At 40.8% G+C, this 243793-nt stretch overlaps 18 protein-coding genes and 3 long non-coding RNA genes across 40 annotated transcripts in view; 10 read left to right on the top strand and 11 right to left on the bottom strand.

Moving 5' to 3' along the window:
* The first annotated feature begins 934 nt into the window (after positions 1–934).
* Positions 935–5250, top strand: LOC108884246 (cathepsin Z). The gene is made up of 6 exons (XM_018678042.2): positions 935–1100; positions 2059–2222; positions 2496–2675; positions 3599–3749; positions 4630–4795; positions 5045–5250. Exons 1-6 carry the CDS (start codon positions 976–978, stop codon positions 5156–5158), a joined length of 900 nt encoding a protein of 299 aa, XP_018533558.1. The 5' UTR covers positions 935–975; the 3' UTR covers positions 5159–5250.
* Positions 5251–10349: 5099 nt separating this feature from the next.
* Positions 10350–20739, top strand: mppe1 (metallophosphoesterase 1). 2 transcript variants are annotated; one of them, XM_018678041.2, is made up of 9 exons: positions 10350–10972; positions 11119–11227; positions 12629–12732; positions 14885–14965; positions 16060–16168; positions 16564–16644; positions 18222–18344; positions 18598–18808; positions 18840–18993. In XM_018678041.2, the coding sequence occupies exons 1-8, from the start codon at positions 10722–10724 to the stop codon at positions 18793–18795; spliced, it is 1056 nt and encodes a 351-aa protein (XP_018533557.1). In that variant the 5' UTR covers positions 10350–10721; the 3' UTR covers positions 18796–18808; positions 18840–18993. The 2 variants fall into 2 exon arrangements, with proteins under 2 accessions (XP_018533557.1, XP_018533556.1); XM_018678040.2 differs by lacking the exon at positions 18840–18993 and adding an exon at positions 19862–20739 and having other exon boundaries at positions 10353–10972; positions 18598–18738.
* On the bottom strand, positions 14828–21877 carry LOC108884247 (uncharacterized). Of its 3 annotated transcripts, none has more exons than XR_001961010.2 (3): positions 21670–21874; positions 19875–20023; positions 14828–15017 (listed from the first exon to the last, which is right to left on the bottom strand). It is a non-coding gene; the product is annotated as an uncharacterized LOC108884247 (long non-coding RNA). The 3 variants fall into 3 exon arrangements; XR_001961011.2 differs by lacking the exon at positions 14828–15017 and adding an exon at positions 18616–18704; XR_007813010.1 differs by lacking the exon at positions 14828–15017 and adding an exon at positions 18836–18854 and having other exon boundaries at positions 21670–21877.
* An 889-nt stretch (positions 21878–22766) lies between these two features.
* LOC108884251 (guanine nucleotide-binding protein G(olf) subunit alpha) lies at positions 22767–67830 on the bottom strand. Of its 2 annotated transcripts, none has more exons than XM_018678049.2 (12): positions 66908–67830; positions 56403–56475; positions 55487–55541; positions 55167–55286; positions 48102–48199; positions 30246–30300; positions 30070–30143; positions 28327–28385; positions 27146–27266; positions 26808–26938; positions 26659–26726; positions 22767–25406 (listed from the first exon to the last, which is right to left on the bottom strand). In XM_018678049.2, the coding sequence occupies exons 1-12, from the start codon at positions 67443–67445 to the stop codon at positions 25260–25262; spliced, it is 1539 nt and encodes a 512-aa protein (XP_018533565.1). In that variant the 5' UTR covers positions 67446–67830; the 3' UTR covers positions 22767–25259. The 2 variants fall into 2 exon arrangements, with proteins under 2 accessions (XP_018533565.1, XP_018533566.1); XM_018678050.2 differs by lacking the exon at positions 66908–67830 and adding an exon at positions 56855–57730.
* An 806-nt stretch (positions 67831–68636) lies between these two features.
* LOC108884250 (serine/threonine-protein kinase MAK) lies at positions 68637–79131 on the top strand. Of its 3 annotated transcripts, XM_018678047.2 has the most exons (17): positions 68639–69129; positions 71010–71121; positions 71212–71482; positions 72546–72600; positions 73204–73325; positions 73497–73576; positions 74390–74522; positions 75468–75639; positions 75813–75980; positions 76203–76523; positions 76767–76951; positions 77031–77152; positions 77480–77590; positions 78099–78173; positions 78281–78406; positions 78665–78760; positions 78854–79131. In XM_018678047.2, exons 3-17 carry the CDS (start codon positions 71310–71312, stop codon positions 78997–78999), a joined length of 2085 nt encoding a protein of 694 aa, XP_018533563.1. In that variant the 5' UTR covers positions 68639–69129; positions 71010–71121; positions 71212–71309; the 3' UTR covers positions 79000–79131. The 3 variants fall into 3 exon arrangements, with proteins under 3 accessions (XP_050925841.1, XP_018533563.1, XP_018533564.1); XM_051069884.1 differs by lacking the exon at positions 71010–71121 and having other exon boundaries at positions 68637–69129; XM_018678048.2 differs by lacking the exons at positions 68639–69129; positions 71010–71121; positions 71212–71482; ... (1 more) ...; positions 73204–73325; positions 73497–73576 and adding an exon at positions 73583–74097.
* LOC127142354 (uncharacterized) lies at positions 75540–76256 on the bottom strand. The gene is made up of 3 exons (XR_007813009.1): positions 76140–76256; positions 75770–75954; positions 75540–75682 (listed from the first exon to the last, which is right to left on the bottom strand). It is a non-coding gene; the product is annotated as an uncharacterized LOC127142354 (long non-coding RNA).
* Positions 79132–79244: 113 nt separating the features above from the next.
* On the bottom strand, positions 79245–81178 carry LOC108884253 (transmembrane protein 14C). Its single transcript, XM_018678052.2, has 5 exons — positions 81115–81178; positions 80910–80999; positions 79922–80023; positions 79735–79822; positions 79245–79621 (listed from the first exon to the last, which is right to left on the bottom strand). The coding sequence occupies exons 2-5, from the start codon at positions 80983–80985 to the stop codon at positions 79564–79566; spliced, it is 324 nt and encodes a 107-aa protein (XP_018533568.1). The 5' UTR covers positions 80986–80999; positions 81115–81178; the 3' UTR covers positions 79245–79563.
* Positions 81179–81328: 150 nt separating this feature from the next.
* pak1ip1 (PAK1 interacting protein 1) lies at positions 81329–84773 on the bottom strand. The gene is made up of 10 exons (XM_018678051.2): positions 84440–84773; positions 84020–84182; positions 83789–83909; positions 83615–83689; positions 83482–83534; positions 83250–83395; positions 83020–83117; positions 82823–82922; positions 82402–82531; positions 81329–81985 (listed from the first exon to the last, which is right to left on the bottom strand). The coding sequence occupies exons 1-10, from the start codon at positions 84515–84517 to the stop codon at positions 81876–81878; spliced, it is 1074 nt and encodes a 357-aa protein (XP_018533567.1). The 5' UTR covers positions 84518–84773; the 3' UTR covers positions 81329–81875.
* Positions 84774–85163: 390 nt separating this feature from the next.
* On the top strand, positions 85164–90139 carry si:dkey-222f8.3 (Poly(U)-specific endoribonuclease-C-like). The gene is made up of 7 exons (XM_051069883.1): positions 85164–85262; positions 87045–87144; positions 87544–87655; positions 87745–87866; positions 88886–88998; positions 89405–89558; positions 89650–90139. The coding sequence occupies exons 1-7, from the start codon at positions 85252–85254 to the stop codon at positions 89908–89910; spliced, it is 873 nt and encodes a 290-aa protein (XP_050925840.1). The 5' UTR covers positions 85164–85251; the 3' UTR covers positions 89911–90139.
* A 519-nt stretch (positions 90140–90658) lies between these two features.
* On the top strand, positions 90659–107082 carry cc2d1b (coiled-coil and C2 domain containing 1B). Of its 2 annotated transcripts, none has more exons than XM_051069882.1 (26): positions 90659–90753; positions 91028–91175; positions 91779–91923; positions 92049–92152; positions 93749–93868; positions 94420–94563; positions 95370–95709; positions 96398–96519; positions 97208–97286; positions 97828–97911; positions 98836–98981; positions 99631–99703; positions 99870–100009; positions 100091–100220; positions 100470–100642; positions 100809–100934; positions 101288–101346; positions 101677–101793; positions 101905–101978; positions 102420–102478; positions 102598–102649; positions 102769–102868; positions 103555–103645; positions 103753–103875; positions 103986–104035; positions 104239–107082. In XM_051069882.1, the coding sequence occupies exons 2-25, from the start codon at positions 91113–91115 to the stop codon at positions 103995–103997; spliced, it is 2676 nt and encodes an 891-aa protein (XP_050925839.1). In that variant the 5' UTR covers positions 90659–90753; positions 91028–91112; the 3' UTR covers positions 103998–104035; positions 104239–107082. The 2 variants fall into 2 exon arrangements, with proteins under 2 accessions (XP_050925839.1, XP_018533559.1); XM_018678043.2 differs by having other exon boundaries at positions 94417–94563.
* LOC108884255 (uncharacterized) lies at positions 94459–95433 on the bottom strand. Its single transcript, XR_001961015.2, has 3 exons — positions 95349–95433; positions 94682–94747; positions 94459–94582 (listed from the first exon to the last, which is right to left on the bottom strand). It is a non-coding gene; the product is annotated as an uncharacterized LOC108884255 (long non-coding RNA).
* A 370-nt stretch (positions 107083–107452) lies between the features above and the next one.
* zfyve9a (zinc finger, FYVE domain containing 9a) lies at positions 107453–138841 on the bottom strand. 4 transcript variants are annotated; one of them, XM_018678055.2, is made up of 19 exons: positions 138458–138841; positions 129976–130093; positions 128867–128974; positions 126079–127532; positions 124375–124489; positions 123577–123753; positions 123216–123379; positions 121610–121718; positions 121063–121185; positions 120020–120175; positions 118814–119038; positions 116553–116635; positions 116201–116305; positions 115097–115247; positions 114818–114898; positions 113752–113914; positions 112588–112693; positions 112201–112377; positions 107453–111415 (listed from the first exon to the last, which is right to left on the bottom strand). In XM_018678055.2, exons 3-19 carry the CDS (start codon positions 128934–128936, stop codon positions 111254–111256), a joined length of 3621 nt encoding a protein of 1206 aa, XP_018533571.1. In that variant the 5' UTR covers positions 128937–128974; positions 129976–130093; positions 138458–138841; the 3' UTR covers positions 107453–111253. The 4 variants fall into 4 exon arrangements, with proteins under 4 accessions (XP_018533571.1, XP_018533569.1, XP_018533573.1 ...); XM_018678053.2 differs by having other exon boundaries at positions 121589–121718; positions 138458–138838; XM_018678057.2 differs by having other exon boundaries at positions 124390–124489; positions 138458–138837.
* Positions 138842–140717: 1876 nt separating this feature from the next.
* Positions 140718–146425, bottom strand: LOC108884257 (transcription factor BTF3 homolog 4). The gene is made up of 6 exons (XM_018678058.2): positions 146321–146425; positions 145830–145900; positions 144166–144279; positions 143612–143813; positions 141791–141850; positions 140718–141188 (listed from the first exon to the last, which is right to left on the bottom strand). The coding sequence occupies exons 2-6, from the start codon at positions 145881–145883 to the stop codon at positions 141142–141144; spliced, it is 477 nt and encodes a 158-aa protein (XP_018533574.1). The 5' UTR covers positions 145884–145900; positions 146321–146425; the 3' UTR covers positions 140718–141141.
* Positions 146426–147496: 1071 nt separating this feature from the next.
* On the top strand, positions 147497–152772 carry txndc12 (thioredoxin domain containing 12 (endoplasmic reticulum)). Its single transcript, XM_018678060.2, has 7 exons — positions 147497–147696; positions 149272–149332; positions 149530–149582; positions 150339–150412; positions 150792–150861; positions 151613–151696; positions 151823–152772. Exons 1-7 carry the CDS (start codon positions 147597–147599, stop codon positions 151900–151902), a joined length of 522 nt encoding a protein of 173 aa, XP_018533576.1. The 5' UTR covers positions 147497–147596; the 3' UTR covers positions 151903–152772.
* A 52-nt stretch (positions 152773–152824) lies between these two features.
* On the bottom strand, positions 152825–169533 carry gipc2 (GIPC PDZ domain containing family, member 2). The gene is made up of 6 exons (XM_018678059.2): positions 168883–169533; positions 157663–157848; positions 155558–155738; positions 154781–154893; positions 154513–154594; positions 152825–154212 (listed from the first exon to the last, which is right to left on the bottom strand). The coding sequence occupies exons 1-6, from the start codon at positions 169156–169158 to the stop codon at positions 154061–154063; spliced, it is 990 nt and encodes a 329-aa protein (XP_018533575.1). The 5' UTR covers positions 169159–169533; the 3' UTR covers positions 152825–154060.
* A 2413-nt stretch (positions 169534–171946) lies between these two features.
* dnajb4 (DnaJ heat shock protein family (Hsp40) member B4) lies at positions 171947–176987 on the bottom strand. Its single transcript, XM_018678061.2, has 3 exons — positions 176467–176987; positions 174605–175185; positions 171947–173092 (listed from the first exon to the last, which is right to left on the bottom strand). Exons 1-3 carry the CDS (start codon positions 176675–176677, stop codon positions 172862–172864), a joined length of 1023 nt encoding a protein of 340 aa, XP_018533577.1. The 5' UTR covers positions 176678–176987; the 3' UTR covers positions 171947–172861.
* A 1338-nt stretch (positions 176988–178325) lies between these two features.
* On the top strand, positions 178326–184211 carry slc25a24l (solute carrier family 25 member 24, like). Its single transcript, XM_018678062.2, has 10 exons — positions 178326–179170; positions 179300–179426; positions 179890–179977; positions 180948–181059; positions 181155–181313; positions 182349–182486; positions 182571–182681; positions 183166–183333; positions 183415–183553; positions 183643–184211. The coding sequence occupies exons 1-10, from the start codon at positions 179048–179050 to the stop codon at positions 183828–183830; spliced, it is 1353 nt and encodes a 450-aa protein (XP_018533578.1). The 5' UTR covers positions 178326–179047; the 3' UTR covers positions 183831–184211.
* Positions 184212–184874: 663 nt separating this feature from the next.
* fubp1 (far upstream element (FUSE) binding protein 1) lies at positions 184875–193262 on the top strand. 5 transcript variants are annotated; one of them, XM_051069878.1, is made up of 20 exons: positions 184875–185029; positions 185450–185540; positions 186465–186500; positions 186670–186706; positions 186796–186842; positions 186941–187012; positions 187122–187179; positions 187324–187486; positions 187602–187700; positions 187911–188009; positions 188100–188202; positions 188489–188728; positions 188835–188995; positions 189085–189236; positions 189355–189431; positions 189660–189785; positions 190117–190191; positions 190670–190732; positions 192461–192624; positions 192884–193262. In XM_051069878.1, the coding sequence occupies exons 1-20, from the start codon at positions 184895–184897 to the stop codon at positions 192890–192892; spliced, it is 2007 nt and encodes a 668-aa protein (XP_050925835.1). In that variant the 5' UTR covers positions 184875–184894; the 3' UTR covers positions 192893–193262. The 5 variants fall into 5 exon arrangements, with proteins under 5 accessions (XP_050925835.1, XP_018533580.1, XP_050925836.1 ...); XM_018678064.2 differs by having other exon boundaries at positions 185450–185573; XM_051069879.1 differs by lacking the exon at positions 186465–186500.
* Positions 193263–196304: 3042 nt separating this feature from the next.
* miga1 (mitoguardin 1) lies at positions 196305–209554 on the bottom strand. The gene is made up of 16 exons (XM_018678070.2): positions 209435–209554; positions 207782–207938; positions 204967–205138; positions 204051–204172; positions 203760–203892; positions 203535–203671; positions 202213–202336; positions 201926–202026; positions 200676–200785; positions 200468–200540; positions 200229–200315; positions 200051–200149; positions 199832–199966; positions 199631–199684; positions 199412–199528; positions 196305–199273 (listed from the first exon to the last, which is right to left on the bottom strand). Exons 2-16 carry the CDS (start codon positions 207878–207880, stop codon positions 199049–199051), a joined length of 1788 nt encoding a protein of 595 aa, XP_018533586.1. The 5' UTR covers positions 207881–207938; positions 209435–209554; the 3' UTR covers positions 196305–199048.
* A 1162-nt stretch (positions 209555–210716) lies between these two features.
* On the top strand, positions 210717–231475 carry usp33 (ubiquitin specific peptidase 33). Its single transcript, XM_018678077.2, has 24 exons — positions 210717–210884; positions 214802–214900; positions 215093–215146; positions 215259–215321; positions 218593–218742; positions 219074–219182; positions 221043–221112; positions 222432–222545; positions 222772–222850; positions 224115–224559; positions 224681–224821; positions 224959–225074; positions 225407–225579; positions 225696–225766; positions 225848–225881; positions 226011–226056; positions 226174–226354; positions 226521–226647; positions 226815–226984; positions 228282–228363; positions 228517–228625; positions 229178–229280; positions 229957–230025; positions 230247–231475. The coding sequence occupies exons 2-24, from the start codon at positions 214817–214819 to the stop codon at positions 230402–230404; spliced, it is 2748 nt and encodes a 915-aa protein (XP_018533593.1). The 5' UTR covers positions 210717–210884; positions 214802–214816; the 3' UTR covers positions 230405–231475.
* A 193-nt stretch (positions 231476–231668) lies between these two features.
* Positions 231669–243793, top strand: part of zzz3 (zinc finger, ZZ-type containing 3) — a 20195-nt gene continuing 8070 nt past the window's right edge. Inside the window, exons 1-5 of one of the 6 annotated variants that reach the window (XM_018678076.2) lie at positions 231669–231808; positions 237639–239448; positions 242543–242681; positions 243405–243552; positions 243657–243769. In XM_018678076.2, the coding sequence (XP_018533592.1) occupies positions 237704–239448; positions 242543–242681; positions 243405–243552; positions 243657–243769 (2145 nt within the window). In that variant the 5' untranslated portion in view covers positions 231669–231808; positions 237639–237703. The other 5 variants (XM_018678071.2, XM_051069874.1, XM_051069877.1 and 2 more) reach the window with 5 other exon arrangements.

Genomic DNA, 243793 nt, shown 5'->3' with positions numbered 1-243793 from the left:
AACAACTGGTGAGTGATTTATCTAGTGTTCCTGTTGAGGGTTCATTAGGTGCCTAATGCACATCTAATCTGATTCTAGTTTAATCATTAAAAGCACAAACAATAGTGCTTCCCCCTCACAAAAACAGACCTTGATTGAAGTTGAGCCTCATCCTGTAATATAATAACCTTGTTAAGAGCTGCATAGTATCCATGATAATCCGACCAATCATCAGGCACTGCATTAGGTGTAATGTGATTGTAACTGGGAACTGACTGTGTAATTTCAAAGTTTCCTGCTGAGCCTGCAAAATCTGCTCTGCTCTAACACATGTTTTTATTTAGGAGATGTTCATATTGATCACAGTGGAGAAAAGCAAAAAAGGGTCAGTAGGGGCAAAGGATTACAATAAGCATGAACCAAAATATTACTTAATAATAAAAGACAATACAGACAGAAAATTAAATGGTCAAAAAAGTATGTCTTTTGTCTGCTGATATTCCCCTGCTCTATACTGTTTCATAAAGAATAACTATATATCACTTATATAAGTATTTAAAACATTGTTTATAACACACTATAAAGTAGTTGTACACCATTATATAGAGATGTTTATGTGTTTACCCCTATAAAAACATATTTTATGTTTCAACACCTGTGTTTTACTATATTAATTAATTATTAATTAATGAATTAATTAATTATCTGTTTCCACAACTTGTGGATGTGTGCAAATATATTAATTTACACTTAAATACACTTACAACTACATAAAGTCTGTTATAAAGCATTTATTAATGTTCACATACTTATGTTTACTTGTTCATTAATGATTAAAAAAAAAAAAAAAAAAAAAGTGTTTCCATAGCAGTAACATGTTCTTATTGTTCTTATTAAGCCTGCTGTATCTGTGCTGTTCAGTGGAGAGTGTATTGAGCACTCTCCGGCCAACAGGGGGCGCTCTGTGCGTGCGTCAGAGGAGGGAGGGGAGCCAACATGGCGGCAACTGTAACTGTGCCACTGCTGATTTGTTTAGCATCATTTTCACTACCAATTAGCTCTTCCACACTCAATGAGCCTTGTTACAAACCTATCAGAGACGACAGGCCAGACTTTGTCAAGTAAGTGACGATAAAATTTACATTTCTCATCGACACGGACATATTTTAATGATTTTTGGCTCGTTGTTTACCTCAGAGTGAACTAACGTTACTCACGAGTTATGATTGTGATTGAGGAGATGATACGTATTAACGCCGGGACATTAACCGTTATCGATTTAACCGTTATCAATGTTGCTAGGTAACGAGGTTGGTTACGAGTGTGTTCTCACATACAATATTTGTAATGAATCTGTAGTTGTTACTTCATAGTAACGTAACTAGTAACCCAGCCTGATGTTATAAGTTATTTTAACTCATAATGTGAAAGATGAAAAACATATTCGTTAACCTGTGGGTTTATGGGTCAGTTAACGCACTGGTTCGCGTTTTTATCATGGACGCAGTATGAAACAACTACCCCCTGGATACACACAAACCCCCCACCACGTAGCCATCTCCAGACTCAAAACGTCTGTAGTCGCTTTGTGTCTTTTTACGGTCGTTTTGTATCTCCTTGTTGTGATTTTCTTCAACATCATTCATACGTCTGTTCGTGGTCATGTTGCCTCTCTTTTTGACTGTTTCACATCACTTTGTGGTCGTTTTATGTCTTTTAACTAAGCTCTATGACTAGCAAACACGAAATATTAACACCATACTTTATACAGGGGCCTGGGAGTTCAGGGAGGCCCTGGGTCTGGGCCCTTTAGGCCCATTCAATAATCCATCCATGGTTTTTACTATGTGATGTTTTTTATTTTTCTCTCCATTATATTAAGTATGACTCATGCCTCTCTTGAAAATGCCTGATTAAATAAAGCTTATTTGTCTATGCAACATCTGCCATTATGAACCAGAATATGTGTTTTGCACTCTGTCTGACCCACATGGTCACGCAGTCCTGAGAGGAGGTATGTAATTAGTCCAAAAGTGAACCTTTTAAGACAAGATGAGCCTTACCCTTCACTTATTTCAGGACACAAGCCCGGCCGCATGAGTACCTGAAGGTGTCGGACCTCCCTCTGTCGTGGGACTGGAGGAACATCAAGGGGAAGAATTATGTGAGCGTCACGAGGAACCAACACATCCCCCAATACTGTGGCTCCTGCTGGGCCATGGGAGCCACCAGTGCATTAGCTGGTAACCATGACAACAGAGAGAAGGAGGGAGGGAGGGAGGGAGGAAACAAGATAAGAAAAAAAAGATGGATAGAATAAATATGATGCATACAGTTTGTATATAATTATGTAAATTCACAGTATGCTTGTTATACACATTGGCTGTACTGTTTTATATTAATGTGGCAGCACTGGCGTAGTGAGAAACATCCACAGGAGAAATAAAATACTGTAACTCCCTGAGGAGATTTTACCATTTCAGCTTGGTAATATTTAATATGTTCTTTTGTCAAAGACCGTATCAACATCAAACGTGGAGGAGCGTGGCCGTCGGCCTACCTGTCAGTCCAGAACGTGATAGACTGTGGAGGGGCTGGCTCTTGTTACGGAGGAGATCACCTGAGAGTCTACGCCTACGCCCACGAGAGAGGCATCCCTGATGAGACCTGCAACAACTACCAAGCCAAAAACCAAAGTAAAAAAATACACAATTACTTCTGTAATCACTATATCTGCTGTTAAAGTTACAGTATGTGGACAGAGATACTTTTGGTACTTTGGGGAAGACCCGTTTGTGTTTCAACTTGACAGTCCCCTGGAGTACAAAACTAGGTCCATAAAGAAATGGTTTCCCAGTCTGTTCCAACCCAACCCTGACCTCTGTCCCTCTCAACACACCTTTGGGATGAACTGGGATACCGAGTGTGATCCAGGCCTCATCATCCATCATCAGTGGCCTCTTTTAAACAGAGACAGTCTCAGTTAAGAAGACCCCTCATTATGCCGCCTTTGCTTGTCTACACTGAACCATACAAAGGCAGGATAATGCTGCCTTCCTGTGTAATTTTAGCAATGCTTGTATGCTAAAATCAGAGGAGTAGCGTGACACAACAAAGTCGACGTCTGTCCCACTGTACCAGCTTTCCCTTTTACACAGATGTCGATTTGGCTCTGTGACTACTTCCACTACCAGCTTGAAAGTGGAGCACCAATGTCTCCTCTGATCCCATGTTCGTACCTTATACAGAACAGCGAGGCAGAACAAAGGTGCAACATTCCCAAATTGAACAGGCTGTGTAAAAGGGGCTGATGGCTAATCTCACTAATGCTCTTGTGGCTAAAATGGGAACAAATCCCTGCAGCCAGGTTCCAAAATCTGGTGGAGAGCCTGAAACCAGAAAGGTGGAGGCTGTTACAGAAGCATATTAGTACTGTTTGGAGTTAAGTGGAAAAACACAATGAATCAATGTCTGCTGTTTGTTTTGTCATCTTAAGGACAGATATCTCTTTAAATGATAGTTGTTTGTTTTGGATCTGCAACAGCACAGTTAAAATTTCAAGATTGAGATCATTAAAAAGTGACAGGATCTTCTTCTTCTTGTTTGTGATGGTCCACAGAGTGTGAGCTGTTTAACCAGTGCGGCACCTGCTCCTTCTTTGAATCGTGTGCGGTGGTGAAAAACTACACCGTGTGGAAAGTGGGAGACTACGGAGAAGTTTCTGGAAGAGACAAGATGAAAGCTGAGATTTACACCAACGGGCCCATCAGGTAGTGTAATCATCCTCCCCAGTCATTTCTAATTATTCATCCACCTACATCCTCCGTGTGAAGGAGGAGATTCAGCCTAAACTTTACACAGAGCAATTCTTAATCACAGTCGAGTTTTTATTAGTAGAAGTATGTTTAATATATTAAAAACCTTTGAGGACATTTTACAGCACCAGGTGCTTTTTTATTTAGCTTGGATATATCTTAAAATTCAGTAAATTATATGAACCTTAATAAAAATTAATTTATTTAAACAAAAATAGCTGTTCTTTACCTTAATCTGCCCATATATATGATTTAACAACCTAAACTAGCTGTGATTCTTTTAGCGAAGGTTTGGCTTTGACAGCTTTATATTGTCTTCATATTAATTCCATGCAGTATTAACAAGGTCTTAAAAAGTTCTTCATACTACACCTGCAGATATGAAAGATCAAACTGTCCAGAGATGTTCTGTAAAATTATTTTCAGGCATCATGTCACAGCCTGTAGTTCCAATGCTTTATAAACACTGGCTGAGAATTTCAGGATTGTAGACGGTAGTTTTGGAAAAGAGAAAAAAACACCTGAGAATGTCTAAATAAATTATGTGTACAAATTATACAGTATAAACAGTAAGTGATTCAAAGATCCTTCAGGGAGAAGAACTGCTTTTTGTGAACATCTGAGAGCAGCTTCAAGGTGGAAAATTGTGTGTGAAACTTAGCGCTCAAGGTTCCCACACTGCATAAAACACATTTAAGTTTCAGTACAAATTTTGGCTTTCACAGCAAAAAAGCATAGCCGAAAAAAAACAGAGCTCAATTTTGACCCTTATTCCAGCCTGTAGAAATGCTCTTTCTAAGATTTGTAATGACACGAGCGATCTCTTGTCTTTCAGTTGTGCCCTCATGGCCACTGATGGCCTGGAGAAGTACTCTGGAGGGATCTTCTCCGAGTTTCACCCCCTCTCTTTACCGAATCACATCGTGTCTGTGGCCGGCTGGGGTGTGGCGGAGGACGGGACAGAGTACTGGATCGTTAGGAACTCCTGGGGAGAGTTTTGGGTTGGTTTTCCTCTCTCTCTCTCTCTCTCTCTCTCTCTCTCTGCACCACACCCTGCCTGCACAGCCGCCTGCCCTCAGTAGCTGCAGCTAAAATTACTTACGAACTACACTACTTTGCAAGTCATGAATTTCTCTCTCATGGGCGCAGTGTTCAAGTAGAAGGGTTTCAGGGAAGAACAAGTCATTTTCTCTGACAGTGTGCTTCTTGCTTGCAGGGTAAATAATGTTTTGTTGTTGTTGTTGTTTCAGGGGGAACATGGCTGGGCGAGAATAGTCACCAGTGCTTATAAAGGAGGAAAAGGCAACTGGTTCAACTTGGGTATTGAGAAAAACTGTGCATATGGAGACCCTGTTGTTACATAGACACCCAAATAAATTGATTTTGTCATGTTGGGTTTATTGATATAACTACTGATGATCTGAGTAAGTTTGAAAATTAAAGGAGTAGTTCAACATTTTATGACTCCATGTTGGTGGGAGCTGTGGTCAGCTGGTTGTCCGTCTGTCCCGTGCTTGTGAGGGCAGAATATCAGGAACACCATGAGAGACTTTCTCTAAATTTGGCACAACAGTTACTTGGACTCAATGATGAACTGTCAGAGGTCAAAGGTCACTGTGACTTCATAAAACATGTTTTTGGCCACAACTAAAAAAATTTCACACAAATGTCTACTTGGATAAAATGATGACGTGATGGCATTTTCTATCCAAAAGGTCAAAGGTCAATTGCTATGTGACATCATAATGCTCTGCAAAAAATAGCCTGGCCATTCTCAGGCACAAAGGGGGAGATTGTGACCATATTTACTGCAATTTGATTGGTTGGCAGAGGCACACAACCATTAGGTGGTGATCACAGACTGTATATAAAGGCTGTTTTATATACAGTCTATGGTGGTGATTCTAGTTACGAAATATGTTACTTTGTTTTCTTGCTAAGAGTTAAACCAAAGTGTAAAAAGCCAGTTTGATGTTTTACATGGGTTTTTTTCATGAACTACAGTATTTCCAGGCTGGGAGAAGAAACTTTGTGGAGTCTCAGCTGGTTTAGACCGAGAAATAGTTCCACAAAAATAACACAACACGTTGCTTTTACGCTTCCAGGCCAACAGATTCACCCTGTTTCCAGTCATAATGCTAAGCTAAGCTAAGCTAATCACCCTCTACCTTCTTATCTAAAGCACAGACGTGAGAGTTTTGACAAGGTTCAAGATCCATTAAAAGAGGGAAGATAAGCTTCATTTTGATGTCCACTGAAAACTTGTAATTAATGCATTATTTTTTCACAATTTATAGAAAGACAGAAAGCCTCATTATTACAGATTTATATGTTCATTCAGCTCAAGTTAATTTAATTTTAGAGCTCTCCACATGAACTCTCTAAGCTCAACCACATTCAGACACTCAATTTAAATAAATACAAACACAGCATTGGCACACAATTTGGCTGAAATAATAACCTGAAAGGATGACCTGCTCCTGAAATCAATTTTAAGCTTCAATTAACTCATTCTCAGGATAGAAAAAAAGAAGAAGAAGAAAAAACACAGTCTGCTAAAACTGCAGATTCTTCACTTCAGATCCATGATCACACAGTTCTAGGGGAAACTCTGGCTTTGGATGACAGGCGAGCTGAGTCACTCACATTTAAATTCACCTGTGGTGAAACAGCGTTGGCAGGTCTGAGGAAAGAGGAGCTTACAGTTACCTCTTTTTCACTGCATAACATCTGCACAAACGACTTCTAATGAGCATCAGGAGGTCGACCAGTCAGACTAATTTAACACGAATCAAATCTGGTCTGTCACAGTATCACAGAGAAGCAGGGCATGCTACTGTACAAGCAGCTCCTTTTAACACGAGCAGGGTGCTGTTTTCCTCTAACATGCAAATGCAAGTCGCATGGAAATTGTCTTTTGTCGCCTTCATTTGTTAGGTTAATGACAGCAGGGGTGTTTTCTGCAGATCTGAAGAAGCAACAGCCATTAAAGACATGGAGCTCACATCCTCAGTAGTTTTTCTGAAATTATAGGAGAGTTAACGTTCTACAATTTAAAAAGCACCAACTCTGTAGCTGTCATATTTTTAGACTCAATGTATTAAAATTCAACTACTTCTAGGCTGAGAAAAAAATTAGTTAATAATAAACGATTAAACCTTTTATTCCACCACCAGAGTTTTATGCCCAGCTGGGAAATTAAAGTTGTAGGTGTGAAGAGTAACGCCTCTGCACTGACTGCAAACCACTGATTTATTTAAATGGACAACGTTTTGATCCCAGTCAGTTCTGCATTATGTGAAAATGTTTAAATCCACACCCACAAATACACCAAAACGCTCAGTGATAACAGGAGCAGTTAAAGGGGAACGCCGCCAAATAAAGTTCAGAGTTATTCAGCCTGTGAACAGTTTTATGTCGGATGAAAACCATCCAAAGTTTAATGATTTCATCAGTCAGTACTGAGTTGCATTATGGGAAATGCAGGGTCCAGTATTTTTGGGATGTCTCGGCCTCTGCTGTTCTACTTTTTATAAAACATCTAATGTGAGTCCTGCAGCTTTATCACTGTAAAACTAAATCACTGGAGCACTTGTTCTGGTTCCTGGGGAGTATTTTGACAGAGGCGCACTTTGTGAATTCGAATGAGTTTTTTCACAAAGAAACTGAAAGAGTAGTACGACTGTAACATTTATACCATGCTGTTTTGATAACTGCTCCCCATTTAAATCCCTCAAGAGACCAGCTGATTATTTTTCTATCATGTCCACACCCTGTTGTTTGCACACAGCTCTCTCACATACAGTATATTCATACACTATGTTATATAGTTCACTATGTTATATAGTTCACATTCATTATACCATTATACTCCCCTATCATCCAATCTCAGGGTGACAAACATCTCAAAATGAAAGGAGTTTACAGTGAAATCTCAATTACAAGTAGGTAAATCCAGTCAGAGACAATAAAACAAAAATATCAAAAATATAAACAGTTTTAAGCTTCAAATGCACAACATCTCTACATACAGCATAATTATTACTGTCCTGTAGGATATAGGATATTCCATTAATATACACTAACATAAATGTATATTATGATCCACACTCTGGGGAACTATTAGCAGAAAGCGATACCATGAATATAAACACATTAAAGACTTTAATTGCATATTTCAGATGTATTATTGTCTCTGTACTCCTACTGTTTTGGACTGAATCACCTCAGAGTCAGTGTGCAGGCGTTGCCCTTTTCAATAACGTTGCACCTACACGTGATGTCTTCATAATTAGACACATGTTAAACTGAATTTCAGAGACTAGATTTCTTGTGGTGGTTCTGGTGGTTCTGGTTTCTTCTTGGTGGTTATGGGAGACATAGGCTCATGACTTGTGAACCCCTTTTCCTTCCTGGCTGCAGCCCTGGTCTTGTAGATGAGTCCCTGTGTCAAAATCTAGTTTTAAGACTTAGATTGTTTTAGTTCATTTGTTGTTAAGTTTGTTAAATCAGAATCATTAGAGATCTGTAAGGCTGCAGCAATCATTTTTAATTGTTAATATATCTGATAATAATGTTCTTTAATACTTCATTGATGGTTTAATGTATAAAATGACAAATTAACATATTAAAATTGCCAAAGATGTTGAGTTTACAGTCATAGAAAACTGGAAAAACTAATAAATACTCAGATTTTAGAAGCTGGTACCAACAAATTTAAACAATTCGTCAGTTATCAAGATTGTTTCCTGTTAATCACCTAATCAAGCACTCTAGGGCACTGGCTGGTTTCTGGGTACCTGGGGAAATAATAAAACTGCTGTTCCCTGTATATTGGGAGTCAACAGGGGCCCAACAACAAATGTTTACCCCCTGGGGTTTTGCCCCTGGGGAGGTTAATCCGGCCGTGACCCTGGCTGTGAATGAAAGCAGGATTTGTGATGTAAAAGACTGTAAATTGTCTCTCCTGATTGTTTTCACTCAGAGGAGGGCAGCTGCAAATGAGAGAACTCAACTCTCTGGATGTCTTTGTTTATCAGTTTCAAGGTTTGAAGCAGAAAGAGAGTTGAATAAATTTAAAGGGAAATACTCCTCATGTCCAAAAAGTCTGTTTGACAAGAGCAAAGCCAGGCTGCACATCTGGAGGGTGAGCAGAGTTTTGAGTCTCCACCCTTTTGGTATCTAGAGACAGAAACGCTCTCAGTCTTGATCACAAAAAAGTGTGAAAACTGAGATGCCTTCTCCTCTAACTGCGCTGCCATACATCAGTTTCCGTCTCTGCTGTTGTTGCAATGCTCTACTTTTCACTCCTGCTGTTTCTTCATTTAGCATGAGTCAAATTGTGCTTGAGTGTCTGCTGCTGCTGCTTAAACAAAGGGTTTTTTCCACAGTGTCAGGGTGAGGACAGAGAGTGAAGGGCGTGAAAAAATTCTTCTCTCCTTCGTAAACCAACTAGTTTAGCAGGTAACTCAACTCTGAGGCCATAATTAGACCAGCTGTGTTTCCTGTGCAAAACTCCTGTGGAGTGGTGTAGTTTCTGAGCTGACACACAGCCAGTCTCCTGGTGATTAGATTTCTGCTCTTAATCTCTTAATCTCATTTGTCCCATAGTTGTTGGCTCGTTTCCTTCTATAAGTATTTGTGTGGACTGGTGCCAGCCAGGTTTACTGATCACTGATCAGATTGATCAATAGAGTTAAATAAAATAAATTCAGTCTGATAACTTGGCATTTTAATAACTTTTAGTTCAAGTGGTTTTGATCTTTCTCCTACCTACCCCCACCCCCTCCTTCCACCTCCTCTCGCCCAACAGGAAAAAAACAAACAAAAAACATATAGTCAAGTTCGTGGGTGTGAGCAAGAACAACACCGGAAGTTAGTTGTTTTTGCTTTTAAGTTTAATTTCCCATGTCTGAAAGAAAAAAGGAACTGAAAGCAGTGCAATGTCACTAAGTAATTTAGTGACATTAAGTAGGCAACTAACTGTGGCTACTTAAGTACACTCCTAAGATACTTATGGAAAGCTACTTAACATTATTATTATTATTAAGCTACTTCAGTATGTTAAGTAGCTCTGAGACAGTGAGTAAAATTAATCAAGCAGACTTTAAATTAATTAGCATCTATCTCTGATGATCATTTCATGGCTCCAGCTTTCCAAACTTTTGTATCGACTGCTTTTTCTTTTAATCATTTAAACACTGTTGGTTTATTTTTAAATAGTTTTGGATTATCTGTTGGACAGATGCACAGTGAAGGTGTCACTGGGATCTCGTGAGGGACCTTTATGGCAGTTTTTCAGAATTTTTACAACTCAAACAATCAGTCAATCACTTGAGAAAATGATTAGGAGAAAATAATCATTAGTTTCAATCATATACAGCACTAAAATGCTGTGTACATATTATTACATATGAAATAATACTCTGATGAGATGATATATAATAGTGTAACATATTGGGTACTTGATTATATAACACTTAAGTAACGTTTTAATAGAGTATTTTTACAGTAGGCCTCTGGTGTTAGTACTTTTACTTAAGAAAAGAATCAGAATCTTTATCATATGATTGTATTTGGTGTTTTATTTTGAAAACCCAGCAGCGGAAGTGTTGATTCTAACTTGACTCAGAGCTGAACGGTGCTGTGATTGTGAAGCTGACTATTGCTCCCTCGTCTCTCTCCCTCTCTCTCCCCCAAAAACCAGAGGACATTTTTTCTTTAACTTTTCATCTTTTTATATTTTTGAATCCCTCGGTCTTCGCCGCTTTTTTTTTCCTTCACTCTTCAGAGGGGAACTTGCCATGAGCATCACACGACCGGAGACCTGAGCAGTCGGGTCTGGAAGAGGTTGAAGATGCCTCATGGACCGCTCCATCGCCACCAGTGCGCCAGTTCAGGGCATCCCAAACGCCGAATAACAAAGAAATGCCGAGGTTTAGCGTCAGGTGGATCGTCGCGGTGGTGCTGATTCTCGTGGTCGGCGGCGCTTTCTTCTTCTGCGAGTATCTCATCTACTACCCGACCATCCTCAAGTGCGCCTGGCCGAAGATCAGCCATGCACGGGGCGGAGAGGGCATCGACGGCCGGCCGATGGACTCAGCGGTCCGCGCTATGGTGCTGTCGGACACCCACCTCCTGGGAGCCGTCGGGGGACACTGGTTCGACAAGCTGAGGAGGTAAATCTCATTGTTTATTTCTAATTCTCTTAATGCCATCCATCACTATAGCTACCGCTCCGTCCATCAATCCGTCTGAGGCTCTGCAGGAGCGATTTGTAAACAAAAACAACAAATAACGCTGACTTATGTGTCCAAACGCGCAGGGAATGGCAGATGGAGAGGGCTTTCCAGACCGCTCTGTGGCTGCTCAGGCCCGAAATTGTGTTTATTCTCGGGGATATCTTCGACGAAGGCAAGTGGAGCTCGCAGAAGGTAACGTAGAGCTCCCTGTTTTTCCCTTCTTGCTTTTGTCTGCAAACCCACAGTGCTCATGATGATGATGATGATGATGATGGTGATGCTGCTTATGAGACAACAGTAATGTGGATGCAGAGCAGAGGCCAGTGCTCTCCGGTCATCATCATCATCATCATCATAATGATCTTGTACCATCCAGGCCCGTGAGGCTGCAGGATTTGTGGGAAAACGCCAAATAACAACATGCAGCTACAGCCCGCATCCTCCTCTCAGCCCCCTGCGTGCCACATCCATCCATCCTGCTTCAGGCAAAAAAATCCCCCGGGAATTCTCGCACATCTATTACTGGATTGTCGAAAGGGATCCATCAAGTCAGATTGGAGCAAAAGGAAGTGGAGAGCGAGCGCAACACAGAGAGAAAGCCTCATTAAAAAAGGGAAGCAGAGCTTAGAGACTGTAAAATCCCCACTAATCTACTATGTTCTCCCTTCAGCTTCCTCATTCATTTTTTACTCTTAGTTTGCATCTTGGAGAATTTGCACAGGGAGGACTCAGATATCTGAGTTACCACTGAGAGAGATGCTGAAAGTAAGGCTGCAGCTAGTGACTGTTTTCATCATGGATCAATCTGTGGATTATTCTCTCAACTAATCGAGTTATTGTTTGGTTTATGTGTCAGAAAATAGTGAAAAAACAACTCTCACAAGTCACCAGAAGACAAGAAAAAGGTCTGAAACAACAGATATTTCCAGTTCTGATCAATCTGTCAGTTACTTTCTTGATAAATAAAGTAATCAGGTGAAAAATGAGAGAAACGAAAACCAAAATTTCCTAAAATCCCAAAGATGCATCTTCAAATTGCCTGTTTTGTCCAAAACCCAAATCATACTGTTTAAAGTGATTAAAAAAGAAGCACATCCGCACATTTTTAGAGCCAAAAACCAACAATATTTGTTTTTGTTTTTTTTGCCTGATAAATGACTTCAAAGATTGATCAGTTATCAAAATCAATGCCTATTATTGATCATTGGTCCCAGAACCCAAAGATTATTCAAGTTACAATGATACAAAAAAAGCAGCAAACTTTCACATTTAAGAGGCTGAAAGGAGGAAATGTTTGGCGTTTGTTCGATAAACGTCTTCAACAATGAGTCGATTGTTTAAGCTATCAGTTAATGATCGACTAATCGTTTCGGTGCTAATTAAAAGCAGGGAGTCATTCAGGTCTCCGACCTCTACAGGTGCAACACTGAATCTTGAATGAAAGCAGCCCGGCTCAGTCACCCACGGGCGGCTGCAGGGTGACCCTCAGAGATCCCATTAACTCTCATCAGCTTCCCAGGGGAGTTTTTGTTCTCCCCTCCTTATTATCAGAGGCCCTGCTTCAGCTGTGTTTGTGTCGTTGTGTCTCTGCAGCACTGGGAGGACGACGTGCGACGCTTCCACAGGATGTTCAGGCACTCAACTGACACAGAACTGGTTGTACTGGTTGGAAATCACGACATCGGTTTCCATTATGAGTAAGAACACGTTTCGCAGCCTCATTGTTTTATTGTATAACCCTTGCTCTAGAACACCGACCTGGTTCAGCCGCAGATTTGACAGAAACTAGAAAGTACTTTGATTTGACTGTTTGTCACTTGTTACCTCAGAATACCTCAGCATGATGATCTTTCTGTTTTTTTTTTAGTGTTATTCACTGCCCTAGTTACAGAAATATCTGATAACAGACGTCTATTTGTGTTTCTCTTTGACTCAAAAAGTTCTTGTAACTAGAGAAAAGAGTTATCGGCTGCCAGGGGAACCTCAATAAAAGCCTCATACTGTTACACTGCAGAGCCGGCAGTGAGAGCAAAAAGGACTTTGTCCACATTGCCCAATGTTTGAGGACATATTTTATTTTCAGTATTATTTATAACAGGTGAGCACCTGCTGCAAGCTGAGGAGTAGATCACCTGAATGAACACCGATCAGCCACAACATTAAAACCACTGACACTGACTGTCTCCTTATGGTTGCATCTGTCAAAGGGTGAGATGTGTTAGGCAGCAGGTGAGCAGTCAGTCCTGGAAGTTGATGTGATGGAGGCAGGAAAAACAGATGAGTATAAGGATCTGAGAGACTTGAAGAAGAACCAGTCTGAGGCGACCCGATGGCCGAATGGTTAGGACTCATACTATGCCTTCGCTGCACGTCATTCCTCTGCTCTCCTTCCCTAAATTTCCTGTCTATCCTCACTGTCACTATCAATAAAGACATAAAAGCCAAAAAAAAAGAAGGACCAGTCTGTGGTTCAGGGAAGGACAACCGGCGACAGGGACAGGGTCAGTCGTGGGCGTCTGAGGCTCTCTGTGGCGTGTGGGGGATGAAGGTCGGCACATGAGGTCCAGTCCCACAGACGAGCTACTGAAGCACAAACTGCTGAAAACCGAGCGTCAGAGCTGGAAGAAGGCGACCCAGTCTGATGAATCATGTTCTTTCAGATCATGTGGACGGCCAGGTGTGTGTGCGTCGTTTACCTGGGGAAGAGATGCACCATGGGAACAGGGCAAAGCAAGGTGTGACGCTCTGGGCCGTGTTCTGCTACCCAAACAACGGATTCCCTAATTGCTGCGGCCTCTTGGTTCAGGGATAGTTTGAGGAACAAGACAAAGAATTCAAGGTGTTGACGATGTGCTGGAAAAACAAATCTGGCTCCATCTTGCAACTTACAAGCCCTAAAACATCTAATACTAAGGTCTTGGTGCCTGATACCACAGGACACCTGCAGAGGTCTTGTGGAGGCCACATTTTAACAGGTCAGAGCAGGAAACCTACACAATATCAGGCAGGTGGTTTTAATGTTGTGGCTGATCAGTGTGTGTGTCAGTGGAAGGGATACAACTCAAGGAAATCTGACCTTTTTTTTTTTTTTTTTTTTTACAAAGGAATTAAGTTGGTTAATGCCACAAATTTGCTTAAATCTGACTAAGAAATTGTGCAAAACCTTAAATATCTCTTCTTCATTTCACATGACATCACTTGTCTTTGTTTCTGAAGCCTCAAACTCTCTGATTATCTCCAGGTTTATGTGGAAAATATTAGAGATTTTCAATGTGGTCTCAGAGTTTTGGACCCCTGGAAAATAACTACTGTTACATCCAGTATTTATTTTGCTTATTTTATGGAACATTATCTGAAACATCACATTAATTCATCTGTAAGAAAAAGGTTACGGACCTAAAAGACGCACCTGAGAGCTCATGTGTTTCGCTTTAATAGGATCACAATGTTCTTCATTTAACTTAATGGTAATTTTGGAGCCTTTATGTTTGTGGTGTTGTTCTGTTAGATTGCGTTATATTGCAGAGATGTTGCGTTTATTGTGTCCACCCCCCCTCTTTATGTAAAAAGTGTTTTTGTATGAAACTGTTATTCCTAATTTCTCAGGGGAAGGAGCATAAAAGAGATTCAAAAAACCATCCCACAGTTCAGCATTTGATGCGTGTGATTCAGAAATGTGGGATTATGTAGACATGCAGCGGCTCATATGTGCTTTGATTCGCCGCGTGCAGCAGGCAGCGAGGCTCTTATGTAACAGCGTATGACAGACAGACTTGACAGACTGAGCAGCAGTGTTTTTATTTATTTATTTCTTCTTTTTTTTTTGTGCTGTGTTGTGTCTCCCTGCAGGATGGACTGGTTCAAGCTGCAGCGCTTCGAGAAGGTCTTCAACGCGTCCTCCACCAGGATCGTCACCAAGAAGGGAGTGAAGTGAGTGACGGGAGGATGTAACACAGGGGTTCATGATAACCTGCGGCACGAGCTGAAGGACAAACAGCGGGATGAGAGGTCGCAGGTTTAATCCCCTGAGTCAGTTGGCACCAGAAAAAAAGCGCTTTAAAATGAGACGACAGACATTTCTGGAGATATTTGGCTCCTAAGTCCTAAAATCTTGGTGTAAAAACCTGCCAACGCAGCAACAATATCTGATTTTATTTCAAGTATTTAAAGGATAATTCTGGGAGTTTTGAACCTGGGCCTTTATTTCATTGAATGATTGCTAGAGACAAAAATCTTCCGGTATCGGTGCAGTATTGAGCACAAAAGCTGCTGCAATGTCAAAATACGTTCACTAAAAGTTCTTGTTTTTGCCACTGACAGGCTCAGATTGTTATGATAAGTGATACAGATACAGGCCTTTTATTAAAGCGTCAGATCCTTTTTGTTTAACCAGAAACATCACCACCAGACTCCATTGACAAAAACAGCAATTTCAGCGAGCAGCGATACAGGAGCTGCTGGAAAATCACTGCCTTGATCTGTTAGTTTGTTTGTGTTATTGTGTAACTTTCAGTGGTAGAAGAAGTATTCAGATCATTTATAAAAGTAAAAGTACCACACAATGACACAAACAAACAGATTGAGGAAGCAGTAGATTAACGTAAACTTTCTGCTTTTGTCAGTGGAGTTTGGTAGCTTTGAACAGGACTATAAAATGGCTGTTTCTGGTTAAACAAAAAGGATTTTACTCTTTAATAAAAAAGTCTGTCTTTGTAAGATTCCGATCTATAATGTTGTCAGACACTTACAATAACAATCTGAGTCTGTCAGCAGCAAAAACAAACATTTCACCCTGATCGTCAAAGTTTTTTGTTCATTTACCAAAAACATGGGAACATAAGGCCAAGGTTCAAAAATCCCGGGGTTGTTTTTTAACAGAGACGGACAGAAGCTCAACATTTGACCTTTAAACCTTTAAAATATAAGATCTAGCTTTAGGTAAGAGAAGAACTTTCAAAGTAAAAACATAACATGATTAATCTCTGCAGCCTCTCTGAAGCTCTCGTGTTTTTCTCTCTCTCCAGTTTTCTGCTGGTGAACAGCGTGGCCCTGCACGGTGACGGATGTCCCATCTGCCAGTCGGTGGAGAAGGAGCTGATCAAACTCTCCAGGGACCTCAACTGTTCTCTCCAGGTGGGAGGAAATTTTCTGGAAGTCAGTGGCACGCTTTCACACTGTCAGCACCTCCAGCACGCTCCACCGCCGCCGCCACCGCTGGTGCTCATGAAGTGTGAACGACTCAAGTCATGTGAAGGAAAAAAAAAAAAAAGCACCTCAGTTACTTTTCTATCCAAAAGCTCAGTCGTTGTTGTAGTGGAGGTGTTTTGTTCTATTTACAAATGCAGTGTTTGTACAGTAAAAAGCTCATTAAAAGCAGCAGCTGATCACTCCTCTCTCTTCCTGCAAACTTCCTCAGAACAGGAGGAGTGGAGAGAAATGAAATAAAAATGTTGACTGATGTTTGGAGGAGGCACCGTGAGCTTGCGGACAAGACAGGCGATGAATTCTTTATGTTTTTTTTTCTGCAGAACTTGCAGTCCGGCAGCGGAGTGATGGACAGTTGTGAGGGCTCGCAGCTCTATCCTCCCACACCGCCCATCATGTTACAGGTAAACTGCCAGTGTTCTCTCTGGATGTGCTCCCTCTCTTCTCCTGTCTGAACGCCTAAAGCACGGCTCACTGCTCACCCAGGGCGTCTGCAGCTCTCGAGGAGCCTGAAAAACCTCTGAATTCAGTTCCCTCGACAAAAGAGCCTCAGAGAGTTTTTTATATAAACGTCTAGAAATATGTTTTACAAAGATCCTGAACAGGTGTTCACACCTGTCCTAACATCAATTAATGTTCAGCTAAGAATTGGCTTTAGCACTTTTAGCAAAAAGGTTTATTTACAATTTTAATTGTTTAATCTATCCATTGATTTTCTCCTTGTAATGGTTTTGTGCCTCTTTTTTAATAGTTTTGTGTCTTTTGTTGTTGTTTTCATTTTGTGTCTCTTCTGTCATTTTCTGTCGTTTTTTCTCTTTTTTTTGTTCCTTTGTGGTTGATTTGTGTCTCTTTGAGAGAGTTAGCAAAGACAAATAGGGAGGAAAGGACCCAGTGCTAAAACGATTAGTCAAATTAAAACAGTGTTTCCTAATCAGGAGGTTGTGACCAGCCCAACAGGTCCCTAAGATAAATCTGAGGTGTGAGAAGATAAACAAGGTTCAAAGTCAGACTTTTTTTTTCTAATCTTTGCTTTTTGTTTTTGATTTACTGACTAATTTGACCTGGCTGCCTCCTGCTGACATGTTAGTAACTCAATTCAGGAGTTTCACAAACCAATACAGCTGGAAGCCAAAGTATTAAATAATAAATCATTTATTTATTTAATAGGCTCTGACAACAGTTTAAACAATCGAATCACTGTTTTGAGTTTTTAGTTTTCTGGTCTGGCTTAAATCTCAAATGTGAATATTTGCAGCTTTTCTCCGATTCTGTGTAAATTTGGAAATTTTCAACTGTTCTTCAGACAGAAGAGACTAAAGTGTGAACTCCTGCTCACGGTCGGCACTGAAGTTTATTTAAAATACATCATGTCAATCATAAACCTTCAGCAGATTCGTCACAATGCATGACTTCATTTTTCCTACGCCGGCCGTGCATTACACAGAACTTAAATATACAAATAAGCAATATGAAGACATTACAGATCTAGATTAAATCATCAGAATGTGTGGAAACATCTTTTTTTTTTATTAAACTTTTTGGAAAATATGTTTTTTTATTTGCAGATCTGATCATTTGATGATGAAAATTTAGTGTTTGTTGGCTCTACTGATTCTTTCATTTCATTTATTTTCCATTTTGGTCTTTAATGTGTCAGAAAATTGTGAAAGACGCTTATTAAGAGAAATTCAAAGTAAAGTCGTCAAGTTACTAATTTTGCTCAAAAATGATCCAAAATTAAAAGATATTCAATTTAATTTATATTTACAAACAAACAGCTAAATTTTACATTTAAAAGTTATTAAATAAATTTAAAAATTATTCTTGACAAATGGATTAAACAATCACTTGATTATTAAAGTTGTTTATGATTAAATATTGTAATATTTAATATTTCTAAACTATCCCAGGATCTTTTCTAACATAATTGAATGATGATATAATCACGTTTCTCTGACTGACTCATTGTTGTGCTCTCCAGCATTATCCTCTGTACAGAGTGAGCGACGCTGGCTGCACAGGACAGGACGCCGCGCCGCCTGAAGAGCGACACCTGCTGTTCAGAGAGAAGTACGACGTGTTGTCTAAGGAGGCCTCTCAGAGGGTGAGTGCTCTGCAGTCTCATCACACTGCCTCTGCTGCTCAGGTTTTTTTAAATGCAAAGCTCTTCTGAGGCAGATTCATCCAATTAAAATACAGTACAGCCGCCCGCCGTCAGGAATAAGTCGTGTATAGAAACAGCAGATGGCAACGATGATGAAGTTGCTGCTGATGATGATGATGATGATGTAAGCCGGCAGCAACGTCGGGTCTCTGAGGATGTGGATGTATGTAAGTTTATTTTTTCCTCTCTTCAGCTGCTGAATTGGTTTAAACCCCGGCTCATCCTGAGCGGACACACCCACAGCGGATGTGAGGTTCTCCATGACAACAAGTACCCAGAAATCAGCGTGCCGTCCTTCAGCTGGAGGAACAGAAACAACCCCAGCTTCATCCTGGTGAGTGACACCACCCTCCGTCTGTGTCAGACTCCTCCATCGATGCAGGACATATGAAATGATGTCGGTGGTACAGCTCTGTCTGTGGACTTGTTTTGGAGTTTTGCTCCTGTACGCTTAAATAAAAGAAATGCAGCAGTACGACACTCTGTTCAGCTCTTTACAAACCTTAAAGCCCTAAAGTAAAAGCCTGTATCACTGCATGAACTGCTTTATGTTTTATTCACCCGTCACCCTCCAGCACCTGTTTGTTACGGCTGTGCTGTTTCACAGAAACAGTAAAAACACAAACACTGGACTAAATCTGAGGTCTGCTCCAAAACAGGTTATTAAGAGATGATGTAAAACAAATGATTATCAGTCTACTAATAATTATCTTTGTCAAAAAAGACTTTGATTGGACAATATGATTTTTCTTGCTTCTTTTTGCGCTGTGAATGAATCAACTATGAATTAAGTCAATTTCATGCGTGTGCACAGAGAGAGGATTGAAAATTGGTGAAGTGGTCCTTTAGTTGAATATTTATTCCCTTGTTTCATGGTATTAAATTTCAGGACTGAGGATGTCTCAACTATAAACTCAGAAGTTTAAAATACACATAAAAACACAGGTTTAAGATGTTTTTCTCTGACTTTCCCAAACCTTAACAGTTGTTGCCACAGCACCTTGAAATGCCTGAATTTGATGCAACCAACTCGAAATGTCATTTGTCAGGAAAAAAAATCATCATTGCATCCCTAATTTTCCCACAGTGACCCCAAACTCTGAAAATTCACTTAAAAAAAGACGAAAAACTGAATTTTCTTAATCTAAAAATCTCTAAATTCAGTCTTAACCTAGACCAGAAATAACAAAGACCCGGTCCATTTAGTAGCTGGAGCTTTCATCCACATCACATGGTCTGTTAAATATGTCCCTCATATCATGGTATTAGGGGTTGTATAAAAACACAAAGAGTGTATGTTAATGTTAAAATAGTCAAAGTAAGATACAAAAAAGAGGAGGGAGTTCATATATGTGATTTCTGTGCGCCCCCTGGTGGCTGAAAGGGCCCTCTGCAGCCACCTCTGCTGATATTAACACCTATTATCACCTCTAACATCCTCCCTCCCTCCCTCCCAGGCGTCAGTGTCACCTGCCAGTTACGCTCTGTCCAAGTGTTTCCTGCCGGAGGAGAGCACGGTGATCGGCGTGTACTGCTCGGCCGGCGCCTGCCTGCTGCTGCTGTTCCTGGCTCACTGCCTGTGGATGAAAGGCCTGCTGCAGTGCCTCAGCCTCTGCCTGCTGGGGAAGCACAAGTCTCTGTGAACTACTACGTTACCCAGAGTACACCAGGACCAGGAGCCATGAAAGCATCAGAGCTGGGTAAAAAAAAATAAAAATACTTGATGTGAGGATTGTTTTTTCTCTCCTCTGAGCTGGGGAGGGGGAAAAATCTGTTCATACAACCTCAATTTGTTTTGTCCAGATGTTTTTGCGACACTGTGAAAGACTGGAATATATATTTTAAATGTCTTTAGAAAGGACTCAAAGTTTATCACTACTGATATAAATGATGATGGTGTGGTTTTAACCTGTGATGACAAAGCAGATTTGGGCCAAATTGTTGCTATAAATCACAAGTGGCGTTTGTTTTATCTTCCCTGGAGGAGCCAGGCGGGTGGGAATTATCAGAAAGTGCACACACGAGCCAAATCAAACAAGTAAATATGTAAATACTAACAGTCCCTGGTCTGATTTAAGGTGGTAAAGTCAGATGTATGTCGGTAGTTTATGTCTCCTCACTCTGATGTTGAACTGTGATCTGATGTAAACACTTGTTTGTTTCTGTTGTTGTCGTCCGATCATCCATCCAGGTTTCTCTCGTTTGTTGTTTTTAAATGCTGAATATATATATTTATTGCTGATTTTTCTGTGCCAAATGTTTGTGAGGGTTTTTGCCAAATTGTTGAAACGTTTCTGATGAACTGTACATAATAAATCAGAATCTTAAAAAGGTGTGTCGTGGGGGTTTTGTGGTGTCATGCACGACGACTGTGTGTGTTCAACCATCCAGAAACAATAAATATTATGGCAGGCAGAGATGGACACAGTATCATGGTAATTAAAAGAAATTAAAAGTGATATAAACGCAGATATTTTATGTTTGAGAACCCGTGTTCAGTCAAATCAGTGTTAAAACTTCTCAGAGCCCAAGGTGACGTCCTGAAATGTTTTTGTCTGATCGACAGTCCAAAAGCAAAAGATACTGGATTTAAATTTTGATATAGAAACAGAATCCTCGCTTTTAAAAACATTTTTGCTTAATAATTCACCAAATAACTTCCTGTCAATTAACTAACTCATTATCCAAAGAAAAATAGCTCATCTGGTTCTCAGTTAATTCTAAGAAGAAATACTTTATGCTGAATGCTCACTCCTGATCGTCGGTGTTACAGGAATAGATATTAACTGTATTAGAAATAAGGTTATATAATGTTAGATTTAACTATTATTCAAATATCCCTCCTCTCTTTTTAAATCAGGTGTCATTTTGTATAAAAACAGCGTCAGTGTTTGCAGTTTAAACGCCCTGTACACCAGTGATAAACCTGCACAGGTGATTCATTTTGACTTAGATGTTTTCTCAGGATTTTGTTTTTGACTGAAGTTACACCTTCAGCATGAGCTGTGTCCCAGTTCCAGACTACATACCAATTAAATACAGTTCTTACAAATAGTGTAGAAGAAATCAACATATTTTATATCTGAACACCTGCCAGTTAAACTTTGTTCCTGCAGCTGTTTATAGTTTCGTTCCAGCAGCTCCTCAGTTAGTTGATTTATGTTTAATTTTCAGCACGAACACTTTAATTACTCAGAGTTTATATGCAGAATGAAACTGGACACAGTAACTGAGTTAAATCATACATGAAGTCCTGTAAACTCACGTTGTTCCCAGTGCAGCTCCAAACCTGAGCAGAGGTCTGATCAGCCTGAAACTGGAAACACCTGTGAAGGTGAGCTCATGACTCTGAACGCCGACACGGTCACTGTGGTTCATCATGAGACCTCTGCTCAGGCTGAAGTTCATCAGATCCTGGTGTTGTTCACGCTCGCTCACTTAGTGGTATCACTAACACCTGTGTTTTTCCTGCTATGACCTATGTTTAAATAATTCATACAAAAATCAAAAAATGATATAAAACTATATAAACCAGGGCTTTATGTTTGTTGTATTAAAACGATCTCTCAAATATAATACCTAATTATTTTTGATCTCATTTTGTGCAGAATATTTTGTTAATATTCACTGATTAATGACCCTGTGTGTTTTCATTCAGGCCTTTTTCACAGCAGGTATTTGACCTCATAGTAGGAAAAGCAGGACCAGGACCCTGAAACTGGAGCAGGTAAACTTTAATTTATTATTTATTCACTCCTGTGCTTTTCCTACTGTGAGATGTCAAGATGTCGTGAGTGAAGAAGGTCTGACTTCAGCCTGAGCGGAGAAATAATAAAATAAATGACTGTGATGGTGCGCAGAGATGTTAAATCTGAATAAACTGACTGTGTATCATGGTACACTCTCCATCTAAAGCAACAGGTCTGCGATAAACTCTACTTTCATGAAGGTGTTGATTGAACTGTGTGATCATTTTGGAGGCTGTAGTTCGTGATGCTGCTGTTATGTCCATACAATTATAGAAAAATACAATAAAACAGAACCACAAACTACATCCTCTCTGACAAGAACTGAACATTATAACCTTCATGAAGGGAGGATTTACCGCAGGGCAGTTTAGTCTTAGCTACGTGTTCCTAATAAACTGGTAACTGAGTGTATATCTATGTGCAAACCCTTCACATAAATGCCACTGCAGCACCACAAAAACTAAATTAAACAGAAACAAAAAAACCCAAAAAACAGCCAAACAAAAAAGACCAAAAAAAAAAAAAAAAAAAAGGGCAAAAAAGAAACCAAAAAACACCTCGTCAGGTAACAAATCTGGACACAACTGGACACCAAGATGGAAATAAAGCAAAGTCCTCTAATGTGCCTCTTTATTTAAAGAAAATAAAAATGTCATTTAAATCATCCTCCCAGGCCAAACAAGGTTTTTGCACCTCCAGTCAGTTCACTCTCTTTTGGGGATAGACGTGTACTGTAGCAGAAGAAAAAGGCTGATGCTGTTTGTACAAGGAGAAGAGCTTGTCTTGTTGGGTGCTGCTCACACATTCATAGTGCCTGTGCCATCGGGTATGGCTCCAAAGGACCAAAGAATTACTAATATTGCACGCTCTCATTTATTCATCTCCATTCTAAACATGCTTTCCTATGTGTGTATGTATACATATTTACCGTATACATACATAGGTATGTACACCTAGGCACACACATAATTAAACATGTATAATTGTACATATATATTTATATAGACCTATAAATTTACATGTACATACATTTATAAAATTTTACACACAACGCACACTCACTCGCTCGCCCTCACTCACTCACTCACTCACTCTCACACACACACACACACACACACAATGCGTCTGTGAGTCTATGTTTGTTTTATGTACACATGCGCACAGGCACGCACATCAGTACAGATCTCAGACACACTTCATATCGAAAAAACGTTGGTTCCTATTAAAACAACACCAGGTTGCAATTTGGACACTTTCAATGGATTTCCAATGTTTGTTTAAAGCTGTGAAATTCAAAAAAAAAAAAAAAAGAAAAGGAAAAAAAAGAAAGAAAAGAAAAGAATAAGGAAAAAAAAGATAAAGATAAAGTAAAAAGGAGGAAAAAGTAAAACCAATAAAAGAAAACAAACCAAAAAAAAAGGCATGGCGCTGCAACATCTGGTCTTCACTGCAGGTAAGTGGTTAATTTGCATAATGTATACAGGTTTTTAGGATTTTTTCCCTATTTTTTATTTTTTACTAAACAGCATTTCCTTTTTTTTTATAAACCAGAAAAAACTAAACTCTACAGAGAAAGTCCCCTACCCGCAGTCTTCCGCTGCCGATAGAGTTTGACATCAAGCTGTACAGCGCAGTCGAAAACATACTTACATCTGAGCTCATTTACAGGTACAGCCATAATCAAGGCACAAAGATCTACAAGTAGATTTGTTTTTCTTTCAATTAAGTTGTACAAAATAATATTACATTTTACAGTCTGTACAGGATAATTCAACCTTGCACAGTGTACAAGTTAACAAAAAAAACTAAACCAAAGAAAAAAAAAAGAAAAAGAAAGGAGAAAAAAAAAGAGCAATACATTTTTCTCTCTCCCCGTCCCCTCCCCGCCCCACCCTCCCCTCCCATCAGTATCTCTAAGCTAAAAGGATGGTTTGTGTGGAAAAAAGGAGGCAGGTCCGAGTCTGTGGAGGCAGCAGGGCTAAGGTGCAGAGAGCTCAGTCCCCCCCTTTTCCTTCCTTCGTTTTTAAATCCTTCTGCGTCGTCGTCTTTTGTCGTTATATCCATCGTGTAATAAATCTTTTTTCCCACTCCACGTCTCTCTCGGCGGCTGCTCGGTCCACCCTGCAGCTCGGCAAGCTAACATCGTGACAGGGTAATAAATATTGTGATGCTACATTGTGTGTATGCTTCCTCTGGAGAAAAAACAACAACAACGACCAAAAAAAAACAAAAAAAACAAAACAAAAAAAACCAAAACAAAACCAAAAAAGTTATTAAGGAACCTGATGCAAAGTGCATTTTTATCTCTTCATCCACTCGGTTTCCTCCCCTCCGTCCTCTCCGGGTTTCTTCCGGCGTCCAGTCGTCTTTTCCACGCGGAGAGAAGAAGAAGAAGCAGGTCGGAGGCGGTGACGGGGGAAAAAAAAAATATGAAAGAAAAAAAAAACAGGGCAAAGGTCATGGTGGTGATGCCAGCTTTAACTGGCAGGTGACACACAAACATAAACACACACACTCACTCGCTCACATGGCATTCCTCCTTCTTTTCATCACACACACAAACACACACACACACACACACACACACACTGCCTCTACACTGAGGTCCTGCAGGTGTGTTTTATGTATCCACACCTGCCAAGTCCAGGTCCAATGACAAAAGCCAAAAAACAGAAGGACACAAAGGGGCAAAAAAAATAAGGAGGTAGCCCAAGGCTTAGTGGAATGACAAAAATCAAGGCATTCAAAAGGAAGGAGTAAAAGAAAAAGAGAAAAAAAATAGAAGCGGCACGCAACTTTGTTCCCCAACCTTCCTTTTACATCGGTGAAATGGGGATGAATCGGTCTCAGAGAAAAAAAAAGAAGTAGTACAAAAAGCTAAGAAGTTAAGAAGAGGAAGAGGATTTGACACACTTCAGTAGTACTTCATAGTCCTCGACAGGAGGGGTGGTCGGGGGTTGTTGAGGGTTTCTTTGGGGAGGTGGGGAAGGAGAAGGGTGAAGGTTCAGGGTGAGGAGGAGGAGGAGGAGGAGGAAGAAGGAGGGTTCGTTAAGGATGCAGAATGGTGGAGAAAAACACAGAAGGCTGACGGAGGCGGTCTCTCCCATCACAAGAGTTCGTACTGCCGCAGGTGCATTCTCTGGATGATGTCCCGGCAGTCGTTGAACACCCGCCGGATGTTCTCTGTGTCCACGGCACAGGTGAAGTGGGGGTAGCAGTAGTGTCTGCCGTCGCCGCTCGCAGTGCTGATCCGCTGAGGTGGGGGAGGGAGAGACCGGGACACAGGTCAGGAAGGGGGGGTCATTTAAATCTTTGAGCAGAGACCATGAAGCTTTACACTGTGAACATGCCATGTACACTATTTTTGTGTAACAGAGTGGTGCAGGAATAAGTCCTCAAACCAGGAAGTAAGTTAGCATTCTAGCACTTCCTGTTAGCCTCGTCCCAAAGTCAATGGGTTTTTGTTTAGATGGCTGAAATAAGGTCTGTGGCTTTAACACAAGCTCAAGACATTTTCATGTTTTATTCAATGATAGAAATTACAACAGACAGGAAGAAACTGGACAGGCCGACCAAGAAAGCCAGCTCTGTCCTGGGGTGGGGCACCACAGGACAGAGCTGGCTTGACCCCGTGGAGGTGGTGGGAGAGACAACGAGCCCCACCCCCTGCAGGACAGTCTGACAGCACCGAGCAGCTCCTTCAGCGAGAGGCTGCTTCACCCAAAGTGTGTGAAGGAGAGGTATCGTCCTTCCTGCTGCTGTCAGACTCTACAACCAGCACTGCTCCTAGTTCACCACACAGTCACATGGAGCATTTTTCACTAGGTTCTGCACTTTAATTAATCCATCCTAATCCAAAACAGCTGCTATCAGTCATTCACTGTGTGCAATTCCATTTCAAAATGTGCAGTATCTGTATTTAGTTCATTTTCTGTCTCTGTGTATAAAGGCCTGTGTACATTGCTCTTCTGTTAATATTTTTTATTACATTGTCATGTTTATACTGTTATACTACTTTTTTATGGCATCTTGTTTTTATCTTGTCTTTTACTCGTATTTATCTCTTTTTCTATCTTTTCAAACTCTGATGCTGCTGTAACAATGTAAATTTCCCCACTGTGGGACTAATATTGTAATACAGTCCTTTACCATCTTCTGATTTCATAGCTCACAGCTGATCTGAGCAGACTTCCATCTGATTCCTTTGAATCTTTATTTTATTCGGACCTTGAGTCAAGATTAAGTTTTCATCGATCACACGCAGGTCGTACGGTAACACAGCAGGTTGTTAAAACCCAGTGTTGCTCATGAGAAGGTCAGCAGAAGTGGTTTATCAAGTTCCACATAAAACACACAGGTGGTGGTGTTTGTATCTGGCCTGAATCCAGCAGCTCCAAGTACAAAATACTGAGTTATGAATTAACAGGACGAGGCTGTTCACGACTGGACATTCATTAACTCCGGCTTAGTTCAAATAGCTCGGACACGCGGCGACATATACTCACAAGAAACTCGTCTCGGATGAAGAACTTAGCTCTCGTCACTCTCGGGTCTTCACCGGGTTCAGGAGTTGCTGAAAGAGCGACACGTTCACCGTTAAGACAGACCCATGTAAAATCTGTGCGAGGATATGTGTATTTACTGGAGCACAAACCTTCATTTGGTATGGTGTAGCGAGCATATTCAGGGAAGTAGTCTTCAATTTTGGATTTTCCAGCTAATACTTTCTCAGCCAGCATGTCCTGCTTGTTCAGGAATAATATGACCGATATAGTGCGTAACCATCTGAAAACACAGAGGAGAAACATCAGGCAACATGGCTACAAATGTGGATTAACAACACACTAATTATGCTGCACAGAATGTTCAGACTTTTCTTAGAATACTTTTCACAACTTCAAATTTGGTTTCGGATTCACTGAAATGAAAATAAAATATTTCTCTTTTCTCCACGTCTGCAGTTTTTACTTTTTACTCGTGTTTCCTTCTCACCTGTTGTTCCAAATACTGCGGAAGAGGTCCAGGGCTTCCCGTAGCCTGTTGGTGTTATTGTCTTCCCTTATTACCATGTTGTAGCTGCTGCTGGCCACCACGAAGATGATAGCAGTGACGTCTACGAGGAGAGGAGGCGAGAGCAGTTGTAGTCGATTATTTGCACTTGGAACATTTGATAGGATGTTAGACCACTTTTTCTTTTTTGGCATTTCTCAGAGGTGCAAACAATCAAGCACATATAATTTACAATATAAATATATATAATTTACAGTCATTGTATCAGCATCCTCATTGTCTGCAGTCATCACTGTGGCTCTGAATTCTCTGACGTATGTCGTCTACCAACAGCTGAATATTTTTTGTTTGTTTGTTTTGTTTCCATTTTTCTTTTTTATTTCATCCCTATTTATAAATTGAATAAAAAAATATAAATATATTAGATTGCTGTTCATTTCCCCATGTACATTTACTCCAAGATATTTAAAGATCTCACACAAATAAAATGAACTTTTCAAAGAATTATAATTATGTACTGGGGCTGTCAAAATATCAGATTTTCACTACACGATTATCACGGCCAAAAGAATTCATGATAATGATACGGTCACAATATCTATAGGAATTTTGAGAAAAATAAATAAAATGCAACAAATCAGTCTTTATCTTTGTGTATTGTGTGTTTTGTCTCTTTCTTGTTACCGTACAAAAAGAACAATTACACAATATAGAAATATATGATGTCAATATTCAATTTTTTAAATGTCACGCTTGACGCTAATATTGCGACATTCCCATTATGTACTGTACTCGCAGAATAACATACCACTGAAAAAGCTGGAAAGATTTTTTTAAAGACTGTACAGTATGACTGGTGTAGAGTTAATCTATATCTCTGATTGGTTATTCCTCGTGATCAGTCTCACTTGATAGTTGCACGTGGCTGTGAAGAGTCAGTCACTTGATAAATGTGTCTTATTTATCACAGGCAGCTGTTTGACATCTGACATGTGTAGGAATGACCCAAAAAGTGAGCGGTGAGGTGGAGCTGAAGTTTCGACAGAAAATCCTTTAAGACGGACGAGGCGTGAAGGGCGGAGAAGGAGTTGTCGGTGGAAGACGTATGGCGAAGAAAGACAAGGAACAGAGGAAAAAAACAAAAAAAGGGCTGAAAGTCTCACCGTTAAAGCACTGGATCCATTTTCTCCTTTCATCTCTCTGGCCCCCAACATCAAACATGCTGTGGAGGAGACAAAATACTGGGTCAGACTCAACAAGACACTCGCTGCTGCCCTCTTGTGGTCCCAGAGTCCTCATCTCTGCCGGGACGGGACTGAGGACGTCAGGTACATGTTGTACTATAGTTGTACTTCAACGACTCTTCATATAAAGACACGTTTATTTACATCATCGCAAAAGATCCCGTCGTCCGTCTTGAGCTAAATCTGCTCCTGATCTCAGGTCTGTTTTTTTGCGATAAGAGATTGTAGATCTTAATGGCACCAGTCTGGATACATGAATAATCCATTAATGAATAAATAATATGAAGAGGAGCATTATTTGCACAGACTCGGTACCCTGTGTGACCCTGGCTGGATGTTTGGAAGTCATCACCGCTGAATAATGTACAACGCCACACCCAAAGGGAAGTCATGTCCCAGAGCTTTTTTATCAATCATTTGGGATGATATAATTTGATACAAAGGCCCGTTTCAGATGTTAGTAGAATAAGTCTGTTGTGTCTGCGACTGCGGAAATGGGTCATCTCATCTGACATCATCAAAGCAGTTACGGAACATTTACTCCATCTTTTATCGGCTGCTCTTATAACAGCAACCGATGGTCAATAACATTTCAACTAGGGGCTCAGAAATCCCAACCAGTCGACCGCAGAGGATTCATTTTATATTTTTAGACGCCCGGATGACGTTTTTTTCCACCTCAAGCCCCGGAGCCGCCGAGCAGGTTGAGGCTCAGTGTTTAGCTCAGAGGACAAAATCGCTGTTAACGGGGAAAACGAACTTATGACATTTCAGGCTCTTAACACGAGGCCAAGGTAAATATAGCAATAACACATAACACCCAAGAGGGGATTCTTAAAACTGGTATTATTGGTGCAGTAGTGATGCAAAAAGGAGGTACAGAAAAAAAAACACAAAACAAGTGATTCGGAGAAACGCCTGAAGAGACTCCTTTTCAGGACTTGGTGACAGAGTTAGGAAAAGTTACTGCATAAGAATGAAGGTCCTGCCGGATGTGGACGGGACAGAATGACTTTTGTGGGGCGTGTGTATATTTATTTTCTTTCTTTGAAGACCTGAGTGAAGCACACTGATAATTTAAGACTTGATTTAACATGACTTTTTAAGATGTAATTAAATCTGAGAAATATGAAAAACAGTAAAGACAACGAGGCCTCAAATATATAAACAATTAATTCACATTCTGTCAGTGTTTTCCAGCTGTAAACAACAATCATTTCTAATATTGCCATTAATTAATCATTAAACATGACACAGACTCCATAAGCAGCAGGAAATGGATGGAAAGATTCATTCAAGGCCCATATATGAGTTGGTTTTTATTATTATCTGGAAAAAACCTGCTTAGTAAGTTTTTCTGAGGAAACAAATCATTTTTCAAGAACTGCAGATATTCTGATAGATGCCTCTTGAAATTCAGTGTTTACAAACAGGCTTTATTTTTCCCAAGTTACAGAACTGATGTTGGATTTCAAAATAAAAAATTATAAGTCTTATGAAAGTGTTTCTTCCAGAGATTTTTTGGCAGGTAATTTACATGATTAAGAATTTATTTGGCAGTCTTCTTTTGTAATGGATGGAGCATTTCTTCTAAAAAATGTTAAATGACAAAGGATAAACTAGATGTAAACGTGTCTTCATCATGTGTGAGCAGAGACTTACTGAAAGTTCACTTTGTCTACTTGGAACCTCGTCTCGAAAATCCCTGAAGTTAACACTCGGCAGCGTAACAGGTCCTGTAAAACATGGAAACAGAGGAGATTAAAAAATTACAAAAAGCAAAGGTTTTGTTGGTGATTCACTGTCCTTATACTGAGCAGATGAACAGGAGGACTGACCTGGTCCGTTGGTGTGTAGTCGCTCTGTCTTACAGAGTCAATTCTGTCCAGGAAACTGCAAAGAGAAACAACAGATTCAGATTTTTGCACTAGGGTTTGTTAATTTCTACAGGCATGAAACAATTCACCACCGTCACTACACAAGAAAACTAAGAGATAATTGACATCTGTTCTCTTAAAACCGGATGCACAATAGTCAAAACCAAACCATAAGCACTGAACAACAGTTCATCTCACAGAAAAACCCAAAGCCACTTCCAGGCAAAGCCAAACATCTCCATTAACTGTAAGCGTGTCACAAATCTGACCACACCACAAACGTCACGTCATTTATCACATCCATCTCTTCGACAGTGCCTGTTTGAAATGTTCATGTTCATGTACAGTGAACGCTGCAGCCGCCATGTCTGACTCCCCGTAGAGGCTCGACAGGCCGGTGTCGAGGCAGATGGTTACCACAAGAGGGCAGGGCTGCTCAGTCTGAGCTATTTTGGTCTGTCTCTAGCCAGAGTGATTACATAAGGCGGTTATTGTGGAGGTTAGACAGCTTGCTGTTGCCGTCTCTTCACTACTGAGAGAGCATGTGCAGCGGTGGTAGCGGTAGCAGCAGCAGCAGCAGCAGCAGCAGCTGGGCCTCTCTGCAGCACAGCAGGCAGGCTCAGGACACCGAGGCTGGGGGACACACGGTCACCCAGGCCCCTGGATGGTCTGGATCACACCGTGAAAAGACTCCAATAGGGCCTGTTTGAGGGCCAGAGTGCATATAGGCTAAACCAAAGACTGTATCAATACACTGTTGTGGAAAAAAGCACCTCAAAATGTATTTGATGCGACTGTATACATCAATAAAAGCGCCCTTTAATACTCAATAGGTCTCTTCAGGACAGTTTAGGGCATTTAGCTTTCTGTTACCTTAACTGACTTATTGAGGGGGCAACTGTGGACCACACCAGGGTTAGAAATTAACTGGGGCCTAAAGCAAAAGTACCCTTGGAAATACTGTTGATACAAACATGTTTACCAGCACCAAATGTTAATGTGCAACTCATAAAAAAGACCTAAATTCCTTTAAGTCACAGAAAGGGCTACCAACGGGTGAATTTTTCTATTCAATTAGTTCCATTATTTTATTTTATTTTTCTCAGGAAGAAGGACAATTTTGATGGTTCTAGCTTCCAAAATGTACATTTTTCCCTTTAATTCTAAATGTAAATTGATTATATTTGGATTTTAGACTGTTGCTTTGACAAATAAAGGTATTTAAATATGTCAATTTGAGCTTTGGGTGATTGCGATAAGCATTTTCAGCACCAATTTGTTAGTTTCAGCTCTGTCTGATACCCTGGATTATTCCTAAATTAAATGAAAAATAGGAAATAAGGAGCAGTTCACAGGTCACAGCCATGTTAGTAATCTCACAACAACAGCATTAAAGAAAAACAAGTATATTTTTCTATGCAAGTAAATAAAGTAAAGTTGTATGTAGGAGACAGATGCAGACCAAACAGCCTCACAATATCTGTACCATCCCTCGTTTTTCCACCCAAAACTGTCTGTGGCTTCAGGACGTCACAAGACAGACAACACGGCTGCAGCATACGAGAAACCTGATGCACGTAAGATTAGCAGTCAGGGGTTTGGGTTTCTGTACGGTTGTCAGTTCGTGTTCAAGCAGCACACCTAACAGTAACACACCCATCCTGAATTAAACGACTGAGAATGAATGCTCCATTATGAACCATTAGATAACAAGAGACACCGCTCATGTGCTCTGACAATGTTTTCATTGCTCCGACTTTTTATTTCAAGTCCACACAAAAGGAGAAGTTAAGGCTATTTCTGAAAGAGTGCTTGACTTTCTCACACAGAGGTCATGTTCATGTGCAGCAGATGTATCTCCTGTATCACCAGATACATCATGTACAGTGTAAAGAAAGGAAAAGCAGCATTTAAATATCAAAAACTACATGTGATTTCTGTCTGCACGCAAATATTATCACGTCTTTAAATGATTTTCATTGACTTGGTTAATTGATCAGTCTTTAAAAATGTTACCACAGCCTTAAGTGACATCTAAAAATTGCTTATTTATTATTTTAGTACACACTACACTATGTACTTATTAACCAGGCGAGATAAGTGTGCCAGATCAGAGGTCTAATCTATTATGTAAAAATTCCCACAATTCTTTTCTGGCTCTGGAGGAGGAGTCCGAGCCTTTGACTTAACGCCCCGACCTTCGAACAGTTGTTACTTTTTGGCCAAGCTGCAAAAACTGAACGAATGGACCTGAACTTTGACCTCTCTACAGACACCACACACCTAAACCTGAAGCTCAAAGACGCCCTGACTCTGTAAAACAATGTTTTCATGAACAGGAGCTTTGGATCCTGAGCTCTTGTTTAATTGAAATTTGATCTCCCCTGCTTTTGAATAATTTTAAGAGACGTGAAGAAGTGAAAGTATAACAATATTTCACAAGAAAGAACCAAAGATTAGACAAATTATTTATAAGAGAATCAAGGTTTTTCCCATTTCTGACCCAGGATATCGTCAGATTAAGAGCAGCAATAAAATAATAGTTTTTAACAATGCCAAATATTCAGATTTCAGCTTCTCAAATGACAAAACTTGCTGTTTCTCTTCTCATATATCACTTTTTTTTTTTTTACTTCTGACAGAGACAAAACAAAACATTTGAAGATGTCAGCTTTGCAAAGTTGTGATGGACATTTTTTGACATTTCATAGATTAGATGATTTAATATAATCATTTGTTGTAGCCTTTACCTGAGTAACTTACTTGTGGGCTTCTCAATATCCAGGTTGGGGGAACCTCTGCTCTATTAGCAGTGTGTGAAGACAGATAACTAGTTCTACTGACTATGAGCAAAATAAGAAGCTGAAACACTGAGGGATCAAACCTGTGAAATGTTTGATACTTTAGCTTGAAAAAATGAAATGAAACGTTAAAATAATTACTAAAATGGTTGCTGTTTTCTTTTCTGTTATTCAACTTTTGTTTCTTTGCTTTATAAAAGACTTAAGAGTGTGTTTTAGTATGAAATGAATGCAAAAAAAAAAAAGTGAAAAAGACAAAAATACAAATCTGAAATCAACTCAGCAACATGCAGAGATGTGGTGACTTGTGTCTTGGCTCTGCAGTCATACAACGAGTCGGTTCAAGAAACGCATTTAGCAAATCACACAATTAAATACATCTATTTGTCAATTAGTGCTTCTCTGGAACAAGCACAACCAGCAGCACCCATCAGACTGCATTTTAAAAAGAGTATCACAGCCACTCATCTCTGCCTGAGCAGAAACGAGACACGTACTCACACACAAAAACATAAGCAAAAACCTCCAAAAACCTCCAGCTTCTGCCCCATCACTGCAACAATGTGGGAGTATTTTTAGTAAGCCTTCCTTGCAGAAACCTAGCTAGGTTATAATTACTGAGCGCTTTGTGACTGCCATGTGACAGAAGTACTATTGGTAGAGCACTGGAGAGCCAAATATAGTCCTCGTACCCAGCGAGAAGAAAAAAAAAAGAAAAAGAAAAAAAGAACAAGGGTCCTGGATCCAGGAAAAACGCCGTAAAAGATAACATTGATTACAGAGCGGCCGTCCAGATAATGCCTTATCAAAAAAGGTTTAGGTGCAGTTTTCAGTGACTGTGGTTGTTCTGGTCGAGTGTTACACGACGTAAAACAAGCTGTGTTTTCAGGGTCCAGGGGAAATTTGTGGTTTGTGTTGGTTTTCGTCAGTTTCCTCCCAGAACCGTTTCCAGATCCATTATGTGATGTGGTCATTCTGGCCAAAACGAGCGGATGTGAGGAATAAGAGGCCGCCGGTTTTTCACTTTGTTCTACGTCTACAGTACCTGTATGGAAAATTATGATTTATTACTTGTTGTGAATTTGTCTTTGTGTTTTTTACTCCCACTTTTAAGTCTGTTTGTGACCATCAGACGGCATCAATCCAGCTGTAATTTTTCATTTCTCTTTTCATCCTCACACACTTTTACCACTCCATGACAGTTTGTTCTGATTTGGCAGCTTAAACTGAAAAAGTCCACTACTATCTTGTCTATTACAGTCGCTCTCTTTCTGTCTGCGGGGCTGGGTTGTCTCTGTATTTAGCCAAAACACATTGTACTCGTCCTGCGGGCCAGTCTGTGTTGCTATGTATAGGCTTTGTTGTGGACAGTATCACTTGACTTGGCCTGGTCTTTCTGTGTCGTTGGCCTCATCTTTCCATAAAACACACACACACACACAGAGACCAATATGTTGAGGGACAGTTGATGCTGTGGGGGCCCTCAGGCCTCAGCCGACCACGTGGTCCAGGTCACATGTTGCTGCCCATTGAGCAGAAAAGTGGGTAGAGGGAAGATGGTGGTGGTTGGTGGTGATGGTTGTAGAAAGGCGGAGGTATTGAAACGCTTCATACAACCGAGGCTCGGGGACATGGGTCACCCAGCTCCACGGGGGCTTCTTCCTGAACCACAGAGCTTGACTAAAGCTCTTGTACCATTAGGTTGCTTTCGGAGAGCCAGAACAAACAAACAAACAAATACAAATAAAGCTACAGACAAGATAAAGCAGCAAACCGGCAAAGAAGTGAAACCAACGGCAACGATTCAGTTTAAACATTCAAATAAGCTGTATCAAGACAGCATTTGTCAAAAATCAAAGAGCCTCAAAAGTAAAAAAAAAACACACACAGTGAAAAGTTGCAGCAATGCAGGAGTAAAAGGCTGGAAAAAGTCCCCTCTGACAGACAGTCAACCTTCACACCAACCAACAGCGCCCGGCCTCATGTGCTCATTTGATAATTGGGTTGACTTTTTACAAATAGTGGACCATCTTTAATTAGCAGAGCAGAGGATCCAATCAATAGTTTCCATATTTTGAGCCGCTCAGGCCAGCATAATGGACTTTCACTTTAGTCTCCAACCGGCTGGTGTGACAGCGCTTTAAAACTCACTGCTGGACACGGCAGCAGCAGTCATGTCCAGCTAAAGCTTTCCTTAAATGTTTTAGTTTACAGGCCTGTGCATATGTTTCTGTATCACTGTATATTCACTGTGTATTCACTTGTAGTTCATATTTAATTTGCCATGATCAAAGAGAACTGTTTGAAGTTAACAAATCAGGATATTTATCTGAGATAAACAGGAGAACAAAAGCAATATTCACCCTCCCAGTAAAAAAGAAATGAGCTCCGCCTAAAGTTAACTCAAAGTTCATTTACGGGAAATTGATGGCAAACGGCATCACTGTTCTAACCACACTGTTTGACAAACAAATGATGTCTGGGAAATGTAGAAGATGATAATTGACAGTCACATCACTGAACAGGACACAAAACCAACTAAATACAGTAACACTGTACATCTTGGGTCTACGAGGACTACTTTCATTATCAGTCGAGTATTAATCGATGCATCATTTTGTCTATGAAATTTCTGAAAATGATAAAGAAAGTCCATCATAATTTCCTAAAATCCAAGGTGATGTATTCTTGTTTTGTTTGACCAACAGTCTTAACCCAAAGATATTTAATTTACCATGATATAAAGCTAATAATCCTCATGTTACAGCAGCTGGAAACAGAGAATGTTTGATATTTATCCTTATAAAACACAAAAACTTTGCAGATTCATCAATTACTAATCATTTCAGCTCAACTTAGATCATTCCCAAAATTACATGTGTGGCAAACTTTAATCTAATATCTCAGCTTGTAAACTTTTAATTCATGCTTCACTTGTCTTCTCTTACAACACCCAGTATCTGAACTAAAACCAGCCGTGCTCATCACGTAATGCAGACTGTCAAGAGGTATTGAGCTGGTACAGCACACGCAGCCACGTGCCGGTGGGACAGAAGCGAAGGTGGAGCTGTGCAGGATCCCGGTCACCTGGTGGAAAGATCTGAGCCCCGGGTTCAACTCATCCATCCAAACAGGAACACTGTGCAGTTTGGGAGATGGATCTGAAACTAGACAAATCCATCAACGGCTCAGTGGGTACTTCCTAAATATAGGCGCAAGAACGGAGACACTCCTGAAAGTCAAACCAAATCTTGTGTAAACAAAAGTGCCTGCTTTATCTCAAGGCCGCATCAAGTCATGGTTTTGAAAGGTGTTGTATAAAAATGTAAAATACATTGTAATGCCCTTTTGTGTCTGTTCAGTGTCTACGTGGACCATTACATTACCTCTGCTTAAAATAGACTCAGCCCCCTAAATTCAGTGTTTGAGCCACGGTGGGGACTCTGACAGACCTGCACTGTGTCCCCTGCTCCCCCCAACACACAACTACAGTTCTCACAGGGAAATTGACTTATGGGTTTTTCTCTAAATAATACTGAGGCCCAACATCGATACGCTATCTGTCAGCTACTGAATTAGTCTGCGCCAAAAATAGAAAACCCAAGTAAAAATAGTCTAATCAACAATATTGAGCAGGTTTCTATTCTCTCGCCCGCAAACAACCGGCAGCCTCCATGTCGAATTAGTTGTTCCGCTTGGAAGTCAACTGGTGACCCAATGAAAATGAGCTTTTCCTCTTTTCCCCTAATCAAAACTCAATAACTAATATCAGACAGGGGAGTCTACAGTATCAGTGCAGATTGCATAAGCCTGAACCGAGCCGTGCAGACTCACGATTAGAAACCAATGGCTGCACAGGAGGAGAGAAATAAAATAAAAACAATGATAATAAGTTAATTCCTTTTTTTCCCCCCAATCTTATTTGTTAAGATTTGAAACGTGTATTTTCTCAGGATGACACTGAGTCAGAGCTGGAGCTGTGTGCAGGCCTGTGTGCTGTTTGTGTAGTTCACCAACAGGCCTCCGGGTGGCATCCCTTCGCTCCTGCTGCACACAGCCTCCTCTTCCACACTGACCCTGCCTGCTTTTAGCAGCTGGGTTCCCATGGCAACCCCAGTCAGTCCATACCACTCCTCTCTCTCTCCCTCTCTCTCTCTATCCCCCTGTCTCTTCCTAAGCCAGGCTGCACTTGTATCCTTCCATTCCCAGACTCTCCCATACATCAACACAAAGCAGAACCATGCTCTGTGCTGGCTTTCTACTCTGTATGTGTGTCACTCTGTGTGTGTGTGTGTGCGTTTGGTGGGAGGGCACAGCAAATTTAGGCTTATGAAGACAGATTATTTTAGAGAGTGTCACCGTTTTTCGAGCAAGCACAACCAAAAATAAGTCTCGTCTTCAGTTAAGGGAGGACTGTAACGTGTAGCGTGTAAAAAGAGACACACACACACACACACACACACACACACACAGTTACTGAAATCTGTCACAGACCTGGCAGACGCAGTGTCAGCGGTGATAAATTAGACGCACAGGGTTATACGAGTTGAGAGCTGAACCATGGGGATAATTGATAAGGATGTTACAAGTCACGGAGCGAGTCAATAGGAGTCCCGTGAGACAGGCCTGGCTAGGGTAATGTGCGCTGGAAAATGACACTTCATGGCCAAGTGGTAACTGCAAAACTGTGGTGGTGGCGTTGTGACGGCGTTGTTACATCCTCAAATCAGAAACTCGCAGCAGCTTTGAACGGGCAGCTAGTCTGTACGACATGGATTTGAAGTGATTTGATGTGTTGGTGATTAGTGGGATATCTGTACGGAGTAATGAGCGTACGGTGTCATTACGAACAGGTGAGAACAGGGTCAGAGGAGCCACACCGGCGCCGCAGATTATTCCAGCGGTTTGTTGTAAAAAATAATACTAATCACTTTGCTGTTCAGTAAAATTAGATCATGGGCTGATACACCTCTCTCCTCATTTCACTCCACACAGCTCTAAAATATAATGTCAAATACACCAAAATCTTTTAATTCTGTTGCAGGTGAGGTTTCTTTTCTTTCATCTAGACTTTCTGAATATACTGGACGAGTCAACGAGGCAAATATTCTGATAATCGAGTCACTGTTTCAGGCCTTTTCCAGCTTCTTAAAAATGAAAATGTGCTTCCTTTCTCTGTCTTATGTGATACTAAACTGAATATCTTTATATTTTGTTCTTTTATTCTAACAGTAATTATTATTTAAAGCTGTCACCTTTTGGTTTCCAGGATATAACGAGCACTTTTCATAATTTTCAGATATTTTATAGGATATTAACTGATTAATAAAGAAAGACTAATTGATGATAAAAACAATCATTAGTTGCAGCCCTGCACTGGACTGGAAATGTCTATAGATACAGGTGGTTGAGTTTATTTAATAGCAAAATGCCATGACAGCACAATTAGCATGAACATCCTCTGTTATACAAACTGTTTTGTGTCTGATGTGTGTGTCTAAAAACACAAAGTGCCACAGCTGTATATATGCTGTAGTTTACAGACTTGGTCTACAATTAATGTGTTTTAATTAAGTCAAAAAAAAAAAAAACACAACTAAATCACCCTTCATTAGGTCTATAAAATAAAGAAAATATTTTTAAAATGTTCATCTGAATTTTCCTGACACTCAAAAACTAGAATCACATACAGTTCAGTAAAACACCAGATCCTCACAGTTCAGAAACATTTTCATTTCAGAAATTACTTGAATGATTAATTAATTACCAAAACAGTTACAACTTCATTTTCTGTTATTTCAACGAGTGAATTAATCGACTCGTTGTAGCCGAAGTCCCCAGAGTTTATGCTTCAGCAGACACAGAAAGAAACATTACTAAATAAATACCAATATGCACAAAGGAACATGTAAGTACATTACGCCTTTGTTTAACCTGTCGCAGCTGTAAAAACATATCAGGTGTGGACTGGAATTAAATTTCTAAATAAATATTGCTTTAGAGTACAGTACAGTGGCACTCTAAAGAACCACAAAGGCACACAAAGAGGAACCGGATACTCCCTTATTATCTTGTCAGGACACTTTAAGATAGATACAGACCAGTATCTGTTTGGTGTTCGTCAGTACTGAGATGCTCCAGAATGCCAGGTTAAGAACGGCTACGACAATAAATCACCCAACCAAAAACCGCTGAACCATGGCTTGTGTGCTGGAGCCGGATGTTTACTTAAGTTAGCCTCCAAGCTACCTCCTTCAGCCTAGCCTGATGAAACAGCCAACAGCTCAATCTGTCTAGGGAAACAAACCGCTGTGACAGAAAAATATAAAAGGTTTCTATAAATAGCCTCGTGCCCCCCTCCTTCTCCTCCTCCTCCTCTGACCACATTCCACAGGAGGTGAAAGTTGAGGCTTGTTTGACTAGTGGCTGAGGTGGAGGGAGACCTTTTGCCTGGGTGTGGCTGGACACTGCTAACTGCTAGCCTTGCTGCTAGCCCAGGCCTACAGGGCTCTACAACAACCTGAGCTACAGTAGCAGCACACAACCAGGCCTAACTCTGAAGCAGGCAGGGGCGCTGAGATGTGATACAAAACACGCTAATGTCAATGCTAAACACACACTTGGTCATGTGCTTTTTTTTTTGGGGTGGATTTTTGCACAGCTCCAAGTCTGCTGTTGCTCACTCTGATAGGCAACAGGGAGAGAGAGTGAGGAGCTGGGAGCCCCTGTCATGATTAGACAGCAAAATGTCTCCTAGCGTGTCAAACCACGCTTTGATCAATTCAGCTCCCCCCTCTCTGTCTCCAACAGTGGAAGAAATGGTTGAGCTGTGTGTGTGTGTGTGTGTGTGTGTGGAGTAGGGGGAGACAGAGTGAGCAGGAAAAGCATATGAGTGCATTCATACACTCGCGATGATTTGTTTATATCAGGGCATTAAGAGAAGAGAAGGTATGGCCAGTGCAGTGCGTAGTTGCTCACACACACACACTCACACACACACACACACACACACACACACAAAACCAACACAGAGGCGTTTTGTGTCTCACCTTCTGCTACTGACCTTCCCTTTGTTTACAGCGCATTGCCGGGATACTCCCTTTGATTCGGCTGCGCACACGTGACCCTCCGCCAGTTTCTGCTCTGCAGTACTGCTGCTAAAAATAGCCTCAGCTTGCCCTGGCTCCACAGCTAGTTTACATAAGCTCTAAGGGGGGTGGGGGGTTGTGGTGGAGGGGGGGGGAGAAAAGGGAGCGACAGAGTGGGGGGGGCTCAGTGAAGAGAGAGAGAGAGAGAGGGAGAAAGAGAGAGAGAGAGGAGGAGGAGCAGGGGGGTCTATGGACGACCATTCCACAATCTCTGAGCAGGGAACCTGCTTCGCCACTGCTGTCCTCCAGCAGTCTGTGCCTTTACACTCCTGGTCAACAGCAGGGTGTGTATATGTGTGTGTGTGACTGTGTGTGTGTGTGAGAGAGAGAGAGAGAAAGGTATGTGTGTGTGTGTGTGTGTGCAGTCAGCACACACAGTAACAGACTCGCAGATATCCGCCATTCACCAGCCTCGCTCTGTGTCTCTGTCTGTCCTTTAAAATGGACGCACATTTTAACCCAAAAATAAAAATCTATTTATAGCCACAATTCTCCTTCTTTAAGTGGAACATAAATTCCCATTTTTTCGCTGCAACACTGCTCATGTTTTGTAGATCAGCCAGATGATACTAACAATTAAACACACATACAAACAAACAAAATGTGACACGATTTTGCTAATTTGTTATGTAGCACAAGAGGACATTTTACATTTTAAATATACTGCTTAAAACATATATCTCTTTCCATGGAGCTGTGCCGTCTTTCTAATGTGATCCAACTCATTGACTAAACTAAATACAGTCTGTCAGAGCCTCTGGTCTCTAGAAACAAAATAAAAACACACTGGCAGTGTAGCTAATCTTGTGACATGTAGCATGCTATGCTGAGCAGCTTTAGGCTCTCTTAACTGTTTCCAAATGCCCGGGCAGGCTGAGAGCTTTCAACACCCCACATCTACAACTTCTACAACATCCAGAGCACTTTAAAACACTTAACTAATGGACAGAAAAAGCCATTAACAGTTACAGTAACACTAAATCTCAGGGCCCTACTGTTAGAACTTGAAGATGTTGAATGTTTAAATGACTAAAAAAGGGTTTAAACACATGCACGCACACACACTTTGGAAAAGACTTCATATAGGGGGAGACATGTGTTCTCATGTGTTCTGCAACATCCTCTCTGCTGTCGCTTTCTGGCCTCAAGAGAGGACTGAATAGATGGACTGAGAGAGAGAGAGAGAGAGAGAGAGAGAGAGAGAGTGAGAGAGAGAGGGAGAGAGAGAAAGAGGGACAGTGGAAGAAAGAGAGAGAGAGTCAGTCCCACAGGGGGCTCTAACAACCTTAAGGACAGTGGTTTGTGTAGATGTAGAGTCCCACTGAGCTTCCAGTAGATCAGATTCTGCAGTTCAGCTCAAAACCACTCCTTCCTCTTCCTCAGAAATCATGCACACAACTGCACACACACACAACTACACACACACACACACACACACACACACACACACACTTCCATAGTGCCCCCTTTGATTATTTCTCAGTCAGCTGACACCAGGGTCATCTGATTTTAGCAAGTGACACAAAGGTTTTTGTTAATCTGGATTAAGGCCTTTTATGATTCTTTTTTATGAATAAAGTATTTTTTTTAAACAATTAGTATAGTTATAAAATCATGATTAGAATTGAGCTATAGTAAACATCACTTATTCTCTTCTTGAAAAGGTTAAAAATAAATGAAGGGATTCAATAAAGGGAACTGAAACCATTTGGGCTATTTTTAAGAGTTTAGCACTGGAAGTGGTTAAAGCACTCAACAACTACAAGATATGAGCATACCAAAATAAAACAGATAAGAACATTAATAGTTAGAGATGCATCCAAAAACACTTGACGGAATATAACTGGTGCTGTTTCATAATCTTTTTAGGGGTAAAATAAGGATGCACTTTTATTTTGATAGTTTCAGTATGTGTTTTAATTATAATCTGTGCAGCATTTAAACTTGGTTGTGTTGCTGCATCATCTTTTTTAAAAAAAATTCTCTGTACCTGTCCATCACTGTCTTTCATTACAGTTAACATCTACAGACTGTGATTGTCTAACAAACTCTCAGCTTCATACTTTTTAAGATGCATACACTTAACTTGTGACTTTAGATTTCATTTTCAAACTAAGCAAAGCCCCTAAAGTGGACAAAACAATACAGTCCATGAAGGTTTAACACAATTTCAAATGCTGCTGTGGCTGCAGTGAGACAAACATCCCAGTGGAAAATCAATTCCTCATGCATTAAAAATAACTTGATAACCAATCTGGAGGGGAAAAAAGTTATTACATTGAAATATATTAACACACATGTTGTGTTTCTACATCAAAATCAGCTAAAACATGAAGAAATCAAGCAACTTATTGGTGACAGAAAAAAGCAGCGGTGACATGCAGCCGGTGTATAAATATCGCTCTCTCGGGCTCTTCCTTGAACAGAAGAGGCTCCTTATTGAGGAGAGCCACTGTTTGCGAAGCGTAGCCCCTCTGTTTCTGTAGGCCCTTCAGGGGCCGGGGCTGGCTGACAATGCCGGCCATTCTTAGCACTTTACTGCCCCAGATGACTGTGTCAGTGGCCCCCAGGCTGGTGGCAGAGTCCCGTGACCAGCACTACACCCCAGCCCCAACACCCAGCCCCAGCCTAGGCCAGGAACCAGACCCAGCCCTTAGATATGTCTATCCACAACCCGGCCCCATCTCCAGGACTGCTGGAGACTAGTCCTGACCCAGCTGTACCTCTCTGTCCTGGGCCACCTACACATCACAACGCCCTCATCACCAATGCTCTGTGCAAATCCAAACATTTGTGATGCTATGAGTTTCCTTCATGACATCAATCTTTAAATGTTTGAAGCCCAGAGAACAGGGGATGAAGAATGTTTTGGAGACATTAGTTCAATTTATTTTATATAGAAACACAGTCTAACTATCATCAGATAAGGAAATATATACATTCCCCTGACAGGAAGGATGAGACAGGGTGCTCGCATCCAGTATTTTACAGCTGTAACAATTTGTTAAAATTATGAATTAATCAGCAGCTTTTGAGAATTAAAAATAGCACTATTTTTCTGACATGTTAAAGACTAAACAATTAATCTTTTAACTGAGAAAATAATTGGTAGATTGATTATAATGAGAAGAATCATTAGTTGCAGCTCTACTGTATTTACCTAGACATTTTTAACATGAATGAACCAATCAATAAGATGGTTTAAACAACATTATAACACATTTTGGACTGAATGTACTTTACTTCAGATATCCAAAGAAGCTCAATGGTGCAAGGTTTTGTGTGTCAACAAAGTCGTACTAATTTAATTCTAGCAGGAGTCAGGACATGTTGCTGTGATTAACATCTTTTTAATATGCCAATTTTCCAAACCATCCTGCCCCTTCTATTTGATCATTTGGATCAATAGATGGCTCGAGCAAAAATAGTCTCATCTTTGCATTCATGTGTGTGTGAGGTGTTGAGACGTGACCAAGGTTCAGTCTAGATGGGATTTTGGAGATCAATAGCAGTAGAGGCCTTTAGTTTAGTGAAATACAATAGGAGGATCATTTGATTTGAAAAAGACAAGGACGTCCAAAAGTACAGGTAACATTTAGGTAAGGCAAGTAGGGCTGCAACTAAAATGTTATTTTGAATTATCACTTAATCTGCCACTTTATTTTTGTGATAAATCATTTGGTCTATAAAATGCCAGAAATTAGTGACAAGTGTCAGCTTCCTACAGTTAAAGGTGATGTCTTCAGTTTTCTCTGTTTTCTCTTTCTCTGTTTGTCTGACCAGTGGTCCAAAATTCAAAGATATTCAGTTCACTAACACAAAGGAAAGTATGAAATCCTCACAAGTGAGAAACTGGAACCAGAGAAAGTTTGTCATTTTCAGAAAAATTGCTTTAAAAAATGTTACAATCATCAAAAAATAGTTGCAGATTACTTTGTTGTCAATAAACTGAGCTATAAAGAATGATAATCATCATATCGAAGTGAGTCCAGGTTTAATTCACTAAACAACTGGTTCATTAAATGCCTCTCATTTCATAGTGCCATATTGGCAAACTACAATAACCACAATGCATTGTGGCTTACACATAAAGTATGGTGATTCCAAAATAGCCAGCTGCTCTTTGATTCATACTGATCAAAGGGAGGCTTTGGCCACTCAGTATGTTCTGGAGGTAAAAAAAAAACATTTTAAATAACAGAACATATTAAATAAAAACCAAGTTTACAGCATCTAAACCAAACTCCAGCCCTTTCACGCTCCTGTACCTAACCCACCATCAGCTCTCTCTGTCCCAGGCCTCATTCTCACTTGCAGAAATAAAACCCAGCTGTATCGCTCAGCTGTTTCATAGCCTCATTTCTTCAGCTACATTCCCAGACTCCAGCTCCAGCACCATGTCCATCCAGGGCAGCGCTCCTCTGGCCCAGTCTCTGCTGCTGCTACAGTGCACACAACACCACCACCACAGACAGAACTTCATCCCAGAACCAGAAACAGCATCTAACACTGGATAACAACCAACCATACACTGTAAGTATATGAATTGTGCCATATTTGCTGCGGGACTGCAACAAACACTCCCCACAGGAAAAAGCGAGAGGCCTGGGAGTTCAGATTTTGCGTGTGAAAAAGTGTTTGATTTTGCCGTTGACACATCCAAGGCACTGCAATGGAACCGGCCCACTGCAGCTGAAAATAGCTCATAATCAATCAACTGGCAGACACATATCTGTGCTCTTAAAACGTATAAATGTGCGATGCAGAGGGCGGATCGATCGGTGACAGGATTCCAAAAGCATCGATACGGACATGCTCTTTGGCATAACAAGCACTCGCCATCAGCCCATACTTATTTCCTGTGCCTTTGTCCAATGGGCCGTCCGGCGTTGGGGCCTGCTGGAAAAAAAAAATCTGCCAGTGGAGCAAGGTCTGTGAAGGACAACACAGATGAAATAGCAGAGGTATGTAATCTGCCATCAGAAAATATAAATACGAGCTATATCAAAGTCAAATTTCTTCCCCGTTTGATCTGATGGTGACTTCATGACAATATATCTGTTGTCTTAGACTGTTAGCATGTTCGGTTGCTGCCTGCCAATCTGTTCCTCCCACAAACGGTCGACTTCCTCTTTAATTTACTCTCAGTGTGACTGAAAGCGCTCTTATCACATTTGTGATCCAAGACGTAGCCTGCTACACAAACACAAGTCTGTGGAAGTTCAATACATAAAATAAGAGAGAGCAGGTGTGGACAAACAAAAATAAAAGATGACTTCCTGTGCCGATTAGAAGAAGATGGAACAAGATGAGATTCTAAAAGGGACTAGACCAAAACATAATATTAACACTAAAAATACCCAGAAACGTGCCTGGATCCAAACATATGAACTTTGCCCCCTTCCTTTCTACACAGTTGGCTGCTGAGGCTGTCTGCCAGTGTTTCACTACTTCCAGGACAGTGACCGAGAACAGTTAGCGTAGTTAAGTGGTCATAACAACAATAGGTGTGTGTGTGTGTCTGTGTCTATGGGGTCATTTACACACAGACAGGTCTGCTGCCATGTAGGACAGAGTATCTATGAATGCCCTGCCATCTACAGAGTTCATGCAGAGGTTAAAACCGAGAGAGGAAGTAAGCGAGAGGCCGTGTAGTCTGACAAATACCAGACATCAATCAAACACATGACGCTGACAATAGAGGCATATTGTCATGTTTCTATGGAGCAGTGAGATTTCAAAATAAACTGCGAATGTGAAACCTGATCTTTCCTGATCTAAAAATGCTATTCATCATTATATATTTCAACATTTAGCACTAAGTTATATATTCACTTTAATATTGACAGCTATTGTACAACTGAGCTGCCATGATTCGAGTAGGAAAAACAAAACGTCTGGGCTGATATCGCTGATGTACATTTGCACACTAAACCACAACACAGCTGTGACTTATTTTCATTATTTATCTTCTTTACACTCCACTAAACTAAAATGATGATTTATTGTCCAAACATACAACGGCTCACCGGCTGTTAACCAATCAGGAGCAGCGACGTAACCAGCCAGACGGGCGGTGATAGGAGGATAGTATGACGGGCAGGAGAAAAATGAATAATATAAAAAGAGGAGGAAGAAAATGGAGAAGACGACTGGAGCTTAAAAGAAATATTGAGCGTTAGTCATTTGGCTGTAGTTTTGATTGCCTGGTTCAGCATAGAAGCAGAGGGAAAGGTACAAGTTCAAAACCAATAACAGCAGGAAAGTCCCACATAAACCAACACCACTCAATTTAAATACTGTAGGCTTTTCACCATCTTCATTTCACTCTGTTAATGTTTACTCGTGTCACAGGACAGCTGTATCCTCAGTGCTCAGTGGTTCCACTTATAACAAAGTAGAATATAGTTTCTGATTTCATAAAAATAAGATTTTAAATGTTTATGATATCTCAAGTATCATTATGATACTGGAATATTGACTGAAATAAACACAAGATTTTTTTTACATATTGTGCAGTTGTACTGCATACACACACACACACACACACACACACACACACAGACAGAGCAGCAAAGACAAACACAGGCCCTGGACTGTAACAGCTCCACCTTACAGATTCATGTGACTCTCCAACCATCACCTGACTATCTCTCTCCTTTCTATGGAGGCTGCTCTCAGGCAGGGCAACCAGTGAAGACTTGACCTCAAGTCAAATTTATGTTCAAGGAACGGAAGATATTCAGGAAAAAAGTACAGAGACTGTTTGTCTACGTGCTATACCATCTTAAAAAAGCGCTGTCAACTCTACACCCATGTAACGTGGGCTCACAGTTCGCTGACAACAAGACAATATGCCCAGTCACTGATAAAGTGTGCCTTTGACCGAACCCTGAGAGATAAAGGGAGCCAACCTTTGGGATGGGAGGGGACAATTTCAAGCGGGCTGTACTCTTGAGTCTGTACCATGTGTGCATGTCCTCATATTTACATGTGAATCCAGAGGTGAGTCAGAGAGGAAGCAGAAGGAGAGCACTGTAATCAGTGAATCACTTTGCATATCCAAACTTCCTTTTACAGGCAACAGAGGGGCCCCTCCACTCTGTACAACCAGCACCCTATGGTGGCCCGAGGTACTGTGGGAGCCTTCCACACAGTCTGGGGCACCGTGCTAAGAGGCATCAGTTTCTGCACCTTGTCAAACAGCAGTTATCAGAATTTCATAACCACAGTATCTAAAGTACTGTTGTATTAAGAAAAAACCTTATACAGGTGGTAGCTGAAATCAAACCATGACCCACATAGCTTTTGTCCAGCCAGACACACTGAAATTTAGTCTATTAGCTCCACAGGTAGATTATTTCTACACCCAACACTGAAATGATTAATATGAACTTTTAACTACAGCATCATTACACCTTTAGAGGCAAAAACTACATCAATACAACTCCAGTGAATTCAGTGGTCGGGCATTTTAATACAAGTCAGAGCAGACTTTGCATATTGCCATGGTGAAATGTCAGGCACACACAGACGTGAGAGGATATATGTATAATTTTCCAAAGGACGGATACAACTGTTGCTTGCCTTGCCACACCCAGAGTAAACATATCTCAGCCATATTCATGTATGACATGACACCAGCACACACCGCAGAGCTTTCACCTCAAACACGACACAAAGAGGACGTGACGGAGCAGCGGTGTGACAGCAGTTTATTGGCTGTAAAAATAAACCAGCTCGCTTATCCTCGTCCTCTGTATCTTATAGCTGAGTACATACAGTAAAGCGTGTACTTAAGAGCAATATTTTGTAAACCAAAATCAAAATCATCACCACAAAATGTGTTTTAAAAGTTTGAAACTCACTATTGTGCGCAGTCGATGAGCTGGTACTCATTGGACCTCTCGAAGCATGCCTTCACTCCTTCATCATCCCACAGCTTCTTTGCATGGTCAAAGAACTCCTGAGGAAAAAAAAGAAGAAAAACATCACTAAGAAACAAACAAAAGACAATAATATATCCTGAAAAACAAAAAGAGAATGGAGGACAGTGTCCTGTGGAAAGGTCCGGTAGCCATGAAATCATATTTCACACTGTTAAAGCAGACACTGCAAAATGAACTGAGACAAACACACAGCACATACTGAGGGAAAACCCACCTAAATTTTCCTAGTGAGTAGATGTCAGTCTGTCTTTTAAAGATATATTTTATATATAAATAGTATTTAAAAAGTAACCCAAAAACTATGAACTTTGCTCATTCTAAAATGCAAGCAAATCCCTAAATCATGCCCACTTCATTGCCAGTATCAGTGAAAATACAGGTAGAAATAGGTGAGTCTGTAATGCGTGATAACTTAGCACTAAATAGTCTTTTACTATCACTAAAGTCTCCAAAATGTGTCTTTTGAAAACATGACATGTTGAAACTTGTGCTGCTACAATATGTGGATGCCTAAACAAACCAAAAAACCGAATGGAAACTTATCAGAGCCCATTTTGTGTAAAACATTTATCAAGAGAAAGTGATCATGCACACTGTTTCTCACTATACCACGGTTACAGTTACATGCAGTTACATACACACTTCCACAGCCACAACTATCGTCTACTGTTGAATACAGGGTCCCAAGATTTGTTTTGCCAAAGCTCCACCACCAGCAGGAGCAGAAAAACTAGTATTATTTCCAGACAAACAGGTACAGGGGGCACAAGGACTGAGTGCAGCTTCCTGGAGTTTGTCAGGTGTGGTAGGACGTGGACCTACTGTACACCGACACCCAGTGCTGACAGACCCCATCTGACAACACTGTTGGCCAGAAAAACCAGAAACTGTTGTTTTTACATTTCTGTTTGTGTATGTGTGTGTGTTGAACAAACAAGATATAACGTGCTGACTCGTGAGCTTTAAAAGTTGTCAGTAGGCATTTTTTTTTTCCCACTGTGGACACAGATAGGCTCCCTGTTACCAGGCCTTATGCTAAGCTAAGTGAAGCTAACAATGTCCCATCTCCAGTTTCATACTTAATACGCTGATATCCCTGTTGAATTATTCCTTTAAACACTACAGAAGTCATATTACTTAGTTACTTAGTTCCATATGGTCGCCTTGAATTTTGATGTTCTTCATACTGGCAGCCATTTTTTAAATTAGAACACCTTCTCATAGATAAGCACTGAAGAGATGACAGGGTCATAGTAAACGAATACGTCATGTTCCTCTCGTTTGTTGTTGTACCTAATGATTATTTTCATTATCAATTAATCTGCATCAAAAATCTGCCAAACTGAAGCAGAAATAGTGATTTTATGCTTCCAAAAAAGTACAAGAAAAAGCTATTTAATGCTGTGTACAGTAATGTGAGTGCTTGTTACTTTACACTAGAGTAACTATGATTAGTTGATTAATCAATTTGCTGTTCAAAAGCAAATATTATAACTGATCGTTTCAGTCATTTTTCATGCAAATCTGCCATAAATTTGATTGTTCCACATTCTCAAATGTGAAACTTTTGAGCTTTTGTTGGTTTTACATTACAGTAAATTTAATATTTTTGAGTTTCGAACTGTTGGTCAGACAAAACAAGACATTTAATGACATCGCCTTGCGGTTGAGAGACATTGTGATAGATGTTTTTCACTGTTTTGTGATGTTTTATACACCAAACGATTCCTCTATTAATCGAGAAAAGAATAAGCAGATTAATTGATGATGAAAATTATCGTTAATAGCTGCAGCCCTGCTTCACACATTCACTTCCTTGATACAGGTTTATCCAACAGTTCCTGAATTCAAACTCATGACTTTCTGGTCACAAGCTCTCTTCTCTAAACTCTAAGCTAAAGCAACAAAGGTGGCACACGCGGACGCTGTACCTTAAATTCAAATAACACTACAGAATAAAAACAGAACAAAAGTTAATTACATCTCCTAAAATATACAAATATAGCCAGCACTCCTGCTGTGCAAAATACATCCCTAGGCATGATGCTGTAAATGACTATACATAGTCTCAGTGCTTCAGCTGACTTCCTACTCCTGGACAATGGGGAGCATTATGAGGGAAACTCATCTTATCAATGACTTTGAGACATTTCCCAGGATTCTCTGTATGCCCTAAACAGAGATGATTGGGCTAATATCCCTCGTCGCCTCCTGTGCACATGTCTTTTTCAGATGGGCTCCTCCTCTAGCCTGGAACCACTACATGACTCTCTGCACTCAGCACTGGCTCTGCGCTCCGACTGGGGAGAGGGTGAAAGTAGCCCCGAACCAGAGAGAGAGGGAGAGGGAAAGAGAGAGGGAGAGAGAGGGAGGGAGACAGAGAGAGGGAGAAGGAGCCTGATAAATGATCACATGCTCTGGGAGAGCTCCTCTCGGCAGATCCGGTGATTAAGTTCAACATGGAGGAAATCCACTGATCCAGCCCACAGAGAAGAGAGTCTCACACAGAGAGAGAGAGAGAGAGAGGGACATTAATATTTGTTTACTTTTTTGTCACAGATGAATATAGACTCACTCTTCAGGGATTAGTCAGGAAAAACCTAAACACTATGATGCTTTATCTCTTAAGTGTGGTCGTTCATTATTTTTAATTTAACAACCATGGTTCGGCTTCCTGTAGTGTTGCATTTTACCTGCTGCACCAAACTCTTGACTAACAAAAGAAAATGGGGCCATATTTGCTCTCTTGCCTGCTATTTGCTTCCATTTTTGTTACACCAACCTCAACTAATATCAATAAGATTCAACAGTGCTGATTACATTCTTCTGCTTTTAGTTTTTACACCAGCAGACACAGAGGAGCTTGAAAAAACCCAAAAGAAGGGCCCAGACGAAAGCTCAGCAAGCATTAGGAGTTGATGGAGGGAGAGGACGAGGGGTAGAGGGTGGAAGGGGCAGAAAAGAGAGGAAAAAAAAAAGCAGAGTATGGTCCTCAGGGCTCTTTTCCACAGAGGCGTGTGACACTGGGCCTTTGAATAAATGCAGTGTGTGCTGCAGTGCCCTACAGAGGAACTGATAACACAGAAAGAGACCAGGAGGGAATTTGCTTTAACACAAGCTTTTTTAACTCTTTCCTCTGCTCTTCCCAGTTCACTCCGCTCCCATCGACAGCCATGAAGATGCTGATGATTCTCCGGCAGCTCTGCTAGGGACCAGCCTCAGTTTCTACGTTAATCAAGTTGGGTGTGCGTGATGTAGAATTTCACTTGAATCATATAGGTCAGGCAGACACGAAGAACAAAATGGCCTAAATCTGATTTGACTTAGCAAAACAAACAACAAAAAAAAAGTTGTGGAGCAAATGGTGTGCATCTTCATTCACACAGGGATACTGGAAGTCTTCAAGGGAAAGTTTTGAAGGGACCTTTGGCCTTGGAGCAAAATATACAGCAACAGCCAATAACCTCAAATCCCTCTATACATACATAGCTGGCCAGACGACCAGCTAGCTCCTCTGTAAACCATCATCATCTCATTTATTGGATTTGAATAGAATATCTGTGTTAGATAACAGTCACCCAGCACAGAGAGACCTGACTTTCATGGGTTACCTCAGTTAAAGAGTACAGACAAATTTAGCTTAAAAAAAAGAGAGAAAGAGAGAGAGAGAGAGAGAGAGAGAGAGAGAGAGAGCAAAAGCAAAAGGAGAGAGGGAGCAACTGTTCGAGACTGTTCATCTTTCATAACATGGTTCCAAAAACGGAGCAGCCCTCCGTGCCACCCTTTGCCCCACATCACAGATCCTCAACTAATCAATTGCAGGAACAAACAAACTTCTAGGACTCAAGCTCTTCATCATGAGGAAATCACTAAGAGGCTAACAACACGGGTAGCGCTACAGAGGTGTTACCCTTCACGGCTGTGGTGGAGAACAGAAGAAGCACAAACCAGGTCATGTTCTCTAACAGAAAGTCATAATTAAGGGGGTCGGCCTGTAAACTGATAACGTTAGACAACATTAAATAAAGTTATACACCCGCTGGTAAATCGCTGATGTGCACAGATTTAGCCACAGGTTTAAGATTTAAACAATTCATCAGTACAGTAATTCTGCACCAAAACACAAAAGTAGATCAGCTCAACAAAAGGGTGGGGCTCACCTTCTGCAGCAGTGAAACAATACATCTTGAAGCACAGAACAAACTTTTGTGGACCTAATCCATGTCTTTTTGTTGGGAGTGTATACAGATCTCAGATGCTACTCATTATTTACAGTGAGCTGCTTGTTTTAGCATTAAATGGAGAACATTATATGCTTTGACTTGTCTGATAGAGGGAAAAGCTACACAGAGCAAAAAAACAGGGGCCGGGGCTCATTTGAATTTGCTCCACTTCACTTGACAGACACTGTCGGGTGGCTAGCTTAGCCACCGCAGTGGCATTTGTTTCCATTTGCATAGACGACCGTTTGTATCTGTGCTTTTTTTCCATGGGCCCTCTGTTATCCCAGGCTACTGTAGGAAAAAGTTTTTGAAAGAAGGACGCCTTGATGATAAAGACTAAAGGCCATCAAAGCTAAGCATGCCGATTTACATATGGGACAAGGGGAAACTGTTGTCTTACAGAAGGTTACCGCTTGTGAAAATGCATGCAAATCTCATTTTTAAAATTTGAAAGAAAAATCCACCCTAAATTTGACCTGTAAAAGATCACATCCTGTTCTTTTTGACTTGACTTACCAAAAACTGATCACATGACTTGCCAAAAAGATATTTTATACCATTTAGACAGCAGAATGTCAAGAGTAAATGTTGTAATTTTACATCAACGTATAAAGAACCATATTAAAACCATACAGAGAGAAATCCGTCGCCAAAGAGAAGCTACACCAACTTGTCCACCAATAACGTGCAGCCATGTCTCTGCTACATCACACACACAACATGAATCACATCACACAGAACGTGAATCACAGCAGTTTTGATAAATTGATAAATCGACCAACACACACTTCTGAAATGTGAATATTTGCTGTTTTTTTAATGTTTAATATCAGTATAAGTTGTCAATTTTTGGACCGGTGGTTGGCCAAAACAAGACATCTCAAGATGTACAGGAAGCTGTATGGACATTTTTCATCATTTACTTACATTTTTATTGTCTAAAAGATTTACCAAGTCAATAACTGGCAGATTGGTTAATAATAAAAATAACTGCAATGGTTGCAGCCCTGGAGAAAAATTCATACTGGTACATGCTGAGCTATTAGCATCACTCTCTCCACCTACACATATACAGCAAATCATTCAGGGAAATGTGCAAAGTCAAAGATTACTGTCTACCTCTTCTCGCCCATTGCAATACCTTATCACAAAACAACTGCTAAATTTCATTGCAACATCGTGTTTCCCAAGAGCTGACTTTCCCCTTAAGATTAGAAATTAATGAACTTTGATTCACTGTGATATCATCTGTCCAAAAGTTTCCAGGTAAAATGTGCCTCTACTTCAAAACGGCGCCAACAGGTGAAAGCCACAGGTTGCTGATTGGCCGTGTTCCTGCGCTGCTGTATTGGGTATCATGCCTGGTGGCGCTAAGTGACAATGTAGTGGTGACACTGATGGCACAAGTGAAGCCTGAGACCGATGACAAGCACAGACACTCCAAACAGAGCCATGTTGTTCCCGTTGGCCTGGCCGGGCCTGGGAACTCAACGCCGGCTCTCCCCATGGCCCCGGCCCTCACACGACGCAGCATCACAGCAGCACAGACCACTACTGCTGCTGCCCTGTTAACACTCTCACTGTGGGCCCTGTAAGGAAATTAACACCCAAATCCTTTTAATGGATGTTCCTAAGATGTGCCACTAAATAATAAGTTGGTGAGAGGGATCCTGAGAAACATCAAGATTTAAAGTAACGATGCAAAAACAATCCTACTGTAAGGAATAGTAATATTTGGATGGCGTGTAGTAGACCTGAGGACAGCAAGGAGCTAAAAACCCAGTCAACAGCATTAGCCAAGCTTTTAGGCCTTGTTGGAAAAGTCAAACACCATATGACAGCAAAAGCTCAAAACCACATATTGTATTGATGCCAAACAAGCAGCAACTTGTTATAGATTAATAATTTCATCTATAAAACATCACAAAATAGTGAAAAATGCCCATCACTAAGGTCCTGGGTAACTATAAAACAAAGAAAAGTAGCACAAAGCTGAAACTAGCAAATCTTTGCCATTTTTGATTGATTAATTACTTAGAATTAATCAAATAATCAAAAACCGACTGATCATTTCAGCTCCAAAAACAAGCAACAACATGATGAGAATAGGGATCAACCCCAGCACAAGCAACAGCAAAAGTGGTGATCAATGCATCAAAAAGAAGATTAATTTGATAGCAAATTAAAACTTTGATTTGCTTCTCATAAAAGTTCACTTTAAATGAGCTCTGTATTAATTCTGTCGTTACTGTGTGGTGGTCCTACACAACTGGTGTCAAACAAGGAACACTTTCAAAATTATGTAAAACATTATCTACATTTCCAACACATGACCTCGCGCTATTGAATGGCTGATCACACACTGACAAGATTCCCATGTGCTCCGACTCGCAATCAAATCCACATACAGTGTACATCTACTTAGGCTCTGAGGGGAGGGGAGGGGGGATCAAACCATTAACAAGCACTTGACACTGTTGATTTCGTACGGGTTATTAGTCATGTTCATTCTTAACTTCCAAGAGGGAAAAAAAACCTTTGGCTTTGGTTTGTTAAAAAGGGGTAAAATTTAAGAATAAAGACAACATTAGGGCAAAATTACATCTTAGACCCCTGAGCTAAATCACTACGACCAACACTGGTCACCATAAAAACAGCAAATGCTCTCATCGCATACCATCCAACACCCACACAAACACACATTAAAAAAGACCAAAAAAATAAACAAAACACATCCATAGAAACTTAATGAGCATCTTACCTGTGAATAGTCAAAGTCAGAAAGAGGTGCTATGCTTTTGATGTATTCGATTCTGAATTGGTCCTCTGGGTTGGCTAGCGGGACAGGGGGTATTAAAGTGCTCATCGCAGACACTATAGTCTACAAAGCAGAAGTTGTGGGAGAAAACAAACACACAGAAAAAAACAACAAGCATTAAGCAGGATGAATACCAGGACAAAAAAGGAAAAAAATCTGATCGTAAGCCTGTATAATCATCAGTGAAATGGGATTGCAGTGGGATTCGGTGTAACAACAGAGACACTGAGCACATTTGGGGAGGTAATACAGATAAAACTCACCACTATGGCATCCTTCACGTTTTTCCGAATATCTTGTATTTTCTGTTTCTTTTCTCTGCAGGCAGATAGTGTGAGGCAGCAGTTACGACAAACATGAACCACAACAGGCGACAAAAGGTTTATCATCAAGGTGGTTATGAGTAAGGCAGGGGTTACTGCCAGGTTAGGCTGTATTTTCAATACATTCATGCATACAGTACAGGTGTTGAGAGGCTGGGAGTGTGTGCCAGTGGAGGATGGGTGACAAGGAAATGCAAAAATGCTAAAATAAGGAAATATGATGTGCTGTACTTAAGATATTTCTCATTTTCTAATCTTAAAAATGCAAGATCATGCCTCCTGTTCTCTACAAATACAACATCCTCTTCAAAAAAATACTCTGCATTTGTACATAAAGAGTATTTTTATACAGTTACAGGACTCCTGACATGTACTAGGCCTGTTTAAAACAGACCACTGGTTAAGATCAATGCCATGCAAGGCCTTGCAGCAAAACAAATCATCAATAGGCCTGTGTCGATCACAACCTTTCACCCTCTCACATGAAACAGGAAACAGTGAATTATTTGGCATCTGTGTGACACCAAGATCCTCACATATGTATGATAACTGTACATGTACACGAAAAAGGAGGAGAGGAGGAGAAAAAAGAGAGAGGTGGGGGGGAGATATTAGCTGCTTTGCATGGGATACTGGGCCCAACAGGCGCTGCAGTGCCTGGGGAAAATCCAATTCACAGGCTATATATTCTGGCCTCGACAGTGTTATTCATTAGGACGAGGTGGAGGGTGGTGGTGGTGGAAGGTGAAGGGGTGGAGGATGGGGGGGAAGCCATGACAAAATAAAGCATTATTATAACATTTCTGAGCCCGTTAACGTTGCTGTTTTTAATAAGTGTAACTGAATAGCCACTCACTCAGCGTTGAAGCCGTTGACGTGTAGGATCCTCATCTGCTTCACAATGGTGCTTTTTCCGGACTCTCCCGCACCTTCGAAAATAGACCAAAAAAATAAATAAAAATACATAAAAATATCACCAAATGACCACAAATGGGGACATCCTGATTAGCGTAAAGCCCCCCCACCCCCTTTACCACCACCACCACCACCCCCACCCCCTCCTTCTTCACCCACCTACCACCACCACCACCCCCCCACCTCACCCAAAAAATAAAAAATATAAAAAATAAATGTTTTGGAAATGAAGCCAGTTAATTGTAGGCTCCGGTGGAGCTTCGCTTCCATCAACATCCACCCCCATGACATATTATTGCAAGCGCTGTCAAATGGGGCTACGTGTTCGGTAAACGAAAGGGATTACGGTTAGCTTACATTTCACATAGCCGATCACACATAAACCAGCCTTACCCAGTAATAAGAGCCTGTGTGTGGCTTTATAAGCTTGTCTTTCCTTTTGCAACTGTTTTTCTATCTTTTTATTAGCCTCTCGTTGTGCCTTTTCGTCGATGCGTTGATCTTCAGTCTTGCTGTTGCCCAAACAACCCATCTTCCGTCGCCCTAACCCTTCCTTGTGGAATCGTTTTGTTTAAAAAAAAAATAGACACAAATAAAATAACACCAGGGCTGATAGTGTAGGGTCTTTTCTCTCGAGATGACACAGGAACGAGTCTACTGTAAAATAAAAAAAATAAAAAAATAAAAATAAAAAAAGAGGAGAAAAATCTCTGCGAGGCTTCTCCGTCGGAGGGAGGAATACGTTCCCCGTTACAATTCCGCTTCAGCCGCAGCCAACCGTCATCCAAACCGCCTGTTAGTTTACAAACCGACGAAGAATGACGACTCGGTTAAACAGAGAAATACTCCCCCCCTCGAAAAAAAAATACATATAAATAAGAAGAGAGAGGGAGAGAGAGGGTTTTCAATTTCTGGGAATCCAGTCAACTGTTCCTATCGCGTCTCTCCAACCCCTCTCTTCTCTCTCCGTATTTTTTTCTATCTGAATTTCTATCAGTATTTCTGTCTCTTTAACTCAGCACTGCCTCTCTCTGTGGCACCAGGAAGTAGCCGTGGACCGTGGTGGTGGTGGTGGTGGTGGTGGAGGAGGAGGAGGAGGAGGTGGTGTTGGAAAACAAACCTCCGTTAAACTGTAACATTAACAACCCGGACTGATATAGCATTTTATAACTTGTGTGGCAAAACAGAGAGAAGCTAATCAAGCTAATGGGTAAAAAAAAATGGTGGAAACCCGGTAGCTGCTCTTCTGGTTTACAAAGGGGGTGGGTCTCTTCTTCTTCTCCTTCTTCTTCTTCTTGGCCTCCAGTCAGAGAGGTGGCCCTGACCCAAACTGGCAACCCATTTGCAGTGTATATATGTGCACCTATATCTGTAGTTTTTTTTACACTTAAATAAAATACGTCTTTTTCTAGAGTAAAAATAACAATACCACAGTGTAAAAAAAATACTGCATTACACATAACAGTACTACATTAAAATCTGTGGTCTATAGGATCGTTTCACTATCAAAGAAGCTTAAAAAAAGACACACAACACGTGAAAGTCCCAATTTTTCCTGCAGTGGTGGGGGAAATACTCACTTAAGTAAAAGTAGCAATATCACAGTGTAAAAATACTCAGTTACAAGCACTGTATTCAAATTTTTACTGCAGTAAAAGTAAGGTTGATCAGCAAAATATATTTAAGTATCAAAGGTGAAAGTATGCACCAGTGTGACACCTGTCACTTACATTATATTATGTGTATTATTAGATTATTGGTGCATAAATGTGTTGTTGTAACTGGCAGAGGTGGAGATTATCATAACTACTTTATATACTATTGTGTTGTTTAATATCACAGTGCTTTATGTTTTATAAACTGATCATACTGTGTGTTTTGAAAATACAATATATAGCAGTGAAATAAATATAGAGGAGAACAAGTACAATATTTCCCTCCTGAAAATGGAGTAAAGAAGACGAATAAAGTAGCATAAGTACATATACCTCAAAATTACACGAACATGCAGTGCTTGAGTAAATGTATTTAGTTACTTTCCACCAGTGATGTACGTAAACAAATGGCAATTGTGACATGTTAATTTTGCATACATGTTTATACTGCACAAAGAGGGACATCATTATGGAGATTAGTGGCTCCAGTCGGTCACAACATTATACTGACATTAAACTAGTCCCAGTGGTGGAAAGTATCTAAGTACATTTACTCAAGTATTGTACCTTAGTACAGTTTTAAGGTGCTTATGCTTCACATCAGTAAGCCTACTTTTAATTTTACACTGTTTTATACTTCTGCTTCACTACCTGTCAGAGGATAACTGCACTACTCTGTACTCAAAGACATTTACCTTCTAGCTCTAGTTACTGATTACTTTGCAGATTTTACAAACAAAACATATGATCAGTTTATAAAAACATGAGACAGTACTATAGAATTATAGATAAACAACCAGCAGTATACAGAGTAGTTGCTTAATATGCTAATATATAAATAATAAAAGTAGAAATGCTACAGTATAAAAATACTCCATTACAAGTCTACTTTCATGATAATCAGTGGTGAAAAGTAACTAAGTACATTTACTCAAGTACAATTTTGAGCTACTTGTATTTATTTTATTTACAGTTTCTGCTACTTCTACTCCGCTACACTTCTTAGGCAAGTATTGTACTTTTTACTCCACTATGTGTATTTGAATACTTTAGTTACTACTTACTTTTCACATTGGGGTTAATAATACAAAATATAATCAAAAAATTAATTATACTACATTATCATAGGTTAAGATCAATCTTAATTTATCCCAATGGGGGAATTTATAAGCTACCACACAGTATATAAAGTTAATAAAATGACTCCCACCTTTTCCAGCTATGACATCAAAGTAATGCAGTGCATAATTCTGCATAACAAGAACTATTAGTTTTGGCAATTGATGCTAATACTTTGTACTCCACAGTAGTGAAATGTACAGTACAGTAACTAACTACTGTACAGTAACTACATACATTTACTCAAACACTGTACTGTAAATATTTACTGCATTCCATTTTATACTTCTACTGCACTACATCTTTAACTACAGTTATCAGATAAATGTATTTGAGTAAAAAGTACATTATTATAGGGCCGTGGTGGTTGTGGTAGTGGTGGAGGAAAAACCCAGAGTCCCAAACATCATTCCCTTTGCTGGATTAACAAAACATATCAAATCATACAAAATATCACAGCAAAATAATGAACTACACACAGTTTAACACCTTATTATAAAACTGCAGTGGTACCACAGGAAATGAAAGTAACATTCAGGTTGATTCGGTCACCATCACTAATACATATGATAATAATACCTTTGGCACGAAAAAAGAAATACTGTTCAGTATGATATTGAACACATTGTCGATCTTATAGTGATGTGTTCATGGGGAAACAGTTTATATAACTGCAAATAAAAGTGATATTAAAGATAAATTATTTCACCTCATTAAACCACAGATCACTGTTGTACCACACATTATGAAAAACCTTATATAACACTTGCTAAACTGTCACAGACAAATTCATCCTCTTTGTATGTTATATATGTTATATACCATGAAGTTGTGTCTCCAAAATGGCTGAACAGAACACAGAACACACATTAACTTCAGTCTGCCAGTGCAAGTTTTGGTTATGACATTGAGGAGGAAACAGAAAAGGCTGTCAGTGTTGTGAGTATTGTCTGACATTTCTGTTTAGGTTGCTGTGGCTTCCTTTCACCCTGACCAAAATGGGGTGTGGATTTGTTAAGGTCTGACTTTTTCACTCTCCAGCCCTGCACTCTGCATTCAGACTACCATTGTGTTATTTGTAGGTAACAGCAGCACTAACACTACTGCTGCTCCGTCTGTACGTGTGCATGTGTCAGACTGAGACAGAGAGTCTTTTTGATTCTAGAGCAAGCAGTGAAACTTAGGTAGGTCGGCCTTAGCGTTGAGCTAACGCTAGGCTAACTTGCAACCCCACACTGTTGCATTCAGGTGAGACAAAAACAATGACTGCATATATACTCTGCGCTCATAATACAAACACTCACAGATCATTCAGCAGCACAAGACACCCATGAATGATTATTTGTGTAACATACAACAAGGAGTGTGCTGTTATTATGTCCATTATGCAAACACAATGCAAATACTAGTTTCATGTAGTGAAATGAGTGCAACAAAGTTGTGCAGCATGCAAATCGAGACTTTAACCCTCGCTTCACCTATACTGGTGTGAGGGTAGTGCCACCACAACCCCACCCCTTACCAAAAGAGAGAGAGGGAGAGGGAGAGGGAGAGAAAAAAAAATCCTGTCTCCCCACCTCAGAAAGCAAGGTCAAAACAAGTGACTGGCCCACATCACTCTCTAGTGGTGAGAGGCGGTACTGCACACATGCTGCGACTGCTGTCATCTCCCTTTGAATGATACAGAACCAGGTTTTGTTGCATAAATTATCGTCCTTTTTAGGAAGTAGTGTCTGATATGTATATTTAGCTTGCTGTGGCTTCCTCTTAACTAGACGAAAACGGATGTGTGTGTGTGTGTGAGCTTGTAAACGCTTGACCTTTCATCAGCCCAATATTATTTAGAGTCTGCCTCGATTCAAAAATCTGTTTTCCTTAATGTTACTTCACCTGGATGTTTGAGCTTCACTGTGCAGAGTTTAATTCATCTGCTGAAGAGGGAAAGTATCTCTCCTGTACTCGCTTTGAATCAGAGTTTAAGACAAGCATATATGAGCAGGATTTTGTGACATAAACAACTATTTTAGAAATGAATCATGGTCCAAAACAGCAGCTTAAACAACTGTGATGTGGTGATGTGAGGCCTCCAGTGCAGTAAACTGAAAAACAACAATGTCTGGAGAGGAACTTTAAACTACCATAACAATATTTGTGGGTAATAATAGCAGAAATATTTCATAATTAATTCCTCTGTCAGTATATGTGCATGTACAGGAGTTGGAAGACATTTTAAGATCCCTTCTCTTAAGTAAACGCTGCAATAAAACAATCTAAAAATACCCTACTACCAGTAAATTCGGTTTTCAAAGTCTGACGAAGATATTTTTAGTGTTTTCAGGCCAGAAGCAAACCTGCTCTGCAAAATGGCAACCGCACTGCTAGTGTTTGGGGTTTGATTTCCTCCACTATGGTAAGTGTAAGGCCTTTAAAAATAGTTGCTAATCAACTCTTAGCAATGTAAAGATGCATTTTGGAGATACAAAAGAGGCTCTGAGTATTTCCCTTTAATAAATACATGAAATGTAGTCAAATACACAGGCTTTCTGGCTGGGTAAAGATTATAACTGCCAGTGAACTGTTACAAGAGTTCTTCTCTACATATAAATCTTCAACACTTATTTACTAGGCCCCGACTGTAATTGAAGCATGTACTGTAAAAACGAGGCACACATCCAAATGATATCCAGCTAAAATTAGCCTCCTTGAAATTTTTTCTTTTTTTTTTCTGGGACTGGAAAGAACTTTATAGCACTCTCTTTAGGGACAGAGGCTCTTGATAAAGCCGGAAATTATACAGTAAGCAAAAACCTGGAGGCTGAGCACAGTCCAACGTCCTACTAAATGTGGTGTGGTTCGCTCTGATTTAGCTGATTGAAGTTATCAAGACAGTTCACATTGCAGCCGCCGCTATCAGTATCATAAATATGACAATAATTCATACTCCAGCACCTTCTGTCTGTGGTTACGTTAGCTGGGATACTCTGTGTGGTTAGTAGCAAAGTTCAATGAAGTCAAGTCAATGATAAAACCCATTTGGACAGAAGCAAAGTTCACCCGGCTCCACTTGTATTTAAAGGGGAGGGCAGACAGGGCTATACCTTCCCACTGTGCAGCTCTGTGGATGAGTAAGCTTTTCCAAAATATGGTTTCTCACTCAGGATAGTGGCTCAACAACAAAGAGGAGGGGGAAACAAAATTAAAAAAATCAGTGACTTCCAACAAGCTAACCTGATTTCAGTGATCATTTCTGTGGAGTGTGCTGTGACGCTAGCAGCCTGTTGTTCAGGCTTATGAAGGGTGATAAGGCCAAGATATGAAACAGCCAGTTAAGGGCATCTAGGAAAGCTGTAACAGATATTATCACAGGCCTGTCGAGAATCTGATCCAAGAGACCTAACAATAAAGTAACTTCCTTTCCAAGAAAGAATAGGAACTCGCCTTCCAGTTCCCATTCCTGCATTCATGTACTAAAATATAAAGTCTATAGGAACTCTATTAAAAGAATTCACATGTTCTGAATTGTCCTCTAGTCAAACATGTTTACTTACTTTATGGTGACTTTGTTATTGTAAGTTACAGGCAGTTTTGGACTAATAGCACCTTGAAAAATATTATGTGCTCACTGGAGGAGTGATATAATAACCCACTGTTCCAGTGACTCAGTGATTCAGGACTTAATTAGTGGAAATGTTCTGATATCTTTCATGACTTCCGAACTATTTTAAACATATCATGTACTTGACTTCCCATGACTAAAACACTAGTTGCATTTGAAGGCAGGTTAAATCCAGTCACATCACAACTGGGTCTTATTCTGATCAATATAAATCAACATAAATCTTCTAAATCTGTTAAATATGGAGGGAGCATCTTCTTAAAGGTTTCGATACAGGTCTGGACAGCCACTAGGACATGGTCAGAAACCACTGGGGGGCGTACAATAAGATTTATTTCTGCTTATACCATCGGGTATGTGTAAATTAGGGCTTCAACCAACAAATATTTTCATTATCCATTAACCAATTGACTGTTTGGGCTATAAAATGTCAGAATGCTCATCACAGTTAACAGTATCTTAAGGTGATATCTTTAAAATTGCTAATTTTATCCAACTAACAGTCAAAAATTCAGTTTACTACCATGTAAGACAAAGAAATCCAGCAAATATTTGCATACTAAAAACTGGAACCATTAAGATTTTGGCATTTTTTCTTAAGGTAGTACACTTCAGAAAGTCTTAATCACATTAAACAATTAACTGATTACCAAAAATACTTTCTGAAGATGGACTCATGGATGCTTATTTCAGCTCTGATATAAACTGAATATTTTCCATATAACCCTGTTAGATCCATGTGCTTTTTTAAAAGCATTTTCAAACCATGTCTTGCAAAGAAAAATTAAATAAAAACCTTGATTTTAAAGATAAATACCTGAAAGTCCTTTAAACCGAGCTACTTTCCTCTGAAGCATGTGATTTATAAAGTGTGAATTCAGCAGGTTTACTGCACCTGATTTGAATTTAGATCAGTTGCTATTTGTACTGTCCTGTAACAGTCCTCTCTGACAGAAATTAGAATTACTTTACATATCAACTGGATAAACATCGTTTTAACTGGTTAGGATTTATTTACAAAGCATCAAGAATCATTATTTCTGCATATATCAACTCTGATTCTTAAAACAAAAACCTTAAAACTGAGCGATTTGAAGCCTTGTAAATAATTTTAATCATATTAGTGCAGGCATTTTACAAAACCTGCCCTGACTTCTGCAGAATTTTTCCACAGAGTTGTAACCATGTCTAAAATTATCAGCTGTCAGCTTGTGTCCTACCGCAAACCTGATCAAACACAAAAGTTTAAGTGGCTATAAATATGACTAAAACTGATGTATTCCAGCTCCGGCTCTGAGCGAAAGCAGGCAGCTCGTTCAGGATAAATGTTAAAATAAAATAAAAAAGTTCCTTGTGGCTATCATTATTCAACTAAATACCTGCAGCAAATACAAACAGATAAAGTGACCCAGATTAGCTCACATACGTTGCCTTGAAATGTAACACTATTTGAAAGGTGTCCACTTTCAGAGGAACACAAACCACCTCAGTCCTCTGGCATGCAACAAGAGTCCTACTGGAGACCTGGAGGGTATAAAGTCCCGAAGGCCTCTTAAGAGAAACCAAAAGTGGCCCTGTGACTCGTGCTGAAGCTCCCCGGTGCACCAGGACAGATAGCTCCCAAAATAATTGTGATTGTGTAGCGGGCAAAGGGAGCCGGCCAAACCATAATAACATGCTGAAATCACACAGTGACACAGGTCACACACATGCTGTATTGCTTTCAACAGTGGCTCATGGAAGAATGTATGACAGTTCCCTCTGTGACTTCATTAGGATCAGCCATTTCTTCCTGTGTGTAATTAGTGAGGGCTGTTTACTCAGGAAATTAAACTGGTGGCCATGTATTATATAGAGAAACAAAGCATTGCACTGTTTAAAGTAAAACAAATACATGCAAAAAAAGGGGGTACTAAGTGTGACATAAGAGTGTTGTATTGTAAATTAAACATTGTTTTCCTCATCAGGGCGACTCTTACGCTCCTGTTTCTGATCAAGATTTTCTCTTTTGAAAGTGAAGCATTGACCTTTGTGAAAAGTTGAAGACTGTGTTAGCCTACAGGTACAATCTAGACATGGTTATTGCATGTATGGTATAATAAAAAAACCCAACAAGCAGCTGTAGGGGTAAATTAGTGAAGACTGGATGTTAAATTTTTAGATTGACTCGTTGAGAGGTCCAGCCTGATAAAACACCTCCATCTAGAAACACACTGAATGTTTCAGGACAAACTCGGGACGCTGCTGACTGATATTTGAAAATTCTCCTGATGAATAATATAAACTATGAACCACAGGACTCCACTGACTGGCCCCATGTTATTCTTAACATTTCTGTACATCAGGTAATAAAACTAATAACCTCAAACAGATCGCTAGGTGATTTACGTGGATGCAAATAAACCTGTCAGAGCAAACCACTTATACACTTTAATTGTGGATGAATTTATTAAACTGTGATCATTTCTCACCGTACTGGAGGTATAAGTGAGTCTTTCAAATTAATCAATATGGGGCTGAAAGAAACTGACTTGTTTGGTATCTTCATCATATTGAAGCTGAAACTGAGCCTAGACTATAAACTTTTTTCTGTACTTTACTCTATGACCTCCTAAATCATACTTTTGTCATACTATACACCACATTTATTTAACGAAAACCTCAATGTAAATGTTCAACACTTACTTTAGCCTATAAGCTACTTTTCTTTTGTTGTTCCTGGATAAATGTCAAACTACACCACAAGGCACTGTACCTCACTACATTTTACTATTCTACACCACTTATTTATTCACTGTAACACCTTACTGTAAATGTCAAACTCAAAAGGTCACATGCTACTATAAAGTATGATAAGATAAAACTTTATTGATCCCCAGGAAGTGAAATTTTGTGTTTAGTATACTATAATATACTCGTCTATACTGTGCAGAGCAAACGTGGAACTTTTCATTTCTAAATTATTCTACTCTTTACATACTCAACAAACTTTACTGTACATCGCAGCCATAGGTCAACTACACAACTAACTACACAATATTATACTACTATACTGTTTTTCAGAGGAAATACAGTCCAGTAGACAAAAACCTACGTGATTTCTCTGCATCTGAATGCATCTGAATACTAAAGTCTACTAATCTATACTCTGTATTAGAGTATACAATGCTACTATACTACTACTATACTACAGGCCACTATACAGCCACTATACTCTACTCTACTGTGCTCTATCATTTATTGAAAAATGTCTCAGTCAACAAAAAGGCTATTTCTATTGTCCGAGGACAGATGTCCAACAGGTCAGGTCAATATACTAAACTATACTACACTATATTCAGAGCAAACATAACCCAGGTTATCTCTACAAGTCTTTGTATACTAAAGCCTACGTAACTGTACTGCAGACACCTACACACTACTCCACTACTCTGCTAGGATATACATTGATTTATTTAAAAGACTTCATGTAGATGTGTCACATTTAGTGAAACAGTCAGTGGAGAGAAACATACTATGCAAATTTTCAGCCCAGTAACAAAAAGCAAAGTGACCTCTTTGTGTTATTTGTGTGCTTAAGCCAAATATATTATCTCTAGCCTACAATATGAATGTGTTTGTTAATGGAAAAATAACTACTATATGCTACAGAGCTATTATTTTTACTACAGCCCACTACACCATGCTGTACTATAGGAGTACTACTACTCATTACTGTACTAGTTCTCAGGGCAAACATGGCCCAGTAGCCAAAAGCTAAGTGGTCTCTCTAAACCTGTGCAGCCTGAACCTGCGTTATGTTTAACAGGCAATTGAAAATCCCTGATAACCCCTAAATGTAGCAGTAACAGGACAGCAGGCCCAGTGGGTCTACACGTCCATCTTCATCATTTGTCATTGACAGCCGCAGGGGGTAGTCTTCACAGCCAAGCCAACAGATGTGGCAATAGGCCTCGCCAGAGCAGTGACATAATTTCTGGAAAGGCCAGTACGTTTTGGTTTCTAATAATAAAACGCCTTCCTAGTCCAACAACAACAGAGAGGGACACAACCTACCGAGCAGCAGCAGCCGATGCGTCTGTTTATACTCCCGTTTGAGCTCCTTCAGCGCCCTGTCAATATTCTTACTGACTTTCTTCGCCTCCTTCTCGGCCTCCTTCTCCTCCACCAGCAATTTGTCCCAGTTTTTCTGCTTTTGGGTGCTAGTCTTTTGAAGCAGCTGTATGCGTCGGCCGCGGTCCTTCCCTGTCCCCTTACCGCTGCCTCCTCCACCGCCACCGCCGCCTCCTCCTCCTCCACCACCACCACCACCTCCGTTTTGTATGAGCACACCGTCGGTACCGGTGTCTCCACGGCGGTGCTCCCCGGTCGGGAGCCTGGCAGGGTCCCCGGGGCGCACCGGGCCGCCGCCGCCGCCACCACCGCCGCGTAGCGACGAAGTCTCCCCGCATCCCCCGGTGTCCTCTTGGCGAGCTCCCCCGGCGCGGGTCGGCACGGCGGCGTCCGGAGGCTGGTCCGAGTCCGAGGTAGCGTTGGAGATAGACCCGCTCAGGTCCCCGAAGAGCCGGGGACGCAAACTGTAGCACAGCCCCATGTTGAAACCAATATTTGTCTGTGAATGTGATTTTTCATAAATTAAAATATCAAAAAAATCGCAGTTGCGCCACCAGCCCTAACGAGCCATCGTCACATTGGAGCTCCAGCGGTGCGATTTAAGTCCGAATATGAGCCGAAAATGTGAATGAATTATGCTCCGACATTTGCTATATGTCATTTTGCATTTTCCCCAGTCAGCCTTCGCTTCGTAGTTAGTGGATCACCTGATCCTTTAGTGGACACTGCGGGTCCACCTTACCGTAAGTAACCAAAAGCACAACCTTGGAGAAAAAACGCGTCTATCCGCTGCGCAGACAGTCGACAATCTGACTGCACAGTTGTTAGGTGCAATGCACGGCGCGTCATGTTACTACAGTATGGCCATTTCGAGAATGCTGGTCATGATTTTCATTCCTCACATTTCATGCCTGCATGTCTAAAGACACCTCCTGCGTTGGAGATAGTGAGCCTGCTCTTTATTGTCACACTAACACAGCGTAACATGTCTTTATCTGAGGCCATTACATGTTTCTTTAAAACACATGCTCCCCGCAAACCTATCGGAAATATAAGAAAAATAAGGTTTAGACTTCAAACACAGTTCTTCAGTTAATTTACACACGCAGCAGTAAAATAATTTAGGCATTATTTTGTGTTTTAACCTTTAATTCTAGCGTCCTGATTTAATCACATGGGCCTATTATAATTTGTTTATACCAGCCTTTTTATATTTAACTTAATCAAGGTAAAGTTTTCTATATTCCCATTATCTGAGTGTCATTTATCAGTCCTCATAGTGTAGTGGATCAGTTTTTAGAGTCAGTCCTTGAGTTTTCAACATGTGCAAATGCAGGTTCTGGGATCTTTTAGGGATCCTTGTGGTGGTCTCAGGGGAACAAGAAGTTCTTTAATTCAAGTCTCAGTCAAACATACCACCATACAGTCTAATATATAAGAATATTTCCACTCTTTCCACTCTAACCTTCTCATCTCTGCTCCTACAGTGAATTAAAATTAAATACACAATGTTGTTTTTCCAAATGTTTGTCATTTGAATAAAATATTCAATAATCAGATCCCATGTGATATGTAATATAATTAATAAATTAATCAAAGGTCAGAAAAAGTCGGGATTACCGGGGTTAAAGTGGCCGAAATCACAGTCAGATGCAGGGACGAGAATGAACCACTAGATGGAGCAGCTGTAAAACACATGTAGAGAGATGTGAAAGTCAGAGGCCTACAAAACAGAGCCACGGCTGAGTTTATACTCACCAACAGTCATATTTTTCAACAACATACATTGATTAAAAATCAGGTATTTAGTAGCTACAATTCCCATTACAGTTAAGATCAAATATAGAGCAAGTTATAATCGTTTTTAAATGAATTTGCACAGTTTTAAAAGTATAACCTTGAGGCAGGATCCCCAGACCTATCCCAAAACATCTTCTAGTAATTTAGATCATTGTAAATTTGAGCTACTAAGGTACAAGCTACGTTATTATGTATTTATTTATTCATTCATGTACATATTTACAGTAGTCGATTTTATTTTTATTTTATCTCGTTTTATTTTGGAAGTCTTCGCGTCGCCTAGGAGACAGGAAGCCGCCCTTGGAAACGGACGGAGCTGGCAGCATCACCGTGTTATCTTCACCAGCACGGAAATGTCTCCTGGGGTAGGCATATTTCACTCATATCTTACTTATATTATGTTAGAGAGAGTAAACATTTATTCATAAACATAAAAGTGCCAGTTTGATCGTGTTTGGTTGAACATTAGGACCGGACAGGCGGGTATATTTAGATTACTTTGCCCTCTAGCTTCTGTATTTATCCTCTGCCTAGCAGCAGGCTCGGCTGTTGTCTGCTAACTCTCTAAATTAAATGATAAAGTTGATTAAACAACGCGATTAAATGGTCAGTCAGAGTAAAAGCGGGTCAAAGCTGGGTTTAGAAACAGTTTGACATCTGTGATGTCTTGTGGTCAGCATTTAAAAATTGAAAAAGGTGAAATGTCAACTTCTGTACTCAGGTTTTTACAGAACAACCAGGTTATTTTTAAGCAGCTAAAAATAAAATCATTAGTTTTAATCTTGAAACAGAAACTTTTGGGTTGCCAGGTTGTGAAAAATCTGACACCTGCTTTGTCTTTTTAGCCCTTAAAGGTGCTGTATGTAAGTTTCTGCTACCGCTACATAGCTACTGTTAGCATTAACAGCTGTTTACTTACAGTCTAGAAGAAATATTGCAAGTGCAGCATCAAACTTTATTCCTTTACCTGACAAGAGCTGTCTCCAGTGGTGGAAAGTGAGGAAAATGTCATCAGGGACTGTTTGACCTCTGACCTCCTTCAAAGCACCTGCACCACAGTCCATTTATTAACGACTTATTAACACATATCTCTCTTATATCTAGAGAGACCTTTCTAGAACTGAAACAATTAGTCAGTTAATCCATCATCTGAAATTTCATCTTTTTACGTGTCCGTATTTGCTGGTTATTCTTAGTCTTCTATGATAATAAATTAAATATGGCTCAAAACAAGCTGTTAGAAGATGTCATTTTGGGGTCTTTGAACTTACAATGGACGTTTTTCACTGATCTCTGAATCATATGATTATCAATTAATCAAGAAATGTCGTGCCCTACACTTGTCACAACCCTGTAACCCAAAACCTGTTCTTTGATGGTTCATAATTGATCTATGAAGCATTACCAGATGCTTTAATAACTATTAATAAAGCCATTGGTTATGTCTTCATTAAAAGCAGTGCCATCCTTACTAACTGTCCACACTTGTACTTATTTGACTCCTCTGACCTAGTCTTACCTTAGTTATAAATACACTGGCCCTAATTTGTTCAAGTCTGGCCAAGGTGTACTTTCCGGTTCTGCCCTCTATAAAGTGTGGGTTAACTGGATATAAAGGAAAAAGCAGGAGAAATAACTTACTTACTTAACTTAAAGTAATGTTTCTGTGTCTGAAAGTGTCCTCCACACTATGTAGTATAATATACACAAATACATTTACATAAAAGAGTACTTAAACATACTTTGGACAGATGAAATGTATGTAAATGAATTAATGGAAAGAAATCAGTGAAAACGTTTTTTAGCATGTTGGTGGGTTCCTCTGCTTCCATGTTAGTAGAATCAGTCTATGTGCTAACCGTGAAAAAGACAAAATTATATTATAGTTGTTCAACTCCTCTACTTTGACATGAGAAGTGTGGCTCTTGGAAGATTTTAGTCTAATAATTGACCTTGTTTGGGTAGCTCCAAAACATGTGTGTGCTCGGATAAGTTGTTCAAAGTGTTTTCAAGACCACTGACCTACTTTTACGTGACCAGTGTTTGACAAAGGCAGGTAAAGCCCTCTGTTTCTGGATCACAGTCATGAGTAAAGTCTTACAAAACACCATTGTACCCGCCTGGTCCTATTTTCTTACTCGATGGACTTACTAAGGTAAACTCATGTCTCCAGCTCCTCCTGTCAGTCTGTCTCCTGGCACACATTCTTAATCTCATGTCAACTTTAATCCACTTCCCCTCGCAGTGGATCGCCCTTCCTCTGTCCGCCCTGTGAAGGCTTAGCTTAGGATAGGTGAGCCACAACGGTGCAACAGGCAGGATCAACTCAGCGTCACTTTTCTGCTCTCCCTCGCCAGGTAAACATCCATCCTTCATCTCCAGTCTGCAGAGAGAGAGAGAGAGAGGTAAAGGCTGGATGCTCATGTTTTTAATGTCTGTGTTTCTAGAGTAAAAGCCACTGAGTACCCTCGCAGTAGCAGGAGGATAGAGCAGAGGAGCAGGCCGTTAAATCGTTGATCTGTGGCGGGATGTTGCTGTGCTTACAATGACCGACTGTTGGACTGTGTGGGACTGTCAAGGCTCCCTGGTGAAGGAGAGGCACGGCTCTCTGTGGATGATGAACCGCTACACCACTCTGAAGCAGCTGGGGGACGGCACGTACGGCAGCGTGCTCCTGGGCAAGAGCAACGAGACCGGGGAGCTGGTGGCCATAAAGAGGTGAGTGTGGCTTCAGTAAACATGCTGGGGACCTGCTGTGATGTTTTGTCTCCAAGTATTAAGCAGATTAAAGCCCGAGTGGCTGCTGCAAGGTGCTTGGAGGCTCCATTCTCAAACATGTTGCATCCTCACATGGCAAAAGAAAAGAGTCAAAGGTTTTTCATCATGTGTAGCCACTTTTACAGGAAATAAACTCTTGAAATAACAAGGTTTAGGATCATTTTTGAAGATCAACAGATGCAGGTTTCTTGTCGAATCACAGGCTCTTTTAGTATTATGCTGTTCTGTCAAAGTTCCTTATTCACCTATAGGCAAGATATCTAATGTTAAGCTGTGTAAGAATCTGTCTTTGGCTGGAAATTAATAATGGATGTTTTACGAGGCTCCACTGGGCACTGTTTGTAAATGTAAGGTTATAGTGCAAGCTGATACTAGTGATGACAGTGAAAAGAGTGAAAGTACACCGCAGAGTGCTGTCCAGAGGAAAGGTATTATCAAAGTCGCTAGTTAGTGATTAAAAAATAAGGTTACAACAGGTAGAAAATATATCAATAAAGTTCATTTAGGATGCTTTTTTTTAAAAACCTAAATTAATGCTGTAGTTTCAGTATTCACTGTATTTTGTGGCTTTTATTTTCCAATTCAAATGAATATAAACACATTTGAATTAAAACAGGAAAATATCAGGTCCTTGTTCCTCCTCATGAGGTGCCACAACCTTTGGTAAAGCAGGTCAGCACACTGTATAACTGCAAGTCCTAGTTTTATTCTGACCTGGAGTCTTTATTCTGTCTCATAATCTCTCCCTGTATTTTGATCACATCTATGTGTCTGTCTATCTATAATGTTGAGTGTCCAATAAAGGAGAAAAAAAAACCTCCTAGTCACTAAAGATACAACTGAGAGGACTTTACATTATATAAACTCTGGGTATCAGTGGTCTTCAAACCTTTAAAAAAGTTTTATTTTGATTTTCAGATCAAACAGTAAAGACATTATATAAAGTTTTACTGTATAAAAGTATTAAGAACAACATAATCATGAAAATCTTGTTTTTCAACAGGATGAAGAGGAAGTTTTATTCTTGGGATGAATGCCTGAATCTGAGAGAAGTGAAGGTGAGAATCATTATAGTCATTATTCATCATACTGTATGATCAGAAATGGCAACGAGTCAACTACTTTTTATCGTGTTGTTTTATTGTTTTAAACCTCCGACCTGCAAAATCCAGCTTTTGGATTTAGCCGTAACTTACTGTATACTTTATTGTTTATTTTCCGATAATGAATTATTCCCACTACATAAATAAAGAATATACTCATATATATAGAGATGAAGACTTTTAGTAATAAATAAAAAATGATCATTAGTCCTCATCTTGACCTCAACAATAAATGAAGAAGATCTCAACTTCAAAATGTTCTCTTATCATTTTCATCTCTGTTGAACTGGTGAGTGAGCAAGTTTTAAATTAACACATCAGCCTGCACATAAAAAATCCTGACAATGGGTTGCGTGACAGATTATTTTGGCAGCTTTAACTATTGTTGGCGTTTGAAGCTGTTGTACACAAGCCTTTGGCAGCTGAGTGAAACAGCTAATTTGAGACGCTACAGTAAGTTCGGGGTATTTGAGCTAATTTACTGAGACGATGAGGTAATTTTTAATGACTGTTTAAAGACCTTATTGTATGTGTTTCTTAAATACTTTGTGTTGTTAGTCTCTGAAGAAGCTGAACCATGCCAACGTGGTGAAACTGAAGGAGGTCATCAGGGAAAACGACTACCTCTACTTCGTCTTCGAGTACATGAAGGAGAACCTCTATCAGCTCATGAAAGAAAGGTGAGGACACATCAGACGCTAAAGTTACTTGTGCATTTATACATTATTTCAGCTGTGAGCACAGAGTTATTTTTGTGATATAATCGCTGTAGTGTGTTTTTATTACCATTGGCAATGTGAGAATTATTTGGGTCAGCTTGAGTCATAATGTGTCAGTCTTGGTTTTTGCAGAAACAAGTTGTTCCCTGAGTCAGTCGTCAGAAACATGACATTTCAGATATTACAGGGACTGTCCTTTATTCATCAACATGGTAGGTGACTGCAGTGAGACCTCTCAGTGCAGATAGAAGACAAACTGACTCTGCTGCCTTTTCTCTCTATCTATAAAATGCTGTGTTATCAAGCTGTCAGCACCATTAACAGAAATCAACATATCTGAACCTGAAAAGTATATAAACGCTGAACGGTTGATAAGACATCAGGCCTCGCAGGGTTTTTCTCCAACCAAAAAATGACTCATTTCTCTTGTGTTGCTCCAGTGAGGAGAGGAGGTGTGAGTGGTACTGAAGCCTAACTGAAAGTTTTACTTCTTAAAAAAATCAACACTGTTTTTAGTGCATGTGGGTGTAGGTGTTATTCCCACTTCAATAAGAAATGATTGTTTGCATAGTGGGTTTTTTTTTCTTTATCCCCTCTTTCTTTCTTTCTTTCTTTCTTTCTTTTGTCTTTTACCACTTTGCTGCTGCCAGGGAAGATAAGATGTTTTCTGAAAATGAGATAAGGAACATACTGTTCCAAGTATTGTCTGGCTTAGCATTTGTGCATAAGCACGGTAAGAGACTCCTCCTGTTTATCTCTTTTCCTTTTTCATTTCCTTAAACGCTCAGCTTGACTGTGTCAGGTTAAAGCATCTCTTTTTGTCAGAGATGTTTTAACTTTGTGTTTCAGTAAAAAAATTATCTAAAAACACATAGAGAGTCTTGTCTTGGTTGTTGTATAAATGGTAGTGGTTGTAATAGTAGTAGAAACTAGAAGTATTAAATATTTTCTTTTATAAAATGATGCAGTTTTAGACAAATGTGAGCAAACAGGTCAGTTTTATTTGACTAACTCGTGTCTTTCAGGGTATTTCCATCGCGATATGAAACCGGAGAACTTGCTCTGCATGGGCCCAGAGCTGGTTAAGATTGCGGATTTTGGACTAGCGAGAGAAATCCGCTCCCAGCCGCCTTATACCGATTATGTGTCCACGAGATGGTGAGACTGAGATTCCTTTACATCCATATAACTCCTGTAGATAAAACGCCTTCATAAATGAGCTTGTGATAGATGTTATTGATCTGTAGTCTGACCTGAATCACACTTTTGACTCATAGTAACTCCTGCTGTAATACTGCATCAGCATGTACCTTAAAAAGACTGTAAGATTTAATTGATACTGACAGAGGAGAGGTAAATCCATGCAGGAGACAGAGTGGAAGACAAACTGACTAGACAGTGGATAATCAATGTGATTATTGGGGCTCAGTCAGCTGATATCCTCTATTTATACAAGATTATAACATTAATCTACTACTTCTATCGATTAATCCATCTATTGATAATACAGCATATTACAGTAGATGTCATACTGACCCAAGCAGTCGAGGCAGAGGGCTGCCCACCCTCAGTCTGCAATAATATATCTGCAATACTGGTAGTTTTGGTTTTAGTTGCTCAGATTTTTACCATCGATTGTAGCATCGTCTGTTACACTCACAGCATTTACAAACTTTTTTAAAAATTCAGCAGCGACATCTCATCCCAGAAACACTGGCCCCATTAATCTCAACCTACAAGATGTCCACTGTTTGCAGGATAATTTCTTTATAGAAAGTAGTTCTGTGTAAAAAGTCGTAATAGGATTATCCAGACTAACAGGGACAGTGATTCTGGAAAGATGTGAAGCTGCTGAATTTTTAAATTTTATATTCATTTGGGCAAATATGAATAAAACTATCTACAGAGATAGATGTGACCAGGGATAAGTGTGTTATTTTGTAATTTAGGTGGACTGTCCCTTTAATAATCAATAGTATCTCTCATTAAGTGCTAATAAGAGACACAAATAACAAATGACTGACAGATAAACATAAACAAGAGTTAGAGTTAAATCTCTATGTGCAAATATTCCATAAATATCCTCCCTTGTTGTTACACCAGGTACCGAGCCCCGGAGGTTCTGCTCAAGTCCAGCTCCTACAGCTCACCCATCGACATCTGGGCTGTGGGCTGCATCATGGCTGAGCTCTACACCCTCAGACCCCTGTTCCCCGGCAACAGCGAGGTGGACGAGATCTTCAAGATCTGCCAGGTGCTGGGAACGCTGAAGAAGGTGAGGCTTCACCTGTGCAGCAACCAAACTCGATTCATCCCCTCTACAAACAGTATATTTCTTGGATTATAGTGACGTTCACTCTCTGTTCATTCTATTTAGAGACATGAATGCATGTAGACAAACTCACAGATAATCTATTTGTTGTGTCCTCATCTTCCTCATCACGTCAGTCGGACTGGCCCGAGGGCTACAACCTGGCCGTCTCGATGAACTTCCGTTTCCCAAAGTGCGTCCCCACCAGCCTCAGATCCCTGATCCCCAACGCCAGCGACGAGGCGATCGCGCTGATGAAAGACATGCTGCAGTGGGATCCTGAGAAAAGACCAAGCGCTGCTCAGGTTCATTTAAAACCTGTAAATGTTCAACAAACTGACTGATGTTGAGGTGACTCTGTCTAACACAAGTCCTTTGATGAGGTTTTATCCTAAGCACCTGTGAGAACGTTGAGTGCACTTATTTTTAGCATGGGAGGCCCAAGTGGGAATCAATCAGCTTACCTTGTAATCAACTTGGCATCTGGACACATCCACTGACTTGGTTTCTTCACATTTGTGCTCCAGGCTCTGCGGTATCCGTACTTCCATGTCGGCCAGGCGCTCGGCGCTCCTTTGAAGTACATGGAGCAGAACAAGGCTCAGGCAAAGGTGTCTGAGGTGGCTACAGACCCGAAGCCTCTCTCTCTCTGTAAGACAGAACTGGAGTCCAGAGAGCCGAGTGAGACCCAGGCAGAGCCTCAGGCCTCCAGCCAATCTCTATACCAGCCTCTACAGGAGATCCGCCTTCCTCAGGACAACGTGGAGCCAAGCACAGAACTGGCAGCAGAGGGGCAACAGGAACCTCTCAGCCTGGTGAAAAACAAGCAGCCGATGAGCTGGCACACTGTAGGTATCAGTCAGGTACAGCTTCTGAATGTCAAAATAGAAACTTTTCAGGAGCTTTAAAGGAGGTTTTTCAGACAATTGTCACATATTTTGTCTTTAAACCTTTGGTGTGGATTTAATTTTGGAGGGAAAGTCTGTTATTCTAGAAAAACAAGAGCAGATTAATGTTCATAAGTTTATACTGATTCATTTTAACATACACAAGAATAATAAAAATCACCTCTCCACTGTTGCCTTCATCAGCGAGGAGCAGCCATCGGAGCAGAGAACAGTGCATCTGGAGTCAGGACGGGGCGGAGACGATGGGGCCAGACGTCTTTCAAGTCAGTCGACAGCTGGGACGACGGTGACGACGCAGGAGCTTCCATCTCCAAGAAACCCACCATCAGCTCTCTGAAAGACCAGACACTGGATGGACACAGCTGTCGGTTAGAGATCTTCATTTTACACATAAAAGTGTCTTCATCACAGTTTAGAGAAAAAAACACAATAATAATTTTTGTCTAGATTTCCAGAGTCAAAGAACAACACAGGAGTAAAGTTACTAAGTAACACCGGGCTAAACAGAACTGACCCCACCACCCTGTCTGCCAAGCAGCACTACCTCCGCCAGTCCAGATACCTGCCAGGTGAGAAACAATAATTACTGCACCTCCAAACACACTTTCCCCCTCAGTGTAGTTGTAGAATTAAGAACAAAAGCTTGTGTACAACTGACAAGCTCTCCACAAGGAGAGCTTAGTTTACAAGGAGGTAAAAATTAAAAAAGTTTTTTTTTTAAGTTAAAAAACTTAAAACCAGGCATTACTAACACTGAAAACAAGGACGGAACAAAACAAATGATACTTTTGTGAGATTAAAAAGTGGCAGACTCTTGATTGTTGCTGATAATGATTGCTAATACAAACACATAATGAGGTCCAGTGAGTTAATTCTGAGCTGTTTGTCCTTTTCAGGTGTAAATCCAAAAAGCAGCTCGTCAGTCAGAAGCCAGGTGTCCGGCAGAAACCTGTGGGACAGTTCCTGTTTGAACAGAGGACAGGGGCTGGAGTTCCCTCTGAGTAAAGGTCAGAAAGATTCAAGGATAAACGTTAAAACCTGTCACAGAAAACAGACTTCTAGTCATTTTCCTGTTGGAAATTGAAAACTTTCCATGAGAATTAACCTGAGTAAACTGCAAAATTGCAGGTTAACCTTAAACAGGGAACTTAAAGGTAGTTGGAGAAAAAACATCTTGGTTAAAACAGATTTAATGCAAACACAGTTGAATTTCTACCCTGCACTGTGCATTCCTCCGTCACATGTACAGATAATTTCTAGAATCCTGCTCAGCAGGACTGTTAAAGATATCACTGGGGAAAATATATTTGGTGCTAAAAAATAAATCAAAATGTGTTTATACAGTAGCTAGCTGGTAAATCAGAGATGCTAAATGTTAGCTAACACCATTTCATTGACAGTTTAGGAGGCTAGCTGTCACGGAACTAGCTAGCTCAACTGTGTGGGAATTGTCCAACTATTTTCCTCCTCCACTCACTCCTCCTCTTCTCTCTCTCTGTTGTGATGTGGTTTTAGACTCTAGTCTTCCTAAACTAACAGATAAGCAGCCTCTAAAGGAAAAGACCCTGGAGGATCTCAATCTCTCCAAAGGTATCACTCAAATCCACCTGTAGATCAGATCAGATATGCCCAGAAAAAACAAAGTATCTATAAGTAATCACATCCTGTTCAGTGATGAATTTCTTTGTCCTCTTCAGATTCCTTCATGAGCAACAACAACAACAACCTAACAACCAAGACATATATGTCACCTTTTCAGAAGACCGAAACAGGAGCAGCCCGACAGAGGATCACACTGGCACCGATCGGAGCCTCCTCTGCCGGTGAGTCACGACACACAGCTTTTTATTTCCTCTGTAACAGACAACAAGAATAATGGTGGAGTCACGCAGACGTTGTTTGGTTCAGTGTGGAGCCAAAGAGCCACTGTACTTGAACAAAGCGCCCCCTGGAGTTGGAAAGGAATCAGTAATCTCCTTTAAGACAAAAAAATGCCTGAGAGCTCTCACATTAATTCCTTCTATCAGAATCTAATCTGATGATTGACTCATTAACTCTCTCTCCTTTTGTGACTCTTTCAGTTGATCTGTCCCCAGCTGCTGATCTAAGAACTGGCTCTAAAATCAAAACCTGTAAGAACAAGATCTCTTTAAATAAACCAGCGTCCTCAAATGAAGGTAAAAAAAATATATTTGAGGAGAGAAAAATGCAGCTTCATGTCGCTCTCTTGAGCTAAACACACTTTTCCTCCACTATCATATTGATTTCAGAGCATGACGGATGGAGGAGCAGATCTCTGAATCCTCACATCCTTGGATCCAGCAGCAGCTCTACAGGGAAGAAAACCCTCTCACGGAGCATCCAGCCGGTGCACGGACGAGTGGACTGGACCGCCAAATATGGAGGACAGCGGTAGCCCAGCATCACGCTCTGGACCACCGGTGACTCCCACTGCATGTTAACCAGGAGACATGGACTCTGTGCAGTGACACTTCCTGCTGCTCTGTTGTCACATTTGCCATACTATTAAATATAGTTCAGTGTTGTACCAGTGGGTCATGACTTCTACTATCAGTATTTTTTTAATAATAGACTAAAAAAAGGAATAAAGTAGTTATTTTTGTATTTAAGTGGGTGAATGTATTATTTCGCAGCAGCAGAAAAAAGTAAATATACTTTATTTTTTATTAAAGAGCACAAATGGAGCAAAGATAATCCTTTTCTTTGGATACATTTAGCGAACTGAGCCCCAAATATTTTACAATCAAAAAATTATTTAACAATAACGATTGCTATTTTCAAAGACAGGACTTAATTAAAAAATTTAACTAGAAATTTAACTAGTTTTCATATAAAAATCAGGTTTTAAGTTTCAGTGTTTTTACAGAAGACTGTAATACAAAGGCACACAGAGAGGAATGGTGGATTTTTCATGTTTGAAATATTTACAGACACATAGGAAAGATACATTTACGTATTCTCAAGATGTGTGTGGCTTCTTCAGCATCCCAGTTACAATCTTTGCCAGCATCAGTCCACTGAAAAGAGATGATTTTATATCAGAAAAGGGTTGAAAAGTAGAAGTTTCTGATCTTCTAAGTGCAGGATATTATAAATGATTAAATTTTAATGTGTAATAATGGTGTTTTACCTGGCTAAAGTCATTAAACCAGCTGGCATGAACTTCCAGGAGGTGAGAAACCTAAGTCCCATCACCACAGCCAGAGTCCCTGAGGTGCCTGCGTTTCCCCAGCGGAGAGAGACAGTTGTTGCTGTATGTGTTTGTGAAAGCTGCACTCAGACTGACAGACAGTTTTTAACAAACCAAACCTGCTCACCTAGAGAAAGCCAGACGTTCCTGGGATTCTGAGATGCCAGATAAGCACCGACTGCAGCCAACAGGCCAAACAGGAGCCCTGCAGCCAGAGAGGTGACGCTGCCTGTGGAGCAAATGCACCAGGAATGCTTTTATTTTGAAATGAAGCCTTGAATTAAGTTTTATCAACCCTCTACTTTTACCTTAGAATGTGACTTTGTGCACCTGGTTTGGGGTTGGGGTTAGGTAAATGTCCTACATTCAAAATCCAGCTGGTGTTATTAGTGATGTGTGTGTTAACTGTTGTAGCAGCTGGAGGTGGAGCTGGTTTTAACTACTTTACATAGTTAAATAGTTGAGTCCAGTGGTTCCCAACCCAGGGGTCAGGCTCCCTCTAAAGGGTCACAAGATAAATCTGAGGGGTCGTGAGAGGACGATTAATAGGGGAGGAAAAAAGACGAGAAAAAGAACACAAGTCCTGATGATGCATCTGTTTACAGTACTGGGACTTTTTCTCATCTTTGCTTTTTTGGTTTAACTTTCTGATCATTGTACTTATTTGTACGGTGGCCCTGAGGATGCAAACACAACATTTCAAAAACAGAGCGACGTTTGAAAAAACACAACCACATTTCTGATCATGGGAAAAGTTGGGACATCACCTCTTGTTTGTGATTTAACATTTGTGTTTTCTCAAGTGTTGTCAGGGCCTCCGTATATGTTTTTTGTTTTGTTTTGTTTTAAATCTTAATCTTGAAAGTGACCACAGTAGTTACATGATGAATGTATGTTAATGTATGAAGTAAAAAGGACAACATTTACCTCTGAGATTTAGTGGAGTACAAGTTTAAAATAACATAAAATGGAAATAAGTAACTTAAAATAAATTAGGAAATGTAGTTTCTTTCCTCCACTGCTTCTCCCAGTATGAGAGTGTGATTCTGAATGACTAAAACCAAACCTGTTTTAAGTTATATATCTATATCTAAGTGTGAGTGTGTCTCACCTACCTGCTTTGACATAACCAATGATTCCTCCTACTGACACCAGAACAGAGTAACTGTACCCGATCCAGTCCACAGCCATGATCCACAGACAACCTGAACAGAACACGGTCAGTTTAACACTTTACTGGTCTGTCAGGGTTAAAACTTCTTTAACTGGTTCACTATCAAAGAGTTAAAGAACAAAATATCATCCAAACATCAACCAGACCTAAATTTACAAACAAGTTTTAGCTCCTAGCAACTTCCGAACGTTTACACTTCCGGAGTCATGTGAGAGACTTTCAAAATAAAAGTACGCTTAGCAGAATATACACTCCGCAGTGTAGTTTTAACAAAATGCAACGATTTTATGGTAATTTACAAAAGAGATGCCACGCGATAGACACATTCATTTCTTAATACAAAGTTAGTGAACACTTGAATACACTGAGTTGTCAGTTTATTGGATACACCTGGTTAAAAAAATTCAGTCTAATACAACGATAATATGATGTAATACAGCTCAACAGCAACACAAACTACATCCTGCAGAGTTATTGTACAGTTGAATCTACACCTCTCCTAAACAATCTGAACACAAACTGAACTTTATAACCTTCATTAATGCAGGACTGTTGTATTAAAAACAGAGCCAGCCTACACTTTATTACCTCCTTGTGGTAACTATGAGCAAAAGCATGTTGGAGTATTTAAAAAAGATATAATATATATAGTCAGTCAGTCAGTTAAAAGTTACTTTAAGTCTACACCAACCACTTAGAAATGCATGGATTATAAAATATTTTTATTGTTGCCCATCTCATATTCCAACATCTTTTTTCTTCTTTTCAGCGACAGAAAGAATATCTTATCACAAAAATAAAGTCAGAACATGAAACTTGTCAAAGTAAAGCCACATTTGACCAGAAAAAGTCCAGATTTTTAAAAAGTCCATAGAGAGATTTTAAAAGACTTTTATTGCTGCTTATTTTATTTTCCACCGCCTTTTTTCTTCTTTTTGGGTTTGCTCTCATCTTCTAGAACAACTTCCTCTGCCGCAATTCGGACTCTCTTCGTCTTTGAAAGTTCTCGGGTAAGTTCTGTGGACGGACGAGAAACAGATGGTGGGCGTTTTAACAAGACACAGACAGAGGCTGTGAAATCATGAAGCTTTGTTATTATTTAGTGGAGGATAGTTAAACACAAACATTTTTTTAGAAACATCCTCTTTTGGAGCTTGAAGTTTTCCAGTGAAGCCAGTTTTCCACTGCTCACTGTAAACATGTTGGGGTTATTGCCACTTTAACTTCCTGCTGCTGAGTGGGCGAATGTTCAGCTGAGTATAAAGGTTAAGATCTTTTCTGCAGCTGATTCATTCTCATTCTTCTCGTCTTTACAGTGCATCTCTATCAAAAGAAACTCAACAAAAAAAGACCAAAATCTACCATCTATTATCTGTTACTGATGTCTCTTTCATAACATGATGATAAAGTGAAATGGACGCCAGTGTTTTCACCTTCAGACGTTGTCGCCTTAGCTGCTGGTTCCTCGGTCGTCTGCTGCACAGATGAAGGTTTCCACACGGCGAGGCACGTCAGTCTGGCTGTTGTGTTCACTTCCCCAAGGAGTGTGGGAGTCTCCAGCTCCTGTTGGACATCAGTGTTAACACCATTAGATAATCAGCAAAAACAACAGACTTATTTATGGAACTTTATTCTTGTAACAGAAGGTTTTACTGAGTCTGATATTTTACTACTTATATAATTAACTCTGAATACATCAATCTGGTTTATTTATTACTGTTGTTAAAGAATGTTATTACTCTGTTTTCCCTGTGGGAAATTCCTAAAACATACACTGTTGCTGCAAATGTAAATGTTTAAGAAACAAGTAAACAGTTTCTATTCATCTGTTCAAAAACAACATTATAGACGCGCCTCTTTAAGATGGAGTTTCCACATTTTGATGAATCCGTCATTTGAAGCCGTCACCAACACGCAGTAGTCCTCCATATCAAAACTGTCGACTGCTTTCACCCTGAAACCACAAAAACCTTAAATTGGTATATGTTTTGATTTTTCATGATATTTATTTAATTTAAAACTGAATTATTGATGTGATGTGATGTAATTACCTGGTTTCATGAGCCTTAAACTCACACACCCACTTCTCTTTCCCCATGTCACACATCCTCACAAATTCATCGTCTCCTGCGACGGCCAGGATGGAGTTCTGAAAAACAAGCAGCATTACAACATCTATCTAAACTCACAGGTGGTAATGTGTATGATAAATTAACCACTGTCATCTCTTGTTTGTGCAAAATTCTGACAAAAAATCTGAGTACTTGTCAGGAGAACTTACATTTAAGAATTTCACAGACGAGATCCTTTTAGGGTTTGTGACTGTTCCTGTCACAGAGGCCGTCTCCAGGTCGTAGATGTTCACCGTGTCATTTACTACCACCACATATTTATCCCCGTCTGGAGACCATTTAACAATGTGTGCATCTGTGTGGAGAAGAAAAAAATCACTTCAGGTCATTTCAAACATAAAAACATCTCTGAAAGTTCATTAATTTCATAATAAAACTTACTCTGTTTGATGTTTTTGATGAAGGCCGATCTTCCACTTATAAGATTCCATGTTCTACAAGAATAAAAATATGCAAGTCACTTCTGATTGGCTTTTAATTTTAACACCTGAGTCAGTCGAGCTGTGGATTTTACCTGAGAGTCTTATCTGTCCCGACTGAAAGTGCAAGTTTCCCCGATGGATGGACAGACAGAGATGTGACATGGCCTCTGATGAAAAGAGGATGAAGCTGGTTACTTTGACTCGTCACATCCAACAAAACAGTTTTTCTGCAGCAGCTCTCTCTCTCTCTCTCTCTCTGTGCTTACTTATGAGCGTTGATGGACTTCAGGCACTCCCACTTCTTTGTGCTCCACACACACAGGAGTCCGTCCTCTCCTCCGCTCATTAAATGAGACGCACCGTAAAACTCAAGGCAGGTGATGGAGCCTATGAAGTTACAGGTTAGGGGGACGTTCAGATCACTAGATACTGCCTTAAATTTATTTTACGTGTTGTACATTTTAATGCCAAACACAAGATTAACCAGAGTCACTCACCGTCATGATGCAGCAGAGCACCGTGCTCTATTTTCTTCTTCATGTCATACAGCTGTATGGTCTCATCTTTGCTTCCTGTGACAACAAACCTCTCACTGGCTGCTACAGCTGATATGGATGCTGTGTGGGCGTGATGTGTAAAGTCTGGCTTGGCTGTCCACTCCTGCGTGACAAATAAAAAATGGAGAGGAAAATAATCACCAAGTGCATGAAAAAAGTGAGGTTACACTCTTCTATCATCTCCCCCAAAAAGCATTAAACCCTATTATAGTGTTAGACACAGGTTATTGTTGTGTAGGACTACCCATCATCTACCCATCAACCCCAGTGACAGCTCAGTATTAACAAGTGGCACAGAACAGGAATTAAAACGCAATGACCGTTAAACACACAGCTACATAACAACAGACTCTGACTTACTTTTTCATCAGTTTTCACTCGGTAACCAAACGCGATCTGCTCGTAGCTCCCAGCAATCAGCTCCAGTACAGCTGCCATGCTGCTACAGCGAGCTAAGCTAGCCACTTAGCTTTCCTCTTCTACTTCAGCTCTTTTTGTTTAAAATATGTCGCTTGGTTACAGCGACAGCTATGACAGATGCAAAACGTGACCTACTCGAGAAACACAGTGAAAACAAACAACTTAAAAGGCGTAGTAAAGCCCGCTAATGTAACTGTTTCTGTTAAACACACTTCCAAATCCAAAATAACGTGCGCAGCTGTTGCGCATGCGCACGTGTCTACTTTGGTGTCATCCGGTAGTGTGGCGATTTTCAAAATAAAAGTCGGTGTTGTGGAAACAAGTGCGCTTGAGCGTCTGCATTGATTTCCAGACTTTTAAGGATATATAACTTTTCAAACATATGCGACGTCGAATTATCAAAATAAAGCACTTCCAAACTGACCGATTCCTAGCCTAGTTTCTCATATCATTTCCTTCTACAGCAATTTGAGGAGTTGATATGTAAGTTCATTAATGAGAGTGAAGTTTTTAATCGTTAAAATGTAATTAATCAATAAATCTAAAAATAAATTATATTGGATTAGAGTTACATAACAGCAAAATACAATAATAAAAATAATAACAATGGGTGGGAGGGGGGCGTTTTCCTGTCTTGTAATTGGTTGATTCCGCTGGAAACGTCATGATTGACGCCTCAGATAACTGTGCCCATAAAACGCTAGTTTCCTCAGAGGATGTGAAAGTCAGAGTTTTTCCACGCACCAGAAAACATGGCAAGGGGGTAAGTTGTGAAAGCCAAAATAAAGGAGATACTCGAGAATAACTTCGCCTGGAAAAAGTTTTCTTGAGTTCTTTTTAATGCATGTTTTTAATCGTCTGAGGGCGAAACTTTCAGCTCCTGTTCGACCTTTTTAAGACATTGAATCCACTCCAGACAGAACTATTTAATGTAAACAATGGATACAGTGTAACACGACACTCCTGATGGATTGTGTTGCTGTTCGTAAGGTGAAGGCGCTTTGGTTTGTAGGTTTTGTTTTTCTTGCTCTCTTGTAAATGTCCCTCAGACCAACAGCTGTTCCCAGTGCAGATTACAGGTCTGTACAGTGGATAATATCTGGATGTTGTGTGTTGGAGTAAAAGGCTGTTGTTTGGATGTGAGTGCTGCAGGGTCTGGTAGTAATTAGTGGACTAAAGTTATACAACAGAACCATCAGGACATAGTTTCCTCTGCAGTAAAAGACCGAAGCTGCTCGGTCTTGTGATAAATTCACAACTGTGCCCGAGCTAAATTAAGAACAGAGGAGTTTCTGTCTCAGTATGTGCTCCTTCCTGTCATTTGGTTCTTAGTCAATTTCTTTTCCCCAAAACTGTCAGTCATCTGTCTTGTTTGCAGGAAGGGTGTGGCAGCAGTTCTTGTTAATTTTGAGATACTTTTTGAGATTATTTTTTAACATATCCTGAAGGGACACTGGAATAACTTGACTGGGATGTTAAGTTTTTAATCACACATTACAGCCTGTGCATAGAGCCATGTAGGTGTAACTTAATGATGGATGTGTGGTTATTATGTTGAGCCAAGGTTTTCCCCACTGGTCTGTCAGTTGTGTCTGCAGGCATTGTGTTGTCCAACAAAAGAAAACACCGGCAGCAAGGCCAGGGTCCCTGGGGATAAAATTAAACAACAGACGGCCTCCAGAGGCTTTACAGGCTTCAGGATCGAAAAGCAATGTGATTTTAACGTGGAGGTGTACATTCTGAGTTCCTATGTGTACCACAGTCATACCCGTGTTAAGACACAACTAAGGTTAAGGGGTATTTTTATGAGATTTGGGTGAACTGACCCTTAACTTTCAGGTAATGTTATACCATTGGTCAACCCCCGTGTACTTCACACATTACCAGCCCAAAACTACAAACAAGAAACATGTTTGACACTGGTTTACAAACTGTTACTTGTTGGGTGAGTTTGTTGTACAGGGACAGTTTTAGTTGTGTGACTTCCTGTTAAATACAGATATCTGAATAGATAAATCAAGCAACACAATCTAATAAAAGGCTATCAAGATGAGAAGGACGGGGTTTCCTAGACGACATTATCACATTTGATTGTTTTAACTCTTGATTTAATCAGTGGCAAAAATAGAGAACTCTTCCAAACTCATACTGGCTGTGACAAATAATAATATAGTAATAATAATATATAATGCAGAAGTGGACGCTGTGAAGGAGCAGCACCTACTGTTCTTCTGAATGAAAACATCTTACTTTTTTTTTCATCTCAGTAAAACTGCTGGCTCACTGTCACGGCTTACTGGGACACTTGAAAAGAGCATTACCATTGTTAATGTTATTACTAATGTATTTTTCCTATTTGTTTTTCATACAATGTTGGCTGTGAAAAATGCTTGTCTCTGTCATGAAGAGCAAAAAACAAAACTGACCTAACTGGAAATCATTTATTAGATTGAACAGGACTTAAAAAATGTGAGTTTCAGTCTCTGTTCATGTCACTGCTTCTACTTCTACTTAATTCAGTTTGTTTGTTTTTGCCTTTTCTCAGTCAACAGGCCGGTCAGGAGCTCACTGAGGTGCTGAACGAACTCTGGCGGCTGGACAGCAACCGCCTCAGGCCGGGGACTGATTACACCATTTCCCTTCAGGTCAGTACCAGACGTCTGCCATCACTGCTTCTCTGCAATGCAAAGCAGTCAGCCAGAGATAAAGGCATTATTTGCAAACGCCATCTGGACCACTGACATTTTTACATTTAAAATGCAATTAAACTATTGGATGGATTACCATGAAATATGACACAGATATTCATCTCCTGCTCAAGATGAATTATTATGACTTTGGTGACCCATTAACTTTTCATCAACAGCATCATCAGCATGTTAGCATTTAGCTGAAAGGAGCTGTGTCTATGTACAGCTGTATGGCTATAGACTTGTTAGGGCTCCAGCATGTTTAGATTGTGAAAGGAATGACCACTTTAACTGATTCTGGGTCGGTTTTCCTGCCTTCTGTAGTTACAACATGCTCTCTGATGTTTTATCCAGGGGAGGGCAGGTTATGTGGCTCAGGGCAGTAACTATGCCAGAGACAGGGCCAGCGCTCCACTCTTCGCATATGTCAATGAGGACAAGCTCAAGAGTATCGAGACATACGCGCGTAAGTCACAGTTTCTGATATTTTTTACCCATTGCCCTTCTCTTTCACCAGAACCACTCATTTAACGAGCATGTGTCCTTGATGTGCAGATTTCATCAACCTGCTGGACAACTATGAGATGTCCACAGGTGTGTCAGAGACGGTCACCTCAGAGGAGCTCCAGGAGAACAGGCTGTTCATCGACGCCATAGTGGAGACGGACGTCATGAAGGTGCAGTAGTGTTAGGAGAGGAAGTCAGCTCTGAACCACATCTGTCATCATAAATTGTAAAACTAAAACAGAGTTACAACACAATGATCCTGCGCAGCAGCTGTTTATACTCCAGGTTACCTCCTGAAATGTTGAGTTTCAAGCTGTTGTTTATGTGGATGTGACTCCCTAGAAAAGCATCTTCCATTTTAACTAAAGAACTATAGATTATCACAGAAGAGTTTTAGCATGAGATTGAAAATTAAAAAAAAAAAAAAAATCAGCTACAGACTGCACAAAAAACTCTAGAGTAGAATTTGTGCAACTTTATACCATGTCACGCCATGCTGTCACAATATGAAAATACAATAACTTCCCTTTTTAAGTAGAGTCAAGGGACAAAATTATTACTGTATTATTAATTTTTCTTTCAATTACACATAAGATTTTTCTGCTGTATGTCCTTTGTTAATGCAGTTTATGAAATTGGTCAATAATTAGTAAGTATATAATAAGTATTTAAAGCCAAAGGTATTACTTTTTAACAAAGTACACTCAAAAAAATAATCACCATAAACAGACTTAAGTAGGCTATTTTAATTGCATTATATATTTTTTAAATATAATTTTACCACATACTTTCAATGTGAAAGGTCATATTTATGCTATGTTTTTTGATCATGTTAATTCTTATACATAGAGGAATAATTCTTAAATTCTTACATAAGCTTTATGTAGAAGTTTACATTAATTTAATTTAATCAAAGCTGACATTATGTAATTTATTCTGACTTAACATGATAGAAAAATATAAATATGACCTTTTACATTGAAAGTATGCGGAAAATTATAATGTAATTAAAATACATAACTCTATGTTTTAGGTTTAATTATGTTTTTTGAGTGTACATTTAGTCGCTTGGAAATAGTAGAAATGTTCGGAGCTGTTAATAATGTTTTAGCCTAACAAATATACTTTATTTGCTGAATATTATATTTGTCTGATGTGTTTTTTAAAAGCTCTTATATGCTCTTCACAGTGTGCTCACAAGTATCTGGTCAGGAAGAGACAGTCACCATCAGATATTACACAGTTCAAGAAACAGCTGTATGACATCTGGTTCCGCCTCTACCACAGGGAGAGAGGTGGAGGGTGAGTGTCACTGAAACAGCAGGGGGCGCTGCTGCAGTATGTAAAGAGACTGTCCTTCAGGTTAGAAGACAGAGCAGTGGTTTAATCATCTACAGACAGACTCACAGAGGTCGGCCTTTAACAGCTTCAGGACCGGTTCTGACATGGAAACAGATGAATTTCCTCCCCATCAATTTAAAAACATACATAAAAATAAACAGAAAATTCAATTTTATTGTGTTCAGTTTTCATATTTTCAATGTTTGCCTGTTTCTAAAAGAGAGGAGCAGGTTGTTTCACCTTCAGTGGTACTATCTTTGTTTAAGCAGCCAAGAAAAACAGTAGATAAGAGAGGAAAAAAAAACTCTAATAAGACGAATGAGGACAGGCATGGAGACTGAATATACTCACACTGCTTTCATTATAGTGAAGATTCCTGTGGATTTGAACATGTGTTTGTTGGAGAGACCAAATTCGGCCAGGAGATCATGGGTCTGCACAACTGGGTCCAGTTCTACCTGCAGGAGAAACACGGCCATGTTGACTACAAAGGTTACAAAGCAAGAGACAACAAAGACACAGTGAGAAAATACTCACCTTCTGCATAATGAACTGAACAGTAAATAAATGCATGAGCTCCTGAATTAACTCTTTTTTGTCATTGTTTTATAGCCTGATGAAGATGACCATGTCCTGAACCTGCAGTTCAGCTGGAAGGGTTTGGTGAAACCGGTCGGCGGCTCCTTCATTGGTGTCAGCCCAGAGTTCGAGGTTGCTCTCTTCACCATCATCTTCCTCATGTCGACTGAGAAGATGACGTCCGTGGTGGTGAAGGTGGATGAGTACATGCTGGAGCTGGTCGTGTATCGGCACGGGCGATCCATCGGCACGTCCTTCCCTAAACTGCTCAGCAGCAACAACAGAGATTTGTAATACTTCACTACACAGGCTGGATGCTTTTGTTAAACTTAATTTCTACGCAGTATAATCTCAAAACAAACCTGGATCGGGTTCTCTTTGCACTAAACGTCAGGGTTTAACTATCTATAAAGCTTAAACATCCTGATCTGGATAATGAAAGGAATATAAATTGTTATTAAACACATTTCTGTCATATTCTGTTTACTATTGTGGAGTAAATAAAACTGTCTTTGCTTTCAAACCAGTGTGTAAATGTTTATTCTTTTTAAAATTAGGCAAGATAGGTCACAAGATTTTCAAAGGTTCAACTAAAGCAGCACAGTTGTACATAGTTATTTTTAATATCTACATAATGTAAATAAAAGTTTGTTTCTTCGTGCCCTGGGTTTGGTCTGTCAGGTAGATTTCCTCACAGGCAGTGTAAAGTTCAGTTAGGATTAAACTGAGGGTAATAGCGTACACCACACCAGTATGATATCTATTCAAAAATAGGGCATAAAAAATAACATTTTCGCGGTACTGCTTTGGTTATCCTTTAATACTTTGCTGATAGTAATTTTGAACTTTAGCTTACAAAGGACATTCACTTGTAGGACGGTATTTTCATAGATGCGTAGAAGGTGTTGGTAATTAAGTAAAGGATCCGCATATTTCGTGTAATACTCCTTCATGTGTACTTCACTTGCTGTCAGTGGTAGCTAGCGCTGCCTGGCAGACAACACTCAGGGCAAGGCGTGTCACAGAACCTTGGTCGCTCCCTCGCTTTGCGCATGCGTATTGAAAACCATTACTGTCAAACCCACAGAAATGAAACTGTTCTTGTGAAAACTACCTGATGAAGTGGTGATCGCGCAGGTAAAGACACACGCGCTTTTCAGGGCAGATACAACTGTTTAAAACTACTCACCAACACTGACCGTAACGGTCGACTTCTCGCTCACAAGTAAACTTTCTGAGTTGGAGAGGAGAAGCATGGCTAGCTAGCGGCTAACCGCTCGGCTAACCGTCAGTTGGCTGCTCGCTGTCTGTTTGGGAGCCACCTGACAACCGCTCACATGATTCTAACTACCGCTGACCAGCTCCCGGTCTCGGCAGGGAAACGATTTACTCTAATGTCTTTGTGTTTTAGGTGTCGTTTGGATCACTAAGAGTGTCGCTCGGGGGCTTGTCAAACTACAAGCCACAACAACAACAACAACAACAACAACAACAACATGTTTGGTAAAAAGAAGAGAGCACCGCAGCCCAGAGGCCAGGGCGCTGCTGCAGCTAAGCAGGTAAACACACCTCTGATCTATACTGACGAGGAAGTCCTCACATCCTGTACTGAAGGAAAAGTGACACTACACCACTGTAATAATACTTAATTACAAGTAAAAGTCATGTTTAAGTAATATTACATACATAATACACGATATATTTATTGCACCAGATATAGGTAAAAGCTCATTTTAACCTGTAGTCCCTGGGCCAGCAGTGATGTGCAGGTAGCAGAGATAAAAAAAAATACCAGACAACATATAACACAATGAGAAAATGTGAAAACATAAGTAAAACAACAACAACAAACAATAGAAAGCTATACTAGTCTACAGCTAGGGAGTATGCCATCAGTAATCTTAACATGATTAAAATTTAATCAGCACAAGACATTTCCAACCAGACTCTCAGTGCTAATGCTGGCCACATTATCTGTGTCTCTGAGCTCCGTGGCTGCAGATCTCAGTCCCCCTCAGCCATGTTCTCAGACTAGATTGAAATTAGAGTACTGCACTCTCTGATCCTCCACGCCCTGGCTGCTATAATAGTGTGTCTCTGTTTACTTACTTTCTGGCCAAAGGGGGGGCGGATGAAGTTAATCTTTTGCTTCCTGGTTTCAGATGGGTCTGTTTGTAGACCTGGACCCCGAGGAGATGATGATGGGCATGGATGAGAATCTGGATGACCCGGACTTGGAGGCTGAACTTGCTGCTATCACTGGAAATAAAGCTGCTGCCAGAGGGAGAGCCAAGCAGAGGGGGAAGAGTGAGTGCAGTGGTTATGATTTATTGTCCTTAACAGTCAGTCATTATTTGACATGATGATCTAATACGTACTGCTGATGTCACAATAAACCCAGCCGGATATATAACTGTGTGTTTGTGCTGCAGGCCCTCTGCCCATGGAAGACATTGCAAAAATGGCTGACGAGTGTATGAGAGACGTGGATGAGGATGAGGATGACAATGACGTGGAAGACGATGAAGATCTGTTGGTTAGTGATTGTGTTTATTAATCTCTGCTGTCGTAACATTTAGCAAACATTTTAACATTTTCAGAACATTTACCAGACACGTGTTTTAAATACACTAGACTAAATTAAGGTAGCTCAAGAGATGAATTTATTAATGGCTCAGCCCACACAGATGAAACTGCATTGTGTGTGGGCCTTATGGTTTTCAGCTGCACCATTTATTAGTTTCATTATAAACTGATAAAGTCAAGGTCAACATATATTAAATGGTGGATACTCTAATGCAGTACCAAAAATGTAGCTGTATTTGCAGGGATCTTGTGAATCATGTGATACAGAACAACTTCATTCTGCAACAGCAGAAGAAAAGTTTCTCTTAGTTTTGTATTTGACACAAATTTAGACTCAAGAATTCTCCTTTTAGCCAGGTTTTTATATTGAGGTTGTTTCTTTTTTGTGTGCTTTCCTCTAAAGTGTCTTCAGGTCACATGAAAGTCAGTTCAGATCAAATCACTAAAAGTTTAGACTGTTGCATGTGTGTAACGCCCACATGTTTCACACACAGTAGAGTGAGAACGTCAGGTCTGATTTGGATATTTGATTCACTACTTCATTTCACTCATGAATGCTCTGCCAGTGATTACAATAATCTCCAAGATGATCAGACTGTCAGCAGTGGCAGTGATTCTGACTGTGTGTCAGAGGAGATGAAATGTGGAAAATATTTGGGTAAATGCAAATATTTGTCTTAGGGACTCTAAATGAAGGAGGGACCAGTAAAAGCAAGGCAAGTTGTGTGCAGCACCTTTAAACAAGGCAGTTCAAAGGAAACATGATAAATAACATATAAAAGAAACACAACGCAATATAAAACACACAGGATTTTAAAAGGTAAAATCATATAGGAGACAGAAAATAAACGAAAAGTGAATAAAGATTAAACAGTAGAATAAAAGTTATAATACAGTGCAAAACCTGAGTGAATAGACCCAAATATAATCCAATAAATGACAGTGGAAAACAGTAAAGGAATTGATTTGAAAGAATTTAGTGTTGTGTTGAAGCACACCTTATCTGTTCCAGATGATCCGATTCAAATCATAGTAAATCAAATATACAACGCACATGAAGGCAGCACAAACATCAGAGAGCTGGAGAGATGTTTCCACTCAGTGAGAACTCTCACAGACACCATTGCTTTAGAATAGAATAGAACAGAAAAACCTTATTGTCTGTCACAAGGCAACCAGCCAAGTCTGCTAAAGATATGAGCAAGGAAAAAATTTCTCCAGGTCCTGCTGAGACATATCCTCAATTTCTTTATACAAAGATGATGTTCCTACAAAAATGTGGGCTGATTTATCAAGACAGTGATCCTCCACTTTACCAAGTTGAACTGAAGCAGAACCAACATTTATTCAGAGTAGAGCTGGAGAGATGCAGGTGCAGGACTTTAAATCGCTGCTGATTTATTGATTTGTTGGTCTTAATTTCATCTGCACGTTTGGGTTTACAGAACTTGTTGTTGTTGTTGTTACCAGCTAACGGAAAACACACCTTTCTTGTTTGAACAATTGAAGCTGGCTGTTGATCAGTTGCTGTATTTTTCCTCATCAGGCAGAGCTGCAGGAAGTGGTGGGCGAGGGGGAAACTGAGGATAGTGCAACAGTTTCCTCCACATCTTCTGCCGCAGCTGAATCTCTGCAAGCCAAGACAACAGAGCCCCCACCGCCGCAGGTACAACACGCGCTGCTCTCTGCCAGCCTCGACACCGACACCACCGGTTTACCAAAATACGGGGTCAGCTGGGATCATTTGTTTGTCTGCCGGCAACAGGAAAGGGCAGACGTCTTTGTCCTCTGTCCCTGCTACAGAATTTGCTTCCTTTTTATATCTGAAACTCCACCAGTTTTTTTTATTTTTTTTATTTTACCAACAATAGTTGTTTACCTGATTATGTGATTTGAAGAACAGTGCAGTTGAGGTTGGGAAACATTTTCTGCTATTGCTGGTAAATCTGTGCATTCCTGTAAACACATTTCCTGGTGGTTATCCCCCCTGTGTTTCAGTCTCCTTAACAAGCTTTGAATACTTCATGTGACTAGTATTTTAGATGAGATATAGATGTTGCAGCTGGCAACAAACGTCCTATTTATCTATGACAAATACTTTCCGTTCTCAACCCACAGTTTTGCGTGCTGAGTAATTTCTCAACCTAACATAGGTGCACCAGATGTTTTCAGATAATGTTGACAGCACCTACCTGCTTCTTGTTTTGGTGCTAGCAGCAGGAAGTGAAGGTGTCCTCGGCGGCCCCCGGCAGCCTCCAGCACACCCTGGAGGAGAGGGCGGCCATGTACAGGACGGCCTTACAGAACGCCAAGAGCGCGGGGGAGAGCTCCAAAGCCAGGAGATTCGATCGCGGTTTGAAGGTGGGTGAGACCTGAAAGTCTGTGAATTTGAGAGAAAGTCAAGGCCTGAAAGTTTCGGAAGAGAGATATGGGTCATTGAAAGAACTAGAAAGTGTAAATCCCAGGACTCGAGACTCACCAAAGACATTTACAAAGACTGGCTTGTTAAAGATCTGCAGGACATCCATATGGCCTGATGCAGAGCCTGCAGCAAATCAAACAATGTTCATATCATCAGTTTAACACAGCACAACTGAGAAGCGTTCACACATCTGAGCCTCTCTCTCTCTTTTAAACTTTAAATTGTGTGAGCATCTGAAATTCCCATAAAAATTTGTAGTGGAGCAACAATAAATAACCTTAATCTGTGTCTCAAACTAAACCATGTTGGGTCCTTGAATTTGATGGAATTGGGCCTGGAAAGTAATTGAATTTAATGTCTAAGAAGGTGTAGGAACCCTGTGTATTTCCTGTCTGGATCTACAAAGAAAGTTGTCAAATAAAGGCAAAGTAATTCTAGGCAAAGTACAAAAATAGTTTTCAAGCTGAGAACAACTGACTGAAAGATTAAAGACTGCATGTAAATCATCGAGCAGCACTAAACATGCCCAAAAGCTACAGATTTGTAGAAACACAAGAGACAGTCTGTCCCTTGATATCAGATATAGCTAAAATCACAGTTTATCTCCCTTGAAGACGTCATGCTGTTTGTTGTCTTTAAAATCAATTCTCAAATTCTCATTATCATTATATAAGACGCTTCATATAATTTGTGCCTTCTTAACTCTGTTTTCAACCATACTGACTGTTGCGGTTGCTCTCTACAGACGTTGGAGACGATGTTAGTTGCTGTGAAGAAGGGGAGGACTGTGAACGAGGCAGAAATTCCTCCACCTGTTGCGACCGGAGCCCCGAGCGCCGCCCCTCGGCCCACTGTTCCAACACGACCCCCTCCGCCTGTACCCTCGCGTCCCGAATCCGCTCCCTCAGATCAGCAGGAGGAGTCGGAGGCCACATCTCCGCCCGCTGTACCAGAGATCATCACGCCCACTGGAGAAGAGGAGCCGTCGTCCTCGTCCACCACGGCGCTCAGTCTGAGCAGCGTCCCGTCTCCAGAGGAGCAGACGGAGGAACCTGCTGACCTGCCGCAGACCAGTCAGACAGAAGGTCAGTTTGTGTTTTATGACGCAGCTGTGTCAGTGATAATACTGGTTATTAGAGAGAGTCAGCTTTGGATTGAAAAAAATAAAAACAGGAAACATGTTTTTCATGCAAATGACCACTTCCTCTTCTTCTCAGTGCACCAGTCAACTTTTAACACCTCAGCTACCAGGTTAAGAACTAGAAAGACACTTTGAAGACAAAAAAGATCCCTGACAACATAATATTTAGGGATGAAACGATCAATCACTTGTAGATGTCAGCTAGCCGTAGATGACACCTTATTGTCAGGCTGGTGTTAAGGATTTTTTGTTCCTAGATTAGAGACCAGTTGTTGCAATAAACAAAACCACATTTAATTTTACTACCTCCTTATCTTTAATCTGACTTCACACTTTTTTTCCCAGCACACTTTGCATACCATACACAGACACATTGTAATAAGACGTCACAGCCAATGGGACTTCCTGGCTGCCTCATATTTATCACGTAGACGTTTATAACACAGTGACACATGTCAAGGAATTCATTCTCACAAATATGTAGCTCTGCCTTTCACTTTATTTTTAGGTTTAATGCTTTTGTTTAGAGTCGGGGATGGAGAGGTTGTCTTCTCTAAAAGAAGCTGCTGAGCGTATGATGAATGTGGCCTTTCACTGTGGTAACTGTTGTGCGTTTCTGTCCCGTGAATCAGCTGCGGATGAGGCGACCAAGACGATGCTTTTGGAGCGGCAGAGAGAATACAAGATGGCAGCTCTGAGGGCCAAGAAGCAGGGAGATGTGGAGCAAGCTAAACTTCACTTCAGGACCAGCAAGGTGAGAGACACAGCGACAGACCTCAGTGATTTGTTTAAAACGAAGCAGTTTGTATTAGTTGTATTTGTGTTTTGCGTACAGGGAATCTGCTAGTCTAGAAAAACTAGACTTAAGGTTTTAAAAACACTAGAAAAGAACCATCAGATATAGCAAACTGCAAACTGTCAGAATAATTTTTCATCAGCTAATCCATCCCTCCTTCCTCTGCTGCTTATCTCCATGCTTATTTGAATTATATCAATAAGAATTATTGTTATTTACTGCTTGAGATTTCTGACAGTAAAATGTGGCATAATGATAAATAGTTAAAAGAATTGCATTAACTCTGTCTGTTGCTTTTCGTCATGAAGTAAAGCCAGTTTCTGCTGGAGGTGAGATAGACTGTGTGGTTTTTAACCTGCAGAATTAATTTTCATGTCTGGTTCCTGTTCAGAATGATGGTCTTGCTCTTTAACTAAAAACTAAATGAAAATAAAACTAAACCGAAGAGACGTCATAGATCTGCAGAAATGTTTAAAACTAAAAGTTTAAATATTAGCATCATATCCACATCATTATTATTTGTGCTGTTGTCTGTTGTCCGAGCCCGTCGCTGCACTCTCAACTATGTGAAGCATGTCAACAATTCGGATGCTGACAAAGACCGTCATTATGTTTCACACTGTTGGGATTTTTTTTTTTGACGCAGAGGTTCGACGCAGTGATCGAGGCGATGGAGAAAGGACAAGCTGTCGACCTGAGCGGCCTTCCTCCATCTCTAGGACAGGGTGAGGAACGCTGGGAGAACATGTTTTTACTCTAGCTGCAGGCTGGCGAACCAACTTTACTTATACCGCTCATTTAAAAACTGAATTTACATGGTGATTTAAAGAATTAAACGGAAAAGAGAGCTGTAAGTGACAGAAATATAACAGAGAACAAGCTAAAGGAAAAAGTTTTAAGATGCTTTTTAAATTATATGCACTGATTTGGCTTCTCTTAGACTATGAGTAGTATTAATATAAAAAAACATGTCTGATTATGTTGTAGAGTTATAAAACTTAACTTAAAGTGATTTAAAACTGTAAATATTTTTTTAAAAACACTGAAAAGCAGGTGTAAATTGAACTGGTAGAAGAAAAAAGTACAGACATTAGAAGAAATTAGAAAATTCTTTCAGGAGGGAAATGTAAATAAGGAAATCAGTTTCTTACTAGAATCTCAGAAAATAAATGACTGATTTTACTGGACTAATAAGGAACAGTATTGTAAACAGAAGCCTTCAGTATGTGTGTGTGATACAGTTCATCTCATGATATTGTGTCATAGGTTCAGGAGGAAGCTCTGCTCCAGTGAAGGAAACCTCCTCTGGGCAAAACACACAGGTCACCCAACCGGCAGCAGCAGCTCCAGGTAGGAATAAATCCAACATGTAGTAGCCACGTGTTCCAGTTTAAGATGATGTTTCTCTTTTGACCAGTCATGCAGTTTCCGTTTCAAGTTTCCCCCTCACGTCTCTCAGCGGGGTTTATTTATATCAGTCAGCTAATGTCACCTTGAGGTTTCACATTAGAGGAGACTTCAAAGAGAAGGAAACACGGCGCTTTGTGTTGTGCACAGCATGGTTATGTACGAGCAAGAGACTGTTTGGAATAAAAAAGACAGCAAACAGTTTATTCACTAATATTTTACATGGCTGATAACGCTGCTTGTCACTGCAGCCATGTGAAAGTGAAAGAGAAGACCAGCTGACGAAACAAGTTTTCCTAAAAGAATAGGAAATCTGCAAATAATAGAAAATATAGAATTTTGGTATCTGTCATTCGTCAGGCACAAGTATTGAAACATTTAAAATAATATCCAAGCTGACAGTGAAGTCAGTTTATCCTGAGTTTCTCTGACTGGAGTTCTTTTAGTGGCTACACTAGCCGCGTCACTCGAAGCACCACTTCAATCTAGACTGAAATATTTCAACAACTGCTGGATGGACTGCCAGGAAAACTACCACAGATACTCAAGTTCTCTAGAGGATAAACTCTACTGACTTTGATGATCCCTTGACTTTTCCTCTAGCGCCACCATCAGGTCAGATCTGTCCAGTACTTTGGTTTACGACTAAATATCTGCAAAACTCACGACAGCCCCAGCTGTCCCATGCTAAATGTGATACCTTCTAAACATCAGCATGTTAGCATTGTCATTGTGTGTAGCACTTAGCTTAAAGCCCTGCTCTTCCAAAGTGCAGCTGAATCATTAGTTTTAAGGTAAAATCTAAAATAAAAGACGTAGTCAGAAACTGTTTGACATTGTTAACATTCCTGTCTCACGCTCCCTCAGCCCCTGCAGCCTCATCAGCCCCTGCTGCTCCCAAAGACGTGCTGGAGGCTCTCGAACAGAGAAAAGCCAAGTATGTGGAGGCGTCCGCTCAGGCTAAAGCCAGCGGAGACGACCGCAAGGCCCGAATGCACGACCGCATCGCCAAGGTACGAGACCAGACTCTCCTGGTGACGTCCTTCACAGAGCTTAATTAAAATGTCGTGGACAGGTTTGGTCTTTCTGTTTATCTCTTAGTTGGTACAGGTGTCATAAAGAGAATAAAGTGGGCATCTTATCTGCTGATCATTTTCTCGATTCACTGATTAATTGTTAAGTCCATAAAAAGTTTGTGAGAAAATGGCATTAAATAATTCCTTAGAGCCCACAGTGATGTCTTCAGTTTGCTTGTTATGTCCAAAAGTCCAAAGTCTAATGCACTTTAATTTACTGCCATGTACAACAAAGAAAAGAAGCAAATATCCATATTTGAGAAGCTGAAACCAGAGATGATTTGACATTTTTCCCTGAAAAATACCTTAAAATCAGGGACAAAAATTAACAGTGAAAATTCTGTCATGAGTTATAGGATCAATCTTTTAGCTACAACAATTACCATTCAAATATATTACTGCATCATAATGATGTCAAAGACCTGCTCATGGAGAACTACAGCCACTTAATGTAAAGAAAAGACAAAACATGTTTTCTTCCTTCACTCCTCCCATAAATGGTGCATTGTAATGTAAGGTTAATTATTGAACATGTTGTAGCTTTAACTCTGTTGTTTTAAATCACTGAGTGTCTCTCCTCCTGCAGCAATACCAGAGCGCCATCCGAGCTCACAAAGCAGGAAAAGCGGTCAACTTTGACGAGCTGCCGGTTCCTCCTGGTGAGATTTTTTTGTGATAGTTCTGTGAAATTAGATTTGCAGTAGGTTTATGGTTCTGTCTCTGTGCAGAACATGTTTTAACGCTTAACCAAAAAAGTAAATGTAAAGTTCAGTGTTTGAGAGCTCTGGTGCTGCTCTGAATGAGGATTTTGTTTTTGTTTTACAGGCTTTCCTCCGATCCCGGGGCAGAAGGCGACAGGAGCTGAGCAGGGGTTCATCGCTGCTCTGGAGGCAGCCGATAAGCTCGCCTCCACTGACGCTGCTGAGGCACCAGATGAAGAAGACGATGAGGAGAAAGAAGAGGAGGTGGCTGTCAGCATCACACGATCATGTCTGCTAGATTTTATGTGAATAAATTGTTGATACAGTGTCTTGTGTTTGTTGTAGTCGAAGCCTTGTGCACCAGAGGAGCCAAAGAAACCGACGTTAGACTCCTCCGCCGCAGGTCAAGGACGGAAAAGGACTCCTTCAGCTTCACCTGACAGATCAGCTGTGAGGGAAGAACTCTCACCATCAGGTCAGTTTCAAAAGAAGAGCTGCGATGATCAGTTGATTAATTGATCAGCTGATGAACAGAAGATGAATCCGGATCTATTTTGATAACTGATGTTTCAGTCATTTTTCAAACAAAAATGTTAAATATTCTCTGGTTTCAGCTTCTTTAATGTGAAGATTTACCTGATAAACCCGATGCCCACTCAAAACTGCATCTAATTGTTGAGATTGATGTTTTACCTTTAACTTCCTGTCTTTCTTTGTCCTCCAGCGGTTCAGCAGCTGGAGTTTCTGGAGGGGCGGAAGAAGCAGTACATGAAGGCGGCGCTGCAGGCGAAGCAGAAGAACGACATGGACCAGGCCAAGGTTTTCCTCCGAACCGCCAAAGGCTTTGACCCCATGATCGAGGCCGCACGCAGCGGAAAGACCGTGGACATCAGCACGGTGAGAAACAGAGTATTGTATTAAAGAAATGCCTTTTACATGTAGGTCATTTAGAACAGGTCAAGTTTAACTTTATAAAAATAGTATTTGTCGATGCAGCTTTACTGTTAGTGCTCCTGTTTCTCTTCATGTGAACAATGGCTGATGGGAATCTCTGTACCTGTAGGTGCCGTCGCCCCCTGGTGACGAAGATGACGACTTCATCCTGGTTCATCACAGCGACGTTCAGATCTCAGAGAAAGCCGAGCAGGTTTACACACAACTGGCCAAGATCCTCAAAGAGCAGTACGAGGTGAAACTGAAGGAAGACTGAAACATTTCTCTGATTACGGATTAGAATGTTGATGTTTATCAAAGTTTTTATCTTAAAGAAAAATGATGTCTTCTTTTAAGACAAGTTCTATCAACATTTCTGCCAGCACTATGGCAGCTTCCACTGTATGAATCCCTGTTGCCCAAACTTTAATCTCTCCAGAACCCAACATGTTCTGTTCTCTGATATATTTAGAAGTTTAAAAATTAATTCAGATCCAAAAACAAAAAAAGTGTTGTTTTCTGTTCCCGGTCTGTTTTCTCTGCACTATTTGTGAAGACAAACATTTTCCATGAAATGTCTGAGCTTTCTTCTGGCTCTCCTCCTTTTAGAAATGTATGACTCACTCCAAGCAATTCACACACCTGGGGAACGTCTCGGAAACTACAAAGTAAGACTCCGGTGTCGCTCAGCAACAGTTTAGGTTTATGTACAAACTCCAAACTCTGTTTAAACTCTGGGTCAGGGCTGGAACTAACAACAACAATCAGTTATGTTCCAACACTGAGGTGTTTCTAAAATTTTAATATGTTTGTAACTGGGGTGATACAAACATTAGAAACACATCATCAAATCCAGTACAACACCTCTAACTGTAACATCAGTAATAAACTTAATTTATACGTTTCTATTTAAACTCAGTAAAGGTAGATTTCATGGCTGAGCTGTTGTATCAGATTGCACACATGTACCTGAATAAAGGCTCATCTGTATCCTCCAGGTTTGAGAAGATGGCGGAGAGTTGTAAGAAGAGTCTAGAGGTCCTGAAGCTGGCTCAGTCCAGGGGTCTGCCTCCTCCTAAACATCACTTTGAGGAGAAATCGTTTCACACTGTCAGGTGGGCACATTGAGGAAATTTTAGCTTTGCTGTTGCAGTTTTGTTACTGTCTTATACTCTGGCTGGATGCCAGGTCAATCACTCACTCAGTCTTTTTCTTCTTCCTGTCAGGATATTTCCAGAGCTCAGCAGTACTGACATGGTCATCATTATCGTAAAAGGGATGAATCTTCCTGCACCAAGCGGTAAAACAGTCTTTATATATCAGTCCTGCACAGTACAGAATGTCCAAATGGGGGGAGGGGCTGCAAGTCCTGGAAAAAACTTCCAGGTGTTAACAGGGTTTTGAACAACTGAAAATTGAAAGTGAAAAATTTTGAGCTTAAAATTCAGTTTAGAAGCCTTAAAACTCGATTATTTTCCTCCATTGTTGAACCTTAAACTTTAACTAAAGAAAGTTGTTTTCAATTTGAATTTGGGCTCATTTTCAGCTTCAAGTGCCACTAAAAATGTCTTCAGAAGTCAAAGATGTGCACTGATGCGACCTTTATATTTATGTCATAATGGTTCTGTCAAGTCTCCCAGATTATTTTTAACCAAAAACTTTACATTCAGTTAAAAAACATTGTTGGAAAAGCACACCAACAGTTTGATATTTAATGCCAAACTTTTCCTTCTCCCTTCAGGAATTCAAACAAACGATCTGGATGCCTACGTCAAGTTCGACTTCCCCTACCCCAGCACCGTAAGAAAACTTCATGCGTCAAACTACGACTTTGTTTTTTTTTTCTTTCCACAGCGACCTCGAGCTGCAGAGACGATATGCATTTACACCAGTGACGTGTTTCTTTGTTTTGTCACCAGGAGCAGCCTCAGAAACACAAAACAGCCGTCATCAAGAACACTAACTCCCCAGGTGAGACATGAAACTGGGAGTTTCAGGTGGATTTATGGCATTTTCTGTCCACAATACATTTGGTTTGCTGAATAAACATTATCTGCATCTATGTCATCTGTCATCTCTTTTAAATGAAGAATACAACCAGAGCTTCACGCTGTCAATCAACCGTAACCACCGCGGCTTCAGGAGGGTGGTGACGTCTAAAGGCCTCAAACTGGAGCTGCTGCACAAAGGGTGAGTCATACACAGAGCCGCTCGCTGCAGGGAAACATCCTCCCTCAGGTTCACACAGACGATGTGAATATCAGTGTGAGTTTGTGGTTAAAGTCTGAAACGTTGGACCTTTCAGAACCATCACTGTTCAGTACGTCATTAGTCTGTGAGAGCAACTTTCACATTACGTCTTCATACCTCATGGAAGTCCTTAATGTGTGTTTGCCTGCAGGTCATTAAGAAGTTTTAAAATAAATAATATGTAATATATAAATTCAATTTTATAAATATTTAGCTGTAAAGGTCATTAAATAGTCTTGAATTTATGGGAGCTTAAAAGCCACAAACATTCAATCTAATTTATTTAATCAATCTGTTAATTTCCTTTTGTCAAAATCAAAGCTATTTTTAAGTGAAAGTCAAAATTTCTGATGTTACACATCTTAAATCTACCACTGAACCTTATACTGTCTCTTTACTTTACTTGCACTTACCTGTCGCCAAAATATAGATTAACCCTAACTCACTCTAATAACCATATACCTATATAAAACCTTTCTCTGCACAGAACCACATGTATACTTACCTTTGCTTGTATAAGAAAGTCCTAAATTTGGGTCGCACAACTAAATATTAACTCTGAGGGATTATCAGTAAAGTTTCAAGATGTTCAAGTTACACTGTTGCTGTTGTGCGTCGTCTCACAGAGGTTTCCTGCGGAGCGACAAGCCGATTGGGACGGCCCTCGTGAAGCTGGACAAACTGGAGTCACAGAGTGAAATCAGGGAAATCGTAGAGGTGAGTGCCCTTAAGTTTGAAAACAAAATAGACGAGGAGAGAGACGCTGGAGAACGTACCTGGAGTAGAGAGATAAGTTCAGGGGTTAAGTCTCTTTCTCCCGTCAGGTGATGGACGGTCGTAAGCCGACAGGAGGTCGTGTTGAGGTGAAGATCCGACTGCGGGAACCTCTGAGCGGTCAGGACATGCAGACGAGCACAGAGCGCTGGCTGGTGATCGACCCGTCACAGGTAACACTAAATATACTCCACTGATGTTTCTGCAGCATTATTCTTTATCTCAAAAGACAAACCTGAGATTAAGTAAAAAAAAATTCTAATTAATTTTTTTTTCCTCCAAGGTTCTTCTTTAGATCCCCCTGCAACATTAAAGACAAGTCACAAGATACAGGTGATTATTTATACAAGTTCAAAGTCTGTCATTTTATTTATTGTTAATCGAATATTATTTTAAGTTAAATTAATAAATTGACATGTAAACTTCTTAAGATTGTTACAACATAGGATCAGCCTGCCTCCAGGCTTTATGCTAAGCTAAGCTAAGTGGCTGCTAGCTTAAATTTCTTCCTGACAGTCGACGTCTTTGTCTTCCAGATTAACAGCACTCAATCAAAAACACTCAGAGGAGAAGGAGGTGGAGAGAGAAAGGCGGACTCAGATTGGACTCAGACCTACACAGGTCTTTGACTATTTAAAAAGTTTTTGCACATTTGCAAGACACCAGAGCCCCCCTTCACACAGCGGTCCACCAGGAGGAGACATGGAGCTGGTTTATGGTAGGTCGGCCGGCCTCTGGCTCCGTGACAGGAACCTGGTCTGCAGTCTGAGGAGCTGCTGTGGAGCCGTGATGCTTCAGGTAGACTTTAGGGCAACAAGGTGAACGCTCTTTAAGAGATTTAAATCACACTCACAGTCGCCCCCAAAAAAGTTTTCCTCTTGCATCACTGCAGCTCCTGAAGGACGACGGCGTGTCCCTGTGCTCGTATTGAAGGGGCTCAGTGTCGAGCTAACCTGATCCTGCTGCCCGACATGACTTTAGTTACTATATCAAAGAATGTGTACGTATTCCTCATATTATACAGCTCTGGTATCTAGAACTGCACCTATGCACTAATACCAAAGTAATCACCGTTGCTGTAAAATCCTGCATATTTGAAATCGCCTTTAGCTGCCAAACCTGCTACAGTGGACGACACGAGAGGATGGGACACAGATTGTCACTTTTTTTTCCCCCACACAATTAATCTGCTTCTTGGTGTGAAAAAATCAGGCAGGCGCAGCACACATCTCACAGATGTTTCACAGGAGTTAAGCCAAGAAATGATGATAGTTATACAAGGTATGATTATACTATAATTATTTTTAAGACCACACTCTTTTTTTGGCACCTTTCACTTTGATTAAGAAGTCCTTAAACTGTGGTCACTAAACTGTACACTTATTTATCCTTGGCTTTAGGATTGTTAGATTTAAATTTGTCTTGTTTACACTGAATGGTACAAATCTGAGCAAAGTCAGAAAGAAACTAAAGAGTTTCAGAGTTTGTAGGAAGCCAAGTTTTTTATCTTAAATATTCATTATTTCACAGATCATGTTAAAAAGTAATTTCTAAGTAAACACCATCAGCTGACTCAACTCTGAAGGCGCTATATGTAAGTTTTTGCTATCGCTACATAGCTAACGTTAGCGTTAACAGCCATTTACTTACCAGTTAAGAAGAAACGTTACAAGTTCAGCATCAGACTTCTTTACTCACTAAGAGCTGTCTGCAGCAATGTTTAGCTTCTAGTTGTATCACTTCTTTTCTTCTACTGAAGTTAGCATGCTAACCACCTAGCCCTGGCCCGTCTCGACACTTTCCGATAGTGTCTCACTGTAGCTTCCAGACTGACCTGAAGAAGTAGTACTGCTCAGAGGGCGTATCGTAAATGCAATGATGGCTAAAACTCCCAGCGAGAACCCACATTCTGCGGCAGAGAAAAGTTACAAATAGCCCCTTTGATAACATCCTGTAGTTTTTTTTTTTTATTATTTAAAGAAATAGTTTGACCTTTTAGGAAATGCGCTCAGGTGAGAGCATCGACATGGCTGTTTGTGTGTTAAATATGAAGCTGGAGTCAGAAAACAGTTTAGCTTAGCTTATTAAAACCCGCAGCTCTCTCCAAAGTTCAATAATACACCTACCAACAACTCTGAAGCTAACGGACACATCGTATCTCATTTGTTTACTCCACACACGAGTGGAATTGTTTTTTTTTTGTTGGAAGGTGTATTATTTTAAAATTTGGAGTTAGCCAGGCTAGCTGTTTCCCCTTATTTCCAGTCTTTATGCTAAGCTAAGCTAACTGCCTTCTGCCTCCAGCTCTGTGCACAGACATGAGCGTCTCTCAGCAAGAAAGCAAATAAGAGAATTTCCCATAATGTCAAACTTACTTCTGTAAGTGTGTGGAAATATTTTTTACAACTATGCATCAGTTCTCTCATGCAGTGGAAACTGAATCATGGGATTAATCCCTCAGTGTTTTTAAAGGGCCAGTTCACCCAAGTTACCAAAGGAAATTGAACAACTGGATTATAACACACTATAGTTAGAAGCAGGTATTTGTTCATGAAGTTCACGTTTTCAGTTTAATAAATCTCTTATGTTTTACAAGTACAGTGCACCTAACGTTACCTGTAGACAAACCTTTTACCTGTTATCATCAACACCGGTGGTGGGCTGAAGCTGAGCACTCGTCCCTCTCACGTTTTCAACACTGCTTCTCACTTTAACATGTTGGACTGTCCACTGTAAACTACCTGCTCAGCACAAAACAGACAGAAACAGAGAAGAGCTGGTGAACACAGTGGAGATCATAAACTAAGAGAGAGCGAGTAAGGTAATTAAAATCATCAGGTTAATAAGATGTGATGCTTACAGCTTTTCTGCCGCCCCCAAACTGACCAAAAAAATATCTGTTAACAGCTTTAAGTGGGAAAACAGAAAATTTGAAAATATTTGAGTGAACTGACCTTTTAAAGTTTGAACTACAGCATTGTAACACATGCTGACAAGAGAAGCCATAACAGACATACTGAGCCAACGCCCATTTCCAACAGCTTTACCTCAACACTCGTCTGCAACGTTATTCAGCTGCCAAACGTTACTGTGGTCACAACATTTCTGTTTCTCTTCTTTGTCGACAGTTTTTATTCTGTACATCATGAATCAGTGTAACAACGTAGAAACATTAAAACACATTGTTACCACTCATTTTATTTTCTGTTGTAATATTCTGATCGCCTTCGTGTTTACAAAGATCGATGATGTCACGATCTAATTTCCAAAAATGCTACGAAATAATAATAAAAACAGAAGTAAGAACTTTTGTTTTTAATTGTGGACTGAATTTGTCTATCCTGCTTAAAAATGTACCATTAAAAAATACCTTGTTTTAATTTTGCACCATGAAATATTTTCTAATGTCAGTTTATTTCTTTGAGGAAAAAAATTTAATTTAGGAAAGACAATAGTTTTATGTCACTGCCAGGTCACAGTGACCTTTGACCTTTAAACACAAAAGTGTTTCAGTTCATCCTTGAGCCCAAGTGATCGTTTGTGCCTGAAATATTACATTCACGAGAACGGGACAAATGGACAAACCCAAAACACAAAATTCGCACTAATTTCAATTTTCTATAAGTTTTTATTTTACATATACTACAGTTCTTTTTTTTCCACTTTTCTTGACATTTGTAGTGTAAAGAAAAAAAAAATGTACAGGGTTTTTGGCTTTTCAAACATTTTTTTGACCGACGTTTATTTAAAAAAAAATAACTAAACCAAGTTGATGACAACTGAAAGAGTGGATTGTTTTCTTAAGTTTCATCCACAAATTAGAGGATATAACTGTTAAAATGCAAAGTTGATTTTGCTCTCCTCGAGTTTTTCAAGCTCGTTTCTGTTTGCATGCAGTGTTATAGTTTTGGATGGTAACAGCTTACAACTGAATACAAAAAAAACAAAAAACAAAATGCTACTTTTTCAGTTGAACAAATTGCACCTTTTTTTTCTTTTTTTTCTTTTTTTGGATTTAGGACATATTGCACACTTTGTCAGTTAATGCCAAAAAATAAAAAAAAGTAACAGAAAACTGGGGGAGTCCGAAAAATAAATCCTCACATCTCCTCTTTTGTTTATGCTAATTTATAAAAACAGAACTGCTGAACGTCACACAGTGAAAGACACAGTGATTCAGCGACACCAGCTCTGGTTATGAATCACAGTAAATTAACCCAGAGCTGGTGACCTTTGACCTCTGAACATTGTTTACTAACATTACTCTTGCTACAGTAGCTTCTAAAATACTTCAAATCGAGTAATAAATTAATACAGAAATACCTACAGGTCTAATTTAAACTCGAAGCGTCGGCTCTTCTGCAGATTTTCATGTGATTGTCTGATTTCTCACGTGTGATGACGAGATTGTTTTTCTCCCGATAAAATGCTCGTACTGCGTGGACAGTACTTTTTTTTTTTTTTTTTGCGTTAGCCCCTTCTGGTTTTTACATTAGCATGATTAAAGATGGAGAGGTTGCTGTGATGCGGAATGATTACTGGACAGGGAGTCTGAGTTTTTGGTGATTAGTCTAACCAGAGACAAAAAAAAACAAACCCATTTTGCAGATTTTAAACAGAAACAAGGAGGAATACATTCTTTCTTTTTTATAATCCCAGGTCCATGTTGCTGAGGGAGAGTCCAGAGCAGAAAGAGGGGGCTGCAGGTTAAAAACCTCCCAACAGCCTGATCTTGTTTACAGACACTCGAAACAGTTGAGGCCTTTTGAAGAGGACGTGTCAGCGGATCTACAGGGTTCGTACGCAGGTCTGCAAAAGTCTGGAGCAGGATGGCGATGAGTTCAGGGCTTTGGGGAGGATGATAAATCGCAGGAAATGTGAGATGAAATACATTCAGCTTCAAGTCGTCTATCTCGCAGGAACCCTGGATCTTTTACAAACACTGAACTTTTCTCTTCTGTTGGAAAAACTTTGTCTTCCAGAGCACAGTGGCAGCAACCCTGACGCTCGCTTCAACTCTCCTGTAAATGGCTTAGAATCCAGTGCACTGCTTCTGCAATTTTAATACAGTTTCTATATATTTATTTATATATATATATACTGTTTATGTATATATATATATATATATATCTTTACATCTTCAACAGTTATTCTCTTTGTATGATTAAAAAGACACCAAAACAACTCGAGAGGTTTTTCCAACCCCTGCTGGACGAACACCAAGCGCTGATGATTCTGTCGATTGATGAGATTAAAAAGTTTTTCCCTCTTCTGCTTTTTCAGCTTTATGTACAGATTGTTTGAGTTCATCGATAAAGCATTGGAACCTTTTTTTCTCAGCTGTCTACTGTAGGACAAAGGATTGAGGGGAGGTGGGGGTTTCTTGCAGACTTCCGAGTAACGTAATCTTATTTCACGACAGAGGAGTCTGTGACGGTCACTTCAATAATACTGTCTTTCAGCGGGATCTCTGGAGGCTACAGATATTACAGTTAGAATGGAGGAGAAATTGTTCTGCCTACAAAAATATGTACAAGTCAATGCGTTTGTCCATGAAGTAAAGCATCTGGTGATTGATGAATAAAGCTTAAGGGGTGAAGCCGTGATTTTTTTTCCTCTCCCTTGATGAATTGTTGCTGCAGGCACTGAGCACCACGGTGCAAAAAAAAAAAAAAAAAAAAAAAACCTTAACCGCCACACCACGCAAAAGCACCTTCTCCCTCCTCGGTCGATGATTTGTGGTTTTCCTTTTCGACGTAACTTCACAGAAATAGTCTGAACTTTTTCAGCGGTGGATATGAGTCTCCCTTGTGAAGAGCATCCGTGCTACACAGAGGCCTTTGAATGTCAGTGCTTCAGGGCCCCTGGCTGCCACAGTGACCTTGGGACTGACGGGTGATCGGGAGGCTGAGGAGTCGAGACAGCAGGTCCGTCCAAATACCCACGACTAAACTCACACTTCTACTAATACTGCTGTTTATCAAGCATCTCAGGGTAAGAAATCAGCTCTGACTGCCTAGAAATTCTCACTTTTTACATTTATAATCAGGAGTAAAATCATTTGATCAACTGTCTAACTTAGGAAATCCTCCTCCTACCTTGGCTAAAGATGAGATGAGAGCTCTAGAGGTGTCCTAACCTGTTCAGAGTGGCCAGGGGAAGGTGTATTCAGGTAGAGATACAGTCACTCTCTGCCAAAGTTTTAGGCATTTTAGATGTTTAGATTCTCATCCATCACACAAAACCATGAGGGAGGTGTCTGATCGGTCCCAAACTCACTCTGCAGCAGGACAGCAACTCCAAACATGCAGCCACAGTCATAAAGAACTATCTTCAGAGACAAGAAGAACAAAGACAAACATCAGGGAGTCCGTCTGGGATTATATGAAAGGACAGGAGACACTGAGACGGATTACATCCCAAGAACAACTGTGGCAACTTCTCTAAATTGCTTAAAACAAACCTACCTGCCAGGTAACCCATTCAGCATCGAGTTATGAGTTGCATTCATACAAATTGGGGTTTTATTTTTGAGCCAAGTCAATGATGAGTTTAAATCAGTTTTCAAGTCAAAAGGTCAAAAATAGGACAGTTCCTTGTTCTCACATGTGACAGTTTGCTTATTTTACTTTATAGTTAACTGAATATCTGTGGGTTCCTGTTTGTTTCTCAGACTAAATAAAACATTTAGACATGATGAAAATGTCATCTTGCACTCAGGGAAACTTTGATGGACATTCTTCATTGTTTTCTGATGTTTTTTTTCAGTGCCTACCCTGAGCCCTAACTTTGTTCATTTAATTTGTTTTGATGGCAGGATTGTATTTCAGACTAATTTTCAAAAACGTTTGATTAATGCAGCCAGAGCTGAATGTATCTCATAATTCACCAGAGTCAACTGCGCCACACCTGTCCAGTGGTCGTCGATATTGTCTGTCAATAAGCTGCTTTTAGACCAATGATTAACACGTGAAGACGTTTGTGACACGAGTCTATTATTACTCGACTCATGTCCAAACATCCACAGATGATTATCGCTTCGCATTAACAACATACACTATATTTTTGTCAAAATATCTAATCATTCTTTCATCAGTAAATTAGAAAAATACACTCCTATCAGACTGAAACCTTTCAAAATAAAAGGATTTTTCTGCCTCTGCTTAATCTGAACAGAAACTGGGACACGTCACTTCATTCGCGGTGCAGTGTGGGTATCAGGACAGACCCAGTGTGATGGGAACACCTGAGAGGTGAGGTGAAAGATGTCACATGACAGATGCTCCCACTCTGAGCTTCCTCGGGCCCCGGGCGACCTCGCCGGAGCAGAAAAAGACGGGTGGTTGGATGCATAGGTTTGACTTGAGGAATGCTACCCCGCCTGGCACGGCACAGTTTCCGGGCTCTTTTGAAGTGCAAACGGTCGAAAGGGAGATGACAGAGGGAAGAACGACCAGGCTGTGAAATGATGTAAGAAGGTAAGGAAAAAAAAAGAAGAGGTTTAGGAGGTGAAGCTCCAGGTGCTCCAGGTTGGTGGGATGTGTCCGGCTCCTAGGAGATGATCTCCAGGATGTAGAAGACCAGCTCCATGACCACGGGGCCCTCACTCAACTGACACGCCCCGCTGTGGATGACGGGGATCAGAGCGCTGTCCAGGTCGCTCAGGTACTGAGGCAGGAGAGGCTGACCATTACTTCCTGCCAGGTAACCCACCTGTGACAACAAAGATAGACATTAGACAAGATCCTAGAGGTACAGAAATTAAACTTTCCCTGATAAACAGAAAAAATCTCAGTGATGGAAATCTGATCCAACTTTTAGGTACAGAAGTGAAAGCATTTTATCAACTTTCTCAGTTTAGAAAATATCTCTTTCCTTGCATCCAGGTGTCCTAACACGTTAGGAGCTGAAAGGAACTCATACGCAACAACATGAACCACAACATCACAGATTTTAGTCCAGCTAGGAACCTCTGTTGCACGTTATTCCCTGTCCCTCTCTCACTTTCCTACTGCACAGAAAAAAAACACCTGTTTGCTCACAGTACTGGTTTGTCATTTAGACTGCTAAGAGCCGTTTAAAAAAAAAAAAAACAAAGTTTCATCTCATTAATATGCACATTTATGCAGCAGGGCACAATGAACTCTAATCAGATCACCTGCTCTGTGAGGGGTCTCTGTGGTGTAAGAAAGAAGTTTCTACTATGTGTTGTTCCGGAGTTTTTGTGTTCACAAGAAAATTCTGTTTCCTCCTAATTAAGACAGTTATCTCACTGATTAGCAAAGATCTTTGTGTGCTACATACCTGTTTGTTTGAACTTGGTAAAGAAAGGAGAAATCAGTGGACATTCATGAGGAAAGTTGCTTCAAAGTTAAATCAGATCTTCTTCTCCGTATGGAGTACCTGTGGTGTGAATATTAAGTTTTCTCCTCTCCTTTGTCTGAATAAATAAAACTCCACCCGCTGTCCCACTAACATCCGAACGTCCATCACTGTACCTGGTCCGAGTCCAGCGTGACCCTCAGTCCCAGTTTGGCCATGCCGTCTTCCTTCAGCAGCTTCAGGTGCGGACACAGAGCCATGCAGAAAGCCCTCGCCACGTTCTCTGTCAGCCGGCTGTGGTCGGCGGGGTCGCTCAGGCCGTTGGGTTGGTCTTCGCTCTGGAGGAAGAAGACCTGAGGAAATCAAAAAAAAAACGCTGCCTTGAGTAAGATTTCTGTGGGTGGAGTTTTAAAAAAAAGTATATAAGACGAAAAATTAATCACAGCAGGTTCAGATTGATGAATCAAACCTTAATACAGAACTGACTCAGTTATATTGTTATTTATTTTGCACTTGAATCCCCTTTAAAGGTCTGAAAACATCCTGTCCAGTGAGAGTTGTACCTCTGTCCAGCGGATGACTTTGCCGTTGGCTTTGAACTCAGAGCCGTGGAAGATCTTGACGCTGGTGATGGACTCCATGGACTTTCCATCAATCGGGCTGATCACTCTGGAATATCAACATAAACAGACTGAACAACATTCACAGAGTATTTAGCAAAAGAGCACAAAATTTAGGGCAGAGGAAAAACAGGGAGGAGGTGGGGAGATATATACTGTGAATATGCCCTTGAGCAAGGCACTGACCTGCCAGCCGCTCAGTTGGAGCTGCTCAGGGTCTAACATCAAAGACCGAGGCTGTACTGAGCCAACTTGTTTTATTTTTTCATCTTTTAATTTCATTCTTTCTTTCACAGTGAGACGACACACTGATCAACACCACTGTTAATGTGCCAGTGTAAGACAAAAGGAACTTTTTTTTTCTTTTTGTTTAAACGTCTGTCTCTGGTCCAGATGTTCAATTAGTCGGAAAAAAAGAGAACATTTAAACTGAAAAACTACCAAACAGGCAACACATAAAAGGAAGCAGTGGATTAGGGAGCTTCCTGCAGCCAAAAATCTTTAGTTCCAAGAGTAATCATTGTTTCAAAAAAAAAAACAAACAAAAAAAAAAAAACACAAGAGAGAAAAAACAGTATTTTTTTATCTTTTACTACTGTGTTGTGTTTTACACTTCAATGGAGTTGTGTTACCATATTTCTTTCTGCCGTATGTTCTTGTGAGATTAAGACAATTTAAATTCTAGTTTTATTCTCTTTTAAGAGCAAAAATAAAGTGCCAGAGGCCTGAGGATGACAGTCAAGCAAATAAAGGACGTACAGTCTAATGTAGAGATGAGTAATGCAGGATATTAATGATATGACAGCAGCACACTAAAAGCTCAATTATATTTAATGGTGAAAAGTCACATTTAAACGTAGAGATTTTATCGTGCTGCTGTAAAATTGATTGCGTTGGTCTGTATCTCAGTCAGAGCCACGTCAAACCACATCATTCCACCCTGCTGCTGCTGCCGCTGAGATTTCCCTCCAGAGGGCTTCCACCAGCATGCATAATGACTTTTTATAGCAAAGTTGTAAATGTAGTGGTTGGGAGGCTATCAGTTCAATTGTCCGTGACATGAATGCATCTCCCCCTCCCTCCTCGTCTGTTCCCTTCCCTCCTCACCCCTTGTTGAAGTTTTGGTCGTCCTCCGTCCACTGGATGTGGACGAGCTCCTGGTTCTCCTCCTGGTCGGCTTTACCACACGTGATGGTGAAGTCCTTCATGTCTCTCAGGGCTTGCCGTAGAGAATCCATGGTCTCAGCCGTGATCTGGATCATCACACCATCTAAGGGCAGGAGAAAAAGGTAAATCATGAGCAGCGTTAAAACAAACGGTCTCCTAACCGATGAGTCAATCAACAAATAATAATTTAAAAGTAAACTGATGATTTTATTCATGATGCTCAGTTTGTCATGTGGAGCAGAAAGCTTTTTAAAAAACCTGCTAAAAAATAACATTGCATTGTGGGAAATGTAGGATCTATAATAAGGACATAAAGTCAGGGAGTCTCAGCCTCTTTAACCCATCTTAAAAAAAAAAAAACTCTTTAGAGAAATACAAAACTAAACCCCTCTAACATTTATCAGGAAGAACATTTGCTAGTTACAGCTTTCAAGATGTGAAAATGTTCTGATTTTTTTGTTTTAAGTAATTCTAAGTTGAATATCTGTGTGGTTTTGTGCTGCTGGTTGAACAAAAACAGCAATTTCAAGACTTAACCTTGGGCTCCAGGAAACAGTGTTCAGCAATTTTCATTATTTTGAGACATTTCAATCAAAAAAGACAGCAGATTGATTTACCATTAAATAATGATCATTTATTAAACAAATATTTATACTGTGGTATATACGTGAACCCTCTAAAAAAATCTTTTGAGGAACTGTTTTTATATTATATACTTTGGGGGTAATCTGGTGTAATAAATCTCTGGCAGATCGAGGCACTTCAGCATCTTGAAACAAAGATCACATTGAGAATCAAACACTGCCCTGAAGAAGTTTCTCTCTCATCACTCAAATATTTCCCACAGTGGCCTAAGACACCCAGAGACGTTAAACAAACAGCTACTGTGCTGCAGAAAATCTTATCTCCATCTCCAATCTGTAGTTGTAGTCTCAGACAAACATATTCAGCTAATATTTAAGAAATTTTACAGCCAACATTTGAAGTTTGTTGTCGCATCTCTCACCTTCCACAATGCTGGTCTTGGCTAAGAAGCCAGATGAAGCTTTCAAAGCACCACTGAACACAAAGAAGCAGGCTCCAGTAACTGGGGGGGGGAAACACAACTTCAGTTCAACCTCATCAGTATTTTCAAGAGAACAGACAAGAGAAATAACAATGCTCAAGTCAGTCAGGAGGAGAATCTGCCTTCCAGACAACACGCTGGGCTTAAAAACTCAGCGTTTTTATAGGTGGAGAGGTGAAGGAAGTATTAAACATGATGAGTCTGTTGCTGTGTCAGCACCTTTGCGCGGCTGGTGATGGATGCTGATCGCCTGCGTCTGATAGTTCCCATCGTCGTTCTGGACGCACACCAGGTGGGAGTCGGCCCGGTCGTTGAAACACGCCCCCATGGCCAGCACATGTTCGTTGGATTTGTTCATGGCCTTCATCAGCTGCAAGGACAAATAACATCCGTGTCTAATTAAGCTGCCCTTTGGGTGTGTGCTGAGGAAAATGGGCTTAAGAGAGGCTGCCGGGTAAGCCTAATTGCAGTGGGCTTGTGGGTAAAGTCCCCTAGTTAAACGGGAATGGCGCTGAGATGACAGATTGCGGAGAAAGGCATTGACATGGGTGGATATCAATAGTTGAAAGATTCCACATATTAATGTCACTAAATCCCCCGCCTCTGTGTCTCTTTGAAGCCGTCCTTTGCAAATCAGAAATAAAACTGAAAATCTGGAGGGCTTTAACCACTTGCTGCGCTAAAGGCTCGCCTGCAAGCTGTTGAGAAACGGTCCCCACTTCACATTACTGGGTTCCCATCTGTCACTGCATCAGCAGCCAAACACTACAACCACCACTCACTCTCTCCGCCCATGCCTCATTTTTTTCCCCTCTCTCTTTCAGCCAAATGATTGCTTCATGTGTATCACTTCTTCTGGTTGGACGTTCATTCACACCCTCGAGGCAGCAGCGTTATAACAAGTCGGCAGCCTACGCCTAATGTTCAGCTGCAGGGACCCGGGAGAGTTTGTCACATATCACCTACACAGAGTGAACATGTGTGTGTTGATGTTCGAGGAGCTTAAAAAACCTCCTCCGCTGATGTCATTAGTCTGGTAGAGGGTTTTATTGTGCAAGTGTCTTGAGAAATTATGTTTAGTCTTGGTTAAAAAAAAAAAAAGAAGCTCAAATGTGCAACATATGAGAAACATGTCTGCTTTTTCTCAATGTCTGGAATCCGTTTTACACCTCAGAGTTTGAATTGGAAGTATGCTACAGTATGTTAATACAGCCAAATTCATGACAGAACTGTTCTCATGTTTCTCCTGTCAGACAACAGAACAAGCATGAAACAGTGACTGAAACCGTTTTTTAATAGATATCCCAGATGAAGGATGCTCACCTCGTTGTAGCGATTACTGGGGATCTTGATGCTCGTCTTCCTCACTTCCATGTCCACAACAAGCCCTTTCACCACCGGTAGCGTGTACTGGTAGTTACGGAAGTCCTACAAGAGTGAAACACAAATAAAATGACACTTTGTTTTTACATGAAATGAATCAATTCTTACAAAATAACTAATAATACAAGATAAAAAGAGAAAGTCAAAGCACTGACATGACGTCCTAACTTCACAAAATCCTCTTGCTTTAGACAGGCTATACTTAAATGTTAGAATCTGCATTGCAGGCGATGTTATTCTTCAATCCTGACAATAAATAACAACAGAGCACAGGAGAAAACAAAGCACTTACTGCGAGCAGATTCATGATAGTGTGACCGGTCTCTCCGAAGAGTGGTTTTCTGAAGCGAACACTGAACAGCGGACACGGGTAAACTGTAAAACAAAAAGTTTAGTTATTGATAAATGCACAATGGAAATGAGCGGTCACTAACATGTATTTATTGTTGCCTGCGATTATATTTTTAATGTCAGGGCCACTACTTATTGTTCATTAACTGTCTAATGCAGTTGTCATGGAAATGTATCAAGTGCTTCAGCAGATTAAAGCCAATTTGGAAACACGTTTTGTATTTTGGGTTCAGTATTTACCATTATGAGTAGCAGAATTGTGTTGTACGTGTTTGTAAGTGAGATGTTTCCAGGATTTTTGACATTTTTCCACATCTACGTCATGCATAAATGCAAATGAACTGAACAAGAGACCCCACACACCGACATCAAATACAGCTGAAGTGTGCCTGCAGTTAGGAGGAACGCTCCTAATCCACAAGTGAAAAATAAGGCTGCTTTTTTTCTCCAGCAACCAAAGCTCCTTAGATGACTATTTTTAGCCTTATCTCAGCAAACAGCTGGATATAAGATCTTGCCACAAACTCTCATTAGCAATAAAAACCAATCTCTGTCTGAAGCTGCTGTCCAGCGGGGGAGTCGTGTGCTCACAAACCTCCCAGCTCTTCTGCTGGTCACTGCTGAATGTACGAGGTGAGAGAGGAGAGAGCTGCACCGTTTGTGTGGTGGATTAATTTCATGCTAATGCTAACATGTTGTATTTAAGAGCCTCAGCTGTATGTGGCTTTGTTAATGTATTCTATCCATGCTCGCTGGAAGCAGGCAAGAGGCTTAGCGGAGCCAGGCGGTGCTCAGTGCTGGCAGGTCTGGCTGTGAGAGACGGGGATTTGGTGAAGAGGAACCTCTCAGATAAAGAACCTCGCACAAGACTTCCTGGTTCATGTGGGAAGCTGTAGGAAATGTGTAAGAGGCAGCTAGTATGAGGTCCACAGGCTTCTTCTGATGACTGACACAGTAAGCTCTCTAGATCAACCCGGATCTTAATATTTTTCCACAAGAAACCATCAAACCATTAGAGGATACTCATGCTCTTTGCTCTGCTTTTCACCAAATTTAACTCTATGATGTTTTGGTTCCAATGTTGGACAGAAATTTGCTATCTTTGTTAAATTAAATACAAAGGAAATACAAGTAATTCATGCAACTAGCACTAGCCTCTTTTGCTGTTGTTCCCAGACACCAAACTGCTCCCGATGATGGTCGTAAAGTGAAAGGTCTCCTTATTTTTATATGTATTAAAGTCAACCTCCAGGTAAACATAGGTTTTAATACACTTGAAAATATTTGAAAATAATCTCCCACTCACTTAAGTTGAAGCCCACAAATCAAGTATGGATTTCCTGCTCCGACAAACATGTAGTTTAAAGGCAGATGTGCTCAGTAAGCCAATAGAAACTGGTATTAGCATGTTTTATAATCATATTTAGTGCAACATTACACTGCAGTACAGACTGCAGCATTGCTCTCACAGATTGATTACAGTTTGGGATCAATATCTATGCATTATCCACATCAGAAAGACTACACCACATCCTTTTTTTGGTGCTGTGTGAGAGGAAAATTTTGTTGAACAGAAGACTAATGTGATTGTACCTTAACAGAAAAGCAGAGCTAAGTATTAAACCTCTTACTTTCTTAGTGCTGATCAAAATGTGTCCATACTTCCAGGCATCAATAACGTTTACATGCTGAAAGCTGGCTTCAAATGCTCATATTTAATGTCTTGGCAATGAGAAGTTTGATCATAAACTGCTGCTAAGAAGATGGTTTGTACTCATTGGAAGCCTCCTCACTCTCACTTTTGTTTGTATTTGTTAAAGTAAGGTATCTAAAAAAGGTTTGGCATCGATCGTGAACCTCTCATGGCAGGACTAGTATCAAAAGATTTCACACCTTACCCAGCCCTACATGGAGATGAGGTGGGAACTTGGAGGCAGAGATAGAACTAACCAAAAAAACTACCTACAATCCTGCTGGTCAATGTACAGAACTACCTGCTAATGAAAACCATGTGATTTGATTGAAAGCTCCAGAAGAGCTTCCAAAATGGACCTTGAGGTTTGATGTGTGTATCAAATTAATTTCCTGGGGGAAATAAAACTGTACATCAACACTTCAGAGAAACATAAAAATACATAATCAAATTATCCCCTGTTACTGTTACTACAGTATACAGTGTTAAACTCAGTCGTCCAAACTCACATCGGTACTCTGCGCCCAGCCGCAGCATGAGGCGGATGGGGAAGACCTTGGCCCAGGGCGTCTCCCACTTCTGGATCAGGATGCCAAAAAGGTAAGGCGGGTTTGGCAGCAGGAGGTCCTGCAGCGACTGGAAGGAGGGGCTGATGTAGAGGAAGCCGCCATGCTCCTTACTGCCCAGGAAGCTCTGCGTGAAGAAGGAGTGACTCAGGTGGCTCAGCACGTTGCCTTGATGAGGAAGAAGAGGAGAGAGGTTAGTCATTCAGAGCATATGAAGAGGAAGAAGAGGGGGCGTTTGGTGAAATGGGAGAGGGGAGGCACAGTTGGGTAGTGGGAGAGAGGATGGGGAGAAGGCTGAAAAGGCTGAAAAAAAAAAAAAAACACAAATAAGAAGCAATGGAGGAAAAAATAGAGAGAAAGAGAGGTTTCATCCTCTGAAACGAGAGCTAGATATGAAAGGCAGAGGCTCTGCATGTATTCATGGGATTACTGTGGAGCCTTGCTTCATCTGTATTAAGTTCTACAACAGTGAATAAAAACTTGCCTGCTTGCCCTAAAACCTCATATTACCCAGAAAGGGTTCATGTTACTAATTATCCATCGGAGGGATCACTGCCTATAGATGGCACGTAACACAATAACTGTAATGACAAGACAAAGCTCAGCGGCTGGGACTTGCTAAAGCCAGCACTTCTTCTCCAGTCCTGACTGACGGCGACTTAATCAGGAACGACACACACAATATGGCTCCTTTCCACCGGCCTGAAACTGCTCCAGTGTGAATATGAAAAAGGAAACAGCCTGAGGGAAGCAAGTCGTCAAAGTCACCCGATATTAGCCATATTTTGCTCCGCAGCATACGGAGTTAAAAACGCAAGGCAAGCGGTGGTGAGGTGTCACGCCTGGAGGGAGGCAACCTGACAGCAGGACGCTAATGTTTGAACCATTTTTCATGAAAAAGGCCGAGACACAATTCAGCAGCGGTGGACAGTAACCTGGTTTCTAAATAGAGGACAACTGGGTGCACCTGCTGTCTCTATGGTACAAGAAGTAGAGCTGGAACATTTTCCCCTTGCATTATACTGCATTATGTCCGGGTTAGCTCATTTTAAACTGGACAGTGCCTGACGGAGACAATGAGCTGCCCACGGTGGAGGTGGGCTAGTTTCACAGTGAGCCTCCTGGTGGAGCTGCTGGTTGTGTTCTTACCACTGAGGGCCTCCTGGTAGAGCTGCACAAAGTGGGTGAAGATGTCTTTAGGGATGGTCTTCTCGTCGGGGAGACACTGGAGCAGAATGACCACCTCGGCCTGGCCGACAGCATGCATGCCTTTAGTCGTCACATACCAGCACTTCCTGTTTACATCTGTAGGTTGAGAGAAGAGCAGAGATTTGGAGTGATTATACATGATGTATTTGTATGGATTTGATGATAGTATGATGTTGCTTAAGCTCCTGGACTCCTGCATCAATGCTGTCTTTACATCAACGACTATGACGGAAAGAAGTCTTGGTTTAAACGGTGCAGATAGTGTGACCTGTCAAACAAACTTAACTCAAACAAAAACTAAAATTGAAAAAAAAGTGTGAATGTCAATTCTGATGTTATTCATAAAAAGTGACAGAAGCACAAGATTAAATACAGAGAGGGAGATGGTTAAATGCATTAAATGACTCTAATTTATAATGCAAATATCATCTCCTTTGCTCAAAGAGCAAAAATTATTTTAATAAAATACAAAACACTAAATTAGCCAGTCTGTCTTCTCATGTCAGATCAGTCTTTGAAAGTTATTTTCTTCCCCTCATACACCTACAGCAATAATTAAACCAGCTGTCTCCATTTTCAATTTTCAAGTAATATCTAAAGTGTGAGGAATTAATATGAGTCCCAATTTAGCATCTTGTCACTCTGTGCTTGTGCAATGTTGACGATCATACAATAGGCAGCAGAACTCTGTAATAAATGAAAAATTAAAACAGTAAAAGAACATCTTTCCCACCCAGACTGGTTATTAATTAAGTACCTTAAGGCTTCAACAAATATATCACCGATACAACCTGTGAGGAAACAGGAAACACTCTTCTTTCATGTGATTAAACATTTCAATTCACCACAGTCTTGATGTCAAACAGCCATCACTTCAACAGCCTGATGACACCAGCGACGTTGAGTAAAACTATTTGAATGTGTTCTCAAAGCCCCAAGATTAGTGTCTTAAATGGCAGAAAGGCAGCAGCTGAGTAACTCACAGTTGACAAGCTTGACCATGGCAAGCAGGTTCGCATTGAGCACGAAGACCAGGGGGTCTGGACCTCCCTCCTCCAGCTGCTGCATGAGAACGATCTCAGACGGCCTCTCCTCCACTGCGTAGTCTGCAGGTGTGTTAGGGTGAGGGTAGAAGACGGAGAGAAGGGTTGAGGAAGGGTGGTTAAGTTAGATAAGCAGACAGGAGGAACGGAGGATGAGAATGGGTGGAGACGTCAGAGTGAGAACAGAGGGGGGTGAAGATGGAGAAGCAGTTAGAAGTGAGGTAGAAGAGGGGAATGATGATCAGACCAAGTTAACAACAGCTAGAGAGAGAGATCCCCAAAATGATTCAAGACATCATCACAGCATTCCCACAAACAAACCCTCCCCCTTTCTCTTGTTGGCAATGAGTGATCATAACATGAGCCGTGATATAAAGCACATGAGAGACACATTTCACGAGCACAGACACAGCAGCTGACGGAGCAATGACGGAGGCAGCACAATGGTGAGGATGAGGGCAAGCACCTGTGATGTGGCCTCCCGTACCTCCTTTGACTCCGGTGGAGATGAGGATGGGAGGGAGCCCGTCCTCTGGAATCAGACTGAGGGAGCTGCCCACGGGGCTGCCCACCGGGGCAACAGGGGTATGGGCTGCCTGAGGGTGGAGAGGAGGGGTTGGGGGAGGTGGTGCAGGGTTAGATGTACTGTCGGTTATAACACACAGTGAGATGTAATCGTACAGCGGCAGAGTTCAAGAGCATGTTTTTGTGGCTGTGATTACAGGTGCCACAGGCATAATAAGTACAAGGTGAAGCCAAATCTGCCATCAGCACCGATAACCACAGTCAAATGGCTACTTCTGGGCACTTTATGGAACAGATACCATCCACACATCCACTGTCTCAATTGATTTCTTCCAAATAATGTTCATATTTAAAGGATAAAAAAAGAGAAAACAGAAGCTGCCATTGTCCAGCTTCTTAATTACCCCCATTACCACACTCTGTGAGTTAAAGAGCAAGTCTGTTGCATTAGCTCTGCCCACCCTCTCTGACGGAAAGGTAACTTACTTATGATCCAACTCTGGAGCATCTTTTCGCATGTGGTTCACTCTCACTGCTCTCATCAACCTCTTTTCCAACAGAATCAGGCAACTGTTTTCACAAAAAGAGCTCTAATAAACCTACTACCTGTCCAGCACCAAACTGGTGAACAGAGTGGAGCATTTAGCAGTTTAGGAGCCAAGTGCAGTATTTCCCTCAGGAGTTAGTGGAGAAAGTGAAAGAAAGCAGTGGGCACACGGTGATGACTTCTTCAGTTAAACCTTTAGTGTTTTGTAAGTTTCATACAACCACAAGGTTGTGATTCAAGCTTTCTGTTATAAATTTGTCATCCCCAAGACCAAAATAAGATTATTGAAGTGATTTGATTTAAGTAACTTCCTCAGATTTGATAAAGCTCCTCCACAGCCACAGAAAACATCATACAGCTGTTTTCACAAGCTAAGTAGACCTCGCTGTGACTGGTAGACTGCCTTTGACATGCACAATTAATTAATTAAAACTGTCCTGAACTGAATGTTCTGTACCCTTTGCCTTTAAATCACTTTATTCAATACATTAAAAAGGTGCTAAATCATGAAAAACCTCACATAATGTTACGTGAGGGTCTGATTTTATCCTCAAGTTGTGTCTGCACAGCATCAGTGGGGCCATCTGAGACGAAACCATTTAGAAGCTTCAACAATCACTCTGTTCAAAGGGCCATGAATCATCCTGACAGTTGGCATTCAAGTCCAGTGAGTGTGGGGCACAACCACAGAAACAACCAAACACAACATGCTGTTCTCTTAAATGCTGTGAGGCCAAACTTTAACTTATTGATCACTTCTGTTGGCTTACAGTGAGCCTCATACAGTACATTCCAGCTTTGAGCATTTCAGTCTGCTGGGATTTATAATTCTGATTATGCAGAGGAAGAATGTTACTTTTGAACTCTGTTTACAGCCTGTTTATTAGAGTCCATGGCCCAGCCAGTAAACCACCAAGAATCCAGCAGAAAGAGCTCTTTGTGGCCTCCTTCTGCTAATATGACCCTACACGCTAACCTAATAGCATTAGCCGTGGGTGAATGTTTTTCGTTCCAAGCCTACCTCTGAGGATTCAGAAGTGGAGGATTTGTTTGAGCACGTGGAGATGGCCAATGACTGGGAGGGAGCTGGACTGGAGGTCGGAGGTTTGGGGGACTCTGTTGTGTCTCCGTTAGGTAGGACCCCGTCAGCGAACCACACCCTTCTCTGCTCACGTGAGAGGGACCCTAAACACAGGAGACACAAATAAACATTTTACCTGAATTTCTCATCCACACTCACACAGGCACAGTGTAAAAACACAGGTTTACAAATGAAAACTGTAAACCTCTGGTACTACTTTACAGAAGCGAGGACAGGATGTCTCTGCAAAAGGTGAAATATAATGTGCTAAGAGTATTTTTATGCTTGGTAAAGGTCGTACCCTCATTGCCAGGCTGTTTCAGGACTCCCACAGGCACCATGACGGTGGGAGGAGGGGAGCTGAGTACCCCAGACGCCTGAGCCTGCTGCAGAGGGGGGATGGTGGAGCAGTACTCTGCTGGGTTGTTGGGGTTCGGGCTCTGGTTGCTTCCAGGGGCTGGCGTCTCCCATGATTGAGCTGGCAGACAGAAAATATCATTTCTATAAGTTAGGAAAAATATGTCTAAAACTATACATTAAAAACTATCTTGTAAATAATGCATCAAATTCTATGTGTAAACAGGTGCTGGATGTCTATGATATAGGGAAATAAAAACTTAAAATGCCAGTTCTACACAGAAATATATTGGTAGATAAAGTATTACTCAACCAAAACAGACACAGACATTATTAATAGTATTACTATATACTGTTTTTAAGATTGAGGGACTTTAGTTATAGCAGACATTTTGGCTTGTCATAGTTGAACAATCTCAGGTGGAACTGATTTCACTAACGAGGGCTCTGTTCAAGTTAGCAGCCCAGTAAGCAGTTGTGTAAGTCAAATGCATTAGTAATTAATGTTATTACATACACCTGTGCTTTTCCTGGTATGACATGTCAAACTGTCTGCTATGTAACAGGTCTGTTTCAGTATTATTTTTAAGTAAAAGGAGCAAAAAACAAAGTATTACCTTATTATCCTAAACTTTTTTGGATTAATTAACCTTTGCTTTCTCCTCCTTAAATTTTCCTCAGTTGTATTTATACATACAAAGGGCAAATATAAAATGTGACGTATGAGCTGGAAAGAACTAACTTGCTACTTTCTCACCACTCGTCAGAGCAGAATGACAGGTGACACAGACACGGGCCTCCTTCCTGTCCATGTAGGTGAGCCGGCACTTCAGGCTGCAACATGTCGCACAGAACACCTTAAAAATAACAAGCAGACACACAGAAACATATGATTTAAACATATAAAAATGAGCACACTGGGCAAAGCTACGTGACATTTTCTCCAAATTATTTCACATTCACTGTAAAGATTTTAAAAGAAGAAGAACGGAGAAGAAGTCCTGATTGAGTGTGCAGCAAATGTACCATTTTATGGATATTGATTTCCTGTTCTTAGCCGGTGCTTCAACAAGGTGCATCTGTGTACAGGGTACTTCACTTTCAATGGATTAGCACCTCATTACACATCATTATCCACCAACATGTATTTAGTAAATGATTAGACTGAGGGTGGAGGATCCTTTTAATTTCAGGGCCTCACAGCACCATCCTAGGCTGGTTTGTGGCTCTACCAGTCTGGTGGTGGACACACTGAGGATCCCGCTGCGTTTATTTATTTATTTTTTTTTGCGGCCCCAGTGCTGGTGTCAGTATTACTGCAGTGCCAGCTCTTCCCTGCTCAAGTGGCAATGTGTGTGTGTGTGTGTGTGTGTGTGTGTGTGTGTGTGTGTTTGTTTACCACCATGGGAAATTAAGTAGCAGTCCGGCGATTTTCCAGTGCAGTGTCAGCGACCACATCTTCACTTTAAAGCACTATGCGAACGCCCTGCTGCATGTGTGTGTGGGTGGGTGGCCATGATGCTAGAAAACTACCTGCACACACCCGCTGAGTGTATCTGCAAAGAAAGGCCTAAAAAGGAACTCATCTATCAAAGCGCTGCATTTAATTTACCTTCTTACTCAAGAGAGTCCAACAAAGCTCCTGTAAGTCAATGATGGAATATTACTCTGTGAAATTTGAATGTCTATTTCCTATATTGTTTTTCTCCTTGTTCTCATAAATTGGTTCTCATAAATAAAAACTAACTCACTCTGAAGAAACCCAGCATGAAGACATCAGCTGAATCTTTAAATTATAAATATATTGTGCAGAAATGTAAAGGGAATACAACTGTATTATCCAACATACTCATAAACTGCAATAGGTTACCCACTGTGTGATACTAGGAGCATCTTCTCTGCTGAAATGTTGCAATGAAAGTTCTTTGTTTATCCACTTTTCCCTCAACTTGTCCTGACATCAGTTGGCATCACTGGCCCCACAAGAGGGGTAAGCAGGTGTAGACAGTAATAGTAATAACAGCAAGCAAATACATGCATCTTCTGGTCTATTTGTTTGAACAGGCTACTGCAGGGGCAGAAATTGCAAACCTGGCTTTTTCTCAAGCGTTTTTCCCTCATAGGCACAAAATGGAGTTTCTTTTATTCTGAAGGGCTGTAAACTAACCTTGCTAATGTTTTAGATTGTAGATTTTAAAAACTTTTTTTATCGTGTTTTTAAATGTCTTTGCCTCCCATAAGGTACAAAAGTGCTGCACAAATAGATTTGCTGCTGGAAATTTCAGTGACACCATATTGTCTGTTTTTGGTTACTAATTATGAGATTAATAAACAACAAATGTAGCCCAGAAATGTCAGGTACTTTGCTGTGACCTCTGTTTTTTAGTGTGTTACAGTGTTTTTGGTTTGGATTTTCCCTTTAAAGCAGCTCTAGCACTCCTCTAACCTTGCCACAGGCCCTGCAGTGGTGCCTCCTCTTGGTGAAGGTGAACTTGACATCACATTTCATGCAGACGGGAGCCTGGGAGTCGGGCACCCACACAGGGGCGACCTCTCCCAGGGCACTGGCAGGCTTCTTGCACAGAGCGCCCTGTTGGCCTGCCTGGAGGTCATTGTCTGGGCTCTCCGAAGGCATCAGGGAAGGAGAGGGGACAACGCCATCTCCGTTCACCCCGACTGTGGTCTGATCAGTCCCACTGAGCGTGGTTTCAGAAGGCGTGCCTCTCCGACACTGGTTCTCAAGGTTCTTGTTCTTGCTGACGGAGGATGGGCCAAGCTGATTTTGGACCTGGCCCGACAGCGGCTGTGGAATCTGGAGTTTGAGGCTGACCGGCTGCTTCGGTCGCGCCCCTCCGTAGGGGACGCTGACCGGCTGCAGTCGATTGTTGTTGAGTTTTGGTTGGATGCTACCTGATCCCACTGCTCCTCCATCGCTGCTCTCCTGCTTGCTCTCCTCCATTTCTTTCTCCTCAGTCACAGAGTCCTCTTTGGAGGGGACAGGAGAGGGAGAAAAACCCTCCACCTCCTCCTCTTTCTCTTCTGTCTCTTTCAGCTTGGAATGACTACTCCTCTCCTGCTCTAAACCATTGGGAAGGCTCGTTATTCTGAGGAGCTGGTCCATCTGTCTCTCTGGACCACATCTCCTCTCCCGCTCCACTCCGACCCTGTCAGGAGGAGATATACCATTCACCTCTGCCTCACAACCACCCTGAACATCTCTCCCCCCGTTCAGGACACTTTCTCCCTGCTCCTGGTTTGAGTTCTCAGTCTGTCTCTCTTGACTATAGTCCTGTAAAACAGCTGTATTTGCCTCGTCTTTGACACTTTCCCCAGTCTGTGTTGTTGGTTCAACATTTGGATGAATCTTCTCAGATGGAGCTTCCTCCTGTCCTGATCCAAGCTCAAAGGTAAAATGAGTGTGGCTGACAGTAGAGCTTCCTCCTCCTCCTGAGGCAGCTCTCTCCTCCTGATGAGGTTTAACCGCCTGGTCAGAAGCACCAGGCTGGTTGTCTGATGGAGAACTTATCTCCTTGCCAAGCCCATCGTGCTGTGGGCTTGCGGGGCAGCCATTCTCCACGGCACTACATGCCGTCACGGGGGGCGGCGAGAGGTCGTCGGTCCCCACCAGTTTGCCGATGTTGGGCTGGGGGAGCGGTGGGCTGTGGACGTCTGCTGGCCTCTCCTCTGCCCAGGACTGAAGTTCAGGACCGGGATGTCTTTTGGGGTCGGCCCCCGGGGAGGTGCTGGAGGAAGAGTCTGGGAGGGTCTTGAAGGGCAGCGGACTCTCCCGGGGGCTGAGGTCTGCGTGGGCCAGGGCGGGGTTCAGAGAGAGCAGGTGGGCGGGTGGGGCCAGGATCTGGGTCCACTTGGCATCTGAGAGAATAGGAGTGTCTGTCTCATCTGGCAGAAACAGGCGAGGAAAACAAAGAATTAGATGGACCCCACTTTCCCTAACTGTCGTAAAATCAATTTACCCAGTTATAGTGGCAATTAAAAGATTGCAGATATATTTTTTTGATTAATTGTTTATTAAAATACAGCAGTATTTTTTTCTTTCAGTCGAGTAAATCAATCAATCCACTAACTGTTTCAAAATGGTTTTGCTGCACTTTTCATGTGATCTAGATCTTGAGTGCAAAATTTTTTTATACTAATTTTCTGGATAGCTTGCAGATTTCTGATCACGATTAAGAAATGAAAACAGAAAACAGGAAGTGGCTAAAAAGATCATGATCCTGCAACAGCAAGACAGGAAGCCTCAAATGAACTGCCACTGAGAAGTGATACAAAGATACATGCTCCCAGGTGATCAAAGAGAGCTAAAAATGGCAGGAACAAACCAGGAGACAAATTGAGAAATGAGGTTGGCATGGAGTGGGAAATTAGCGCATGGATGGATTGGGAAATTCTGAGAAAGTGGGCCAAACAGCTCGTTCGCCCCTGGGAGCCATCAGTCAGAGCTGACACGTGACTGCTGCGTAATACAAGTGGAAATTCTTCTTATATTTATTCTTAACGACTTTCTCACACAGCTACTGTATATGTACTCTCCTCCCTCCACTGGAATTCATGCTAAGCTGTTTTAGTATGTGTGGTTCAAACACACACAGAGTTAATCTGCCAAGCTGGATCTCTGGCAAAGGATACACAGATAATCACTCAGCCAAAATACAAACTGAGCTCACAGTACTATCAAAATACATTCAGAGTGTGAGTGTGTGTGTGTGTTTCAGCAGAAGCAGCATTTTTCTGGGGTCATCTACGATAAATGCAGAAGAAAAAAAAAAAAAGATCTTTCTTCTATAATAATGTAATCGTTTCTACTGGAGAGCTGGGAGTCTGCCGATACACAGCTCACTAATGCAGTGTTTGCTTTACAATTACCATAAATAAACTCTGTGGAACCACAGTTTCAAAAAGGCCCTAATACAATTTCTTTACCTTATTGTGAGCATTAAGTGTGGAACAAAAAGACAATGCTTTTGCCTTGCACCAATTACACAGATTCACACAAACCCAAGGGGATATGGAAAATACAATTAGTTCTATTCCCTCTCTGCACTCCCTCAGTCTCATTGGGCGGTGGTTGATTGTCTGACACCTTGATGGTTCAGTTACGTAACAACATCCTAACCACAACTCCTCCCGTCAATCCGTCTTCTCTCAAGCACAATGACTCACCGTTCCTCCCTGTCTCATCCCCACTTTTTACTGAAGCTAACGCAGTGGCTCACCTTCGTTCTGCTCGAACTCGTCCAGCACCTTGTCCAGGTTGAAGGCCTCGGCCTGGAAGTAATTCTCCATGGGTCAGGAAGCTCCACCCTGCCGACGGCCGTGTGAACCTAGAGGCGAGGAAGAGCGTGTCTTCAATACCAAACATGCTGGCATTTCCATACTGTATGCAGATGTCCCAAACGGCCTGAATCGTATCTCCTTTTTCATATCTTTGTCCTGTACTCACTTTAATATAATTTGTTTAAGTAGAAATAACCCCTCTAACTCTCTTTCACTCTTACTTCTCATTTCCCTCCTGAGCAGTCCTCTCTTTTTGTGATCACTCTGGGGTCACAGGGATAATAAAAAGGGAAGTGCAGGTATGGTCAGAAAGTCTTTTATGATTAGAAAGGGTCCTGACTGAATTAACTGATCTGAAAACTGAAGACAAAAACATCAAATCTTCACAGTGGAAACCAGAAAATGTTTGCCTTTTTTTTTAAACTAACTAACTGATTATCAGAGTAGATTAATATTCTATCAATTAATCATTTCAGCTCTAGATGACACATCCTCTGCTGATGGTGCACAGGTAAATAGCTGAAGTTTAGCCATCTTTTCATAGCACTGTAGTTACTTTCTTCCCAAATTTCTCATGCCATGTTCTCATTTCATTTGATTAAAAATAAAGTTATTAAAGGACTACACTGTTTACCTCAGTAGATCCAGCAACTAAAACCTGTCCTGCCACAACTCTTTAGTTAGTTTGAATGATATAATTATGGTAAACAATAAAATGCAAATATTTGCTCCTACACTGACAGCCGTTGACATATCTTAAAGTGAAGCTACTGAAGATAGTTGAAAAAGTAAAATGATATGCAAAATCATGTCAAGTAAATATATAACTCATTGTTACACTCTATACTTGTGTGTAAAGCCAAGTTTCCCAGGCCTGCCTGCTCTGTGCTGTAGTTTATCAACATATTATGGTCTTTATCATGATGCATTGTTTTATAACTCCACTGGAAACGGTCTACATTCTTTCCTATACATTCCTGACGCAGGAGGAGAAAATCCTGAACAAACATTTAATCATGAAATGATGTTCCTTTCTGTGAGTCCTCACCTGCACAGAGGTCCTCCTCAGGCGTCCCAGGTGGTGTTTTTTTTTCCTCTCTCTCTCTCAGCAGGTTTCCCTCTCAGCTACAACTTCACCCAGTCTGGCAAGCGCCCAGCACCCACACCTTTAGGCGGAGAGGGGAAACACCATTCAGTAAAGAGCTGCTTCTCATCCTGTGCTACTGCGAGGTGGTACAATGAGTACAGACACAGTAAAAACAACAGTAAATTCCCTACACACCTACAGTATATGAACTTTAAATTACAGAAAAGTAAAGCCAGCTAACAGCTTGTTCTGAACATGATATTTCACTTCTTGTGAGTGAAAAGTATCAGCAAACAGATGATTTCGGTTACGAAGGATGTTCCTTTACTGTAAATCCCACTTTGGTTTAGGTTGAGACTGGTCATTTTTGAATAAAAATACTGCCTATAAATAACAAAGCCTCACAATTCATCTATGAGAGACGTGAAATATCTTGAACACCAGACACACTCACCAAATGAAGGAAAACACCCCAAATTTAAAGAAAATCTTGGTATTTTCAGGTAGAGCTCAACAGTATTAGTGAAAAAGTCAAATAACTAGTCTATAAACAGAAAAACTAATTGGTACCAATTTTGATTGAAAAAAAATTAATCTCCTGCGCAATGTTTGAAGTAAACTGAGTATCTTTGACTTTTGAACTGTTGGTCTGAAAAAACAAAACATCTTCAGGACATCACCTTGCATTTTTCACATTTATCTGACTTTTACAGACCAAACAATTGATAGATCAATCATTTAATCAACAACATAATTTGGACATTAATCGATAAAGAAAACAGTCTCCACTTGCAGCCCTACCATGAACTGTTTCAGACATTTTTTCAAGTAGAAATGCCAAACATTTACTGGTTGCCACTTCAAAAATGTGAGAATTTGGTGCTTATTCTTTGTTATATAACAGTAAACTGAACATTTTAGTTTTCATCTGCAATTTGAAGATTTCACCTTGAGCTCTGAAGAAATTTTTGTTCACCTTTTCCTGTAGTTAAATAGCCAAAACACTGAAGTAGTGATAAAAAATAATCAGTAGCTACAGACTCATTTCCAAGAATATGACACTGAGTTGTGTTGAAATAAAAAAAAAGAATCACGATCAGACGGCTCAAAGTTAATGTCTCCACCCATCACGCTGACGATGAATCAGAGCAAAATCTTGTCTGGGACATAGTTCACGAACAACACCCTGCTTCAATTGATAATACAGTACTGCATCTACCTTACCATGCACTCAGCTGAGTGTGTGTTGCACATTATCATACACAGTGAGCCATTACCCATCCGAGCCCGACAAGGCAATCAGAGTCATGAATGGAAAGCAGCTGAAGCCTGAATCACTGCACAGTAAACCTGCCCGGTCTGTCCTTGCTGATGAGGAGACCTTGGGCGTGAGGATGTGATGTGATGTCGTGAGGCGGAAGTGTATGTGCGAATGTGGGGCTGCAAATGAGTAACAGCCAGGCTGAACTTCAGGGTCATTCTCATAAGGACAAGAGCGACCAGAGATTACACCAGAGACCAAATATTCCGCAGAGCGAAGGCCTCTGAGAAAAAGGAGCAGAGTCAACACATTTTCCGCTTAGTTTAAGATGCAAGCACGGGCACGGTGTCAGCACAAAGCAGCGAGGGCACAGGACAGGAGGCTACACGTGTAATGCGTATCGTGGAGTACTGTGGGGTCAAACGGTTTCAGTCGCACCAGAAACGAGGCTAAAGGAGAATCAGGGCCAAATTTCTACAGACTACACACAACAGGCTTCTTTAAGAAAATCTACACTATTAATAATCCACTAGTGAATGAAACAAAGCAACAGCGCTTTAATTAGGACACTTTACAACCCTTTAGGCGAGCACAGTCCAGATGGAGCACAGTGACTCAGTTAAGGCTCAAAACACGCCAAGTGACGTCACTGCTCAGTCAAATACAGGAATGAACTTCATTTACTTGCTAATATAAATATAAACTTTGACATTTATAATGAAACCTTTGTATGCATGTGGGAAACTCCAACTCAAGAGTCAGCTACAATCTCTAATAATCTCATTTTTACAATTCATTATTCAGTCACTCAACTTCTAGTGGTAATTCCATTCAAATTTTTTGAATTAAAAAGTTAATAAAGTAACCAAAGTCACCAATAAAGTGACCAAAATGATTTTGTACTTGTGGGTACTTGCTGCTTTTAACACTGCTGTGTTGCTCAAGTTGGATTCTAGCATGTATTATTTGAAATTTAGTGGTAGAATGGTTCCAGAATTATGTCACAGAGTATAGCTGCAATGATTAGTCGATTAATCAATTGATCGACAATCAATCAGCAACCATTTTGTCAATCAAGCTGTCATTTTTAAAGCAAAAATACCACTGATAAAACAAAACAAGCTGTCTGAAGACATATCTTTGGGAAAGACTTTTTTACCATTTAATTTTCTGATATCATATAGATTTCTAGATACAATAGATAAACAATAACAAAAATAATCTTTAGCTGCAGCCCTAGTACAGATACCAAAACAATAATGTTGATACCTCTGAAAACTACAGATGTCTTACTTAAATGTTAAATGCTGTCTGAAGTCACAAGCAGACATACAAGACCTGTGGCTACATTAAAAATGGCTCAATAAAATAATTTTATTTTAGCCGAAAAGTCAGTCCTGATGATATGCATTTTGATTTTATTAACTGTACTTTTAGTATTTTTAGAAAAATAAACACCAACTCCAAGCTTGAGACCAGTGTTGTTAATGTGATGACAAAGGAACAGTAGGATGAAGTGTTGTCCCACTGAAACTGCCTCAACCAGGATGGAGCAAAAACAACCAGGCATTTTTAAATCCAGTTTAAGCAGAATAAATAACCCTCACCTGAACCGACCACTGAATGGGAGCAACATCTCAGCACTGACGTTTGACCTCGTCCAACTTCTGCATCTTTTACTTGAGCAGAGAGGGTTCACCCTTACACTGAACAAAAGACTTCTTACATCGTTTCGCACCATGAGTCAGAAAACCTCCAGTGGACCGCGAGACAGTGCACTCATGAACACACACAAATACATGTGAACAAACACACAGACACACCTCCATGAGGACAGGGGCCCGTCCCTGATTAAGATTTAATTACCCTGCAGAGGCGCTGAATAATGCATCTTTAGTCAAAGTGCGTGAAGGAGTTGTATTTTTAGATGCGTAAACTTAGGAAGATGCTTTAAAAGGAGACATATGTGCATGAGAGAGAGTGTCAGTCAGAGCCTGTATCACTGGAGGAAAACAGTTTCTTCAGCTACACAACGTACCAACACTCATTAGCTAATGATAAATCGAAAACTATCAGAAGGGCGAGTAACTACATGTAATGATGACTTCAGCGAAACAAGAAAATCAAGACTATGCACTCCAACCACAACAAAGATGCACCAGACACAACAGACAATTATTTTCTTATTCAAATCAATCTATAAACTATTTTACAGACTACAGACAGATGTCCATCACAACATATCACCGCCCAGAGAGAGGTCTTAAATCTGCCCCTTTATTTGACAGCTAAAGGATAACTCTGTCTATTTTCACATGGTTTTGGATGTAAATCCAAATCCAGCAATTTCCACGTGCTGCTTGGTAAAATTGCTGTTTTTAATCAATGGAGTCTGGTAGTGATATGAAACAATGTTTCTGGTTAAACAGAAAGGATCTTACATTATCCTGTCTATAATGTTGTTCAAAATGCAAAAGATGCACAAAACTGTTTTGTCAATTACTTTTCTGTTTTTTAATTAATCAATTAATTTCAGCTATAACCACACTCATTGCACAGCAACAAATACATATGAAACGTGACCTTCCTCATTTCCAGCATTTGTATGTGTTGATATAATAACCAAAGCACACAGAGTATATATATAGAGAGATATAAAAAGTATAAAACACAATGTTGAATAAAACATGACTGAAAACAAGACCAGAGACTCTAGTCTATTTTTAAATAACTGAAGTTGAACCCCCATCCACTGACTCCAGCCTCCAGTGTAAAGCCAGACATGCTAATAATGAAATGGCCTAACAGACTACTAACACAATAAACTATGCCTGACTGGACATCCTGGCATGGCAGCATAATTAAATAAGACAAGCGCACAAACAGTGAGGAAGCTGTGGACATACTAGAATGCTAAAAGAGTTCGTTAAGTCCTTGCTGTCAGAACGAGCCTCTGCTTCCTGTTGTTGTTTCCTGTGAGGGAGCTGCACTCACTTCCTCGCCAATCAGCTGGAAATCCCTCGCAGTCATTAGTGTAGTTTGACATTTATCTTTTAGGTTATGTAATATATATACATTTACTGAATTTTGCATCTGGTTTATTTGAATAATACTCCCCAATTTTAGGATGTTTCCTTTCAAGAGTCTTTTTCTGGTTCCTTGTTTCTTGTGATTTCTTATCAATACTTTCCTGCATGAAGATGGTGTTGATCTATCAGGTCCTTTTCACAGTATACAGCAGGAAAACGACAGATATAATGTCCTTAATAAGGGCAGAGCAGCATCTAAGTGCACTGGAGCAGCAACAATCAGTTGATTAATTTATTAGTAAAATGACAGAAAATAAACTGGCAACTATTTTAATCATGAAATCTTAATTTTTGTGCTAAAATACCAAATGTTAAGTTCTTCTTTGCTACACATGATAGTTAACTCTCTTCTTAGGGTTTTAGACATCACCTGTACTGTAATGGGCATTTTCCACTACAGAAAGAATATACAAAATTAGTCAACTAAACTATTAAACACTGCTATGCTTGCTAGATGGCATCAGAAATACACATTGGTTACACAAAGAATTCATATTTCATTAATGTACAGTGCTGGTTAGCTGTTGCTTCGAAGATATTATGCAGCCACTAGCAGACGACATCTAGTAAAACCAGCATGGTTTGGCAGTGTTTTGATCTAGAAAATGAAGCTAAGGTTGTACGTAGGCTGTGTCAAAATAAACTGGCATATAACCACTTCACCGGAGCATCGCTTAACCACATCCAGAACAGACGTGGACATTCACCTGCGAGGAGAGAAGGCTGCTCGAGTGTTTTCTTGGGAAATGAGTCATTAGGAGCATCCCTAAAACTGAATTAATTAATTTAATTCATCTATTGAGAACATAATCAGGAGATCAATCATTAATGAAAATAATCCATCAGTTGTTGTGCACTATTTCCAGGATTCTGGTCGTGTAAATGCTGCCTCAATGGTCTGGGCCCACTTGAATATCAGTTACCTGTCATTAATGTTATTTATTTCATCTATGCTGTTTTCCCTTTTTTTTCCCATGACAAGTCAAAATCTGAAGCCGTGTAAGAGTAAAATTTTGGTCTTTAACGCATCTAAATTCTGAGAACGACATCAGATTTCTTCCTCAAATTAAGAATAAATGTCCTGCATAAATGTTCCTAAGTGCTCAGACCTGAACTCAGCTCCTGAAGTATTTAAGAGAGCTCAAGAGGAGTCACCAGCTGATGGCTGCATTATGCAGAAACAGAGACCACACACACACACACAAATGAGACTAGAGCAAACAAGCGGACGTCACAAAATTGAGAATTAGGGCTGCAACTAATGATTATTTTCATTATTGATTTATCTGCTGCTTTTTGATTGAAAGATTAATTGTTTCTGGTCTATCACAGCTTCTCAGAGTCCAAGGTGACATCTTCAAATGACAGATGACAAATAAAAGTGGCAAACTCTCCCAATTGTGAGCCAAAAACCTGAGGAATTTCTTTACAATATTGAAAAATGACTGAAATGATTAATCGATTGGCAAAATAGTTGTTGATTAATTTTCAACAGTCGGCTAATTGACTAATCTGGGCAGCTCTACATTCTGGTCTGGTTTCAAATACTCAAATGTGAAGATTAAATAAATAAATCAATAATCAAAATAACCATTAATAACAGCCCTATTTTGGATGTTGGTTGAATAAAAAGTGGAACTTGAACGTATCACCTTGGGCTCTGAAAAACGATAAAAGCTACGCAACTTATAAACAGTTCTTTAAAGAATACCAGGCTGTGCACCAAGTTTCTGTGCTGCTCCTTTTTTTCCTGGTGCTACAAACTTCCCATTGCTGCGAGCTTGCATCCTGATAAACAGCATTTTTTTTTTTTCCCCCAGATCCATACCCAATGCGGCCGTGCTCCAGACGCCGTCTGCGCAGGGGTGAACACAGGAAACCTCAAATGATCACTTCCTCTCTTTAAGAATGGACTGACATCACTTTCTAACAACATGATCGCATGACTGAGTGACACATCATTATATAACGTCTAACGCCCTGACTGGGAGAACACTGGGAGTTGTCTTCCCTCCTCCAGTAAGTTTTTTTTTTTTTTTTGAGATTCCAAAGATTTGCTAGAGATTAAAGAAATGAAAACAAAGCTTATAAAAAGGAAAACAAGCCACAGGTTTGTATCCTCCAGAAAGGTCACACTTCCTCAGAATTTCTAAAAAGATAATTTCTTTGACAGAAGAGGTCGGAAAGGTAAATCCACAGAGATTTGAAGAAGGAAAAAGGTAAAGAGGAGAGTAGCTGTCCTTCTGTTACAAAGAGCTGCTCTGCATCACAGCAAGTGTCAAAAGCTATTATGGGCTTCCTTTCTCCCTTATGTTTTGATCTACATTTAACCAACACAAGACAGAAAAAGAGACAGACCGCCAGGCTGCCATCAGGGAGAGACTTGTAATACTCTCTGAAAGCATACAGTAACCTACATCTGGGGAGTCTCTGCACACATGAGAGCTTGTCTTTTACACAGGAGGCTGTTGGATCAGTCTACTCAATCCACCCCCCACCCCCCCACCCTCCCTTCCTCCATGAGTTTCAATACCGCTTGAAGATGGAGTGGGATATCATCTTCTCTTGCTACTGGTAAAAACCCTTATCAAATGTCCTGTTTATGTTTCAAATCCAGCCTGGACAATTCAGCCAGTCCAGACTGGAAAGATGCCAGACAGGACCAGACAAGAAAATGATGGGTGTTATGAAAGGCTTAACCTTTCCGGTAATGTGGACGTTACACTGATTTAGGGGAGGAAATACACTTTAATGTAGGAGCTGCAAGTGGAAAAATGCTAGTCTCAACTTTTCAGAATTCAAGGTGACATCTTCAAATGTCTTAATTTGTCTGACCTTAAGTCCAAATACATATACAACAAAGATAAGCAGCATTCCTGCCATTTGAGAAGCTGGAAATGTGAAGATTTTTAAGCTTTAAGGGAAAAAAGTGATAAACTAATTGATTAATCAACTAATAGTTTAATCTCTGCTTCAGTATTTTGTGATCTAGCCTTCCTTTCAGCAACAAATTCATTTGTAATTCCTCATCCATGAGGACTATCCAAGGTGGCACTGGGTATAGGGATGGGCCCCACTTCTACACATATCCACCTCCAGAGCTTGACTCAGGCTCGCAGACCCAAATGATGAACTAAATGCCAAAATAAAAAAAAGACACATGGCACCAACAAACCTCACCAAACCCAACTCTTACAAAGAGCAAGATAGATGACCATTAGCTTGGATTATGCAACCATAAGTGGCACTGTGACTGCTGCCTACAGGCCAAAACACAGCCTCAGATGGTAAATATTATTCACAGGTAGACTGGGGTAAACACACGGGAAACTGCTGTTGTTATTAAACGCAGCAGGTTAAATAAAACGAAGCAGCTACAAAAAACACCCCAGTTGAGGTTTTGTTTGCACCAGAACTTGGGATAGTTGTATTAGCCGGGGCTGCTAGCTGAATTTAACGTCCACTCCATATCCGCCAAAAAGGCCAAGAGTAAGTTTATGAAACATTTATCACCAAGTCGACTGAGGAATGTGGTGAAAATGAAAGAATTTACACAGTAAGCGACACCACTTAATGGCAGCAGGGCTGTATCGGGGGGAATGGAGTAGCTAGTGTTAGCCCCAACGGTTCAGCGGGCAGTCGTGCGCCGAGTGACGGCAGCGACTTGCTGCTCTGACGGACAGTCACACCGTCACTAACTCGGCGGTGGGCTTCGTGGCTAAACGGGCAGTTGTAACGGTCGTGCGGAATTTCGTAACGCCTCCCCCTCCTCACGTTTAACTCAAATTCACTCATATTAGTCAGTGGAAGTTATTTCTGCCAGTGCCTGTTTTAGTTACAGTTTGTAAACGCCAAGGAGAGCGTTAACGTGTTGTGTAATTGACGTAAAAATATAGTGTTACCGTAACATACACCAGCTTCTCGGTATCCCTTACCGTTTTAGCTAGCGAAACACGCCGGGAAATACAACACCCATCCAGTATGACTGAGTTAATACTCGGCCGTTTGTTAACGTTAGAGCCACAAACAGAGCTGAGTGTGTGTGTGAGGAGAGAGAGATAAAAATGTCATGAAAACAAATTCAGTCACTCACCGGAGGAATCCTCATCTTTACGTACAGTCCCGCGGAGCCCCTCCGTTAGTATCCGTCATACCTTAATCGCCTTTAGAAGCTATTTTTGAGTATCCCCGTGTGGACCCACCACTGCCTTTATGCCCGACTCCAAAACAGCACAAGTCGGAAAGTGCAGGCTGTAGTCAACCGTAGTTGTGCGACGGCGCTCAAGTATCCCTCCCCTAAGGTTTAATATTGGGAAAAATAAGGAACAACGGCAAGATAGCCACCATGTACATCTGTGACTTCCGGCGAGGTATTTCAAAATAAAACTCTTACTTTGAAAACTATAGTTTGATTAGAAATGTAAGCTAATGATCATATAGTTAAAAATTTAAACAAAAATGGGGGAGATGGGGTGTGTATTAAGCCCATGGCTCAAAAATGGTTTGCACGCCCATTTTATTTAATGAAAATTATCAATTATGAGCAAAAAGAGGAAAATGCACAGCCATTTCAGCTTCTCCAAAGTACAAAAGTCCTTCAGTATCCTTCATGGCTGAATTATTTTCACCTTTCACCAATGAGTGTCAATCAGTTTATTACCAACAGGTGTACCAAGTGGCTACCTGTTGTCAGAGGCGTGCTCAGAACGATGAACGATGCAATTATTTTCTCAAGATTATACAAATAGTAACTATGAAAAAGTAAAATTTATGCAAAAGTCAGTATTTAAAATGACAAAAAGTACAGATAAATGTTTTGAATATTGAAGTCTGGAGTCTAATGTTTCACTACATTAAATACTACATTTGTACAAGTGATTGTTGTGATTGTACTGCATCAGTTTCCTTATTTGTTCTGTAACTATCTCTTGTTTAAATTCAAAACACCAAACCCTATGTTTACATCTCTTGTAAATGTCATCATCTTAAATGTGTTGCAGTGGTGGTGAAGTCATTTGAAATCATGCTGCAACACTGCTCACCTGAGTAATGTTTCAGGTGAAGAAGAAATGTTTGCACACTCGATGGTTTGTGACCACAGGATTTATTGAATCAGTTTGACTCTTTGCATTAAGAGTTTAGCATGTTGGAAAAGCTGAACCAAACCAATTAATGAGAACTGTTTATGAGCTCTTATTTTCACAGTGACGACACATAATTTCCCGTTTTGCTCCAGCTGTTCGTGTCTAACTTGATGCAGTTAAAACGGCTCAGCTCCATCCAGTCCCCGCACTATGCTCCAGCCGCAGCAGCAGCAGCAGCAGGGACATTTTGGCTCAAACTGGGGCTGCTGAAGGTGCTGAGGTGTGGTGTGGTGAGCCCTCGAGGCGGGTCCGCAGCTCGGTCCCGCTCACGATACGACATCCCTAGAGCCAAAATGGCTCATCCATCCCCGGTAACCTTGTCAGACCTCTCCTGTCGGTACCGGGGGGGGGGAGTGACTGACAGCAGCGGCCCATTGATTAGCGGCACGATGCAGCAGAGGAGCGTCACTGATGATCAATGAAACGGGATGTGACAGTGTTGGCGGGGGATGGAGTGATGTGTAAAACCCACCCAATACTCATTTAGCCCCTCTTTATTTACACACCCAGGTCTATTTTTAACAACACTTTATCTTAGCTTTGCAAATTGTGTCCAATACTAACAGTCATTTTCATTATTGATTATTAATTAGGCCTGCTCTGCGAAATATCTACAGTAATGTGCAAAAAGCCATTAAAGTTTCCAGAATCAAAAGTGATGTTATTAAATCACTTAGTTACTGTGGCCAAGAGACAAAAAGCCAATTATTCAAAGATAAAATAAACAAGAAATTACTCCATTACCTGGTAACAGATTAAACTACCCAGTTAAAATTAATAGTAAACAAATACAATATACCAGTTTAAATTTGCTACTCTTGCTACTTTTACTTAAATAAAGGGTCTTGATGCTTCATGCAGAAGCTGCTGACTGATGTTTTTTTATTCTTATTATTTCAACACATTTATTTTTGATCCAGTACCTGTGAGAGTTTTTTGGATGTGCATGCTCTACACTTTGTTTCAAGTTTAATTTTACAACATAATTTTGCTCATTTAACCTGATAATCCGTCTTCCCATTCACCCTCCAGACCGTGCTACATAACAGCTCAGATATCAATCAATCCAAGAAAGTGTAAAGAAACTGTTTGTTCTATTTATAAAATGAGAATCAATAAATACTTCACACACACATATATATATATATATATGCCTCAACCACTTGGAGTCGCCCCTTCGGTGTTAAAGTCAAATAATAAAGAGAAACATTGATAGCCCAAAAATGTTTTATTAAATTCATTATCACCACTATCTGTAAAATGAATTATTCATTCACTTTAACTGTAATTTAATAAACAATCTTTTAAATACTAGCCATGTTTAACCATGTAGAAAGCTCATTTCCAAAGTAGTGTGAGTCCTTTGGGTGCTGAGAGTCGTACAGATCCTCGCTTCTCAGCGTGTCCACGATATCACCATTGACTGAAATCAAAACCTACTGTATCTGCATGTTGTTGTTGTTGCTGCTGTTGTCGTGCTGTTGTGGCAGACTGAACCAAAGTGGTTCACATCTCCGGAGATGATGCATTGCACCTTTAACGACCGTTTCCCCACAAGAGGAAATGCCCTTTGTGGGTCCGCGAGAGGTAAGAAATAAAATCGGCTGACGGCAGAGGAGAAAAAGAGGATTCATCAGTTTGCTTCGTTCTTTGAGGCTTCATCAAAGTTCTCCACGAGATCTGTGAGATAGGAAACAACAAAGTACATCAGGATTTCGCTCTGAAAGCAGGCGCAGTGTTTGACAGAAGTGACACTGACAATTTGTAAAAGATAGTGAATGATTTAATTCTATCTTTTTAAAAAAAGACTTTTTATGAAGCTGAAGAGTTGAAATAAAACTACTTGAAAACACTGATACAGAAAAACTCCAAAGTCCTTATTTTCTTGTCTGATGAAATAGTAACACCACTCCATGTGTCTTTTTGGAAACAATAATAACATATGATCTATGAATTTTTAACTGTTTAATGCATAATGAACAACATATTAAAGAAATATGTGACTATTTCACCTTAATATATCAACTTTGGTCTGTTTGTTACAGAAATAACACTTCTGACTCCAGAAGCCGAGGATCATGGGTAATATACATCATTTGGCTGTTTTAGTTCAGTGAGTGGCTCCGTTGAAGAGATTGCTGAGCTTTGTCTTCTGTACTTTAAAACCACTTAACCACTCAGACTCAGAGCACAACAGAATTAATTACCGTTCGTGTGTGTGCTGAACAAAGTTATATTTTGTTGCTTTAAATTCTTTCATTAAATTAGAGCAAAGTCTGTACCTGGTACATCGTCGTCCTCCTCCTCTGCATTCTCCTCCTTCACTGCTTTCATGTCCATTGCTGCAAAATATTTAAGAGAAATAAATGAATACAAGGTTAAGCTGCAAATTGGAAAAATTAAAATGTGTGTTAGTGTTAAAAGTAGTAAAGTGGATTAATTTTCCTGAGCCAAAACTGTCAGTTTCTCTCATGATGCTGCTCTTCATGGAGGTGGAGGATCTTAATATGCTTAATAAAATGAAAGTCTCAACATGTGTAATCAGAAAAAAAACGTGATATAAGCTCCACATCAGCATCTGAATGGACCTGACCTTGGTTTGGACTCTGCACAATTTCGCATCACATGATTAGCTGTGTTGTCATGTGTAAAAGCTGCTTCACTGGGTTGATTTTCATACCAACACTGAGGCCAACTGAGTCATCTCCATACTCAGTGTGTGCTGGACGTGGACTAGCAGATATCTGCCCTCCTATGAACAATCACTCTGTCTCTAAATGTTTTCACTCTGTCATCACTGTCCTCACTGTTCTTGTCAGTTTTCCTCGCTGCTACAACCAGTTTCTCCAGGTCATGTTTACAGATTTAACCTCCTCTGGTTCTGCAGTGATTCTTCACAAACAAAACACTGCTCTCCAAAGCTGTTACACAAATTTGCTGAGTACACTGAGCTGTTAAAGGAAGCATATTTGACTGTTTCTGGTTAAGAAAAGATCAACCACAGACTTTTTAAAGAGTTGTCAAATTATGACAAGAAACAAACAATAAGGCCCACAGTTACAGTATATATTATTCCTAGTGATATAATTAATTAATCAATGTGACCTGGACTCTGTGCAGATTATGTAACAGGCCAACGGGGGACAGAGCCTCTGTATGAAGAGACTGTTGATATTTCTTTGTTTGAAAGTCACAGAGCTCAGTTACAAGACTACAAAAACAGGAAAAACAATCACTCCCTTTCAGTTCACGTGCCTGAGTCTATGCCTGGATACACTTAGCAGAAAACTGATGAATATGTTAACCAGTCAAAATAGAGATCATTTTTTAAGTCAGTTTTTTCCAAAATCGACACAGCAGACAAGGGAAAATATTTCTTGCCTGCCATAGACAGTGACTAAATGGAAGAAGAAAAATTGGTTTTATAATACCCTGTAAGACCTTTTCTTGAGGGAACTGAATTCAGTGCTTTTTAAGACTTTTCAAAACTTGCAGATACCCTGAACCCTGACTGATCAGCTGCCTTTAATGCCTGGGTCAGTTACATGTCAGCAGGGTGTACCTCAGCCAACACACCTGAACTCTGCATCTGAACAGAAGTCTCCTCTCACTCCTCCACCTTCCTCCTCTTTTAAGTTTTCATGAAATCTGCTGACATCTCTCAAACTTCAGGAATATTCCTGATATTCTGTTTTTGACAGATTCTCTCCCTGGTTCATTTCTGCATTAAAGCCGTCAGAGATACTGTGAAGTTGTTCTCACTTGTCATAAATGTATGTCCTCTGTAACAGCAAAACACGTTTCACCGGCCTTCAGAAACTCTGCAGGTGAGAATGGACTAACAAAACACTTTTACAGCCGATTAACTCTGAAAGACTCACAACAAAACGACTGAAAACACTGGCTAGCCTTGCAACATTAAGGCTAAAACTAACCTATAATTCAACACTCTCCTCTCAAAAAGAATCTGTTCTCAAAAATAAGACGACCTCCACTTTTTTAAACCTTATTTCTACACAAAAATATTTCCTTATATTCAGGCTGACACAGTGATGTTGTGACACTAAGTGTTTATCTTTGTGTGTGTGTGTTTGTGTACTCACATTGCCGTGGGAACTGCTCGGCCAGCTTGCGCAGGCTGCTGAGGCTGTCGGCTCCCAGCTGGCTCAGGATGCCTGGCAGCATCTCCGTCAGCTGCTTGGTCTCAGCGTGGCCCGTGATGGCGAAGGTGTTGGCGGACAGAGACGCCTGCACTTTAGGGTTGTTGAAGTGGATCACGGTCCCATCGTCTTTTATCATATTCACCTGAGAGGAAAAAGACACAGCTGGAATTTTAATAACTCACTGGAAAGTAAACTGGGCCACAACATGAATGAATGAGACAAAAGGAATTCTGTGTATGAAGCTTGTGTCTACAACCTCAAGTTTTATCTGGTTTTTGTGCATTGATTTATATGAAACACTTTGTGGGAACTTGTTGGATCAAAGCTCTAAAAATAAACCAGACGATGACATGATTGGAGAACAGTTCTCCCTGTCTTATCTTCCTTTATGACATGACAATTATAAAAGACTCAGGACTCTCAAAGAAGAAGAAAAAGAAAACAGTGCAGCGCTGACATTAGTTTTCATTTTAATCTTGTCGGAGATGCCTCACCTCCTCTATTCCCGCGATGTTGTTCACCGCCAGTTTCTTCAGTGAGCCCTGGAGTTTTTTATCGTCAGCTGTTGCCGTTTTGTGAACAACCTTTTTCTTCCTGCGGGCTGTTCCCTGAGGAGAGAACAGGTGTGGATGCCAAAAAAAAGGAAAAGCTTAGATGACTGAATGAACCAAAATGTCAAACACAGTTTAATACCACTGTGTCAGACGTTTTTTAATCTATGTGGCACTTTTTATTTTTACATCTTGGGCATCATTTAGTCATTTCTGATCTGTGGTGACACATTTAGAAACAGAGGACCTGGTTAACACAATACATCACTATGACCTGTGCTGAGAGAGCAGTGAACTTTACTCCGATTGTCACATTACATTAATCACCAGTCTCTTTACATTAGAAAAATATAAAGTTATGTTATGAAACAAGAAGTAGAGGCTCCTATTATATTAGTAAGCTAAATACTGTCCACAAGAAAGGGAACTGATTCCCTCAAAAGTTCCTGCCACACTGCTTTGTTAGAGTATATAAAGATTTAGAGAGTGTATGAAAACATTATCATCATAGCAACGTGACTAGAAACAAGACTGTTTACGAGTTTAAACAAAAGGGAAGAAAGCAAAGAAAACAGCTTGTTTTAATTTGTTTGGACTTTTCATTTTCCCATCCACTAGTCTGAAAACAGCTGTCTAAAATTTACCAAGTCACACACATTAATCACCTCTTTTTTTGTTTTTGTTCGACCAGATGTGTAAAAGAGGGATATTACCACTCAAATAGTGACTCAAACAAAGATCTTGCGCAACATAATTTATCACTGACTAACGCTCAGGGTTAAAGACTCCTGACTTTGAAGGTACTCTCTTTCTGCATACAAGTGACGGACAGTGTGTGGGATCGTCTTGTTATGTCGGGTAAAGTACTGATAATGTAATGTGTATTTGAGAATGACAGCATGGTGCAATCCGGCAAATGCTGAAGGCCTTTGTCACAGAAAGAACAACAAATTACGCCACCTAGTGTGCAGCTGAAGATCTCACAATAAGTGGGAACAAAGCCACAGAGGCCTCGGATGAAGAGGCCAATGCCCCCCCACCCTAATAATGGGAATGCTGAGGTCAGGAGGAAAGACCGGACAGATGCTGGATGCCATCACACTCCTTAAAAAAGGGGCAACAACTGAACCAACAACAGACTGAGATTTCAACACTGGGGTATTTGTCAACATTACTGCCCCGTTAACCTACTAACCTGTGGCCAGAAATTTGATGTTGTGTCCTCTATTTAGTCCACACCTCAACTTAAAAGCACAAATAAATCAGAAATCATTCTTGACCTTGAACAAATAGTTACGTCCACTTACTAGCTTTGTCTTGTGCTTTTAACCCTATCACATAGTCTTCATTAGGGAACTGAGTTACAAAATAAAATGTAAAACTATAACAGCCACTGAATTCACAGGTTGAGGAAAAAACAGGATCTTTGATGGGACTGTTTTGTCAAATTACAATAATTGATGTTTTTATTCTAGATTTTGTTATAAGATCCTTCCTCAAATCACCCAAATCCAGCTGACAGACTGTAAATCTGAAGGATCTGAGGGCCCTCGAGGTCTACTGCAATAGAAATATAATAGAAAATCCAAAAAACTAGTAGACTGTACCTTTCCCCCTATCCGGACTTGTGCCTGGAGTTTGGCGAGCTTCTCTTGATTCATAGTGTTCTGCTGGTAAACTAAAAAAGAAACAATAATTTAAAACACGTGATTGTTGAAATGCAGTTAACACAGCATAATTGAGCAACCGGAGCTTCAATAATTCCCAATACCACACATTAGCATCGTTGCTAAACTGCTAACAGAGCCACCGACAGTTACATAAGAGTTACACCGACGACGCTGACCAACATAAACTGAAATGGATCAATAAAAGTATCAAGAGTAAGACTTTAAAATGACATTTAAGGCTAACGTAAATGTAGCTGGTCAGGGTTGCTAACTAGCTAGAAAGCTAATTCAGCTAACACTAGCATGGTGGCTAAAGAAACAAGATAAGCAGAGCTAAGCGAACAGTCAACGTCAACTTTAAATCAAACGATGAAACGAATCGGCTCAGGCGCTTGATACAAAATGAAATTATCATTATTTTGTTCTACCTTTGATAAGGAATTATCTGACAACCCGTTGAACTGTTCTCGCTGCTAATGAGACTAAAGCAGCGACAGCTTAAACCAGCAGCAATAAAACACGCTTCCGCTTCTGATTTTCACAATAAAACTTCCTTTTTGACCAAACCTACAGAGAATATATTAAGACTAATATATTTAGCTGACATATATACATTTTATGTCGTTGTCCGTTGTTGATTTTTGTATAATGACAGTTATATGTTTACCTGTCTTGTTCAGCTTTGTTGTCCATTATTTTCAGCTGTGCATCTGTTTCTATCTGTCCTTCTGTAAATTATTTTTGGATCTGTTCATACCTGGATTGAAGCGACCAAGAACCAGAGTCAGAATACTATGTATGTCAACATACAGTATTTGCAATGGTGTAGCACAGACATTTACATATGCAGCCTCAGTGAGTTCCCCTCCTCCTTTAATAAATCAATTGTTATGACTGAACAAATAACTGCATCAACAAATAATAATAAAATAAACAAACAAAATAAAAATAAACAAAATCTGTAGATAATTAAGATAATCTATAATCAAGATCATTTATATATTTAAGAAAGTTTTTTCTTAACATGCTGTAATTTGTATTTAAATGTAAATCTTTATAGAACATTATGGAACATTTTATGTATTGTTTTTTCAGATTATTATATCCTGAGGATTACTCTGATTAAGCAAAAAAATGTATTACTGTTTTTTTTTTAATTGCCATGACTACTAGAGTTTAAGTCCTCAGCATTAGTGCAGTGTTATGTTTAGAAACTGACTATTTTTGTTCCCCTTACTGCAGAGAGGACTAAACTTTAATGTTTATAATGTAAAATTTAAAGCTTGCAGGTAAAACTAAACTTTTAATTACAGGGTTTTTTTTCACCGTGCTGATTCTGATGCTGAAATATTTTTGAGCTTTTAAACTTTTGTTTTCGTGCTAGTTTCCGGTTTTATTCTGAAATTCCGTTGTCTAACTTGACTAGTTGAAGCTGCAGACAGGAGCACGCGGTTGTGTGGATGTGATGTAATTCAACAGCCCCTCCCACCTCTCACCACCCCCTCCCGAAAAAAAAAAAAAGAAAAAGAATCACTGCTGGAGGAGGGAGGAAGAACCCACATACTAACTCAGGTTTCTCAACTTTACCGGGTGGACTTTTATTGTGAAATTTCTCGGTTGAACGTCCGGGTCGCTGGTTAGAGAACAGTCACTGCCATTACCTGCTCCCCGCAGCTGTACGAGGGAAAAAAAAGGCCAAACAAAATGCAAACATCTCTTGTAAATATCGCTTTATTCTCGTCGCTGCAGGTTTTGTTGTCGTTGACGTGTTTTCAGGATGTCGTCGAGGCAGCCAGCTCCAGAGGTGAGTTTACATCCAGAGTTAGATTAATGAACCGGAGCAGGGTTTTAGTGTGTAGCTTCAGAGCTGGGTCATTGATAGTGTTACCACAGCCCCGTTGTCTTTGTGTCAGCATCCTGGATCACAAAGTCTGCGTCCTGGACAGGTAGTTTACTGAGGGTGGCGAGGTTTGATTTGTCAGTCAGACGTGAATTTTTAATTTACAGTATTTCATTATTTCTCCGAGAATACCTGCACTTTGCAGACACACCATTTCTCCATTGAGATTACACGAAACTTATATATTATATTTTCCTGTATTGTTTGATGTATTTCCGTTGTACATTTAAGAGTTTTACAACGCCCACATTTTCCAGTTTTTAATTACATTTAAGCAGCTTAAGTCCAGTGAATAACCTCAAATGGTACAAAGCCAACAGAAAAACTGTCTGAGATTAAAAAACATCAAGTTTAGGCTCACTATAAACTGAAAAGTCATGTAAGTGTCATAAAAATGGTCTTTTTCAGTGATCATAACTAGGTTAACTTACAGCTTTAGCTTCTCTGCAGCAATAGAGGTAAATTAAGATTTGAAATTCTTACAACTAATGTTGATTAATTACAAATACTCTGTACAAAGGCTGTGTTTGAACAGACTGTAATTACATCTTCTGAAGCATTATTAGGACAATATTGTACTACAGTGCACACTATTCTATATCTATATTATATTACTGTCATTATGGTGAGGAAAGGACAATTAACAAAGGAAGACAGACTGGTTGGTCTGGTAGGTTCATCCTACAGCAACATAATGACTCGACCTCCAGACTAACCAAACTACTGAAGAGGAAAAGAACAAGATGATTAGACTTATTTTTTTCTTTTAGACTTATTTATTTTTCTAATAAATGATGTCTTTGTAGATTTAAATGAGGCTGCAAATAATGGAACAGTATTTGATATCTATACTTTAATTTAAACTTAGATTTTTAACTTAAATGATGTCGATTTTAATAAAAACTGGAAAACTGCAGGTGTTCTAAAACCTTTCTTTTTGAATAGTTAATTTCTTTGAGATGTTTATCACCCTGTCTCATCATAGAGTCAGTCAGCCTGACATTTGTTCCTGAATTTTTGCATATTTTTATGCAAAAAACAGAATTCAGAGACTGTAAACTGCACAGTGCTCAAACCAGGAAATGTTACCTGAGATAGAAGTCACATGCTGTGCAGCTGTAATGTCTATTTTTTTTGGTTCCTGAACTACCACAGAGCGTGACAGAAGTACATGAAAGATTTGTCTTTGCTTCAGTTTAACAAGAGGATGCATCAGAATATAGTTAATCGCTGTATTGATTACCACCTGCTGCTCTGATGTAAACCCACGAGCCAGTTGAGCAGGTACAGGTGACGGAGTAGAGTCGATGCTCCTCTGCAGCTCCATATTGAATTACCGCTCATTCAGTCATGTTTGCCATAGATTTTACTGACGGCTCTTTGTATTGATGCCGTATTTAGGGCACACACACCCTGTTGTAGATATATAATACCAGTTACACAACGCTGGTGTGCTCATTATATCACGCCCTCCCGTAGGGTTCGGAGAGAACATCCACTGGAGGACGCTGGACGACGGCAAGAAAGAAGCTGAGGCCAGGTGAGTTCACGCTGAGCGCTCAGACACTTCCTGTCACTAATGACCAGAACAAGTTGACTCAGCAGCTTTGACTTTCCAGAGTAAAACACATCGCTGATTGTATATTTTTATTCGCCACAGCTTCAGGTCTGACTGAGCTGAAGTCAGAGTCGTTGGTTTTCAGTGTGACAAACTTTTTCATGTGTTTGCATTGACAGCGGGCTGCCGCTCATGGTCATCATCCACAAGAGCTGGTGTGGAGCCTGCAAAGGTAAAACAGTGCTCTGTCCCTTTAAGAATACAAAAAAAACAAAGGTTTGATTTTCTAATGACGAGGTATGATAGAACATTTCTGCCAGTGTTATGGAAATAAACATCCTGTAAGTCATAATGAGTCTTTCTAGGTCAGACTGGGTAAAGCCCTTTTCAGTCAGGACTGAACATTACAAGCTTCATCTGTCTGTTAAAGTAACAGCTTTTTCATTCAGCAGTGTTCACTACACAGTTGTTTCATAATGGCTTTATTCAGATAAATAGGAACCCATTTCTGCCAATGTAAGTCACTATAATGAGAGACTTTTTCACAGTAATGACTTAATATCTCAAAAAAATAAAATACGTCCTATGTAGAAGAATAAACTACAAGCTGAGCCAAGCCAACATCTGTAATGTGGCCAAACAAGACAAACAGCACAAACAGGAAATGATAATTAAAAGCTGGAGGGTCTGGAGCTGGAGGGCAAACAGGGAATGTAAAGAGGCCCCATAGCACCAGGTGTAGCACTCCACCTGAACTGCTCTTATCTCTGCATTTATATTAAAATAAAGCAGATGTCAAAATGAGCTTTCTTTCTTTCTACACATCACAAATGTCTTAATTCTGAAATGGAGGACGTGTGTTTTTCTGGCTTCATTTTAAAGATGCAGGGCGAGAACATTTATTCTCTATTGTTTGTCCTAGATGGAAACAGATGAGAGGATAATTATTAATCCTGTTTGTTGTTCTCTCTCTTTTTTAAAACATCAGCACTGAAGCCCAAGTTTGCTGAGTCCAAGGAAATCTCTGAACTCGCACACAACTTTGTTATGATCAACCTGGAGGTGAGGAAACGTTGAACCGTATTAAAGCTATAGGTATTAAAAAGTCTTAAATTTGTTTCAATTTGAGCAAAAACATCTGAATGAATCATTTTGGAATTGGTTAATCCATCCATGTATTTTATGCTGCTAATCTGGGTTAAGGTCACGATAATTATCTGATTCTATTGTTTGGATTTATGGTTGTTTACGGCAGGAAATGCAGAGAAATGTGGAATAAATGTCACTAAGTTAATGTAGTTAATAGATAATTCTCAGCTGGTTATTCTTTGACCAGTATGACCATGAATCAGCTTTTAAAGGTGTTGAACAGAGCAGAGACTGTGACTGTGAACGTGTATGAGGTGTTTGAGATTTGATCAGTTATCTCTTATTTGAACAGGACGAGGAGGAGCCAAAGGACGAAGCCTTCAGCCCCGACGGAGGATACATTCCTCGGATTCTTTTCCTTGGTACGGCAGCGATGGGGGGAGGGGGTCGGATGGAGAGACTGATTGCACAGTTAGTCTTCCTGCGTAACATGAAGTTGCTGATAAAGCTTCACTAGATTTGATTTACAGGAGACAAGAACAGTGTTACATATCCTGACAGGAGAATAAACACAGGTGGCCTAAAACTTAAACTGGGAGTAGGAAAGAGTGTGCAAAAATTAAGGAACTAATCACAGGAATGTTGTTAATATTAATGATAAAATTCCTCCACACATTTTGAAATATTTACATGTTACAGTGCAGCTAAGTCAAATCAATTTCCCTTCTGGACACTTGTTTTTAGATTACAGCATAACTAATAATTAACCAGCAACTGTTTTAATAATCAAGTAAGTCATTTTCTAAGCAAAAATCTCTGGTTCCAGCCTCTGTGATGTGAATATTTGCAGCTTCTCTTAATTCTTAATTGAATATCTTTGGCGTTTTTATAAAAATAAGATACAAACATGTCACCTTGAATGCTGGGAAACAGCTTTTACAGACAAAATGATTAATAAATGAACCACAGAAGATTTCTGGACTGTTGGTCTGACAAAAAACTACATTTCAATAAGGCTACATGAGATTTTGGGGGAATTATGACCGTTTTTTCAAATTTCTTACATTTTATGGACCAAACAATTAAAGAAAACAGTCAGTGTCACGTTAATCTGTAATGGAAATGCTGGTTAGTTGCAGCCTTGTGATTTTAAATTAATATATCCTCTCACAGACCCCAGCGGCAAAGTCCATCCTGAAATCACCAACAAGAACGGGAATCCAAACTACAAGTACTTCTACAGCAACGCAGAGCAAGGTAACGATGCTGATTAGTATCATTTACCTGTGGAGAATATTATCTTTTGGATACGGTTTGTAAAGCACCTTAAAAGTAGCTGATGGTTACGGTGTGTGTCTTCCTCGCCACCCTCCTCCTCCTCAGTTGTGTCTGGTATGAAGGAGGCGCAGGAGAAACTGACGGGCGACGCCTTCAAGCAGGGTCACACTCAAGACGAGCTGTGAGGAGGCAGAGACGGGCGTCAGGCTGTAAAGGGCTACACTTCCTCTACTCTGAGCCTGAGCTGCAGAGCGCCCTGTGACACCCCCGCCCCTCCCCCAACAACCCCCCATTTTCACTATTTATAACTCATACTTCACACACAGTGGGGTCCATCTCACCAACCCAAAACCAAGCCAACCGTTAAACGGCATCGGTGCTTGAGGATTTCATTTTCCTGTCATCGTTTTGTTTTAAAACATGTATATTTGTACTGTAGTTAATTAAATGCCATACATTATACTGTATTTAACTGTCTGTAGAGGATATAAACAACTCAAGCTAGCCAAGTTAACTGCAGTGTTTTATGATTAACTCTCACCCGCTGCTGCTGCTGGATGGAGACTCCGCATCTTCTTCAAAATGCCAAGAGTTAAATGCCTTGTCTGTCGCTCGATGGCAGTGAAATTTTTTTGTCTTCTTTTCAAACACGTTGTAGAAGGATAGAAAGGGAGTTTTAATGTTTTCATCCAACAGCAACGATACAGTATGTTCATATTAGTCAAGATAAATATTTGAACACCTACAGTGATGTGCTTCCAAAGATCCTCTTCAGTACGTTTATTATATCTGTGACAATATTTCACCCTGCACCACTAGATAGATGATTTCTACCATCCAGACTTAATAATAACTCATTCATTCATTTAATCCTGCCAATTTATCTATACTTCTTTACCTATATCTGCTTAACTGTTTTTTCTCTGTTCTGAGTTTGTTTTGCTGCTTGTGAAGATTTTTTTTCTTTAAAATGAGGGATGGAAACATTGGTTGTCTCGATGTATTTTATACATGTACACGGCCAAGTGTGCAAATAAAGTTTGTTGTATTGAGTAGTTTCTGTTTACATCACTGTGAGTCAGATGCATTGACAACATGGCAGTAATATAACAGTATAGCAAATTTTATTGTCTATCCAACAATAGTGATCCCTTATGGTTTTGTCAAACAGATGACACTAATCAAGTCACTATTTAAATTCAGTTTGACAGTGATTTTAAATAGTGCAGTTATATTAATGCGAGTGCATTTATTTAAGACATCGGATTGCAGTTGATCCCATTCCAGCCTTCGAAACGGCTTCCACGTCAAACCACGTCTCGGTGTACAAAACGTTTTAGAGCATATGATTTTTCATGGTAAAATAAATTACAGGAGAAAAAAATAATAATAATTAGCGTGCTTCTCTAAATATGCCTCATTTCCTGACGTGTTTACAGCAGCGCTAACAGATTATAACAACATGAGAAACATAAGGAATGTTGGTGGAACGTATGGCAAAGGCATTTAAAGATAAAACCCCCTCATTTCTCTGTGTCGCTCAGTCTCTGACGGATTTATACAAGGCTCAAGCTGAGATGTTTAAGGGCACAGAGACTTTTAGGAAAATCACAGAGTAAATGAACATAAACAGTGTGATGTTTTTTGTTTTTTTTTTACCATGAGGTCATTTAAAAGATTTTAAAACACAGGAGGGAAATAAAAAGGTTGCTTGAGAGAGAGAAAATATTGCTACGATCTCTATAATTACACAATGCTGCTGCTGTAAAATCAGCAGCATTTTCACATATAAAAAGCCTATAAAAAGCTGTGTGATACATCTGTATATTCAAAATTACACAGCTATAAAGTGTGATCAAAACTGAGTGATTGTTTTAAAATTAAAGGTTGTGCACGTACCATTTATAACCAGTGTAATAGACCACTGTTGACTAGGTTAGCTGTTCTGAGCGTCACAAGCTTCTTAGAGCGACCCTGCCTCCAGAGGTGGTGCACGAAAGGTTTATACAACATCTGGAATAAATCACCAACTCTTCAGCGTGCAGGAGGCAGGTCCAGTGTTGGAGACTGCGTTTTCTTTACGAGACTACACCGAAAAAACCCCTGACGTGTGAAATTCCTCATGTAGACCCACTTGGCTGAAGACTCTCCGTCCAAGTGCAAAGCTACATCTAACAGCAAAGTGATGGTGGGAACACTTCATCCACCTCCCACCCCCCATTTGTGCTGGTTGAAGTTTGTCCAGTTGGCTTCTGAGGATAGTAAAGATGTGAGGTTGTGTAAGGAGGGAGTGTGTGTTTGTGTGTTTAGTATGTGTGTGTTTGGGAGGCAGGGAGGCAAACTTTAAAATCTTCCCTGCTTGGCGTCCCCGATGGCCCCCCAGACGTCAAAAACAAACTCGTCTGGAAAAGCGAAGTCTCCGAGGGTCTCGTCTAACGCCATGGCGAATTCATCCGGGTTCTTCTTGTCGCGGCCGACCTCCACCATCGTAGCAGCTGGAGAAGGGAAGAGCAAATAGGAGTAACTGAGGAGCTGAGGATTCATGACACAAAATATCAGAACGAGAATCTGTTCCCTGGCCATGACTTTCTTAAAGCGTGGGAACAAGATCCTGTTCCATAGCCACAATTTTCTCAACACATGGGAAAAAGATCCTCCTCCTTAGCCATGACTTGAAGTATGAAAACATCCTATTCTGATCACTCACAACTTCTCACTGCTGGGTTGTCATCAACACTTTCACATTACAGGCGAGTGGAACATATAACAGTGTTGCTGGTGTTAATATCACTCACCAAGCTCAGTGTCTCTGATTCCCATGTAGCTCTCCAGGAGGTCGTCCACCTTCTTCACCGCCTTCTCCTCAAATTCTGTTGGCTGGAAAACACAAACAACTCGGTTTAAAATCATTCAGTTTCTCACTTTTATTGATTTATAGATGAGTACCATCTTTTGAGGGTGTTTTTGTCTGTTTGTTTAGTCATATCTGTGTGTATCTTCTTTATATATATACTATTTACATTGGGAGAACTGTCGTCGTCACCTCAGGATTATTTAGCTTACCTCCTCCTCCACAGTGGCTGGGCCCTTGGAGCGAAGTCTCAGAGTCCCCCTCCCTGTGCCGATCTTATTGTCAGTGGCAGGTTTGGCTCCCTTTGACCTGGGCTCAAGCATTTCTGTCAATCAGAACAGAAACAATATGACAGAGAGTGAAACCTGTCCAGTTGTCTGCTCCAACAGATAACAATATAATGGAGCAGCAGGTATTCTGATATTAAATGAATCTGATTGATATCATTTAATAATATAAGTCATTTTCAAGCCTAAACTCCAGGCATTATCTAGTTTCAACTCCTCAAATGTGACCACTTGCTGTGAGAGTAAATTTACTACTAATATCTGGAAAAGTAGTTTGAAGACACCGTCGTGGCCTGAGGAGGTGTGAATGAAGTTTTTTCACATTTTTTATTGTTTTAGAGCAGAAACTATTAGTGGATTAATCACTTTGCTAATTTGACAGCCAATGTTTTGATGATCAGTCAATCATTAAGTCATTTTTCAACCATAAAAGCCAAAAACAACAGCAGTTTTCAGCCTCTTGAAAATGAAGATTTTCTGCTTTTTTCAGTTATTTTAAGCCATGATGCCGTGACATAAGGCCGTGACTAAACAATTAATTAAGAAAATAATCTGCAGATTAATCGATAATCAGAGACAATCTTTAGCTGCAGCCTGACTAAAAACTCAAAAATCTCACGTGCCCTTGAGGTCTTGATATTGGAGTCTCTGAATCAGACTTAGTATCACTGACACTTGTTCCACATCTTGTTTCTGACTCACCAAAGGCCTTCATCGGCTCAACCAGTTTGAGGGTGAAGAGTTTGTCTCTGGGCAGTTCTTTGAGCATGCGGGCGACTTCGTAATGCCGTGTCCCGACAATGTTGCGTCCGTTAATGCACTCTATGTGGTCGCCCACGCAGATCACCTTCACCCCGTCCACAACACTGCCCTCTTTGATACGCTGCCATGAAGAGAGAGAGGAGAAGACGTCAGTGACAAATATAATTAAAAGAGCAGCACGAAATGAGGTTTGAGGGTTTTTCCAAGCAACACAGCCCAGAGATCAAAACAAGAGAGAGCAAACAGACCGGAGAGAGAGAGAGTGTATTAGGCCAATATAATCTTTTTTCTTGTTTGTGAGCTCGCTGATGTGAAACCACTCGACTCAGCAGGACACAAAATAATATATTATTAAAAAAGCTTCCATGGAAAGCTAAATAACGCTGTTTATTTCTGTATGAGACTTCAAAAGCTTTCAAAAAAGGAATCAAACATTTGTGATGCAAATATATCTGCTCCACCAGCTTAGGAGCATCTGCACTGCAGGGGTTTGGGAGGTTTTAGATAGAAATGACAGGGAATCCGTTCATTTCAATGTATTTTCTTTTGCATATTGAGCATTAAGCTTCATGTCCTAACCTACATTTTGCTCTATAAACCTCTCCAGTCGACAATTTACAGCAAGAGAAGGTGTAAAACAGAGAGAACAGCTGCTCCCCGTGAGTCTACCAGTTTAAATTAAGATGTTGGAGGAGCTGCAACACTTTAACTGTCCAGACATGAAAGGTTAAATCAGAATGAATCAGTGAACTGATTGTGAGCAGTTTATCTTCAAACATGCAGCATCTCTTTAACAGCTCACATAACTCAACAGCGTCACACAGCATTGACCCCCAGGGCTTTATTGTGTCATAAACACCGTCAGGTTATCAGGGTGCAGTGCAGCTTCAGAGTCACATGATGGCACATGTGAGCAGTTTGTTCTGGTGCAGCAACATCACTGAGACCAAATTAATAAACTTAGACCAGCCTGCATCAACAGAGGCAACATATGAAGTTTGTAAAGCTTGTCAAATTAAATATGGCCAACACGTAAACAAATGGGGACTATCTATACTGAAGTGTTTCTTTAATTTTAGTTGTACCTTGTTGCCACATTTACTCTATATGTTTTTTATGAGCAAAAGACAATTTTCTACTCTGGTGGACTCAGTAGAGGATTAATCAGTGATAATAGGTGAATCTTTCAGGTGATTTTTATGGAAGAACATTAAACCTTTATTGGTTTTATGAGTTCGTTTTATAGATTTTCCTGTTTATGTGCACCTCACATTGTAAATCTTTGTTTATTGGACTGTAGACTTTGGAAGCCTGTAGTGGGCAATCTGTATTATTTTGGATTTCTTTTCAACTAAATGATCTTTTGATTATAAAAATAATAAAGAGATAGTCGCACTGCTGTATGGACATACACTCGCTGAGCTCTTTATCAGGAACATCTGTACATCAGCCAATTATGTGGCAGCACATCAATGCATAAAATCATGCAGACACAGATCAGCAGCTTCAGATAATGTTCACTTCAAACAGCAGAATGAGGGAAAAATGTGGTGAATGGGCAGACTGGTTGGAGCTGACAGAACGTACGGTAACTCAGATAACCACTCTGTACAACTGTGGTGAGTCAGAGCAACAACACATGGAGAAGACCACGTCAGGCACAGGCTCACCACAACACAAGACTGGAAAAATGTAACCTGGTCTGATCAATCTGGATTTGTGCTGAGGCTCACAGACTGTATCTGGAGATTTGGAGCAGAATCTCAAGGGACTGTTTCCAAAATCTTGTGGAATCCAGGCCACAAAGAACTGAGGCTGCTTTGAGAGCAAAGGGTGGCGTTCCTAATAAAGTGCTCAGCGAGCGCAAGTCCATGGTACCTGCTGGTCTTGACCTGATTTTTGAGCAAAGCCTCAGTGACCTGACTTTGAGGATAGTTTAAACCAATAAACACAGCGTATTCTTTACATTATTCCTGATTAATTCAACTTAATTTCTGATATAAGAATACACACAATAAATGTGAAGACAGGTGTTCTCTCCTCACCTTTATGAAAGCGTAGCCCGCTCCGTTGTCGGTGATGGTGAGGCCGAGAGCGTCTTCAGATTTATAAACTTCTACCTCCTTCTTGATCCCTTTAATGTGGGCAAAGATAAAATCCTCGAGGCCGATCTGGCCCCCCAGCAGCTTGTCCATGTCAATCTTGTGGGTGTTCAGGGTGCAGAAGAGGATCTGTGCAAAGACATGCAGCAAGCATATGTACTCCAATTAATAAATATGTACAAAAATAAACAGATGCAGAGAAAAAATACACACATTTGATGAGTTGAGTTAAATAAATGGTTAAAAACTACTTTTACTACATGACAACTCTCTAACAGACACTGAGAAAAAAATATTTATCTTATCAGGTTCTAAAACTGTGAAGCAAACACCAAAAATAGTCTGAATCTTTTGAACAGAATCAAAAAAAAGAATCCCTGATTTTAGTCACAGCGTGAAAACTGAGCCGGATTCAAAAATAAAAGTGTAGCCGACAGAGCGCTGTGTCAGTCTGCTAAATACAGGAATCATCAGGGAGCTCTGTCTTTATTGCAGAAGGCTAAGTTATGCAGTTATGCCACCTTCCACCCCGGGGTGTCATCGGTCTGTGTCTAAGTCCCGAGGCAGGACCAGGCCTGTGACGAAACGACCTTTCGTCCTGTGCCAGAAACACAGAAATCTGGCTTCACACCTTGTGGTTGTGGCATCTTGGCAGGACAGAGAAGAGACAGGAGGGAAATGTGATCACCCACAACACGATACACAAGTGTCCAGATTTAACAGCACTTTAAACTGACGGGACGGTGAAACCCAGGACGAGCAGGAGACCGGCTGTGAATCATTTATTCCCCCTCTAACTCACCTAGACACAGCACTAGAGCTATTAATAAAATCAGCTTTAATTGACATTTATTTATTATGGGGCTCAGATATGCCCATATACAAGTCATGCATCCGACTCCTAGCAGGGTTCTGAGAAACACCAAGCCAGGATTTAGCGTCTGACTTCCAGGTTGTGCGATGGTGGAGAGGGACTGATTCCTACTGGTTCATCAGGAATGACCTTTGTGCACCAATCAGGCTCTGGCAGCGAGGCCTGCCTTGTTTGGGCCTTTTATTTTCTCTCTGTGTAACAACAGGCGCCTCTCTCTCTCTCTCTCTCACTCTCTCTCACACACACACACACACACACATTAGCGTTGCCTTGGGTTACCAGACCATTAAAGAATGGGATTATAATGGAGAGGAGGCCGCTAGAGGAGAAGAGTATGGAGGATAGAGGAGGCAATCTGTGTGGTAAGGGAGGGGTGTGCTGTAGCTGAATTGATGGCTCTTTTCCTTTCTTTTTTCCATAACACACCCCTCCCTTGCCTCCCTCCCTCCCTCCACCAGGCCAGGGCATTACCCATGAGTGAGTGGGAGGAACAGCAGCGGACGCCTACACCCGGTTACCAAGGCTGCCGACTGCATTAAGCTGCTTCTCTGCGACGCACGCAGCTCCCAGCACTCCTCTCTCCCTGCTGGGCTGTCAGCCACGGCGCCGATCACACCGCCGGGTGAAGCTAGGACGCAGCGAGCAGTGTCACACTCACTGCAGCTCAACCGCTCCTCTCTCCTCTGACGACCTGACTCACGAGAACAGATACTACACCTCCCACTGCCTGCACCATACTGACCAACGCGACAAAAAAAAGTGAGAAGGCAGGAACTGCAATCTGTTCAACATCACCCATGTCAGCGCTATTTAAGGATCACTGCCTTAAAAAGAGAAATAAAAAATATGAGATAAGAATTCCAGACAAAAGAATGCAGTTTGGCGCTGACACTGATGTGCAAAATTTGTAGAAATGCAGGATTTCCCACAGCTTTTTATACTAGCTTCCCTGATTTTCCTGAAATAAAGAGCGCCTCTACTTTTGTCACAGAAAATGATAACATTTTATGAAGGATAATTAGTGTTTTTAAGCTTGAGAAGACGAGCAGCGGTGCTACATCACACAGCAAAGACCACAAGTTCAATGAGTGAAGCAACTGTCTAGTTTAAAAACTACACTGATTATTAGGATCTAACTGATTCTGCTCAGCAAGTGATTTATCACATCAAGTGTTTGCTTCACAGTAAGTAAAGTACAGTGGTGGAATGTAACTAAGTACATCTACTCAAGTACAGTTCTTAGATACTTGTTCTTCACATGTGTATTTCCAGTTTATGCCACACAGTACTGCTAATGTGTCAAATATTGTACTTTCTACCTCAAAACATTTATTTGACATCTATATTTACTCACTACTTTGTAAATTCAGATTTTACACCCATAATATACTCTATATCATAAAAACTGTGCATTTTTAAGGATTAACTACACAACAGTATATAAAATAGTTAAAATTAGACATGCAAATAGACAAAACAAATGCACCCCAGATGCACACAACACAACCGAGCAGACAATTTGCAGGATGTTTGTCTATTTGGGTGTGTTGTGTGTATTTGACCACTAGGGCGTAAACACTTCTTAAATGTGAGGGTTTGCTGCTTTTCCTTCGTTTTATTTAACGTGATTGTTTGGTTTTGGACAGATGGTCGGACAGACATCTGAAGACATCACCTTCAGCTCTGGGTGATGAAATTATTAACAGATTAATCAGTAATTTAAAAAATAATTGTTAGTAGCTGTGTGTTACTTCTAACTAACGTTCTGACTGTGCCAGTGCTCACTACAACATAACTACTCCATTGCAATTACAGTTTCGTTCCCTTCAGGAAGGTGTGAATAGTTCAGCAGCTCTAAAAATAATTCAACAAAAGGACAGTGATTTGTCAATGCAGACACTGTGTAATATAGTAAAAGTACAGGTAGTACATCTTCTCTCTACAAATCTCCGCCTACATGTATTCACCACAGCTGAATTAGAGATCACTCCTCCCCGCCTGTGTTTGAAGAAAGGTAAAGCTGGATAAATACAGCATTTAATTGGATCTCCCTTTGAAATATACCCTGCACTGAAAGCTCGGCAAACCTGTTTCTTTGGCAACTGAGCCGCTGTCCATTTACAGCCTCTTCAACAGGTCTCTTAATGGCAGAAAAGAGGGTTAGAAAGATTAAACGAGAGAGTATCGCTCTTACACTGTGGAGTCACTTGTGTGTTACAGCGAAATAATGTTTTTTCCTGTTTCCCGCACTCATCTACTGTTATATCTGTGCTGGGTGTCTGAAGTAGTTAACAGGGAATGCTGATGTAAGCTGCATGTTATTGTGGCGTGGCTGAGTTTCAGACAGGAAATCGCATCCATCAGCATTTAAACTGGTGTAATCATTCACTTAACTGCGGATGTGAGATTCTTTAGGATGACTGTTTCATAAAGGTGGGTCAGAAAAGCAGGGTGATACTTATTTTTTAAAGCTCGTCTTAAAACGAACCAGACAAACTAAACCAGGAATAATCTGGTCATCTGGCCAAGCTGTGATCAGACTGAGTCCAGCCTGGTTTATTTTATGACTGAGACACCGAACACTGATCACATCAGTTCACGGGGAAGAAAACAGACATGTAAAGACAAAACCGTGATGTTTACAGCGACAAAGCATCACATACTAAATATATGATATAAAGAATAAAATATTAGAGTAAAAACTAACAAAACCACCGCAACAGATTCATGGCAGCAGCTGTTAGCTCAGTTTGTAGAAGCGCTCGGCCTGTAATTATGTTCTCCTGAGTTCAAGCTTTGTGTGAGTAATGTGAATTCTCTTTGTGTAAAATTAATGTGTAAGATGTTCAAGATGAAACATGACATTAAACAACTTGAGTCTTGTATCAAATACAACCACAGCAAAGTATTTTATGTTGCAGCAGAATACTGACATAATTTACTTAAATTCTCTATCAACTGAGTTGTGATATTTTACATTATTTGGGAGTTTAAAAGAATTTTTAGGTACAACGGACTTGTGAGCGAGGCCTGGATTATTCACCAATCTAGCTCTACATAGCAGCTTCCAAATAGTGGAAATACTAAATAAACAGCTTCAGACTAGCTTTTGTTTTTCTGACGACTGATTTCTGGCTGTCGGATTCTTTTATTTTATTCATGTGACATTTGAAGAGGAACAAACTGTGAGGATGCTACATACTATAGACAGGGGTCAAAGATGTTTATTACTTTTATTTTAATGGCGGTATATTTTAAAGCAGATACTCAAGACTGAAAACATACAAGGTCAGAGTTAAGGCACTTAATAAATACAGTTTATGTGAGTTTAAGTAGGCTACATAAAAGGCAAAGCTCATGTCAAAATCACTCAGGTAGACTGACTGTAACACCTGTTAAACCACAAAAACTAACCTGACCAGCACCTGGCAGGAGACAGAGGGCTGTTCGACAACAACCAGAGGTCAAACTCTCCTCTAATAAATCACCACCACCATCCCCAGGCAAGTAATAACAAATATTAGTTTTCTCTTCACCGTCACATTGATCCTCAGAGAGAACGACAGAAACCTGAAATCACTCCGGCTGCTGTTCGGTGGTGCCGTGACAACGCTTTCCTCCGCATCACTGCTGGTAAACAACCACTTAAATCACTATAAACCAGACCCAGTCCAGCGCTGAACACAAACACTTAAATACACAAACACAAACACACACCTGGGGTCTGTGTCTGCAGCTTCAGACGCTCCTTGTTAGCGTCACATTTGTTTCTGGCTGTGTACACACACACACTGGCACACACACACACAGGGCGAGTTTGTGCTCATTTGCTTGTCACATGTGTAATGAAGCACAATTACAAGTAACCACATGTTCAAACTGAAATCATGCTGCAGGATAATTTCAGAACATGTTATTAGGCACTAATATAATATAACTGGGCTTGTTTAACACACAAGAAGAAAACAATGGCCTCAACCGTGGGAAAAAAAATTACCACTTTTTTACAAGCTAAACCATGGCTTTCTTTTTTAATATAATAAAAATAACCCTACTAGTACAGAAGTTAATTTAAGTTTAAGTCATGTTGTAGTTTGCGGTTTTTTAGAACTGGATTTCATTACATTGAGAGGATTTACAATGTAATGCAGTCCAGTGCAGTCCAGTGTTTAGTTGAATTAATGCATCTCAAAAAGTTTAGGATTGTACAAGAGAGCCAGCTGTATTTTAAAGGACCCCACTCAGCCTGGACATCACCTGCTCTCCCCCCGATACAGATCAATCAGAACCTAAATTAACAGATTAAAAAACAGCTTCTTCCCACAGTTAGTCAAATGCTAAACATCTTCTCCCTTCCCTAAGACTGAGGTACCATAAACTCCGACTCCAAGACCTGGAAAAACCCATGTCACTCTCATTTTTCATTCTGCACTTTATATTATTATCTTTTTGCAAAATTACCTCTGTGTTTACCACCTAATTGTGTTTATTCTATACTGTATTTATAATTTTTGTCTACTTCTATCTATATTTTTAATCTTGTGTCGTCAACCCTAGAGCTGCTAAATTGTCTCTCACTGTTCTGACAATAAAGATCTATTCTATTCTATCTACAGGCATACCTAATAAAGTGATCAGGGAACATACATTCCTATCAGTGTCAGTCATACACCTGCCCTGAGAAGACGTGGATTTACGGCTCTCATAAGCTTCCTCTCAGGCTCACGTCCTGATAGATGTAAGAAGCTGTTACTTAACAGTCTCCACATGCACTCAGAGAATGGAGACAAACTGTGTAATCTAAAGGATGGGACAGTATACAGCTGGGATAGCCTTAACTAAAGTTTGCTTGGTTTCTAACACCATCTAGGAAGTGAGTGCAGGAGCTCAGCTAATACAAACAGCAGACTAAAGCTCCATCAAATGAGATTGTTTCACCTAATCCCCCCCCACCGCCCCTGTGATTAAGAAATGTCTGGCTGCAAACATGGAAGTAAAGCCACCTGGGACCTGGAAAAAAAAAAAACCCAAAAACAAGACGCGTGGTTCACGTCACACGACCGCAGCCCTGATATTCAAAATGTAGGCAAATGTGTGTGTGCTTTCTGTGAGCAGGGAGCAGGCTCACCAACTGCGAACAGGTGGACAAGAGGTAAAGTCACAGAGCCACACCTAAAACTCTACGGCTGCAGGGACAATAACCAGACTTTGACCTGAGCAGAGAGAGCATGTAAAACATCCCAAGCTTCTTTTACTTGTAGTGTATCAGCTGTAATTATATTTCAGATGCCAGTTATTTCATTCAAATTCCTTTCCATCAGCTCTGCTTCCTAAATAAAGGGACCGACTGCAACATAAGCTCTACTGTCTAATTAAGGCGCAACAATAGATGCTCACAGTCAATCCAGACATGATTTGGTTCAATGTGATGTCTGTCTGGAGAGAGATGCGTAACCTATTAAGAGGCAACGAGCGCAGAAGGACGATAACGCCATTGTTTATTACGTAATTCCTATCAGGGTCAGTCAAGAGCTCATGTAGCCTCAGAGCCGTCGATTTACAAACAGCCACAGTCATGGGGTGAGTTTCATTTACAGAAGAGTCACCATGAGGAAGAAGCACCATCTTTAAGTGGGAGAAGTCTTAAAGTTCAGCTTTAGACAATTAGTTTCACTTAATTCACTGATGTTTGGCGAATGTGTCACAGACTAAACATCGAAACATAAACAGTGGAATCTCTGTCCACTGCTCATTTTTCTTGACAACTGCTTTTCCGATCGACTTAAAACTTTGTGGGTATATGAGTTTGACCCAAGGAGCAGCAGGTTTGAGAGCTTCAAACATTGTTTATATTTGATGTGGAGAAAAAAACTATGACACAAGAGATGTGCAGCATACAGACAATTTACAGCGCACACATGCCAGGGTGTTTTAAGAAAGGTGGACTCTTTCTATGTTGTGACCCCATGGATGTAGAGTAGATCTTATTAGATATTATTAGATTATTAGGTCTTACAATACATCCATGCGTCACCCAGACACTATCGGAGCAAAGTAGCCACCTCAAGCAGTAACAAAAACATTTGCACATTTTGAATGGACACTGCAAATGTCCATGAGAATATATTATCATTATATTTTTGATAGTCACGTCTAACCTCCTTTGAATCAATACTTTACTCAGATTACATGCTTAAAAATAGGTTTGATTGTTGACTGATTTCAGATTTAAAATGAGACTACACAGTTTAAAAGCAAAGATACAAGTTTGGCAACTCCTCTGATGGGTATTTTAAAAAATCTTTTATCTACAGCTGTTAACGCTTTGTTTCTATGAGCTAAAACAATTTACTGTTTAGCCTAGAATTGGGCTATACTTAGCCATACAGATCTAAGTCTGTATGACAGCTAAAGCTGTTAGCACATTTAAATATGTCTGATGCTCAGTGGGATATTTGTCTTTTCAGCACATTCTGAGTGCAGACTGTATTTGACAGTTTAGTAATGGAAAACATCTCTAGTGAGGCAGTGAGCTCTCTTTTTGTTGTTGTTATATTACACTTGGACAAGCTCCCAGACAAACTCACGGCACAGGATGAATACCTCTTTAAAATATTTGCCTGCTAACAAGAAAACCATCACACGGAAATGGCTGCAGCCAAACCCTGAAGAACAACCGGACTGCACTCGTCAATGATATAAACTGCGTGGAGAAACTGACCTTTAACTCAATAATAATGGAAGGCATACAGACAACCCATGTCAACCCCCTCTTTTTGCCTGTAAATATGAATAGAAATAAAGTTGTAAAAAAAACATCTCTAGCTCTGACCACAGCCTGGGCTGAAAATCAAACCTCACTACTTTTTCAGTAACCACAAAATGTGCCACTGGTACTGAAAATCCAAAACTACTTGGTCAGATTCATGTCTTGTCTTTGTTACCTGATTTATAGATCAGATAAATCATGAGATTAATCATACATTTGCTACATTTAGACTTTACTTTTAAAGCTCTTCCACAGATGTGCTGATGCACTTTTTGGTGGAAGTGTTTTAGAGAAGTGTTTTGAGGATGTGGTGCTGTATATTGAGAGAAGTGTTTCTAATACTTTGTCCACCCTCAACTCATATAAATGGGGGAACAAAAGATTAGAAACACAACAGGTAGCCAGTTCTACCTGCAGATATCCCCTAAAATATAGACGTCCAACAGCGCTGATATTTTTTTGTTCTGTTTGACACAGGTCACATCTGAACATCAGCACAGCAGTGATGTTTGGTGGTGTTTATGGAGGGAGGAGGACCTGGGCAGAGCCGATCCCCTGGGTCCTCTGGGACGCCTCTGGCTGTGGCTGGGACGGGTTATCTGGTTAGATTTGAGGCTGTGCCGCAGCCGGACACGAGGGACTTCCTGTGGTAAAAACCGTGGAGTCCAACATCTAACATTATCACATCATGCTCCTTCACTCTGTCTGTTTGTCTTTGTGTCTGCAGAACTATTTGTGCCACGTTTCTGAATGGGCCAATGTACTGAGTGACACACACACACACACACACACACACACACACAAACACACACACAAACACACACTCTCTGCATCTACTACACACCAAAGGATGCCAATGTGCCAATGTGGCTTCACAAAACAACTTGATAGTGACATGTTGACATATGGTTGTTATTTTTCCTCCTACCTGCTTGAGGCACTGAAGCATTTTATATGCTATACTTGTCTGCTGCTAATAGTTTATTGCACATTGGACTGCACCTTCAGTACTGCTCTTTGTGACCTTTTAACAATTAAAAAAAAAAATGTTTTAAACTCAGGGAGTGCCATCGTAATTTTGCTCATCTTGCACAGCAGTATAATACCAATAAAGCTCATGTCTTACTTTTTCTTTTCTGTCAGTGTGAAACCTGCCAAAATAAACACTAATGTGATTCTTTGCTGATTCCTGTACTTTAGAGTTTCAGTCGTCCTCCTTTACACAGAGGTCAAAGTTCAAAATGAGCTACAGAACAACACCTCTGGAGCTGGTGGAGGTGGGGCAGTGCTCATAGAGATGGAGGCAATGCAACCTGCTGAAAATCATCTAAAATCCCAAATCTATTTAGCTCCTCTGTGTTAATGTGCTTAGTGTTAGGAAAAGAACACGCTGTGAGGCAGTTTCTGTACCACAACAAGTCTAGACAGAGACAGAAAGACCTTATGAATGTTGCTGAGAGACATGATGGAACAAATACCTGTAGAAAAATGGCTTAAGTCCCATTCAGACCAAAAAAATTATCAATCAGTCAAGTCAGAAAGGCAGTGGCCAGTTCCAGAGAAGAAGTCAAGTCACTTATCAAATCAACCACATGTGAAGTTCCCTATTGTGTCACTGTGTACCAATGCCACTGAGACAAATTCCTTTCCAATTATTGCACTTATACAATGACGCAACTGTATCTCTGAGCTTCAAGAGGCAAAGGAAGCTCACGTCTCATGCTCCTGCAGTAAACCCGGCTGATAACAGGCTGCCCCGCCGGCCTCTCTAGTCATATTGAGGCTGACAAAAGCCAAACATGCCACTCACACTTTCCTTTGAAAAGGAGAGCTCAAGCAGTCTGGGCTCAGAGGTGCTGCTTTTGTTTTCAGGACCTCCACGTAGACATGCACCTTTTGCTCATGCTTCCTGGTGGAATTTGATGTTGAATGGCCGTGAAAAACTGTATCTAAAATTAGAGGCAACATTATGTCAGCCACCAGGTGATGGCATGATGAAGATAAGATGCAGATATTTCTCAATCCAGCAGGAGTAAAGGTGTGTAGGGCTGACAAGAGGGTGTGCCTTCATAAACACAGACTAGCTTTGACACTCGACAATCAAAGCTGACTTTAATGGCCACCACGGGACTAATCTCTTAGAAAATCCACTTATAAAACTGTTTACCCAAACCTTTACTGCAAGCATCCATCTTTCAGGGCTGAAGGAAGTATTCATACTTAAGTAAAAGTAGCAAAACAACAGCGTACAAATACTCTATTATGAGTCTTACTTTTAAAAATAAACAGGGAGTACAAGAATTTAATTATTTTCTGTAAATAATAAAACTCATTCTGCAACAAAATGGCACCTGTCTTTGTTATATTCTAGATTATTCTATTAGATTATACATTAACATCCAAGCTATAGTTTAAGGTTGTAGTTGGCTGGTTTCAAGCTTATTTGAACTATTTTATGTACAGTTGGAAAGACTGTAGCTGTAAAATGTAGTGGAGTAAAAAGTTAATGTGGTGTATTGAATGAAAAGCTGGACTGGAAAGATTTAAGGAAGGTACAAGTACTCCAAAACTCTGCTGAAGCACATTAGTTAAGTAAATGTACAGTTTCCACCACTGCCATTCAGATCATTTACTTAAGTAAAAGTAACAGTACTACACTATGAAAAAAGTCCTTGGCAAGTGAAAGTCCTGCACTCAAATTTTTTACTTGAGTAAAAGTAGAGAAGTGTTATCAATAAAATCTAAAAATAAAGTAATACTTGTTTTGCAAGAAAAATATTGTATTATTAGATTGTTTAAGCTGGTGTATTCATATGTGAGCAGTATTTTACTACTGTGGCTGCAAGGGTGGAACTAGTTTCAGCTACTTTACATACAGTCAGGTAGCTTAGTCTAGAAAGAGACCACGAAAAAACTAAGTTCTGATGCACAAATACTGATACATTATCTGGACTTTTTTTGTAATCTTAGCTTCTTCTTCTTTTTTTTTTCTTTTTAAAAAAAAAAAAAAAAAAGAAATTAATGATAATTGGAGTCTCAAATGCTTACTTAAATAAAACATCTAAGAGGTTTAAAGGGCAAATGTCATGTAATGGTGGAATGTTGGAACTGCTTACGACTTACAGACTTCTATTTGGATGAGATTACAACCCAAAAAGGTTGAAAACAACTGGTTTAACCTTAATTAATGTACTGTGTTTTATAAGAAACATTTCCCTTTGAAGTCTGAGGCCTAAGGCAGAAGATGAGTATGAGCAAGCATGTGAGAAGTATTTTCTAGTTTACTTCAAGACCTCAAGGGTCAACAACTGATATTTACCCCGGGGTTCCCCCGAAGTTCAATCCGGCCATGATCTCTGCTTTAACGCTGTAAAAGTCTGGAAAGTCTAGTCTATCAGAATACTTCACGTACTTTGAGTAAAACAGAGCTTTAACCCGTGAATGCAGCACTAAATCCTTTACATGATCCTTTACATGACTTTTTCCTCCCTCCGTTTAACAACAACAGGTGACACCTTACCTCAGGTGGGCTTATATTAAACGCCTCTGCTATTTTTCCGTACAGCTCCTTGACATTGGCAAATCCCTCGATCCTGCCGGTGGGGCTACCGTGCGCCAGCTGCGTGTGGAAGACCAGTTTGGGCCGCAGGTTGGCAGGTGGAGGCGGGAGCCCCGCTCCGTTCACGGCGGATTTACTCAAGCTCCCGACACCTGCGTGTCCGCCGCTGACCTCCTCGTTCTCCACCAAATGCTCCTTCGTCGACTTGTTTTTCTTCCTCCATGGTCCCAACGGCATTTTTTGTTTGTTTTGTTTTGTTTGGTTGTTTTTCACCGAGTAAAAACACAGAAAAGTCCGAGCCACTGCTATAACATTGAAGTACCTGTTGAGTTCCAAGCCCAACGGTCGTGTTGTCCTTATTTACTTCCTTCTTTCCTCCTAGCTTTCCTCAGTCTCTTCCTTCCTTCCGCGAGCACCTTTCCTTTCCTCACCTGCCCACCACAGCCGAGGTTTGACTTCGTTCTTCGACAGCGACTCGGCGGTGTAAATATTCAACAGGTAGGTGGTGAGTGTGGGATAAACTCTGTCACAACCCCGGGTGGCTGGTCTGCGGCTAACAATAGCTTCTCTGTTTGTCTCTCTCTCGAGCGTGCCGCGGGACGCAGGCGCAGTGGGATGGACCCGGGGCTCCACCGGGCAGGAGGGTCAGTCCCGGTGCACCTGTACTCCGCCGCAGGGGGACCAGCACCTTAAAACAATTATTGTGGTATTTTTTTTAAACACATGGTGCATGGATACAGGTATACTCACTCGACATGGCCTATTTAAGAGGTAGGTTCACAATTACAAAGTTCACAAGTAATATTATTTCAATATGAGTGTCTGTCACATGAATACAAACCTTTATATTAGACCCTCACAGCATGCTAATGCTAAAGTAATATTTAATTAAAATTGTAATGAAAAATACTGTAAGTAATTTAAATAATTCTGCTTTAAGAAGCCTAACTTTATTTGATGGTTTCCTTTAATATTTTTATGTAATTCCTGTAATGTTTACACAAAGTATGCTGTAATATTTTGTATTATATCTGTGTAGGGGAGTGTCAGTATGCATCTGCAGCCTCTTTCCATCTCAAGTGTGAACAAAATTGAAGTTCAGGTAGTGTTTTGTGGCACAAAAAGGCACCTGAGAGCATGATTTACCTGCACAAAGTCTCTGGAGGAGACAGAAAACGTCTACAAAGTGACACAAAACAAATAAAAAGTGACACAAAATGACTACAGTGAGATGCAAAATGACCAAAAAGAGAGGCATAATGGCTTCAAGGGGACTCTAACAGCCATAAAGAGATGCAAAACAACATCTCAGAGGGCCTTTTGCATGTCTGTGCCCAGTTTCTAATAATCCATTCATACAGTCCATATGTAGGCTACATTTAAACAGGTTTTTCTTGTTGTATAATCATTCCTTTTGTTCATGCTGGCCAGCAAGAGATCCCTTCCTTATACACTTTCAGTGTAAATGATAATTTATCTGAAGTTAATATGAGGCTTCAGTTGTCTGAAATAGACAAATCAAGTAGATATCTTTAAAAGGTACAGCACTCTTTATTTAGCTGTTGAATCCTCATGTTAGCTTCATGTACGCTGTGAAATTCATTGTTACACAGATCACAGACTTTGGATCTCGAGACAATATGTACCTTTTAGCTACTTACAGATAGCGAGACAAATAATGTTCTAAAAACATTGGTCAAAAGTCTAAATGAAGGACTCAAAATCAAGAAGCAGCCTCGATGTGACACTAAGATCCACATTAGACTCCTGAGTCGACAGATCAATTTTTAAAAGGCTCTGGCTCAGGGATTTAGGTGTTTTTTTGTTTTTAATCCACTTTCAAATCGTTAGCACTCTATAACAAGAGAAAAGCATGTTTGGTGTAAAGCCTGTATTGTCTAAATTAAACTATTCTTCGTATGTTATTGTGAATTTAAACTGCTCCTTATTATGCCCAGCAATAGAACCCCACATCCCCCTGGGAATGAATGGAAGTCCACATGGAAACATATCAGAAAACCATAATATAAGACCTGATCTTTAAAATCCACATACATGTCAGTATTTCTTGTTAAAACTGGCTTTGAGGAACCATTTTGTGGTACTTGTAGAGGCTGTGTATCGAAAGTGAAGTGTTAATATACTGTATTTAATGGTGGTGCATTCACTGAATGTCAGCTCAAGCGATTAAATGTCACACTTTAAAAAGAGAAACTATAAAAAAAACTCTAGCATCATCACTCATGACACATCCAGGTGTTGAAAAATAACAGTTTCATGTGGTGACTTACTGAAAAATATGATCACATTAAACTGTGATCTTAAGTTAGTCATCATTATAACGCAAGCAACCACTGACAGAAACCAATAATTAACAGTGGTTAACAGTGCATTAATGTATGTTTTTTTTCCATAAACGACCTAGCATGAGACTCATCTTATATAATGAGTATAATGGATACAGTAATTGCAGTGGAGATTGCCATCAGGCTGGTAATATCTCACACTGAGCGGGAGCAGGTGTGTTTACTCACCACCCTCCCTTGATAATAGTGACTCATCATTTGCACAAATCGCTAACACATGCTGCTGTGCATGTACAGTGAGTATTTTAGGGATGCCGTTTAGCACAAATCTTGGTTGGTGAAAGGAGCGATTTGTGCAACACCAGAGGCCTAGTTAATAACCTGGGTAACATTTTTGATAGATTAGTGGTGGAATGCAACAAAAAATGCAGCTTATCTGATAGTAAATGAAAATATGTAATAAATTCAAGCTGTTATGTTGTTTTAATAGAGCCCACACACTGAAATATTGTTTTTAAAGCCACACTTTCAGCCTGGAGGCCCCCTCTGTCTACCATAGGCCCTCCCCCTTGCCAGGGGCCCCTGAGCCATGATGAGTGATGTGGCGTCCCCTGGTGGGAAAACGTAAAGGCCTCAGTGTTGGCAGCTGATCTCCAGCAGCTGAGACCAGACGGCTATATTTACACAGTCATGGTTTGTCCATTAGTAACTTAAAAGTATTAAATTCAGACGATATATTTTTAATTTTGATCTTTGCACATGAGAAAGTTTACCGTATAAGTTTTACAACAACAAAAATATTCACATTTGACTATCAAAATATACCGTTATATCTGCAGAAACCACACATCATCTCCTGGTGCTGTAGAGAACCAATTTTGTGTAATATTGCTATGCAGACTGACTATAAATAGGCCCTAAGCAGTATTAGTGGTTTTTTAAAGTGCACTGTTTATTTCACAGAGGAGGATTCATTCGACATTTGAATGCCTCTCCATGACTGAAACAGCTCAAGATCAGTTCATGAGGAAATATTTATTTTAAAATTCAAGTCCAGTTATCCTCACATGTCTAAACATGACGATCCAGACGAGTTTACTCAACCACTTTCCTGTTGAATAACTCGTACACAGGCTTTTTTAAAACAGCCTCCAATCTGAAGCTTCATGACAAAATAAACATGAACAGTTAAAATGGCGGTAATAAAGTACTGTCAGATCTAAAAGTTTGGCACCGCTTCTCTAGTTTTTTTTTTGTTTTGTTTTTTTGTTTGGCAACTACAGACTCATTCACAGCCAAATACTCTGAACAAACAAAAAGATAAAGTGATTGTGGAAAAGACCCACATACATAAAATGTGCACTTTCAGATATCAAGAACCCACACAGTCTTTCACCTGTATCAACCTGGCAGCATGCATGGTATTTATAAAACACCAAATAGCTCAAAAATAGAAATTGCACATTCGTCAGTAGGGGAGGGGGAGAGGGAAGGGAGGGGGGGTCCATCTGTGAGCTGTCAGAACTGTCCTTGTGTGTGTTTGTGTGTCTGTCTGTGTGTGGTTTTGTGCAACGAGGGGCGAGTGCTGTCATGCTGTCATCTCCCCTCGGCTCGGTCCGTGTCCTTCGTCAAACCTAAGCAGGTAAATGCCGCTTCAGGACGTCCTTGGCATTGCCGGGCAACGTTTCTGGAAAGTTTACGTCAAACTCCACCACCAGGTCTCCTCTCTGCTCCGGGTTTTTGGGGAAGGGGAGACCCTGACCAGTGACAGTCTTTCTCATGCCGGGCTTGATGACGTCTGTGATCTTCATGTTGCACGTCTTCCCGTCTATCGTTGACACGGTGACTGAGCAGCCGCACAACGACTGGAGAGACAGAAATATGGACGACAGAGTGAGGATCAGCAACCAACTCATGACCTACTGCAGGTGGAAATGGCACACGCAATTCACCCCTGATTTGTTCAGATTTATGCAAATATATAATGAGAATAATTATCAGTACTCATTAATGTAGGCAGCAGAAATATGTAGCATGATAATATAAAATTATCATAGCATCACCCTAAAATTTATCTTAAACTTGATAAATGATAATATTGAATAATCTTTATTAGCAGCCCTGTGTGTGGACACATCTGTACAGTCCCAGATCTAGAGGATTTATAAAAGCTGATCATATGTTCCATCTGTATTTTTACATTATCACGTAATATAAACAAACATTTTTGATATGGATTTGTGAATTTTAGCAAATTCTTTGTGCTCAGTGCTCTCTGGTGGTCAAACCATGAACCTCAAACATTCCTTTAGCGATTACTTCTGTCACTTAACATAAACCTGCAAAAAGTCAATATGCTCCAGTGTATCAGAGCAGCTGATTTATAAGTCAAGCTTTGCTGCCAAGCTTACGTTATCAGTCGTACTATTTGATTGTGAGTTGCATCTACACTCACTAGCCACTTTATTAGGTACAGTGTCATTAGCTGTGCCTAATAAAGTGGCTGGTGAGTGTATCTATATACACACAGTTTATGAAATACCAACAACCCTGCCATGCTCAAAGCCACCTAAATCACCTTTCTTCCCCATTCAACTAGGTAGGTCGTCTTCACCATGTCTACATGCCTAAATGAACTGAGTTGCTGCCATGTGATTGGCTCATTAGATATTTGCATTAACGAGCAGTTGAACAGGTGTACCTAATAATGTGGTGGTGTATATCAATCACACAGCATCATGAGCATGTTTGGCATCATTTGTAAAAGATTTGTGAGTGGTATTTAGCCCCAGTACCTGAGCAAATTACTCAACTATTCTGACAAAATAATCCTAATCTAATGTCCTTTTACTGGCTTTTTCCAGAGCTTTCAACTGCATCTCATATTTTATTTTCTTGTATTTCTGATGAAGACCCTGAGATATTGAGGAAAGCTCCAGAAAATCCTCGTACGATTATGTACGAGATGTATCTGAGGACAGTAGGAGAACCATATAAGTACATCTTGAACCGTGTGTGTGTGAGTGTGTGTGTGGGCGGCCGCCGCCTCTCTGCCCTCCCTGTGATACAGCTCCTATTTCTCAATGTCGATGATCCAGATTACATAAGTGCACATCCGAAGTGTGTGTGTGTGTGTGTGTGTGTGTGTGTGTGTAGTTAGGTACTATGCTCATGCAGTACACCTGCACTTCACTTTCCAGGAAAAACAACTTTTCAGGCAGACTACCTACAGTTTTATTGATGTGACCAGGCCTTTAAAGCACCACTCTCATGTAAATGTGAGCCTGTTCTGAATGCAGTGACTAATCCACCTATCAGACTCTATTAATACTACTACACTCAGTCACAGTGGGTGCCAAAATAGAAAAATGCCTCACCTGTCGTAAGCTCACGCGAACAGGATACACAATGTTGGAGCCTTCCCGCCTAAAGTGAGGGTGTGGCTTGTCCTTGATGACAAAAACAATGTCAGCAGGAATGGTGTTTGGTGACTCGTCTCCCTCTCGCGGGAACGTGATCTTGGTTCCCTCTTTCCAGCCCCGCTTGATCTCGATCGTGAGGATCTTATCCTCGGTGCGCATGGTCCTGCCGTCCGGGTTTAGCCTCTTGCGAGAGATTTTCATCCTCTTGGTGCAGCCATGGAAGACCTCCTCCAGGGAGACCCTCAGTTCGTGGATGATGGCCGGGTCCTGCTTCCGGCGCTGCTGGCCACCAAGGCCAATGTGGCCGTCCCGGGGGAAGCCGTTCAGGTTGAAGCTGGTGAAAGAGCCGAAGGGGTCGTTCCCGTCCACCTCCATGTCCTCGTCGTCCCGCCCGTTGGCTTTGCGGCCGAAGAACATCTCGAAGGGGTTGGAGCCGCCGAAGAAAGTGGCGAAGGTGGCGTGAGGGTCCCCGTGGAAGGTGTAGGTGAAAGTGCTGCCCTGTCCGTCACCGGTGGGTCCACTTCCTCCCTTGAGACCTGGTGGACAACAGACATGACTCATCAGTCCTGACATTAACACTGAGCAGTGGGAACTGCTTTGATGACAGGGATGCACAATCCAAGTGGCTCATGTTTCAGCCATGAATTGTCCAATCAATGACTCATTGCAGGTAAGTAGAGCTGCAGTGACTCGTCGATTAATTGGTGAATCAATCAACAGAACTATTTTGACAACCAATTAATTGCTTTACTCATTTTTCAGACATTAGCTGGTTCCAGCTGCTTCGATCAGAGAATTTACTGCTTTTTGTAGCTTTGTCTTTTAGTGTTTTCACTTCAATTCATTCAGTTACGACAGCCTGCTGGATCAGTTTTAGCACCATAGCAACCCCTGGTCCCAGTAAGTTCAACACAGTGTGGTAAAGAAATGTTAAATTTGCCAAAAAGAGAGCACTGGTATCAGACTGGTGGATTCGACTGCACTGTTCGATGAGGTAACTTTTTAAGTCTTTGGTTTTTGGTGGACAAATTCTCAAGATCTCCAGTCTTTTTAACTGCTACAGCAGATTCTGTGGGTTTGTCCAATGAGCACTGTTAAAGATCTTCCATCTTGCATCATCAAGAAAGCACACACCTAGATGCTCTGTTTGTTGCATGGCATCCTTAAGCTGTTGAAAGAGGCAGTGAAATAGACACAGTTTGCATATCTTTGCATACTTTACAATTAAAATACACTTACTCTTTCCTTTTATGTCAACGTTCCTCATGTACCTCCTATTACATCAGTGGTTATAATTAAGTACCTTTGCAAAAATCCAGATATGTCATCTTTGATTTTGAATATATGGATGCAGAGACAATCTGTGGTCTTTGCTTCACTTTCCCACATCAAACCTGCCTCCCACCCTCAACCATCTGGACTTAAAATTAAATAATACATACTGTACAGAAAGGTTGAACATAATTAAAATACTTCTTTTTTCCATTAGGGCACCCACATTTTTGAGAAAATCTGTTCTGGAAACGGTGACAAGCCTTTATTTCTCTTCTGATAGGAGCTTATTCCTGCAGATCTTGTATAATAGGATGATAATAAGTAATAAAATGTACAAAACTGTAGGTCTGAGAGCTACTGAACAGCTGTTTTCTGGGCCTGCTGGTTTGCTGGTTGCAGAGTGTGACTTGAATTAAAGCCAGCTGTGTTTTACATCCAACCATCCGGCTTTATAACGGGTTATAACGGTGTATTGAGGGTGAATTCAGAGCCGTCACACAAGGGTAAAAAGGTATTTTAGTGACATAAAATATGCACATTACCTTCCTCGCCATACTGATCATAAATCTCCCTTTTCTTCGGATCACTGAGGACTTCATATGCCTCAGCGATTTCCTTAAATTTCTCCTCGGCGGCTGCAGACTTGTTTTTGTCCGGGTGCCATTTCAGCGCTTGTTTTCTGTAAGCTTTCTTTATATCCTCGTCTGATGCTCCTTTAGAGATACCCAGCGTTTTGTAATAATCTTTACCCATTTTTCACGTATCCCAGAATAATAAAATAATATATATAAAAAAATAAAAAATAAAAAAACACGGAGAAGAGCTGGTAGACTGGAGTGAGTCTGGTCGACGGATGGGTTGTCACAGCAGAGAAGCGGCCTCAGTCTGGACTAATCGACAATAAGCAGCCGCAGACAGTTACACGGTGCAGGATGAGGACCATTTAGAGGCGGTTAGTCAACGCCGTGGACCCTCTGTTATTTATCTGTGACTGGATGACCCTCTCTAAATAGCCTCAGCTCCCTCCCCTGCATCCACAGTCGCCAAAGTCAAGTTCAACACCATAAATAATTCTGGATCCGGTGCCAGAGGAATTAAAAGTGATTCAGTTCATTCTGGTAGTCGTGTCATTTTTGTATTATATGATGCAGTGTTGTCTTTATCATGGTTATTACTTATACTTATGGCTTGATTAACCTGCTGGATGCCATGGAATACAAAGCCAAAATGAAAACTGGGTTCTGCTCCAATAAGTAAGAAGATCTTAATCAATATCCCGATTAATATTTGTGACCCAACAAACATGAAACAGATTAGATTACAGATTGAGTGGTAGTTTATTGAAAAACAGTCTAATATCATTGTTTATTCAATATTTCTGTTTATGGCTGCCTTTAATGAACACCATTTCCCATAAGTCCTACACATTCATGGGTTAAATGAGGTGATTCCATGAGTGGAGGTCAAGGGGTCATGAGTTTAACACTTAACACTGTAGAAGCTTTTAGACATTTAAATTATTTGAGAAACGACTTTAGGAGAAAGTGTTGGTGTGTGTGGATTAAGTTACAGTTATTTAAGGCCCCTGGCTGTTGCACTGGACTTTCCTATGGTCCCGTTGCCACAGTGACATCAGATGGAAACTGAAAACACCTGTGAGGGTGTACGCAGACTTTAAATGTCTTTATATGTAATCAAATTTATCATTTTTAGTGTGTACTACCCCATACATGTTGGCAGAGCACATTTACAGACTTCTAGTTATTCATGGTCTTTCCTGATAAATAATTCCTACATCAAAGAACCTTTATTTGAGGACAGTTTGTGTTATTAGTGTTGATTTTTTCTTACTGTTTTTACTTTTGGTTTCTTCACAGGATAACCTATCTCCTTAAAATCACTTTTATAACTCTTCCTTTCAAATGAAGTTCAAATTGTCAGAACACCGGTACAATGCCTCGTAACTCATGAAATAATGACCACAAATAATTAAATTAAAGATTAATTAAAGAGTGCTTTTAAGCCTCATCAATTATTTTTATAAATTTGACGAACTTGTTTTATTTTGAAGGCGTACTTCCGGTGTTGTTCTATCTAACGCAGTCTAACTTGACACGCTGCGCTGGAATCCAGCGGCTCTTTCTAGAAAGCAAATACTGAGGCACGTCATTCACCAAACCGGGTCCTTTACTCATCATCCAGGTGAGAGGTGAATGATAAACTGCCGCTCATTGTCTTTTATTTAGATTAAAAACATGACACCGTCACACAGAACAAACTGACAGCTGGACCCCCAGTGGAGAAAAAAATCACAGCAATCTACTACAACACACACACACACACACACACACACACACGCTGCCATTACTCACTTTTTAGTTGAACAGAGACAAGGTTGGATTACTAACGGACAACTACCCAGGTACCCAGATTAGCTGAGTATCTGAAACATGAGATTATTTAAGTGAAACATCTAGAAACACTTTTCTTCATATGTGAGATATTAATTCATATATGATAAACACGTTACTTCATACATTGTGTTTTGTTTTGCTTTTTACATTTTTCTTTAACACTGTTTTTTGTCGTTCTTCACTCTTTTTGTTTGTTTGTTTTTTGTGAGTGTTTGGTCGTGTAAAGCGTAAGTTATTTATGACAGAATAAACAATCCAATAAACACAAAAAAACAATATCCTACAATATTATCCAGACCTTTCCTGTTGTGTCCACCTCGCTCAACACAAGAGGTTTATTTTTTCTCAATTTTTATTTATTCATTTGTTCTTACAACCCACCGTCTGTCTCTGGAAACTCTGTCACCAGGTCCACAAATAGAAGAGAGGGCACAGTGGTGACTGAAGATGATGATGATGGTCATGATGATTATGATGGGGGGGATGTGGTCGCCTCTCCTGCAGCCACAGCGCCCCCTGCTGCACCACAGAGACAGTGGTAACACTGCACCGGCTCTGGGCCCTGACAGTGAGTCAGCGTCGGTGCAAAGCTGCAGGTTCATGATCTCTGATAATTATCAATGCTTTACATCGGTCCTGAAAAAGCAGGGTAAAGCAAGCTGCTGCAATTAGCTGATTGTTTTGATTAAAAAAAAAAAAAATCTAAACCATGGATCAGTTTCGAGGATTATTTGTCAAACTGGACCAAAACAAAGATGGATTCATTTCGGTGGCAGAGCTCCACGACGAAATGAGGAGACATGGGATCCTCTCAGCTGATGGCAAGGCCCAGGTAACACTGTCATTACCTCATTTATCTGTGCCTTTACTGTTTAAATGTGCACCGCCCTCTATTTTCATCCATTCATTCAAGTACTACTCACCACAAACCTGCTAATTAAAGAGTCTTTTTCTCTCCTAGAATATCATTGATTCTTATGACAAAGACAAAGATGGGCTGTTGGATTATAAAGAGTTCCTCAGCTACATGATGGACAGAGAGAGGAAATGGAAAATCTACTTTCATGACCTTGACAAGAACAACTGTGGTGAGTAGCTCAGTCTCACCTCTCAAGGAAACAATCAAACAGTGGTATAAGTTAACAATACTCTTGTTGATTATATACTATAAACACTGATACTTATTTGTTTTTGAAGACTTACACCTTCAGTTTTATTCTCATTTAAAGAACATGATGTGTTCCATTACTGATGTAGAGGATGTGTAGTTCTGCCTTGTTATATTCTTTATAAGCTCCCATAAATGTTCATTTTTTTTGGCATAAACAGTGTTTTCAAGGTCAGAAAGGAAAGACACACGTAAGATTTGTTTATGGTACAATACACTGGAGAATACGGCAGTACAGACTGTGACCGTTGCCCTCATAGAGTGTACAGTATCACTTCCCTGAAACCTTTTCACAGAGGTGTCACTTGACAGTTTGCAGCCAGTGAGTGGAAAGATCAGTCCCCGTATCTGTTTGTAATTTTGTGCATCTTTTCTCTGATCAGGGGTGATTGACCAGGAGGACATCATATGTTTGTTTAAGGAGTTAGGAGTGGTCATTTCAAAGCCGAATGCAAAAAAAATAATACAAATGTAAGATTCTTTCGCCAACTACCTGGATTAATTGTTACTCACATGTCTGGAAATATGTCTCATTATACAGTCATATTGGGATCACACTGACTGATGTGATGCACATTCAACACCTTTACCAAACAATGTTTTACAGTGAACATTCTGGTATCACTTTACAATAAGGTATCCTCACTTTGTTAATGGTAAAACTATTCATTCTCACAGATCAGTGGTAAAATTAAAAGGTGACTCTGGTATTCTTGAACCTGGGTCTTATTTCCCTGTGTTTTTGGGTGTAAATGATTGATAGAGACAAAAAACGTTTGTGTTATTGTTTGGTGCTTCTACTTAAGTAAAGGATTTGAAAACTTTTTCCACCACTGAAAGTCACACAATAACACAAACAAACTAAAAGATCGAGGCAGCGGTATTCCTCCAGTTCGCCTCTTCGCCTTGCCTCTTAAACAAAAAGGGTCTTACTCTTTCATAAAAGGTCTGTCTCTGCAGGAATCCTATCCATAATGTTGTCAGACACTTGTCCCTATCAATCATTTACACCCATAAACATGGGAAATAAGGCTCGGGTTCAAAAATACTTATTCTTTAAAATTGTAAATTAAGAACTCTTTTTGTTCCTTCGCCTTTAAGGAGAAAGCTGCACAGCATTTATTAATGACTTATTAACACTGCAGATTTGATGGGTTATTGTAAAAATGAAAAAAAATCCACAACCCCTTTATTAATAAGTAGAAGGATAATAATAAATGGTCTGTGAAAGGCTTTAATTTAGGCTCACAACCTGACACTCAGTTTATTTATGTCTGAACAGTTTATTACTGCTCTGTGACACAGTGTTGATTTTTGTAAAGTGATACTAGGATGATGTTCTGGACACAGTTAGTTGACAAAATTTGTGGATAAAGAGTTATTTTGTGATGAAACAAACACACTGAGTATCTGCTGTGTTTGTTGTGTTTGCTGCTGCCAGGATGGATAAGGACAGCTCCATGACTGTGGACTGGGGCGAGTTCCTGCACCATGTCATCCTCAACCCTGTGGACAACATCGGGGAGCTGGTGACCTCGTGGAAACACCAGCTGGTAAGAGGAGCTGGTGCAGTAGTGTCGCTCTCGTGGAGAGACTCTGACCCACTGTATCAGATGATAAATAAATGTAATTCTTTGTCTGTCTGTAGGTTTTTGATGTGGGGGAAAGCCGTGCGATGCCCCTTGAATTCCCAGAGGAGGCGTCTGGTTTTGGTGTGTGGAGGACGTTTGTTCTGGCAGCAGGACTGGCAGATGCTGTGTCCCGGACTGTGACGGCACCCATCGACCGCCTTAAGACCCAACTTCAGGTCAGTTATACTGATATAATGAGCAGTGGTGACCTGAAGGTTTTAGGAGCAAACTTGTAACTAACAGGTCACCGGTTTAATCCCCAGACAAGGCCTTCCTGCCTCTCAGTGAAACACATAAATAAATAAAATAAAATACATGCACGTTTGTCCCTACTGGCTTGACCAAGATCGTGTTATTAACAAGACTTGGTTTTGTGATGCTCCTCAGAGGGACAGAAAACAACACAGGTGTGAACAGTGCTGTTAACTTATTCATGTTTTTCAGTTGTTCAGCTGCTTTAGCAGAAGTCTGCTCACTTTTAGAGCTTTCAGCCACATCTCACACTGTAACTTGTTCTATTTGCTGAGTGAAGACCATGAGATGTGTTTAAAAGCTACTTAAAACTAGTAAGTGGTCCTTTGAGCTTAGACTAGTGTGTTACATATAGTGTTCCTAAAGATAAGAAGGGGTTAAACTCACATAAAGTCATTCAGTGTCTTTTAATATCTGCTCTGGATTCTGTTCTTACATTTTCGCTGTTGTTTATTTTACCAACCCCAACAAGAATCAAAAATGAAACCAGAAGAATACTGAGTTTATGATAAATTACCTGTTTTTACAATTGAGAGGTAGTTTCACTTTACTGTATCAGACTGTAAATGATAGCTTGTTATCAGCTGGCTGACCTTGTCTTATATAATCTGTCTTCTCCTGATACCAGGAGAGCGTTCAGTTCACGGTTCACTGCATATGGCACATGATTAACATGTATGAGAAAGAGAACAGGCCAAATAATTAATGAGACTCATCACATTTTGTCTTAACATCTGTTTTTGCAGCCACTTTAAATCAGTGCTCTTCAATATGTCAGTGTCATAGAGAAAGGGCTCAGTCTGCACCTCTGACCTTTGACCTCCCTGAAGTGAAAGAATTTGACAGCAGTGCTACATCTTTTTTATTTTCTGTCTTTATACTCTTGCTTTACATCTGAGACTCTTTGTAGTATGTCTACCTGTACTCTCAGTTTAAACCGTTTCCTGTTTACCCCGTAGGTTCATGGATCCAAGGCCTTCTCCCAAGGCTTTCGGGAGATGAGAGCAGGCGGTCTGCAGTCGATGTGGCAGGGCAACACTGTTAACATGCTGAAAGGAACGCCACAGTCAACGCTACAGTGTCTTATCTACGCCCAGGTGAGGCATGTGGCAGCAGACTGACTCTCCAGTGTGAATTATTTAGGAGGCAGCTTCCTATTTCTTTTGCTCTGCTCTGTCCAGATGAAGGTGTACACCCAGAACAGAACCCAGGAGACTCTGACGGTGCAGCAGCGTTTCGGGTTGGGCTGCGTCTCCGGTGCCATCGCTCACGCTGCCTTCTACCCTTTAGAGGTATCAGAGATCAGTGGCAGGTCTGAGTGCTTTAACATTTCTGTCCCGTCCTGTGTTTTGCTGTAACAGCTGAACATTTTAAACGTCAGTATGTCATTGTCACATTAACTATGGTGCTTTGGTTTAATTATTGTCAACAAATGAGACAATTGCTATCATCCATCCATCTTTTCATTGTGGGCCACAAAGCAGTTTCTCCCCTGTGCTGTAAAAACAACATCAAAATCAATTGTATTGTTTTACTTTAAGAAAATGCTTTAGAGTTTCCATTTAGCCCCATAGCATTTAGCAGTATTTCACAACATGATAGATATTTATTTGTATGGAACTTCACTTAAGAAAGTGTTTTACAGGAAAAAAAACTGACACTGTCACAGTTTTGAGACTTGAAACTCTTTAATCAGATGAATTTATTCAGCCTCTGTGTTTGATGTATCAGTGGAGATTTACAGTCATAATCTCTCTCCTCTTGTCTGCCCCTCAGGTGTTGAAGGTGAGGCTGAACCTGCAGCAAGCTGGCACTTATTACGGCGTCGCGGCCTGCGCCCGATCCATTTACAGACACGAGTCTTTGTCCTCCTTTTACAGAGGATTCAAGCCGAGCATCCTCTGTATGATCCCCTATGCAGGTGTGGAGTGTGCAGTTCATCAGGTGAGACAGAGCAACACTCAGAGATTAAAACCTCCGTTCATCTGTTTGATACTAACTGTAAGTATTTGCTTCTCATCGCAGTCGATCATGAACTGGGCAAAGAGTGATCCGGCCTACAACAGTGACTCCAAACTGTTTTTCTTCAGTTTTGTGGCCTTTGCCTCTGGACAGATGACCAGTTACCCTCTGGCAGTGATCCGCACTCAGCAGCAAGCACAGGGTAGCCTTTATATACAGTTTAATACAGTTGAGTTTATCTGAAACAATCTGAAATCATGTTTTCCTCATCATCATTTCTGTGTTTTGCAGCTTTCAGCTCGGATTCGCGCCAGGCTTCAGGCGTTTTACAAGGACTTATGGGGATTTATGAAAGACATGGAATTAGAGGATATTATAACGGCATGGGAGCCAGCTTCGTCAGGGCTGTTCCATGTGCTCTGATAAATTACACTTTAACTAGAAAATTTGAAAATCTGTTTTCTTCCATGGAGTCTTGAGAGTTAGCAAAGAGGTTGCTGTTTTCTTCGCATGCTGAACTGTTACTTTCAAACAGGGATGTGATCAAGAACACAAATAAAAAACTGTGAACTCTTATTAAGTGAACTGAGTGCTCAAAAAATAACAACTCCTGAAATAAAATGCAAGTGTCAAGTCTGCCAGACATGTATTATCTTGTGATTCAACCTTTAATACCTCTGTAGCTTTGTTTTTTTTAACCACTGACTAAGAGCCTAAACCACACAGAATGCTGGTGCATGGTTGACTCGAAATTTACAATGTGACTGAAGTGTAATAACTGCCCACTTAAGACTGAACTGTGTAAATGTGGACATGTGTTAAAGTGGGAGCTGTATAATAAAAGAGAGCATTTTATTTAATGATAGGGGTCAGACATTTCATTTATTATTAAACGGTGTCCTGTGTTCAGGTGTTTCTTTATTCTGACTTACTTGAACATGTTTCACAGGTGTGCACATAATTTGTAATAGTCATTATTATACAAACACAAAATATAACCTAAAACATAACAATTAACAATCAAAAATCAAAACATAAACACATGCATCTGTTGTGGATATTATTATCAGCAATAAAGTTTTTGTTGCACTGACTGGTGACTGAAATCTCTTCACATTTCAGCCTCTTTTCTCAACTCACTGTAATTACATTGTGTTAGGTTTGAGAACATTATTTCTATCACAGTTTTTTAGGTCTTCATTATACATAGAGCATAAGACAAGGGTGGAAAATCATCTTACTCTGGCCTCTATGCTGAGAAATGATTACTGAATTTCATAATATTAGGTCTAGATCAAAAACCACTAAACGACCTAGACTTCTTTTATATATCACCTTTTAACAAAAGGCGATTTAACACCCCACCCCATCCTATTATATATATATATATGTTATTTTATATTACTATTATTATTATTAGTAGTAGTACTTTATTTTTTATACATATACTCCAGATTTTACATTGTGGTAGTCAAGGGAAAACATGCACCAGTTATCGCGAGACTGGACATTTGACCGCGAGTTTCCCTTCCACATCCCGTGAATGAAACCCGCCATCTTGTCGCGCCGAGCAGGAGAAGAAGATATGGCTGACTACAGCAGCGTGGCTCCGCCGTCCTCTAACGCCGGTGGCGGGATGAACGACGCTTTTAAAGACGCTCTGCAGCGAGCACGACAGGTAAGAAAACCCGACAGATCGTTTAGTCCAGGAATAATTTCCAAGTCGGTAGTAGACGGGGGATTTTTTTGTGCTTTCTGCCGTTACATATGGAATCATGGCAGGCTAGGCTAAAGCTAAGTTAACGAGTAACGTTACGCCACCCTGCCAAAACTACACGAAAGCAGAAGCTATCCTGGCTGAGTGTACGGGAAAAGTTAGATAGAAATGACCGGTAATCGGCAGCGTAAGCTTTATGTGTTTTAATAACATTAACCGATTTACTGAGGTGTAATTTGAACCATCCCTTTGTTGGTCCAGACTTCCGGACAGAAATGTAGGCCGCGAGCAGCGTGTGTGTTCTGCACGACAGCAGCAAAATAAAAACATGGAGGGAAAAAAGTGAACCTGACAGCTATTTTCTAATATTTTGTGTTGCAGATTGCAGCAAAGATCGGTGGTGATGGCGTGGCGGCACCCCCAACAAATGAATTTGGCTACGGAGGCCAGAAAAGGCCCCTGGAGGACGCTGGTGGGTATTTTCCCATGCCTAACCTGAATATCGGTCAGTGGCTCAAATCGATTCAATGCAAGTCTTAATTAGTTAATGCTTGCCTGTGTGTTTTTTGCAGCTACTAAATCATATTTGCCTAGAAGTGTTGTTAATCTACAGTAATACCATATTTGTATCAATTTACATTTTCAACAATAACTCTAACATTACTACTAACCACGTTATCGCAGTTTACTTGTTATTAATGTTTTATGCAGTACATAGGTTATGGCATGTGTTTTGTCTTTAAATGGTCTTTTCACTGTCTGTCCTCACAGCTGTTTCCAATCAGTCCCTGGCCATAAAAATGTATAGATATTTCTGGAGGGAACATGTATGATCTCATGATTTATTTTAAGAACTGTTGCGGGGTAATTATCAAAGTAGGTTGAGTTATTGTTGTGTTCACTTTTACTTTGCAAGAGCAACTAAGTGAGAAGTAAATACCTGAAAGTGGAGTCCCATATTCTGTTTGAGTACATATCAGAATTATAATACCTCTTCTCCAGGGTTTTACATGCACAGAGGATATGATAGTACAGTCTGCAGCTCAGTAAATCCTCCTTTCGTGAGTGTTGTAATGTCCAGTTCTTGTTCTACAAGAGTTCTGTATTTTTTTTGGAGACAGACATTCAGTCCATTTAAAGAGACCTACAAACTACAGCCTCCAAATTCACCACCAAGGCAAATTAACATCTTTCTTAAACTGTTTGAACGAAGACTGAACATCATAACGTTCAGGGGGTAGGATTTATTACAAGGCTGTTGCACTTGTCTGGATTAGTTTAGCTAGGTTTACTCAATAAACTGGTGGCTATGCAGGTTTTTGCAGTTGAATTTAGTAATGTGATAGACGGTATTAAGACAGATTCTTATGCTGGTTATTGTGTCGTGTTGTCACAGACCAACCAGAAACGAAGAAAGTGGCTACAAATGATGGTAAGTGACTGGTTATGGTTACACGCATGGTTGTAATTCCTCATAATTCCTTACTTAAAGTAATTGGCTGGAAAGTAGCATTAATTGGATATTTGGTGCATGGATTAACACCTAGATATGCTGTTTATTTTTTTTCGCCTAATGTACTGTCATATCTTTTTTTTCTCAGCCTTTTCAGCAATGGGAGGAATGGGCGGTCCCCCAAGGTAGATACTCAAGTTTAAATCAAATGTTTACCATCCTCATTTGTCCACATATCATAACATTTACACTGACTTATTCTTTTCACTCTCAGGTCGACATCAGAAGAATTCAAGGTTCCAGATGGAATGGTTGGATTTAGTAAGTTTTCATTTAAATGATAAATGACCAAAGTATCATTTAAAAGTTGCCAGTATTTGGATGTTTTGATGTAACATATTTCTTTCCCTCTTCTCTAGTTATTGGAAGAGGAGGCGAGCAAATATCACGTCTGCAGCAGGAGTCTGGATGTAAAATACAGATTGCCCCTGGTAGGTTTAGATTTGTTGCTGATACTGGGATATCAAATGTAAATAATGTTGGTTTTGGTTTTAACTGTTTAGGGCTTGAATATTAACAGCTTCTTTCTCTGTGCTGCAGACAGTGGAGGGATGCCAGAGAGGTCGGTGACATTAACAGGACCGCCAGAATCAATCCAGTAAGTAAACAACTCCTCTTCACCTAAAGACCCCACATGGAGCAGATCTTAGTTTTAGAGGCATGTGCATGATCTTTAAATTTAGATCACAATTTAGTTCCTCGTCAGAGATTCAGTGTGTGGCGGTCATTTTTCTCCCCTCAGGACTGCAAAGAGGCTACTAACAGAGATAGTAGAGAAGGGACGCCCAGCTCCAGCATTCCACCACAACGACGGCCCGGGAATGACGGTTCAGGAGATTATGGTCCCTGCTTCTAAAGCCGGACTTGTCATTGGAAAGGGAGGAGAGACCATCAAAAGCCTTCAGGTGAGAGTTCAGCCGGTGTCAGAAGCCAAAAATAAAGTGAGGGGGTGATAAAGCAGGGGACAAATTTGGCACAGATGCATTCTCTCAGATGTATTTTGTTTCTCTTGACCTGCAGGAAAGAGCAGGAGTAAAGATGGTGATGATCCAAGATGGACCTCAAAACACAGGCGCAGACAAGCCACTCCGCATTTCAGGAGAACCCTTTAAAGTTCAGGTGGGTCCTCAACCGTGTGGCCGTTGCACGTTGTAGTGATATAGCTGGGATATAATAAAACAAGTCCTTAATTTTAATTTAATATAAGCTGCTTCTGCTTTCAGTCCTCAGTCACAGAGCAGTACCATCCTGTTACATGCCTCCTCATTTGCTTCCAGTGGAGATGGTTGGAGTAACATTGTAATGAGATGCACTTTCTTTTCTCTTCAGCAAGCCAAAGAGATGGTGATGGAGCTGATCAGAGACCAGGGCTTCAGGGAGCAGAGGGGCGAGTACGGTTCAAGGATCGGAGGAGGAGATAGTTTAGACGTGAGTGTTTGTAGTTGTTTCATTTATAAGCTCTGAGACGAGGTTTCAAGCTGTGTCTCAAGTTTGGTTTCGTTTTCCATCATCACTCAGGTTCCCGTCCCCCGGTTTGCAGTAGGAATTGTCATTGGCAGAAACGGAGAGATGATCAAGAAAATACAGAACGACACAGGCGTCAGGATTCAGTTTAAACCAGGCGAGTGCTTAACTCTGCTAAATCATAGAGACATCTGAAAAATGACCCTAACCTAAAGCAGAGGTCATTTAGATGCAGTGAAAATGTGAATGGTCTATGATGAAAACTCATGCACCACGCTGAAAAGCTGATGGATAACCACAAACCCTAAACTTATCTGAGACCTGAACACACAACATTTAAAACGGTTACTAGTAAATGAAAGAAAATTTAAAGTTTAGTCCCAGCAACAGAACTTAAAAAACTTTGACTCAGTAGTTTCTAATCAACTTATTTTCCCCTGTAGACGATGGTAGCACACCAGACAGGATAGCACAGATCATGGGTCCTCCCGACCAGGCTCAACACGCGGCAGAAATCATATCTGACCTGCTGAGGAGCGTCCAGGCCGGAGGACCCCCGGGACATGGTGGTGGCAGAGGGCGTGGTCGTGGGCAGGGCAACTGGAACATGGGCCCCCCTGGTGGTCTGCAGGAGTTTACCTTCACCGTCCCAACTATGAAGACTGGCCTCATCATTGGAAAAGGCAAGTGAACCAGGGTCGTTGAAATGTTTATCTTCCATGCATCTCTTGTGGGCTCCTCAGGAGAAAGGCTGGCAGATTCCTTAGAGATACGTTTGTTCTTTCCCAGGTGGTGAGACAATCAAGGGCATCAGCCAGCAGTCTGGAGCCAGGATCGAGCTGCAGAGGAATCCTCCACCCAACGCAGATCCCAACATCAAAATGTTCACAGTCAGAGGCTCTCCTCAACAGATCGACTACGCCCGGCAGCTGGTGGAGGAGAAAATCGGGGTGAGACACTGAGCGTTTGAGTGTGAGCCTCCTACAGAGACGTCCGTCCTCTGTCAGCTTGTTTACTGACGACTTCTGTGTGTTTTCAGGGACCAGTCACTCCAATGGGTGGCCCCCACGGTCCCCCTGGTCCACATGGAGGTCCAGGCCCACATGGTCCCCCTGGACCACCAGGCCCCCCCGGGGCTCCCATGGGTCCGTACAACCCTGGACCATACAACCAGGGACCTCCAGGACCACAGTAAGTGCAGTGTCTCCTATTAATTTCTGTTGTGTGTTCTGTTCTATGTGACAAAAAGAATATTGAGACAGAGGTGAAGGCTGTGGAAAGTTGAGGTTTATTTATTTTCTTCCATCAGTGGTCCACCTGCGCCTTACCAGCCTCAGGGATGGGGCAATGGCTACCCACACTGGCAGCAGGGACAACCTGATCCAAGTGAGTACCTGCGAGTAGTTGATACACTGGTACATTTGATATTAGAGAGAAATTAAAAAGCTCATCGTGATTATATTCCTGACAAAAAATTCAGAGGTCACTCAGTCAGATCTGTATATCATCTTAAATGTAATCTGATGAACGCTGCAGAGACCCTGATCATAGATTAAATGTGATTATATAACTGTATGTTTATAGCTTTATTCTGGCCTTCTGTGTTGTGTCCAGATAAAGCAGCAGCCGATGCCAACGCAGCGGCGTGGGCAGCCTACTATGCTCAGTACAGCCAACAGCCGCAGGCTCCCATGACCCCAACGAGCGGAGCCCCCGGCACGACTCAAACCAACGGCCAAGGTAACTGAAACGTTTCCCTTTTAGCCGAGTGTCAGTGCTTCTAGAAGAAGCTGTTTTACACAAGCGTAGAGCAGTGTAGTAAACTTTAGTAGTGTCCTGTGCTCATGTCTTCCTGGTGTCTCTAACAGGAGACAAGTTGGTTTGGTTTCACCTTTGAACGACTTTGCTTTTACAGAGCCCCTTTTTTTTTAATAAAAGAGACTTTTTTATATTACCCCAGGGACAGGATAGTTTTCCTCCACCACCCCTAGGCTGACAGCCCGACCCAGGCAGGTGGAGGACAAACTGCTGAGAATGATTCACTAATTACAAGTACCGTTTTTTTTAACAGGTGACCCACAGGCTGCAGGTCAGAGTGGACAGGCAGATTACACCAAGGCCTGGGAGGAATATTACAAGAAAATGGGTATATGAACGTAGTTTCAGTGTACACCTACTGACACAAGACAGTCTAAACAGCCACTGGGCCGTTCAGTCAGCTTCTTTTTCAGGTCTGGGTATTTGTCAGAATTGCTGGCCTGCTGTGGAGCGTTTTCAGTGATGCCTCCACTTGGTGTTGACATTTGACGCCTGTGCTGTTTAGACTGTAACACTTTTGACTATCTACAGGACTGAGCTGTCGACACAGAAACCACCTTTTCATGAGCTTAGAGTAGTTTATTTTCTAGACTATCTTAGGGCTTTATCCACACTGATGGCAGAGCACTGCAGTGTGCTATGAATGTGTTATTACTGCTACTGAACGTGTGTAGAGTTAAATGATGCATTATGTTTGCTTTGTGAGTTTGGGGTCATGTATATAAAAATGTAGGATTAATGTTTTTCTTTTTCTGACTTCATCTGACTCTTGGATGCATTGACACATTTTTCCCTTTTCTTTGCAGGTCAACAGAGTCAACAACCTCAGGATTACACGAAAGCCTGGGAGGAGTATTACAAGAAACAAGGTTGGTACTCCTGCTCGTTGAAATCAGACCTAATGCTGGGATCACACTTAATTCAGGGAGCATTTTACTCTACATTCTGTTGTCCTAATATCAAATTTGACAACTTGCCTACTGTAACAGATTGATGAGGTTGTAATGAAGGTGCTTTTGTGCCCTTGTGAAGGTATTTATGATATAAAATGCCAATTTGCACTGTTTTGCCAGTGCTGTGTGATGTCTTCGGTTTGCAGTATATGTGAAGTAAATGATTTAGGAATTAAGTGTGATCCTAGTGTAAAGAGCTCTGGTGTGTGCTTGAAACTTGAATCAGTTGAATGAAAAAGTTTTGAACTTGTGTGTAGATTCATAAGAGAAATTAGTGAAAGTAGAGACAGAAGTGTTTTGAAGTTGAGCAGTGTTTCCCTGTAGCTCTGAGATCAGGGTATCTGCAGGTCTTAAAGTCTTAAAAAGGCCTCAGAAGTTTTAGATCTGACTTGTTGAAACCTGCAGTGACCCTGGAGGTGGATGTGATTTATGTTTGAGGGTGGCTGCGTTTCTCCAGCAGCTCTCTGTTGTTGAGCTGCTGCCCTCCCAGCCGCCCGACAGAAAAGCAGAAGGTTTCTGACCCGCCACCTAGAGAAGTCAGTGGTGGGTTCGTTCCCCTTCGAACAGACTGCATGTTTGTCTCAACTAGGGCTGCAACTAATGATTGTTTCCTAGATAAGTTGTTCCAATGAGATCAGTCACTCTGGGCATTAGGGCTGCACGATTAATCATATTAAAATTGCAGTCTTGATTCAGAGCTCCATGTCATTTCTAAATGACAGGTATTCTGCAGCTTTACAATATTTCAGCAGCGGCAGAATCGTGATCTTAATTCTCAGCAAAAAAATCATGATTGTCATTTTTTCCAGAATCGTGCAGCCCTACTGGGCATGAAACTGGCTAATACTCTTGTTCAACTGCTCTGTTGTTGAAGTCTTGCTGAGCAGCTGCTGCTTGTCTCTTGGCTCAACCCTTCAGTCATGTGACAGCTGTGTCCACACCCTCAGACTGTGACGTGGCAAATATTTTATTTATCATCAGTCAGAGGTAGAAATACAGGCTTTACATATGTTGTGGAGGTGCGGCCAGAAGCAGAAAACAGTTGGAAAAAACAATCACTGTAGCAGCAGTGGTGTGAGTCGCTGTGGATTTACCCTTTTTAAAATGGGGAACATCACATAGTGCAGGGACTATCTACACTAGCAGTCAAAAGTCTCAGGACACCTGTTTTTTTTCAGTTTTTATTGAGAAGTAAGGAGCTCAGCTTCAGTGAATAACCTTAAATGTTACACAGAACCTGTAAACTGCCCGAGGTAAAAACAAAATGTCACCCAAAACTGGGAAATAATGAAGCTTCAAGGTTTTAAAACAGGTCTTGTTCAGGGATTAAGTATCACAGGTTAACAACTTACTTTTTCTGCAGCAGTGGAAGTAAATGAAGCCTTGAATGTTGAGGCAAATGATTCCTTCAGTTCAGGTGCTCCAGCTTCTGTTGATTACTTACAAACCCTGTCTGTACAACGACAGTGTATGAACAGACTGTTATTTTTTATGTTTATTCAATGCTTTACATTGAACAACACTGAGACTTTAAACTGTACTTGTTTTCTGATTAGTTTAAGTGACTGACGAATGTTTGAACAGCTAACAAGCTTGGGAGAAACCGATCCAATCAAACCTGTTTTCTCTCGTTTCACCCTCCAGGTCAAGCTGCCCCTCAGGCCACAGCGGCGGCGGCGGCAGCAGCCTCCCAGCCCGGAGGCCAGCCTGACTACAGCGCTGCCTGGGCGGAGTACTACCGGCAGCAGGCTGCATACTACGGCACGGCCAACCCTCAGACGATGGGTGCAGCACCACAAGCCCCTCAGGTACACCCCCGATAAGAATCTGCCCCTCCACATTCACTTAATACTCAGTCGTTTTGTGCCATAACCTCCCCCAACCCCCGATGAATACCTTCCTTCCTCAGGTTTTTACAGGGCTCCGGTGGCTGTAGCAGCAGATACACAAACTTAACCAAAAAAATTTCCTCCCTACACAGGTTTTTAGCTTTTTATTTTGGGAAGCTGAGTCCACTGTTTCTGCTGTTAACATGCAATGTATCTTCTATGTATTTCTTCTGCACAGGGCCAGTAATGTGAAGTGGACATAAAGTAAATGCTACATTGTCGAAACAAAATCCTTTGTTAAATGTTTGGATGCAGACGCCTTGATGAAGATCTTAAATTTCCTTGGTTTGAAAGTGTTTCACATAGATGGCAGATTTCCCGGCGAACACGTCCTCTTTCTTTTTTCTCCTTTTTTTTCTTTTTTTGTTTTTCTTTTTCTTGTAAATGCTTTGTTTTTAGTGAGGTAATTATACATATGGTCATTCCAGCTATGTATCTACATTAAATGTGGTTAGAACTCATGTTTATTGAACTGTTGACATTGCCATGTAAATCATCTCAGTTTTAAAAATGCTATTGCCTGTTGTGTTTTTGCAATAAAACAAACTGAAACCTCCTGTGTTGGTAAGTTGGGGTAGTGTGGAAAGTCGAGAGGGTTGAGACGAGGTTCTGTATGTTTTTGTTTTACCGAGATAGAGAGAGAGGGAGGGGGGAGGGAAATTTGAAATACAGGCCATATGTGGGAGGGTGGGGTGTTTAATTGTCCAAAAAATGGTTGACTCAAAGTTGTGCTGTCCTGTCTCTCTCCAACTGTCTATAAGGCTCTTAGATACATTATGTGCGTGCAATGATCCTGAGTGGTTCAGACCAACAAAACGTCCTCTTGTTGATAGATTTTTTTACAACTTCCTGTTTCCCCCCCCTTGACATATGCTGTGACTCCAGCTGTAGACAGATGTTTGTCATGAGAAAGCTGACAGGTATCTGTGTTATCATGCATTAACTGCGTTGCTGTGGCCCTCTTTTTTTTTTTATGATGATTTTTGTTAAATTGTTGCCTGGTTTGCTGACATTGTTGAGGTAGTATGCACTGTATTTTGCCTTGATAGACGCTTCCTCCTCCACAGGCAAGTTTAGAAAAGCGGTAAGCAAGTGTTTTTCTTAACATGTTCCTCAGAAAACGTGGTTGCAAGAAATGTTGCATATTTTTAGTGTTATATATATATATACATACATATTTTTTGTGCTGTTCTTTTTCCAGGACAGTCAGGTAAATTGCCACTGTATTCGAAAAATGCATTGAAACGTTTTGTCTTGCCCATTTCCAGTTGTGAACTAACTCACATGTATAAATTTGTTTTTTAAAAAGAATGTTTTTTTAATATAAAAACATTGCAAAACAAAACCAAAAAACGTTATATATTTTTTTTTGCTGTGCCCATTCTGTTAGTGTTTATCCAGTATAAGAACGTAGATGTTGTAGGGTCGGGGGTGGCTAAGCAGTCGTCATCCATCAGTTGAGCCCTCCTATACTGTAAGTACAAAAACCTGTGATTGACTTTGAGAGATACACGCCTTATTATTATTTTTTGATGCTTTATAAACTGCAAAAAAGATGTAGTATTTTTGTCAAATATTGCCATTTTCCCCATGTCTGTGGGTAAGTATCAAATGTTCTGAGGAGAGGCTTTTTAGCACTTTAGACTTTGACTCTTGTACCACATGTTTCTGAGACTCATTTCCCTTGTGTGACTCCTCCTGACTGCATAACACTCAGACTCTGAATCTCCACAGTAATGTTGATTCTCTGTAGATTGTTCTAGATTAAATGCGTGTAGGTAGCAGTTGGATTTTTTCTCCTGAACTGAGGGTTTTTTGAATGTCAGCACTCTAACACTGCTGGTAGGAACTGTGTTTTTAAGGATGTCCATGTGGTTTTTATTTATGCGTTACTTGACCTGCTAAGTGCCATTGTGTAGTTGAGACTCATGTTTTTCTTTTTCTTTTTAAAAAAAATGCCATTTATTGCAGCAACATTGCCTAGAAAAGTCCTACTGCATAACTCCAGTGTAGCATGCTTAGGTCTCTGCTGTTATTTCTCTAATGTCCTATATGAGCATGTGGAATGCTAGTAGTGGAAGTGCTTCTGACTAGTTCAGTAATTGATTATGACATTTTTTTCTGAATGAGCACTGTTGTTGAAAGGCTGTTGATTGATTTTCTTAAAAGGTCAAACAAGAGAAGCAAATCTTTGACTGCATTGTTCACTGATGGCAAACAGTGCAATATATATATCTGATCTTTGCAGTGTCATCCCAGACCTTGCACACCTTAGGTTCTGCTGCAATAACACAGGTAAGCGAAACCTAAGGAAACCAGTGTTTTTGTCCAGTGACATGACCCATATATATATACATATATTACAATGCAAAGAAATGCTTACCTGTGTCGTTAACATGTCGTTTAAAATGATGCATTCATGCTTGTAGTCGTTAAAGAAATGTCCAGGATATTTTTAAGTATGAACAGCCCTTTTTTTCCTTTTTTAAGATGATCTGCTTTCATGAATGAACTGCATGATATGAGTTTTATGACTTGCTACATGAAGTTTTTCGAAAGAGTTGTTGTGTAGGTTCACTTGAGGAAATGTCATTGTCGTTATGTGCTTAATATTTGATGCTAGCCTTATGTTTGCAAGCCCGGTAAGTCTTGACAGCGACTGATGCTTTTAGACAACTTTGACTCTGGTTATAAGAAACTGCATGCCAGAAGTTAGCAATGTGCTCAACCTGCTAGGTCATAAAAAACGGTGATTATCATTTTTATTTTTTGTCTGTCGTGGTGTGAATCTGCCCTCAAAGTGCAGTGCAAATCTACTATTGAAACGCTGCTGCCTTCACTTCTCGCTCACAGTGTTGGAGGATGCTGCAAGCTTTAGGTCGTAGAGTCAGGCCCTGTCGTAGTTTGTCCCCCCCAAAAGGAGGAATCCTTTGAGTCAGTGCCCACTGCTGAACGTAGACCGTTCAAGAGCTCCAGTGATAAGGTAAAAAAAACAAAAAAAAACAAAGCAACGCAATGAAATTTTGCAAAAAAAAGTGTTGGTCAGATACATGTTTTCCAGCTGGGATTGACTTGTTTAACCATGCCATAGTGTATTTAGAGTTGTCTGATGGTTTGTTTGTTTTATCGCTTGAATGCCTTCATCAGTAAGTAAACAGGAATGTGCGTTTAGAAAGTTGGATGAGGACAGGAACTGATGTACTTTTCAATGACATATGCACTGTTTTTATTGGCAGTAATTTTGGCGGGGTGGGGGTGGAGTTGGGGGAGGAGGGTGTATCAATGTCTTCTCTCTGTAGTTTTAAAAAAAGGTCACATACTGTTTGAGGCTGTTCACTCTGTACACGTGAGATGCTCAGTGTTTCAACACGAGTTCGAGTGGGGGTGTAGAAGACTAAACAAGGAGCATGCCTTAGAGGTAAAAAAAAAAAAAAAGGTTTCATGTGCTGTGTATATTATCAAATCTATTGGTTTCTGTTTTTCTCTGAATTAACTGTTCTGACTTTTTGAGATGTTGACATGTTCATTAATAAAGTTGTAACAAATAAATGACGAATGTACTTGGATTTTATTAGGAAAAAAGAAAAAACAACCACCCATCACATTCTTATGAGTTTATTTGCTTAATTTAGACACAAAAACAAAGTCAACTCACAAATGTTTAACTTTCTTCCCTGTGTGTTGACAAAGTAAGATTTACCTTTCACAAGTCTGTTACAAAGCCGAACTCACACATACACCGCCGCTCGTTCCTCCTGTTCATAAAGATCTCTTCCTGATTCCAAAGTTACAGTTAAAATTATATTTTAATTATGTAACAGTCTAAAATGAACAAATCTTAAACTGACTAATTTTCATAAGTGGAAACCACTGAAATACCACTGAAAGATTATCACAACCTGCCCAAACTAATTACAGCTTTGCAAGGAAACAAAGTCTGCAACTAATTATCTCAGCTATAGATTATTTTCTCCATCATTAGCTGTATAAACTAAGGCAAATAACAAAACATACCCACCAAAAGAGTAAAATGTGTCATTTTGTTTAAGCCAACAGTACAAAACCTCAAGATATACAGTTTGCATTATTTGAGACCAAGGAGATATTCTCATGAGAAGCTGAAATATGTGAATTGTGTCTCAACAAGACAAACTTTGTAAAAGTTTTTTTCAAACTTAAACAGCTAATGCTTCATTTTTACACAGAAGCAGGACTGTGCATGTGACTCTTCAGGAGCAGATCTGTTTAAGAGCAGGAGGAATGATCACAGTGATCAATAATGGTCAATAACTTGAGACAGACTTGGAAAAATGTGAACCTACTCCATCTTTTAAGAGGAAAATCCTGCACAGCAGACAGTGTCGATTAGTGGAAGGTCGATCACCCCTGAAATGATCAACACTTTCCAATGTGCAGCATTTTGAAACAAACTCTTGTTTTGTCAACACGTTTAATCCTGCAGTTGCTCAAAGCTTTCATGTTGTGCATGTTCTGTACATGGCAGTGACTGATCAGCAGAGCAGACAATATCAATAATATATTGGTATTTTTCAAGCCTCACAGGTCATGAAAGACAAAGATTTTTCAGACTGACATTCAGTGATGAAGACAAGGCTTGAATATGTGCATCGACAGTAAGGCTTCTTGCGTGTTTTGCCCGTTGTAAAAACTGAGGGCAACAAGTTGCTTAACAGCTGGAGGATTATGAAACAGCGATGTGATGTGTAATCTTTTACTTCCTGTAGCTGATGGGATCATGGTCCTATTAGGGCTGCATATACAGGGATCCATTTAAAGGACAACTCCACCATTTTTTAAACATGGGCCTTATTTTACCTTGTTTGAGACTACCAGACTCCATTTACAAAAACAGTAATTTTACATTACAGAAAACAGTTGCTGGAACACTTCTGCTTCCATCGATCAGTTCGTTTGTGTTATTGTGTGACTTTTAGTCATGGACGAAGTATTCACATCCTCTCCCTAAGTACAAGTACCACATAATAACACAAACAAACTAATTTATCAAGGCAGTGAAAGATTAGCAACTCCTGTGTTCTTGTGACGTTAAATTACTGTTTTTGTCAATGGAGTTTGGTAGCTTTGCACAGGGTGATAAAACAGCTGTTTCTGTTTGAACAAATAGGATCTTACTCTTTAATAAAGACGTCAGTCTCTGGAGGAATACTGTCCATAATGTTGTCAGACGCTAATAATAACAATCTGAACATGTCTGTGGCAAAAACAAGCACGTTAGAAGGTGTGGACAATCGGCCATTAGATTACATGCAGCAGCTGTTCTTGGGGTACGCTGTTCTTTCTCAATACTGCACCGATTAAAAAGACTTTTGTCCCTGTCAATCAGTTACACCCAAAAACATGTGGAAATAAGGCCCACGTTCAAAAATACCAGAGTTATCTGTAAGGTATTGCATGAAGATTTACAAGCCCTGGTGCCGAAAAAACAAAAAACTTTCCCTTTTGTAACTAAATGTAATAACAGAACAAAGCCTGACCCATTTCTTTAAGTCAACAGTCAAAACATTTTAGATTTTTCAAACTGAATCCCTTTGTTCAGTGTTTTCCCTGGGCGACATGTGCTTATAACAAACACAGAAAGTACATTTAATGGTTTTGCATTGCTGATGTTCAATAGGATGTGGAAATACATCGAATAAATCTCTATCTGATGACATTTAATTACAGCACTAGTATTAAAACTACTGTGTTTGAAGCTCATCACAACATCCATCAATGCAAACAGGCACAACTACAACTTCTAAAAAATAAACCCTGCATCATTCAGCTGTGTAATAAAATAAATATGGTAAAACACCTTCCGTGTCTTCACACAAATTGCTCTTAATGGCAATAAATATGCTTTAATTTACACAGCGTGATATCTACTGCGAGAGACTCGATGCCAGGCTCACAGCCAGTTTAAGTTATAAATATTATTGCTGTGATGTTTTAAAACTAACGTGCTCTGCCATGGCACAGTGAGAAGGGAGCTGGGGAGAGGAGGAAGAGGCCGCACCGGAGATACTGATGACGTGTGAAGGCAGACAGCCGGCTGGGTTTTATCTGGACACTCGGATACAGAGCGAGGAGAGCACACGGCATGATGGGAGATGTGATGACTGGGTTTCAGACCTCAGTGAAATAGTGTTAAAATTGTTACCCCGCCGCACGTGTTGCACCACAGATAGATGCATTCACACCTACCGGTAGTTTTCTTTGGTCCGACAGTTGGTGTGAACTTGAATTAGAGTAAATGTTGAGATTTGTGTGTGTGTGTAGTGTTTGAGGACCTGGGGCTGTGTGGGAGATTTCCTCCCGTCTCTCATTGCACCCCGGCCTCCAGCAGGGTGCTGGGCACCAGCTGCACCTGGGGGGAGCTGCAGCCGCTGAGGTGCCGCGGCGACGTGCAGTCGGCTCCCAGGTAGGCCAGCAGCAGTTCAGAGCGGCGGTGCAGCAGGTGGAGCATGTCCTCAGCCAGACTCTCCACCGACGAGTAACGCACTTTGTCCAGGTCAAAAATGTCCTTCAGGAAGTGCAGCACCTGGTCCTGGAGGAGAAGCACGAAAACTGAATTTTAACCTGAGATCAGCAGCTTCATCTTTTCAGAGAGAGGACGACTGAACGAGGAGTTCCTAACTTTTCATATTGTGGGTTCCTGGTGTTATTTTCTGGTGCTGAGACTGACCTTGAAGAAGCAGCAGAAGTCGTGCAGGGAGCTCTTGGGGCCCAGGAAGCCCCAGGCCAGAACGGGGCTGATCTGTTCACACACGGTGTAGAAATGAGCGATGAAACCGTCGGGCACCTGAGACAGAGCAGAGGTCACAGAGGGGGGATTTCAGGACAGAGGAACTGAGATAAAGACTTCAGCAGACACTAGAAAACACTGCAGGTGTTGGACTCGTACCTTCATGTGCTGTCTCTTCTGCTTCAGCACTGACCAACAGCTTGAAGCCACCGCCTGTGAAATTCACACAGATCAGATTCAGTGGAAATCCAAAAATTCACAAAGTGGAAGATGCTGAAATGCTTTAAAGTGTCTTAGCAAAACCTCTATTTCTACTTTGGCATATCGTATTTAACATTTCCACTTTGCTCTTTTACTCACAGTTTCCTTGAAGGAGCTGTTGAGCCAGCGGTTGTTGATCACGTTCTGGATAGAGATCGGGGGATTCTCCAGGTCCTCGAATGAATCCATCAGGATGAAGTCCAGCACGATATCATAGAAGTTCAAATGCTTCACCTGGAGAGAGTGAGTGTAAGATGTTATAATTTAGTCTGTAGGTTGTAAGTCAGACATTTAACATCACTGGTGGATAACACTTACTCCTCGTGTAGCCAGCTCCACCTCTGTGTTTTCCCAGTGCTCTGTGTGCTCTAGGAAGGAAATCATCTCTTCAAACACTTCCTCAAATCTCTTTGGGCTCTGGAAACCAAAGGCAGAGACAGTCAGGAGAGGAACAACTCAACTAAAACATTATTTTCTTCACCAACCGTGGTCTCACCTTCTGTGCTTTAACAATAATGGAGGACAGAATTTTCTTTCCGGTGTCGGCCAGAAACATCCTGGTCGTCCTCTCGCATAAAATGAGCTGCAGACAAAACATTATTATATTCAAACTGATCATTATGGAGTAACAGAGAAATTCTATTCTTTTAAACTGCAAAATATTCCAGATATCCTGTAACCTCAGTGGGAACCATGTTATAATGCTGGATTTCTGTTTACAAGGGTTGACTGTACCTGACATGCCTGCCGCACACAGTGCAACTTAGCCAAGAAATCGACGTCCCCGAGACACTCCAACATCTCAGTCCTGACAAACGAGAAGCAGAAAAGTTTAAAGTGTCTGCAGACGACACAGCACTGTAAACAACTAATTTAACACTTTCCAGCCTCTGTGACAGACGGACGTGTGTACATCTTAATATACAGTATTTAGCGTATTTACCGCAGCACTCTGCAGGAGATCTTGCCGTCCTCAGCCATCTGTAGCGCCTCCTCGTAGAACAAGTGGTGACCCAGAGCGAAGACGCTCCTCAGCTCCCTGTGCTCTGACAGCTGACACACACACAGACGGCAGAGGTAGAAAAAAAGATGTTTATGGGCTAAATAATGATCATTTCACCAGGGTAAAAGTCCTGCTCCTTGCTCACAGTGCAATATGAAGATACTTCCTAATCTGGTCTCAAAGGCTACACTACTTCTACACTCATGTCTGACCTCTCTGCTTTTACCCTTATTTCTTATTATATTTTACTGTGCTGTTTTCAGCAGTATTAGAAAACCATCCCTGACCACGCAGAAACTTCTCCATGTGTCTGCAGTGTGTGTGTGTGTGTGTGTGTGAGGCTATAATGGAAACAGCTGCAGGGTAACTGTGAGCTGTATGTTGATGGAGGAATGTGGAAGGTCTATTTTTAGTGACTCACTAAGTATGAGTGACCCAGTTTTACTGCTGAGAGATTCACTGTACACTCACTGGTCAGGAAATGGTAAACAACAAGTCCGAGAGTTCGTGTGTTTTCATTTTACGATTTTAGAAACGTTGAGGAATAATTTATTTAACTGTAGCTGTTCGGTTGTTCACATGTTCAGCAGTTTAACAGCCATTTATTTAAGTCAGATTCAGAGTACTTTACATGTTAACACACAATCCTGGCAGAGATCTAGCTCCAGTAAACATGTCAGTAATTTTCACCACTGGTTTATTTTTGTATTTTGTGGGTCAAGTGCACCAGTAGCAGCGGATACTCAGGTCGAGCCCCCATGATGACTTAATGAGTAAAAGAGATAAACTGAGCACTGGTAAACACCGGGGGGTGAACCCACGGGAAGATCAGAGCTATTTGAATCAAACTCCTGCTGCGAACCAGTCGTACGTTTGACGCCTTCAGACAGTTTGAGATTAAGATGTCTGCTTGTTGTTCCTCTTTAAATATAACTCAGGTAATCATCTGTGGGATTACGAAGCATCTACACTTCTATTTTATTCTGATAATCCAGATTATTTTGCAAAATGAAGAGACCATCATCCCAATAAATGATTACTGGTGTTTTTGTGAAAGTTTTAAGCTCAATTTTCAGTCGTCAGAAAACACAACTCATAATAAGTTACTCAAGTATGTCAAGTATTCCTGAGGTGTAAATGAGATGACAGATTAGGTTTATTTCCAGAGTGAAGTTCAGTGCCTCTCTCACCTCGGCAGCAGAGACGAACGAGTCGGTGGAGGCGATGCTGATGCTGTCTCTCAGACAGGCGTCGTCCAGCTCCTCTCTGGCCAAGATGTCTGCCATTTTATCTGAGGATGATAATCATGTTCACACAACTGTAGTTTCTATATGTGACTACATTATGTGTAAGTCAGCTCACAAGAACACTGACACAAGCATTATAACGATGAATGACCTTAGATTATGCTGTAAAGCTGAGCCTATTTTTCTGCACTGGTCATATAAAGTTACATAACATTGTATCAGTGACTCACCCTGGCTGTTGCTGTGGGACGAGGGCTCTGACATCCCCAACACTCCCTCGAACTCCTCCTGGAGGCGGTAAGCCCTCTGCAGCAGAGACTTGAGCCGGTGGATGAACTCTGCGCTGATGACGTCCTGAACACAAAAACATTCGAGATGAACCAGAGAAATAAGGTTTAGACAGACGACAGGTAATAATGCTGCCTCTTAATTAACTTTAAAATGAGTGTACTGAGTTGTGTAGAGGGAGAGAGAGAGTTATAATAATGGGCCTGTTCATTCTTGTGGATGTCAATTCTCGTTATCTGGATTTTTATCTTCCTGCTTTACAGCAGCATGATGACTGCTCTGTTCGATCGACACACACCCTGGCTTTATGGCAGCATGCCAGACACTTATAAATGGTGTTTGTTATCAAGGTTCAAGTGAAGAACCCTGATTTGTTTTGGCTGCCTGATGCTGATATGTTGAGTTGGTTTTTTAATGTGGAGATCTTTGTTTTGGTCAGATTTATAGAGGACAGAGGACTCTGTATCCAGTATGATAACAGAATTTTTTATGTAGCCATCAAGGTTATTGTTAAATGTCTTGTAAACCCATATAAGCTGGGCAAGACACTCAAATACAACACTAATACAGTCAGTCAGTTATATTAAGGTTGCTGTCCTCTGTGTGTGAAGGAGAAACCAGTAACTACTTTTATTTACTTATTATTACTCTATTAATGTATTTTAAATCATGCCTTGTCCTCATATTTGTCCTGTATTGTTGTATTGAAGCCAAAATCAATTTTCCACATTGTGGACGATAAAGCTCCTGACTAATGTAGGCTGGTGTACGCTTGAGCAGACGTATAATGTTAAGTTTTTTGATACCCTTTTACTCCAAAGATCTTTCTCAGTTGTTTCTCTCAACCTGATTTTCAATACGCTTTCTAAAGAGAGGTCAAACTGTGCAGGGAATATCCCTGACTGAAGACTGAGCAGCAGACTGAACGTCTGTTGGCTTAACTATTTGACCCGCACTAATCCAAAACCCTTCAAACCAGGTTGAAGAGTCAATGAGTTTTAGCCGTTATACAATCCAAACCCTGCCACACCAGTGGGCTGTCAGAGCGCTGGGTTTTCATATATGTGACCTGTGGTGCAGTGTTTGTGGGTGGTCGGCTCCTCTCAGCCTTCCTCTGGTATAAAAGAACAGAGTGTACATGCAGAAACCTTGGCAGGACTTAAATCAATACACCAGCTCTGGAGTCTCAGGCTGAGGCAGAAGCTGGTTATTTTATTCTATGCAATGTCTTCATCTGGATAACTGCTTCACTTTGTGTGTTCACCTCCATGCTCTGCTCAGCGATGGCGTCTCCAGCTCCCGTTTTGACAGAGACGCAGCTCGCGTCGTCCTCGCCCTGCCTGCTCCTGAACGTCAACGCTTCCTCCCACCGCCGCAGAGCCTCCTCAAACAGATCCATACCTGCAAACACAACACACGTCGACTCTGAATCTCCCAAAACAAGGTGATTACATGGTCTGTAAGTCACGTGGTACACGAGTGTTTTTACCCATGAGGTACAGGTTCTCAGGTGTGGTGACAGGTAGGTTGACCACGCTGCAGATGTCAGCGTCCCCAACTCGGTCCCAGCAGGTGGATTCATTTGCGCAGGTGCTGCTGCTCGATGAGTTCATGCTTTTCACCTGCGAAGACAGCGAGCACAGTTAACTTTAAAGCAGCCGAAGCAGCAGAGTTTGCAGATGTAGGTCTACGCAGTTCGTTGAATTATGCTTCTGTGCTCTGCCATACGATAAAAACATCTACACACAAACTGTTTATAATAAAACTGCCTTTTTCTTACCGAGGCCAGGCTCAGCAGAGACCCGGACAGATTCCTGTAGTCTCTCGTGGTGAGGACCAGGCCAGAGGAGGAGCAGCCATTCTTGGAGGTGAGGGAGACAGTGATGTTTTGACTGGTGTTATCTGGACAGATAAAGATTTAGAAAGTTTAGCGATAATGTTTAAGAGATCAGAATACAGAGATCATGGCACATGAGCATGTAGCAGGATTACACAGTGGATCAGCCATGTTTGCTTTGTAGGCAACTTTTTCTTGGACTTTTTCCCAAGTCAGTGTTGTATTTGAATCACTTCCATCTCTGGCTCACCTGCTGCTCAGGGCTGGTTCTTAAAACCTATTTTTTACAACTCAGATTTTTACACAGTTTGCTTTGATTTCTGCACAATCAGAGAGTGTGTAGCGTGCAGCAGGGACAAAGTTAAACACTGCAAACACATTTAATGTGCCAAGAGTCTCAAGAAGTCGCTATGGTAATTCACTGTTGGCTCACGTTACAGGACAAGCATTAGGAAGCATTTTTGCATCACATAATTATAATCTGCTTCTGTGAGTTAGATGAACTGATGTTCACAGAAACAGAAAAATCTGCACAGTCACTGTTTAAACTTGTATAAACTTTGTTCATATATGAAGCCAACCCAACCTGGGCCAACTGCCTATTTGACCCCATCTAATCATCTAATCCTACATTTCTGTTAATTTCTCTTTAGGACTCTAATCAGTAGTAAATCTTCCTAAGTGAGATTAAACGAGTTAAAGCATTTATCTGGACCCTGCTGTTTACAGTTCAAGGTAATACAGGAGCAGCCTCGCATGTCAGTTTGATTACATCACAAACCACCAACTGAGCTGAAATACTAAATGGAGATTTAGTCCTGGTCAGTGAAAAATATCGCAGTGTCCAGGAAGCTGTTACCGTTCTGTGCTGAGGCCGGGGGGAAGAACTCGAAACCAGCCTGCTCCCACTGAGGCGACTGAGCCTTCTTCCTGCCCTTCCTCCTCTGGAAGCGACGTGAGAGGAAGAGGAGCGAGACGGCACCAAAGGCGGTGGCGGCCACCAGCTTCTTGGTGCCTGTGCTGACACTCACCTGGAGGACAGGTAGAGAGGGAGGGAGAAGTAGAGGTTGAACATTTCATGTAAAATGCAGCAGATTTGGTTTGGGTCTAACACTGATTCATTTAAGAACTTAGAGATATAAACTTATTTTGTTTATATCTCTCAAATTAATTCATTATTATTGATTTAGTGTCTCTGAAACAAGAACAAGAATATTTTAAGTGATATCCGACCATAACAACCCGAAGCAAAATGGCTGTTAGAGCTAATCCAAACCCATTACGGTGAAAGCAAAAATCAATTCCTAAATAATTAAACATAATTAAAACCATCTACACTACTGCAATATACACTCAGTGGCTGCTTTTTTAGGGACGCCTGTGAAATCTAATGCAATCCAATACAACAGCTCAGCCATAAATTTCACCTCTACAAAGATAATAATGTTGAATTTTGAGCTTTCTACATGTTTTCTCAACCTAATTTTATAAACATGATTAGAATAATAGAAACACATTTTCAATATAATGCAGCCCAGTGCAACAGCACCACTGACTACAACCTCAGTAAAGTGGCCAGGGAGTGTAGATTGTATATTTCTGGGTCATGTTTTGTTTGGTGGCGTTCATTTCATATTCCAACAGATAAGACTGAGAGGATGTGACATTAGATCCAGACACAGCAGGAAGATCCTCTACAATGTAAAGGAAAATGTAGAATGATGGCTCAAAATGTTTCAGTGATATAAAACATAAACAGTGATAACTGGGATGTGGAGTTGGTCCATCAGAAAGTAAAAGCAGGAGCTTGAGAAATCCATCAAACCCACAGAGAAAACTTTGTTAGAGATTGTGAAGAAGTTCTGGGAAATGCAGGAACTCGTTAGCTGAAGAAGATAGAAATTAAATGTTAAAAACAGAGGCAGCCTGAGGCAAAGTAGCCACACAGAAAAGATAATTTAACTGTTACAATAAAGAGAGAATCCAATGATGACACAGCAGATTTGATTTATCTTTGAAATTCTGCACCTAGGATCGGTTACTGAAACAGCGCTGATAAAAACTGGAAAACGCATTGAGTTACTTGAAATCGAGGGTTCAGTCGACGCGTCGCAACTCAGAACACAGCGGATACCGATGATGTAACAGGCAGCACCGTTCAGCGACCGGCCTGTCGCTTCGAGACTTTAAAGAATCAATTTCAGATAGCGTGCAAAGCCCCTGTCGCTCTATAGATAGAAACACTGAATGACGAGGAGATTATCCACACAGGCCCCACTACTGCACATTCCCAATGAAGATTACATAAATACTCAGTTAGCTATGACAACAGCCACAACACTGACTTTTTTTGTAAAGCTACTGAATGGACTGAGATGATTACACGATGCTACAGGTCTGCAGTGAGTTTCTGTGAGTCTCCCAACAGATTCTTAATGATACCAGATCTGCTACGTGACTCTGAGCACACACAACCTCTCTTCATGCACCGCTCATAAACACAATAACATGAGGGTCACTGAGGGAAAACACCGGCTACCACCCTGAAGGACACAAAGACCAGCAAACAGAAAGTGGGAATCCCCTGAAAGTACTTCATCCCATCAAGTCCTGTTGCAGTAAATCAAGAAGCTTTTTGTGCAAATATTTAAACTGTAATCTGAATTTGCACTTTATTTGTGTGCTAGCCATCTGAAATGAATGGTCTCAGATTTTTGTATGCTGAAAAGTCACATCCAAAACTCGTCTCTTTTCCAAAACGCACTCTGTAAATGAGCTTTTATAAGATTCGATTTTTCTTTCCTCTCAAGCTGTGCGGCTGACCGCTATCTTTCCATCTCACAAAACGACTTTCCCTGAAGAACTAAACGTGCTCAAGCAGGTTGTAGTACTTTACATCTAAACAGATACAGCCACAGGCTCCTCTAATTGGCTTAAAGGGAAACACTGTGAATGGAGCTGTGCCATATGCAATCAGATCAGACCTCCAGGCAACTTGTTGCGCTTCACAAAGACTTTACTCGTAGCACTGGAAAGTTCTGACAAGCAGAGCCAGAGGTCTTTATTTCCTGTTCGACTTATTTTTTATATGAAACAAAAAGGTAAACAGACAAACATCCACCGTGATGTTGAGGTAAAAAAAAATCATCTCTCTTACATCCACAGATTTATGTATAAAAGGGTTCACTGGAATATGAGGGGCTTGTCCTGTCATTAAAATACATGACTGAAATTTATGTTACTCTCAATATGAGAGTCTGTAATTGTCTATTTGTACTGTTTTTTCCATTCTCTGCCATGGAAGATGTTTGTACTGTTAACACTGTTCTGTTATGTTGCAAAAAGAAAGTATTTAAGGAAATGTATGATAAATTCTTAGAACAAATAGTGGGATACAAAGTCCCCATGCATTGCATGCAGTGCTACCTTGAACTATATTGGCAAAAATATTATTAATAGCAACAAAAAAAGCTATTAAAAGTGAAAGCACCAACGTATTTCAGTCCTACTACTTGTTTAGGCCAGTATTACGATTAGACACACCAAACACAGCAAATGTTTTCAATACAGAATGAGGAAAGAACCTTAAAGTCACATCCTCAACAACCTGGCCTCTAATGACCCAGAGACAGACACCAGAGAGAAACACCTGCCACTTTCAAACACAGCCTCACCTGTGCCAGCGAGCCGTAGACGGACAGCGATAGGTTAACCATGCGCAGGGCAGCGGCCTTGACAGACAGCTGGGAGCTCGCGAGGGTCTCATGTGTCATTGTGGCGGTCTATCCATGACTTGGCAATTCTCTTATCCTCATCGCTGTTCTGCTGGAGCTGAGGAGCATGACAGGAGTGAGAGACGTGCGAGGGTTTAACCTTGGAGGCTCAGGAGGGGATGACGTTATTACATAAAGCCTCTGACATACAGCATGTGCAGGTAGCCAATGCTCACCCAACACGAGTATAGTGAGGCTTATCTACCATGTATAGTGTTAAAATACTTGATTACAGAGAACACTTAATTTAAATAATTCTGGCATGAAAAGTAACAGCCTGTCACTGATCTCTAGGACTCTCCAAACATATGAAGCATTTCAAACCTCACTTAACATTGTTTACATGCCTGAGCAAAGAGGTTGTCTGTAAGTAAACTGGAGGCTTTTTCTCTCCATAAACAGTGAACTGCTTTGTCTAAACACAGTGGAGAACCACATCTTCTAAGCTGCTGCACATCCACCTGACATGACTACATGCAACATCCAATTAAGTTTGCACAAGAGACTTGTGTGCGTCTCATCACATGGATGATTATCTCTTTTGAAGCCGAGTCTTCGCCTGACAAAATGCTGTTTCTTTGTCTCAGACATTTAACATTGTTCATGAAGTAATCTTACAGTTTCTGTGTCTCTACGATTTATTTCCAGTCTGCATTTTGTAAACATGAATGATGTCTTGAGGAATAATTTGCACTGGAATTTGTAGATGCACAGACAGAGGGACTACAAATGTAAATATGATGCTGACATAAAAACAATAAAAACAATGAAAGTGCTTTACAGTTATACCTGTCTTATTACTGATCATTTCTATCACTACAGCAAAGACTAAAGTAATCACCTACTGGATTTATTTCATCACACATTTCATATTTATTTCAGCACTCTTCCAAATCTGCACTACTTATTTTGTTGCTTACAACTTCAGAAACTAGTTGACTGATATACAGATACTGCATGTTGTTTATTGTTACTTTATGTATGCATCTAGTGTGTAAATAACATATGTATAAATATATTTGTCTCTTCAGCTTTGTTGTCCTTGTATTTGCCTTATGTCCTCCCTGAACATTGTTACTGCTGCTGTGCCCTGTATATAAGCCACTGAGAGCCACTGGAAACCGGAGTCTATGATCAAACACACTTGGTCAACAAAGCTGGTTCTGATTCTGCCTGACATAACTAAAGTTATTCATACTTTCATTCAGATATACAACACCAAACAGACAATCCAATAAACCAGGGTTTCCTTCAACAGATGCAGTAATTTCACCAGATGTTTTCAGGGATAAAAACACAGAAATGAATACAAACAGCAGCCTGGCTCTGAAACAGTATGTATTACATTAGTACATGGGATGAAAAATCACAGAGTTCTTAACTGGCCTATCAGAGCAGCTAATGGCTAACTTACCTAACAAGGCTAATAACGGCTAACGCTGCTAGCCGTTATTAGCCCTGAATTAAACAATCTAACAACTACGCCCATCTGCTTGGATGGCTGCCTTCTAGCTGAATATGACGAACGTAAAGTATGAGTAATATCACCGGTACATTTGGAAGTTTCTTCCACGGTGGTTCCCGGTGTTTCACCCCGGTTCTCCGGCTGACCTCAGCGGCGGTAGAGTGAAGGACTCAGGCAAAAACACGCGTCCATCTAGCTTGACTTTCAAAATAAAAGCACGTTCCTTGTCAGCTGTATGGAGTCTCTGCTCCCCCGCGCGGCTTCCTCAGGTATTACACGTCATTTATTGAATGTTTTACTTTTTTTTTTTTATTATAGAGAGTATATAATTAATATCCTAAGGTACAGCTGTATAAATTCCAAGAGTATGGTAGTAGAGTCAGACCATCTGCATGACTCATGTAAAGGTACAAGTACCTGAAATTGTATTTAACAGAGCAGAAGTTGTGTATATTCACTTAGTAACTTTCCACCACTGTTATTTTGTTATATTTATGTCGAGGTATTTCCTCACTTTCAGCATCACAAAATGCACATGAAACACTAGATGGCGCTTGGGATGGCTTACATCGTCTCTATAATAATATTCTCACCACCAGGTGATCCTCTCGCCACTTTTCTTCCCAGCCTACTCATCCTTATTTAAAGCCCTCCTCTACTTGTGGTTGTTGTTGCTTCTATTGGATGTTTGACCTTCACTGTGCAGAATGCTGTATGTGCAGAGATGAAGGCTGGTTTCACATTCTCCTCCTGAAAGTGGAAAGTTAACAACCTAAAATCTGAGTGTAAGTGCTTTGTGAAAATGAGTTTGAAAGCCAGTCAATATTACCTGTATTGCACATGCACTCGGTTGACAGTTTACTAGGTACACCCAGCTAAAATTAATGCAGTTTAATATATTAGATCCTCCCTCCAAACTGCATTGTATTTTAAAGAAAGGTGTTTTGATTATTTTGTAGGGGTAGGCTAAATACACAGACAGAAACACTTGTCTATATAATTCAGTACAGTTCAGATCAAGAATTTCTATCCAGGTAATTGAACTTTTTTTTTTAGATAAATTTTTATTCAGATTTTTAATTTACAAGACTAATTTATCTTAGTTCTATTGCTAAGATACACATATCCTTTGTATAATACTGCATTTCTGTGGCTGAAAACATTTGTAAGAAAAGCTAAATTACACCTGCTAATATAGATTTTATTGATCCCTTTGGTATGACTCCCTCAGGAAAATTAAGTTGGACTCATTGTGACACTATACAGATATAATTCTGTAACAGTATAAAGGGGATTAACATAAAAATCAGATGTAATGTTTACAGTAGGATGGGGAGGGTTTAAATGACTTTTTTTTTAAACCGGAAAGGGGCGGAGACAGCTGTAACGTTAGCAACCACGCTGAGCGACAGTCGGTTAACGTTAATGTGAAGGATTGCTCTCTGAAATATGTCTTTAAACACAGACTGAATCCGTCTCTTTAGACGCCGACTTCAATTGGATCCACCGGATAAGCGTTTGTGTCTTACTACCGCTCAGGTAGGAACCGATGATAGCATTTACTTTTTAATGCTAGCTAGCTGTGTAGTCACTGTGGGATCGACGGCGATCATGTAATATAGAAGCGCTAGCTGGCTAACGTTAGCTAGCATCTCACTGACGAGATGGTTATCGATAGCAAACCATTTTACTGAAACGTTATCTTGTGCGGATAAGTCCATCCACAATGAGCTTTCTACGCCGTTACCAGTGTTATAGCTTGCTCGCAAAACAAAAGATGAATTAAATGAGTAGTTATTTGTCATCAGGCTAATGCTAATGCTAGCTGCGAAAGACTGCTAGTCAGGCTGTGACGCTGTCAACGCCTCGCCTGGTTTTGACAGCTCAGTTTGAGCAGTGGACAAGGCCAAAGCTACACACATCTGTAACAAACCCCGTCTTTATCTACCACAGACTAAACCGGATACTTAACTGTAAACCTGGGCGAAATTATTTGGCAGTTAAGAAAAGATTTTCACTTGTTTATATGCAGCTAACATGAAGTGTAAGGTATCGTTACGTTTTCAACATAACGGCTAATAATGGCTACTTAAACTGCTAAAGTGTGCAACTAGTGTACTTAGATGGAGTCATTCTTTGTTTTCTGTGTTCATTTATTTCTGTTTAGTTGCTAAGTTAATTACGGACAATTGGGAAGCAGGCAGGCAGCATTGGTTTCATGTGCACTGCCTGGTTTGGGTCAACGCCCCACCCTGACTGTACCACCTCTTTGTGCAGACTTAAACCTCCTGCATTGTCATTATTATAATTATTACATCGGTTGTGAAGACGGTGAAAGGACGAGGATGGTTTGCGATGTTGAAACAGGAAGAATAGTTATTCTTTCTTTCACCAGTTTTGCGTAATCGCTGGAGGCTTGACAGTGAAACCACCGGCTAATTTGATTTTCCTGGTGCGTACTATTGCCTGTGATGATCTCTGTTTACTGAAGCGCAGTGAGGTTGTTGACCTTTTGAACCGATGCCTCCAAAGTTCATAGCAATTACCGGGCCCTGGTAAAACAAATAGAACCGTGGTTGACCTTGAGTTTTATCAGTTTGTTTGGATATACTGTATGTATGCAAAATGAATCCAGATAAGGTGGTTTGATTATTAAATAGACTCACAGATAGCAGTGATTAGATGAGGAAACAGGCGTATTGACTGTTGCAAGACTGAACATGAACTTAGCTGAGGATCCCAATTCCATCCAATCTCCCAATTGACGTGTTGTTAATATACAGGATGTATGGATGCATGGCAGAGCTATATCTAAGGCTGCATGATATTTCCTTGATTAATTCTCTGGGCTATTAACTTTGAAAAACTCTGAAAAATACAGATTATAATATCCGAGGGCACAAGGTGATGTTGTTTAATGTCTTGTTTTGTTCAACAACAACAGTCTAAATTCAAAAATATTCAGTTTACCATGATATAAGACCAAAGACTGCAGCAAATTTATGAACTTGAGTCATCAGATATTTGATATTGAGAGCTGCAAGCAAGCTAATTTTCTTTGTATCAATCATGACTAATCATTGCTGTTCTAGTTACATCAGCGTCTTGTGTCTGGAAACAAGAATTATTTGTGGATACTTCAAAACAAATGATCACAATCTAATCAGATGATCAAACATGAATATGTCAGCTGTTTTACTTGTTTTCCTCATGCCTTTGCTGTCATCAGCCATCTTACATGTTTGTTGACAAGCCAAAGCAGTGGTCTGTGAAAGTAGGTTGTTGCGTGCCCTGAAATTTTTATCATGTTGGTGTGGTTTAAATGTGCTGAATCACGTGCAGCACAATAAAGAGCTGTGAGCTCGGATCTGCTGTCATCGTGCCACTGACACCTGAACACTCCTTGAAAGCCGGAGTGTCAATGTGCAGCCTCTAACTAGGACCACACTTGGCGTCCTTGCTGTGGGCAAAGTGATCACACATTCAATGATCTAGTGTTTTGTGGGTGACACATTGACATCACAAGTTTACAGTCTGAAAGAGGCCTTTCCGCTGGAGGAAGTTGCTCAAAAAGACAAAAATAGTGAGTGTTATTACACATTTAAGATTGCATAGATAAAGAGTGAATTATTAACAGCCGCAGTGACTCCTGCACTACTTTCTGAGAGGAAGTGTCTTGAAACCAGTGACCAAACCCTGGTTTTATAATTTGTCACTTGAGAGAAACGATTCCCGGCTCACACTCAGGCAGCTGTTTATTTTATGATGCAACAGTTCTTCAAATACAGGACACTTGATAGACAGACCGCAGCTAACCAATGTCCTCTGTCACTCTACAAGCAGCCAAATCCCCTGCTCCCCTAAGGGCTCTCTGAGGCTGCGGCCTTGTTCATTTTGTCGAGGAGACGGGACTGCGGCCTTCTCAGGAAGCCTGACTATAGAAAGCACCAGAGGTTTCCTGTGAATCCCAATGTACAGAGCATGTTATAGTGTTGTTGGGTCGCTGCCCATCTTCCTCTTTTCACACACACTGAAAATTAGAAGAACAACAGCAGCACACAAAATTTGTACTGAAGCATCAGTCTCACAGAATAAAACATGTTCTGATGCAAAGTTTTTAGGTTAGGATTAAGGAATCCTGAGCTGAATACACATTGGTAGTTTGCTACAAAGCTGGCCAGATTAGTGATAACACTTCATGTATTATCAGAATTGCTTCCTCTAAATAATCAGTAGTTCAACATAGCACAATTGTATTTTCTAAGGTAAAAATTGCAGAGTATAAAAACTGACTTGTCAGAAAGTGTTTCATATTTTACATGTGCAGGATATTTTCCCAGAGTCAGGCTTTTGTGGACCAAACGGGACAGCTCTGCTCTACTTTTTTATCAGTATAAATGGGCTACTAGCCAGAGCTAATTAGTACATTAGTATCCTGTGTATTCTGTGTCCTTAGTTTCTTAACATTTCGGCCACTCATCTCTACTGACTGAGTAACAGACAACAGTAGAGGATGAACAGTTTTCTGGCTGCGTGGGCTCTGCAGCGTTTACCGCCCTGTCGGATAAAACGTCTCCATTTGACCACCAGTAATGGAAATACAGAGAGACTATCAAATTCATAGTGCATTACCAGTTTGACTTTCGTTTTCTTTTCAGTGTGTTTTATTTCCTATACATCACTTATTTTCACAATTTCTTGTTTTATTGAACAACTACATGCGAGTCATTAGTTGAGGATGCACCTGCCGGCCGTGATCAGAAACTTGGATGAGGTATTTACATGCTGCAGTTTCACAGTTTCCATTGGGGATTTGGATTTGTGAAAAACCAGGGTAAGGTTTGAGGGGTAAGAACAGGCATGTTAAGGTACTCATTGTCCAGAGGTATCATCTGTTTGACTGCCGCTGTCAGTGACAATAATTATGCACACAACTCATATTTGTGCACATTGAGAAAGGTCACAGAGTAGGCCTTATTTTATTTCTTGCTGTCAAATGGGGTAAAATCACTGTCATATGAAGATAGACAATAGCAGATTTTTAATTACTTGGCCTGTGTTTGCAGAAGATTTGTTCTGACTTGCTCTACATCTAACAATCTGTGTCACTACTTGCTTCTACCTTGTCAACACTAAAATGCTTTGCGATCTCACCATTCATACAATGCTGGTTCCGTGAGTTGTTGGCAGCTGTGGCGTGATGTGCTGCATGCCTTGTCAGTGGCTGATAATGAGAGGAACTTGTCAGTCGTGCAGACATGGAATAACTTATGTTGTGCGGCGGTGACTCAGATTACAGTAGGCTGACTGTTTTCCATGTCCTCTGTGCTGGTCTTTGGATATATCTCCTATCACTGCGTCGAGTATCAGATGTGGTGTTGGTAAACTTTTTTTTTAAACAAGGCAAAAAATGCAAGTCGCCTATTAAATGTTTTGTTTCTTCCTCTCCCTGTTAGACCTGTGGGTGAGCGATGCCGCTGGTGTCCAGCTGTGACTGCCCCCACCTGGACTGTGTGGGGGAGATAACCAAGGAGGAACTTATTCAGAAATCCCATGTAAGTGACCCTCCCTCATAACCACTGCCTTACTCATAACTTACCACTCTTTTTTTGAATAACCCATGTAATGTCACTTTACTGTGTCTGAATTCAACATGTTTTTCTGTCTTGTTTTTTAACTTTGGCTCTGTCTCGCTGATTTTAATTTCAAAACATGACTCTTACTCAAGTGTCTTCATGTTTTTTTAGGGCCAGTGCCAAGACTGTAAAGTTGGAGGACCAAATTTGTGGGCATGTTTGGAGGTAAGACAGTGTTTAGCTGTCAAAAGTTGGTGTGACAGTTTGAAATACCACCTCCTGAGATGTCTGTTTTTAACGCCTTGGTGTTTGCATCCTTTGTTTGTTTTACCTCCAGAACGGCTGCGTGTATGTAGGATGTGGAGAATCTCACACTGACCACAGCACTGTCCACTCACAGGTAAGAGAGGTGGCCTGTCCACTGGGAAATGATGATTAATGCTTACAGAAGAGAAAGAGGAAGGGATGGGGCTGAAAGGGAGGAAGTCTTTACTGTTCTGTTGAATTAAGTAAAAAGATATAACCTGGAGAGGAGTGGAGGTGTTAGAAGAGAAGCAGAGGAGGCACAGATGGCAGTCCAGGACAGGAATACCACCTCACAGTCCCAGGAGCCATGACTTGGAATAAAACTACCTGCAGCACTGCTTTATTTTTAACATTTTATTTCTCCTCCATGATCAAACAGCCCTGCACGTGCATCCTTTTTAGCTTTTGAAGTACATGCATTGTTAAAAACCATCAAGCCAGCTCCGCCTGCCCACATCTCCACATTCAGTGCAGTTTCAGCAGTGGATCATCCATTATTAATTGCCATTCCTCTGGGAAGTGGGGGAGATTCGCTAGTACTGTCAGTTCCATGGTTACAGTATCTGCCCCTCCTGGCTGCTCTCAAGCTTTACTCAGCCTCTAGTATTCTCACTGTTGACTAAGGCTTTTCCTCCAGCACGCTAGGGCCAAGTGGGGTTAGAAGGAGAGGAGGAGGAATATGAAAGCAAACATGTAATTTGCTCTGCCTATTAGTATCTGCCTAGCTGCTCAAACAGAGAGGGGGCTTGTTAAAGTGCAGCCCTAAAAGACAGATATCAAATACAGAGCATGCCGGTGGAGAAATTCAATATTAGCAGGCCGATTTTAAATGATATCACCAGTGAATTTGATACTGCTGCTTTATCTGGGACATCTGTCTGTGCAGTGTGCCAGCCTGCTTTTGTGTTTTTCCAGCGGCAGCCATCTTTAAATCTTGTAAGAATGAAGGCCATGCTTAATTAGTGCTCTGGAAGCCCTCAGGGGAGGGAAACATTTTAATCTCTTGACTATGCAATGAGAAAGACTGTTGTTGGATCAACTCAGATGCAGTAATATATGGATAAGAGAGCCACTGCTAGTCAAACTGTGAACACAAGTATTATGGGTAAATAACAGTGACTAGTGAGGAGTTAAAAGTTGCAGCTAGGTCAGCTAATTTCAGAAGTTGGCGCTCTACTTCTGTGTGCACTTCTGGTAACAAAATGGGACACATAATTAGTATTTACACATGGATTGTATTTCAAACATCATTATGCACCAAAAAGGGCTTCCGAAGCAAATTCAATCAGCGGCAAACTTTGGAAATCCTTCTTGTTTTTGCAGATAAAGGATTGCAAGGTTCCCACAGCCTCACAGTTGCTCTCACGCTTCTAGAATTACTCTTAAAATACAAAATCCGCTGACCACTTCTTTAGCAAGTTTATATGTATTTGTGCAAATGCTGCAAATCCACGGACAGAATTACCCTGATTAGAGTAGTAGTCATCTGTGTTTCTTGTCCTTATTTGATTACAGACGGTAATGCCTCGGCTACTGAGAGCAAGAGGCGGAGACATGAAAGTGGTGTGTTTTTATTTCACAGACAAAACCAGACCCAACCTGCTTCTTTATCAGGAGATCACACACTGGAGCAGATGTTGGATTTAGGCTTCACACTGTAGCAACGTAGATTTTTTTTACAGTGTTTATTTTGGCCACAATATTGTTGCTGCCATGATCAAGACACCTTTTACTGCATTATTTCCTTTTCTCAAGAATTGTTTTGTGCGTGAGTGTTTGCAGAAGCAGCTTTGAGGATTCTCATGGATATAATGTTTGTTAAAGGTAGATGTTGAGCATTTCAGCAGACCAGAACTGAGATGAATTGTCAGAGAGTATCAATATAAAAGCTACAAACAGTTCATTGTGATACAAAACATTTTGTGGGCTGGTAAACTATCCCCTAAGCCCCATAAATACAGCTTGTTTTTAATGCCCTACCTGGTATACTTCCCTTCATAAATGATTTAAACGGGGGTAGTTTCACGGCTGTGCCCAGTCTGGTGGTGTATGCCCCCCCCCCCTCCACCAGCCCCGCTCCGCTCGGCTTGGCCCCGCTGTGTGAAGGCAGCACTGATGAATAATGCAGAGTCTGCTGGTCGGCAGCTGCTCACGTTCAGTCTCCTGTCGACCTGCCAGGCTGCTGGTGTTTGTCAGAGCAGTAGTGGGTCAGCAGAACTTGGCCATTTCTTTTTTTTTTGTTTTTAACAGTGGCAAAAGGCTGCCATGTTGCAACCCCCTCTACCTCCACCTGTAACCTGAGACATACAGGCTCTGGGCTAATAGCTTTTGGTGATGAGTCCTACATTTTCAATTGTAAGGTTCAACACTGGAGTGTAATTTTTTTAACATTCGATACAGTTAGAAGGTTCATTTTGTTTACCTACAAGTACTCCCATAAAAAGGGGAGTAAGTGCTGGTCTCAGCTTCTTCAGAAACTACTTTTTAAATAAAAAATAAGAAAAACAACACTTATAGATTTTGAGTCGGTTTCTCGGTTGTTTTAGTAGTGAATGTGACTCGACAGAGAAGGAATGGGTCATTTTTCAAGCATAAATATAAAAAAAGATCTTGTTCCAGTATTGCAGTTGTAAGGATTTGCAGCTTTTCTCTGTCTGATGTGATAATAAACTGAATATCTTTGACTTTCACTCAGATAAAAGAAGCAATTTAAAGATGTAAATGGGCATTTTTCATCATTTTCTGGCAGCTTAAAGACCAAATGATTAGTTGACACTAATCTGCAGGTTATTCAATAAACTATTTGGTATTTGCAGCCTTAATACTTTGTTTAGATGACTGTAAATGGCAAATTTACCTAAAATAAATTGTATTACTTCTAGTCAGTTTTATTTGCACTGTAATTTGTTTTATTGCAGGTTTTTTTTGAATATTTTACTTTCTGAGTTTTAGTCCATCTGTCTGTAGAACAAAGAAGAAGTTTTAGTTTTCTGGATATATTTCTTCTACACTTCTAGATCAATATTGTCTATAATGCTGACACTGGGAATATTTGGGCTGAAAACTTGCATTATGTTTGAGTGAAAACATTTTGCTCAGTTGGACTGTTGTAGGCTGTAAGCACTCCTAGCCACCAGCAGACACACCTATATTTGTTATATACAAAAACAACATGTAGGTTTACTGATGAGAAGCTGATCAGTATATTGTGTTAAAGATTACAGAGCGTCCTGTTGATAAGCGCATTTGTGCTCTATCAGCTGTTCTTGGTTAAATATTAACACAGTCTTCTTATTTCACTTTCTTTACACAGTCTGATTATTTCTTTTCACCAAATATTTTTCCTTTAACAACCTTTTGTGCAGGAGACGCGGCACAACCTGACAGTGAACCTGACCACGCTTCGAGTGTGGTGCTACGCCTGTGGCAAGGAGGTTTTCCTGGAGCGTAAACTAGGTCCTCACTCGCCCCACGCCAACAGCAAACCCCTCCCCTCTCCACGGAGCGCCGGTCAGGTAAGAGGGACAGCATCATGTTTTATTACAGGAGTTTATCTTTACAGTTTACAGCGACAGTTTATTTATTTGCTGAGTCATGAAGGAGGTTTGATGATAAACGGCTAAATGAAAGTTGAGTAGAAATGAAATACATCATGAATATTTTTTATTTGCCAGTGTGTTGTTTGAATAGATTAGTAACCACGTACTCTCTCGCCATACTCATTGATAAATTCCACCAGCACTATCCTGAGACAGTTTAAACTGCCAGTCAAATTGTGTGGCTATTCATTTACGAGATAAGACTTTTTGTGATGAGGTTGGTGTGTATGTTGTGCTGTTACTCCAGGAAAGCAGCAGGGCCCCTGGGAGCCCAACCTCACTGAGAGTGCCCCCTAATGGAGGCTGTGAAGACCTGGACATGGAGACAGAGGAGGAGGACGACCTGCGTGCCAGAGGTCAGCTCATAGTTGCTTTTAGGAAGTTATACTCCAAATACTGTCATGTTAGAAGCATTTTAAATCATTATATCAGCATAAATCTGACGACTTGATTCATGTTTATATTATCTAATCGCATATCACATTTACAGAGACACTGTTAATTGCAGTCCAGTCACAGAAATGCAGTGTAAAGCATGAAAAATGTCTAAATGTTGTAAATGAAGCTAATTTTCTAATCTGCAGTTACAGTGCTGCTGCAGTAGACATATTTTTCTTTCCTGTATTATCTTTTTAATAATTAAAATCGCACACTTCTGAAGTCAGTGAGGTGTCTAAAATGTAATTACACTTTATCACCTCTTTATCCAAGTGTGACAAAATTAAAAAATGAACACCTCAAACACAGGAGCTCAGTCATCAGCACTTGGTTTGGTTCAAAGCGAAGGTTGTGATAGGAATTAAAGGAGCAGTTAATGGGTGAATCAACACAATTTGCAGCAGACTTCAAAACACCAGCTGATGTGTTGCCTCACTCCTCCTCAAGTCTCTCTGTTTAAAATGTTGCACTTGAACACACCACAGAGACGATGGCCAACATCCAGAGACCTCGTTGGAAAAGACAAACAGCCACTAACTGAAATAGTTTTGTCACATGGAGCTGCTGATAACGGCCGACTAGAACCAATGCTGCTAGACACACCACAGAAATATGGACAGTGGAGAGGTCCCTAAACAGGACTACAAGCTGTTTCTGTGTAGCTTACACTTCAGTGCTGAGTCCCACCGGAGCCACCAATGCAAATAATGTTTGCACTCAGGGAGACACACAAACAGGCTCCACCAAACGACATATGTTATGTTGAACCTCATGTGGTTTAGCTCACGCTCTGGCACCAGTCACCGCTTTGGTTATTTTTGTCACAGATCATATGATCCGGGGGCGGAGTAATTAGGCTTTTAAGAGTGATGTCAGCAGAACAGGATGGTCCTATAAGATCAGAGGTTCTCAAACTGTGAGGTGCATCTCCTCCTCGAGTGAGGGAGAAGCAGAAAGTAGAGATACTGTGGGAGGTGAAAGGGACAAGGTGCATGTGGGAATCTAGTTATTGTAGTTTGTTTTATTTGGTTGCTTATCAACTCTGCTGCAGTGGCTGTGACACACACCTCATGGAGTTAATTAAGATCTTTCAATCCGACTGCTGCTTTGCTGCCACTACTAGACATGATACACACATTTTTAGATTCAGTGTGTCTTTGACTTTCAAAGGACACCATTATATCACACATAAACATAAATCTACTCAGAATAGAAGACGCAGAACTTGCCTGAGAATCATCACATTTGAAAGTTTTTTCCAGCATCACCATAATCCAGTGATAGGTGTCTATACACATTGCAAACAGGACCTGCTAATAGCTAATTCAGCTACTTATAACTGTGCCAAATTTGTCAAAATGACAATAAATATAAGCCAAACAAAAAAAAGAGAAAAAAGTTTTACCCCACAGTCAACTAAGCAGCTCCATGGTGACATTATAATTCCCATAAATATAATAGTAGGAGTTTTGTCTAGTGGGTGGGTGGGGCGGCTGTCGGCAGTCTGAGAGGGGTCCCCACAGTGTCAGACTTTGACAACCCCTTCATAAGATGATGAATAAGTTATCTCTGCTTTAATCTAGAAAATAATGTTTGAGTCCACTGACCATAGCAGCTGATTTAAAATACACCAGGTAGCCACTTGTGCTCCTGCTGTAAAATATTAATTTAGAAATGGAATGGGTCTTTCTCAACAGTGTTTCCTGCTGCCATCAAAATTTACAAGTGTTTGATGAGTGACCTGTTTTAATTTCCCTGGTGTGTCCTGTCTCCCTCAGGCCTGACGGGGCTGAAGAACATCGGCAACACCTGCTACATGAACGCCGCCCTCCAGGCCCTGTCCAACTGGTGAGATCTCACCCCTCTCCGTTCGCCTGCACATCATGTCTTCTTCGTGTTACTTTCCGCTCCCTGCTCATACTTTCAACGTGCTTTATTCCCTGCCCGCTTGCTTCTTGTTGACTGTGAGAAACGACCGTGGCTGTGCTCATTTGGGAGAGTGACGGCTGAGTGAAAATTGCTGCAGTGCACCATTTGAGATGGCAGAAATGGCCTTTTGTGGATCCCTGTAGGGTCTTCTGTTACAAATGAACACCAACTCTTTCCCCCCCTCCTGCGTCTCCTCTACCCCTTCTCCTCTTTTCTTTTCCCTTTCCCCACCCTGTCTTTTTATGTCTCTCTCTTTACTGTTTCTCTCCCAGCCTGCCTCATTTTTTATTGTTTATTGAATTGCCAATCCCTCTGATTCATTCTTTATGATTGGATTGTTGGTGTTGTCACCTAAATTGGGGCTCTGCAGCAGAGAGGCTGTGTTATTACTTACTTTTGACCTTGTACTTTCTCTACTCGGTGGCTGGTAAATTTTTAAATTAAACCGATGATGCCTCGTCTGGATACGAGTAAAAAATGGGAAAAAGATGTGTGTCAAAATTTGCAATCTAAATTACATTCCAGAAATAGGAGGAACTGAGTCATACAGCTGCAGACGGAGGGACCTCTTTCTGAAACTTTCCTTTGATGTCTGTTTGTGTGAATGCTGCTTCTTTCAGTTTCTGTCGGGTCATTATTCAGTGTCGAAGGACTTTTTCTCTCGCCAAAGGAAGGGAACACTACATGCCTTATTCATCCTGTAGTTTGTCTCATTTCTTGCAAATTCCTGTCCACTCTGTATCCATCAAATAAAATCTCCTCGGCTGTTTTTTCTCTTCAGCTATTTCTGAACGTCCTTCAACTCTCTCAGCTGTGTGTGGAGTTTTGTACCTCTGGGGATTTGTGATATCACTCTACAAGTGAAATAAGAATTTAATGAGATAAAAAATGAATCAGATATACGAGCAGAAGACAGCATTATGTAGAAATGCTGAACTCTGTGGATCTCCCTTTCTTTTCAGTGTTTTCCTGCTTTATGTGAACTCTGGGAATGTAATAGTAGAAACATACTAAACCTAAAAGATTTTAAGGCATTGAAAAGAGTCCCTTGCTTCACCAAATTATATCTCATTCTCTTGGATATATTGCAGATTATATTCATGTTTTTTAGAATTAGCTACCTCATTTTAAGCTTTTTGGTAACTAATCAAACAATAATTCCCCCGTGTAATACATATATTCAGTAAAAGTTTGTCTAGTCCCCACATGTGACATATTTATCCCTCTGTCCACTGCAGCCCGCCCTTGACACAGTTCTTTCTCGAATGTGGTGGCCTGGTGAGGACGGACAAGAAGCCTGCACTCTGCAAAAGCTACCAGAAGCTAGTGTCAGACCTGTGGCACAAGAACAGGTTGGTGTTTGTTTTTTTCAACTTTTTTTGGTTGTTGGTTGTTGTCCATTTTCTCTCAAGCCAAAGCTTCCTACAGAATTAAGTGGTGAAAGAAGGTGACGTGGAATATGGTGCAGGTCAATGTCACGGAAGCTAGCATTACTTCCCACCTCTGTACGTCATGTTTAACTTTATTGTGTGTGACTGTAGTTTGTTAAACAAGCAGTGTTTTTTTTTCACATTGCAGACCCTCCTACGTCGTCCCAACCAACTTGTTCCAGGGGATCAAAGCCATAAACCCCATGTTCAGAGGATATTCTCAGCAGGTTGGTCTTCCCAGATGCTGAGATAAATATGCAATTTAAAGCAACATTATGCAACTCTTTGACCTTGAAATAACAGCTTCAAAATCAGTTTGATGGTACACTGACTTGTAATAGGGAGAATGGCCCGTTCTTATGCTATGTAACTTTGATTTAAGGCACTGAGCGATAGATAGGCTTTATTTTCTGTCCATGAGCTGTTAGCTTAGGGTACACTGCTTCCAGTATCTGTAGCCACTCGGACTCAGAGCCCAACAGAATTTAATGCTGTATTACGCTGTAATGTAGTAGGCCTAGCATGAAACACAAAAATGTGTCTGTTGCTAAACTTTTCCTCTTTTTGGAGAATTTCCACCCGAGTATGAATTTGTGCTGAGCTGTGGTTATTATTATGGGTCTGATGACCAGACTATAAAGTTGTCCCAGATCTCATACAGTCTCTCCTTTTTCTCTTCCACTCCATAACCCACAATGCTCATTCCTTTACAGAAATTACATTAGCTCCAGCTCAAATCACCCAGCCAGATAAACTGAATCCTTTTGCCTTGCAATTACTAACTCAGAGCCACAGACTCGCATTCACACACAAATGCTCACATTAAACCTAAAGGTAAATTGCTTGATTTGATTCCAGGAGGTACTTGAAAGCAGAGATTCATGCGTTTTATGTATAAAGGATTTCAAAAGACATTTTACTGAGGCGCTTCTTGTCTTTGTCCATTGTCTGTAAATAAGAGATTTATATGCCTGAATGGTGAGACGATAAAAGAGCCTGTTTCCTCTCAGCTTGCCAGTGTTTATTCAGAGGAGTTAGCTGAGGAATATTCATTTGTCACGCCATGCTGGGCTGCACAGCCTTGGAATTAGCATTGCTATGAATGAAGTTAACATTCCAGGTCCTGGGAGAGGAGAGTTCATCTGGCGTGAGCGGGAGATTGGATGTCTGAGGTTCATTAAGTTTGATTACACATTCATGAGCATTTGGTTTGAGATTTTGTGATGCAGAATTGGGATAAACAAGGAGGTGAAGTGGTTATTGTTTGTAATTTGGGAAAAAATTAGCTTTGCTGTGTCTGTCAAAATCGATTTATTTATGAGGGATTAGTGCTGTGTTATATTTTAATGTTCTATTCAGGGAGAAGAAATTAGCTTTTGTTTCACAGACCAAAATAACTGTTAAAAAAATATTATATATTTTTAACTGGTTGGAGCAAATGTGCTGCTTCAACTAGCATTTAGATAAAAGCTAATTTTTTGTGATCTCTAGGACTCCCAGGAATTTCTGCGCTGCCTGATGGATCAACTCCACGAGGAGCTGAAGGAGGCGCTGCCTGAGCCCTACGACCAGTCCAATGGCATCACGGTGGACGACAGCCCCGAGGAAGACAACAACAGCCAGTCGGAGAACGACTTCCAGTCGTGCGAGTCCTGTGGCAGCAGCGAGCGGGCCGACAACGAGGTGCAGGGCGGGACGGTGCACATGGACGACACCAACGAGGCAGAGATGCTGATTCCCGAGCAAGATGAGATACAGGCCAACAGGGAGTGGCAGAAGGAGAAGAACATGATTAATGACCTTTATCGCGCCGGGATTCATGGTGTTATGGGAGGAAACTCTGGAGGGGACATGGACAAAGATGTTGACACCACCACTGAGACCACACCCATCATCAGCAGCCAGGGAGCCATCAAGGTTCAGGGCAGAACATCAGGTAATTAGAATGAAGAGGCATGCTGACTCACAGTCTCTGTCATTTTTCTGAGTGTATACCTGAGGTTTTTATAGTCAACATAAACATTAAACCCTCTTATATTTGGCATTTTACCCTCTAGATTCCTTCCCAGACATCCAAATGTCCAACACCACAAGACCACACAGTCCAGTCCCGATGGAGGGACATATTCCCAAAATGTCCAGCAGCCCACCCAAAGCTGCCTCTGGCTGGCCCAGCCTAAACCCTGCACACAAGAAAGGTACTTGTGGAAAATCAGATGCAGTCATATCTAGCTTAAAAACTCAGCCAGTAAAGGCTTGTTACATCCCTTATCTATCAATGTAGATAGACTATAAAGCACTCATCTCTTCTCTCTCTCTCTCTGCCTTCCCACAGCAGTGACCACATTCTCTCCACCAAAGAACAAGCGCCAGAAGAAATACCGCAGCGTCATCTCAGATGTGTTCGATGGGACCATTGTCAGCTCAGTTCAGTGCCTCACCTGTGATCGGGTTAGTTCTCTATAAAGACTCTATAAAGATTGCTCAGAGTGTGAGAGGAACAATAGTAGAGGCGTAGAGAAGAGGAGACATTCAGCCCCGAGTCATTTCAAGGTCCTAAATAAAAGAATGAAATGGAAAATCAATATTGCTGCTCAGTTGTGATGTTCCTTTGCACTGCTGATGTATTTGTTGACCCTCTTTTTTGACACATTTTGGCATATTTGTTCTGTGATCAGGCTACAAATTGACAGATCCCTAAACAACCTTTTTTGAAATGTGTCTGTTTACCTGTATTTGTCCTCAGATTAATCTTCTCTGTCTGTGTGCTCTGTGTCTGGCAGGTGTCTGTGACCCTGGAGAACTTCCAGGATATCTCGTTGCCCATCCCAGGGAAGGAAGACCTGGCCAAGCTCCACTCCTCCACCCACCAGACCTCCATGGTAAAAGCAGGCTCCTGTGGGGAAGCTTACGCACCACAGGGCTGGATCGCTTTTGTCATGGAATACATCAAGAGGTGTGTGTGTGTAACATCATCACTATGATCATTTACATCTTCACACAGGGCATTAGTAGCTCTTTGTTCTGCTCTTTTTCCTCAAAATGTACTCACGTATCTGTTTCTGTTTTTAGTTGGTTCTGGGGCCCAGTGGTTACACTACAAGATTGTCTTGCAGCTTTCTTTGCCAGAGATGAACTAAAGGGTAAGCATGTGGGTGTAAATCTGCTCTACTAACACAAACACAAAGATTGATGCCTCAATAACCGTGTTTGTTGTTTTCTAGGAGACAACATGTACAGCTGTGAAAAATGCAAGAAGTGAGTAACAAACCTTTGGTGCCTTTGCTGAATACTGATCAGGACTACTACTTCACATGAATAAAAACAGAGTAAAAATAATCAGAACTGTAATGATTGCCCATCTTCTTCGTCTTTTCTTCTTCTTAGATTACGAAACGGAGTCAAATTTTGTAAAATGCAAAGTTTGCCAGAGGTATACAGTCAACTCCAGTACTTCACATCATGAAGAAACCAAAATCTTCTTCCCCTGTGTTTTCGCACGCTGGGTTTCTAAAATAAAACATCTTTATGTGTCATCCTTTTCCTCCAGATCCTGTGCATCCATTTGAAGCGCTTCAGACACGAGCTGATGTTCTCCACCAAGATAAGCACCCACGTCTCCTTCCCGCTAGAGGGCCTGGACTTGCAGCCTTTTTTGGCCAAGGACAGCTCCGCCCAGACCACCAACTATGACCTGCTGTCAGTCATCTGTCACCACGGCACTGCCAGCAGTGAGTGGGCACAGTCGCTCCCCTTCCCTTTCTGCATCAGACTGGTGCATCTGCCATGAGTTGGCACACAGGAGTGTCCTGCATTCATTAGCCTGTAGGGGAAATTTCACATGTACTTGTCAGGTTTATGAGTGCTGCTCTAACGCATTCCCCTGTCTGATCCCAGGTGGCCACTACATAGCCTACTGCAGGAACGATGTGAACAATCTGTGGTATGAATTTGACGACCAGAGTGTGACCGAGGTGTCTGAATCCTGCGTCCAGAATGCTGAGGCTTATGTGCTCTTTTATAAGTAAGCCATCACACTGGATTTGAGTTACACTTACCTAGACAGTCGTAAACAAGAGCATAGTCGTCCCTGTAACATTTTAAGATTCATTGTGCTGCTTTGATATTCATAACTTACTTTTGATTACTCAGTTGCAATAGTGATAAATCTGTGGCGTGTTCCTGTCACAGAAAGAGCAACGAGGACGCAGTGAAAGAACGTAGGAGGGTGTCAGGTTTATTCAACATGATGGAGCCCAGCCTCCTGCAGTTCTACATCTCCCGCCAGTGGCTTAACAAGTTCAAGACCTTCGCTGAGCCGGGGCCCATCTCCAATGATGACTTCCTGTGTTCACATGGAGGTACGTATGACCACAGTTGTTTTCTTACTGAAACCAGCCAGAGGTCAAAGTGGTCTCTGAGCAGAAATCCTCCTCCTTGCCCTGTGTCCAAACAGTTAGTGGAAACATTATGCTTTGCCCTCTCTCAACACAGCATATGCTTTCATCTTGGTCGGGGATTTTTGACTTTGACAAAGACTGCGGAGTATTCCCTCCACAACATAGCAGACTTCAAAAGGGGGTTTTACTTTGCTTTGTGCAGATGATCCCTCTTTTTCCTTTTAGTAGCAAAGGGGAAAGGATTCTGAAAGGGTTTGTGCCAATCAAGCTCTTTTCTTTTCAGTCCTCTTTTCATGCTGAATATTATGGAATTAAAGATTAAGAAGGAAAAAAATGTAAATTTATGATAAAGCTGTTAGGCTACAGTGGCTGTAAAGAATATGTTCATAATGTAAACAAGGAACTACAGGTTGTTTCCTCCTCCTTCGCAGCTGCCAGCACATAACAAATAGTACACAACTAGAGATAATATCAGTTCGTTGGAATCGTGATTGTTTCATCAATGCGGCCAGTTTCATTTTCGATGCATGTATTTCAAATGAAGAGCCATAACCTCGTTGAGGTAATAGGCAAAAAAAAACAAACATTGTCAAATTTGTTAAATTTAGCTATAATGTATAAATCATTTCAGAAATATAATGATAGAATAGGATTAGAGAAATCTAGCTTCAAGGATGAGACTATTTTAAATCCTCATTGAAATAAAGAATAAAGCTGTCTGTCCTCTAATGCAGCAGCTCCAGACATTTTTGGCATGTGACCCCTTAAAACAAGCAAAGTCTTCTTGTGATCCTTTGTCACAAGTTATGGCTTTTGTGTGGAAACGAGACTGTTCCTCCTCAGGCTTTTTCTTTAGAGCCCAAAAAAGAGGAAAATGTCCAAAATATTTGATGTGAAAAAGTAAAAAAAAAAAAGAAGAAAAAAGTCCAAAATGAACAGTTTTGTTTGATCCCTTCATTAATCTTCTTAAGTTGGGTCTAGATTCCCACCATGAGCACCAAGAATACTTGGTGATAGTGGAGAGGAAAAACTTCTTTGTACGAGGCAGAATTCTTGAGTAACACCAGGCGGCTTTCTGCCTCGACCGGTTGGATTGGAGAAAAACTGGAGAGTTACACAATCAACATAATATTAGAGACCATATTTCTGACACTGATCTGTAACAAATTTCTATTCTATATGACGTCTTCACACACGATCAATACCTTTAAAATGTTACCTGTTAATGTCTGATGGATGTTTCGATGTATTTCATCAGGTGTGCCGCCCAACAAAGCAACATTCATTGACGACCTGGTGATAATGCTGCCGCAGAACGTGTGGGATCACCTGTACAGCAGGTAAACACCAAGACAGAAGCAGCTGTGGAGACTGACTGGAGGCTTTAAATGCTCTCAGATCTCCCATCACTCATTGTTCTCACAAGTGTACTGTCATTTCCTTTGTAGTGTTAATTTTGTCTGTGTGAGTTAATGTGGACTGCTCCCCTGCAGGTACGGAGGAGGACCAGCTGTCAACCACCTGTACGTTTGCCACACGTGCCAGATCGAGATAGAAAAACTGGAGAAGCGGCGCAAGTCAGAGCTGGACATGTTTGTCCGGGTAAGCCTTAGTGAAAAAGAGAGAGGAGGACAGGCTTTTAGCCAGATACAGTAGAAAATCAGTGTGAGTGATTAATGCATTGTGTGTCAGTGAGCCTGTGTGCAGCTGGTACTCATGGGTGTGTATAGGCCTATTCTCCAGTCTATTTAACCAGTTGATGGGCTGCATGTGTTACTGCTCTTCACCCAGCAGGAGATGAGAGGTGTGAGCCTGATGAAAGCCTTATGATTAATGCATTGAGACAGATGCATCTGTTATTAGCTTCAGTAAGCTAACAAGAGGAGCAGACATTGTGTCATTTCCAAGAAAGATGAAATTGGTGCAGTGTTGTGTTAAGACTGTCTTCTAATTGGAATAACTACCAGAGAGAATTGATTAGCTTTTCCATCTCCTCTCCTCTCAATCCTTTCATCCTCACTTAATTTTTTTTTGTCCCCCCCCCGACTCCCCTCACCCCTCCTTTCTTCTCCTCATCCCCTCCCTCCTGTCTCTACCGCTCACTCCTCCCCCATTTCCTCTCTCCCTCTCCTCCCTCTGCTCCCTCTTCTGTAGCTGAACAAGGCGTTCCAGGAGGAGGAGTCTCCAGTGGTCATATACTGCATCAGCATGCAGTGGTTTCGTGAGTGGGAGGGCTTTGTCAAAGGAAAAGACAATGGTAATTGGACAGAAGTGTTGCCTTTCCACCCCCAATCTGGGTTAAATGTCTTATTAAAAAGCTAAATCTATCCCTCTTGACAGTTGATTTATCATGAAAAAGCTGCTGTGTTGTTTTGTTTGATGTCAGTATGTCTCATTAAGCAAATAGCACATGTCACGTCTATACATTTTTATTGACAGGAGAATATGGCAAATAAATTTGTATTATATGGAACATCCTCTTGTTACCAAAAGCTGCTCGTGTTCAAAAGAAATCCTGTGAAATCCCATTTCTTCTCTTGATTTATCTTCAAAGAGTTTGCCTCGGTCCCCCGAGTCAAGTTTCCCTCCTGCTACAGCAAAATGAAGCGTCAAACTATATTTCATTTCTATTCCACTTGTTCTCATTTTTTTTTCTTCCCGCGCTTTGTATTGTCATATCTATTTATAACGCCTTACATCTGGCGCATCTGCAAACGTCTTGTTTTCCTCTGACTTCTGCTCCTCTGATATTTGTTTTCTCTCTGTAGCAAGTGGGGTGCAGAAATTGCTTTTCATGGTGTGACAAAAACATTTGACTTTTTAGCATCATTGCCCTTTGAAACTATTAGGACTGAGAATATATCTGAAAAGTACGCATGCATGTCACTGCTGTATATGATTATGATGACTAATTGTCTTTCTTTATCTTTAAGATCCACCGGGACCCATTGATAATTCCAAGATTACTGTAAACAAGAACGGCCATTTAACACTCAAACAAGGTACTGTGATAATTATCATTTTTATATTGTTTTCTTATTATCTCTCTGTTTTTTATTCTGTAAAGTGGTGGAGTTTTGCATCTTTATTCAGGGATTTTAAGAGTCATAAAATAAGTAAACCATAAAAAATATGATCTGATTAAATCTGGATGATCCTGGAGCGAATACTGCAGAGGCTCTGTGGATTTAATTTGAGTATTTATGAACTATGTACCCTGCAGGAGCTGACTCGGGGCAGATCTCTGAAGAGACGTGGAACTTCCTCCACTCGATCTACGGTGGTGGTCCTCTGGTGACAGTGCGGCCGAACATCAGCCACCAGGAAGCCGAATCGTCGCAGTCAGAGGAGAAGATTGAGGTGGAGACGCGCTCTGTTTAAACAGGCACGCGACAAGCAAACAACAAGGGAAAAAAGGAAACGTTTAAGAAAAATGAAAAGCCTTTTTATTTTGCACTTGACTTTTATTTCAAAAGCATTCAAGCAAAGGACCTCATCTTTACCGCTACATGACAGCCTTTGACAGCTGACAGAGGGAATTAACATGTCTGAAAAGGTTTGTCAATTTGTACAAATCTGTATAAAGAGCTCTTCAGTTTCTATTAGCACTGTAGTATTCATGTGTCAGGTTGTTTTCAGAACCAAGCATTTTAAGTATGTGCAGCTAAAAATTCCACTGAATGCCATATTTTTTTTTTTCCTTCCTGACCAAATGAGCACATATTGTTTGTCCATGTGTCTTGTGTTGCTGATATTGACGAATCACAATACATCTTGCTGTAGATATATCACACATTATTCCTGTTGTAAGAGAATATTGTCCAATGAATGGTTAGGAGAGCGAAATGTGACACTTAAAGTGATGAAAACCATAAGGTTATGAAGGGACTAATTACTGACTAGTCTCAGGAATGAATTTTGTGTTTTGCACTGTTCTGTATACGTACAAATTGGCATGCTCACGCAAATGTCTGGTTTGTATTTGAATGTACCAGTACTGATAGTGACAGTATGTTGGTCAACATTCAGCACTTGGTTATTTATCACAGAAGGGAGTGATTTAATATGATGTTAATAGATTTTTTTTGTAGAAAATAAGTGCAGGCAGAGTCTGTTAAGAATGCATGCTTTAACATTCACTTTAACATCACATGTAACTGCATGTAAATGCAAAGCTGCCCATAAAATGTTAAAATGTGCACGCAACTCACAATCTGGATCACTAAGTTGTACAGCTACAGAAAGCATACTGCAGTATGTAATCAGCATCATCATCAGCAATCTAATTAATTAAAGGCATTATTTTTGTGTATGGGCATGGTGTTGCTTAATGTGTTGGCTGATAGGGGGTAAACAGAATGCTGTACTGTAAGTTTTTGCCTATGGATGTCACTTGAGTAAGATCTACCCTGATTTTTGCTGGCTGACACTATTAAAAACTTGATGAAAACATGCTGAACATTGTAGTCACATTAATTGTGTCATCTTCTGCTGATTTCTGCAGGGCAGAGGAGTGTGTGTTGGGTGCTAAACAAGGGGTAAATTAGACGAGAAAAGTCACATATAGTGTGTATTATCCGTCTTAGAAAGTGTCAGTAAACAGTCATCAATTAGGCGAGGTTACCCCGAGAGTGTGTGAGCTATTGCACTCCTGGCAGGGGCAAAAATGTACAGTATAGTGTTGCATTTTGACGAGCGCGGCTGAATCGGCTCACACACCCCGACTAGTTGACTGGAGTGAAAACATGGCTGCGGCCGAACGTGCAGCAAATTTACGGAAGTGAGGTATGTGTAATTCTTGAGCTACAAAAGCTATTTAGAAGTGTACCTCCAATTCGGTACTTATAGCACAGCAAATGACAAAACCTGAATTTATTATCCCATCAAAAACGTCTACGACCGGCATTGTTGGCAGTACACAAATACATCGGCAAAGTTATGCGCGGAACAATCAGCTAGCTTGGCTAGCTAATATTAACCTGCTGCCGCTAGCCGTAGCTGCTAACTGGTTACCAACTGCCGTTATAGTACTTGGTTGCTAACCATGCTACTTCTGTCTATACGCAGCAGTTGAAATGTAAACCTCGGCGAAACGTAATGTTAGTGGCGATTCCCTTCATTTTATATAGTGTGTTGTTGATGGACTTAACGTCCGTGTCAGTAGTCGAGCTAGCTAGCATGTACCCGACGTTAGTAACGTTGGTAGAGGGGCTACATCTTAGATCGCCACGATTCTTCTCTGCATGGTGCGGTTAACGGGAAAACTAGCCGAGGTAACGTTAGCCAACTTGGCTAACTAGTCGTTCACGAGAAAAAAAAGAAATTGGCTTGGTTAGATTGTAGTGTACTTGTTCGTTGTGTGTCATGGAAAGCGTGTAAGATAATATGTGAATTTCACGGGTGCAACAGTCTGCAGTTTGGTGTCTTAAGCGTTAATGTTTTACATTTAGCCCGGAGAGCTAACGGTAAGTTAGTTTGCTCAGGTTAGCTCGCCAAACAGCAAGCTAGGTCAAGTAACGTTTGCATGGAAGTTGGTCCATGCTAACGTTTAGCCAGCTCGCCAGCTCTATGAACCACCTGTGATGTTTTGCTTAAACGTGTGTCCGGAGTTGTTTTTTTTAAACGGCGAACTTCAGAGTTCACCTGCCGCAAACTAGTGTTAACTTAACCGGCGGCACGTGCGGCAGCACCCGTTGTCTAGTCTCGGTAGTTTAACAGCATCCTCGTGCCTCCAACTTTGTCGGTGCTGAGCTCGCGGCAGCTGATTAGCCGGGATGTTGGGGTTTGAGCGATTTTCGTCGGTATGTATACCAACACCACTTCGTGGATTTTTTGTTGCCAGTAGGCCCTGTGGAAGTGTTGAACTACAGGTCAGCTACAGAGACGAACAGACCCACACGACGGTAAAACAGCACAAAGCTTGTTTGTTTATCATACATTTCTCACTCTAAGACTCAGTTAGCTTGGCTGGTTTGCCAACACCAGCCTTCACACTTTGCCTGTTAGGAGTGTGTTTGTGTATGTATAGCTGGAGTTTACAGCTTTAAAATCTCAGTGAAACCAGTGTTTGGTGTATGAGGGCAAATGAGCCGTCTGTAAGCCCTGGTCCGTCATGATTACAGTAATGCAACCAGCACGTGTTTAACATAACTTCACAACCAAACGCGCTTTGGAAGAGAACAGGAAGTGGTTTGATTGACGCATGTGTCCTGTCTGGGGAGCTGCACTGACTATTAACATATTCTTGCTTTTGGTGCTTTCAGAATCTAAGGTTAAACTGCCTCCTGTGAGTAGAAGTTATTCTTTTCTAACCTTGTTAGAATCAGTGGTCATACGAAGCGGTATATTGTGATAAGACTGTGTAATAAACTTGCTCAAACCCTACTGCAGCAGTACAGAAAATTATGGGGTTTACTGGGACCTGGTGTGCTGAAATGTTCCTTGAAAAAGGAGCAATAATTTAATCGTGCTATTTAATTCAGTTGAAGTGACCACAGTTAAATGTTTATATTTGACACAAAAATTACCCACAGAAATATGATTTTTTTTTTTCCCTGCTCCAAAACTCTCAATGTATGACACAAAAATTACACATTTGGACATAAAAATTACCCTTGAAAATATGACATTTCTTTTTGGCTCAGTACCTCAGGACTGTGTCCACTGTCATTTACCCAACAACAGCAGAGAGAGTGAGAGAGAGAGGCAGAGAGAGAGAGAGCACAAATCAAACAGTGGTCAGTGGTCTAAAGCTGTGGTTCCCAACCTTTCTGGCTTTTGACCCCATAAAATAAAGCAGTGTCCAGTTGTGACCCCTCACCAGGCGTTATGGCCCTACTGTTGACAGGAGTTATGCATAGTTTAACCAGAGAGTCATTGATCTTTATTTTAAGCATGTTTCCGAGTCCTGAAAACAACATGAATGCAGAAATTAAAGAAGTCACTAGCCTAAATGTTATCTTTTGTAATGGGAAACATTATTATGATATACACTACTGTGGAAAAGTTTCAGGCGCTAAAAATAAAGTGAGGATGCCCCCAAAAATAAGGTTACATATAGTTTTTATTTATTATTTCACACTCGCCCACAGTTTTAAGGTAGGTTGTTCCCAGCATCCTGGGGAACTCGCCACAGTTCTTGTGTGGATTTAATCTGTCTCAGTATCCTGTGTCTCCTCATGTAATCCCAGACTGACTCGATGATGTTGAGATAAGGGCTCTGTGGGGGCCAGACCATCTGCTACAGGACTCCTTTTTCTTCTTGTCTCTGAAGATACTTCTTTATGACCGATGGCTGTGTGTTTGGGGTTGCTACCCTGCTGCAGAATGAATTTAAACCGATCAGATTCCTCCCTGATGGTCTTGCAAGATGGATAAGAATCAAAACATCAATCAAGTGCCTAATCTTTTTCACAGTACTGTATATTTTGATGCTAATTCACTATGCGCTCCACAGCCAAGGAGGTTTTCGTTAATGATTAGACCTCCATAAAAAGTTCTTGCTCACCTGCTTTCTAACATAGTGGACTGGAAAGAAAGCAATCAATATCACACACTGTCTATCAGGTGTGTGTGTCACATTAGTTTGAGCCTCTGTTGAGGATTCTCTGCTCTCTGTGATTATGTATACTGTGTGGCCCATAAATGCTGCATTTGTCATTCTAAATCTGCTGTGCTGCTGTGACAAAATCCTTATTTTATAATTGCAGGGTCATCTGACAAAATCAGCACAAATCCACGCTGACGGTGGTTGATGCTTTGCTGTGTATTGGCTTTTAAAATGAAAAGTTACAGTGAAAGTTAAAGGTGACTAAAGGTTGTCTTGACTTCACTGGCACACAGCCCCCCGACCCACACTGGACTGGCTTAGGTCATCGTTTTGGAAAAGCTCTGTTTACCTTGTACAAACTGAAACACCAAGCAGGCATTTTCACATTTACACACACTAGTGCTGTTTTGGAAAAGTGCAGTTTTGGGATGGAGAAAAATACTGTCTGGACAGAGGGCTGAAACAGAGAGAAAAAGACAAAGATTAATCACAACTTGCTTTATATTGTCTCATGGGCACAGAGCAACTTCTGATGTTTCCAACAGGCACCTGAACAACCTTTCATTTATTAATTATTAGTCAAAGCCTTGCCAGCTATGCCAACAACGTGTTAATTATTAGGATGAGGAAGTGTGAGCTAATTTTTCCTACAGTTATTCTGCTCAGCTGTAACCCTCATCATTTTGAAGTAGTGATTAGTTTTCTAGTTTTTTGAGCGCAGGTCACATGAGCCAGCTTAATTAGTTTTGTCGTGTTGAGTCTAAGGGTGAGTGCTCGATCTGAATAACCTGCCCTCTGCTCTCCCCATTGTGTTTTTCTTTCTTATTTTATGCATGGACAAATCACATTAACTTTCTCAGCTGGAGTCTTTAGCAGGGTGTGAGTAATATGTGCATGTGATAGTGCTTGTTCCAGGTGACTATTATGTTATCTCCCTGAAGGAATATTATCAAAATGTATTTGCAGCCAGGGCAGCCTTTGGCTTTGATGTTGCTGTGTTAGCAGTGTGTAGGAAAAGGAGGAGGAGGAGGGGGGTTGTCCCAGGAAAGGCAGCAAGGATCTTTTTAAATCAGTTTTGACAGAGGTCATCTTACTGATTGATGGACAAGGAACTAATGTAAATGAGCACCATGTCCACAATGCTAATTGATGTAGTAATTTCTGCCCTCTACAATAGAAGACTATGACTTTGTCTCATCCTCTGCAAAAGGACACCCAGTGAGATCATCTCCCCCTGAATGTCACTTTACTATGACCTTTACTGCGTCACATTTTTATTGTCCTGTGTTGTTAGATTTATTAGTTGGAGCCATGATCTAGAGGATACTTCAGTGGCAAGTTTCCTTTGTGTGTGTGTTTATTGGGAATGTCCTCAGAAATTAGGGAATAGATGGAAGTATTCTAACCAGGGTGGGTTTTTAAAAATCTACCTGCTGTAATTTCAAAATTTCCACTAACTTTAATTACCTGTACATTTACATACATAAAATAACTTGATTACTAATACTGTACTCCTATATTATGATTCAGGTATTACATGATTTTTAGTTGCAGGCTTGCCCACTGAAATTAGTTAATTTTTTTGTATTAATTGTTCTTTGTGTGATGAGTATCCAAAGTAATCTTTTGCTTGGACTGTTATTTATAATATGAAAGCCATTTTGCTCTTTTGTTCCTAGCCTTGCATGACTGCCGGCCGTGATGTTTATATATATGATTTTTCACACATTGCTTTACTCCATGACCTTTATTCTCTGTGCAGAATCAACATACTGAGAGAAACCAGAATAAGCTGGCTGCATGTATATGTTGATGAGTAACCTCACAATGTTAATCAAGTTACATTATCCTCAATAACAAGATAACCTGCCAGCATGATGTTGTGAAGTTATCACAGATTGTCTGACCTAGATCACGTTTGAATTATTAATGCATAAAAGCTATTTATTAGCATCTGGTTGCGTTTGAATGCTGCTAATTTTCCAGCTCACACTGTAAGCCAGGATTTTTGTTCTAATGCACAATAATGCACTTCATCTGCAGGGTACCTCGGTAGCACACAGAGAGTGTTTTGTTAGGCTTTGTTGTGCCTTAAATTGTGTCAGGAAGTTAATCGTCATGTCCTAAGCCTCTGTGGTTGTCCATGCTTTTAAGCCTGTAAGCCCTGTGTAGGATTCTTCTTGTCGGAGCATTTCAATTTTTGTATGTTCAAATAAATTGTGGAAGGATTGTGGGGCTGTCGGTCCTCTGGCGCACCTGTTATAAAGAGATAAACCGACTACAGTGTGTGATGACAAATGTACACCTGCAGTGTTATCTCTGCAGAATTGGATGTAAGAATTGCAGCATAGCTTCTCTGTCAGAAATCAGTCAACCAGTAAAACATATTTATTTTTTGTGAGACAGAATAAGCAATGATCTCTGCAGGGAGGAAATAAATACACCCTCACTGTTATACGCACACATTCTGTGCACTGACTTGTTTATTTGATTAGTTTTTGGTTTTAAGGTAGTTCACCTTTGCAAAAATCACCAGCTTGCCTGCTCTGGGGCTCTATTTTACTTAAAATGCTCAGTGCTCTGTAGCCACCTTTATCTCTTGAGTAACCAAGCACATACAGATGAGCCTCAGAGCTGTGACATTTGTGAAGTGTCGAAAGAGACTGCATGATTTAGCCTAGATGGGAGATCTGACCTTATTGTTTCCTGTTTTGATCTTCCACCTTTTTAAATGTATCTCCCTCTTGCACAGACCCAGGATAAGACATCTAGTTTTGCCTGTGGACAGAAGGTGTTGCTTAGCTACAATGACAGGAGAAATCAATACCCCTCTGGTGTGAGCTGAGAAATGACCCGAGCGGTATTTAACAAAGGCCTTTTGGGGGATGCTTTTGTTTAAAGCACCTCAGGGTGCTATTCATGCATTCATTTTTAGCTTGGCTGGCCAGTGAAACCAGTCAAACATATAGCCATCGCAACATTAATGCTACAGCATAAAGGTTTGCAGTATTCAGTCATTATAATTCCTTAATGAAGTGCTTGTCTCAATTTGTGTGTGTTTTGCAGGTGCCCACATTCTGCTGCAGAGGAGAGAGCACCAGGATGAGGAGACTGTAGGCACCCGCCGTAGTATGGCCGCGTCCCGTTCCTCGCGCGTCACAAGGTCATCAGTGGGGCTCAATGGATTGGATGAGAACTTTTGTGGTCGAACCCTCAGGAACCGCAGCATCGCCCAGCCGGAGGAGACCTCAGTGTCTCCGTTACCCAGGGCCCGCTCGCCCAAAAAGAAGCAAGACACCAAGCAGGAGTCAAAGCAGGAGTCGAAGCAGGAAACGAAACAGGAGTCAAAACAGGACAGCAAGCAGGAGTCGAAGCAGGACACCAAGCAGGAGGCCAAACAGGAGTCAAAGCAAGATGTTAAGCAGGAGTCAAAGCAGGACTCTAAACATGACACAAAGCAGGATGCCAAGCAGGACGCGCAGAACGATGGCCAGCAACTGGCCTCGTTGCAGGGAAAGGAAACTGACTCGAATGCTTCCCCCGCTGAGGTGGAGCAATTATCCAGCTCCAGGAAGCGGGGTGCGTCCTGTTTAGAAAAAGACATTGCTCCTGAGAAGCCCGAGAACTGTGATAGAGGGAAAGGGGCGCGGGATGCCTCTCCTCAAATCAAAAGGGCCAAGCGGTGCTCCCGCTCTGGAGAGTCTCAGGGACACGAGGAGCACCCTGAGCCTCTAAAACCTGAAAGTCCAGTCTCTGTCCCAGAGCCCAGCAAGGACAACAGTTGTGAAGAATTTCCCAGCCAAAACTCTGCTAACACAGCTCCTGCCTCACCCATCCTCAGCAAAGAGGAAGGTGAGCTGACGGGGGCGAAGGCAGAGGACGGTCATGTGGAGTGCGATGGGGTACCTCAGCCCCCGAATGCTCACAAAGCTTCTAATGGACTCAGAGAGAATAAAGCAGAGGAAACTAGCACGCTCACTAAAGAGCCTAGTGCGAATCCCACCTCTGCCACCAACTGCCCGTCGCTGCTCAACGGTAGCCAGACGGGGGGCCCCTCATCCCCTGATCCCACTGTGCCTTGTAGAAACTCTGTCCCTGGGCAGATGGAGGTCTCTGGCTCAGGAGAATCGCCAGCCTCATCTGCGCCGGCACTTGAGGCGGTTCCAGAGGATCCTGTCCCTGAGTTGATAGTGGCCAAGGAGCAGGAGGTGGAGGAGGTGGAGGTCGACGTGGTGGGCGAGCCCTTGTGTCTGGCCCACGAGGAGCAGGTGATAGAGAACGAGAGCGATACCAACGGCCGGCCACTAACGCCAGTGCAGGAAGCTGCTGCCTCCACCTCCTCCACCACCACCACACCCAACATGAACAGTAGTCCAATCAACAACAACAGCAACTCAGGAGAAACTACACCCCCACTAGCAACAACCCCCTCCCCCACAGAGCCAGGGTGCAACCCCTCAGTATCCAGCACGCCCCCCTCTTTCACAGAGCTCTACGAACACAGATACACCCTACGGACTTCACCCAGGAGGGCTGCCACTGGTGGTAAAGCCACCTCCTCTAAGCCCAGCTCTCCTCCCAGAGACAATGGTCCCTTGAGGGAAGAGGGGGAGGTGGTGGTTGGGCTGGAGGAGGACTGCCCTGTGGTGGAGGAACCTGCCCCCTCAGACTCTGTCGGCCCCTCCTGCGAGGAGCCGATGTCCGTGGATCCTGGAGACAGGGCAGGTGGCGAGGTCGGTGGGTCCGTGGACGGCAAAGAGGCCGAGAGCAGCAAGGAGCTTACACAGAACCAGGCTGCCGAGGAGGAGGAGGAAGAGGAGGAGCCAGACGTGTATTACTTTGAGTCTGACCACCTGGCTCTTAAACACAACAAAGAGTATGTGGGAGCTCCCCGGGGATTCTGCTCTCTCCTCATCTTTTGTTGATGTAGCTCTCACACATGTTGATCACTGTATTCTGTGATCATTGCGTTACTTCTGGTCTGTGGTTTTGAATGAGCCAGAGATGCTCTTCAGTCAATGTGGATTTCTTTGTGCCAAGAGTGTTTTGATATTTTCAAAGTGCTAAACCAAAAGTATTATTCAGTTTAGTGTTTAATACACATGAAAATAAGTCTTATTGTGTCCAAAACATTAGTGGACATCAGTGATTTGTGGCCCCTTTAAAATGAAACCGCATCTGCTTATGTCCCCTCCTTGCAGGCTGAACATTGAATGAGTTGTTTAGTTCATTTGAATAACTGTTAAAGCTTTGAAGAGGCAACACCTTCCCATATTTCATAAGAGATAGGTGAGATTAGAGGAAAGTTGGGGAAAAAAGAATCAAAATTTGAAAAGCAGAACAATATTTCTCAGTTATTTTCATTATCAATTAGTCTGTTTATTTTCTCAATTTAATTGTGTGAAAATGTCAGAAAACAGTTTAAGAAATGCCTGTTATAATTTCCTACAGCCCAAGTTTCTATATTTATGAGTACTTGTTTTAATTGAGCAAGAGTCGAAACCTTAAATACAACCATTTTGCTCTCATACATGTCAAAGAGAAACATCAAATTCTCATATTGACGGTGTTGCTTTCAGAGAATATTTGGAATTTTTGCTTTAGAAATGACTGAAATGATCAATCAGTAATTAAAATTACTGCCATTTACTTCTCTGTCGATCAGCTAATCGATAAATTGACTTAATTCTCCAGCTCTACTTGAAACCCTGTGAATTTTGTCTGTCTTGTGCTGATGAAGAAAAATAACTTTATTCTGGCTGTGACCCAGAGGAGTTTAATCTTTGAGCAGTGTTTATTTCTGAATTAGGTGTAAATATATAACAAAACAATCATTCTTAGCCCTCTTCTGTTCAGCTGAAAATCAATCTGAAAACAAATGAAAAGAAACATTTATATATTGTGGCAGTGTGTCTGGGTTTTGCACCTCCAACATGTTTAATTGTTCCAGCTATTTTTGGAGTCTTCTCTCAGTTATTATGGGAATATTGTTGCACATCTAACTATAGCTCCCGTCTCATTGTTTAGGTTTTACATGTTTTAGCATTTAATTTCCACCTTCAAGCTGGTGCTGTGATTGTGTGAATTTGCTGCCACTTGTCAGATTTCCAAAGCCTGAGGAGGATTGGATGTTAAAATTACAGCTCTGATTGCTTCTGTTTTCTCAGGAAAAAGAGTTGTTTTAGAGGAAAAGGGATCTCTCAGTGTCAGTGTTTTTGTTCCTTGTGTTGTTGTCAGATGTCATGCAAGATGGGATGTTTATCTTAGTGGACAGGTCTCGTGCTGTGCACAGTCGGGCCTTGCTAACTGTGCTGTGGCTGGTCAGCTGATTCATGATGCGTCTTCACAGGGGGACAGGCGGAGGGCTTTAAGGGCTTAGAGACATCATCAGGCTGAGGTCCCTTTGTCTTTGACACTGGCGTTACTGAATGTTTCACATTTGGATAGTGGCTTTAGAATAAGATTTCACTGTGCTCGTATTGCAAGGTAATTTGATCAGGTTTCTGTGACATGCCAAGGTTTGGTTCTGCTGAGTAAGGGGAATTTCTGAGGGCTCGGATCAATGCAGTGAGGAGTCATTTTTAGGGAAGCGTGACTCTGCATTTTAAGGTTGCTGAATATGGAGAATTGACACCGACATGATTGATGATCTGTGTGCAGAACATCTTGTATTTGCACCTTATAATTTTGTGGATTTTGACAAACTACCCTCTGTATATATCATGTCAATATTAAAAAAACAAAAACAAATCTCCAATCCTTAATTATCAGGCATTAACGTAGAAAAACTGTTGTCCTGGCCAGCCTTACATTTGGCATCAGTGTTTGTCAGTGGACCTCGGGCCCAGTAGGTGGCAATGGAACACCAGACTTGTCCCTGGACACCTGGAGGGAGTCCAGAGTGTTAGGAAGCGGAGCCAAGGCCTCCTCATTTCCCTAAAACAGATTAATGCACAGATCATCTGTTCATCTGAAGAAGTCAGCATGCTTGCTGCTTTCTCTCGCTGAGATCTTACATTTTAATCAGAATCACTCCGTAGTACAGGAAATGTGCAGTAGTATGTTTTGGTGCCGCTGTTGCAGATTTACAGTCTGCACTGTAGCACAGCTCAAACTGATGCTGCACAAGGTCAACTGAGCCCCACGTAGTGTAAAAGGATGATGTCTGTAACTAATGAAGGGATATGAGGTTAAACACAGTCGACTCATCTGAATGTTTTTAGGCATAGGATTTTCAAACCACCGGCAGCTTTTGAATAAAATGTGTCCTGTGCATTGATTTTCATTCATGTCCTGTTAGAGGAGATTGATCCACTCTGCTCCACTGAGCACCTGCATTAGGTTCTGACCGTGTAGGATGCTGTCACATTGCTGTCAATTCCTCTAGCTCTGCTTGCACACACTGTAAGGCCTCTGAGTCAGTACCACACTTAGTCATTGACAGCTCAGTTTGCAGTTCTCTCCTTGCCCCAGAGGGTGTGAGTGGAAAGGTCAGACTTCTACAGCACTGACGGCTCCTCAGGCACCGCAAAACCCAAGTGTTAGTCATGCAAAGGTTTTGATATTTGCTGTGAAATCTGAATGATGTGTGTAGTTACAGATTAGACCCGTGTTATAGTGGTTGTAGTGTGTTTTCTCCTGCCAGGTTTTTTTTATTGCTAGCTACAGTTCTTAGTGGACTACACTAGAAAGTAAATCTGAAAGTTAGAGGATTTGCCAAAACAGCTCATTTTAGAAAATGCATACTTAGTGGTTGCCAAGATGAAAACACCTGTAAACATGTAATTGGAAAAATAGGTGGAAAGAATAGAAGAACTGTGCAGCTGTTTAGGTTCTCAGCACCGTGTTTGAATTATTCATGGTCTGTGGTCTAAAAGTTTGATGCACTGCAGCATTGCAAGTGTCAGGTTAAATAATGTAAGGAGTCCATTCGTTCCAGTCTTGTCTAAACTCACTTCCCTTCATGTCAGTTATCAGAGGCTGCTGCAGACCATCGGAGTTCTCGAGGCACAGCGTACACAGGCCATCCTGGACCTGGAGACGTTGGCACGTCACCAGAGAGAGGCGCTCGCAGATCCCATCAGCTTTGTGGAGCAGCTGCAGAAACGGGTAAAAAAAAAACACACAGACCTATGTCCTTGGTACAATAAATGTATAAACCCTGGGAAGAAAAATGTGTGTTTTAATGTGTACAACAAACACCTACTTGCATTAAAATGTGCATATACTCCGTGAGTGTTTGTATTCTAAAATGTTGTCAGTTACTCTGCATCAGCTGCTCTCAGAGACACGGCATGTAAGATCTTTTTCTTGGTTTTTGCCTCAGGAATACCTTGCTCGTTGAAACGTTACTTGAATAAATATCTGGTAGCTTGTAAAATTCAGGGCGCAGACTGCTTTTCTCCTCCACTATGAATCTGATTTTGTCCTGTGTGTGTAGATGAACTGGGCAGGAGTGCACACACTGTCCATGTTTATTACTCAGGCTCTTGCTGACTGCTTACTTAATAGGATATCAGGGCAAATCAGTAAATTAACTAGTGCAGTCAGGTAATACAATCAGAACACCTGCTGCATGGGTAAAGTGGTTAAAAAGTGGTGTTTCAACTCAATATGAAGATGGAGGCCCTCCACAGCACATGATTGGCCATCCCCTCTCTTGAATCTAGATATGAGAATTGCTCAAAAGCCCCTCTCGAGGAAGCTACTCTTACAGTGTCTTGATTTCTCATATATTTTCCACATACCTAACATTGTTGCAGTGAGAGTTACATAAGTTCTGAGATCATTTGTTTATGGATCGTGACCCCTGATTGTTGTGGTCCTCCTCAGGTGAATTTGGGTTTGCCGTGTCCTCAGCGAGTCGTCCAGCTCCCTGACATTGCGTGGGAACAGTACACCTCAGGCCTCTGTGACTTCGAGAGAGAATTCTGTGACAAGAAACGCAAAACCAGGCGGCTAAAGTTGATCTTTGACAAAGGCACGTGTAAGTTTGGTAATGACTGTGAATTTCATTTAATATATTCTGAGTTGTTTGTCTCCTTCTGGCTTTTAAAGGTATTAATTCTGCTCATTCTTGTTTAGGTTTGCCTGTTCGACCAAAAAGTCCAGTGGAGCCCAAGAAGGAGGGTGAATCCTCCACCATGTACTCGTCTCTGCCCACTAGTGATGCCCCAGAGAATGGAAGGCAAACGCAGGTATACCTCTGCCTCCTTACTAAA

This window comes from Lates calcarifer, linkage group LG4, assembly GCF_001640805.2.
Source record: "Lates calcarifer isolate ASB-BC8 linkage group LG4, TLL_Latcal_v3, whole genome shotgun sequence".
Lineage (NCBI taxonomy): Eukaryota > Metazoa > Chordata > Actinopteri > Centropomidae > Lates > Lates calcarifer.
The sequence above is the reverse complement of the archived record's forward strand: the minus strand, read 5'-3'. Positions and strand labels throughout refer to the sequence as shown.

What these genes read in the sequence shown, in the direction of transcription:
- txndc12 (XM_018678060.2), top strand. Translation starts at nt 147,597, where the DNA reads ATGCAAACATCTCTTGTAAATATCGCTTTATTCTCGTCGCTGCAGGTT. An exon ending in CGAGGCAGCCAGCTCCAGAG is followed by an intron (nt 147,697 to 149,271) that starts GTGAGTTTACAT and finishes GCCCTCCCGTAG; the next exon opens with GGTTCGGAGAGAACATCCAC. An exon ending in CTACAGCAACGCAGAGCAAG is followed by an intron (nt 151,697 to 151,822) that starts GTAACGATGCTG and finishes CCTCCTCCTCAG; the next exon opens with TTGTGTCTGGTATGAAGGAG.
- fubp1 (XM_018678064.2), top strand. Translation starts at nt 184,895, where the DNA reads ATGAAACCCGCCATCTTGTCGCGCCGAGCAGGAGAAGAAGATATGGCT. An exon ending in AGATGGAATGGTTGGATTTA is followed by an intron (nt 186,843 to 186,940) that starts GTAAGTTTTCAT and finishes CCTCTTCTCTAG; the next exon opens with TTATTGGAAGAGGAGGCGAG. An exon ending in GGAATATTACAAGAAAATGG is followed by an intron (nt 190,192 to 190,669) that starts GTATATGAACGT and finishes TTTTCTTTGCAG; the next exon opens with GTCAACAGAGTCAACAACCT.
- dnajb4 (XM_018678061.2), bottom strand. Translation starts at nt 176,677, where the DNA reads ATGGGTAAAGATTATTACAAAACGCTGGGTATCTCTAAAGGAGCATCA. An exon ending in TGATCAGTATGGCGAGGAAG is followed by an intron (nt 175,186 to 176,466) that starts GTAATGTGCATA and finishes GTTGTCCACCAG; the next exon opens with GTCTCAAGGGAGGAAGTGGA. An exon ending in TTCGCGTGAGCTTACGACAG is followed by an intron (nt 173,093 to 174,604) that starts GTGAGGCATTTT and finishes CTGTCTCTCCAG; the next exon opens with TCGTTGTGCGGCTGCTCAGT.
- mppe1 (XM_018678040.2), top strand. Translation starts at nt 10,722, where the DNA reads ATGCCGAGGTTTAGCGTCAGGTGGATCGTCGCGGTGGTGCTGATTCTC. An exon ending in CACCGCCCATCATGTTACAG is followed by an intron (nt 16,645 to 18,221) that starts GTAAACTGCCAG and finishes TGTGCTCTCCAG; the next exon opens with CATTATCCTCTGTACAGAGT. An exon ending in ACAACCCCAGCTTCATCCTG is followed by an intron (nt 18,739 to 19,861) that starts GTGAGTGACACC and finishes CCTCCCTCCCAG; the next exon opens with GCGTCAGTGTCACCTGCCAG.
- slc25a24l (XM_018678062.2), top strand. Translation starts at nt 179,048, where the DNA reads ATGGATCAGTTTCGAGGATTATTTGTCAAACTGGACCAAAACAAAGAT. An exon ending in GCCTTAAGACCCAACTTCAG is followed by an intron (nt 181,314 to 182,348) that starts GTCAGTTATACT and finishes TTTACCCCGTAG; the next exon opens with GTTCATGGATCCAAGGCCTT. An exon ending in CACTCAGCAGCAAGCACAGG is followed by an intron (nt 183,554 to 183,642) that starts GTAGCCTTTATA and finishes TGTGTTTTGCAG; the next exon opens with CTTTCAGCTCGGATTCGCGC.
- LOC108884246 (XM_018678042.2), top strand. Translation starts at nt 976, where the DNA reads ATGGCGGCAACTGTAACTGTGCCACTGCTGATTTGTTTAGCATCATTT. An exon ending in AGCCACCAGTGCATTAGCTG is followed by an intron (nt 2,223 to 2,495) that starts GTAACCATGACA and finishes CTTTTGTCAAAG; the next exon opens with ACCGTATCAACATCAAACGT. An exon ending in ACTCCTGGGGAGAGTTTTGG is followed by an intron (nt 4,796 to 5,044) that starts GTTGGTTTTCCT and finishes TTGTTGTTTCAG; the next exon opens with GGGGAACATGGCTGGGCGAG.
- LOC108884251 (XM_018678049.2), bottom strand. Translation starts at nt 67,445, where the DNA reads ATGGGGCTGTGCTACAGTTTGCGTCCCCGGCTCTTCGGGGACCTGAGC. An exon ending in GTAGACAAAGTGAACTTTCA is followed by an intron (nt 28,386 to 30,069) that starts GTAAGTCTCTGC and finishes TCTCCTCCACAG; the next exon opens with CATGTTTGATGTTGGGGGCC. An exon ending in ATGGATCCAGTGCTTTAACG is followed by an intron (nt 27,267 to 28,326) that starts GTGAGACTTTCA and finishes CTCTCCTCGTAG; the next exon opens with ACGTCACTGCTATCATCTTC.
- si:dkey-222f8.3 (XM_051069883.1), top strand. An exon ending in ATTACACCATTTCCCTTCAG is followed by an intron (nt 87,145 to 87,543) that starts GTCAGTACCAGA and finishes TGTTTTATCCAG; the next exon opens with GGGAGGGCAGGTTATGTGGC. An exon ending in TGGAGACGGACGTCATGAAG is followed by an intron (nt 87,867 to 88,885) that starts GTGCAGTAGTGT and finishes TGCTCTTCACAG; the next exon opens with TGTGCTCACAAGTATCTGGT.
- pak1ip1 (XM_018678051.2), bottom strand. Translation starts at nt 84,517, where the DNA reads ATGGCAGCTGTACTGGAGCTGATTGCTGGGAGCTACGAGCAGATCGCG. An exon ending in TGCTCTGCTGCATCATGACG is followed by an intron (nt 83,910 to 84,019) that starts GTGAGTGACTCT and finishes GTAACTTCATAG; the next exon opens with GCTCCATCACCTGCCTTGAG. An exon ending in GGAAACTCCATCTTAAAGAG is followed by an intron (nt 82,532 to 82,822) that starts GCGCGTCTATAA and finishes GATGTCCAACAG; the next exon opens with GAGCTGGAGACTCCCACACT.
- LOC108884257 (XM_018678058.2), bottom strand. Translation starts at nt 145,883, where the DNA reads ATGAATCAAGAGAAGCTCGCCAAACTCCAGGCACAAGTCCGGATAGGG. An exon ending in AAGTCCGGATAGGGGGAAAG is followed by an intron (nt 144,280 to 145,829) that starts GTACAGTCTACT and finishes TTCTCTCCTCAG; the next exon opens with GGAACAGCCCGCAGGAAGAA. An exon ending in ACATCGCGGGAATAGAGGAG is followed by an intron (nt 143,814 to 144,165) that starts GTGAGGCATCTC and finishes TTTTCCTCTCAG; the next exon opens with GTGAATATGATAAAAGACGA.
- LOC108884253 (XM_018678052.2), bottom strand. Translation starts at nt 80,985, where the DNA reads ATGGCTGTGGACTGGATCGGGTACAGTTACTCTGTTCTGGTGTCAGTA. An exon ending in CATTGGTTATGTCAAAGCAG is followed by an intron (nt 80,024 to 80,909) that starts GTAGGTGAGACA and finishes TTTGCTCCACAG; the next exon opens with GCAGCGTCACCTCTCTGGCT. An exon ending in GGTTTAATGACTTTAGCCAG is followed by an intron (nt 79,622 to 79,734) that starts GTAAAACACCAT and finishes ATCTCTTTTCAG; the next exon opens with TGGACTGATGCTGGCAAAGA.
- usp33 (XM_018678077.2), top strand. Translation starts at nt 214,817, where the DNA reads ATGCCGCTGGTGTCCAGCTGTGACTGCCCCCACCTGGACTGTGTGGGG. An exon ending in AGTGCCTCACCTGTGATCGG is followed by an intron (nt 225,075 to 225,406) that starts GTTAGTTCTCTA and finishes TGTGTCTGGCAG; the next exon opens with GTGTCTGTGACCCTGGAGAA. An exon ending in GCTTATGTGCTCTTTTATAA is followed by an intron (nt 226,648 to 226,814) that starts GTAAGCCATCAC and finishes TTCCTGTCACAG; the next exon opens with AAAGAGCAACGAGGACGCAG.
- gipc2 (XM_018678059.2), bottom strand. Translation starts at nt 169,158, where the DNA reads ATGCCGTTGGGACCATGGAGGAAGAAAAACAAGTCGACGAAGGAGCAT. An exon ending in CGGGCTACGCTTTCATAAAG is followed by an intron (nt 155,739 to 157,662) that starts GTGAGGAGAGAA and finishes TCTTCATGGCAG; the next exon opens with CGTATCAAAGAGGGCAGTGT. An exon ending in AATCAGAGACACTGAGCTTG is followed by an intron (nt 154,213 to 154,512) that starts GTGAGTGATATT and finishes TCCCTTCTCCAG; the next exon opens with CTGCTACGATGGTGGAGGTC.
- LOC108884250 (XM_051069884.1), top strand. Translation starts at nt 71,310, where the DNA reads ATGACCGACTGTTGGACTGTGTGGGACTGTCAAGGCTCCCTGGTGAAG. An exon ending in TATCAGCTCATGAAAGAAAG is followed by an intron (nt 73,326 to 73,496) that starts GTGAGGACACAT and finishes TGGTTTTTGCAG; the next exon opens with AAACAAGTTGTTCCCTGAGT. An exon ending in ACCAGCGTCCTCAAATGAAG is followed by an intron (nt 78,761 to 78,853) that starts GTAAAAAAAATA and finishes TATTGATTTCAG; the next exon opens with AGCATGACGGATGGAGGAGC.
- zfyve9a (XM_018678053.2), bottom strand. Translation starts at nt 128,936, where the DNA reads ATGGAGAATTACTTCCAGGCCGAGGCCTTCAACCTGGACAAGGTGCTG. An exon ending in CCACTTCTGAATCCTCAGAG is followed by an intron (nt 121,719 to 123,215) that starts GTAGGCTTGGAA and finishes CTCCACCCTCAG; the next exon opens with GCAGCCCATACCCCTGTTGC. An exon ending in CTACCAGGAGGCCCTCAGTG is followed by an intron (nt 119,039 to 120,019) that starts GTAAGAACACAA and finishes TTCCTCATCAAG; the next exon opens with GCAACGTGCTGAGCCACCTG.
- miga1 (XM_018678070.2), bottom strand. Translation starts at nt 207,880, where the DNA reads ATGACACATGAGACCCTCGCGAGCTCCCAGCTGTCTGTCAAGGCCGCT. An exon ending in TGAGAACCTGTACCTCATGG is followed by an intron (nt 203,672 to 203,759) that starts GTAAAAACACTC and finishes TTGTGTTTGCAG; the next exon opens with GTATGGATCTGTTTGAGGAG. An exon ending in GTCCCACAGCAACAGCCAGG is followed by an intron (nt 202,027 to 202,212) that starts GTGAGTCACTGA and finishes TATCATCCTCAG; the next exon opens with ATAAAATGGCAGACATCTTG.
- cc2d1b (XM_018678043.2), top strand. Translation starts at nt 91,113, where the DNA reads ATGTTTGGTAAAAAGAAGAGAGCACCGCAGCCCAGAGGCCAGGGCGCT. An exon ending in CGAGCTGCCGGTTCCTCCTG is followed by an intron (nt 99,704 to 99,869) that starts GTGAGATTTTTT and finishes TTTGTTTTACAG; the next exon opens with GCTTTCCTCCGATCCCGGGG. An exon ending in GGAAGAACTCTCACCATCAG is followed by an intron (nt 100,221 to 100,469) that starts GTCAGTTTCAAA and finishes TTTGTCCTCCAG; the next exon opens with CGGTTCAGCAGCTGGAGTTT.